Genomic DNA, 275,714 nt, shown 5'->3' on the forward strand with positions numbered 1-275,714 from the left:
TCACTTCATCGGATGCATACTGTGGAAACTGCAGAAAGAGTGAGTTTGTGTGTGTATGGGGGTGCGGAGTTAGAAAACCTGGATTTCTGCTGGAAATGGCCCACCTTGATTATCATGCACATTGTAGGGAGAGTGGTCACTTTGGATAAGCTATTACCAGCAGGAGAGTGAGTTTGTGTGTGTGGTTTTCGGAGGGGGAGGGGTGAGAAAACCTGGATTTGTGCTGGAAATGGCCCACCTTGATTATCATACACATTGTAAAGAGAGCGGTCACTTTGGATGGGCTATTACCAGCAGGAGAGTGAGTTGGGGGGGGGGGGGGCGGAGGGTGAGAAAACCTGGATTTGTGCTGGAAATGGCCCAACTTGATTATCATACACATTGTAATGAGAGTGATCACTTTAGATAAGCTATTACCAGCAGGAGAGTGGGGTGGGAGGAGTATTGTTTCATGGTCTCTGTGTATATAATGTCTTCTGCAGTTTCCACAGTATGCACCCGATGAAGTGAGCTGTAGCTCATGAAAGCTTATGTTCAAATAAATTGGTTAGTCTCTAAGGTGCCACAAGTACTCCTTTTCTTTTTGCGAATACAGACTAACACGGCTGTTACTCTGAAACCTTCCCTATACACTGACTTCTGCCCTTACATACAGAACATTTCAGTCCCTCCTAATGAGACCCGCTGACCTGAGAACCCCAATTCTAGAGTTAGTGCATCAATTACTTCCCCTCATCCTGCATCTGGCATCGCCACCTGAGGATTTGCATTGTGTTCCTTACCAAAATGGAATTAACAGAATGACAGTAGCAAGCACCCATCCTATTAAACTGTGGCCATAGACCTGAGTTTCTCTGCCCTCTCCAGTTTAATGAAGTTTGTTCTTACACAGTTGCAGAATTGCACATCCACTGACAATACCTATGAGATCTGGAAACAGCAGTCAACCAGACAGGAAAGTGAAAACAAAACTCTTTCCTTATTCTGCCCAGATGTTCATTTTTTCAATGGTCCTTCCAGAATTTTTGTTTTGTTTTTTTGTGTACAGAATCGTTTGCTGATTAGGCAAATATAAAAGAATCTGTTGCATTAGCCACAGAGCAGGTGTGCAGCTGGAATGATATTTAATTAGAAGCACAAGCTAAAGCTGAAGCTGTGAGCCTTTATCATCCCTTTTTTATTTTGATCCATTTCTTGCAGGTCTTTGCCACAGGCAATGCCCATGACCGGAAACATTTGAGAAAGTGAAAGGCTACATATTAAGAAACCCTCAATGGTTAGGGCTAGCAAAGAGACCACAGCAAACAAAGCAAGTATGTCAAATGGTCTGAATACATCAGGGAGGCAGAGGGAACCAGGCAGTTATGGTGCCCACCCTACTGCAGTATGTTTAAGAGGCAACTCCGATACACCATGCAACATTAACGTGTGGGGTGCTAAGTAATTACATGAAAAATAACATGCCCCAAAGTGGCAAACTTTTCTCTGGATGGAAACATCCCTCATTCTCACTGCCATTATTCAACTAAACCCTACAGATGGGCAGCCCAGTTCGAATTAAGTAAGGACTGGCCCAAACCTTTTCCCAGAATTTCAATCAAATCCCTTCCAAGGGGATTAGCACATGCACACACACACCCTTATGCTCTGACCCAATAGAAGGACTCTCTCTGGTCCCATTATTGCTGCAGGTGACCCCAGACAATGGCAAAGAAGAGCCAGGCCACTCGTGAGACTGATGGAATTTTCCAGGGCCTCAACTGCTGCCATGTTGCTCCAGGAACAGTTCCACCACTCCTGGAACAAAAGAGAAGAAGCTTTTGCCAGACTGGTCTCTCTGTACGAGTGAAACCCGACTGCAAGGACGTAAGAGCTGCAAATGCCAGATATTGGCCCTCCACACCATGGTGAATTTCACCCATTGTTATTTAGGCTGAGCCACTTCAGAAATGCATGGATGATTTTGTACCAAAGGGAACTTGCTCCTCTGTGGAGAGGAGGTGGGCACCCGTGGTGCTTGTCTATCACTCAGCCATCCCCAAATCTCAGGGCATTTGTGTCATCCATTCAAATGAGCACAGATGAAATTTACCATAAGAAGAAGCCCGTAACATGCTCAGCCAATTTTTCCTAGACTCCAGAGCCATTTCCAATGGCCTCTGATAACGAGAGACATCACATTGCCAGCAACTGCGGAGGAGCCTATAAAGGCTAGCCTAGGGTTTAGTGTGATGTGATTAATTAGTAGAAGTGGGAGTGATGCAGATTTGCACAGATCAAAGATAGTTTTGTAAGGACTGTGCTTGCTTCTGCCTTGAATTCCCTTGCTTCCACATTCGAGCTGTGCCCAGTCGCTGTGCTGATTAAAAACCTTGCCATTCTATTAGTTAATGGCAAATGAAACATGCTAAAAGCACTCCAACCCTCTCCTCACTTCCTAATCCTACACCAACCGACATCAAATATCTGAAGACAAGTCTTGTCAGGATTCATTGATTTGACAGGATGCAAATTTCATACTCCTTCTCCTGCATGTCCCCCCAGAAAACAGTGAGATGGCAGCCAGGCTGTGTAGGAGGAAAGAAAACGTCAAAAACAAACTGTGAGTAGGACAGAATGCTGCAATTAGTTTACATCAGTGGCTACCTTTTAGAGACCAGTGAAATGGATAGGCCAAGAGATACAAAAATATAATGGGCCTGATCCAAAACTCGTTGAAGTCAATGACTCTGCCTGCTGGACTTCAATGGACTTCAGATAAAGGCCCTACATTCAGGTCTGGAGGTGGAGTGGTTTAAACCTGAGGTGTGAATACACACAGAACCCTGTACACACACCAGTTTAACGTGCTGTAGAGATGACACACTATACAAATGGAAAACACGCTTTTGCTTTTAGTGCAAGTCTCATATTCTCATGAGCTGCTGAATGATGTCTCCTACATTCTTAGTGTAGTGGTCTGAACATAGGGAGAGGAGACAACAACTCCTGGATTCTAATCTGGAATCTGACAGCGATTTCCTTTGTGGACTTTGGCACCTCACTTAATTGCTTTGGTTCAGGATCCCAACCTGTAAACCTGAGCTAATATTCACTCTCTATTTGCAGATGAGTAGCATGGTTTGTAAAGGGTTAGCCACTCCTTACATCCCCCACTTTGTTAAGGTGATGTTAAAGATGCAGTATTACTACTAGGGTTTTGGTTGCATATTACACTTTCCAAAGGGTTAAAAAAAAATATACACCCAAATCTAAGAAACCCAGGGAACAGAGTTAAGGTTGCATTTCTCAAACAAAGCACCTTAACTCTGCCCTTAGTAATACCAGACTGCCATCTTCCCATCATTGCCCATAGAGCAGGGATACTCAGAATGAGGCTCGGAAGCAGCAAGTGGCTCTTTAATGTGACTCCTGCGACACTTTGCAGCACATGATATTAAAACATGGTGTGATTTAATTATTAACGAAGTTAAGTTATTAACCAATCAAGATGCTTTTACAATGTTATTAACCAATTAAGTTATCAACATGCACTGAGTTATACCACTGAGGCCTGAGTTTCACTGAAAGAGTATTGAATACATGAATCCTCCTTGACTTCTCTGCCTTTATCCAAAATGTCCTGTTATCAATATGTGGCCAACCAACTCCTCAACTCCTTTACAGACATGTTGGCATTTCTTTCTCCTACCACTTGGTTTGTCTTTTTAGACTGCAAGCAGGGAGTAGGCCTTCCATTATGTTTTTACAGCACCTAGTACATCGAGGGCATGCCCCAAAACAAATCATTATTAGTGGGAACACAGAGCTTGAGACAAAATGGGCATGTTCACAAGAGCCAGGGGAGAGGTTCTGTTGTTGTATATCAGTGGTTCCCAAACTGGGGTTCATGAACCCCTGGGGGTTCACGAAATGTTACAGGGGGTTCTCGGGAAAATTCCCTAATGGCTGACAAAGCTGTCCATAGGGACCCTCGGCAGCACGGGGCCAGCAGCCCGGAGCCTTGGGGACTTCCAAGAGCTAAGCAGATCAAAGCAAGCCTATCTATCACACTGAAGAGTGATGGGAACACTGAGCCTTGGGGTGGCTCTGGGGGATCAGATTGTTGCTTTGGTGGGTGTGCATGAAAACTCTGTGGGCATGGGGGAGGCAGTTACACCTTGTGTAAAATTAATATGGCTAATATAATGTTATGGTGGTTAAACTATACTGAAGGAATGTGCATTTTCCCAGGACGTGTGCAGTGTATATTGGAGAAGGGGTAAAAGAAATGCAAATAAAACATGGTACTTAATTAAAATCCTATTAGGGCTCCAAAAGGGGCCACAATAGGTTGTGCTTTCTTTTTCAGATCTCTGTGTTTTGGAGCAGGAGATGAAAGTGGAAAGTAATCAGAACTCTAGTGGAAATGGAATATTTCCCTTTTAAGACACTCTCTAAACTGCTAACAGCTTTGGATCCAGAAGCAAGCTAGTAAGCCTCTGTGTGTAAAATGCAAATTACCTAGCTGATGGGCACAAAGGAGCTGCAAATAATGAATACATCTGGTCAGCAAACAAACTACTAGAAGACTCAGATTATGGCCCTCCAGGAAAGGGAGCTGTAAAAACAAGTCAAGCCTGAAAATAAGGGGGACAGGTTAACCTTAAGGGTGGGTGTGTGTGGGGAAAATGGGAACAGGTAATGTGGATAAGGAAATTGGAATCGTGTTTTGCTAAAGGGGGAAATGGGAACAGGGAATAGGGGTAAGGAAATTGGAATCATGTTTTGCTAAGGGCAGGAATGGGAACAGGGACACAGGTGTAAGGCTCTGTGGTGTCAGAGCTGGGAAGGAGGATACTAAGGAAGGAAACTGGAATCATGCTTGCTGGAAGTTCACTCCAATAAACATCGAATTGTTTGCACCTTTGGACTTTGGGTATTGTTGCTCTCTGTTCATGCGAGAAGGACCAGGGAAGTAGGTGGGTGAAGGAATAAGCCCCCTAACAAGGAGATTTTAAACTTCAAGAATCCTTATAAGAAATGGAAAGGGAGGTGGGTATTTTTGGCTGTTTTTAAAATTAAATAGGCTACTAGTGTTGTTTTTAAATTATTATGAAGAACAAGTTTAAGCTTTGTTGTACCGTGCGTTGTTTTCCTGGACTGCTCAAGACCTGAATGCTTGTGTAAGAGGAACTCTTTGAGTTGGCTTCTTAAATATCTTCATGCTGTTTCACATCTGATACTCCTTGATGAAACACAGGAGCCAGAGGCACCAGTACAGGGGGCAACGAGGTTCACGTGGCACCCCAGCGTCAGCGTGACCCCCCACCCTGCAGGTCCTTCCCCTTTTTTTCCTGGCAGTGCCCCCCCCGGTCCCTGGGTTTGCCCCCACACCCATTTTTTCTACTGGTGCCTCTGATAGGAGCCTTGTCTTATAACAAGCTTAATCAAAAGTGATACAAGCTAGAGACAGGGAGAGGATTTCCGTCATCCCCCACTGATCTTCCACAACCCAGGTTAGCAGGCGGCCTTTGCTAACTAAGGATCAGGCTGTTTTCCAAAGGACTGTCCTTCATAACCAGGCAAGACGTTCAAGGAAGCCCTAGAAATAGTGCAGCTGCCTTGTAGCTCCTCAGCCGTAAGAACACCTGCGTGATGTAACAAGCTCTGCGGCAGCATGGAGAACTCTAGCTTCCGGCACGGTGTGGGGTGCTCCTTGCTGGCCAGAGGCAGACGCGACTATGCATTCACACAACAGGAACCGTAGGAGCAAGCATAACAAAAACTAGGCACAGCAGGGAAATATGGCTTGATAAACCTAACAAATTAGAGAGCCTGCAGTGACAGCGGCACATCCTCCCCCAGCGCTCTCAAAGAAAAGCCACTGAACTCCTGCTTGAAAAAAAGAGCCGCCATGCAGCCAGCACAAATCAAAAGCTAGTTTGACTTCTCAGACGTCTTGGATTAAAGGCAAAGCCTTCTACACAAGGCCACATTTGAGTCACGTCCTCCATTCTCCAAAATACAGAATTATTCCTGCATTCCCAGTGTGTCTCCTCAACAGTTCCACATGCCCACCAAAAAAAATTAATCGGAAAACACCAGTGTGATAACTGCACAGTCCTCTGCACCGAGAGTGTTCTCATCACCAGCTGAGCAGACTTGACAGACAGGAGGAGCTGCAAACCACTAGAGCTGAAACTATCCTCAGTGCTTGTCACTCTAGCCACCCAAATCCAAATCCCATTCTCTTCTTGTACACAGACAGAGCTAGAGCAAACTATGAAGGCGACAAGCTTGCATACATCCCCAGCAAAGGAATTTCAAAACTCGTACAGGTTCCAACAGAAAAAGATCATTCTGCCGTGCTAATATAAAGCAGTGGTTTTCAAACTGTGGGTCATGACCTAGTATTGGGTCACGGAATGTAAGGCACTGGGTCGCGGTGGCTCTAGTCAGCACCGCCGACTGGGCCGGTAAAAGTCCCGTCAGCGGTGCTGCCCAGCTAACGCAGGCTAGTCCCTACATGTTCTGACACCGCGCTGCACCCCAGAAGTGGCCAGCAGCAGGTCGAGCTCGTAGGCAGGGGGGCCACAGGGCTCCATGCACTGCCCCCCTGAGCACCAGCTCCACACTCCCATGGGCCAGGAACTGGGAGCTGGGGGAAGGGGTGATGCCCACAGGCAAGAGCTGCGCAGAGCCACTTGCATACCTCCGCCTAGGAGCTGGACCTGCTCCTGGCTGCTTCGAGGGCGCACTGCGGTCCCAGGACAGGCAGGAAGTCTGCCTTAGTACCCGCACCGCACCGCTGACCGGGAGCTGCTTGAGGTAAGCCCATGCCCCAACCATGTGCCTCAATCCCCTGCCCCAGCCCTGAGCCGCCCCAAACCCAGAGCCCCTTCCTGCACCCCAAACCCCTCATCCGCAGCCCCACCCCAGAGCCTGCACCCCCAGTCCAGAGCCCTGACCCCCTCCCACATCCCATCCTCCTGCCCCAGCCCAGAGCCCCCTCCCACATCCTGAACCCCTCATTCCTGGCCCCACCCCACAGTCAATTGGGTCGCGAGAAAAAAAGTTTGAAAACCACTGCTGTAAAGTGTAGTTCTAACCACACATGTGGAAACTGTCCTAATGCAAAATAAAGCTTACCTTTACAATCCCAATAATATAGGGTGGAGTTGTGCTGTCTAAAGAACTTCATACTGTTAAACTAACCCTGTGTAAAAGTACAAACAGGAAACTTTGCACATAAATAACTGTATAGCTAAAGAAAAAAACACCTTGATATACAGCTGTGAGAGACTTCACCTATAATAGACCCTAATCAATAAGCCTAATTAACACATTTATTCATCAAAATATAAATTACCAGGAAACTAATACACTCTCCCTTAACACCTGTTGGACTTTCTAGCACAATGTGACTTTATAGTTTTTAATTTCATCACCCAAGGCACAAAATGCATTATGATTTCCTGGACTATATGCCATTCCTGTATAATGCTGTGGGATGCTGCTGCATGTTAATACACTCACCACTCTGTAAAAAGCCTATTCTGCATACCATTACTATATTATTGCATTTCCCAGTGGTATCTAGGAGAATCAATAAAAAAAAATGTTACAATTGCTTTGCAAAATAACTAAAAAGTTTTCCACTATTTCAGTCAAACTTAATTTTGTCCCCTTGTTTTACTCTGTAATGGAAACACGGGGTTGATTTCACACGCCGATTATTTAATCTGGAGTAAAGATTTTAAAGGGTATTTAGTCGCAAAGGGCTTCAAGGTCTGTCAGAGCTCTACAACTTAGCAAACTAGGGAAAGGTAGTCTAGAGGAAATTACTATGAAGGTGGGTGTGTAACTTGGAAGATCACACTCAGAGTAGTTACCAATAGTTCGCCGTCACGCTCGGAGGAGGACGTAGCTAGTGGGCTCCGGCAGAGTTATTATCTAATATTTGCATCAATGACTGGGATAATGGAGTGTAGAGTATGCGTCTAAATGTAAACCCCCCTTTCCTCCAGGGGTTACTTGGGAGCAGGCAACACTCTCCTATGTGCCTGGTACCTGGTGCAGATGACAGTAAAGGAGATCCTGAGTATCCCCATGGTGATGTTGAATAGGTGGGATTCCTCTTTCCACCCCTCTGCTGCAGTCCTTTTGCTTGTCAAGGAAATTCATCTTGGTGGCACTTTCATCTGGCTGGACCCTGTGCACACTCACAGGCGAGCCTGGGACACCTCCTTGAGCTAATCTGGACAATGGGTCTAACGCAAAAGTGCCAATTATAAACAGCATGCACCCAATATACCCTTAGATTAGAGCTAACACATCTTTATTTAACAATTTAAGAAACGAGGATGTAACAGCCTGAAATTAATTAAAATGTCACAACCAATTTCAATCAGCAAGGGGCACTTCAATAAATCAATTGGTAAGTGAAGTTCGCAGCAGTAAATTAAACTTAACCAACTTGCATTTACGCTGGCACCAGTTACCCCACCCCTGAATGTCAGAGTTACAAACACTGGCTTGCAATAGTCACGAGTGAAGATCTTGAAGCTGGGGACAGTGCTCTGTTGGTCCAGCAAAGCAGTCCAGCCCAGGCAACAAGGGTCAGAGTAATTCTAAGTTAGGATCATTCCAAGCTGCACAACCCCTCTGGAGATAGGAGTTGTTATAACCAGAGGTCAGTAAGTCTGGATCCTGGTTAGCTGATAAATAGGGCCTACCAAATCACAGTCCATTTTGGTCAATTTCACAGGCAGAGGATTTTTTTAAATTATAAAGTTCACAGTTTCAGATATTTAAATCTGAAATGTCAGTGTTGTAACCGTTGGGGTCCCAACCCAAACGAGGATTGTGGGGGGTCGCAAGGCTATTCTAGGGAGGTCACGGTATTACCACTCCCACTTCTGTGCTGCTGCTGGCAGCGGCGCTGCCTTCAGAGCTCGGCTGCCAGTCAGAAGCCGTAGAGCTTCCTGCAGGCAGGGAAGGTTCCCGGAGGTGGGTCTGACCCGACCCTAGGATCGGCCCCTGCAGGGGTAGAGCAAGTTCCGTTCCTCGCCAGCCCAGCTGAGACTAGTATCTGGGGCACAGCACACAGTAAGAGCCCCGAGCCCTGCCCCTACATTAGCCAGATTTCATGGGTGAGATCAGATTTCACAGTCCATGGCGTGTTTTTCACGGCCGTGAATTTGGTTGGGCCCTACCGATAAGACCACTGCATCTCTTCCCAGACTCTTTCACTGTCCCCCTTCCCTTGCAAGCACTTTCTCAAACAACACTAGTGGCGGTTACTCATTCACGCTGCCTTCACTGCCGGTCAGCCTCAGTCAGTTCTGGGCCCCACATACATCGCTCAGACTGAAATCCTCCATGATCACACAGCATTCTTCCTACATGTTACAGATAGGTGCTTAAGGGGCCAGCCACCATTACCTAGCATGATTTGTTGGTCTGTGGCAGACACTGACAAGAACTGCACCTTGTGCTTTATCTGTTCAGATTTTGATCCATAAGCGTTCATGATCGTTTCCTTCTAGGTTGTCAGTGACTTGGAATTAGATCATGCCATTTTTGATGTAGAGTGCCACTCCCTCTCCCCTTTTGCCCATTCAGTCCTTCCTGAATAGGTTATACCCAGTGACTTGAACATTCGAATCATAGAATATCAGGGTTGGAAGGGACCTCAGGAGGTTATCTAGTCCAACCCCCTGCTCAAAGCAGGACCAACCCCAACTAAATCATCCCAGCCAGGGCTTTGTTAAGCCTGACCTTAAAAACCTCTAAGGAAGGAGATTCCACCACCTCCCTAGGTCACCCATTCCAATGCTTCACCACCCTTCTAGTAAAAAAGTTTTCCCTAATATCTAACCTAAACCTCCCCCACGGCAACTTGAGACCATTACTCCTTGTTCTGTCATCTGCTACCACTAAGAACAGTCTAGATCCATCCTCTTTGGAACCCCCTTTCCAGTAGTTGAAAGTGTTGGATCATATTAAAGAAGTTCTGTATTAAAATCACAAATGAGTTTGATTCCCCATAGCTTAAATTCCAGGGTATTACTAATTAAGAGGTCTCTTGGTTTTTGGTACTGTTTCTGTCCCTCTATGTGTGAAACTTGCAAGCTGCTAATTGCATTAGTACATTCTAAGACAGAGTCTGTTCTCAAAGCAATTCACACAGAGAGAGACTCAAAGCTATACTCTTTAACAACAGAAACAGCACCCAGAGACTCCCCCCCTTTTTGTTGTATTAACAATTGTGATTAAAATAGAGATAGAGGATGGATGTGGATGGATGCTTGGTGTGGATAATAACTGAATGATCAGGGAGGTGCCAGCCTAAGAATCCAGTGTCCATCGGCTGAAGAAGGCGTCAAGTGGAAATAATCAGAGGACCACTGGAGGGGAGACTGGAATCCACCCAACAGCCTCAAGAATGGGAGAACCAAAGAACAAGATAACATCTAGCAGCACGGAGCCATCAGGAATGTGCTATCTGCTGATTGATTCAGCAACAGCATGATGAAGCAATTCCCATAGACTGGCATAGGAAGAAATTCCTATAAAAATGGACTCTAGAAAGTGAGAACTTTGGGGTCTGATTCTGCAAACCAACTTCCAGGAGCATCAGATGAGCATCTGACAAGGCCCTGCTCCCTCCTCATGTCCAGGCCACCTGGCCAGTGGCTTGGCATGAGCAACTGTAAGGCTGGTAACTATGATAACAACCTTGCAGAACCTCTGTGTGTGTGTGTGTGTGTGTGTGTGTGTGTGTGTGTGTGTGTGTGTGAGAGAATAAATATGAGATTGAATGGAATGTTATAGCTATAACTGCTTACTATGATAACAACCTTGCAGAACCTGTGTGTGTGTGTTTGTATGAATGAGTGTGTGAATAAATGTGAGATTGAATGGAATGTTATAGCTATAACTAACTGCTTACTGTGATTCTTTCTGTATTCACAATAAATGTGCCGTTTTGCCTTTTTCCCTTTAATAAGATCCTGCTGGTTTTTATTTTATTGGTATAACAAAAGCAGCTATCAAATCCCCCCTCATTCTTCTCTTCTGCAGACGAAATAATCCCAATTCCCTCAGCCTCTCCTCATAAATCATGTGCTCCAGCCCCCTAATCATTTTTGGTGCCCTCTGCTGGATGCTTTCCAATTTTTCCACATCCTTCTTGTACTGTGGGGCCCAAAACTGGACACAGTACTCCAGATGAGGCCTCCCCAATGCCAAAGAGAGGGGAACGATCATGTCCCTCGATCTGCTGGCAATGTTTTTCCTACTTATGCAGCCCAAAATGCCGTTAGCCTTCTTGGCAACAAGGGCACACTGCTGACTTATATCCAGCTTCTCGTCCACTGTAACCTCTAGGTCCTTTTCCACACGAATCAGCCCACCACCTCTCAGTAACATGATGTAGGCCCAGGTGAATTTATACTCATAAATGAGCAATTCCAATTTCTCTTGTTTGTTACCCAGGCTACGGCTACTAGCTTGGGTGTACAGGTAATTAAAGGTTTCAGAGTAACAGCCGTGTTAGTCTGTATTCCCAAAAGGAAAAGGAGTACTTGTGGCACCTTAGAGACTAAATAAATAATAAATTGGTTAGTCTCTAAGGTGCCACAAGTACTCCTTTTCTTTTTAGGTAATTAAAGAATTTCTTCTCCTTGCGGAAGTTATGGCCTTGATTCATTTTGTTCTCAACATCACAGTTTTATGCTAAATGCGTGTTCATCTGCTCTCTCTTTTCGCCCTCCCCTTTTGTTGTTAACTTAATGCTGTCTTGTGTAATCTGGACAGCCCGTTCCCTGGGAGGTGGAAAGTTCTACTCAGATGAGCGCCATCCAGACTTGAAATCTACTTCTCCCCATAGAATGTAGACCACAACACCAAACCCTTTCCCTGACGCTGGTTGCAATTACAGTTCTTTATGTGACCCTCACACAGAACTGCTGGGCTATGTTGGGCATGCAACAAGTGAGTAAAGAATCCATAAGATATGCCAGTGGGATGGCTGCCCGCCTCGCCAACACCCAGGGGAATGAATCAGGGACCTCCAGAGTTAAAAATATGAGAGGCTACATTTTGACCTAAAGCTTCCTAGTCAGGGCCTGCAATAACTTGTATCCTCTGTGGATCAGAAAGGGCAACCTCCATCACACATTCACCAGTGGGTTACACAGGGAACTGAGTGCGCCTGGAAATCCCGTAGGACCCTCTACGAATATGGATTGATTTAGAGTGACCAAGATTTGTCTCCTCTCATCTAGGGGGTAAATAACCCTGCAACCCGTTCTGTGGGATTTGGGCACCTTTTGGCCAATACTTCTGAATGTGGATCTGGTCTAGTGAGAAAGGTAAAGCACTTCCAACCCCACTGTGAACTGCTGTCACAAAAACACATCTGCATTTGGTGAAGCTTACTGATTTTGTAAAATTGCTGCTCCTTCTCCTCCTGCTTATGGAAGCACACACGGCAGCTCTGGCTGTGGTAGTGTTATGTTTCACTTGTATCTTTCACAGAGAGCGAATGCCTCATCTGCAGTGACTTGCCTACTGAACATTAATCACAGTTTGTGGACTGTTCATTTTTCTTTTGTTGCAATTGCACTTTTATTCCATATGGTGTTATGTATTTTCTTCTGCTATATGTGGCAGAGGCATTTGTCATTACACGTCATTATAACTACGTAGGGTAACCACTAACCGCTAATAAATGGTGAATTGAAAACTACACGTCTCTGTATATGACCTGAGAACGTGTGTAGTAAATTAAATGTAAGGAGTCCTCATGAAAGGTGTAAGTTGCAAAATAAACGGCAAAGATCTAGGCTGCTCATTAAGCAGTTCATTGGGCTTGGTTTTATTAACTGAGGAGTTTAAATTCAGTTTAAGTCGCTATGCACCAGGCAGTCAGCTTATCTAACCCTGCAGCACAGACACCCTGCCTCCACCATCTCAGAACTCTTTGCAGAAACATCCAAACCCAGCTTTGCTCAAGAGATCATTTTTGTTAACATGAAAGAACGGAGTCTATACCAAGGGAAAATTTCACTATTCACCTTCCTGCATCCTAGACTGATTGATCTTAGCTGTATAACTGTTCACTGTTATTCTGAGGTCTGTGTGGTCATAGCTTTTAAAGGCCAGAAAGGTTTTAATCACATTTGACCTCCTATATAGCACAGGCCAGAAAATTTCAGAGATGGAGCATATATTTTAGAGAGAGATCGATTCTTGATATAAAGACTTCAAGTGATGGAGAACCTGCCACATCACTAGGTAAGTAGTTCCGTTATCCAAAGCTTCAGCTTTGAGCCACTGGATCTTGCTATGCCTTTATCTGCTAGCTTAAAAGCCCCCTCCTAACAAAAATCTTTTCCCAGTGTGGCTACTCATAAATGGTGATCAAGTCACATCGTAAGCTCAATCTATTTAGATTAATAAGAAGGCAGCTCTTTAGTCTTCTCTTGTAGGACAGGTTTTCCAGAACTCACATCATTCTTGTAGATCTTTTCTGAACTCCTTCCAATTTGTTTACACACATATCAAACAACGTAGTCGTTTAGGGGAATCCATGGCTATAAAAACAGACAATACAATGTATTTGGTATTAAAAAATGAAAGCTAGGTAGCAGTGTGCAAAGGCTACAACTGGCATCGCTAAGTGTTTTGATTGGGTAATTTTGATGGGATGAGGTGGCCACTGCTTTCTGGGTATTACCATTGTGGAGCTTCCCTGGCAACTTATTAAGAAACTTGGGATGCTTTTTCACAAGGGCTGTCCCCATTCCCTGGGATGCTGGAGGTCATCATACATTGGGGGCCTTCATTTCCTGACCCCCCCCAAAGATGTCCTGGCCAGACCAAGTGCGAGAAGGCACTGATGTCACAACCTCCACTGGGTCAAGCTAAATCCCAACCACCATCCAAATGAGAACTTGAAGTTCCTGCTGTCATCCTCTCCTCTCTTGTGTGTCATTTTTCTCCTTCCTTGCCTTATTTTTCCTCTCATTTTGTGTCTCTCTATTAAGAGAGTCAGGCTTTGCCACTGAGAAAACTCCACCTATGGCAGCACTGCTGTGAACTTGTCACAGGACAGGTGACGAGCCGCATACCGGCACAACTTTGCCAAGACTCAGGGTGACCGAATGGACTGTGCGCTGGCCCTGTCATTTCTCAGCTTCAAGCACGAAAACTACAGATACAGAAGACACCTTTGCTCTCTTTCATGATTGTCTTTGTCCCATTGCATATGTTTTGGTTTGGTCTTTAAAGGGAAAAGATTGAACTAGTCAGTTCCCAGACTACTGCACTGGGCAGCACAGCATGGGGAGGAGGTGACCAGCACTCTGTGGAGAAAGAAGTGGTTTGGGACTATTTAGAAAAGCTGGACCAGCACAAGTCTATGGGGCCAGATGCGCTGCATCCGAGAGTGCTAAAGGAGTTGGCAGATGTGATTGCAGAGCCATTGGCCATTATCTTTGAAAACTCATGGCGATTGGGGGAGGTCCTGGATGACTGGAAAAAGGCTAATGTAGTGCCCATCTCTAAAAAAGGGAAGGAGGATGATCCAGGGAACTACAGGCCAGTCAGCCTCACCTCAGTCCCTGGAAAAATCATGGAGCAGGAACTCAAGGAATCAATTCTGAAGCACTTAGAGGGGAAGGAAAGCAATCAGGAACAGTCAGCATGGATTCACCAAGGCCAAGTCATGCCTGACTAATCTAATTGCCTTCTGTGATGAGATAACTGGCTCTGTGGATGAGGGGAAAGCAGTGGATGTCTTATTCCTTGACTTTAGCAAAGCTTTTGATATGGTCTCCCACAGTATTTTTGCCAGCAAGTTAAAGAAGTATGGGCTGGATAAATGGACTATAAGGTGGATAGAAAGCTGGCTAGATTGTCGGGCTCAATCGGTAGTGATCAATGGCTCCATGTCTAGTTGGCAGCTGGTATCAAGCCGAGTGCCCCAAGGGTCAGTCCTGGGGCCGGTTTTGTTCAATATCTTCATTAATGATCTGGAGGATGGCGTGGATTGCACCCTCAGCAAGTTTGCAAATGACACTAAACTGGGAGGAGAGATAGATATGCTGGAGGGTAGGGATATGATACAGAGGGACCTAGACAAATTAGAGGATTGGACCAAAAGAAATCTGATGAGGTTCAACAAGGACAAGTGCAGAGTCCTGCGCTTAGGACAAAGAATCCCATGCACCGCTGCAGACTAGGGATCGAATGGCTAGGCAGCAGTTCTGCAGAAAAGGACCTAGGGGTTACAGTGGACGAGAAGCTGGATATGAGTCAGCCTTCTTGGCAACAAGGGCACACTGTTAAGGGCATTTTGGGCTGTATAAGTAGGGGCATTGCCAGCAGATCGAGGGACGTGATTGTTCTCCTCTATTCAACATTGGTGAGGCCTCATCTGGAGTACTGTGTCCAGTTTTGGGCCCCACACTACAAGAAGGATGTGGAAAAATTGGACAACGTCCAGCGCAGGACAACAAAAATTATTAGGGGGCTGGAGCACATGACTTATGAGGAGAGGCTGAGGGAATTGGGATTGTTTAGTCTGCAGAAGAGAAGAATGAGGGGGGATTTGATAGCTGCCTTCAACTACCTGAAAGGGGATTCCGAAGAGGATGGATCTAGACTGTTCTCAGTGGTAGCAGATGACAAAACAAGGAGTAGTGGTCTCAAGTTACAGTGGGGGAAGTTTAGGTTTGATATTAGGAAAAACTTTTTCACTAGGAGGGTGGTGAAGCACTGGAATGGGTTACCTAGGGAGGTGGTGGAATCTTCTTTCTTAGAGGTTTTTAAGGTAAGGCCTGACAAAGCCCTGGCTGGGATGATTTAGTTGGGGATTGATCCTGCTTTGAGCAGGGGGTTGAACTAGATGACCTGCTGAGGTCCCTTCCAACCCTGATATTTATGATTCTATGATGCAAACACACAACCCACAATGAACAGTTTGTTGTAATAGTAAACAATCATTTTATAAGACCTCCAAGTCTTTTCAGCCTGGCACAATCCCCCATGCCCTCAACATCACAATCAAGAGTCAAATTGCCTTTTAGGAACACAGAAACTGTACGGTAACATTCATGACTACAGCATTAGTCCCTTCTGTTTATTTCCTAAAATAAGATAAATATAATCAGAGAAATACTACATTTCCACATCTATTCGGTCAGATATAGTGGAAGAAAGAAAACAGAGCTTCTTCCACAAACTGCTTGAGGCAGCCTATGGACAGGCATAATGTCCCAGTCTGGAGCGGTACATTCCATTTTAGACACCTTGGTAACAGATATATTGACAGGCTGAGAGCAAAGAAAGGCTACAAACATGATTGAGGGTTGGAGAGAGCAACTTCTGTGGAGAGAGGAAGAAAGCTACATATGCACAACCTGACACTGAGACAACAGAGAACTTAGAGGTGTATGAAGAGTTGAAGGGGTGACTACCAGGAAGGGAGAGGAAGCATATAGAATAGTATAAAGAATTTAACGGGGTGGCGGGGGGGAGAGAAAAATTAAGAAATCACAATTTACCAAGGATCACGGCAGATACTCCATCATTGGAAATTTGTAAACATCAAGATTGGATTTTTTCTAAAAGACATGCTCTCGTTCAACCAGGAATTAATTCAGGGGTGTTCTCTGGCATGTGTTACGCAGGAGGTCAGACTAGAGATGATCACAATGGTCCCTTCTGGCCTGGGAATCTATGCAAAATTCTGGGTGGATATCAGGAAAAAACAATCTTACCAGTTAGGTCTCTTGGGCTTAAGGGAAGTGGTGGAAGCCCTGTTGTGCTTGAGACATTTAACACACAAATGGACAAAACCAGAAAATATAGTCTAGTGAACAATCCTGATAAAATGATGGACTATCTGATCTACTCATTTTCTCTCTGATCTGTATGGTTCTTGTGTTTTAGGCGCACTTTAGAAGAGTTATTTTCACATATTGACTTGGACACCTGAGAAAGGTGCAAAGTAGCCTCGATACATGCATGCAACATCTCATTAAAAGAAATCCATCTCTGATTAGCAGAGAAGAGCGGTACTAAAATTCTTTACCTTCTCCCCTCAGAATCTCTGCAGTTTAGCAAACATTTACCCATGAAAAATCCCTGCTCAAGTTTAGGTCACTTCTAAAATCTTTAGGTTTTATAAGAAAGAGCGAGGTAGCTAGACAGACATCTATATGTTCAGGAGGTTTAAGGGTCTTGTTCACCAAACTTTGACTCAATGAATGTACAAATAGTACCACAGAGCTGCAACTGACTTTGCTCATCGGGGTCACAAAGACCATCCATGAAGGACAGGCCTGAATTATCTAAAGCACTTACCTTGTAATTCACTTGGAATCACTTGGCCTTTTGCACTTGCACTGACAGCAAAATCAGAATGAAATGAAAATAGAGAAACTGTTAAGTGCCCCTGCAATCCATCACATAAAAGCATAAACCAAAGACAAGCACAGGTAATTAATAAAGGTCTGGTGTGTGAGTGTAATCCATGCATATGCACCATGGAGCTCTGTCTCCTGTATCAAGATCTATTAGTCTACTACTGCCTCTTTGCTCATGGGTATGGTCCTTTAGCTCAGGCAACAGAGACTCATGCTTTTAGATCAAGTGGTCCTATGTTCCATCCCCACTGATGACCCAGTCAGAAGGCTTTGTCACATGTGCTGTACACAGGCTGCACTGAGAGAAATTGTACCTGAGGGGAGACAGGGTGCAGGAGGGAATCCTTGGCCAGCATAGTTGGCTCAACCCCCTCCTTCCGAATAGGGGTTGTGGTGGAGAAGAAGAGGGTGGTTGAGTGCACTGTGCCCTGGCAATCCCTCACTGTCATAATGGCTCCTTGGGAGCTCTTACAAGCTGATATAGTAGAGCAGTCCAGGGGCTGCTCTAAGTTATACTGGGGCCAAAAATTGACACCTCTGCCACTCCCACCCCCACTGAAGTGCACTAAGATCAACATTGGTGCCTCTGAGATTTGATCCCAACATAAGTAAAGGTTGCAGAAAAATAAAAAAGTATGTAGAGGAGATTATCAAATATCTATAAATCTGCTTTACAGTCTCAGTAGAGAAAGTGCTATTGACCATCCCTCCTTGCTTACTAATGTAAAAGGACTATGGATAATAGCTACCATCTGTTGCGTGAGCAATTTGCATTCCCTAGACCCGATTCTTGAAGCGTTCACACACACCCACGTGAGCTGTGGGTCCCTTTGCCTTCAGTAAGACTACTCCTATGAGCCAAGACTTTAGGGTCAGGCCCCCATTACTACAGTAAGCATGTAGAGTTGCTGTGCCCCTTTATGAGGAAGTTGGTGAGTGCTTGGAATAAAAACAATTCTATAGCTGTACGAGGCATCCATTCATAATAGCAACCACATTAATTTTAGCAAGATACTGATAAAGTGGCATAAGGAGGGGAGGGCTCACTCCCAATGCAAACTATGCCTGGGAGAAACAGACAAGAGAAGTTGTCTCCTTTCTCTTTAAACTTTTCAAAGACTATATTTTTGATTGATTTGATAAGTTTCAAAAAAATCAAAACCATCTGCCTAGGCCACTTTGTATAACCCCAGCCTTCTGGCAATAATAGTCATCCAAGCTCAGTCTAACCACAGATACAGCACAAAGGAAAGAGATCATCATCATCATCATCACCACTCCCATAACCACATTGGTCATTGGGGCACCACCACTGATGAGCAATCAACCAATTGTCTCCACGCCTGATGATTGTGCGTCAGATCTTGAGTCTCCATGAAGTCCATTCCTGGCCATTCTTTTATGTTGTCAATCCATCTCTTCTTCTATCTACCTCTTCTTCTCTTCCCCTGTACTGTCCCTTGGAGGATGATCTTGGATAGGCCACATGATCTTGTTACATGGCCATACTACTTCAGCTTGTGCTTCTTCACGGTCTTCATGAGACCCAGCACATCGGGTGATAATGTTTCAGACCTCTTCATTAGTGACATGGTCGAAGTAGGAGATGCCCAGGATTTTACAGAAGTATCTCATTGGGGGGGAGGGATAGCTCAGTGGTTTGAGCATTGGCCTGCTAAACCCAGGGTTGTGAGTTCAATCCTTGAGGGGGCCATTTAGGGATCTGGGGCAAAAATTGGGGATTGGTCCTGCTTTGAGCAGGGGGTTGGACTAGATGACCTCCTGAGGTCCCTTCCAACCCTGATATTCTATGATACTACCTGTATTTTCCGTTCAAGTTCTGCCGTAAGGGTCCATGGTCTCACATGCATACAGAAAAATGGAGATGATCAATGCATGCAGCAATTTCAGTTTGGATTACACGGAGATGTTCTTATTCCTCCAAATTGGCTTTAGCTTTGCCACTGCTGCTTGTGCAGTTTTTGCCAGAATTTCTGCCTCGGATCCTTCATCAGTAATGATTGCCACCAAATACTTGAACTGTTTCATTGTCTCCAGCTCTCGTCCACTGACAATGATATGTGGGTGGATCCCTTCGCATTTGTTTGTCATCAGCTTGGTTTTCTCTGCACTGATTTCCATGCCATTTTTTGTGGAGGTTTCATCAAATCATTTCACAGGGTTGGCAAGTTCATCTTCACTGCCTGCCAGGCCATCAATGTCATCAGTGAACCAAAGATTTGAGATTGTTTGCCTCCCAGTGCTGACTGTGCATGTGTAATCTTCTAGGGCAGCAGTCATTTTGCGTTCCAAGTAGACATTGAACATCACCATAGCCACATGGACTGTAAGGGCATTGAGACAAATAGGGACGTTGAAAGAACTCATGAACAAAATGGAACAATACACCTGGTACCTCCTAGGAATCTCTGAGTTCTAATGGGAGAACTTTGGAGAGGCATTAATGGAAGAAGGCCATGTACTCTATTACAGTGGAGAAGACAAACATGTCAATGGCGTAGGATTTCTTGTGCATAAAGATATCAAGAATTCAGTATTAGGATGCCGCCCAATGTCCAGCAGGCTTATTTCCATCTGTCTAAAGACAGTACCGTTTAATATCACAGTGGTACAAGTCTACAACAGACTATGATGATGTGCAAATTGAAGATTTTTACAATCAGCTCCACGACATTATTGATAAGGTGCACAAGAAAGATATCCTGATTGTACAGGGAGACTGGAATGCTAAAGTGGGTTCTGATGCACATGCAGATTGGTGAGATTATTGTAGCCTTTTCTGTAATGCAGTAACCAATGAGAGAGGATTGAGACTTTTGGAGTTTGCTAGTTATAACAATCTAGTTCTTGCAAATACATTAGGAGCACATAAAGCATCTAGATGATGGCATGCACCTAATGGTCTACATCACAGCCAGATCGACTACAACATGGTGCAAAACCGATTTCATTCTAGGATTAACAGAGCTAAAACAAGAAGCTTTCAAGCAGTGATCGGCAGAAAATTTGCCCTGCTGCTTGTGCTAGAAGAAAACGTAGAAACAATGACCAAAAATTTCAGCACTGTAATGAATGAGACAGTAATAGACATCCTTGGGAAACATGGTAAGAAGACAAAACCATGGGTCACAAATGAAATACTACAAATGTGTGACATTAGAAGAGAATTTAAGAGCCAAGAACAGCACTGAGGGAGCTGAGAGCAGTTGGCAGAAAGATCAAGAAAGGAATGAAGGTGGCCAAGGAGATATGGATTAAAAACAAAAGGGGAAAGAGATAATATTTGACAAATAGCTAAATCATAGCAAAAAGGGGAATAATGAGTAGATTAAGATGGCAATAAGTGATTAGCAAAGGTCAAAAAGAAAAACAAAAACAAAACTCAGTCATTGGGAACTGGGGATTCAAGGCAACATTTCTCATTTCCACTTATTATGCAAAATCCAAGATCCTACGCATGCAGCTCAAAACAGAAACAAATGGGGATAAAATTAATAGTCAACAAAGCAACACAGGTCTGTAATTATCCAGACTGCAGCCTTTTAAAGGACCTTCTGTAGCTTCTGCTGGGAGCTTAATTTCTACTGGAGATTCAGCCAACTTCTGCCAAGTGATTCTCCCATCTGCCTGAAGCTGAAAAGCCTCTAATGGAGGAATTCCTTTTTCTTTCCAATTAGAGCTTGGTTAGCTTTCAGAGGAGATTTCTCTTTCTCAAAGAGTAGCTCTGATAAGGCCCATTGGGCTTGCTCTCTATTTTCTTGCACTTAAAAAATAATTTTCTTTCCAGTTGTTTGCAAACATGCTGACGTTCTTTTGTCTCTAAACAAAACGAAACATTCTCTGTCAGTTTCTTGCATTGGTGCTAGCCCAGGGGCAAGGAAAACCACTCTTTTCCCAGAGGTAGTTGAACATCTTTGTCCCCCTTGAAATACGACATGCTTGGGAATTGAGTTGGACACCGTGCCAACAAATCAGCAGTTCCGGTGATGTTGATCTTGAGGATTTCCTAATGCCTGCCAGCATATGAGCTCTATGTTTGCCAAGTGAAACATATCATCAAACAGATATCTCTAGTGCCCTTACTTCCTGGAGTCTTCTGTTCTAGTCCTTTCCCTGGTCATCAGAAGCCTTGCTTTGTAGCTGTGCACAGAGAAGTCATTTTTAGTATCCTTCTGATCCTGGTGGGAAAACTTTCTCAAAGAGGATGTGTGAAGAGCATGGAAGATATCTGTATTATTTTTATGAACATTGTGTGCATCTCTATTTGATAATGGAGTCACTGCATGTTCATATGGCTCATATCTCCTGTAGGGAAGTCTAGAGCAGGGGCCAAACCCAGGTGGACTGGCTGAGGAGAAACGATTGATGAATAGCAATGCTGTGATCTGGAGATTTGGTCTAAAATGGGGGTGAAACATGGGATTCCACTCTGAGAGAAGTGTAGGTGCCAAATATGTTATGGCAAAGGGTTGTTGGGATTTTTAGCCATTTTGTTTTTGTCACTGTCTTTTACCCTCCGTTTTGGTGCACTGTCTTCATGCTTGGTTTGGAGCCCTTTTTGTGGAGTCCAGTTTTTGACTGGTTAATGTTTATGTAATCCTGCCCAGCAGCAACTGAGCAAAGCACCCAATTTTGTGTGCAGGTCGCGGAGTCCTGCTCGGTGCACCAGAGGTTGGTCCTGGCAGAAGTCACCAGAATCAGAGACCTCCTGGACTACGACTGGGGAAATTGGCTGGATCTCATGATGCTCGCTCAGCACAGGGGGCTCTCCACCCTTTGTACTCCCTGGTGCCTACTTCAGGAGGTGAAGGCAGCCTCAATGCCCACTGCTAGGGTTTACCTCAACTGGGTCATGTGGGAAGGTACTCCCTGCCCACGATGCACCCCGGGTCCTCTGGACCTTTTCATCGGGCCCCAGGGACCACAAGCCAGCTACATGACTTGCAGCTGGTTCACTTCCGGACTGCACCAAGGAAACATCTGTACATGCTCATGCTCCACATCCTGCATTTCCTCACCCTCCTGTCCCACCCCGACATGAAGTGGTGAGACCTATTGCCCCCTATTGAGGGTGAGGAGCCCCAGTCGGCCAGCCTATACTCCACCTTGGTCCCACGGCCCACTGGGCATATCAGCTGGTGGCTCCTCTACAGAGCTGTGGGCATGGCATGTACTTGGTGGGTTCACCTCCGTCCCCGACGCCTGTCCCTTTTGCGGCATAAGGGAGACCCTGGCACACGTATATCTGGAGTGCGCTAGGTTGCAGCCCATAGACATCCTTTAATGTTTTTGGCTGAATTTTTCCATTCACCTTCTTATATACGCACACCCTATCCATGGCTCCACAAAGTCGCGGGACCTCCTTGTCAATCTCCTCCTAGCGCTGGCCAAAGTGGCCATTTACAAGACGAGGGAGAGGGGGTTTCCTGCAACTGTGAGGCCTATTTCCGATCCTCCTTCCATTCACGCATCCCGGCAGAGTTCCTCTGGGCAGCGTCCGCTGGCTCCCTTGACACTTTAGAGGAGCAGTGGGCACTGTCCAAAATTCTCTGTTCATTGTTCCATTAAAAAGAAAAAAAAAGAGCAAAGGTGGGCAGCTCAGACAAAAGACAGGAAGGGTCACATGATCCTAAGTAATTCGCCTAGTAACAGGACATGACATAAGTGACTGAAACAGTGTGACAGGTTGCTGTCCACCCAGGAAGCAGCCCATGTTCCTGCGTTCAGGTCATGCGGTTCTTCGAGAGAACATCAACCACCTACCATCCAGTGATGGTTACCTGTTCCAGACATCTGTGGTTCCTGATCCCTGGTGGCATGGTCCTTGGAGTTTCCTGATCCTGGTTCCCTTTACCTGCAGGAGATATAGAAATGAGATGATCCCATCCAACTTATGGTCATCTAATTGTAACGTTGAAACTATTTGCTTATTAGCCCATTTATCCTTGTTGGGCCTGGTCTTAATGCCTGTTGTGTTTGGTAAACCACCAAGCTGTTTTCCACCTGTTTCATATCTGTTTTAGATCTGTTCCATACCTGCCTTATGTCTGTTTTACCCTCCCTGTTAATAAACCCTATCTTAGTTTATCCTTTAAAAGTGCTTCAGGTTTTTTTTTTTATTGCGGCTATAGGTGATAGACCCGAGTTCGGGGGACTCGAGCTTGATTTTGAGAGCAGGGGTCCCTAAACATCTCTCTTTAATTTTCTTCTGGTAACATGGACTGACGGTGTGAGGGGTCAAAGGTACAGCTAACCACAACAGGTGGCTCTAACATCACACCCTGAAGGTGGTCATAGCATCTGGACGGGAGGTCTGACTGAAATATCTTAACAGGCGTGATGTTGAAAACACTGTGGTATATGAAAAGGACGGGTAAAAAAGCTGAATTCAAACTTCCAACTACACTCATAAGTAGAGCTGATGAACATTTTCTCATGAAAACTTTTTTCTTTTATATAATGAAAAACAGGATTTTGACCAAAATGACCAGTTTTGTGGCAGCCCATCTGCAAACCCTCTGTGCACTTCAACCAAGAACAGGGTGAGCAGAGCCATTCTGGGGGCGAGCAGACCAAAGTCCCTAAATCCACAGGACCTGGTGAGCTAGGCTCAGGAGCACCAGAGCCAGTGCCCCTGTGCCAAGGTGCCAAACCATATCCAGAGCACCAATTTCTAAAGAGAAAGAAAAGCCAATCCTGTATCCACCTAATGTAGGATGTCGGCAGGGGACTGAGTCTTTAGAAGGAGGTAAAGTCTCCAAAGACTCAGGCCCAGCTTGTTCTAGCCCAAAATGAACAAGAGACCTAAAGATGCCTCGCCTTCGCCCAACTCACCAAGTCCACAGACGTTTCAAAGTCAGACACACCTGCTGTTCGGCCATCCAGAACCCAAGACAGAGTCCAAAAAAGGATGGATCCCAAAACCCTGATGAGTCAAACCAAAACCCAAAAAGGAGGCTGCCTTCATCACCTCCAGCAGAGGAATCAGACCCATCTCATCAGAGAAAGAAACCAAAGAGCAATGCACAGAAGCCAAGAAGCAAATACTCTTCAACTGTCATCCTTTTCTTTCTCTGAAGATGGGGGAAAACATCCTGCTCAAACCCAGAAGAGCTGAAGCTCAAGGGAGACTCTCCCACACACAAATTGGACACAAGGTTCTCAAAGATGTAGATATCCTCATTCTGAAGCCTACCCTTGCTGTTTATGACCACAGATGAGCCAATCTGCAGTTGTGTTTAACCCCACTCTGGACAGTCTAGTGGCAATTTTCTGGATGAAATTCCTGAGGTGGTCCCCCATGTGGCCATGCAGAATTAATCTCTCTCCTCCCGATCTGTGCATCTCAGCAATTGATGTGGTGATTATAGCTTTGCCCTCAAATGGCTGCAATTCTGTACAGGGAACCACATCCTCAGGAAGACCCAGAAACTGCTGACATTTGCCATATCAGCCCTGACAAGTGACTTGACACCAGTGCACATGAAAGAAACACCAGTAAAACTTCTTAAAACACCATGGTGATGGAAGCAGATGGAAAATGCTACTGCCTGAATTAAGATACTTGAATCCTCCCAGAATAGCAGTCCTGGGGCAAATGATTTGCAGGGAAAGATCCCAATCTGACAAATTGCAATTCACCCCCATGTGGGCACACAGCCTAAAGAAAGTCTGTCCACTTGCACAGAGCAGTTTGAAGTGATGCGATGTTGGGAATACACAGTGTGCCTGGTCCAAGGAATAGATCAAGAGCATGCCAAGCAAGATTGAAACGGTAAAGAATACGTTTGTTCGATGATAATTAAATTTACAAAGATGTTACCCTGTCTAATCAGTCACCTGTCACATTTATATTAAAGCTACTTGTACTTGGATCCAAGTTATAACAACTTTTCCATGTTTCAGGGAATTTAAAAAACAGCCCTTGAAAGAAGGTGGAGTCTTGCAATTTTTAGGATGAATTCAAGGTGGATAGGCCTATATTCCAATGGAATTAATTTTTTCATTTAAACTTCATCTGCCTTTTACCAAAGGTAAAGCAATCATCTTTTTTCTAGTAAAGCTGCAAGCCTTTTCTATTTTTTATTGGGAAGCATTCATGATTGCTCTGTTGTTAACACTAGAATGGTTTTAGGATAGCATTTGCTTTCCACCATAGTTCTCTAGACTTCTCCATCAGTTTATTAGAATAGGCTTTTTCTCCCTATCTTTTATTACTGCAAATCAATATTTATCGAATATATTGTTACAAGTCCCTTTGTAAATCTGGATTTGTTCCTGAAGTTACCAACTTTCAAATGTTGCCCAGAGCCTGCAGAGGGTTCATGCTAACTTTTGGACAGCCTATCTTAAGAGGTTCTCTTTTTAAATAGCAAAATTAAATTAGAAATAAAAAATTGAAGAGCTGAATAAAGATCAAAGGAGGAAGAGTATTAAAGTTAATCTTCCTGAAGTCCGCTGCTCAGCCATATAAAATTAAGTCTCATGCAATTTAATGATTCAGAGTTTCACATTTTTCCGAGTATTAAAATCCATTCAAAAAAATAAAATAATCATTTCCAATGGCTCTGTCTTAAGAGATTCAACCAGCTAAAAGAAAAAAGGAGCATGCAGCAGAGTTAAAAATGACAAAATATTTTAAAAGATGAAACCAAAATGGACTGCCCTGTTGCAAAACAATTACAACACACATTGGTGGATTTAAGTATGCAAATTGGGTTCTATCCTGCCAAGGGGCAGAGAAGGAGAAGAGCACGACACCGAGTCACTGACAGGGCTACCGAGCATGGCACACTGTCACGATCCAATCAGACCAATAAAGCGGAGCAGGCCAGTAAGGATCCTACATGCAGAATGTGTCATGAGTCTGGCTGGGAGAAACACTGTGTTCATTTCTGAACCATTTTTGCATTAGTGTCTGGTCCAGCCCAGAATCAGAGAAATTAGAGGAGGGCCAGACCTAGTCATGCAGGTTTCTTCCTTACAGCGCATTCCCTAACACTTGCTTCAACTTTCATCAAACTGCTCCAAGCAATCCAGGCTCCAGCACCGCCCTGTGAGAGCCAATAGATCTCACTGTCAGGAGATTTTCAACCTAAATATTCCTTTTCCAAAGTTCACCCCATTACTTTTCCACTCTATTCCTACATGCTATCCAAAACAGCTCCTTGCTGCCCTTGGCATATAGGCTGTTGTTAATAATAATCTACAAATATTTAATTTAAATTACCCCAATCATGCTAGGCACCCCAAAGAGTTCATGTCAATAGACAAACAACAGCATGGAAAAAGCAGCAACATGGTGAGCAGTGGAATTCTGCCTTGACTGAGAGTGGAATAAACTGTTGATATGTGATTTTCTAATGGTGATCATCATCCATGGCTGAACTGCTGTCCATAAGATCCAAACCACTAGAAAGCTTCTAAGAACTAATTATGTTGCTAGATGCTCTTACACGTTGACATGAAGCCAGGCTTCTTCTGCTCCTTTTAATTTAGTTCTTAATTTCATAATACAAAGTTACAAAAAAAAACAGATACAATTATAGAATTTCAAAATACATCTAAAAATAGGAAAGGGACAAGCCAACAATTAGTACAGCCCCTAATCCAGTTCTATGAAGCCCATACTAATTATGTAGTAAAGCACCCCAGTTTACTTAAACAGTCTAAAACGGGGGAGGGTGCAGAAATGTTCACTATAGAAAAAACTTAGATATCAAGAACAGCTCAAATATAAGACTGTACAATATGCTACAGTATTAGCAAGCTTACTGCAATAACTTTGGGATGCAGCATTCCAGAATCTGTTCCATTCCGTATGGAATTAGTGCCATAGAAACAACAGAGAACAGAATAGAGGTGGACCTGAAAACAAACAGGCCAGATCAGAATTCTGGTGTAAGAGTTTCCCAACAAGACGTTCCTCCATCAACTTAAGCACTTGAGTAGCCTACTTGGACTTCAGCAGGTCTGTTTGGGCACTTATAGTTAAGCATCCCACAGTATTCTTGTCAGCAAGTTAAGGAAGTATGGGCTGGGTGAATGCACTATAAGGTGGGTAGAAAGCTGGCTAGATTGTCGGGCTCAACGGGTAGTGATCAATGGCTCCATGTCTAGTTGGCAGCCGGTATCAAGTGGAGTGCCCCAAGGGTCGGTCCTGGGGCCGGTTTTGTTCAATATCTTCATAAATGATCTGGAGGATGGTGTGGATTGCACTCTCAGCAAATTTGCGGATGATACTAAACTGGGAGGAGTGGTAGATACGCTGGAGGGGAGGGATAGGATACAGAAGGACCTAGACAAATTGGAGGATTGGGCCAAAAGAAATCTGATGAGGTTCAATAAGGATAAGTGCAGGGTCCTGCACTTAGGACGGAAGAACCCAATGCACAGCTACAGACTAGGGACCGAATGGCTAGGCATCAGTTCTGCGGAAAATTACCTAGGGGTGACAGTGGACGAGAAGCTGGATATGAGTCAGCAGTGTGCCCTTGTTGCCAAGAAGGCCAATGGCATTTTGGGATGTATAAGTAGGGGCATAGCGAGCAGATCGAGGGACGTGATCGTTCCCCTCTATTCGACATTGGTGAGGCCTCATCTGGAGTACTGTGTCCAGTTTTGGGCCCCACACTTCAAGAAGGATGTGGATAAATTGGAGAGAGTCCAGCGAAGGGCAACAAAAATGATTAGGGGACTGAAACACATGAGTTATGAGGAGAGGCTGAGGGAGCTGGGATTGTTTAGCCTGCAGAAGAGAAGAATGAGGGGGGATTTGATAGCTGCTTTCAACTACCTGAAAGGGGGTTCCAAAGAGGATGGCTCTAGACTGTTCTCAATGGTAGCAGATGACAGAACGAGGCGTAATGGTCTCAAGTTGCAGTGGGGGAGGTTTAGATTGGATATTAGGAAAAACTTTTTCACTAAGAGGGTGGTGAAACACTGGAATGCGTTACCAAGGGAGGTGGTAGAATCTCCTTCCTTAGAGGTTTTTAAGGTCAGGCTTGACAAAGCCCTGGCTGGGATGATTTAACTGGGAATTGGTCCTGCTTCGAGCAGGGGGTTGGACTAGATGACCTTCTGGGGTCCCTTCCAACCCTGATATTCTATGATTCTATGCACTTAAGCGCTTTGTTGGATTGGGGGCCACAGTCATAACCCAGATCAAGCAAGTTCTCCAAGTCTTGGTTCTACTATTTATTATACACTACTCTCTGCCCATTCACCCATGTCTCCTCCCACCCTACCAAGGAGAATCATAGAATATCAGGGTTGGAAGGGACATCAGGAGGTCATCTAGTCCAACCCCCTGCTCAAAGCAGGACCAATCCCCAACTAAATCATCCCAGCCAGGACTTTGTCAAGCCTGACCTTAAAAACTTCTAAGGAAGGAGATTCCACCACCTCCCTAGGTAACTCATTCCAGTGTTTCACCACCCTCCTAGTGAAAAAGTTTTTCCTAATAGCCAACCTAAACCTCCCTCACTGCAACTTGAGACCATTACTCCTCCTTCTGTCGTCAGCTACCACTGAGAACAGTCTAGAGCCATCCTCTTTGGAACCCCCTTTCAGGTAGTTGAAAGCAGCTATCAAATTCCCGCTCATTCTTCTTTTCCGCAGACTAAACAATCCCAGTTCCCTCAGCCTCTCCTCATAAGTCATGTGTTCCAGTCCCCTAATCATTTTTGTTGCCCTTCGCTGGACTCTTTCCAATTTTTCCACATCCTTCTTGTAGTGTGGGGCCCAAAACTGGACACGGTACTCCAGATGAGGCCTCACCAATGTCAAATAGAGGGGAATGATCACGTCCCTCGATCTGCTGGCAATGTCCCTACATATACATTCCAAAATGCCATTGGCCTTCTTAGCAACAAGGGCCCACTGTTGACTCATATCCAGCTTCTCGTCCACTGTAATCCCTAGGTCCTTTTCTGCAGAACTGTTGCCGAGCCATTCGGTCCCTACTCTGTAGCAGTGCATGGGATTCTTCCATCCTAAGTGCAGGACTCTGCACTTGTCCTTGGTGAACCTCATCAGATTTCTTTTGGCCCAATCCTCTAATTTGTCTAGGGCCCTCTGTATCCTATCCCTACCCTCCAGTGTATCTACCTCTCCTCCCAGTTTAGTGTCATCAGCAAACTTGCTGAGGGTGCAATCCACACCATCCTCCAGATCATTTATGAAGATATTGAACAAAACTGGCCCCAGGACTGACCCTTGGGGTACTCCACTTCATACCGGCTGCCAACTAGACATGGAGCTATTGATCACTACCTGTTGAGCCCGACAATCTAGCCAACTTTCTATCTACCTTGTAGTCCATTCATCCAGCCCATACTTCTTTAACTTGCTGGCAAGAATACTGTGGGAGACCATGTCAAAAGCTTTGCTAAAGTCAAGGAATAACACGTCCACCGCTTTCCCCTCATCCACAGAGCCAGTTATCTCATCATAGAAGGCAAATAGATTAGTCAGGCATGACTTGCCCTTGGTGAATCCATGCTGACTGTTCCTGATCACTTTCCTCTCCTCTAAGTGCTTCAGGATTGATTCCTTGAGGACCTGCTCCATGATTTTTCCAGGGACTGAGGTGAGGCTGACTGGCCTGTAGTTCCCAGGATCCTCCTTCTTCCCTTTTTTAAAGATGGGCACTACATTAGCCTTTTTCCAGTTGTCCGGGACTTGCCTGGATCGCCATGAGTTTTCAAAGATAATGGCCAATGGCTCTGCAATCACATCCGCCAACTCCTTTAGCACTCTCGAATGCAGCGCATCCGGCCCCATGGACTTGTGCTGATCCAGCTTTTCTAAATAGTCCCGAACCACTTCTTTCTCCACAGAGGGCTGGTCACCTCCTCCCCATGCTATGCTGCCCAGTACAGTAGTCTGGGAGCTGACCTTGTTCGTGAAGACAGAGGCAAAAAAAGCATTGAGTACATTAGCTTTTTCCACATCCTCTGTCACGAGGTTGCCTCCCTCATTCAGTAAGGGGCCCACACTTTCCTTGACTTTCTTCTTGTTGCTAACATAGCCGAAGAAACCCTTCTTGTTACTCTTAACATCTCTTGCTAGCTGCAACACCAGGTGTGATTTGGCCTTCCTGATTTCACTCCTGCATCCCCGAGCAATATTTTTACACCCTTCCCTGGTCATTTGTCCAATCTTCCACTTCTTGTAAGCTTCTTTTTTGTGTTCAAGATCAGCAAGGATTTCACTGTTAAGCCAAGCTGGTCGCCTGCCATACTTACTATTCTTTCGACACATTGGGGTGGTTTGTCCCTGTAACCTCAATAAGGATTCTTTAAAATACAGCTAGCTCTCCTGGAATCCTTTCCCCCTCATGTTATTCTCCTAGGGGATCCTGCCCATCAGTTCCCTGAGGGAGTCAAAGTCTGCTTTTCTGAAGTCCGGGGTTCGTATTCTGCCGCTCTCCTTTCTTCCCTGTGTCAGGATCCTGAACTCGACCATCTCATGGTCACTGCCTCCCAGGTTCCCATCCACTTTTGCTTCCCCTACTAATTCTTCCTGGTTTGTGAGCAGCAGGTCAAGAAGAGCTCTGCCCCTAGTTGGTTCCTCCAGCACCTGCACCAGGAAATTGTCCCCTACCCTTTCCAAAAACTTCCTGGATTGTCTGTGCACCTCTGTATTGCTCTCCCAGCAGATATCAGGGTGATTGAAGTCTCCCATGAGAACCAGGGCATGCGATCTAGTAACTTCCATGAGTTGCCGGAAAAAGCCTCGTCCACCTCATCCCCCTGGTCCGGTGGTCTATAGCAGACTACCACCACGACATCACCCTTGTTGCTCACACTTCTAAACTTAATCCAGAGACACTCAGGTTTTTCTGCAGTTTCATACTTGAGCTCTGAGCAGTCATACTGCTCCCTTACAAATAGTGCAACTCTCCCATCTTTTCTGCCCTGCCTGTCATAGAATCATAGAATCATAGAATATCAGGGTTGGAAGGGACCCCAGAAGGTCATCTAGTCCAACCCCCTGCTCAAAGCAGGACCAATTCCCAGTTAAATCATCTCAGCCAGGGCTTTGTCAAGCCTGACCTTAAAAACCTCTAAGGAAGGAGATTCTACCACCTCCCTAGGTAACGCATTCCAGTGTTTCACCACCCTCTTAGTGAAAAAGATTTTCCTAATATCCAATCTAAACCTCCCCCACTGCAACTTGAGACCATTACTCCTCGTTCTGTCATCTGCTACCATTGAGAACAGTCTAGAGCCATCCTCTTTGGAACCCCCTTTCAGGTAGTTGAAAGCAGCTATCAAATCCCCCCTCATTCTTCTCTTCTGCAGGCTAAACAATCCCAGCTCCCTCAGCCTCTCCTCATAACTCATGTGTTCCAGTCCCCTCATCATTTTTGTTGCCCTTCGCTGGACTCTCTCCAATTTATCCACATCCTTCTTGAAGTGTGGGGCCCAAAACTGGACACAGTACTCCAGATGAGGCCTCACCAATGTCGAATAGAGGGGAACGATCACGTCCCTCGATCTGCTCGCTATGCCCTTACTTATACATCCCAAAATGCCATTGGCCTTCTTGGCAACAAGGGCACACTGCTGACTCATATCCAGCTTCTCGTCCACTGTCACCCCTAGGTCCTTTTCCACAGAACTGATGCCTAGCCATTCGGTCCCTAGTCTGTAGCTGTGCATTGGGTTCTTCCGTCCTAAGTGCAGGACCCTGCACTTATCCTTATTGAACCTCATCAGATTCCTTTTGGCCCAATCTTCCAATTGGTCTAGGTTCTTCTGTATCCTATCCCTCCCCTCCAGCGTATCTACCACTCCTCCCAGTTTAGTATCATCCGCAAATTTGCTGAGAGTGCAATCCACACCATCCTCCAGATCATTTATGAAGATATTGAATAAAACCGGCCCCAGGACCTTCCTGAACAGTTTATATCCATCCATGACAGTACTCCAGTCATGTGAGCTATCCCACCAAGTCTCCGTTATTCCAATCACATCATAATTCCTTGACAGTGCCAGGCCTTCCAGTTCTCCCTGCTTGTTTCCCAGGTTTCTTGGATTTGTGTCTAGGCACTTGAGATAACTCACTGATTGTCCCTCTTTCTCAGTATGAGGCAGGACCCCTGCCCTCTCGCGCGCTCCTGCTCATGCTTCCTCCCGGTATCCCACTTCCCCACTTACCTCAGGGCTTTGGTCTCCTTCCCCCAGTGAACCTAGTTTAAAGCCCTCCTCACTAGATTAGCCAGCCTGCTTACGAAGATGCTCTTCCCTCTCTTCATTAGGTGGAGCCCATATCTGCCTAGCACTCCTCCTTCTTGGAACACCATCCCATGGTCAAAGAATCCAAAGCCTTCTCTCCGACACCACCTGCGTAGCCATTTGTTGGCTTCCACGATTCAACGGTCTCTACCCAAGCCTTTTCCTTCCACGGGGAGGATGGACGAGAAGACCACTTGCGCCTCAAACTCATTTATCCTTCTTCCCAGAGCCACGTAGTCTGCAGTGATCCGCTCAAGGTCATTCTTGGCAGTATCATTGGTGCCCACGTGGAGAAGCAGGAAGGGGTAGCGATCCGAGGTCTTGATGAGTCTCGGCAGTCTCTCTGTCACATCGTGAATCCTCGCTCCTGGCAAGCAGCAGACTTCTCGGTTTTCCCGGTCAGGGCGGCAGATAGATGACTCAGTCCCCCTGAGGAGAGAGTCCCCAACCACCACCACCCGCCTCCTTCTCTTGGGAGTGGTGGTTGTGGAACCCCCAACCCTAGGACAGTGCATCTCAGGCCTTCCAATCGGCGGAGTCTCTGTATGCCATACAACAGGATGAGGCAGCAGGCTCCTTGAGAGCAAGCCTCCCCCCACTGAAGACAAAGGGCAATTCAGCCTTTTGTGTCATACCTGCTGACTCTAGCACCCAAAGGAACATTTTATGACTCTTCGCTCCCACTGAATCACAAGTGGAATGACATTTTATGGATATTTATTCAAGGACAGGTTGCATTTTGGCATGCTGAATTCCTCCTAGAGCTCCCCTGGGACAGTCCAGCTAACATGGGTCTATGCCTTAAGGGCACAATGAAGACTTGTGGGCTTGATCCTGCACCATTAAAGCCAATGGGATTTTTGCCATCGACTTCAGTGACAGCATGATTAGGCCCGAAAAAAGGCCAAGAAAAACACAAATAGTAGTAAATGCAAAGCAAACACTTGACTGAATACCAGGCCTCATGCCAAAACCTATTGTGTGATGAACTTCTTGTCACACCAATAGATAAGCTATTGTCTATAGTGAGAAAGTGAGGGAGGGGACGGTGCGATATGGTTCGGTCGCATTACAACTGTTCTATCTATGGGCACCAGCAAAATTTTACATCACGTGACATGTTGCAATCAGTTAGATTGCAAATTATAATTCCAGGTTGTGACGTGCTGTGGTGGACAATGTACATGGGCAATACAGTCCCTCTGCTAACAGGCTGGCTTCTGAGAGATGGTTGGAAGTTTTCAAACAGAACGTTCTTCCATCTGAAAATGCCAATTGGTCAAAACTGAAATGTTCATCAGGAACATGTCAATTCTGATGGAATTTCAGCACCCCAGGGAGGCTTCAAAGGGAAACCTGCCTGGTTCCCTGCCAGCTTGCTCACCTCGCACCCCCCTGGTGCTGGGGACCCTGAGCTTCTGGCTCCTCTGCAGCCTGCCAAGAAGGCCACTGAAAATCCAGGACTGGAATTATCAAAAAAAAAAAAATCTGTTTTGATTCCCTCCCAACCCACCCCCCAAACATTAATTTCCCATTCTGTAGGAAATGTCATATTTCCAACTCTTCATTCAGAATGGGAACACATTTCTTTTTCAGAAACCTGCCATTCCTGGTGGACAGAAATTCCAGTTCCAGCCCAGCTCTATGGCTTAGAGAGTCCTCAATGCTCTCTGGCCCTCACTGTTGCCCATAGTGCAATGAGCAGTGTCACGCTGTCTGGAGTGGCTCACGACCATGAGTGCCTACTTGAGAGCAGACTGTAGAAACAGGGCAGACACCTCAAGATGGCGGTTTGTTCTATAATTAGATTTCATCAAGCCAGTGACAAATATGAACTCCTGGATCACTGTAACAGTCCCACCATGGAGCCACAGGCAGTCCCCTTAGACTCTCCAGTCTATCTTGCCACCCAGACAAACTGGACTTCGTGATAAACGGCCGCAAACCAAAAATCATAGAATCATAGAATATCAGGGTTGGAAGGGACCCCAGAAGGTCATCTAGTCCAACCCCCTGCTCAAAGCAGGACCAATTCCCAGTTAAATCATCCCAGCCAGGGCTTTGTCAAGCCTGACCTTAAAAACCTCTAAGGAAGGAGATTCTACCACCTCCCTAGGTAACGCATTCCAGTGTTTCACCACCCTCTTAGTGAAAAAGTTTTTCCTAATATCCAATCTAAACCTCCCCCACTGCAACTTGAGACCATTACTCCTCGTTCTGTCATCTGCTACCATTGAGAACAGTCTAGAGCCATCCTCTTTGGAACCCCCTTTCAGGTAGTTGAAAGCAGCTATCAAATCCCCCCTCATTCTTCTCTTCTGCAGGCTAAACAATCCCAGCTCCCTCAGCCTCTCCTCATAACTCATGTGTTCCAGTCCCCTCATCATTTTTGTTGTCCTTCGCTGGACTCTCTCCAATTTATCCACATCCTTCTTGAAGTGTGGGGCCCAAAACTGGACACAGTACTCCAGATGAGGCCTCACCAATGTCGAATAGAGGGGAACGATCACGTCCCTCGATCTGCTCGCTATGCCCCTACTTATACATCCCAAAATGCCATTGGCCTTCTTGGCAACAAGGGCACACTGCTGACTCATATCCAGCTTCTCGTCCACTGTCACCCCTAGGTCCTTTTCCGCAGAACTGATGCCTAGCCATTCGGTCCCTAGTCTGTAGCTGTGCATTGGGTTCTTCCGTCCTAAGTGCAGGACCCTGCACTTATCCTTATTGAACCTCATCAGATTCCTTTTGGCCCAATCTTCCAATTGGTCTAGGTCCTTCTGTATCCTATCCCTCCCCTCCAGCGTATCTACCACTCCTCCCAGTTTAGTATCATCCGCAAATTTGCTGAGAGTGCAATCCACACCATCCTCCAGATCATTTATGAAGATATTGAATAAAACCGGCCCCAGGACCGACCCTTGGGGCACTCCACTTGATACCGGCTGCCAACTAGACATGGAGCCATTGATCACTACCCGTTGAGCCCGACAATCTAGCCAGCTTTCTACCCACCTTATAGTGCATTCATCCAGCCCATACTTCCTTAACTTGCTGACAAGAATACTATGGGAGACCATGTCAAATCACACCCCACCAGGTCAGTCCCAAAAGATTAGTCACTTTCCCCAGATCAATTGGTACTTCAGACCTTACACCCTGGCAGTCAATTCTGTCGTAAACTAACTAAAGATTTACTAATTAAGAAAAAATGTTATTGAGAGGTTAAAACAGGTAAAATATATTAGCCGGTGAGCCACAGTTTGTAAGTCCAAATGGTGGCAATGATGTACTGTACTGAACTGCCTGTTTCTCAAAAGTCTTTTCAAGGTAGCCAGATTGTCTCTGGGGATCTCTGCTTTGCATCCAGCACACTTCCCTGTAGGAGTCCAAACAGTTCAGAGATAAAGCCTCTTTCTTTGAATCCATATTTATAGCTTTTCTGATGGAAAACAAGCTGACAGTCTCTCTACCCACATGTGCTTTTCCTTTGCTGATGGTGTGGGAGTAATGCACTTAGTCTTTTGACCTCCGACCATGATACATAATGGCCATTTGCTTTGAAATGGTCCTTATGTTAGGTCCTTCATTAGCATTCCACAAGATTTCTTTGATGGGTTACTTAGTTATATGGGCATACGCCACGGAAGTGTTGCCTGTTACATTATAACAGGAACAGATAAGTGAAAACAATACAAGTAACATTCCACTAGTTTTCATGAAGTTTAAACATCTGCATACACACTTATACATTTAACACTTGAGTCTGTCCTAACACACAAGTGACTGGGCCTGGGATTCTGACCTGAGCTGGCACCTGGTTTGCCAGCGGCACAGCTGTTAAAAGGTTAAATTTGATCATGAGAGTTTTAAGGATTAGAGAGTAGTCGCAATGGGTGAATCACAGTCATACAAGGGTCTTGGGAGAAAAGATCTTGAGAATTTGTGCCTGCAAAGGAGGTTGTCCTTTAAGAAGAAAACCTCAGATCAGGAACGGAGAACATCGCTCAAAAATCAGGGCCTGACCCCCCCCCCCCCCCACCCAAATGTGCAATTTTCTCCTGGACGGAAATTCCAGTTCCTGTCCAACTCTCCTACTTACAGGTTCCTCGAGTCTTTCTTCATAAATCAGCGCATCTGCCTTTCTAAAATTGACCAAAAGAATCAACTACTTCTCCTTTAGAATAAATGAGCTGCAAAAGCATCCCAGGTTGGAAACAGACAGTGAAAGATCATCCCACTTTGCTCTCTCACACCCCCTTACATTGTCTACTGCTCTGCTAGCAGTTCATTAGCCTCATGATGGCCTCACCAGCAAAAAACGAAAAATGGTTAAGGCTGCTGCCATGTGTTGTATACTAATACTACCCAGGCTCTTCCTTGAACACTTTTCCCCTCGACAAGAATGGTGCAAGAACCCTGAAAGGAGCAGCACTGCATTACTCAAAAGAGCAACCCGCCTCCCACAGAAACCAGAACTTCAGCTGTAGCCAAAGAAAGCCACAAAAGACACAAAGACCTCTCAGCAAAGACACACTGAAGTTACACCGGGTTCTACAACATGACTGGAACTCTTAGGCTAAGACATTTGGAGTTAAGACTCCCATCAGCCCCTAATTTTCCTACTTCCCCCTTCCCACACATGGACACGCACCCACACCTGGTGTGTTCTGGTATTGCTGCTCATGCCAAGGGCCAGATCAGGCGTAGAAACTATAACAAATGCCCCTTCTCCTGGACTCATGTGGTTAGATCAGAATCTCAGCTTTTGTGGGGGAAAAGTAACTTCCTAGCTCTCCCTGTTGCAAAGAAAAGCTTGAAAAAGTATGAGCGAAGAGCAGTGACCTGGGCCTGAATCTGCAGATGTCCTGAGCCAATCCTTTGGAGGGACATGGACAGCCCTATGATGCATCTCTATGGAGCTTTAACGCCAAGACCCACTGCTCTCGGGGCCACCACCAACACCACCATCATTCCCAAGGGAGAGCTTGCTGCTGCTTCTGAGAGGACTGAGGGAGTGGGGGGCAAAAAAGGTCTCATACCCCTGCCTCTCTGGGAAGTGACGTGGCAGAGGACCCTTGTCAAGGTGTCTGTAGGGTCCCGAGTTGTCTCAATGTCACTCTGCTCATATGGTCTCCTGTAAGGGCCTCGGAGGATGGAGTGATGTTACAACCACACATAGCTATTATAGAGCATTAAGAAAAGAGTGAAGTCCCCAACGCTGAATTTCTTTGCTGTTGTGCATGTAAATGGAGCCCTTACTGCTATTTTTTACACAATAAGGGTCATTGGAAGCTCTGCTCTTAAAAAGCAGGTGTTGAATGTGGGGAGGAACAGATTTGCACTCCCCCCCGCCCCCCCCCCCCCCCACGCTCTGGAGGGCAGTCGGTCAGGAGTGATGAGGAGAACAAGGGATTGGAATGTGGGAATCATAAGCAAAGCCCAGACGATGGATCTGCTGTTCCATAAGCTGGGAGAAGGATGGAGACACTGACTTCCCAGCATAAAGAGTCCCGTGAGGTGCAGCAGCCCAATGACACCTGGCCTGATCCAGCCTTCAACAAGGGCTGGTGAACAGGAGACTGAAGACAAGGGGTGTGTGCTCTGTCACACTGTGGTCCCCAAAGGGGTGATGCCTGAGGTGCCCGGGTCACAAAGCAATACCACAACCAGGGGCTACTGGCCAGGCTGGCACAGGTCAGAGGTGGAGCAAGGACTGTTTTGCCAGGGACTCCTGGGAAGTGTTTGAGGGCATGTTGGGAACAATTGCTATCTGACACCCAAACCAGGCAGAATGCGTCAATCGGCAACTCTTCTCCCTCCTGCTCTGTGGGTGAGGAGGCAAAGAAGGCTCTGTGCGGGGAGGGTTGCAGAGACTGGGAGGCACTGGGAGAAGTTAGCAGAGTGCTTTGGGGGCCCAGCAGTGGATGACTCACACAGGGCCCTAGCTGCTGAAGTGCCTTCAGTGCTTGCCCTTGAGCCATGGGACGCACGGTGCTAACACACACAGTACCTGACATGCTTGCTGCTCCTGCCCCACCCCAGTGACATGGGAATGGCAGCCATTAGCTAAGGCTGGCACCTCTTCATATAGCAAGGGAAAAAAACTTCAGTGAACTTAAAAATCAGGTCTGGCAGCTCCCGCTTGCAATGCTTCACCAGTTACATCCGTAAGCCCCGGTGGTGAGGACCACCTCCAACAGGGGTCGATGACGTGGGCCATGTGATGCAAGCCGAAGAGTCTTATGCAGGTTGTGCTATTGCTGCTGGATAAGACAAATGGGACACAAAAACGATCCCAGGTGCTGAACATCAGCCAAACCCAGCTACCCCTCCCCCTTTCCCTTCCAGCAAACCCTAGTGGGAGTGGCAGGGGGCTGGAGTAGCTGGGTGACTCCTTCATAACCAATGCAGCACTTACACATCAGTTCCCACAGAAATCCTCTCCTGGAAGTGGCTGGGGACTGATTCTCTGTGAGCTCCCTGACAGCCCAAATTCCCATAGCATTCCCAACATTGCCATCTGCTGGGCTACTGGAGATGAGCCACCCGAATGCTCTCCAGTCAGTGCTGTTTCCAGCCAGATCAAAATGCCAATACAGAGCCTTCTAATCCACATCTTTGACCCTGGTCTTCTGTGGTGTCCCTCCATATCCCTGGAGGCAAGAAAGAGCCAAGATATAACCCCTGAAAATAGGGCTTAAAATAGAAAGACTAATAGACCTAATATATTAGAGAGACAAGGTGGGTGAGATCATATGTTTTACTGGACCAACTTCTGCTGGTGATAGAGGCAGGCTTTAGATCTTGTCTTGAAGAAGAGCTCTGTATAAGCTCAAAAGCTCGTCTCTCTCACCAACAGAAGTTGGTCCAATAAAAGATATCTCCTCCCCCGCCTTGTCTCTCTAATATCCTGGGACTAACAGGCTCCAACACTGCTACTCACACATGATGACAGAAGCCACACTCTTTGCACAGTAAAGAGAATGAGGAGGACTTGTGGCACCTTAGAGACTAACACACGTATCTGGGCATAAGCTTTCGTTGGCTAAAATCCACTTCATCGGATGAATGCAGGGGAAAATACAGTAGGAAGATAGATATATACACACAGAGAACACGAAAAAATGGGTGTTGCCATATCCACTATAACGAGAGTGATCAGTTAAGGTGAGCTATTATCAGCAGGAGACATTATTATCTAAGGTGAGCTACTGGAGTACTGTCATGGATGGTTATAAACTGTTCAGGAAGGACAGGCAGGGCAGAAAAGGTGGGGGAGTAGCACTGTATGTAAGGGAGCAGTATGACTGCTCAGAACTCCGGTATGAAACTGCAGAAAAACCTGAGCATCTCTGGATTAAGTTTAGAAGTGTGAGCAACAAGACTGATGTAGTGGTGGGAGTCTGCTATAGACCACCGGACCAGGGGGATGAGGTGGATGAGGCTTTCTTCCGGCAACTCACAGAAGCTACTAGATCGCACGCCCTGATTCTCATGGGTGACTTTAATTTTCCTGATATCTGCTGGGAGAGCAATACAGCGGTGCACAGGCAATCCAGGAAGTTTTTGGAAAGGGTAGGGGACAATTTCCTGGTGCAAGTGCTAGAGGAGCCAACTAGGGGGGAGCTTTTCTTGACCTGCTGCTCACAAACCGGGAAGAATTAGTGGGGGAAGCAAAAGTGGATGGGAATTTGGGAGGCAGTGACCATGAGTTGGTTGAGTTCAGGATCCTGAAACAGGGAAGAAAGGTAAGCAGCAGGATACGGACCCTGGACTTCAGGAAAGCAGACTTCGACTCCCTTAGGGAATGGATGGGTGGGATCCCCTGGGGGACTAACATGAAGGGGAAAGGAGTCCAGGAGAGCTGGCTGTGTTTCAAGGAATCCCTGTTGAGGTTACAGGGACAAACCATCCTGATGTGTCGAAAGAATAGTAAATATGGCAGGCGACCAACTTGGCTTAATGGTGAAATCCTAGCGGATCTTAAACATAAAAAAGAAGCTTACAAGAAGTGGAAGTTTGGACATATGACCAAAGAAGAGTATAAAAATATTGCTCTGGCATGTAGGAATGAAATCAGAAGGGCCAAATCGCACCTGGAGCTGCAGCTAGCAAGAGATGTTAAGAGTAACAGGAAGGGTTTCTTCAGGTATGTTGGCAACAAGAAGAAAGCCAAGGAAAGTGTGGGCCCCTTAATGAATGAGGGAGGCAACCTAGTGACACAGGATGTGGAAAAAGCTAATGTACTCAATGCTTTTTTTGCCTCTGTCTTCACTAACAAGGTCAGCTCCCAGACTGCTGTGCTGGGCATCACAGCATGGGGCATAGATGGCCAGTCCTCTGTGGAGAAAGAGGTGGTTAGGGACTATTTAGAAAAGCTGGACGTGCACAAGTCCATGGGGCCGGACGAGTTGCATCCAAGAGTGCTAAAGGAATTGGCGGCTGTGATTGCAGAGCCATTGGCCATTATCTTTGAAAACTCGTGGCGAACGGGGGAAGTCCCAGATGACTGGAAAAAGGCTAATGTAGTGCCCATCTTTAAAAAAGGGAAGGAGGAGGATCCTGGGAACTACAGGCCAGTCAGCCTCACCTCAGTCCCTGGAAAAATCATGGAGCAGGTCCTCAGAGAATCAATCCTGAAGCACTTTTATGAGAGGAAAGTGATCAGGAACAGTCAGCATGGATTCACCAAGGGAAGGTAATGCCTGACTAATCTAATCGCCTTCCATGATGAGATTACTGGTTCTGTGGATGAAGGGAAAGCAGTGGATGTATTGTTTCTTGACTTTAGCAAAGCTTTTGACACGGTCTCCCATGGTATTCTTGTCAGCAAGTTAAAGAAGTATGGGCTGGATGAATGGACTACAAGGTAGATAGAAAGTTGGCTAGATTGTCGGGCTCAACGGGTAGTGATCAATGGCTCCATATCTAGTTGGCAGCCGGTATCAAGTGGAGTGCCCCAAGGGTCGGTCCTGGGGCCGGTTTTGTTCAATATCTTCATAAATGATCTGGAGGATGGTGTGGATTGCACTCTCAGCAAATTTGCGGATGATACTAAACTAGGAGGAGTGGTAGATACGCTGGAGGGCAGGGATAGGATACAGAGGGACCTAGACAAATTGGAGGATTGGGCCAAAAGAAATCTGATGAGGTTCAATAAGGATAAGTGCAGGGTCCTGCACTTAGGATGGAAGAATCCAATGCACCGTTACAGACTAGGGACCGAATGGCTAGGCAGCAGTTCTGCGGAAAAGGACCTAGGGGTGACAGTGGACGAGAAGCTGGATATGAGTCAGCAGTGTGCCCTTGTTGCCAAGAAGGCCAATGGCATTTTGGGATGTATAAGTAGGGGCATACCGAGCAGATCGAGGGACGTGATCGTTCCCCTCTATTCGACATTGGTGAGGCCTCATCTGGAGTACTGTGTCCAGTTTTGGGCTCCACACTACAAGAAGGATGTGGATAAATTGGAGAGAGTCCAGCGAAGGGCAACAAAAATGATTAGGGGTCTGGAACACATGACTTATGAGGAGAGGCTGAGGGAACTGGGATTGTTTAGTCTGCAGAAGAGAAGAATGACTGGGGATTTGAGAGCTGCTTTCAACTACCTGAGAGGTGGTTCCAGAGAGGATGGTTCTAGACTATTCTCAGTGGTAGAAGAGGACAGGACAAGGAGTAATGGTCTCAAGTTGCAGTGGGGGAGGTTTAGGTTGGATATTAGGAAAAACTTTTTCACTAGGAGGGTGGTGAAACACTGGAATGGGTTACCTAGGGAGGTGGTAGAATTTCCTTCCTTAGAAGTTTTTAAGGTCAGGCTTGACAAAGCCCTGGCTGGGATGATTTAATTGGGGATTGGTCCTGCTTTGAGCAGGGGGTTGGACTAGATGACCCCCTAGGTCCCTTCCAACCCTGGTATTCTATGATTCTATTATTCTATTATCAGCAGTGTGACAGCTCTGACAGGAATCATGGTAGCTATACCAGCAGTTTTGTAGGCCACAAAAATAAACTAATGCCAGCAATACTTAGCACTTTCCATCATCCCAGGGCTTTACAGACATCAACTAATTAATGTTGAAACATGCACACAAAAGCATAAGTCCCAGACAGATATATTTCTTCCAGATTTATCACAGACAATACTAATCCAGAGGCAACAATTTATAACATTCATAGCCAAGTTATCAGCTATAGCACCATTCTGCGCCCTTTGATGTGAATGCACAACTCTCCTTAGGTTCAATGCTATAAGGGCATCCCTATGTGATTTGCCATCATCCAGAGTCAGATGTAGGTTTAAAAATTATGACATGGCAGATAATTCTCTCAAGGTACTTTTTAAATTAAAATTGGATGTTTTTTCTATAAGATGTGCTCTAGTTCAAACAGCAATTATTTCCGGGACTTCCTATGTGACACAGGAGGGCAGACTAGATGAGATTACAGTGGATCCTTCTGGGCTTAAAATTTATGAATCCGTGATCTAGTCATCCCAGAGGACTCATTGCCACTAGATATTGCTGAGGGCAAAAACTTAGCAAAATTCAAGAAAAGGATTGGACATTTACATAGGAAACAAGAATATCCAGGTTTCAGAGTAGCAGCCGTGTCAGTCTGTATTCGCAAAAAGAAAAGGAGTACTAGTGGCACCTTAGAGACTAACCAATTTATTTGAGCATAAGCTTTCGTGAGCTACAGCTCCCTTCATCGGATGAATATCCAGAGTGACAATAGCAAAGTTTTTTTTTTAAAGTGCCCAGGGAGTTTGGAAAGGGATAGAAACTCATGTTTCAGGTCAAAAGTCAACGGCTAACTATCCAAAATTTTCATTTTAATTCAACATTAAGGTGGAGAAATCAAGCATTTAAAAGTCAAGAAATGAAATGTTAAGGTTGAAAGCTTAACTTCATGCCTTGAAAACATGGTCCCGTCTTCATTCAGGGCCTCCAAAGAGCTTAACAACATCCTCCAGGAAAGAGAGGGAGGCCAGATGTGCTGACACTGCTGGTTTAAACGAAAGAAAAACTTTAATGGTTCTGAAGCAGAAAGGACAAAGCTAACAGAGCTTCTCCTTCTCTCTTCAGTTTACTTTTGGATAAAGACAAATCAATACACACTTTAAGACTTACCTCAGAAAGATCAGCATTATTTAAGGTCAGAGCACAACACCCACACAGTCTGAGGAGGAGACGTTCCTTTGTTGTGGGGGGGCGGTCAATCCAAGCCCTGAGGCAAGAACAGTTGACAATAGAGAGTGTTCTGGCTAGGAGGGGCGGTTTTGATCTCAGTTAAGTTAGAGATGCAGGATGAACAATAATTTCCTCAGACAGGTTCATTATGCAGTACATAATTGATCATTCCATTCTTGAACTCTTTTTCTTGCAGACAATCAGATACTTTCTTGGCTCTAATTTCTCTCTCTCTCTTTTTGTGGGGAGAGGGGAGGGAAACTCATTTCCTTTCCAAGCATCCCTCAGGAAGCTTTCTTAACCAAGACAGCGTTTCATTAATGAAAGATGCATTGTATTTGGCTGTTCAAATTCACTCCACCTCTGCCATCCACCTGGTGGAAACATTTCCCTCTTTGCTTCACGGACATTGTGCAAGACTTAGCAGCCAGCTATAACCATTGGGATATTTTTTCACACTGACGTCCACTCTTGTGAGTAAATAGTGTGCTAGCATCCCTTCAACTGACCAAAATCACATCCAACTGTCATTCTGCACCGGCTGAGCTGATAGCTGAATCATTCAGTGGCTGGTGTATGGCTTCATGAGCCAGGGGATCAAGGGGTACACTTGGACCACAGGATCACTACTGGTATTTCAACATTGCCAAGGGGAATACACCCATCAAGAAAGAAAGTCCCTGCTTGAAAAGTCCTATGTTCTTAAAGATGCCTGTCATGCATCTTCCCTGACCAGCCCACACTGATGCCAGTCAAGCGTTCCTGGTGATCTGCTGACACTTGCATAATCATAGAAAAGTAGCCCTTCCTGTTGGTGTACTCTGTTGCAAGGTGGACTGGTGCCAAAATAGGAATGCGTGCACCATCTATTACTTCCCCCCCACAGTTCGAAAGCCCCATTGCTGCAAATCCATGCACTATGTCTGCACATTGCAAGAGTCACGGTCCTGCATCTAGCCAGACCATTTGTCATGCACATAATGCACATCTAGATTAGGAAGGGGACAAATAAATACATTTTGCTCCTTGATCAAACACTGCTGAGTAGCTGTAAGTACTCAGCAAACACAAATGGAATTGTATGTCCTCACAGATCACATGCCACCGCTAGGGTGGCATCGTTTTGAAGATGGTGAGATGGGAGAGTCCATCAATGCACAGAGCTGCCGGCATGTGTAACCAATTCATGATCTGCCAGCTTCTAAATGGACCAGTCTGAGAAACGGGTGATAACATGGGCTGGGCTCCATCTGAAGCTGTAAGATACCGCCTACCTCATGAGGCTGAGTGCCGGGACGGTCTCCAGTTATGTTTCTGATTGTCACAGCCCTGCCTACCTGAAAGTGCACCTTCCACCCCTGGGGAGGGCTTCTGAGCTCAGTCTCCAGCAGGGTCACAGCATTTGCTAACCCCACTGTTCCACTAGGCTGTTGACAAGTTGTTGGGGGAAGAGGGAGCTGAAGGGGATCCCAATACCCAGCCTTGGGTAGACTTAGAATGCAGCTTTCCAAGCCCTTCCCAATAGCCCACTAGAGCGAGCGGGGTGGGTGGGGGAAGCAGGCAGCCATAGGAGCCTCACCATGCACTGACGAGCTTAGGCAACTCTCGAGCACGGAGCTTGGCTACTACAGTGCTACGTTCGGTGGCCCACCAGCTTTGTCCTTGCCTCAGCCATCTGACAGGGTCAGCAGTACACAGCCCGGAGTCACCAGCACAATTCGACAGTGCATGGGGAACGCTGTGTGTATCTACACATAGAACATGTCGGGGGGGGCGGGGGTTGGCTCATACATCAAAACGCCGGGACAGTTCTTTTGTATGTACTTGAATGCTCTGTAGAGTGTTTTCTATGGTATTTAGCCATACCTCCCTCTCCCAATCCTTCCACCGCTAGCAGCCAGGATATTCATAAACCAGGCCTGTTCTGAGCTCAATGTCAGCCAAATATAAATTCATTTAGAAACTGCTGCCTCTGTGTATGATCCCACCTTTGTCCCATCCCTCCTGTACAGAGCATAAATACAATCTGTGTCACATGAGCCACCCCTGGGTGCTAAGCTAGTTCAGAAGGAGAACAGCACTTCTGAAATAAACAGGCTTCCCTCTAATCTTCGCAAATTGGCTTGCCTGAATCTCTAGTTTCATGAATAGAAATATTTTTCAATCTTAATCTTAGGATCACTCACGACCATGACAGGAAAATATCTGAGTTGCTTTATATTTGGGACAAAGTACGACTTAAGCATGAGAAAGTCTTGCAGTAAAGTATGCTGAGCCATTAAGATCAATTATTTCTTATGTCCCTTGAATATACTAGGTTCTGTCCCTGGGCTAATGGCTCATATCCTGTTTGTTCTATTCAAGCCAAACTCTTAGCTGTAAGGGTAACTCCACAGTGGTATTTTCATGCATTTTGTTCATTAAGATTATAAAACTTCTTCTCAGTGCTCTACTGTGTGGGTGGACAAATTATGGATACAGCTGATGACACAAGATTCTGGTGCAATGTAACGAAGACAAGAGTCTGCAGAAGTTAAAAAAGACAGATAATATTGAGCAACTCTTGCTAGCTTTAAAGCACATTAGCTGCAATGGTAAACAGAGCAATAAGCAATATGTAGTGTAATTAGGTTTGCCAAGTTGGGATCAATTGCTGAAATCTCCCCAGGTATCAGGAATATGCTGCAACCTTGGCTTTAGGTTATAGCTAATCTTATCTAAAAGGGACCCACTGACAATTCAACTTCAGAGTATTTGGGGTAAGCAAGAGGAACAGCATCCCCATGTCATTTTTAGGCAGCATAAGAGGCTAATATGGGAAAACTGAAGTAGCTGAAGCCTGGAAACGCTCTTCAAATATGCCTCAATGACACACAGAGCCATAGGTACAGGCAAAGGAAACAGACACGTTCTTCACTGATGAAATGACCAAAGGATTTAAAGATACAACAGGACTGAAATGTGGTCAGGTAACCTCCATGGTAAACTTTTAGGGGACAATGAAGTAAGTTTATCTGTTATGGTCCAATCCAGGTGGCCCTCGTTAGTCAAATGTGTGTGCACATGCCCATTTCTCCACCTGCGTCATGTCCCATCACAAATGATACAAAATCATCTTGCTCCATGCATATACCACAATGGTGAGCAACCTTGTAGAGACGGATAGAGCTGCTGGACTGGGGAGCTCAGACATCTGTTTTGATCGACTTTCACCATTAGTGTTGAGCTGGCTGAGGAGGGATAGAGACCTGTGTTGTCCTATCAGCCCGGCATGTTAGAGATGCTGCACCAGCCGCTCCTCAAACCCCTGCAAGAATTCATGTGAGTTGGGAGTCAGCTCTTTAACCGTCCCCACAGACCCATGAGGAACAGTCGGGGAATGAGGGGCAAGCAGTATGTGACCAGTGGAGCCTCTCCCCTCATATACAGGTGACTTGGTCCCTGGCTGGGTAAGCAGGTGCCCAGCCCTTAACTCCTGGATGATGATCCATTCCCCAGAAGCCAGGTCAGCTGTGGGGTTGGATTAGAGGCTGCGTGTGAGCAATAATGGAGCAGTGCCGGGGTGAGAATCAAGTGCTGCTACTCTTGCCTTTCTGCTCAGGAGGGTGATGGGTCACCAGCTGGGGAAGTTCCCTGGCAATTGGGGAACAGTATCATGGGGCATGGGGCTGTAGTTAGGAGGCTTCCCAGCCTGAATCCATCTAGATTTGGTGGCAGTGTCCTTCCCAAAGGCAGAAACACCCCTTCCATGGAGTCTCTGGGCATCCCCAAATCCTCCCAAATTCCCCTCCCCGCTCTTTAGGGAGGACCTTCTGAAATGATCCATGCCTCAAGGTGGGAGATCAGGTCAGAGAGAGATTTCCCTCTGCTGCTCCTTCTGGGGCCAGTCACAGCAGCTGAACCAAAAGATGCAGGCCCAGCAGCACTCTGGCAACACCGAGGGTCCCAGGACGGAGCAGCCAGGTAACAGATTCCAACGAGGACAGGAGCTGTTGTGACCTGGGACCGCGCTGGAATTCAAGTAATTCCAAACTGGAAGGGTTACTTGGCCCCACTGCCCGTCCTGAGGTTTTGTCATCTCTGACACCCAACAGATCAAACGGCACTTGCACCTTACCAAGCCCTGTCCTGCCTTTCAGGCTGGGGGTGGCTGCAGTCTCACAGAGGTTTGCACCTTGGACAGCCTGATGAAGGGGCTGGGCAGGTGAATACTCTAAGTCCTGGGACATCAGCCCAGACGTGTAGAGCTCAAAAAGAGTTAAGGACCTCTCATTTGCTATGTGCCAATGTCTCCCAATATTTCTGAACCACCAGGAAGAGAAGGGTCCATGGCACTTGAGAACAACTGGGGACCTGCAGGGAAGGTAACTGATCCTGGTGACTGCACAGGTTGCCTGAGTCTCTCTCCCAGTAAGATCCATGCACCTGAGTCCTGTCAACAGATGACATCCAAGCTGGCTGACCATCACTTTCTCAGACACTGGAAATTAACATAAAATCAACCTCCACTCAGCTGAGGCGATAAGACTTACAACATCAACCCTGCTAACGATTTCACGGCTCAAAGCCTTCCAGGAAGAAGGTGAAGGATCGCCGTACCTACCCAAAGTGCACTCGCTTGGGTCGGCCTTCAACGGTGCATGGCTGGGTTGCCCGGGGGGATTGTAGTCTTCCCTTTTTTGCCAGTCCTAGCAAGTTTTCCTTTCATTAGCGCTTTGCAGCTGGCTGCTTCCCGGGAACTAGCAGGAGCTAGCGCCGTGAAGGCCATGGTCCTGAAGCACCTGCAGTAGCTGCTCCTGAGCTGTGACACACCTGGCATGCTGCCATGTAGCCAGAGATGTCAGGTGGCCCCCAGCACTTCAGAGACCCCACGGGCCAGGACAGTGACACATACTCTGTGCTTTCACTCGACCTTTAGCCAAAGATTTGAAAGAAAACACACCAACATTACGCGTGAATTCCCTCCCATCCCTGGGAGTCTCTGCAGGGCTCATGCTGCATGGATATGAGTCAACAGTGTGCGCTTGTTGTCAAGAAGGCCAACGGCATTTGGGGCTGTATAAGTAGGAGCATTACCAGAAGATCGAGGGACATGATTGTTCTCCTCTATTTGACATTGGTGAGGCCTCATCTGGAGTACTGTGTCCAGTTTTGGGCCCCACACAACAAGAAGGATGTGGAAAAATTGGAAAGCGTCCAGCAGAGGTCAACAGAAATGACTAGGGGGCTGGAGCACATCATTTATGAGGAGCAGCTGAGGGAACTGGGATTATTTAGTCTGCAGAAGAGAAGAGTGAGGGAGGATTTGATAGCTGCTTTCAGCTACCTGAAAGGGGGCTCCAAAGAGGATGGATCTAGACTGTTCTCAGTGGTAGCTGATGACAGAACAAGGAGTAATGGTCTCAAGTTGCAGTGGGGGAGGTTTAGGTTGGATATTAGGAAAAGCTTTTTCACTAGGAGGGTGGTGAATGGGTTACCTAGGGAGGTGGTGGAATCTCCTTCCTTAGACGTTTTTAAGGTCAGGCTTGACAAAGCCCTGGCTGGGATGATTTAGTTGGGGTTGGTCCTGCTTTGAGCAGGGGGTTGGACTAGATGACCTCCTGAGGTCCTTTCCAACCCTGATATTCTATGATTCTATGATTCGATAAGCATCTCCAACCACAGCACTGCAATGTCATCACCAGGTGTATGAATCCCGCTCCTGGTTTAAGACAGAAGCAGCCTAAGCTTCTCACGCTGAGACAGGGCACTGCAAGCTGAGCCCCTTGGACAGAGCGATGGGTCTTTTACGGGTTAGGGATGTGGTAATGGATACACCTGGGTGCAAAGCTGGTTTCCTTTGAAAGTTACTGCCAGTCTCGTGTAAATAAAGAACAGCGGGCACCAGTGTCAGGAATGAGAAACAAAGGCAATGCAGACTGGTGGCTAGAAAAGGGTTAAATTGGGAGCATTGTGAAAGAAGTGGCAAAAGCAAATGAAGCTGGACTGAGCTGAACTGAGAACAGGTAAATACATAAGAGGCAGCTCTGGGATTGGGTTGGTAAATCCCCACCCTCCTGCGTTCAGCACATGGGGACTTCATTTTATGTTATCAAACAGCAGGAAAATTATCGTCACTGGGTCTGACACAGAGAAATTGGAAAGTGGGTACTTCAGCCCGGGGAGAGCAGGAACGTGATCTTGAGAAGCTGTAAAGTCTAAGGAAGACTACAAATAGATTAAAAGCTGGCTATATCCGTCGTTCTCTGCACTTGAGGATGTGTTGTGAGAACTTAAGAACGGGGTCTGCAAGAATATTTTCTTGTCCAGAAGGGAAGCTGGTGTGAATAGTAGCCTTAGAGGCTGAAAAATAAGCCCAGAGGATGCTATTACCACGTAGACACAAACATGGACTCAGATGGACCACTCCCATGAGAACAGCTCTTTGTGTGCCTAAGTCCCTGCAGGATTTGGCCCAAGATTCATAGAAGACCTAGTCATTAAAGCGCAACCCTGGCCCTGCTGCATCCTGCACAGCCTGCCCTGAGTGCCTAGCACAGGGGCCCCACACATCAGGGTGCCGGCTCTTTCCCACTGACTCAGTCAACAAGGACAATCAAGGTTAGCCACCAAGAAGCTGTCCATAGAAGAGCTGATTGACTCCGTTTGATTTTTTTTCCTCCTCCCCCAGATTTTCAATTCACAAAAAATTTCAAGATGAACTTTTTGTCCTGATTCAGGACAGAAAATTTTTTTGAAATCTCAAAAATTCTTTTGGGACAGGAAAACCATGAGCCACCCCACTCTAGTCCCTGGGGTCCATCACGACAAAAGTCCCCCATGACAACCAGAAGCAATACTCTTCCACAACCCACACTCAGTTCCCCCAAGAGACATCTTCTCCTGGGAAAAAAACAGCTTGGAGACCCCATAAAGCTACAGTAACTCCTGGGCTCTAGCCCAGGGAACCACATGGGTAATCTCTGCTGTGAGGCCAGGAGATGAATGGATCTGGAAATTAAACTCTCTCTCACCTCTAGAAGTGGATCCTTCAGGGGGTGCTGTGGGTGAGCATACACCGCCATGGCTTGGACTAAAAGATCCAGGGTTTACAAGCCAATACATTTACCGCAGAGAGGAGATTTTGAAATAGTCCTTATTTTAACATAATTGTCTGTATACACAGAACTCATGATGTTGAAGGATGAGATAAAGGTCACATCAGCTTAAGTTTGAACTTGCTGCATTATTCTCAAGAGAAACAGCAACTACTGAATAACAGGCCCATCCCTAACACATGCTACTGAAAAGGTGATACCACTGCAGCAGGTCATCAGTATGTGGCATAAATTTTATAGGGAAAAAAACATTTTATGAATGTTTCCAACATGTTTTTATAACGCTCTTGCAACTCTTCCCAGCATTCCCCACTCAGCTGAAAAACCAGAAGAAAATGCTTTAGTTACCATGAGACCAACTCTACTCAGGGGTGAGAAGAACATTTGAAAGTTACTGATAAATATAAAACATCCCTAAAAAAAAGAACCAAAACAACTTCTCTGCATAAGAATGCCATGGCTTTAAAGTCCAACATTTTGGGAGCTTATGAGCCTAGAAACATTTGAAAGATAGGAATCTCACCTTTCCAATGGAACGAGGATCCCATGTACCCATTCAAAAAGGACCACAAGGCATCAGACCTTAAACCTGCCTCTGGACAATGCTCTCTTCAGGGCAGGGACCATTTCTCATCATGTGTCCAGACCACATATTGCCCAAGGAGGCCCAAACTCATCTGGGACTTCATGCACTAGTGTAATGGAAATGAATAATCTCTCATCCAGGGCTAATACCACCTATCCTGGGCCTCAGACCAGTGCTGGTTGTGTGGTGGGCGAACATTACAATTCCACATTGTGGCAAAAGAAGGAAAGATTTCATGCAAGGTGTTTTGTTAGCAATGTTTGAGAAAGTCCTGCTGCCAATGGGGGAAAGGGGAAAAGGGCACCACAGGTGCCCAGAGCGGCATGTGAAATGCCATTTTGGCCATGGCTCTGCAATTCAACACACAGCTCTCGCCTCCATAGCACATACACGCTCATGCACAGAGAGAGCATTCGATCCATAAACACAAAACTGCATGAATACCGGTAACTTTGTTTTCTCTTCCACATTTTGTCATAACAAATCCGCGCCCATCGAAAAACAAGACAATCATCCTTGCCAGCACAGATTCATTTTATTATTGATTCTTCACTGCTGAGGGGACAAACCTGGCTCTGAGATTTAAATCTACTTAATTCAATTGCTTTTCTATTGCTGCTGGATGAGATGAAAATTGAAGCTTGTCTTGTTTATGACTCACACAGGCTGCTCTGAGTTAGTAGCTTGAAAACCTTATTTTCCTTAACAGCAACGGGGAAACCTGACACAGGCTGCAACAAATCTGAATCTTAACCAAAGCTCTGACTGTTAAATCCAATTGTGCACTCCCCAGGAGACCAGCAAGCAACAACCAACCACCGTACCTCCCCTGAACAGAGCCCACCCTCTCTCTAAGGCCACCCAACATTCCCCTTCCAGCCCATGTCTCTCACTACAATATACCACTAACTGTCCCCTCTTCTTCAAGTCCCCTCTCTTTGATGATCCCTGGGAAGAGGCAGATCTGCTAGCCTCACTCCTGTATCTTGGACTCTTAACACCTTGCAGCTTCTACCCTGGTCCCACCATCTGCCTTAAGATCTGAAAGAGATGGGAGGTGGCCAGTGAAGATGGGAAGTCCCACCTGAATGCTGCTTCCTTCCACACACAAGTTCTCTTCTCTGCAAGCCTCCAGTGAAGTCTCTCTCCAACCCTTACTTCACATGCCTTGTCCGTGGTAGAGCTGGGAGGGACACTGTCATAAATATAAAGGGAAGGGTACACACCTTTAAAATCCCTCCTGGCCAGAGGAAAAACCCTTTCCTCTGTAAAGGGTTAAGAAGCTAGGATAACCTCGCTGGCACCTGACCAAAATGACCAATGAGGAGACAAGATACTTTCAAAGCTGGAGGGGGGGGGGGGGAGGGAGAGAAACAAAGGCTCTCTCTGTCTGTGTGATGCTTTTGCCGGGAACAGAAAAGGAATGGAGTCTTAGAATTTAGTAAGTAATCTAGCTAGATATGCGTTAGATTCTGTTTTGTTTAAATGGCTAATAAAATAAGCTGTGCTGAATGGAATGTATATTCCTGTTTTTGTGTCTTTTTGTAACTTAAGGTTTTGCCTAGAGGGATTCTTTATGTTTTGAATCTGATTGCCCTGTAAGGTATTTACCATCCTGATTTTACAGAGGTGATTCTTTTACTTTTTTTCTTCAATTAAAATTCTTCTTTTAAGAACCTGATTGCTTGTTCATTATTCTTAAGATCCAAGGGTTTGGGTCTGTGTTCACCTATGCAAATTGGTGAGGATTTTTATCAAGCCTTCCCCAGAAAAGGGGGTGTAGGGTTTGGGGAGGAAAGACATTTCCAAGCGGGCTCTTTCCCTGTTATATATTTGTTAGACACTTGGTGGTGGCAGCAATAAAGTCCAGGGGCAAAAGAAAAAATAGTTTGTACCTTGGGGAAGTTTTAACCTAAGCTGGTAAAAATAAGCTTAGGGGGTTTTCATGCAGGTCCCCACATGAACTCTAGGTACCCTAGAGTTCAGAGTGGGGAAGGAACCTTGACAGACGCCAAAACAATGGGTGTTACCATACAAACTGTAACAATTTCATGTTCTCTGTGTTTATAAAATCTCCCCACTATATTTTCCACTGTATGTATCTGATGAAGTGAGCTGTAGCTCATGAAAGCTTATGCTCTAATAGATTTGTTAGTCTCTAAGGTGCCATTCCTTTTCTTTTTACAGATATAGACTAACATGGCTGCTACTCTGAAACCATTCTAAAGAGAAGTGATACAGTGATATACATGCAGGTAACTAGAATCCTTTGTCAAGTGCTAAATGTTTTTCAGAACTCCATGTTTCTCTCATCCTAGCTGAAGGTCTCTTTGAAGTTGAAATTACTTTAATTCTAATATGTCAATGCAGGCAATATACAGTGACTGTTCCTACAAAATGTGCACATCCTAGTACTTTAGGTACCTCGTCTCCCTCAACCTCAGCTGTTACATCTTTTCTTACATTGTGAACCCTTTGGGACAGGGACAGTCATTTATGATATATTTGCGCACAGTACCTAGTGTCATGGGAACCAGACTTATTTGGTATCTAGACACTGTCACAACTCAAATGCTTAATAACGACACATTTGCATAGCTCTTTGCAGCAAATCTTCCAAGTCCTGGGCAAACCCATCTATTTTAGATCATCATTATAAGCTTAGCACTATGGAATAGTAACATCTGCCCAAATCAATAATGTCAAAAGATGGACATAATTAACACACTATAATTGCAATTCTCCCAAGAATCGGCTTTGGCACACTGTTTGCTGTAGCTTGGAACAGAGCTATTCCAGTGGGCTCAGATTCCTATCTAAACCACTGTCGTTTATGTGAGAATGTTTGAAATTACTGCAGTAAGGTAATGCAATTTGTTTCTTTAAAAAAAAGTGTTCCACTACTCTGAAGTTTGATGTGTGTGGAATTCCAAGCACAGACCCATATTTTAATCGCTGATTGCTGTTGTTAATACGAGCTAAATCAAAATCTCAAATCCAAACATCCCTAAACATTGGAAGTTTTGAAATCTTGATTCAGTTCTGAATTTTGCTGCTTGGGATCACAGCTAATAAAAACTAAATCTTCATCTAAAACCTGAATGGAATATTTTTTAAGATTCTGAAAACTGGGGCTTGCCTCAACTTTTGCGGGGGTTGATTTTCAGATGCCTTTGTGATCTCATGTGTGGACAATAACTCAACCAAGAGACAGGCTGTTCTGCAATTAATTCTGTCTCAGTTGAATACAGGACACACTATCCTGGAAATCTCAAAAATCTCCTATATTCTCTCTCAAAGATCTGATCTCACTGAAATTCCAAGAAATTAGGAGAAATGCAGGTCAGTTCTTGGCTCTCTCACCTCGTGGTGCATCTAGCTTGTATCTATTTTCATAGAATCATAGAGTCATAGAATATCAGGGTTGGAAGGGACCCCAGAAGGTCATCTAGTCCAACCCCCTGCTCAAAGCAGGACCAATTCCCAGTTAAATCATCCCAGCCAGGGCTTTGTCAAGCCTGACCTTAAAAACCTCTAAGGAAGGAGATTCTACCACCTCCCTAGGTAACGCATTCCAGTGTTTCACCACCCTCTTAGTGAAAAAGTTTTTCCTAATATCCAATCTAAACCTCCCCCACTGCAACTTGAGACCATTACTCCTCGTTCTGTCATCTGCTACCATTGAGAACAGTCTAGAGCCATCCTCTTTGGAACCCCCTTTCAGGTAGTTGAAAGCAGCTATCAAATCCCCCCTCATTCTTCTCTTCTGCAGGCTAAACAATCCCAGCTCCCTCAGCCTCTCCTCATAACTCATGTGTTCCAGTCCCCTAATCATTTTTGTTGCCCTTCGCTGGACTCTCTCCAATTTATCCACATCCTTCTTGAAGTGTGGGGCCCAAAACTGGACACAATACTCCAGATGAGGCCTCACCAATGTCGAATAGAGGGGAACGATCACGTCCCTCGATCTGCTCGCTATGCCCCTACTTATACATCCCAAAATGCCATTGGCCTTCTTGGCAACAAGGGCACACTGCTGACTCATATCCAGCTTCTCGTCCACTGTCACCCCTAGGTCCTTTTCTGCAGAACTGCTGCCTAGCCATTCGGTCCCTAGTCTGTAGCTGTGCATTGGGTTCTTCCGTCCTAAGTGCAGGACCCTGCACTTATCCTTATTGAACCTCATCAGATTCCTTTTGGCCCAATCTTCCAATTGGTCTAGGTCCTTCTGTATCCTATCCCTCCCCTCCAGCGTATCTACCACTCCTCCCAGTTTAGTATCATCCGCAAATTTGCTGAGAGTGCAATCCACACCATCCTCCAGATCATTTATGAAGATATTGAATAAAACCGGCCCCAGGACCGACCCTTGGGGCACTCCACTTGATACCGGCTGCCAACTAGACATGGAGCCATTGATCACTACCCGTTGAGCCCGACAATTTAGCCAGCTTTCTACCCACCTTATAGTGCATTCATCCAGCCCATACTTCCTTAACTTGCTGACAAGAATACTATGGGAGACCGTGTCAAAAGCTTTGCTAAAGTCAAGAAACAATACATCCACTGCTTTCCCTTCATCCACAGAACCAGTAATCTCATCATAAAAGGCGATTAGATTAGTCAGGCATGACCTTCCCTTGGTGAATCCATGCTGGCTGTTCCTGATCACTTTCCTCTCATGCAAGTGCTTCAGGATTGATTCTTTGAGGACCTGCTCCATGATTTTTCCAGGGACTGAGGTGAGGCTGACTGGCCTGTAGTTCCCAGGATCTTCCTTCTTCCCTTTTTGACTTGTTCTGTTCTCTTAATATACAATGAAGATCATTCCGAATCATAAGTCTATTGCTGGTAATTTGAGTACGAAACAAAATGGACACATACCTTTGATTACTTATCTAAGCTGAACCAGTATGACACAACTTGTCCTCTCCACTCATGCTTTCCCCTGAGATGGGATGGAATCCTACTGGATTCCTTAACTACACAGTTGCAGCTGGTTCAACCCTCCTGACTCTCCAATGTTGCTCACTGGATAATTGATGGATGATGTTCAGGAAGCCAATATTTGGCTTGTAAGCACAGACACAGGCTAAGTATACGCTGCCATGGTAAAGCTGTGTGTCTTCATACTGCTCCAATAGGGAGTCTTCATTTCCTTTCAAGAGAAGAAAAATTGTTTGATTTATTTCAAATAAAAGCTTTACCCTATGGATATGTCAATAGTTATTCTTCAAATGGCTTTCCACCCACCAAAAGTTATACTGATTTCAATTTGGGATTTGCACTGCCTGCGTTACAAAACCCTTCCAACTGAAAATGCCCATTGGAAAGTTTTGGACAAGCCCAGAGCTTTCTCTACTGAGTCCACAAGTTTTATAACATAGCCATCTGCTCTTTATTTACTTCTCCTGTCCCGGTTACTTTATCACTACCAAACTTTACAGCCCCTTTTCAATGGAGGAGAGAGAGATTCCCCTTCACATCTACCATTTTGAACAAGTCAGCTGATGGCTGCATCTCCATGCCTATCACTTAAGTGATACAAAGGCACAATAGCAGCTCCCTGGAAAATGGTGGGGCAAGAGGAGCATGTCCAGTTCCATTTCCTCTATTCCTCTCCTAGACTCGACTCATGTCTCCCGGTTGATCTTGTTCCCTTAAGTGTCATATCTGATCTTGAAACCTCATTCACCTGAATCTAATACAAGTAAATCTGCTTCCCCTACTCTGGGCAGAACAGGGTGGGGCTGTGGGTGGGGCCGTGGGGGAAAGGGGCAGAATGGGGGTGGGATGCAGGCAGAAGGGGTGGGAAGCCCCCCCCCACTTGTTCTGGCCCAGGGCCCCACGAAACCTTTATCCACCTCTGCTTTTCACTGCGGGGTGCAGCTACACATTGCCACCAGCGGTGTGTAGCAGACATAGCCTTGGAGTGCCTTTAAATGCATTTTCCAGTATTTGCCATGTAAATCTGCCAGTACCCAAGACCTTTTTATCCCCATTACGGCTGATAATGCTTTGTACATTTGTCTTTATTAGTGGCGCCCTTAGGGAGGAAATGCAGCTCCAAACATTCTCCATCGTTATTCACTGGGTGGTCATATATGCAGTGAGTGCTTCACAGAAACAGCTAGCACTCCCTTACAGTGCAAGCCTAAGACCAGACACAAGTGTCAGTAACAAACAATGAGGAGTTTCAGAATAGCAGCCGTGTTAGTCTGTATCCACAAAAAAAAAAAAAAAAAAAAAAAGGACGACTTGTGGCACCTTAGAGACTAATAAATTTATTTGAGCATAAGCTTTCATGAGCTACAGCTCACTTCATCGGATGCATACAGTGGAAAATACAGTGGGGAGATTTATATACACAGAGAACATGAAACAATGGGTGTTATCATACACACTGTAACAAGAGTGATCAGGTAAGGTGAGCTATTACCAGCAGGAGGAGGGGGGGAACCTTTTGTCGTGATAATCAAGGTGGGCCATTTCCAGCAGTTGACAAGAATGTGTGAGGAACAGTGTGGGGGGGATAAACATGGGGAAATGTTTGTGTACAAAGTAAAACTATTTCCCCATGTTTATTTCCCCACCCCGCACTGTTCAGCACATGTTCTTGTCAACTGCCGGAAATGGCCCACCTTGATTATCATGACAAAAGGTCCCTCCCCTTCCCCCCCCCCGGCTCTCCTGCTGGTAATAGCTCACCTTACCTGATCACTCTCGTTACAGTGTGTAGGTAACACCCATTGTTTCATGTTCTCGGTGTATATAAATCTCCCCACTGCATGCATCCCATGAAGTGAGCTGTAGCTCACGAAAGCTTATGCTCAAACAATGAGTAACAGGAAAAAGGATGAAAAATGAGGATGGTTGGGCGGGTGGTCAGGGAGACCTGGGAGACCTGGATGCAGTTCCCTGCTCTGCCACAGAATTCCTGTGTGACCCTGGGCACAAACTCTCTGTGCCTCAGGTCCCCAAACATAAAAAGAGGATAATAGACCTGCCCTGCCTCACAGGGCTGCTGTGAGGGTAAACACATTAACAAGTATAAGGCTCTCAGGTAGTATATTAATGGGGACCATAGAAGACACTACGATAAACAGAAGACAGACAATACTCCCAGACTGAGGTTTGTTTGTTTTTTAAACTGTCAGGATAAGAGAACATTTTTAATACCAAAATCATAGTATAAATGTTAGCAAACCCAATTTATTTTTAAAAAATTAATAGTAAGTTTAAAATTATGCATTGTCATATTTCAGGGGGTTTTTTTTTCCTGAATGTAGAACAGTTATATATCAGTGAAAAATAATAGAGGTTAATTATGTGAAATTCACTTTAGTACTATTCCCTATAAATTTCAGCTACATGCCTTCCTTGATTCCTATGGACTAAAAAGTTTAATTAATAAAGTACACAGTTATCAGAGTGCTTCCAGAAAACTCATTTTAGCATGAATTTCAAGATAGGGTTTGGCTCCCCCTGGGTAACATTAATTCACTTTTTTTTACCTTACCTCTGGAAGCAGATCAGGGAAAGGAAAGATATAGAATCCTAAAGAGCCACATTAACAGAGCTTGCAGTGCAAAGTGTGATCTCTGCATAAATAAATGCAGTGTAGATTTTGACAAGCACCAAGACAAGAATGGAAGCACTGAAAACAAGTAACAAAAGTCTATGGCGAACAGGGTTGGGTGGGAATGAAAATACAAGTAGTTTCACCAGGATCTCAAATTAGCACAAATTTTATTATATTCAATATTAAATTAACAAAATATCTCTTATGTTCAGTAAATATTTCTTTGTTGATGGCCAATTATTATATTTTTCAGGAAGGTTACAAGTCAATTTTTATTATTCACTCAAATTCTATATTATTCACAAACAAAAATTTTGTTTCAACATTCTTTAAGGTTGCTCTCATCAGAGTAAACCATAAAAATAGGAAATACAAATTTAAGGATTAAAAAGGTTTAGAAGGTTGCAAAGCTGAGCACTCTCCAGCTAGGAAATGTGAGAATGAACATTTCCCAGGCAATCTTAATTCAGCCCCCTTTTGTGCGGTTGCAATATGACACCACCTTTACTAACATTGAATGAAGTTTTTTGTTCCCTTCATCTTTCAATAGAAATAAAATCTTTTATATATGTACTATTTAAGTAACAGAGCACTTGCACATTTGCGGTCTTAAATGTGTATTTTATTGCTAAAATCAACACCGTTTTTAATGCAACTTCTAAAGGACTTTTTTTTTTTAATTGTACAACAGAAAACTAAGTCAGGACTCAGCTAGAATTTTGCACTTTTTGAAAAGGTAAATATTCATGAAGACAGAGTCCTCAGTTGGGAAGAAACAGGGAAACAATCTACATGAAAAGGAGCTGGAATTTTGGGTTTTCTTTTCATGTCCCCCTTTTGAAGAAAGTAACGAACAATTACCATTTGAAAAGAAACCGTAGAACTTTATCCCAGTACAAGCCCAAAGGAGCACAGCTGGAGCTCCTCCAAATCCAGTCTGCTCTGTCCCCGCTCCTCCTGGGACCCTGCATGATGGTCGGCTGAAGGAGACCAGTTATCAAAGTCAGCTGTTGCCATGACAACCAGGGCACTAGGGATTCTCCCCAAGTATGCAAATGAACTGGAGGGAGGGAGTGGTGAATGGCTGATTATCTCTGATGTCACAATGTTACTGCTCAGGCAGCCACAAAAGGGCGGGAAACAGACTGCAGGGGGTAGAGGGGGAGGTGTCAGGTTTTGCCAAATTTCCTGAAGAAACAGCATACAAAAATACACATTGGAGATCAGCCACTAATTAATACTTGTGTGGAATAAAATTTGGTTCAAATTCCCCATAGTATTTTTACAAAAAAGGGTTACATACAAAAAAAAAAAAAAAAGATACTGAGGTACAGACCCTGTAAAACCAACACCGCCCTGGTTAACTGTGGCCTTACTACAGCACACTGTGTTTTATATAAGTCAAAGACCACTGAAATATGAGTCACAAATTAAACAGGAGTTGGACCTTCTCACTAATATAGTTTAATTAGATTATTATTAAGGTGGCAGTTTAAGTATGGTGCTGCCTACAGTCTGTTGTTTTTGTCTGAGAATATGGCGTGACCCCGGGGCCTCTTGATGCCAACCAGCAGAGAGGTTGCAGCACTCCTCTGGGTCTGGTGTTTACATTCTAGTTCAAAGAGTATCCCTGTGAAGTCTCTAATGAAAGCCTGTGTCATGCTGGTCATCAACATCCTGGTGAAACACATGTATGGATGTTGTGTGAGGTGTTATGTATATACACAAAATTAACGTTCTTCAGGTCTGTGACTCGGGCCTGGTCCTCAGAAAAGGCAAAAGGCAGGTTCTCTTTCAGGCAAGAAATCATTATCTGTCTACATGTAAATTAAGTTTTGAGTGGTTCACACTGGGCCTTCACTCACTCATTAGCCAAAAGCTAATGAAAGACTGGGAAATCTTCAGTGAGAAAACTAACAGGAAAAGGTAAACAGCAGGAGTTATCCTGTGTATGGGCTAAGACAATAAACTTTTAAAGCTGTACCTGAGGTACAGATGAATCCCTAGGTATTCCTTCAGTCTGAGGATAACCTGTCAGCTGGCTTGATCTTATGAGAAGGGGTCTCAACCAAACTGGCTGAAAATGCTGGGGAAAGAATTTGGGGTAAGGTTTCTTGAAGGAGATAGCACAATGCCTTGTTAGTTATGTTCCATCTCTAACATGCTTTGGTTTTACATGTAACCTTTTGTTTCTGATTTTCTTACTCACAATCACTTGAATCGCTGTGCTTTGATAATAAGCGGAGTCACGTTTTCACTATAACCAAAGTGCTGTGTGGTCAGCAGAGCTGTGGTCTAAGGTGTAACCAATACACTGGTGTGGACGGTTCCCTTGGGGACAGCTGGCCTGGTAATTCCGGGAGAGTGTTCAGTGGAACAGGGGCTGGATACTACAGCGAGCACTTGGGGGTTGGTGAATGCAAGTCACTAACCTGTACAGAGAGCACAAGGAGGCCTGGAAGGCAGAGCTTGTGTGGCCAGAGGCTGGTGGATTCAGGGAGCTGATCCACCGCAGGCCCGGGCAAGACTCCCTCAGGCTAAGGGCAAGTTGTGGTGAGGTGCCTCACTCCCTGGGTACCCTAGGAATGTCAGATATGGCAATCATAGTAAAACTGAAATTGAATTGATTCTGTCAGTTCAGCTGCCTAGCCAGGATAAGTCGAATGTATCAATTAAATAATACAGCTCTCAAGTAATATAGCAGTTCCTTATGGTATCTCATGCCAAGAAACAGTTCGAGTACCCAAGTCAGGAAAGTGGCTAGTGGTGATCAGATTCATTATCTATGTCGTTCTAGATGTTCTAAGATTAACTGTAATCTGCAGAAATTCACCCTATTGCTAAAAAGTTAAGCAATGCTAGTGACAACGAAGAGTTTTACATGAACGTCTCTGTATTGCATCCAGGCTCTCTAGGCACACACTGTGACGGAGTTTTGGCACGGGCAGTCTGAAAAATGTGGGAGAAAGTTCTGGCATCAAAATCATGTAAAAACTAGAATTTTAGGAGCAGCATTTGCTGCAGTCTTTGGCGCTCCCCTATAGGGAAAGTGACTAGTAAGAGTGCTAAGCTGATGAATGAACATACAAACTCAGCGTCCAGAAGGAAAATCTCTGTTTTGGGCCAGGACATGTAAATATTTAAAATAAATCAGCTTCCCAAATAGCAGATCCCCTGGGAAATCTCAGTTTAAAAGTCAAGGCAGAAGAGCCTTCAACTGGGCTGGTATACTCTGAAATGGCAAACCTGGGAAACTCAAGAAAAAGATCAAATTGACTGTGTTCAAAAACCCTTAGGAGGAAACCAACACTAGCCACAATCTAGATAATTTGAAAGCTATTTAATTGGTATCGCCAGCTACACAGGAAGAGCTTTGGATCCTGCTGTCTGTCTTTGAAATTAGTCTCACGACACATTTGCCCAAACAAGCATGTGCACTCACGTCACTGTCTGAGTAGGAGCAGGGCAGGTAACGAGTCGACAGGAAAGGGCTGAAAGGTGATGCACACCCCTTATAAAGCTCTTCCATACGCGGGGCAGGCCAGAGCACTATACTTCCTGCAAAGACACTCCTCCTGAGATGCCCATAAATAGTGAAACACTTGCAAAAGGAAAAAGGCCCCAAGTCAGACGCCTCCTTTAGGGGTCACCATTTTCTTGGTATCCTCCTCCTAGACTGGAAGCTCCTCCCGGCAGGGAAGCTCTTCATTTCTGCATCTCGCTGAGTGCCCAGCACACCCCATAATACCTGAAAGTGATGAATCAAAGAGTACGATGAGGTTCTGGAACAGCCTTTCAACAGGAAGTGGAAGCGACCTATCTGGTCTGATAATGCAGCTTGATAGGATTATGAACAGGATTATAAGAGGAGAATCACCTTTGATGGGGGGGACTGGACCCAGTGACCCAGGAGGTCCCTTCCAATGCTATGTTCTTTCAATACAATTGTCAGAACAATAAGCGTTAAAATGTTTAAAATGCTTTTAAAAATGGACCGGACTAACACTGTCATGCCTGGCACTGTGCAGGCTCAGAGTTCATCTCTTACTCCCCACACAGGTAGGGGCTAGACAGGAAGCCGGCTGAGGCTCAGGCTGGATATGGAGCATCCTGCAGCCCTTTCCAGTAGTTGTCCATGCTTGAGTGAAGGCCCTGAAGGAATCCAAAAAGAAACTCTCACCCATCTCCTCCCCAAAGGTTCATCTGCTGTTGTGTTTCAGGTTCCTGGGGGCCTTGAATCCTTGTGCTAAGTATCCGTATTAAGGATCCAGATCCAGGCACTACACTTTGGGCAAGTTCTGAATGTTGTGGCTTTTGGCTCATCTCCACTATTAACATAAAGAATGAGCAGCTGTTATGACATATTGCCCAGGCACGTACTCCCCAGCTGTCCTGCTCCCATATGCACAGGGCCTGAGGAGCAACTGAATTGCTCAGGGGCTGCCTCTGCTTAATTCGTTCCTGAAACAGGAAAGGCCTTTCAGGGCCATCACATGACAGAAGTTCTGAGTCAAAGATTTTCTGGGAGAGACAATTCAAAGAGCAAGAAAGGGTGGGACACAAGAGGCTCCCTCCCCACAAGACAACACATGATGTGGGCAACAGAGTGAAATCAACAATTTTCCATTTGTTAGGCTTCAAGTTTCTGGTTTGTTTCTCTCCTGCCTGAAGCATCTCATGGTCAGCGGAGCAGTCACAAGGCTGGCCCAAATGGGGGCATGGGAAAGAATCCATCAGGCTCTCCAACGTACCAGTCCCAGCGTAGGTGGTACATATTCATTACACAGTCGGTGTCTTACCAGATTCACCTTCTGGCTTTTCCCCAATCTCTCTAATTTCTCCTCGCAGCTGCACCCAGAGAATAAAATCAAATTCACAGCCACAAAGTTGGGAATAGCTGCTGGCATCCCAAAGCTGACAGCAGCTTCCAAGTGAGCAGATGGCCACATGGAATCTCTCCTATGGCAGAGGTTTAAACTACTCCAGTTAATAGCTGTGTAGTCCCGCAGAATCCTATTGTCCTATAACTTTTCTTTAAGACAGGCAACAGTCCTACGTGGCTAAAAAAATAAGGTTGCGGAAAAACATGTGGTTATTTAATCCTCCTGTGATGATTGGTTTTTTAGCCTGGCTGTATTACAAATATTTGGAGAACATTGGCTCTGCCTTGCTTCAAGTGCCACATGGACTATGCAACTGGAACTGAAGAGTCTTGGTATTAAAAATACCTCCCTGCAGAGATATTTGCATGTGGTTTACAAAACTGCTGCATTGCATCTTTTCTTACCATATCCAGGCAGCAGCACATGAAGGAGCCTTGTAAATGTTTGATTACGTCAGGCACATGTCACATTTGCAACAACTGCAGACTACCTTGATCGAAAAGCAGCTGTGAAATGTCCCTGCGAAAGGTGCAAAACAATATTCACCTGTATTTTACACACACAAAAACTATTCAAAATGGATGAGCAACACTGAAGATATTGAGACCCACAAGCTATATTTTAACTTGTGGATTTGAGGGTTATGTTCATTTCCTCCAAAGAATCTGTCCTTTTTGTTATAAATGTAACAAGAATAGAACGACATGAATTTACAGCAACCAAACATACAGTGCAGGCAGAGATGGTTACAGACAGCATTAGGTACAGGTTAACTATTACCACTGAATCTGAAATATAAGACAGAGAATTTATTCCAGCTTTGGAACAGCAGTATCAGGATAAGGTTCCATTCATTCTTTACAGCTTGACGCTGCTCATAATGGTTCCTCGCTGCACTTGAACATACATATTAGCTCCTTGGTGGTAACCTTTAAGGCAGTGAACAGAGCTAAGAAGAGTTAGGAAAAGCCTGAAGCAACTTACCATCCAAGCCATGATAGGAAACTCAATCTAGTCAAATCCTGCCTGGCCAGCATTCCTTACACTCAGCTGTCACAACCAGTGTTCAAACCAGTCCAAGAAGCTGGAACCCAGACTACAATGGCAAGAGGCAAAAACCAAGGAAAGGCAGCTGATTAAGGGAGGCCTTACACAAAGTGGTGGGAAAGCCCTGAGTCTACCAGGACTGAAGGGACAAGTGAAATGGTAGATCTAATCATCACACGAGACTAAGGTGGTGTTCTCTTACCCACATTACATATTCAGCAGGATTCAGTGTTAACTCCATAAAGCTACCCTCACCAGCTACCATAGGTACAGGGCAGCAGGCAAATGCCAGCCAGCAGAAAGGACAGCATAAACAGCCAGACATCTGGTGGGACACACTAAAAACAAATATCCCCTTCTTCACAGCTAAGGCAAATGACCTGCCCCCGACTTTGTCTTCGGCTTGCTTTGTCTAAAATCCATTGCTCTCATCTGGAGAGACCAATCCTCTTATGGCCAAGTCTAGTGGTTCAGGAGAGGAGTCTTTGCAGAGCATTTAACAAATGCAAATATTTTTATATACCTATTTGTATAGACATATACACGCGCATGTGCCACATTCTGCTGAGGTTTGACTTTGGCTGCAGCCTGGCAGAATTTTCCCCTGGCACCACCACCCCTTGGCTGTGGCTTAAACCACTATTATGGCAGCACACTTTATAGCATTTGACACCAAGACCCTACATGGCTTGTGTCCCACAAGGTCACTTCTCATCAAGATGGCTGATGCCAGTTCAAAGTCAGTCAACTTCTTTTCATGCACGTTTTAAATTTCTGTCATCTATATCTATATTGAAACATGCTTCTTATGCCACAACCCTTCAGAAAGTGGAGTTAAACAAGATGAGTAGTAGTACTTGCCAACAGTAAGCACCCAAAAATCATGAGGCAGGCCCCAAAAATCATGAAAGGTGTTTTTTGTTTTGTTTTAGATAATGAATTTTGGGTTCCTTATTTACCTCACGGTTTAAGCCTTTAGAGGTCATATTTTCAAGCTTATGTCTGCAACCATGGTTGTTAGAAACTTACCTCTCCTAATGAAAACTGAGATTCTCGTGTGATCACATGATTCCAGGTACTGGGGCTTTACGAAAGAAACCAAATATCAGTGAGACTCATGATGAAACCACAAGAATGGGCGACACTGGGTAATGTTTTTAACTAACTTCCCAAGACAATAACATTCTCCCAAAATTTATTTCCTGAATCTTTTCTGTAGGAGCTGGAAAGAAAATTGGCTTGGATGGCCAGAGGAAGGTTTATCATTTCTGTTCATTAATTAATTTCTTTACCCAGGAAATCTACCGTCTACATCTCTTTGTGCAGCAAAGATCCAAAGTGATTTGACAAACCAGCAGCACATGACAAATGGAAACAAACTACCATGTTTTGCTTGAGCTGTTATATACAAAATTGTTCTCTAATTGCAAGGTGTGATGTTGTGAGGTTCATCATCAAAGGTCAACTACTTGAGCAGCATGATTGTGCCACAATTATATCTTACAGCAATAAGAAGGTAAAACTGTGTTGGAACAAACCAATACAAGACACTTCTGAAATGATTTCATGGGCTGCATTTGTCAGATCATGGCACATGTAATTGCTAGAACGTAATCACTCGATTATAGCTCAGCAGTAGCTTGGTAACTCTTGCTCACAATTCACTGTCATAATAAGTAGCATAGAAGTTCAGAATGGGTTGCAAAGTGGCATCTCCATCATTTTCTGCCACCTACTGTCCCCAAAGGCCTCTGCTCAGAGCAGTTATTTTGGTCCTCTCTCTCTCTCTCTGCCCTGCTGCTGCTCTGTGGGAAGATTATTATTCTGGGGGGAGCTGGGCACCTCAGTACAGACTGGACTGAATTCTCTGTCTTATATTTCAGATTCAGTGGTAACAGTTAACCAGACAGACAGGCCTCAAAAGAGTTTACAGCCTTTTAGAGGACATACAGGCTTTGCCCTCATTGAGATTAGAATAGAATTGTTCACCAAGGCCAGTGCACAGCATGCTGCAAGGTTTTGCAACTGGTGTTTTTTAAATGTTTGATTCATTTCTTTTTAAGGCATCACAGCAGAAGTGGGCCTTGCAGAAGAAAGGTTTCCCTTATTGTTGTGCTGGATGGTCCAGAGAAACACTAGCCATCTTCATGGCAAACCTGTCGCTTTCAGTCCATCTAGGCAAACATGCAACACCCTGCTGTTGGTTCTTTAGCTCTCCAAATTTCATTATTTGTTCATTCTACTCAATTTCAGACTAGTTTGTATCAGAGGCTCTTTTTATTATGAAACAGCTGACTGTTCTAGTTTATAGTCTTTTTCCCCTGAAAAGCAGCTGTGTAGTAAGAAAAGCAACATTAATTTGCAAAGACATGGTGGATGAAGCCATATCTTTTATTGGACCAACTTCTGCTGGTGAGAGAGACGAGCTTTGAGCCACACGGAGCTCTTCTTCAGGGCTGGGAAAGGCACTCCCAGCACCACAGGGATGTCTAGTTGGCAGCTGGTATCAAGTGGAGTGCCCCAAGGGTTGGTCCTGGGGCCGGTTTTGTTCAATATCTTCATAAATGATCTGGAGGATGGTGTGGATTGCACCCTCAGCAAGTTTGCAGATGACATTAAATTGGGAGGAGTGGTAGATACGCTGGAGGGTAGGGATAGGATACAGAGGGACCTAGACAAATTGGAGGATTGGACCAAAAGAAATCTGATGAAGTTCAACAAGGACAAGTGCAGAGTCCTGCACTTAGGATGGAAGAATCCCATGCACCGCTACAGACTAGGGACCAAATCGCTCGGCAACAGTTCTGCAGAAAAGGACCTAGGGGTTACAGTGGACAAGAAGCTGGATATGAGTCAACAGTGTGCCCTTGTTGCCAAGAAGGCCAATGGCATTTTGGGATGTATAAGTAGGGGAATTGCCAGCAGATCGAGGGACGTGATCGTTCCCCTCTATTCGACACTGGTGAGGCCTCATCTGTAGTACTGTGTCCAGTTTTGGGCCCCACACTACAAGAAGGATGTGGAAAAATTGGAAAGAGTCCAGCGGAGGGCAACAAAAATTATTAGGGGACTGGAACACATGACTTATGAGGATCGACTGAGGGAACTGGGGATGTTTAGTCTACGGCAGAGAAGAACAAGGGGGGATTTGATAGCTGCTTTCAACTACCTGAAAGGGGGTTCCAAAGAGGATGGTTCTAGACTGTTCTCAGTGGTAGCAGATAACAGAACAAGGAGTAATGGTCTCAAGTTGCAGTGGGGGAGATTTAGGTTGGATATTAGGAAAAACTTTTTCACTAGGAGGCTGGTAAAACAATGGAATGCGTTACCTAGAGAGGTGGTGGAATCTCCTTCCTTAGAAGTTTTTAAGGTCAGGCTTGACAAAGCCCGGGCTGGGATGATTTAATTGGGGATCGGTGCTGCTTTGAGCAGGGGGTTGGACTAGATGACCTCCTGAGGTCCCTTCCAATCCTGATATTCTGTGATTCTATGATCACAGCAAAACACAAGGTGGAACAGATTGTAGGTAGTTAGTACATATTGTAAGGGACCATTCATGGTAGAGTAGCCGTTAACATCTCTGCAGTCATAAGACAAACAGAAGGGGTTAGTGTGCTTGTTGTAATAAGCCATAAATCCAGTGTCTCTGTTCAGTCCATGATATTGAGTGTCTCACAGAGTTATAAATTTAAACTCCCAGGCTTGTCTTTTGAAAGTGTCATGCCCAGTTTCCACAGCACTATGTTTTATTTGGAGCAGGGTCAGATCAGGGACTCCTCAGTAGAAGTAGGCGAATAACTGACTTTTTGTTTGGCTGGCAGTCCCCAACAACCAGGGGGGAAAATGCCTCATGTTGAACTGAATTCAAAAATTCCAAAAAGTTTCAGTGTGCTGAAAAAGTCCATTTCAGGTCAAATGAAAAATGTCATTCAATCTGAAATGCTTTGTTTACAGGCATTTTTAAATGAGTAGAATCTCAAAACAGCCAGAGGAGGCAGCAAGGGTAGTGGCAGATGACACAGCCTTCTTATACCTTTTAGCCCACTGGTTAGGGAGCTCACCTGGGATGTGGGGGAGACAGGTTCAGTTCCCCACTCAGCCTGATGTTGTACTTAGGTCTCCCCTCTCCCAGGAGGGTGCCCTACCCACCACGCTATAGTCATTTTCTCCCTCTGTCAATTCCTGACTATTCAAGTGTTACAAAGTAGAAAAGCTTCGAAGGGGGAGACTGAGCTAGACGTACTCCAGGGTATTCTATAGCCCAGACGTTAGGGCGCTCTCCAGAGAGGTTCAGAAGGTGATGTAAGAGGAACTTAAAATGAGGGACTATAGCAGGAGTTCTCTGGATCTCTGCTCAAGCACATGGAGTCTATGGTTTTTCAACACACAGTCCAAACTACAATCCATACTCAATGGAGACCCCCAACCGGAAAGAAATCTTTCTGAACCCCCACTTCTGGTCTTCAAACAAACCCCTCAACCATCATCACCTCTCCAAACTCATCAGAAGTAAGCTCCCCACACACCAACTCAAAGCAGCACCAGACCCTGCCATAACAACAGATGCAAAACCTCCACTGACACAATGATCAATATCCCCCACAACACACCTTTCAGGATCAAAGGGTCCTACACATGCCTATCACAACATGTGGTGTACTTCATCCAGTGCACTAAATGTCCCAAAAACAACTATTTGGGTGAAACCAGACAAATCACTATGCTCTCGAATGAACACACACAGGAAAATAATAAAAATCACTCTATATCTGACCTATCAGTGCTCATCCTCAAAGGAAACCTGCATCACATTTTCAAAAGACAAGCCTGGGAAGCTTAAATTCATAGCTTTGCTAGACACCAAAAATCATGGACTGAACACACACACTTTCACAACAACCTATAACCTACTAAGCCCCCTATGACTGCAGAGATGGTATATGTGCTAACTACTTATGCTTAACAATCGGTTCCACCTTGCGTTTTGCTTTGACGCTGGGAGTTCCTTTCCCAGACCAGAAGAAGAGCTCAGTGTAGCTCAGAAGCTCGTCTCTCTCACCAACAGAAGCTGGTCCAATAAAAGTTATCACCTCCCCCACCTGTCTCACTAATATCCTGGGACCAACACAGCTACAGCTACAACTACACTGCTTAGTGCAAACTTCATAACCTCACAGGTGATCTCCAAATACTGCAGAAGGCAGAGCTCAGGCTCAGAAGCTGGCACACTCCCCTGTGAATCAGCATCGAGCCAACATCTCAGCAAGCTCTTCACTGAAGGAGTTCCCACCTTCCAGGTGAGCCGTAAAACTGAGGTCCCTAGAGTAGACGTGTCAATTCGGGAATCCTGAAGCCTACATTCCTACTAGAATCATAGAATATCTGGGTTGGAAGGGACCTCAGGAGGTCATCTAGTCCAACCCCCTGCTCAAAGCAGGACCAACCCCAACTAAATCATCCCAGCCAGGGCTTTGTCAAGCCGGACCTTAAAAACCTCTAAGGATGGAGATTCCACCGCCTCCCTAGGTAACCCATTCCAGTGAGCAGTTACATGCTGGCTACCAAAATTCCCCCTACCGCACAGGGGCATGTGCAGAAATTTAACTTTTACCCCTTTTGGGGGGGCATGTTCTGTGCCTCCCCACCCCCTACTCTGGCAGGAGCTCAGTCTTCATTCCCGCCTGCCCTCTCCCCCCACTGCAGCAGGAGCTTGCTCTCCTCCCCACAGCCCCAGGAGTGGGAGGAGCTTTCTCTCCCCATCACTGCTGCTCCCTGGAGTTCTGTGGATGGAGGAGTTCTGTGCCCCTGACAATTATTGGGGGAGCATCACCCTGCCCGACCCCCCTTGTACATACCTACACAGCATCAGGGTAATCAGGTGTTCTTCACTTCCTGTCCTAAACTGTTCTCTCATGTTGCTAAGCCCTAATTTTCAGTATTGGCCACCTGATTCCTTCAGAGCGCTTTGGGATCCTCATGGCTAAAAGGTGCTATATAAAAATGCTAGCTCGAGTTACTAAAATAGACAAACCTAGGAGCCTGAAAACTAATTTCTCTCCCGTTCCCCAGCACAGGTAAGGGGCTGAAACAGGATTTGTTCCAAGTGCCTTGGAAATCTGATAACCTAGTTTTAAAGCTGAAAAACACCCAAGTAAGCATCAGACAGAGGCACAAACTCACACGCAGAGGAAAATCCTTGCAGTGTTCAAACCATAGGGACAACGTACACATCCGTAATGCAGAGTCAGCAGCACATTAGCAATACAGTGCACGCACCCACACCAACACTCCTGGCTTCATTTAATACTTCATGAGTCCTGCTTGGGAAAACAGATAAAGGTTTGAGCAAGTCACTAATTCAGAATGGCAGTGTCCTTTTAACAGCAGCATGCACAAGAGACCACAAAATGGTGACAGTGTGGGTCAGGGGAACTGAACAATGGACAGGGAGTTGGGTTCTATTCCCAGCACTGTCATTGGCCAGCTGGTTGACCTTGGGCAAGTCATTTCCCCCTCTGTGCCTCAGTTTCCCCCAAAACAAAATAGGGATGACTTTCCATTGTAAAGCGCTTTGAGTAAGAGTGGAGTATTGTGCATCACTAAAAGGAATACATTTAATAGCTGCAAACGTAAAACCAATTTGCCATGTACATTGTGGGGCTTGAACTTACAGTTGACAAGAATACAAGTACTAAGATTTTAAAAGGTTAAGCCACTGAGAAGAGTGACTTGGTATGGCATTGCTGTCAGAATACAGCCCAGTCCATATACCATGTTTGCTATCCCATCTCCTTTAGCCTGGCTTCTCGCTCTTCTAGACTTCACATGAACATGTCCACAGTTGCAAGTGAATAATTTATTTGTACTAGAGAACAATTTTTTTTCCAATTTAATTTGTGAGGGAACAAATCCAGCCCTTTGTGACTTAATTTACTACCCACTTTTACTCATAGTGCTTTTGGGAACCTCAGAAGGCAGGGGCAACACACAGTAGAGGTCAAATAATTAGTTTCAGTGCGCTGAAAAAGTCCATTTCAGGTCAAATGAAAAGAAGAAAAGAAAAGAAAAAAGGCAGCGGGAATGCAAATAGAGTTTGTTCAGCATTCTGTGCAGCAATTAAATTCTATCATTTGGAATTTGTTTTACCAGCCATTATTTAAAGATTTCAGTCACACACAGACGGTGCCAGGCTAGACAAAGAGCATATGAACAGGGAGATGAAGGAGGGTAGCTAACTTTGATATAAAAAGCAAGATCATCAGATAGTGACTTCAATTAAAGATGATCCGGGAATCATAGAATCCTAGACCTGTATCTAATCCAGCCCCCCCACTGAGGCAGGACCAAGTAAACTTGGACCATCCCTGGCAGGTGTTTGTCCAACCTGTTCTTAAAACCCTCCAATGACCAGGATTCCAGATTCACTAGGTAACCTGTTCTGTGCGGGTCCACTGCACTGGAAGAGCATGCTGGGGAGAGCCAGGCTCTGTGTTTTCTCCATCTGGCAGCCTCAAAGGGGCTTTTAGTAGGCAGGATGGGGAAGAATGGGAGAGGAGAAGGGATGTGCCACTGAAGATCCACCCGCCGTCTCCTACCCTATGCACACAGGAACCCACCCCCTGCCCTCAATGCAGTGCCCATTTAATGGAGGCTCTGCACAGCAACGGAGGGCTTGGGCCAGAGTTTAAAGGTGCACCAGGAAAATGTGTGGCTGCTCATATTTAGTACTTGGCAGTAAGGTTTCTACACATAAGCTGGGGAGGAAGTTGGCTGGGGACCTAGCTGCTGGAAAGCTCCCAGAACTGTGTGTTCGGTGTATTACAGGCTATTTTTATTGCCACTCACTGATCAAGGACTTACAACTGATGTCTCCACCTTAACCCTCCTCTACCAGAAAGGAACCTTAAATGATGGAGAGGCCCAAAACTCCCTAATGCCCTATTTCTTGAGGCCCAAGTGAATCCATGGAGACCCCCCACCCCTGCCACTGTAACTGTCTTTCAGGGTATGCAGGGGGTCAGTGGCCTGCTACCAAAGCCCCACCACCACCACATCCCCAGAGTATTCAGGAGGAGAATGGTAGGGCCTGTGTTCAGTGTCCTATGCCATAGGCATCAGCACACCAAGAATGTTGTCTGGGGGAGTTCTCCAGATAAGGCCGGGGCCTGAGGGCTGGGGTCACCTGTGCTTCTCCTGAGGAACTTTACGCTATTTTCTTCTCATGAAGAGAGGCTGGAGCGGGGCAAGCAGCAGCACCATTGAGAATGGCTGCAGACTCGCACACACCCCTCTCCCTGGGCACACGTTCCAGATTCAATCACACGAGACCCTCCAAAAGCCCCATCTCTCCCTGTCACAGAGGCTAAGTGGCTGGGGCGGTACTCCAGGCCAGGTAAAGAAACACATGGAGTCAGCATGAGAACCTCTCCCACCAGAGGAAAAGGGTCCAGAACAGAAACTGAGCTACCATGTTTCCAAGCCACATGGAATAAAGCTCACATACCAAGCTCTGCAGCTGGCTCCCAACCCTCTTTTCAGGGCTTTCCCAGCCATACTCACCATCTCCAGGGGTTCCTGCTTACTTCCTGCAGCTGCCGGTGCCTCAGGTTCGCAGAGATTGTTCCTGGGCTGCACCTGAGATGGCATCAAGGCTGGGCTCATGAGGCTCTACCAGGCCTCAATCGTCAGACAACCACCAGCATCCACTCCCTTCCTTCCTTCGGGATGGATATTTGCGCATTACTGCATTTCCTAGTCATGGGAAGACCGAGTGAGAGAGCAAACGCACACTATGGGCCCCTGCAAACACACGCCCCCAAGGTAGCAGATATTGGAGTTCTACTGAGAGAAATACAGATAGGTCTACCTGTGGGCAATTAATAGAGAGTGCACAGTCTACTGGCATACAGGAATATGCAGCATGGTTCATAGCTTAGTCGGTTCAATATGCTGCATCAAGGCCAGTCCCATCCATAAAGTTAAGCACTTGCAGGATGAAGGACTTAAAAATAAACCAACCGAAAGGTCACCCCCCTCCCCTCTCTACTCTTCTCAGCCAAAGCCCAGAGAACAGATGAAAGACTGCTCCTCAAGGAAAACACAACAAAGATCAAAAGAGCATCTTGGGGTGGCTGGCCTGCCAGGCACACATTCCCTCCTTCTCTAACCTGACAGTTTCTCCCCACACCGCTTAGCTCTCACTACAACCTCAATCCTCTCCCCCCATTCCCCTTTTTCTACCTATAGCTTCTGCCCTCCACATGCAGATTGCCCCTCTCAGTCCCCAGCTCCCTGCTCTGTACCCCGCTGCCAAGCATGGTGTTCAGTGGGGCACAGCTGGCTGCTGAGAGAAGCAGCTGGCAGGGAGCAGTAGAGGAGCCAGGACAGGGTGTGCAAACCCAGGAGTGTCCCAGGCAAACCCCACTGCTGCGGGGATTGCAGGGGAACGTCTCCAAACCTCCGGTTAAGGCTGCACTGCGGTAGGTTCTTTACTTGAACTAAAGAAGTGTCCTATTTCCTGGAGATAGCTCTGTTGGCTAACTGGAGGCAGGAAACCCTGCGCCCAGCATGGGGAGGGATCCTTCCAAGGAAACCCCTTCAGCCAGCTCGCTGTTCCTGCAAAGGCTCAGAATCCCCACCTGAGCAAAAGCAGCACATGAAAGAGCCTAACGGCAGACCGCCACTAAAAAGCCACACCAAGGCACAATAAAAAACCCAGCCCGGAGGCAACCTGTAGGGTCCCTGAAGAAATGACTGGAGATAGGTAGCGTCTCTGCCTATCCAAAACAGCCCGAACTCTCACAACAGGAAAGCAACAGCAAAAAGAGATCTGCCTAATACTTCACTCTTATCGAGTGCTTTTCAACCCCAGATCTCACCTCAAGTACGAGGGCGCTTTGTAATGCATTATCCCATTTTACAGATTGGGAAACCGAGGGACCAAAGTGAGTTGGGCTGACAAATTGACCCTAATTGTGAGCTCAGCTGTATAAAATATGTAAGCATTCATAAGACGTCCCGATGACCTATAACAAAGGCTGATGGGAAAAGACACGAAAGAGAGAAGACAGACTGAATTAGTCTAAACAAAAAAGCCTCCTGATACAACATGAAGACTATGTTAAGCTCATGCCCGGTAAACAGGAAAACGGGGGTCTGGAAATCAGAGAACTAAAACCAACAGGTTGAAAACTAGGTGAGATTGGTGGACAAGAAAAGGCGGGGCTGGGCTACTCCAACCAGCACTCCCTTTCTATGTCCTTACAGAAAGGGACTTTGTGGGTCAAAGGGTGGAAGAACAAACGAAGGCTACTGGAGTGAGCTTCATCATCCTGGCTGCCACCCCCACCATCTGCTGGGAGCCCAGGCCTTCGCCATCCTGAGCTTGACAGAGGTTCTGGCCATACCGGGCCAAAGAAAGGGATTCACCCATACTAACTCCAGCTGAATCAGACTTAAACAGCCTCAGCAGCTCAACTCACTTCTTCTCTTTTCCCCCAAAGGACAGTTATCATCGCCTTTGATAGGGTGTCAAACAGGGAGGTTTTCCTTCTGAAACTCTCTCCAGACGAAGGGAAAGGAAACAAGGGATGCTGTTAAAATGAAAACCTGACTTCAGAGTTTACAGTTGAAATGCTTCATCTGTTTTTCCTTCTTTTCTGTCCCTTCAATAAAAGGTTAAAGGATTTTTAACAGTGTGTTGCCCTGGCTGAAGTCTCTGTATACCAAACCCTGAACTTTTTTCAACACTCTTCAATGTTGGACAGTGACTGGCTTATGGTAACACCTCTGACCCATCTAAATGTATTCCATCTAAATTACACAACAGTCGCTCAAGGTCACCCAGCAGGGCAGAGGCAAAGCCAGAAATAGAATCCGAGTCTCCTGAGTACAAGCCGAGTGCCCTAGCTATTAGACCACACTGCCTTACTGCCCCAGGCAAATTCTGGTCATTTCCTGACTTACCCATTTAGTTATTTTTTATTGGTATGACTGTAGTACCTACGTGCGCTAGTCCAGGACCAAAACCCCATTGTGCTGGTTGCAGCACTAACCCAGAACAAAAGCAAAGAAGAAAGTGCCTGCCCCAAAGAGCTTACAACCTAAGAGCAGCGATGGGCCTGCACCAAAACCCCAGATCCAAACGCCACCAGCAGCTGGGGCACCTTGGATGCCGATCCAAGCATTGTGGCTCTGGCCCATTTCTAATAGAGAGATAGTCAGAATTTCCTTTTTTCTATTTGTCATCATTGAGGTTCCCATGGAATTTTTCGCAAGCATCAGGCCCCGGTGTCCTGGCAGGTTTCCTTCTGGATAACCCCACCATACTGGAATTGCTCACGCAGTTATAATAATCCTACGGTTCTTGGTTTCCATGTGCCAGAGCAGAAATGTTGCTTTGCTGTAGCAGTTCCTTGGCTGCATTCTTGCTCTCTCAATCATCCTTCTCATTTCTAATTCCCAGAAAGTATTTGGAGTCTTGATTCAGCTTGAAGTTCTGATAATACAGACAGATTAACCCTGCCCTCTGACAAATCATCTTCCCTGCTCCTTCAACTAGCATGCATCAGAAATATTGGGCTGGGAATAGCACAATTGCAGTGCTATTCTAAGTATCAGACGGGTCATACCAAATGGACCGAAGGTAAAAAATCCATTGCCATCGACATACTACACTGGCTATGGTGAGAGATTGTGCCACACACTCTCAAAGAAACTGAGGAACCACCTGATCAGCATCCTGTACAGCAGACAGGAGAAGATCAAGAATGAGCCCTCAAAACTGGAGACTCTCACATAAAACCAACCTTCCACACAAACTCCCACGTGGCTGGACTTTACAAAAGCGAGACAAGCCATTTACAATGCACACTTTGCTTCTCTACAGAGGAAAAAGGACAGTACACTATCTAAACTCCTACATGCCACAGGGGGCTACAACAGTAGTACCCTTAACTCACTCAACAATATTGTTAATCTATCCAACCACACACCTAACCCAGCAGAAGAGTCTGTCCTATCTCAGGGACTCTCTTTCTGCCCAACCACCCCCACGCACATGATACTGTTCTGCAGTGATCTGGAAGCCTACTTTTGCTGTCTCTAACTCAAGGAATATTTTCAAACACACCACTGAACAGCGCACTGACCCACAGGACTCCTCCTACCAACACTACAAGAAGAATAATTCTGTGTGGCCTCCTCCTGATGGTCAAAATGACAGACTGGATTTCTACATAGAGTGCTTCCGCAGACATGCACAGGCTGAAATTGTGAACAAACAGCATCATCTGCCCCATAACCTCAGCCGTAAAGAACGCAACGCCACCCACAGCCTCAGAAACAACTCTGACGTTATAATCAAAGGGGCTGACAAAGAAGGTGCTGTAGTCATCATGAACAGGTTGGATTATGAACAGGAGGCTGCCAGACAACTCTCCAATACCACATTCAACAGGCCACTATCCTCTGATCCCACTGAGGGGTACCAAAAGAAACTACACCATCTGTACAAACTCCCTGCTATAGCATGGGAACAAATCTACACAGACACACCCCCAACCAGGGGTATTCTATCTGCTACCCAATATCCATAAACGTGGAAATCCTGGACGCCCCATCGTCTCAGACATTGGCACCCTGACAGCAGGATTATCTGGCTATTTGGACTCTCTCCTCAAACCCTATGCTACCAGCACTCCTAGCTATCTTTGCAATGCCACCAACTTCCTGAGGAAACTACAATGCATTGATGATCTTCCTGAAAACACCATCCTGGCCAGCATGAATGCAGAACTCTTTACACCAATATTCCACACGAGGATGGACTACAAGCTGTCAGGAACAGTATCCCTGATGAGGCCACGGCACACCTGGTGGCCAAGCTTTGTGACTTTGTCCTCACCCACAACCATTTCAGATTTGGGGACAACTTATACCTTCAAGTCAGCGGCACTGCTAGGGGTACCCCGCATGGCTCCACAGTATGCCAACATTTTCATGGCTGACTTAGAACAACGCTTCCTCAACTCTCGTCCCCTAGTGCCCCTACTCTACTTGCACTACATTGACGACATCTTCATCATATGGACTCACGGGAAGGAGGCCCTTGAAGAATTCCACCTGGATTTCAACAATTTCCACTCCACCATCAACCACTTCCTGGACAAATAAGTAATGGTCATATAAATACCACCTTATATCGGAAACCTACTGACCACTATACTTACCTACATGCCTCCAGCTTCCATCCAGGATACATCGCACGATCCATTGTCTTCAGTCAAGTCCTAAGATACAACCGCATTTGCTCCAATCCCTCAGACAGAGACAAACACCTACAAGATCTTTATCAAGCATTCTTAAAACTACAATACCCATCTGGGGAAGTGAGAAAACAGATTGACAGAGCGAGACAGGTACCCAGAAGTCATGTACTACAGGACAGGCCCAACAAGGAAAACAACAGAACACCACCGGCCATCACGTACTGCCCTCAGCTAAAACCTCTCCAGCACATCATCAATGATCTACAACCTATCCTGGAAAATGATCCCTCACTCTCACAGACCTTGGGACGCAGGCCAGTCCTCGCTTACAGACAGCCCCCCAACCTGAAGCAAATACTCACCAGCAACCACACACCACACAACAGAACCACTAACCCAGGAACCTATCCCTGTAACAAACCCCGTTGCCTTCTCTGTCTCCATATCTACTCTAGCATCAGAGGACCCAACCACAGCAGCCACAACATCAGGGGCTCATTCACCTGCACATCTACTGATGTGATATATGCCATCATGTGCCAGCAATGCCCCTCTGCCATGTACATTGGCCAAACAGGACAGTCTCTACGTAAAAGAATAAATGGACACAAATTGGACATCAGGAACGGTAACATACAAAAGCCAGTAGGAGAACACTTCAATCCCCTGGACATTCAATAACAGATTTAAAAGTAGCCATCCTTCAACAAAAAAACTTCAAAAACAGACTTCAAAGAGAAACTGCAGAGCTACAATTCATTTGCAAATTTAATACCATTCATTTGGGCTTGAATAGGGACTGGGAGCAGCTGAATCACTACAAAAGCAATTTTCCCTCTCTTTGTATTGACACGTCCTCATCAGCCATTGGGAGCGGGCCACATCCACCCTGACTGAATTGGCCTTGTTAACACTGGTTCTCCACTTGTAAGGTAACTCCCCTCTCTTCATGTGTCAGTATATTTATACCTGTATCTGTAATTTTCACTCCATGCATCTGAAGAAGTAGGTTTTTTACCCACGAAAACTTATGCCCAAATAAATCTGTTAGTCTTTAAGGTGCCACCGGACTCCTTGTTGTTTTAGTGCTATTCTAGGGTATCCTTAGTTCAAATGACTGGGATTAGTGGGAGAACAGAAGTTGAAAAAGGTACCACATTCCTATAGAAAACTGGGAAGTGTTAAAAAATACATCTGAAAAAAAAAACCCATAAAAATTGATGTGTGTATCTAAACATTTAACTCCAAGTAGCCCTTTTGCTATAGGAGTTGATTCACCTCTAGCTCACAATGCGGCAGCCTGGTATCAGGAAGTGGTGTGCCTCCTCAACTCCAGCTGAAGCCAGTAGGAATTCACAGCACTCACATATGAGAGGCTGGATAGCTCCTTTCTAAAGAGCTGCTGCCCTCTACAGGCAATTTTTGGTTAACCTAATCTCTATTTAACTTTTATTTCCTATTCTTGCCAATTACCAAGATATCTGATTATAGAGGCATAGGTTATAAAGCCAAAAGGGATCATTGTGATCATCTAGGCTGAGCCCCTGCACAACACAGGCCATAGGACTTCCCTGAATTAATTACTGTTTGAACTACAGTACATCTTTTAGAAAAACATCCAACCTTGATTTAAAAATTGAGAGTGGTACAGAATCCGCCAGAGCCTTGCTAAGTAATTCCAATGGTTAAGTACCTTCATGTGAAACGTTTGTGCCTTATTTCTAGTCTGAATTTGTCTAGCAACAGTTTCCAGCCTTTGGTTCTTGATATGCAAACTTCTGTTCCTCACATAGATACTTATAGACTGTGCTCAAGTCACCTTGATGCTTTTGTCTTTCGAATCAGGCAGTTGCTCCTGCTCATTCTATACACATCCAGGTAATGAATCACAATGTCACACTGGATTGGGAGGGCACTGATCTATTTAGGGAGCAGATACGGAGCAGACACACACTTCTTATACCTAAAATCAGCAACAAGATTGCAAGAGAAAGTAACAGTCTGTAGCATAAAGGGGTATATACGAAAATATTTACAGCCAGCAGGAGTCCAATGAATGCAGAGCTTGGCTATAGCATTTTGAAGCGTTGCCCAGATCTGACAGCAACATTTTAAAGCAGACTCACTTTACCCTAAAAGCACGGCCCAAAGCCTGGATTATTTGGCTATGTAATACAGAGACCTTTTCAGATTCTAACAGCTCACTCATTGCTATGAAACAGTCCTGCAACTGGGCTTTCTTAGAAGTGATAGGAAGAAAAGAGTAAGTCACCCAAACACGCAGGCCCTGGGACAAATCAATGGCCCTGTGATAGGGCCTTCAGTGCCTGGGCAGCCTAGTGGCTAGATCGTTGGTTGCAGGGGCTGAAGGGGGGAACCTGACCTCTCCTTCTCCCTCAGGTCCTGGTCCAGGATCCTGTGTCGCTCACCCCTAAACAGGGGAGATGGACCTCTCCCAGCCATGAGGAGGGCTTCAGGGCCTGTTTTCCTGGGCTTCTCTCTATGCAAGTCCTTTTAGTTTGGGGCGTGGCCCCGCTAGTCCAGTTTTCCCACAACTGGGGCTAGTCTTCAGGCTCCCCTTAGCAGGGGAAGACTTACTTGCCTCCAGTGGCTGCGTTGGCAGGTTGCTGGTCTGTGCCTTCAGGCAGGCACACAGAGAGCTCCTGCCTCTTCACCAGTCAGCCCCCGGCTGAGCCAGGCTCCCTTCTTTTCTCCCCCCTCCAGGCCTGGCATTGGCTGCAGGTATAATGGAGCGGGGCTAGCTGAACCCACAGGTGTTCTTTTACCCATTGTGCCTGGCTGCAGTCTCTCTGCTCTTTCATAGGTCCTAACAGTTCAGCAAGACAGACTTGCTCCTCAAAGCAGGAGTTCCCAATCAAGAGAACAGCCACACATCCCCAGGGGCCTTACTCAGATCAAGCGAGCACATGGCTTAGTATTAATGCAATAATTGAGAAGCAAGTCCAAAGGGATTTTCAAATTCAGAAATTAATGGGGGAACAAGAATCATTAGCATTCAACCGTGTGCCGGCACTAGATCAGTTCATCAGCTAGCACTGTTCTTTAGAGCTCTCATTACCAGATTGTTAGTGTTTTTTTAGGGGCTGGCCTGTTGTAACTCCAATTTTGTATTCCCAATCCACCCAGTCCATCTCTCTGAATCTGACACCACAGGCAATGAAGCACATTTTATTTATTATTGTCTAAGAGCTCCATATCCAGTATTATGTGGTGTTTTAGCAGGAAGTTTGTCCCCAAGTCTCAGACGGCAGAAATCAGACTTTAGTCTCAGATTCTAAGGCCAGAAGGGACCATCATGATGGTCTAGTCTGACTCCTGCCCACCGTAGGCCACAGAATCTCACCTATCCACTCCTGTGTACTAGACCCCTAACCTTATGGAGGGAGCAGAGAATTCCCTCCTCCTAAGTCTCCTGACCCTGTGGCTTGCATGTGTTTGTAAAGCATGTTGAGTCCTTCAGACTATAAGATTAAATCTACTGTGTGGCCTTCCCCTCCCTCATTACCTGGGTAATTACCAGCTAATATCTGGGTTAGGCGTGGGGCCCAAAGCCTTTTATTCCACCCAGCTCTGCATGGGAGAGGGGCAACAGAAAGGCCCCCTGCAACCCTATCTCCCTGAAATTGAGGGTAAAAACCTTCCCAGGCCTTTTTGCTATAGAACTCTAAGGATTTCATACTGCTGCCCATCACCATAGTATTTGGGTTCCTTCCACGTAAAATCCACAGCAGTAACAGACTTCTCCCTGAAAAGGGAGAGGGGGCCAAAAACTCTACAGGCCTTGGGGGTTTTGCTTTTTTGGGGGCTTGGGAACAAGGGGAGTGTTAGAACTCTGAGCATGGCTTGTGGTGGAAAGGGTCTCACATTACTCTCTGAAACGCTCCCCCAGCTCCTGACACTACCGGCCATTTAACCATCTTGGGCTGAGATGCCCAAGGGTCCACTGGGGTTACAGTGATGTCTCACTCAGCGTTCCATGGGGCATTTAAATTCCTAAGTGTTAAAAAGCAAGACTGGGAGCTATAGTTCCTATCCTTGTATGGAAGAAGCAACAGGCAGGTTGTCAACTTCTCAGATGTTCCTTGTAAGGCATTGCTGGGGTGGGGGAGAGCAGACTCAGCTTAGCTAGTGAAAAGCAAGGAGGGACATGGCCCTGGAGCCTTTGGGAAAGTGATGGACAGCTGTTAAGCTACTTCCCCTGCTGCACCATCAAACAGCTCAGGGTAAGACAGGAGACCTTGTGGCCTATTGAATGGATTGGGATCCCATGGGTAAGACGCCCCACAGGGAGGAGCAGAGGGCTCCAGGCACTTGAGAGGAAGGATGAGAGGGGGCTGAAAAATCTTAAGATCCCTGAACGCTGAAGTCTGCCTATTGGCCTCCACCACCAACTCAACATTGGCCTGTCTGTGGAGACTTGGTTGTCCCCTGAAGCCTCTGTCACTCTTACAGCATCATTGTTACTCTGTTTCATACAACATCTTCTAAAGACATGTACCACAGAACTCTTTAGAGAGCAGCAGCTACAGAAAGATGTCATAGGTAGGGACCACTGCCACGCCGGGCACAGAGCAGCTGAGGTGTGCAATTCTCAAGACACAGAAGGGTTTTCCAGTGACATTTGAAGAGAGATGGAAACACATGCGTGGCGGGGGGTCAAACAAGGTGGGAATGGAGGAAGTGAAGGGACAAAGGGCAGCTAGTGAGGATTAGGAAGAGAGGAGATAAGAGCACATGGGGAGTTTGGAGGGCTAAGAGTGGATATGGAGAGGGAAGCATGAGACACCAGTTAGAGTAAGATGAAAAATGCAATATCTACACTGGAAGACAATTTAAACCTGTCCGATGCTATGGTGATGGTTACAGTGAAGCAGGGACAGTCTAAGAGTTCTTCACTCAAACGCCACCAGAGCCTGATCTTGCAGTTGTTCAGACAGTGGGCTCCCAGAAAGGGGCTGGGGTGGATTGCGTCTGCCCTCTCTGGGCTTTCTGATATTTATTGCTGGCCGGTTTCTCCGCTCTAGACACACTTGGCTGCCTTGCAGTTCAATCGTTTTCACCCCCACTCTGCTGGGATAGCAATCATTTAGCATCCTCCAAGAAGCTTTTCATCTGAATTTGATGAATAGAGCTTGCTGATTTCTCCACTGTTACTTCTCCCTTTTTGATCTTGAGGGATTTTAACTTGCTTATTGATTGCTTGTCCAAACCTTCTGGCTTCAGTTTTAATGGGATTCTGGGGCCCCTTGCCTTGAGGCAGAGGGTGGGCTAAGGTCACTCATTCAAGCTGGCCACTGTCTTGACCCCATTTTTACACAACAATGTCCTGTTGTCGATTTGCTGGGCTAACAAGCTGTTACAGTCAAAAAAATCAAACCAGGTTCAGAGCACAAATGTTTAACACTTTGGCTCCTGCATTCCACTGCCGTGGTACAGGGTAGAAGTTTCTCTGTGGGAACGAACCTAACAAGAATGGATTAACAATGGATTAACCATCACTTAACTGCAGAACATGCCAGAGGGGACAAATGTACCTGAGAAGCTGGACCATGGCCCAGTTGATTCTCTGTAACGTACCGAGAGTATGGGACAGTATCTGAGGTGTATTGGCCTACGCATGCAGCAATTCTCCAAGAGGGACATATTTTTGGTTTACCATACCCATCCTGCACACAGCCACATCAGATACCATTTGAAAGCTTAGTTTATGTACTGTGACGGGGCAAGGCCAGATGGCTATAGAAAAGTAGTGAGAGATAGATATATTAGCTCCAGGCTAAACAAATCCCTGGTACCAGGATAAGTTAAATGGCAGCTGCTCCAGATCAATTAAGACACCTGGGGTCAATTAAGAACTTTCCAGAAGGCAGGGAGAACACTAGGTTGATTAATCACTGAGACTGGGAGACAACAGAGACCGTGCAAGGGAGGATAGCTTCTCCTCACCTCCCTCGCTGGCTTATGATGAAAATGGCTCAATAGACTGTGACCCTTGTCTCTAGAGAGAGAAGGGTTACGTGGAGGGTCACAGTGAGCCTCTGAGGCTAGCGAAATCCACCAGGAAATGTGGGACCCACGGAGACAAGGACAGAGCTTTGTCACAGTATGTATAGATGAGGTTTGATGTGGAACTGTTAAGTGGTGCCATAAGTCTGTAGGTGAGGTGAAACAATGGAACCGACATGAGAAAGTGTCACCTTTTGCACAGTTGCAGAAACACTGCAACATGACTATGACTACCGTTTTTACGGTTTAAGTTAAACACCTTAAGGTGGTGTTTACTGCTCAAAGCCACCAACTGACAATGTATTGAAAGGTTTGTTATTGGTTTTGCATGAGCAATTTTTTTTTAAGCAATGCTGAAGCTGAATATTGTCATCTCTAATACCGGCAAATATCAACATTTTGCAATATACTAAACATGAAATGATTTCATATTGCATTTTCTTAACTGTCAAAGTATCTCACATGTGATAATACTTGTCTATATTTTCAATTGAAATTCACTGATGAGATCCGTCTCACACTGAAAGTTGTGCACCAGTAGCAATGGATTGCGTGCTTATAGTTGTATTGCATAGTGGGTAGATATAAATATGCGTGAATTCCTAATGTTATGCTTCTCTGTGCTACTCCACAGTATTCTTGTCAGCAAGTTAAAGAAGTATGGGCTGAATGAATGGACTATAAGGTGGATAGAAAGTTGGCTAGATTGTCAGGCTCAACGGGTAGTGATCAATGGCTCCACGTCTAGTTGGCAGCCGGTATCAAGTGGAGTGCCCCAAGGGTCAGTCCTCAGGCCAGTTTTGTTCAATATCTTCATTAATGATCTGGAAGATGGTGTGGATTGCACCCTCAGCAAGTTTGCAGATGACACTAAACTGGGAGGAGAGGTAGATACGCTGGAGGGTAGGGACAGGATATAGAGGGACCTAGACAAATTAGAGGATTGGGCCAAAAGAAATCTGATGAGGTTCAACAAGGACAAGTGCAGAGTCCTGCACTTAGGACGGAAGAATCCCATGCACCGCTACAGACTAGGGACTGAATGGCTAAGCAGCAGTTCTGCAGAAAAGGACCTAGGGGTTACAATGGTCGAGAAGCTGGATATGAGTCAACAGTGTGCCCTTGTTGCCAAGAAGGCCAATGGCATTTTGGGATGTGTAAGTAGGGGCATTGCCAGCAGATCGAGGGACATGATCGTTCCCCTCTATTCGACATTAGTGAGGCCTCATCTGGAGTAGTGTGTCCAGTTTTGGGCCCCACACTACAAGAAGGATGTGGAAAAATTGGACAATGTCCAGCACAGGGCAACAAAAATTATTAGGGGACTGGAACACATGACTTATGAGGAGAGGCTGAGGGAACTGGGATTGTTTAGTCTGCAGAAGAGAAGAATGAGAGGGGATTTGATAGCTGCTTTCAACTACCTGAAACGGGGTTCCAAAGAGGATGGATCTAGACAGTTCTCAGTGGTAGCAGATGACAGAACAAGGAGTTATCGTCTCAAGTTGCAGTGGGGGAGGTTTAGGTTGGATAGTAGGAAAAACTTTTTCACTAGGAGAGTGGTGAAACACTGGAATGCGTTACCTAGACAGGTGGTGGAATCTCCTTCCTGTGAAGTTTTTAAGGTCAGGCTTGACAAAGCCCTGGCTGGGATGATTTAGTTGGGGATTGGTCCTGATTTGAGCAGAGGGTTGGACTAGATGACCTCCTGAGGTCCCTTCCAACCCTGATACTCTATGATTCTATTTGTAAGCTTTTGTATGTACAATGTAGCATCTAGTCTTTCTGGTAGACTGTTTTAATTTGTAATTGTTTCCTCATGCAGTAATAGCCTTTTAAAAAGCTAGTTTCTAAAATATTTAATTCACAAATCTGTATACTTGTACAAAACAAAAAAATGTGGTGGTAATGCTAACAATGTACTTTGGGAATTTTACCTCTGCAGGGAAGTTACAGTATATGAAGACATGGAGGATACATGCTCCTTAAAGCTTACGTCAAAGAGAAAAAGTCTCTCCACAAGTTTTGAAAAATGTGTTAATTTGCCAAGAAAATCAAAAAGAAAGAATGAAAAAAAAAACTGTCAAAAGCCAACAGTGCTGGGCAGAATTCTGTCATGCTGGCAACAGAGGCCAAGAGAGATTAATTTTTTTGGTGGCTACAGGAAAAAATTTCCTGTTTGGATGATGTGCCACCAATACTTTCTCACAAGGACTGCTTTCAGCAATAAATAAGCATGTCAAATTTGGCACACATCAGAGCTGTATTGAACTCATGAATGAAAACTGACTCTGAATCCAATCAGAGAGCATGATATTCACCTGCTTCTACAGCCATCAGAACAAGTACATCCTCTAGCGATTGGTCTTGTTGCATTGTTTGCTTGAGAAACCCCAAGAGACAAGAAATTTCATAAAATAGAAACATTTGAGAGAGCAACCAACCTAAGGGAGGCAGCACTTCAAAAGAAAAGATGACAACATGTTGTATCTGTGGAAGACTTGGCCCTGGTCTACATGATGAATTTAGGTTGATTTTAGCAGCATTACATCGATTTAACCCTACACCCGTCCACACAATGAAGCCATTTTTGTCGACTTAATGGGCTTTTAAAATCGATTTCTGTACTCCTCCCTGATGAGGGGATTAGTGCTGAAATCGACATCACCGGGGCAAATTTGGGGTAGTGCATATGCAATTCAACAGTATTGGCCTCCGGGAGCTATCCCAGAGTGCTCCATTGTGACCGCTCTGGACAGTGCTCTCAACTTGGATGTACTGGCCAGGTAGACAGGAAATGCCCTGAGAACTTTTGAATTTCATTTCCTGTTTGGCCAGCATGGCAAGCTGATCAGCACAGGTGACCGTGCAGATCTCATCAGCAGACCTCATCAGCAGAGCTGACCATGGAGTCCCAGAATCGCAAAATAGCTCCAGCATGGACCGAATGGGAGGTACTGGATCTGATCACTGTATGGGGAGACTAATCCGTGCTATCAGAACTCTATTCCAAAAGATGAAATGCCAAAGTATTTGAAAAAAATCTCCAAGGGCATGAAGGACAGAGGCTATAACAGGGACCCGCAGCAGTGCCATGTGAAACTTAAGGAGCTCAGGCAAGCGTACCAAAAAACCCAAGAGGCAAATATCTGCTCAGGGTCAGGGCCTCAGACATGCCGCTTCTGTGATGAGCTGCATGCAATTCTAGGGAATGCCCCAACAACTACCCCACACTTGTACATGGACTCCTGCAAGGGAGTCTCATGCAACAGGGATGAGGATTTTGGGGATGAGGAGGACAATGAGGAGGGGGAGGTTGAAGATAGCACACACCAGGCAAGCAGAGAAACCATTCTCCCAGACAGCCAGGAACTGTTTATCACCCTGGAGCCAATACCCTCCCAACCCGGGCTCCCGGACCTTGAAGGTGGAGAAGGCACATCTGGTGAGTGTACCTTTGTAAATATAATACATGGTTTATAAGCAAGTGTGTTTAATGATTAATTTGCCCTGAAGACTTGGGATGCATTCACGGCCAGTGCAGCTACTGGAAAAGTCTGTTAACGTGTCTGGGGATAGAGCAGAAATCCTCCAGGGACATGTCCATGAAGCTCTCCTGAAGGTATTCCCAAAGCCTTTGCAAAAGGTTTCTGGGGAGGGCAGCCTTATTGCGTTCTCCATGGTAGGACACTTTACCACGGCAGGCCTGTAGAATATAGTCTGGAATCATTGCATAAGAGCATGGCAGCGTGTGGTCCCGGTGTTTGCTGGCATTCACGCAACATCCATTCTTTATCTCTCTGTGTTATCCTCAGGAGAGTGATATCATTCATGGTCATCTGGTTGAAATAGGGGAATTTTATTAAGGGGACATTCAGAGGTGGCCGTTCCTGCGGGGCTCTTTGCCTATGGCTGAAAAGAAATCATCCCCGCTGTTAGCCACGCAGTGGGGAGAGGGGTGAAGTGATCATCCCAGAGAATTGGGCAGGGGGAGGGGTTAGCTGGGTTTGTGCTGCACGTTAAAGCAAAAACATCAGCTTCTCCTTTTAAATGGCCAGTGTGTCTTTTTCAATTTTACTCTCCCTTTTTCCTCCCACAGCTGCAAATGTTTCAACACTGCCACTAGCATCTCCGTGCCAGAGGCTAGCGTAGATAAGACAACGCAAAAAAAACGCACTCACGATGAAATGTTCTCTGAGCTCATGCAGTCCACCCAAACTGAAAGAGCCCAGCAGAATGCATGGAGGCAGACAATGGCAGAGTCCAGGAAAGCACAAAATGAACACAAGGACAGGAGGGACGCACAAGAGGATAGATGGCTGGAGCAACAGGAGAGGTGGCGGCCGCATGATGAAAGGAGGCAGGATGCAATGCTGAGGGTACTGGAGGATCAAACTGATATGCTCCAGCATATGGCTGAGGTGCAGGAAAGGCACACAGACGACCACTGCAGCCCCTGTGCGATCAACTGCCCTCCTCCCCATGTTCCATAGTCTCCTCACCCAGATGCCCAAGAACACAGGGGCGAGGAGGCGGCACTCCGGGCACCCAACCACTCCACCCCAGAGGATTGTCCAAGCAACAGAAGGCTGGAATTCAATAAGTTTTGAAGTGCAGTGTGGCCTTGTCCTTCCCTCCTCCTGCACCCCTCCTGGGCTACTTGGCAGGTATCCCCCTATTTGTGTGACAAATTAAGACAGAATGCATGAATTTGAAACAATGATGACTTTATTGCCTCTGCAAAAGGTGATTGAAGGTGGGAGGGGAGGGCGGTTGGCTTACAGGGAAGTAGAGTGAACCAAGGGGTGGGTTTTTATCAAGGAGAAACAAACAGAACTGTCACACCGTAGCCTGGTCAGCCATGAAACTGGTTTTCAAAGCTTCTCTGATGCGCAGAGCAACCTGCTGTGCTCTTCTAACTGCCCTGGTGTCTAGCTGCGCGTAATCAGCGGCCAGGCGATTTGCCTCAACTTTCCACCGCGCCATAAACATCTCCCCCTTACTCTCACAGATATTGTGGAGCCCACAGCAAGCAGTAATAACAGTGGGAATATTGGTTTTGCTGAGGTCTAACCGAGTCAGTAAACTGCGCCAGCGCGCTTTTAAACACCCAAATACACACTCTACCACCATTCTGCACTTGCTCAGCCTATAGTTGAACAGCTCCTGACTACTGTCCAGGGTGCCTGTGTATGGCTTCATGATCCATGGCATTAAGGGGTAGGCTGGGTCCCCAAGCATAACTATAGGCATTTCAACATCCCCAACAGTTATTTTCTGGTCTGGAAAGTAAGTCCCTTGCTGCAGCTGTTGAAACAGACCAGAGTTCCTGAAGATGCGAGAGTCATGCACCTTTCCCAGCCATCCCACGTTGATGTTGGTGAAACGTCCCTTGTGATCCACCAGTGCTTGCAGCACCATTGAGAAGTACCCCTTTCAGTTTATGTACCGACTGCCTTGGTGCTCCAGTCCCAAGATAGGGATATGCGTTCCATCTATCGCCCCACCACAGTTAGGGAATCGCATTGCAGCAAAACCATCCACTATGACCTGCACATTTCCCAGAGTCACTACCCCTGATAGCAGCAGCTCAGTGATCACATTGGCTACTTGGATCACCGCAGCCCCCACAGTAGATTTGCCTACTCCAAATTGATTCCCGACTGACCGGTAGCTGTCTGGCATTGCAAGCTTCCAGAGGGTTATCGCCACTCACTTGTGAACTGTGAGGGCTGCTCTCATTTTGGTATTCTTGGGCTTCAGGGCAGGAGAAAGCAAGTCACAAAGTTCCATGAAAGTGCCCTTACGCATGCGAAAGTTTCACAGCCACTGGGAATCATCCCAGACCTGCAACACTATGTGGTCCCACCAGTCTGTGCTTGTTTCACTGGCCCAGAATCGGTGTTCCATGGCATGAGCCTGCCCCATTGCCACCAGAACAGCCAAACTGCTGGGGCCCATGCTTTGAGAGAAGTCTGTGTCCATATGCTCATCACTCTCGTCACCGCACTGCCATCGCCTGCTTTTGCAGGTTCTAGTTCTGCATATACTGCCTGATAATGTGTGAGGTGTTTACAATGCTCATAACTGCCGCAGTGATCTGAGCGGGCTCCATGCATGGCATGGTATGGTGTCTGCAGGAGAGCAGAGTTGCAGGGGAAGCAGCGATTGGATGACCAGTTTTGCAGACCTACTGCACAGTCTGCTGCCAGGACACAACAGCTGAGCGGGCTGCATGCTTGCCGTTGTATGGCAAGACAAGAGCAGGAGAGCAGAGTGGCAGTGGAAGCGGCCCTGCGAGACCACCAGAAGAGCAGGAGAGCAGAGTGGCAGCGGAAGCGGTGGATGACGATGGTCATATACAGGACCTGCGAGGTGGATTCATAGCAGCAGGAGAGCAGAGTGACAGTGGAAGCGGTCGTTCGATGACAATGGTTTGCAGCCCTACTGCACCATCTGCTGAAAGCAGTATGGCGCCCGCATGGAAAAAAGGCGCAAAATGATTGTCTGCCATTGCTTTCACGGAGGGAGGGGCGACTGATGACATGTACCCAAAACCACCCGCGACAATGTTTTTGCCCCATCAGGCATTGGGAGCTTAACCCAGAATTCCAATGGGCGGCGGAGACTGTGGGAACTGTGGGATAGCTACCCACAGTGCAACACTCCGGAAGTCGACGCTAGCCTCGGTACTGTGGACGCACTCCGCCGACTTAATGTGCTTAGTGGGGACACACAATTGACTGTATTAAATCGCTTTCTAAAAAAATTGACTTCCATAAATTCGACCTAATTTTGTAGCGTAGACATACCTTTGGTTGCTAAGGATGCAGTTTATCACTCAACATGCCGCTCTTCCTACTTGAGTAAAGCAAATCATCTAGTTACACTGCACCAATAGTCACCTTATGACATTGCATATTATCAGCTGATTGAAGAGATAAACAACAGTACAAGATGTCTCTTCTCTTATCCAAGCTGCTACGAAGATATAAAGCCCTACTTCCCTCAGATGTAGCAACTGCAAGCTATTCCAGTAGCAAATTACAGGCAAGATCAGAAAAACATTATGGTTCCACAATTTCATTCCATGCACAGCATGGACAAGGCAAGTCTACCATTGTTTTATGCATTTCAACAACATTACCTGATGCTATCCACGCTGCTAGTAATCTGAAGCAGGAACTTAAGTCGTCCAAATGTTTTGTGGAAGATCTAGCAAGTGATCCTGATTTCAAATGAACGAGTGGTTTTATACAATGCCGCTTCAATCCTTTGGTCTGGAATAGCCAAAATGAAAGCCTCAGAATATTATCCAAAGCCAGGTCACTGACACAGGTCAGCTACTTTATTACCCTAACCAGTGCAGCAATTTGTCCTTTGTTTGATAAAGAAGCATATAATTCAGCAGGCAATGAGTATCATCCTTCAGAAGACGTTCAAAGTGCAGAGTTCATAGTATTTAGCACCCTCATATATAAGCCTTGATGCACAGCAAGCCCATGAGATTGGGTCTCACAAACGTACTACCACTTTCATGGATTCTGCATCACTTACAATGAGCTGAGGAAGTTCACCACTGGTGCTGCAGAAACTGAAGTAGAAAGACTCCTAGGAGGTGTGTTTATTCCAAATGGAATGGTGCCACTTCATGCCGGTGGAAATCTCATCCATGAAGGAGAGGATAATATAGACATCAACCCAGAGACCATTGATGGAAAGAACACTTCGCATTCAATGGCTAGAGTGATATTGAAGAACAGTCTGCAGACAGTTCAGCATCACAAGAAATATCACTGAAGCACGGGAAAGAAAAGTCACTCTCCCCAGGCAATCTTCCCTGCACAGAACCATGTACATGCCAAGGCAATGAAGACTGTGTCAACCCACGCAACCTCAAGAGAGATCATAATGAGGAAGGATGATAAAAATGTTGACTAGAAATGTCATCAGCCCTATTACATTTCAATGATACCTGTACACATTTATTATATTTTGTTTTACATGTTAGCATGTTGTGATGCTTTGAGGTCACAAATAAATCAATTTTTTGTGTCTTGAAATAATACAGAGTCTCATTAAGCTAAAAAAAGCAAATATTTCAAAGTGGTTATTTTAATATGTTGATGGTGTCATTATTTATCCCATTTCTATGGTAATGGCACCACTTGACAGCTCTACATCATACTTCCTCATAAAAGTAGGCATAATAAGCTTTCAAATTATGTATGATGTGCATATGTGTAGAGAAGGCATATTAACTCAACCAAATCAATGGTGTCTGCCATTCACCTACATGTAGGTAATGCTCTAATTCATCATGGATCCAGTTGGTTGTCCCCTCCAATATAGACTCAGTAATTTGTGGATGCTGAGATCTGGATGCTGTAACAAATGCAGAAATTAATAGCACTGCCTGTTGCTGAAAGTGAGAAATGTAAGTGCTTATAGAACATTCTCCTTCTACACTATCTACCTACTTTGGTACAGGGCAAATGATGATTGTTCACCAATGTGTGTTCCATGCTAAAATGTCCAAGTGTACACGTTCCTTTTCCGGAACTTTCTAGTTAGCCTTTGCTTTGGCTAAGTGAGAATTTTAAACATCTGTCTCTAGTTCACCTTGACAACTCACCCATCGTTTTCTGGACTCAACCTATAATGTTTTTGCTAAAATTAAGTTTTTACAGCTGTTGTGTTCTCTTCTCCTCCTAATTTTGTTATTCTGTTCAAAAGCAGTTTGCCAATTGGCACGATTTTCACAAACAGTGCAGGCCTCCTTTTTAAGTTAGGTTTCAGAGGAACAGCCGTGTTAGTCTGTATTCGCAAAAAGAAAAGGAGTACTTGTGGCACCTTAGAGACTAACCAATTTATTTGAGCATGAGCTTTCGTGAGCTACAGCTCACTTCATCAGATGTTTACCGTGGAAACTGCAGCAGACTTTATATACACACAGAAATCATGAAACAATACCTCCTCCCACCCCACTGTCCTGCTGGTAATAGCTTATCTAAAGTGATCAACAGGTGGGCCATTTCCAGCACAAATCCAGGTTTTCTCACCCTCCACCCCCCCACACAAATTCACTCTCCTGCTGGTGCTAGCCCATCCAAAGTGACAACTCTTTACATAATCAAGTCGGGCTATTTCCTGCATAGATCAAGGTTTTCTCACATCCCCCCCACCCCCATACACACACAAACTCACTCTCCTGCTGGTAATAGCTCATCTAAACTGACCATTCTCCAGGTTTAAATCCAAGTTAAACCAGAACATCTGGGGGGGGGGGTAGGAAAAAACAAGAGGAAACAGGCTACCTTGCATAATGACTTAGCCACTCCCAGTCTCTATTTAAGCCTAAATTTAGTAAATTTGATCTAAATTAGTATTGGATAATAGTATCCAATTTGCAAATGAATTCCAATTCAGCAGTTTCTCGCTGGAGTCTGGATTTGAAGTTTTTTTGTTTTAAGATAGCGACCTTCATGTCTGTGATTGCGTGACCAGAGAGATTGAAGTGTTCTCCGACTGGTTTATGAATGTTATAATTCTTGACATCTGATTTGTGTCCATTTATTCTTTTACGTAGAGACTGTCCAGTTTGACCAATGTACATGGCAGAGGGGCATTGCTGGCACATGATGGCATAGATCACATTGGTGGATGTGCAGGTGAACGAGCCTCTGATAGTGTGGCTGATGTTATTAGGCCCTGTGATGGTGTCCCCTGAATAGATATGTGGGCACAATTGGCAACGGGCTTTGTTGCAAGGATAAGTTCCTGGGTTAGTGGTTCTGTTGTGTGGTATGTGGTTGTTGGTGAGTATTTGCTTCAGGTTGCGGGGCTGTCTGTAGGCAAGGACTGGCCTGTCTCCCAAGACTTGTGAGAGTGTTGGGTCATCCTTTAGGATAGGTTGTAGATCCTTAATAATGCGTTGGAGGGGTTTTAGTTGGGGGCTGAAGGTGACGGCTAGTGGCGTTCTGTTATTTTCTTTGTTAGGCCTGTCCTGTAGTAGGTAACTTCTGGGAACTCTTCTGGCTCTATCAATCTGTTTCTTTACTTCTGCAGGTGGGTATTGTAGTTGTAAGAAAGCTTGACAGAGATCTTGTAGGTGTTTGTCTCTGTCTGAGGGGTTGGAGCAAATGCGGTTGTATCGCAGAGCTTGGCTGTAGACGATGGATCGTGTGGTGTGGTCAGGGTGAAAGCTGGAGGCATGCAGGTAGGAATAGCGGTCAGTAGGTTTACGGTATAGGGTGGTGTTTATGTGGCCATTGTTTATTAGCACTGTAGTGTCCAGGAAGTGGATCTCTTGTGTGGACTGGACCAGGCTGAGGTTGGTGGTGGGATGGAAATTGTTGAAATCATGGTGGAATTCCTCAAGGGCTTCTTTTCCATGGGTCCAGATGATGAAGATGTCATCAATATAGCGCAAGTAGAGTAGGGGCTTTAGGGGACGAGAGTTGAGGAAGCGTTGTTCTAAATCAGCCATAAAAATGTTGGCATACTGTGGGGCCATGCGGGTACCCATAGCAGTGCCGCTGATCTGAAGGTATACATTGTCCCCAAATGTGAAATAGTTATGGGTAAGGACAAAGTCACAAAGTTCAGCCACCAGGTTAGCCGTGACATTATCGGGGATAGTGTTCTTGACGGCTTGTAGTCCATCTTTGTGTGGAATGTTGGTGTAGAGGGCTTCTACATCCATAGTAGCCAGGATGGTGTTATCAGGAAGATCACCGATGGATTGAAGTTTCCTCAGGAAGTCAGTGGTGTCTCGAAGGTAGCTGGGAGTGCTGGTAGCGTAGGGCCTGAGGAGGGAGTCTACATAGCCAGACAATCCTGCTGTCAGGGTGCCAATGCCTGAGATGATGGGGCGCCCAGGATTTCCAGGTTTATGGATCTTGGGTAGTAGATAGAATATCCCAGGTCGGGGTTCCAGGGGTGTGTCTGTGCGGATTTGATCTTGTGCTTTTTCAGGAAGTTTCTTGAGCAAATGCTGTAGTTGCTTTTGGTAACTCTCAGTGGGATCATAGGGTAATGGCTTGTAGAAACTCGTGTTGGAGAGCTGCCGAGCAGCCTCTTGTTCATATTCCGACCTATTCATGATGACAACAGCACCTCCTTTGTCAGCCTTTTTGATTATGATGTCAGAGTTGTTTCTGAGGCTGTGGATGGCATTGCGTTCCGCATGGCTGAGGTTATGGGGCAAGTGATGCTGCTTTTCCACAATTTCAGCCCGTGCACGTCGGCGGAAGCACTCTATGTAGAAGTCCAGTCTGCTGTTTCGACCTTCAGGAGGAGTCCATCTAGAATCCCTCTTTCTGTAGTGTTGGCAGGGAGACCTCTGTGGATTAGTATGTTGTTCAGAGGTATTTTGGAAATATTCCTTGAGACGGAGACGTCGAAAATAGGATTCTAGGTCACCACAGAACTGTATCATGTTCGTGGGGGTGGAGGGGCAGAAGGAGAGGCCCCGAGATAGAACAGCTGCTTCTGCTGGGCTGAGAGTATAGTTGGATAGGTTAACAATATTGCTAGGATTTCTGTGTGTATATAAAGTCTGCTGCAGTTTCCACGGTAAACATCTGATGAAGTGAGCTGTAGCTCACGAAAGCTCATGCTCAAATAAATTGGTTAGTCTCTAAGGTGCCACAAGTACTCCTTTTCTTTTTAAGTTAGTTATTCATATAAGTTAGGTGTTAAACTACCCTTCTTGAAATACTCAGTGATTTTATTTATATCAAAAGCTTGATAGAATCTTATCTGCCTACATCATCAGAAACCAAAGCAAACTTTCAGGCAAGATAACTTGTACTCCGGTTACTGTTTAGATTACTATGTCTCTTTACTGTGTGTTTCTATGGCATCTAACACAATGGAGCCCTAACTCCTAATTAAGTCTCTTTTACTCAATGCCTCATGCACAAATTACTGCTTTTAGCTTTCCGGCAGGTCCTCTGGGATTTCAGATTCCAAGAAAGCAGCTCTCAGGGTCCAGTGCACAACAAGTTAGTTGAAAACCCAAGGGACGAGGGCTCAGAAGGAACTCACCTGTGTGTCTGTTTCAAACCACCATTGCAATAGCATCTAATGAATTGCACTGCGTAGGACACCACCAAGGTCACGAGACACACTCCAAACTGAATTTGAGTGCAAGACTAGAGCAGTAAGGGAAAGCTTTCAGTTAAATTCTTTGCAGGCATACACTAAGTGGACAGCTAAAATCAAGTATAGGAAAGAGTCTTGTCTGGAAGGTAAAAAAAATTGCTCCTGGGGGTAGCAGCAGAGGAAGGAGGTAGAACATAACCAGAAGCTCTTCTACTGGGTCCCAGTACTAAGAGGAGGAAGACAAGACTTAAGGGAGCAAGTGACTTCCAGATTGAGGGCTCTTCATTGGTCCTATCCATATCTTCTCCAAACAGCTTAACACCCTTGGGAGGAAGGGCTGCTAGTTTAGACTTTGCACCTACATCTGCGCCAGAGCTTTGATTCCAGTTACAACAGCACTCGAAAGCAGCGTCCAGTGGGTCTGACAATAGCCCAGGCATTATCCAAAATGCATCATGCATGTAGGAGGCTATCAGAGTAGGTTCTACTAGGATGCCCACAGCTGCTTAGTTTGGATCTAGATAAGCAGGCTGGGAGGACTGCAACAGGCTTGACACTCTCATCCAATCCTTTCCAAAGGGACTTAAATGCAGAAGCCAAAAAAGACAGCCATGGTAACAAACTCAGACAAAAGCAGGAGTGAATAGGGGAGCAAGACAAATGAGGTGAGTTCTCTCCCCTAAGCTCCAGAATACTGGTACAAGTACTGCGTGTAACTGACTCTGCCTCTGAGATAGTAGATGGAATCACAGAGCCACTGCTGTTGCTGGGATAGGATGGGAGAAAAGCAACATTCAACAAGCATGTGAAATGACCACATAGTGCATAAGCGAGGAGTTATTTCTTCCTGATACAGCATTACCCAACTAGGCAGTACACTACTGCTGAGGCCCAAAAGAAAGCAGCAGTTGTCTGATTCATTAACATGAGGTGCCGATGGGTTCTCTAAGTTTATTTTAACATAGCCCCAGTGTTTGGGCCTCTAAGATGTTAAAGAAACAACTCTCAGCTAGGAAGGCCTTACTACCTCTTAATAGATGCTTCAGGCAGATGCTGCAGTGATACACTGAAGGGAACTTTTGAGGTCTCCAGAGAGTACTTTGTTAAGCTTGGCTACCAGAGACTGTATGAAGCTGGGGTGTTTTCCCTGTTGCTGATGGAATTCTCCTCCTCACTGAATATTGTTAGAGCGTTCTTGACTTATTCCTGAGCTCATCAAAATACTTCTGAAGAGCAAATCAATAAAGAGTCTTAGGAAAGGACTATATTGCCCCAAATAGCTGGTGCTTCCAAAATATTTTGGTGGTGGGGGGGAATACTCCTAATCTTCCCCTTATTGACAAGTGTGTTATTCCTGCTCCTATTTCAACTTATTTCATTCCAACCCTGGCCTATCAGTGCACACGCTGGATTTTTCAGGAAAAAGAACAAGCCCTCAGATACTCAGCTGATAGTCCAAATGATACTGTCTCCCTTCCTTTGTTGTTTGAAGACTTGAAGACATTTGTTTAAATGGGAAACTAAATATGACACCTGCCCCATTAAATTACATTCTTTGCAAGCTCACACAACACACACTACCGTGGATATATTGTGTGGCAGCTCATTACTGAAGGATTGGCAGCATATCACTGAGGTACTGGTTCCACCTTAGATGCACTAGGACAGGGGTTCTCAATGCCTGGGGGTACGCAGAGGTCTTCCAAGAGGTACATCAACTCATCTAGAGATGTGCCTAGTTTTACAACATGCTACATAAAAAGCACTAGCAAAGTCAGTACCAACTACAATTTCATAGTCACTGAAATGTAAGTACAATGTTTATAGTCCAATTGATTTATGATTATATGGTAAAAATGAGAAAGTCCGTCATTTTTAAATAATACTGCGCTGACACTTTTTTCTATTTTTATGTCTCATTTTATTTTTAAGTGAGGTGAAACTTGGCGGTACACAAGACAAATCAGACTCCTGAGAGTGGTACAGGAATCTGGAAAGGTTGAGAGCCACTGCACTAGGCCATCACTCATGAAAGTAATGGGGACCCGACTACGGTGTATGCTAGAGTCACCAAAACCAGAGGAATTGTTTCTGTTTTCCTGTTGATGAAATACGCAGCAATTCTCGCAAGAGAGAGTGAACCTCATGTTGCAAGAGTGCAAGTATCATTGAAATCTCACTTAAAACTTGCTCCTCTTCTGCACATGAAGAAACAATGGTAATAGTGATGTCATGGCTATGGGGTTAGCCACAGCTCTGGCCTCAGAGCATCCCATCAGGTATTAAAACTCTAATGCTTACCCATCTTGGGGTGCAATCTCCGTTCTCCCATTCTTAGACCAGCATATGCTTACAACACCCCATCGATGCCAACTGCTTATTACTGGTCAGTCCCCACACGGGGATTTAGGTGCCTGCTTGATCCTCCGTTCAGGAGCCAGCTACCAGTCGTAGCGACCAACCACCTTCTTAAAACAATTTCATTTATTAGCAAGTGGATCAAAGCATTTGAGAAAATTTTGAAACAAAAAGCCTACACGCATCTTTAGTCTCATCTAATCTTATGCTTCATGACAAGCTATATTAGATGGGTTTTCCTTGAAAGCTACAGGAAACAACATTTACTCTTAGGAATTCCAGGAACGCTTGGGACCCAGGCTGGTCACAGTTTGTGTCTAAATGTCTGTCCCAGTCTATTTTCCCTCTTTAAGAGAAGCTGGTATTTTCTCCAACTCCACACTCCATGTGAGAGTCAGGGCCCCCAGTTACCACACTGCTTATGGGTCTGTTACAGGCCACAGTGTGAGAAGTCTTCCTTTGCTTGAAACTGTTTTTTCATGATTGGCCAGCATGGGCATCTCAGAGAATAACCCCACCATGGTGACTCCACTGTTTGGCAGCTAAGCCCATTCAGCCTCTATGGCTTGCAATCACAGGTCTTTTGACTGTACCCACCTGTGTGTGGAAGGAAGTGTACTGAAACTGTGTAATCCCCATGTTGGGGACACTGGGGCATGGCCACTAGGTAACTCGAGGGGGTGGAAGACCACGAGTGTCGATGAAGCCCCCTCGCACTAGGCCCAAGTGTCCTTGGGCCCCCCCCCCACCTGGAGGCACTCGCAGCAGCTCTGCGTACTAGGCCCAAGTGTCCTTGGCCCCCCCACCTGGAGGCACACACAGCAGTTATGCTGAGGATTTGCAACAATATGTTGTAGAGTCAGCCTGCCTGAAACTAAGCAAGGCCGAACAGGGCAGATATGGAAGAACAATGCTGAATAAAGCAGCTTTATGTATGGTTTAACAAATGATACAGAGAACAAGGGAACTAGCTGGGAACTGGATTGGCTGGCTATATGGATACTTAGGGCAGCTTGCTATTGGATAAGTATGCTGGAAAAAAGGGGTGTATAAAAGCCTGTGTAACTTCCTGCTCTGGGTGCAGGATTTGAGATCTTATTCTCCCTGTACCTTTTTGCAGCTGCAAATAAACCTTTCTGCTTCTCCACCCTGTTGTGATTACGGGGTGTAGCACACCGGGTAGCGAACCAACTTCAGCTGTTGTTTAGCCTCTCGGCACTGGGTGCCAGCAACAGCTTTTGGTGACTCTGGTGGGACGACGAGGCTACTATTTAGCCTTGCCTGGACCCCTCCTGGAGGTCGAGGATTGCGGCGAGAACCGACGCCCAGCGCGCACCGGTGAGTTCATCGGGCGCCTCGGAGGAAACGCTATTTGATCAACCCTGGAGGGCACAAAGGTGCAACGCATTCATATAGTGGAGAAGCAGCTGCGGACGACGGTGAGGAACCGGTCCCTTGGACTATAGGGGAGGAACCTTTTGAAATCTGGATTGTATGCTCTGTTGGAACCTGGGGACGCCCAGAGTTACCCTGTAGGTATGGGACAGGGACAGAGCTCGGGGGTTAGGGCACGGTGTACACCCCTAGAATGCATTCCAGCAAACTGGAAGGTATTTGGTGCGGATCTGATGACTAAGAACCAATTAAAACGATTCTGTACAGTTGACAACATGGGGAGTAGATGGCCAGCCCTCTGTGGAGAAAGAGGTGGTTAAGGACTATTTAGAAAAGTTGGACGTGCACAAATCCATGGGGCCGGACGAGTTGCATCCAAGAGTGCTAAAGGAATTGGTGGCTGTGATTGCAGAGCCATTGGCCATTATCTTTGAAAACTCGTGGCGAATGGGGGAAGTCCCAGATGACTGGAAAAAGGCTAATGTAGTGCCAATCTTTAAAAAAGGGAAGAAGGAGGATCCTGGAAACTACAGGCCAGTCAGCCTCATCTCAGTCCCCGGAAAAATCATGGAGCAGGTCCTCAAGGAATCAATCCTGAAGCACTTACATGAGAGGAAAGTGATCAGGAACAGTCAGCATGGATTCACCAAGGGAAGGTCATGCCTGACTAATCTAATCGCCTTCTATGATGAGATTACTGGTTCTGTGGATGAAGGGAAAGCAGTGGATGTATTGTTTCTTGACTTTAGCAAAGCTTTTGACACGGTCTCCCACAGTATTCTTGCCAGCAAGTTAAAGAAGTACGGGCTGGATGAATGCACTATAAGGTGGGTAGAAAGTTGGCTAGATTGTCGGGCTCAACGGGTAGTGATCAATGGCTCCATGTCTAGTTGGCAGCCGGTATCATGTGGAGTGCCCCAGGGGTCGGTCCTGGGGCCGGTTTTGTTCAATATCTTCATAAATGATCTGGAGGATGGTGTGGATTGCACCCTCAGCAAGTTTGCGGAGATACTAAACTGGGAGGAGTGGTTGATACGCTGGAGGGCAGGGATAGGATACAGAGGGACCTAGACAAATTGGAGGATTGGGCCAAAAGAAATCTGATGAGGTTCAATAAGGGTAAGTGCAGGGTCCTGCACTTAGGACGGAAGAACCCAATGCACAGCTACAGACTAGGGACCGAATGGCTAGGCAGCAGTTCTGCAGAGAAGGACCTAGGGGTTACAGTGGACGAGAAGCTGGATATGAGTCAGCAGTGTGCCCTTGTTGCCAAGAAGGCCAATGGCCTTTTGGGATGTATAAGTAGAGGCATAGCGAGCAGATCGAGGGATGTGATCGTCCCCCTCTATTCGACATTGGTGAGGCCTCATCTGGAGTACTGTGTCCAGTTTTGGGCCCCACACTACAAGAAGGATGTGGATAAATTGGAGAGATTCCAGCAAAGGGCAACAAAAATGATTAGGGGTCTGGAACACGACTTATGAGGAGAGGCTGAGGGAACTGGATTGTTTAGTCTGCAGAAGAGAAGAATGAGAGGGGATTTGATAGCTGCTTTCAACTACCTGAGAGGTGGTTCCAGAGAGGATGGTTCTAGACTATTCTCAGTGGTAGAAGAGGACAGGATAAGGAGTAATGGTCTCAAGTTGCAGTGGGGGAGGTTTAGGTTGGATATTAGGAAAAACTTCTTCACTAGGAGGGTGGTGAAACACTGGAATGCGTTACCTAGGGAGGTGGTAGAATCTCCTTCCTTAGAAGTTTTTAAGGTCAGGCTTGACAAAGCCCTGGCTGGGATGATTTAATTGGGGATTGGTCCTGCTTTGAGCAGGGGGTTGGACTAGATGACCTCCTGAGGTCTCTTCCAACCCTGATATTCTATGATTCTATGACTGGCCTCAATATCAACAAGAGGACCAGGAGTGGTGGCCACCAGGAGGGTCAATTAATTACAACACAATCCTTCAGTTACTCCTGTTCTGTCAGAGAACAAGGAAATGGAATGAACATACGTATGCTTTGAGTACATTAGCTTTTTCCACATCCTCTGTCACTAGGTTGCCTCCCTCATTCAGTAAGGGGCCCACACATTCCTTGGCTTTCTTCTTGTTGCCAACATACCTGAAGAAACCCTTCTTGTTACTCTTGACATCTCTGGCTAGCTGCAGCTCCAGGTGCGATTTGGCCCTCCTGATAACATTCCTACATGCCCGAGCAATATTTTTATACTCTTCCCTGGTCATATGTCCAACCTTCCACTTCTTGTAAGCTTCTTTTTTATGTTTAAGATCCGCTAGGATTTCACCATTAAGCCAAGCTGGTCGCCTGCCATATTTACTATTCTTTCGACTCATCGGGATGGTTTGTCCCTGTAACCTCAACAGGGATTCCTTGAAATACAGCCAGCTCTCCTGGACTCCTTTCCCCTTCAAGTTAGTCCCCCAGGGGATCCTGGCCATCCGTTCCCTGAGGGAGTCGAAGTCTGCTTTCCTGAAGTCCAGGGTCCGTATCCTGCTGCTTACCTTTGTTCCCTGCGTCAGGATCCTGAACTCAACCAACTCATGGTCACTGCCTCTCAGATTCCCATCCACTTTTGCTTCCCCCACTAATTCTACCCGGTTTGTGAGCAGCAGGTCAAGAAAAGCACCCCCCCAGTTGGCTCCTCTAGCACTTGCGCCAGGAAATTGTCCCCTACGCTTTCCAAAAACTTCCTGGATTGTCTATGCACCGCTGTATTGCTCTCCCAGCAGATATCAGGAAAATTAAAGTCACCCATGAGAATCAGGGCTTGCGATCTAGTAGCTTCCGTGAGCTGCCGGAAGAAAGCCTCATCCACCTCATCCCCCTGGTCCGGTGGTCTATAGCAGACTCCCACCACTACATCACTCTTGTTGCACACACTTCTAAACTTAATCCAGAGACACTCAGGTTTTTCTGCAGTTTCGTACCGGAGCTCTGAGCAGTCATACTGCTCCCTTACATACAGTGCTACTCCCCCACCTTTTCTGCCCTGCCTGTCCTTCCTGAACAGTTTATAACCATCCATGACAGTACTCCAGTCATACGAGTTATCCCACCAAGTCTCTGTTATTCCGATCACGTCATAGTTCCTTGACATCACCAGGACCTCCAGTTCTCCCTGCTTGTTTCCAAGGCTTTGTGCATTTGTATATAAGCACTTGAGATAACCTGTTGATCGCCCCTCATTGCCAGTATGAGGCAGGAGCCCTCCCCTCACAGACATTCCTGCCTGTGCTTCCTCCCGGTATCCCGCTTTCCCACTTACCTCAGGGCTTTGGTCTCCTTCCCCCGGTGAACCTAGTTTAAAGCCCTCCTCACTAGGTTAGCCAGCCTGCTGGCAAAGATGCTCTTCCCTCTCTTCGTAAGATGGAGCCCGTCTCTACCCAGCACTCCTCCTTCATGGAACACCATCCCATGGTCAAAGAAACCAAAGCCTTCTCTCCGACACCATCTGCGTAGCCATTCGTTGACTTCCACGATTCGACGCTCCCTACCTAGGCCTTTTCCTTCCACGGGGAGGATGGACGAGAACACCACTTGCGCCTCCAACTCCTTTATTCTTCTTCCTAGAGCCACATAGTCCGCAGTGATCCGCTCAAGGTCATTCTTGGCAGTATCATTGGTGCCCACGTGGAGAAGCAGGAAGGGGTAGCGATCCAAGGGCTTGATGAGTCTCGGCAGTCTCTCCGTCACATCACGAATCTTAGCCCCTGGCAAGCAGCAGACTTCTCGGTTTTCCCGGTCAGGGCGGCAGATAGATGACTCAGTCCCCCGGAGGAGAGAGTCCCCGACCACCACCACCCGCCTTCTCCTCTTGGGGGTGGTGGTCGTGGAACCCCCAACCTCAGGACAGCGCATCTCATGCCTTCCAACCAGCGGAGTCTCCTTCTGCTTTCTCGCCCCAGACATATCATCTGGTCCACTCTCCGCAACGATACCTGGGGAGAGAACATGAAAGCGGTTAGTTACCTGTGTCTGTGTTACTGGAACCCGGACATTCCGCTTACCTCTTCTGGAGGTCACATGTTGCCAAGCTTCTTCACTGGTCTCTTGGCTCCTCTGTGCAACCTGCTCTATATCTGTAGAGCTTTGTGCCCCTAGAAGCCTATCCTGAGTTTCGTCCAGGAAATCCTCAGTTTCCCGTATGCAACGCAGGGTTGTTATCTGTTGCTCCAGACCTTCAATCTTCTCTTCCAATATGGAGACCAGCTTGCACTTTGTACAGACAAAGTCGCTTCTGTCCTGTGGAAGAAAGACAAACATGGCACATCCAGTGCAGGTCACAACAGCTGAACCCCCCCCTTCCATATCACCTTCCTACTATGAGCTTCCTCAGAGCAGTTTGCAAGACGTAAGCCTCACTGGGCTCCCTCCAGGCGAACTCCCAGGCAAACTCCTGCTGTGTGCTGCTCTGCTGTCCCCGCCGCTCAGCTGGTTCTCCGCCGCTCAGCTGGTTCGCGAAGCTCTGGCTATTTTTAAACAGCCAGGCTTCCCTGTCGCAAACAAACAGACACCCTACTGCCCGCCCCCTGCAGGCTAGCAGCCAATCAGACACTCACTCAGGCTCTCACACTGCCCCCCCAGCAAACACACGCTCGGATACTTCCTCAGCAAGCAAACAAACACAGACTCGGATACTTACCAGTCCCAGGCAAACTCCTGCTGTGTGCTGCTCTGCTGTCCCCGCTGCTCAGCTGGTTCTCCGCCGCTCAGCTGGTTCGCGAAGCTCTGGCTAGTTTTAAACAGCCAGGCTTCCCTGTCGCAAACAAACAGACACCCTACTGCCCGCCCCCTGCAGGCTAGCAGCCAATCAGACACTCACTCAGGCTCTCACACTGCCCCCCCAGCAAACACACGCTCGGATACTTCCTCAGCAAGCAAACAAACACAGACTCGGATACTTCCCAGTCCCAGGCAAACTCCTGCTGTGTGCTGCTCTGCTGTCCCCGCTGCTCAGCTGGTTCTCCGCCGCTCTGATATTCTATGATTCTATGATTCTATGCGCATTTGTTTCTGACTTTATGTACTCGACCAGATATTTTACAGTGCTGTAATCTGACTCCGACTGGTTCGGTAGCAGCTAATGGTAGTCCCTAGATCCCCACCCCCACTGTAATGGCAGAGCCGGTGTCCCCTTCGGCCCCTACACTCACACCTTTTAAGTCCCTAATGGTTGGCCTATACCCCTTAATCACCGAAACTAAAGTCGCCCCGTCTGGATCAGACAGGCGTCCGGCCACGACTATGCAGGTTTATACTCATGTGCCCTTTAATCCTGTGGATTTGGCTGCTTTCAAAGCACAGGCAGGAGAGTTTTCCACCAACCCAAGCAGGTTTATATCAGTCTTTGAGGGGTGCCTCAGTAGTCACAAGCCGGATTGGGACAACTGTAATATCCTCCTGAGAAGCCTATTGTCTGAGGTTGAAAGACAACAGGTTGTGTCCAAGGCAAGGGAGGAGGCGCAGAAACGGTACGACCGGATCGTATTAATGTCCCTGACCCAGATGCACAAGTCCCCCGAGCAGACCCCAGGTGGGATCCAAATGATCATGGGGATTTGACCCGCCTTACCTCCTATAAGGAGTTGCTTTTGCATGGACTCCGTCACTCGGCTGTCCGACATAATAATTGGGCAAAGCCATATGAAGTAATGCAGGATTTAAAAGAAAGCCCAGGGGCCTTTCTACAGCGTATTCGGGACACAATTCGACAGAACACTAATGCAGACCCCGATGATCAGGCAACTGAGTCAATTATTAAGGGAATTTTTACAAGCAGAGCAGCCCCTTATATTAAGAGAAAGTTACAGAAAAAGGAGGATTTAATGGGCATGACCATGGCACAAATCTTAGAGACTGCAAACCGAGCTTATAGTCTGAGAAAGACAGAGAAAGAGAGAAAGCAAGTGAGACTGATGATAACAGCGGTACAGGCCGGCACTAAGGGAAGTGGCCGGGGAGGAAGGAGCCGTGGACATGAACGTCTGGGCTCGCAGGAGAAACGACTGGGTCGCAACCAGTGTGCCTTGTGTCGACAAGAGGAACACTGGAAAAATGAGTGCCCAAAGAGGAAAGAAAAGGGGGGTGCCTCTATGATAGCGATGGCAGAGCAGGAATAGGAGTGTCAGGGGAGACGGACCACCCTACCCCCGGAACACCAAGTAAAGATGCGGGTGGTAAGCTCAGAAATAGATTTTTTAGTGGACTCTGAAGCGGCCTGAACTGCCGTAAATCAACCCCTTCAGTTGCCAGTAGCAGATTCCCTTACTGTGGTGGGAGCCACAGGTAAAGACACCAAGTACCCAGTGTATGCCCCAGCGGAATGTGCTTTGGGAAACAGAACTATATCCCACAAGCTGGTATACCTCCCTGAGTGTCCAACACCTCTGCTGGGACGGGATCTGCTTTGTCACCTCGGTGCCACCCCGCATTTTACTGAGGATGAAATAACCCTTACCTTAGCCCCTGAGAATGCATGGATCATGACCCTTGCAGTTGAGCCCTCAGCCATGCAAGCCCCAGAATGGAGCCCGTGGGAAGACCAGGTGTACCCCCTCGTGTGCGCATCGGGAATCCCAGGAAAGGCCACCCACCAGACCCCCATTACTATTCAGCTCATACCAGGGAAAGGCCGAGTGCAAGTAAAACAGTATCCAATCAAGAGGGAAGCCAGAGAAGGTTTACAGGAAACTAGAGATTGATTCCTAATGTATGGTATTCTCCGGGAATGTCAGTCAGCCTGGAACACTCCCATTCTACCCGTACAGAAGCCTAATGGCACGTATCAGCTGGTACAGGACCTAAGGGCAGTCAATTAACGGGTTAAGACTCTGCACCCTCTTGTCCCTAACCCGTATACCTTATTGGCTTCTATAGGGGGACAGTATACCCATTTTTCAGTCCTCGATCTGAAAGATGTTTTCTTTACCATCCCAGTTGCCACCCCGTCACAGGAGATCTTCTCCTTCGAGTGGGAGGACCGAAAAAGGGTTAAAAAGCAACTTTGCTGGACAGTGTTGGCCCAGGGATTTAAAAACTCCCCCACCCTCTTTGGCCAGGCTCTGGCCAGGGACCTAGAGGAGTGGGATAATGAGGAGGCCCTCCTTCTGCAGTATGTAGATGATTTGTTAATTGCCACTGTGGGCCAAACCCCCTGCCTTAAAGCCACCGTGAGCCTCCTGAATTTTATTGGACTCCGGGGATATCGGGTAGCACGGAGTAAGGCTCAAATCGCCCTCCCAGAGGTACGGTACCTCGGGTTTCACATACAGCAAGGGGAGTGTCAGCTTTCAAGCTGAAGAAAGGAAGCTATCTGTCCAGTTCCTACCCCAAGTAATCGTAAGCGGCTCAGGGCATTTCTGGGTATGGCAGGCTTTTGCAGGATATGGAGCCCAAAGTTTGGACTGTGGGCTAAACCCCTGTACGACTGTGTAAAAGGAGCAGATCATGACCCCTTCTATTGGGCCCCAGAGGCTGACAGGGCATTTAAAATCTTGAAAAGGAAGTTGATGGAAGCCCCGGCTATGGGCCTGCCGGATCTCTCTAAGCCGTTTCAGTTGTATGTACATGAACGAAAGGGGGTGGCCCTAGGAGTGCTCACACAGCTGTTAGGAGCATGGAGACATCCCGTGGCTTATTTTTCTAAGCAACTGGATCAGGTTGCAAAGGGTTGGTCGGCATGTTTATGGGTGGTTGCAACTACTGCCCTAGTGCTTGAGGAAGCCGAGAAGCTAACATTGGGAGGGGTTATGCAAATCTATACTCCCCATATAGTCCGAGCCTTATTGGATGCAAAGGGAGGGCTTTGGCTCACCCAGGCTTGGATTGTTCAGTACCAAGCTAAGCTGTTAGAGAACTCTGAAGTCACCCTACAGCCTTGCCCCTCCCTTAACCCAGCCACTCTCTTGCCAGAAACAGAGGAACAGAAACATGACTGTTTAGAGATCATAGATGCCCAGTACTCCAGCAGTCTGGATTTAAAGGAATTACTCCTCCCAAATGCAGATTATGAGTGGTACACTGATGGTAGCAGTACTGTAATAGATGGGCAAAGGAGGGCGGGTTATGCTGTTGTGACCCTCCATGACACTGTGGAAGCTGAAGGTTTGCCTGCTGGGACCTCTGCCCAGCTTGCCGAACTAATAGCCCTGACCCGTGCACTTGAACTGTCAAAAGGAAAGCGGGTCAACATTTTTACTGATTCAATGTATGCTTTTGGTGTGCTGCATGCTCATGCTGGCCTATGGAAGCAAAGGGGAATGCTGACAGCCCAAGGCTCCCCAGTCAAGTACGGGCCCCAAATCCTCCAGCTCCCAGAAGCCGTACAACTTCCCTCGGAAGTGGCAGTGGTACACTGTAAAGCCCATCAAAAGGAGGATCAAGATGTGGCCAGAGGTAACGCCCAGGCAGATAGAGAGGCTAAGCATGCTGCCACCCTGCCATCCCCTCAGGCTGAGAACGCCCATATGCATGCCCTTATCCCATCAGTAGGGGAGCTTCCAACCCCTCAGTACTCTGGGGAGGAGAGATAGCTAACTGAAAAACTCGGTCTCCGGGAAAAAGAGGGATGGCTCCATTCCCTGGAAAGGAAGGTCCTCTTACCAAAGGGCCTGATCCGGCCAGTGCTGCAGAAACTGCATCAAACCACTCATGCTGGCAGGGAAGCACTTATCCAGCTAATGGGAAAATACTTTATCACTTCCGGACTCCAACCCCTGGCTGCCCAGGTACAAGCGGACTGCTTAGTCTGCCAAAAGAATAACCCCCGACTGGGACATCCTGTGCCACCAGCTGACCTAGAACCCACTCCGGGCCCCGGACAAGTGTGGCAAATAGACTTTACTGAGTTTTCCCCGGACCCAAGCGTTCAAATATCTCCTTGTCATAGTGGATTGGTTCAGCGGATGGCCAGAAGACTTCCCATGCTGTAATTGCACTGCCAGAACAGTGGCCCCCAAGTTTGTTAAGGAGATCATTCCTCGCTTTGGACTCCCCCCGTGGATGGAATCTGACAACGGGACACACTTCACGTCAAAAATCATTCAAAGCATCTTACATGCCTTACAGATCCCCTGGAAACTCCATACGCCCTGGAGACCGCAAGCCAGTGGTGTAGTGGAGCGTATCAATCAGACCCTTAAACGGCATCTCTCAAAAGTGCGCCAAGAAGCCTCACTGCAATGGCCTGATGCTTTGCCCCTCATCCTACTCCGTATCCGCGTTCTCCCAAAGGGTAGATTAGGGTTTAGTCCCTTTGAAATTATGTTTGGAAGGCCATGGCCTATGAATGGCACCCTGGTTCTGTCAGGGGAATGGGAGCTTGGTAATGGTTTTTTGTCACAGTATATGTGTTCCCTGTCTGCTGTTCTCTTCTCTCTTCACAGGTACACCAAGGATTCCCAGCCTCTCCCCTTGGACTCTCCCGTCCACTTCTTACAGCCCGGTGACTCCGTGCTTGTTTGCACCTGGAAAGACGAGCCTCTCCAGGAAAAGTGGAAAGGACCCTATACCGTCCTGCTGATCTCCCATACAGCGGCAAAGATCGAGGAACACAAGAACTGGATCCATCACTCTCGTCTGAAGGCAGTACCTGCCCCCTCGTCAGCAGAACAGTGGACCGTCCAACCTGATGACTCCTCATCTAGTGACGATCTCGGGCTAAAGCTACTGTTTGAAAAACACAAATAGCAGGCACCTTAATGCTAAAATTTGCCCAACCAGGTACTAGAGACCCTGGGTTGGGAAGACTCTGGTGATAATTAATTGGGTAACATTGTTATTCTTTGTATTGGTATTTCCAAACTGTGCATATCAGGAGCATAACTCCTTTGTCTTGCTTGCGCACCATGTTGCTACTTTAACAAACCAGACTGATTGCTGGGTATGTGCTCCAACTCCACTGTCCCCCAAAACGGGAATGCCCCTTGACATGCTGCCCTTGACCCTAGCAGAATTAGCCGCCACCAAAGAGCAGGAAAGAATGGACTCGCCGTTCTGGAATAAGACCTCTTTACAGCAAGCCACCTATCAGGACCAGGAGTATTCAGTTGCAGTACTCACTGAGGGAGTGTTATGTTTTACCCGAAACCAGTCTGATCACTGTGGTCGTCCTGTGGGAAAAAGCTCCTGTGTTATTACACAGTGGGCTGATGGGTATTGGATAAAGACCAAATGGGGAGGCCAACAGTGTGGGTGTAATGGTTCCTCCCCTTTTAGGGAAACTCTTACAAATACTCTTACCACAAAAGAAAGGTTTGGAAATATAACTTGCCGTCCAGTTAATATCTCCAATGTAGCAAGCCAATGGTGGGTTTGTAGTGGTCCCTATGGCGAGTGTAATTTGAACGGCACAATTAGAAACGCCCCCACTTGTACCCAATCAGGAGGATGGGATGCCCCCTTAGGGGCATATGAACTGTTTGGAAAGGCAGCCAAAGCAGCATTAAATATCCCAGGAATCCCCTTAAGAAACAGTCCTTACTGGGCCCTACAGGGTCACAATTTTGTATGTGGCCAAAAGGCTTACAAGGTGCTGCCAGCCAATTGGACAGGTAGCTGTTATATAGCTCATGGAGTTCCTCATCTGTCAATAACTGCCACACTGCCCAAAGGAAAGATTAGAAATGCCTGAGACACCCCTGCTGAGTCACGAGAAAAGACCCTGCGGCGACTGACTACGGCATTGGAGAGCAATATGAAGAATTCCCTCACAACCGAGAAGCTTGTAGGGTGCTCTGTACTGGGAATAGCGCCACTGTTTACCGGGCCAGCCACGGCACGCATTGGCCGCATTACTGTAAGGCTGCAAATGGTACTTGAGAAAGTTGCCTTAGAGTTGAAGGACTCAGTTAGTGATTTAGGGTCAGCAGTAAAAACGTTAAATAAAGAGGTACAGCAGCTCAGGACGTTTTCCCTCCAAAACAGGCTGGCTTTGGACTATCTCTTGGCATCCCAAGGAGGGGTTGGTGCCCTCGTCGGTCCCCGATGTTGTGTATATGTAAATGATAGCAGTTATGAGATCTATGAAAAGGTGGTAAAGGCTGAGGCCCATGCCCGAGCCGGAGCACAGGTTGCCTATACTGCCCCAGAGAGCGATTGGTTGCAAACCTTGTTTTTAGGCTGGGGTTTGTCATCTTGGCTTGGTGGTTTATTTAGCCAGTTATTGAAACTCCTCTTTCCTGGATTGCTTGTATTACTGGTATTATGCTGTGCAGTATCATGTGGTAGGGCCCTTTTGCAGAAGTTAATAAGTCATTCTCTTCAGGGCTATCACAAAGTGCTTATGCAAAGTCCTATTGTAAAGAAATAAGTAGCCCAACTGAGAAAACTCAGAGCCAAGGTTGTTGAGTGTTCTCAAAGGAGGGAGTTGTTGGGGACACTGGGGCATGGCCACTAGGTAACTCGAAGGCATGGAAGACCACGAGTGTCGATGAAGCCCCCTCGCACTAGGCCCAAGTGTCCTTGCTCCCCCACCCCCCCCAACTGGAGGCACTCGCAGCAGCTCTGCGTACTATGCCCAAGTGTCCTTGGCCCCCCCCGCCTGGAGGCACTCACAGCAGTTATGCTGAGGATCTGCAAAAATAAGTCGCAGAGTCAGACTGCCTGAAACTAAGCAAGGCAGAACAGGGCAGATATGGAAGAACAATGCTGAATAAAGCAGCTTTATGTATGGTTTAACAAATGATACAGAGAACAAGGGAACTAGCTGGGAACTGGATTGGCTGGCTATATGGATACTTGGAGCAGCTTGCTATTGGATAAGTATGCTGGAAAAAAGGATGTATAAAAGCCTGTGTAACTTCCTGCTCTGGGTGCAGGATTTGAGATCTTATTCTCCCTGTACCTTTTTGCAGCTGCAAATAAACCTTTCTGCTTCTCCACCCCGTTGTGATTATTGGGTGTAGCACACCGGGTAGCGAACCAACCCCAGCTGTCGTTTAGCCTCTCAGCACTGGGTGCCGGCAACACCCAGATATTTGAAAACATCTCGGAAATCCTTAACGCAAGCCACATTACAAGATTCATTGCTGAGCATCCCCACATTCGTCACAACTGGAAATAACAGAAGCAAAAAAGAAAGCTTGGTACTTCCCCCACTTTTGGTGTTTGTTGACCACCCTATCTTCTCAATTCTCTCTCTCTCTCGCTCTCTCTGCCGTAGATACTGAAAGTAACTTCAATTGCACAAAATGCACCAATAAGTCTTTCTTTCCCCCTCAAGCATGGCATATAAACAACCTTCATACAAGCATAGACCACAAAATATATCCAAGAAAAATCACCAGGTGAAAAACTTCTGTTTAGAACAGTCTCCAAATGTGAAATGCCACTCAAACCTCATCGGCAGACATCTCTGAAGCATCTTATATATTCATAAAGGCCTCATCAGCACTGTTGACAGCATGTCAAAGAATGTGTTTAACTTCAAAGCATGCAAAACAGCTCACTTCAAAGTCAAAATCAAGCAAACTGTTCTTCCTCTAAGCTCAAATATACTGCAGCTGGGGATTTCTCAGATAAAGGAAAATAAAGTTTTTAGGGTAAATGGCCCACATATTGGAAACCTGAAGACACTGAGTAAGTTATAAGACAGAATAATGAGACTGTCACTTTTGATGCCAGCCCTAAATATTTTATATAAATTTCTATTATCTGAACTATGAGAACAATTAACCAATTCTTTGACTTAGCATTAACCCACCACTAAAAAGGGTACTATTTCAGATGTATGCAGGTAACAGAACTTCCATATACGAAAGTTACTGAATTTAATTTTTTTTTAAATCAATTTTTAGCTTAAGTGTTGTTCTCACTGAAGAGTATTGGAAATATTCAACCAGGGAGAGTCACAGTAGGCAAAGGATTATTAGGATTTCTGAACTTTTCCAGGGCTTGCTTACCTCTTGGGAGAATTTTAGTTTGTTGCTCAATAAGAGCTGCATTGGCAGGTGGATAGCTTTCAGAGCTCTATAGGAACATGGGTATATTCACACTAACATGACTATTAGGCTATGTTTGTGAGGCTCTGGGAATTCCACAACCAAACTCAAGTAGATTCTACTATTGTCCTGTAGATTAGCAATTGTGTTTTGGGATGCTAATTTTTTTGTTTTGTTTTGTTCCCCCTACATTTCTCCTGTTTAGTTTTCTATGACTCACAATCAAACCTAATTTAGATCCATCAGTTCAGACTAGCACAAAAATCATGGAAATTAAAATTAATGATCAAAGAATTTATTTTTATGTCCAAAATCAACGCCAAAGACAATCTGAATAACTACAAGTCGAATATATTGTACACAAAGCAATACAAAACATTAGCTTATAAAACAAGTGTTGCAAGAGCATATTTCAAAAGGTCCCAGTCACAACAGATGCCAATGGTGGTGCCTTTATCCATTCCTGAAATGAGGTATATGTGCGCATCATTCTTACTATACACCTGAGCAACTTTCTCACCATGTAGATGTTTATTAAAAACCCGACTAGAGTGCAGATTTGTGTTCTTATGTATTTTTGTGTAGGGCATGGCTCAAGGGTCACAGCTGGCAAAGTTGGTTATCACTTAACTATTCCAGCAAGTTACAGGAGGGGCAGTGTGGAACATACAATTACACTATTGGGAAATACATCCGCTGGTTTCTAGCACTGTTAATTTCTCCCTAGATGCCTGGAATACTTGCCAATAGTGCAGTGTGCTGAACTAAACAGAAACACCCATGCATAAATCACTGGTCTGTAGGTGCATTTCAAGCAACCAACAAAGGAAAGTCATGGAGAAATGACAGATCAACTAACAACGAGAATAAGAAGATGAAATATAGTGCTTGCTGACACAGCAGAATTAGTGCTAAACTTAGAAGTTTATTATTTATTCACTTTTTAGTGACACACATGAACAAAGGGACCTTTCTGAGACAGATTTCTCCCACCGGTATTTAAATGGCCAATCAATGGCAAAACTATCTAGTGGGCCTCATCTCCTCAGGAAGATTACACATCACTACCATTAGTGCAAGTGAGAACCCTGTGCAGGAACAGATCGCTACATGGTTTAGAACCAGAGTTCCTTACAATTCCAAGCAAAATGGCAGAAACATTAAACCTTTTGCCTCTCCCAATAAGAAGAAAACACCACACACAATTCTGAAAATACACATTACTGTATGCAGATACTGCAAAGAAATTCACCTAGGGCTTTATATGCTTTGCAGTTTACTAGAGTATCTAGATTAACCTTGAGCTTCGTTTAAGCCAAAAACAGTAAATCCTTTTGAGGAGTTCCTACATAATCCTTGATGATCTTAAACAGTTAGGGAAGAAACTACTAAAATAACCCAGAAAGCAACCAAAAATTAGATCAACACTTTGAAGGCAAATTTACCTCTGGTTAATGAGCCAAAGCTCTCTGAAGTGGCATTTTAGCTACTCTAAGTCCTTTTTCTAACTTTCAACCAGAGAGGAAATAGACAATCAGTATCTGTCAATCATTTAACAATTAAAACAAAATAAGGATTTCGGCAGGTTTGGTTTTTTGATTTAACATTTGTCAATTGTGTCCAATGCAACGTTGGACTCCAATATGAACCCTCACAGCGACGTTAACAGAAGAGGAGCAAGTCTGACACCATGTACAGTGTGGCAAATATATCCATACACACAAATACAGGAAGAGTCCAAAGCACCTAAAATAACCTCCTTCATCCAACAGAAGTCACTTTATTTGCTAATGAATAGACTGCCATGTATTTGGCACAAACATTTTACCAATTTAAGGAGTTCTGTCGTTAGTGTAACATTTTGTTCAGTGCTAGTGTTGGATTCAAGCAAAAAAAAAAAGCGGTATACATTTCAGGGGGAAGATACATTATAGAACTATATAAGGGGAATATTCTGGTTTATGCAGTATTGTATAGTACTGTTGTATTGTACTAGCTAGTCCTTTAGGTTCTTGGGAAAAAATGGACAATAAACTTTCAGCCTGACAGAATTTTAGTTAGCTTTTTTGCTTTTATTAACAAGCATATAATATTAATTGGCAAAACACTGAATACAAGCTTCACTATCATAAAATCAAAACATTAAGCAATAATCCCAAAAGGCTTATTCAGACAAAAACTAGCCACCAATAGTACAAAAATTACACAGCAACACAAAGCATAAAAAAAATGTAAACTTTCAAATGAAACTAAGTCAAAAATATGATTTTATACTGTGATAGTTTCAGTATCTTTATTATACCACATATTGAGGATAAAGGCTTAGTGGTTGCACTGGCTTATTGTCCCTTAACCCTAAATTAATCTTGTTCCAGAAAAAAAAAGTTTTCTTTTGTCCAGTTAAATCATTTGGATGTTAAGGATTATATTAAACCAATGTTGTAAATCATAAGGACTTCTGCAGGCATGCTGCTAAGTAACTCTGCTCCTGTGAATAATCCCACTAGATTTAAATAGAACCATCCATGTGAGTAAAGTTACAAGGTCAGCATTTGCAGTATTGGACATTTACGCCCCAATCCTACAATCTGCTCTGGGGCAGGCCACATTGACTTCAACTGGATTCTGCGAGGGCATAAGGATCTGCCAGGTGGATCAGATTGCAGGACTGGATATTAAGTTTGTACATGAGCAAATTCAAACTCAATAGTATAAAATAAAAATAAAAGAGTGGGCTTACCATGAGGAGCAAGTTTCCAGAAAATCTGTACCTAATCTCTGCTTTCATCAAAACGCAGTTCAAAGTTAAATTATGCACCTTAAAATAAGCGCTCTCTCTGCACCTGGTACCTAAGGAAATGTTAAGTGAACCTCTCCGTTATAGTTAAGCATAGTTAAGTTATGCAAAAATTCTAGCCTATATGGGATTTTTTCTTTTCTTTAACTTTGAAGCAGAGGAACAAATGAGTAGGTTGCTTTAAAACTTCCAGTGAAGCATCTGAACTGAAGTGATTACCTGAGGAAATACAGAAACTGAATTTTTCTGTAGAGTACAGTTTACGCTGTCTGCATTAAATGCATTTCTTAAGTACTGATTACAATATAAATTTATCAAAGATTCATCTGTTGATGTAAAAACTGGTTGGCTTTTTCCTATTACGTTTATCTCAATGGTAAGATTCTCCTAAGACTAATTATGCTGTTACGAAGACAATAGAGCCAGATAAGCTTTCAAAGGCTCATAGCCTATTGGAAAAAATAGCACCATCATAGTTGAGTCTGATATTTCATATGGTCCCATATCCCCAGAGGTTATAGTGTTGTGTATAGTATTGCACAACCAATAAAAAATAAATATTCCCAGGTTAGATGGTACACAAAGATACCAGACGTAACAATGGCACAAAAACAATTTCGGATAGGCTGCAAGTCTTGCAGATTGCTTCCACAATTCACATTAAGGTTTCTTGCCAGATCATTTATTTTAACATATTGCTGACAGGTAGTTCTTGCACTTACACACAATTTTAAAACCCCAAACTTCACTTCAAAATAAAAATAAAAAAAAAATAAAAAATTAAAATTAAAAAAACCAAACAAAAACCCATTTGAATGTACATTTTTAAAATCCCACCTACATTCCTTCTCAATTTAGCGGTAAGTAGATGCTACATTTACAATTTAAACATATGCCTTATAAATGCATGTTTCAAACCTATTGCACAAAAGCATAAGTAATGCTCTTTATCCATACAAAAACATCAAATAAAAACTACTCAAACTCAAAGTAAAAGGAAGAAGCTTGTAAAAACATCTCACAATTTCATTTTATATGCCCGTAAATAAAGCTGGACCATAGAAACCAAAATACTTGGATGGTAAAATAAGATAGAAGGCTTAAAATAGAATAAATAATTTTATAAAGTTAATTTTTTTTAAAACCCCCAAATCTTATTTAAATTCAATATTATATATTCTATCTGAATTCTCTATTTTAAATGAAAACTATATCTAGTGAGACTATGAGCCTGGGTAATTAGTCTCATTGCTGCTGAGGATAATGCAACAAGATACTTGTACTGCAATTATTTACCAGCGTAAGCAGTTGTGAAAACTACTTCACAGTAACTCCATCTTCACTAAAACCAAAATAAACTGAACATGACCAAGCAGGACCAAGAGATATCTAAGCTGAGCCTGACTTTCAGACCTTAAACAATACTTAAAAAAACAATAGTTATTTTTCCCCAATATAGTTTTGACATTAAATCAACTGTCTCTTAAGCTTCACAGAAGTAAAACAGAACTTTCAGAAATAGAATCCTTAAGGTCTCACACTGACTGTTGAATTTAATTGTATGCTACTCTTTCTACAAAGTTAAAATCAAACCAAATGGTGCAGTAAACCCCTATGGGAAATAGTTTCTGTAGTGAAGATATTCTGACATGATGCAATTTAGAAAAATAGGTATTTTTACCACTGAGGTTTTATCAGGTTAATACATTTAAAAAAAGCAGAGTTACACACAATTATGAGCTATAACCAGCTGTTGGTGTTAATACAGGCTTCAGATTTACGTATCTATACAGATATCAACAGATATTTAAATATATTGATATAGCACCATAGCAAATTCAAGTGATTCCAAAGATAGCTACAAACTTACAAATATATATTCTGTACTGTAGATTGCTACAGTGAGAGTTAGAACTGAATGGCAGAGGGTTTTTTGAATTTGCACGTTCATCTGTTTAATTGCTCCTCAGTTTAATTACACAGGAAAATATTCAAATTCTGATGTACTTCAATGGCACTACAGTAACGTCTGGTTTTACAAAATGCTGCTGCAGTGCGTGTTCTGAGGTAGACACATCATGTATATATATTTATTAAACCCTTAGATTCAAATTAATCTGATTGATTAGGATAGGGTCATTTGGTTGAAGTTCCCTGACACACCCCACAATGCGGACAACTGATTAACAGTTCCACAAAGTCCTGGTAAATCAACTGACTTATAGGGTCACGTCGCCTAGGTTCATTTTGTGAAAAGCTCACAAAGGGCCAGTTGCTAGAACTAAACTACTGAAGTCTCTCCTTTCCTCTTCTGACACTGCTATTTTTTCTTCATGTTATACATAGATAAAAGCTGAACTGCAGGTAGGTGCATACAGGAACAGAAAGATCAAACCAAAGCCAAACTCTATTCCCCATACCCTCCAAGGCCTAGATGTGAAGTTGTCTTGCCTGGTCCAAGTACATTTACATCTCTCCCGCCCTAGATTTGCAGAGATGGCACTCCTACTAGTCTAGTAGATTTCCCTTGTTTCTCCATTTGCACCCATTCTGATTTCCTCCTCATTCACCTCTACGATTATGAATAAAAATAAAAGAACACAGCTTTATAACGCTGTTTTGAAATATATACAGGTGAGATTGTGTTCCCTCTCACAAATGTGGCAGTAGGAAAACTAAGAGAGGAGTCAAATGGAGGACCAGCAGACTCCAGGCAAGTACGTGTAAGGAGGCACACAGGAACATGCTGTTTTGGGAAGGCGGTGGATTTCTTTCAGACCCAGGAGAAAAGCGAGTGTACATGTTTGGATAAGCCAGTATTTCTCAGGATTTACTTCCTGATGTTAAATCTAATTTTAAATAATGATTTCTTGCAGGGCAGAGGAGCACAACTGGATGGAGTAGGGTGGTGCCAACAGGCATAATGCTTATGTTAGCCAGTGAGATTTGCCTTATGGAGGAATAAAAGGGTTTAATAATATGTATACAAAACTGGTTTTCAGCTGACAGGGGAACTTTCCCTCCTGAGCATTTAAAAAGAAAGTAATAACCTCCAGCTGCCAGTGTGTCATACTGCACACCCTCTTTTCAGTATCTTACAATCCCCCATGCCAGTCAAACATTTTAACATTTAATATTTTTATTATGTTATACAGTATATCGCCTGCAGAAATCACTTTCAACCAATATTAACAGTTTTTTTTAAGTCACCTATTTTTAAAAGCCTTTCAAGATTTTTTTTTTTAGTTAACACCCCTCTAAGCATTATCTGAGCGTGGACTTGATGACATAGTGTCCTGCATCTCTCGAGGCTGAACACAAAATCTAGATTAATACATTTAAGGCCAGAAGGTACTGCTACGATCTAGTCTGACCTCCAAGATAGCTAATGATGACACTAAAGAAAACAATGGCTTTTTAAGGAAACCATTAAAGGAAATCTAGAACTGGTCAGTAATTAACAGCTGAATTTTTAAACCAGTGAAATGGAAACTTGTGTAATGTTTCTATGGGGTGTTTCTCAAAATAAAAATGCTTTAACCACTATTTAACCACAAATTTAGCGAAAAAACATTCTCCGTAAAGAAAAAATAAATTTCTGCAAGCCCTTACTGTATAAGACAAGTCTACCTTAAAATTCACAAATTTAGCACTTTGAGTACTTGTGTGTTATGATCGGATGCAATTTATGCCACAGCAAAATATTGGGCCATGTTAAAAAAGTAAACTCATTTTCATTAGCCTCATCAAAACATGCAGAGGATGCCAAAACATTAATGAAATATAAAATGAGATCAAGCACTGTGTGAAACTCATGAAGTTTTCAGATGCCTAGTTTTTTAGGAAGTTTTTAATGCAGCATAAATATCACCAGTCTCTATAATCATAAGGTACGTTCAATGCTCTTCAAAGGGCTCAATGAAAGCCAAAGTAACTGAGGCATACTATGTAAGACGGGAACACCTTGCAGAATATCTCAAAATAGGCTTTAGAAGTTTCAAAAGATGGAAAGTAACTAAAGGTAATTTTGGTGTCAAAGACAACCTTTAAACCCCTACGTTTTAACTTATTTTTGTGGAACTGCAGCAAAGAGATGAATGAAGTTGAGCTACATGGAACTGTGAAGTGTTTTCAGGATCTGTAAACTTAGTGCTGGTAGTGTCCTCTTGTGATTTATTTCTTTCGTACAAAAAAAGTATAAATATTTTCTGTCCAGAAATCTGGGCAACACATCTCCAGAAGAATATTCAGAAGGTTGGTTGGCTGTGAGAGCACTACAGTCTTCCAAAACAATTCTGCTGGTTCGTGTCACATGTGAGTTAAGTGATGCACTAAGAAGGTGCCTGATGATAGTCTCTGCAAAAAACGCTGTCCAGAAGGACAATAAAGGTCTCTTACAGCAAGTCCATTTTGGGTCTGTAATGTAGCAGGAGAGGTGCTTTCTGCAAGATAAAATAATGAGCTAATTTAAAAAGCAAAAGCAAAATGAATCCTCCTATGTGATAGGCAATCAACTCATCAAAATATGTTATCGATTAATATTTTAAGGCCAGAAGGGACTGACCACGTATCATCTAGTTTGACTTTATGTATAACAGATCACAGAATTTCACCCAGTTAGCTGTATATTGAGCCTAACTAGAACATCCAGTGTGCTTTGAAGAGATGGAGAATCCACCACTTAACCTTTAGAACAAACTACAAAGGTAACTACCTTCACTGCTAAAAATGTGTCTTATTTCTAATTTGAATGTGTCTGACCAACTTCCAGCCACTAGTTCTTGTTATGTCATTCTCTGCTAGCTTCGAAAGCCCTTTAGTACTCAGCAGTTTCTACCCATGAAGGTACTTTTACACTATAAGCAAGTTACCTCTCAATATTATTTTTGATAAGCTAAACAGATTGAGCTCTAAGTCTCACCATCAGGTATTTTTTCCAACCTACAGATCATTTTAATAGCTTTTCTCTTCACCCTTTCCAATTTTTCAACACTGATGCCACATATAGAAGTAAAATCACTTTCCTATTCCAGTTCATTACTCCCCGGTTTATGTGGTCAAGGATCACATCCACAGTATCGTACTTGGAGCACACACTGAGCTGCTTGTCCACCACTACGACCCCATAATCATTTTCAGAGTCATTGCAGCCTAAGATACAGTCCCCCATTCTGTAGGTATGGCCTGTATTCATTCTTCCTAGATGTGTCACTTTGGTTTTGGAAAATATAATTTGTTTGAATGGGCCCAGCTTAGTAAGCGATCCAGATCGCTCTGTATGACTGCTCTGGCCTCATCTTTATTTACTACCTGGCCAATCTGTGTCATCTGCAAATTTTATCAGCAATAATTTTATACTCGCTTTCAGATCTTTGATAAAAATACCAAATAGCATAGGTCTAGTACTGATCACTGGGGGACCCCACTAAAAACATCCCACTCAATGATTATTCCCTATTGACCATTACTTTGAGATCTGTCAGTCAACTAATCTATTTAAGGTGTGTTTTGTTGATATTGTATAGTTCAAATTTTTAAAACTAGAATGCTGTGTAGTACTAAGTTGAACCTCTTACAAAAGTGTAAGAATATTACACCTACGCAACTACCTTTATTAACCAAATTTGTAATGGTCAAAAAACAAAATCAGGCTTAAGACATTTTCCATAAAACCATGTTGGCTAGCATTAATTATTTTCCCATCCTTCAATTCTATATTGTTTGAATCCTGTATCAGCTTCTCCGTTATTTTGCCTGGGATTGATGTCAGGCTATTTACCCACGTCATCCTGCTTGTCCTTTGCTGATGTTTTGCCAATATGCATAGTTTCAGGCGAGAAGGGAACATGAGATCTTTTAGTCTGACCTCCTGCATACCACAGGCCATTAGTTTTCGTCTTTTTCTATTAAGGCTGAAGACTTTAGTTAGACCAAAGCATTCCAGACCTCAGGAAACTAAACTATTGTGTGCCGCAGGGAGAGAACATGAGAGACCAAGGTGCCACCAATGCCCGAAGCCCCTGCAATGGCAGGGAATGGATCTGGTGAGTCATGCCCAGCAGGCATCCACATCCCATGCTGCAGAGGAAGGCAAAAAAAAACCCAAAGTCCCAGCCAATCTGACTTAGGGCAATATTCCTTCCCATCCCCAAATCTAACAATCAGTGTGACCCCGAGTATGTGAGCAAGACACCAGCTGGGCATTGAGAAAGAGGATTGTTGGAACCACCTCAGAGCGATGGCCAACCCCACCAAGTGTCCCATCTCCAGTTGTGGAGAAACTCGTCTCATCTCCCGGAATTTCCCCATTATTCCAAGGGCTCCTAGGTGCTATGGTAATATAAATAATAAACAGCACCAGCAACCCAGAGATGTCCTGAACCAACCCTCTTAGTTGGTTCACACTATCTGGGCCTGCTGGATGACCTTTGGGTAAGTCACTTCATTTCCATGTGCCTCAGTTTTCCCATCTGTAAAATGGGGACAATGTTTCTTATCTGCTTTGTAAAACACTGAGATCTACTGATAAAAAGTACTATATAAGAGCCAATTATTACCATCATCATCCCTAGCATCCTTAATGCCCTCAATTCCCAATGGACCGAAAAGTAGTTCATCATCGTCACGTAACACAAGTGTATCATCTTGCTTCTTTCCAAATACAGAACTATAAATTGATCGCTTTTACCTTTTCTGCATTATTAACATTTGCACCATCTCCATATAGTAAAGAGCCTATACCACTGTTAGAATTTCTCTTTTTCCTGATTTATCTGAAAAACCTACTGTCCTTAGCCTCGCCAGCCATGGATTTTTTTCCTGTTGTCTTTAGTTTTCCCTCTCCAATTTTCTACATTTCATAATTTCTAATTTATATTGATAGCTATCTACTTGCCCCTTTTTCCCCAGTTGTTATATATTGTTCTTTATTTCGAGTTGTTGCCCTCACTTTGCCCCTAAACCAGGATGGACTTTTAACCAATTTTTTAGCCAGTTTTAAAGTTACTGCAGGTATAAAACTGTGTACAATAGATACTTTATGAACTCTGTTCTATAACCAGGTTAATGACTTAATTTTCATTCTAAATATGAGTGAATTTATGAAAAAGCAGTTGTGTCGTACCTTAAATCTCCATCTAGTGACAACTACAAATTTGAGCGTATGGTCCTTGCCAAGAATTTCTTCATTGCATAATATATCCAGCTGATTGAAAAGGAAGAGAGACTTAAATTCATTAAGAGACACACAGAACACACTTCTGTGACAAGACAATGCAGATGGATAAAAGTCATGTTAAACATGTCCAAAATCATCTGAAGACAACAGAAAAATCCTAACGCTTCCCACACTGTGTGAAACAAAACTTTCAGTCCTAAAGGAGAGAGCACATAGGTCTCTTCTCTGATTTCTGGATGTTGAAAGACATCCTCAACCCATGAAAGTCCACCATGGGAATGTTTCATAATGTAGACCCTAACTTTTTGATCCACTGACTCTTTATGTGATATTGACACCTTCCCCTAACTCCAAACCATCATCAGGACTTTTAAAAAACCTGTACAAACTTTACTTCCTTCCAAGTCTCATGTGAAGACAGCTTATCCTGTTTGACATGCTACGAAAACTGTTTAGCATCATATTGTCATATGCAGTGTTGTTGGTCCTAGGACGTTACAGAGACAAGGTGGGTGAGGGAATAGCTTTTATTGAACCAACTTCTATTGGTGAGAGAGATGAGCTTTTACCTTGAAGTGGCTTTCACCTTGAATGGACCCTTGAAATGTGTGTTATCTACTCATGCTAAACAATCTGTTCCACATTGTACTCAGAGTGGCACAGCTAAATACATTTCCCAGACCTGAAGAAGAGCTCTGTTTGAGGTCAAAAGCTTGTCTCTCTCACCAACAGAAGCTGGTCCAATAAAAGATATTCCCTCACCCGCCTTGTCTCTCTAGGCATCATATGGCAGATGACAACCTGGGTTGGAAGCTGTATTTTTAATGGCTGGTCTCTTCCACACAGGGACTACGTTTTATATAAATTAACATTGGCTACAGTACCTTTTTGCAGATTTGAAAACTAACATCCTAGTAAAAAGATGTAAGAACTAGTAAGTGTCTCTGTGATAATTTAAGTGTGCAATTACTTCAGTCCTTAAGTCTATTCTTCACTTGGTACAGGAATGCAACTTCCCTTTGTGAGAACTCCATGCGACCACACAGGGGAAAAGACCACTTATAAATACAAGTAAGAGCCAATAAAATTAAGCATGTTCCTTCCTTCACACTACCCAAATAAGTTTTTAAATTGGTGATCATAACAAGAGTACAGGTGGTCTTCTCTTGTTATATACATGAACAAGTGAAGCTGTTTCAGTTGACAATTTCTATTTTAAGTAAAAGTAGCCTTCACAATAATTTTGAATAGAGGTAGGTAGATAGATTACACACTGGGGGGTGCAAGGAGTGGGTGACTTCTGAGCCAGGTGAGAGTGGCTGTGGTCAGGTAGGAAGGGGAAGGGTTCAGAGTCCGAAAGGCTGGCTGTTTTTGTAGGTTGTATTCTGAGCATGGGAGAGGATGTTTCAGAGCTGTGGAGAGGTTAGGTAGGAAGAGGAGAGAGGTGTGCATAAGTGGGGACAGGGGTATTTCTGAGCAGAAAGGCGGTTCTGAGCTGGGAAACAGACAAGGAGTTGGCAGGGCTGAATACCAACGCAACACTCAATTGGGAATGAGGCCGTGAATGAACTGGTGGTATGTCCTTTGGGCTAGGACATGGTAGAGTAAGTACTAGATTGTGCGAGGAGAGGATGGGACTGTTTGTATGGCTGCTGCCCTTCATAATAATGTGTCCTAGTTTTACAATCTGAAATGGGGCAGATCAGAGGGAAGATGATGACCCCCTTTTTCTTCCTACTTCTTCATTCACCTCTCTTCCCCCCCCCCCCCCCCCCACCAAATGGCTTCCCAGTGACCCACAGTCTCCTAGTTTTTCCACTTTGGAAGCATGATCAACCTGCGAGGAAACGTAGGAGCATAGCCAGCAGTCCCCCCAGTTTATGTTGGATACATGCTGACCCTATACTTTGGGTGAAATTCATCCTTGTGCATAAGAGCAACACAAGGGCTATGGACCACTTAAGCTATATGGCTTAAAAAAGACTTCAGTGGTGGATAGGCCTGGCACTGGCCCTATGCACTGGGGTGAAATTCTCCATTTTCTCTTACACGCATGATCATATAAACATATAACACTAGTGGAAGCCTATGCCAAAGCTTACCTTAATGACAATGATTTAAAACTGGATGTGGAAAAAGGTGTTAAAGTATTAGACAAGCCATGTGGCTTATATTACTAGCCCAAGTACCAACAAGGGCTGAAACCCAAGGGGATTAAGTTGGGGGAAGGAAGGAGGTAAGTGCTTCAACATTCATATTTTGCCTTTATATTTTTATAAAAAGGCTACAGATTTGCCTTGATCCAGCTCAGATGAAAAAGCTATTTTAGTCCTACTACAATAATCACATTTTATCTTAAAGTGGTTTGTTCAGTTTCTCTCTAAGAACAAGATTACAAGGAAAAGCTTTGCTTTTAAAAAGTGAGCTTCATACACTTGCTACAAGCTTTTTATTTACAGTGCGATTTTCTCTTATGCTAAAACGTTACCTCATTAAAAGAAGAAAGATTAAGTTTTTTGGCAATGAACTTCTTTAGATGTAAGACTGTTGCTTGTGCTGAGCAGCGGATCCATTTTCGTTTCAATCCACGCAATTTGCTGCTATTGCATTCCAAGCAGATGCTTACCTTCAGGGAAAAGCAAACAGTCCAGAATTGGTTAATAGGATTTCCTGCAATCCTGATTATGCATTCTATAAGCAGCCTTCATTGGTCTACCAAAATAAGGTCAAAACTTAAAAATTAAACACCTTTGAAGTCAAATGTTCACCTTCACCTTACTTAAAGCAAACGAGTTGTCTATAACTTGTCAGCTTATAGTTACACCTCATTTACCTCTTAAAATGTCTGGACAGAAGTTGGCAGCGGCTAATCTGTACATTTTAGAGGTCATTCTGACTAACTCAGGAGTTGTCAAGGTCAAACCACAAACCAAAAGGTGTAAACACTAACAAGTGTACAATAAAAAGAAAAGGAGTACTGGTGGCACCTTAGAGACTAAAATTTATTTGAGCACAAGCTTTCGTGAGCTACAGCTCACTTCATCGAATGCATTCAGTGGAAAATACAGTGGGGAGATTTATATATACACAGAGAACATGAAACAATGAGTGTTACCATACACACTGTAACAAGAGTGATCACTTAAGGTGAGCTATTACCGGGGGGGGGGGGGGGGGGGAAGGGAACGGGGGACCTTTTGTAGTGATAATCAAGGTGGGCCGTTTCCAGTAGTTGACAAGAACGTCTGAGGTATGGGGGGGGGCGGGGGGGAGATAAACATTGGGAAATAGTTTTACTTTGTGTAATGACCCATCCCAGCCTAAGTTAATTGTGTCCACTTTGCAAACTAATTCCAATTCAGCAGTCTCTCGGTGGAGTCTGTTTCTGAAGTTTTTTTTTGTTGTAATATTGCGACTTTTAAGTCTGTAATCGAGTGACCAAAGAGATTGAAGTGTTCTCCAACTGGTTTTTGAATGTTCTAATTCTTGACGTCTGATTTGTGTCTATTTATTCTTTTACATAGAGACTGTCCAGTTTGACCAATGTACATGGAAGAGGGGCACTGCTGGCACATGATGGCATATATCACATTGGTAGATGTGCAGGTGAACGAGCCTCTGATAGTGTGGCTGATGTGATTAGGCCCTATGATGGTGTCCCCTGAACAGATATGTGGACACAGTTGGCAACGGGCTTTGTTGCAAGAATAGGTTCCTGGGTTAGTGGTTCTGTTGTGTGGTATGTGGTTGCTGGTGAGTATTTGCTTCAGGTTGGGGGGCTGTCTGTAAGCAAGGACTGGCCTGTCTCCCAAGATCTGTGAGAGTGATGGGTCGTCGTCCTTCAGGATAGGTTGTAGATCCTTGATAATGCGTTGGAGAGGTTTTAGTTGAGGGCTGAAAGTGATGGCTACTGGCATTCTGTTATTTTCTTTGTTGGGCCTGTCCTGTAGTAGGTGACTTCTGGGTACTCTTCTGGCTCTGTCAATCTGTTTCTTCACTTCAGCAGGTGGGTATCGTAGTTGTAAGAATGCTTGATAGAGATCTTGTAGGTGTTTGTCTCTGTCTGAGGGGTTGGAGCAAATGTGGTTGTATCGCAGAGCTTGGCTGTAGACAATGGATCATGTTGTGTGGTCTGGATGAAAGCTGGAGGCATGTAGGTAGGAATAGTGGTCAGTAGGTTTCCGGTATAGGGTGGTGTTTATGTGACCATCGCTTATTAGCACTGTAGTATGCTGGAAGTGATCTCTTGTGTGGACTGGTCCGGTTGATGGTAGGATAGAAATTGTTGAAATCATGGTGGAATTCCTCAAGGGCTTCTTTTCCATGGGTCCAGATGATGAAGATGTCATCAATGTAGCACAAGTAGAGTAGGAGCATTAGGGGACGAGAGTTGAGGAAGCGTTGTTCTAAGTCAGCCATAAAAACGTTGGCATACTGTGGTGCCATGTGGGTACCCATAGTGTGCTGCTGATTTGAAGGTATACACTGTCCCCAAATGTGAAATAGTTATGAGTGAGGACAAAGTCACAAAGTTCAACCACCAGGTTTGCCATGACATTATCGGGGATACTGTTCCTGACAGCTTGTAGTCCATCTTTGTGTGGAATGTTGGTGTAGAGGGCTTCTACATCCATAGTGGCCAGGATGGCGTTTTCAGGAAGATCATCAATGCATTGTAGTTTCCTCAGGAAGTCAGTGGTATTGCAAAGATAGCTAGGAGTGCTGGTAGCATAGGGCCTGAGGAGGGAGTCTACATAGCCAGACAATCCTGCTGTCAGGGTGTCAATGCCTGAGATGATGGGGCGTCCAGGATTTCCAGGTTTTATGGATCTTGGGTAGCAGACAGAATACCCCAGGTCAGGGTTCCAGGGGTGTGTCTGTGCGGATTTGTTCTTGTGCTTTTTCAGGGAGTTTCTTGAGCAAATGGTGTAGTTTCTTTTGGTATCCCTCAGTGGGATCAGAGGGTAATGGCTTGTAGAAAGTGGTGCTGGAGAGCTGCCTAGCAGCCTCTTGTTCATATTCCGACCTATTCATGTTGACGACAGCACCTCCTTTGTCAGCCTTTTTGATTATGATGTCAGAGCTGTTTCCGAGGCTGTGGATGGCATTGTGTTCTGCACGGCTGAGGTTATGGGGCAAGTGATGCTGCTTTTCCACAATTTCAGCCCGTGCATGTCGACAGAAGCACTCTATGTAGAAGTCCAGTCTGTTGTTTCGACCTTCAGGAGGAGTCCACCTAGAATCCTTCTTTTTGTAGTCTTGGTAGGAAGGTCTCTGTGGGTTAGTATGTTGTTCAGAGGTATGTTGTTCAGAGGTGTGTTGTTCAGAGGTCGAAAATAGGATTCTAGGTCACCACACAACTGTATCATGTTTGTGGGGGTGGAGGGGCAGAAGGAGAGGCCCTGAGATAGGACAGATTCTTCTGCTGGGCTAAGACCATACTTGGATAGATTAACAATATTGCTGGGTGGGTTAAGGGAACCACCGTTGTGGCCCCTTGTGGCATGTAGTAGTTTAGATAGTTTAGTGTCCTTTTTCTTTTGTAGAGAAGCAAAGTGTGTGTTGTAAATGGCTTGTCTAGTTTTTGTAAAGTCCAGCCACGAGGAAGTGTGTGTGAAAGGTTGGTTTTTGATGAGAATATCCAGTTTTGAGAGCTCATTCTTAATCTTTCCGTTTGCTGTAGAAGATGTTGATCAGGTGGTTCCGCAGTTTCTTTGAGAGCATGTGGCACAAGCTGTCAGCATAGTCTGTGTGGTATGTACAGTGTGAAAACCACCTTCACTTTTTCAATGACTGTTTAGAGTGTCATCTTTACATAATTTTAAAGGCCATGTTAACGTACATTCAGATTATATGCATGTTTTAAAAAGGATCATCAACTTGAAAGTTATTTTGTCTGAGATTTAAAGGTGTTACAAGAAAACAAGTAAAAATTTTTCAAAAAGAAGCTAGTAAAACACCAAAAGATTTTTACTCAAATTACTGATAGGCTAGGCTATGATTTTTTCATGGAAATTTTAATAAAGGTCATGACAGAGGTGCGGGAAAAAAGGCTTATGTCACAGAAATGGGGGAAAGCAGATGACCCATGGGGATGTGAGGTGGCTTGGACAGCAAGCTCTCTCCACACTCCCCCCACAGTGGCAGCTCCTCTCCCACAAGGCTAAGCTGAATTTTTTGGTCCGGCACCCTGTCACCATCCACACGGGGTGGACGCACCAAACCTGAGTGGTCCTGCAACCACGTGGGCCAGATTGCAATATTTGGAAGGGAAGGAAGGGTTGACTAACTTTATTCAAATTTACAATTACCATGAACACTGACAGCTGTCCCAAAATCATAGCCTTACTAACAGGTACTCAACCATAACAAGGTACTTTTATATTACCGTTTAATTTTTAACTAATCCTAACCTAAGACTGTGAAGAACTGCATTGTGGGAAGCATGAAAAGCAGAACAGAGGGCAATCTTCATGACTTCCAGGAGCAGAGAAGGTTTTGCCATAGGTGGTACATGGCAACAGAGCCCCACTTAGCAAAGTGCCATCAGCCCCCCCAAAATCTTAGTGGTTTGTCACCAAACCCCACCACCTTAGGCAACTCATCAGGGTCCCCATCCCAAATAAGTAGGGCCTTACCAAATTCATGGCCATGAAAAATGCATCACAGACCATGGAATCTGGTCTCCCGCCGGGAAATCTGGACTTGTGTGCTTTTACCCTATACTATACAGATTTCACAGGGGAGACCAGCGTTTCTCAAATTGGGGGTCCCAAAAGGGAGTTGCAGGAAGGATCACAGGGTTATTGGGGGGGGGGGGTGGAGGGGGAAGAAATCGCAGTATTGCCACCCTTATTTCTGCACTGCCTTCAGAGCTGGGTGGCCGGAGAGTGACGGCTGATGGCCAGGTTCCCAGCTCTGAAGGCAGCGCCCCGCCAGCAGCAGCGCAGAAGTATGGGTGGCAATACCATACCGTGCCTTCCTTACTTCTGTGCTGCTGCTGACAGCAGCTCTGCCTTCAGAGCTGGGCTCCCAGCCAGCAGCCGCCACTGTCCAGTTGCCCAGCTCTGAAGGCAGTGTTGCTGTTGGGTAAGAGTAGCAGTACCACAAAGACACACCCGCACACAACCCCCTCCCCCACCACAAACACACACACACACACACACACACCCCTTCCTCCTTTTTGGGATAGGACTCCTAAAATTACAACACCTTGAAATTTCAGATTTAAAAAGCTGAAAACATGAAATTTACTATTTTTAAAATCCTACAACCATGAAACTGACCAAAATGGACCATGAATTTGGTAGGGCCCTACAAATGACCCTTAGGTACCACATATTCCTGCATGAAGTTATTAATGCTCACCGGGGGCTGGCAAAGCTTACCGAGGTTCATGGCGTTGAGCCCTACATGAACCTCCTAAGGCTTGCAGGGGAGTTGGCTGTGGGTCACAAGAGGTACAGTGTCCCCTCACACAGTCCTGAGCCAGTGTATTAGGAAGGGGAAAATCCCCCTGAAATTCTCCCACAAAGCCCTCTTGCAACCTCCAAACTTTAGGTATGCAGGAGAGGGTAACTCTCCATCTCCTCACTGGGCTCTGCACAGGAGAACTGACTAACAGACAACCCCTCCCTTTTTGCTTTCTTTTGCCTCTCCAGGCCTGTCTCCGGAACTTGCAGCAAGTCAAAGCAAGCTCGGCAGCTCCTGACATTCTATTCTGAAGCTCTTGTTTAATGTGTTAATAACCTTAAAATTAGACTACCCAACTAGCATCTCTTGTTTACACACCCACACGCATGCAAGCACTGGAAGTGTGGAGATCCTTTGCTTGGAATGCTCCTGGCCACATGATAAAAGTATAGTTACAGACTGCTCCCACTTTGGACTTTATGGATTCCCACTTTGCCCAGTAAAAAGCACTAAATTCCTACCCAGCAGGGGTAGACATGGAAAAGGTGTATAATCATCTCCTACTAGCATCCTTCCAACCCGTCATAGCTTGGGAAAACACAAATGTGGATGGGAATCTGGGAGGCAGTGACCATGAGTTGGTTGAGTTCAGGATCCTGACGCAGGGAAGAAAGGTAAGCAGCAGGATACGGACCCTGGACTTCAGGAAAGCAGACTTCGACTCCCTCAGGGAACGGATGGCCAGGATCCCCTGGGGGACTAACTTGAAGGGGAAAGGAGTCCAGGAGAGCTGGCTGTATTTCAAGGAATCCCTGTTGAGGTTACAGGGACAAACCATCCCAATGAGTCGAAAGAATAGTAAATATGGCAGGCGACCAGCTTGGCTTAATGGTGAAATCCTAGCGGATCTTAAACATAAAAAAGAAGCTTACAAGAAGTGGAAGGTTGGACATATGACCAGGGAAGAGTATAAAAATATTGCTCGGGCATGTAGGAATGTTATCAGGAGGGCCAAATCGCACCTGGAGCTGCAGCTAGCCAGAGATGTCAAGAGTAACAAGAAGGGTTTCTTCAGGTATGTTGGCAACAAGAAGAAAGCCAAGGAATGTGTGGGCCCCTTACTGAATGAGGGAGGCAACCTAGTGACAGAGGATGTGGAAAAAGCTAATGTACTCAATGCTTTTTTTGCCTCTGTTTTCACTAACAAGGTCAGCTCCCAGACTGCTGCGCTGGGCATCACAAAATGGGGAAGAGATGGCCAGCCCTCTGTGGAGATAGAGGTGGTTAGGGACTATTTAGAAAGCTGGACGTGCACAAGTCCATGGGGCCGGACGAGTTGCATCCGAGAGTGCTGAAGGAATTGGCGGCTGTGATTGCAGAGCCGTTGGCCATTATCTTTGAAAACTCGTGGCGAACCGTGGAAGTCCCGGATGACTGGAAAAAGGCTAATGTAGTGCCAATCTTTAAAAAAGGGAAGAAGGAGGATCCTGGGAACTACAGGCCAGTCAGCCTCACTTCAGTCCCTGGAAAAATCATGGAGCAGGTCCTCAAAGAATCAATCCTGAAGCACTTGCATGAGAGGAAAGTGATCAGGAACAGCCAGCATGGATTCACCAAGGGAAGGTCATGCCTGACTAATCTAATCGCCTTTTATGATGAGATTACTGGTTCTGTGGATGAAGGGAAAGCAGTGGATGTATTGTTTCTTGACTTTAGCAAAGCTTTTGACACGGTCTCCCACAGTATTCTTGTCAGCAAGTTAAGGAAGTATGGGCTGGATGAATGCACTACAAGGTGGGTAGAAAGCTGGCTAGATTGTCGGGCTCAACGGGTAGTGATCAATGGCTCCATATCTAGTTGGCAGCCGGTATCAAGTGGAGTGCCCCAAGGGTCGGTCCTGGGGCCGGTTTTGTTCAATATCTTCATAAATGATCTGGAGGATGGTGTGGATTGCACTCTCAGCAAATTTGCGGATGATACTAAACTGGGAGGAGTGGTAGATACGCTGGAGGGGAGGGATAGGATACAGAAAGACCTAGACAAATTGGAGGATTGGGCCAAAAGAAATCTGATGAGGTTCAATAAGGATAAGTGCAGGGTCCTGCACTTAGGACGGAAGAATCCAATGCACCGCTACAGACTAGGGACCGAATGGCTAGGCAGCAGTTCTGCAGAAAAGGACCTAGGGGTGACAGTGGACGAGAAGCTGGATATGAGTCAGCAGTGTGCCCTTGTTGCCAAGAAGGCCAATGGCCTTTTGGGATGTATAAGTAGGGGCATAGCGAGCAGATCGAGGGACGTGATCGTTCCCCTCTATTCGACATTGGTGAGGCCTCATCTGGAGTACTGTGTCCAGTTTTGGGCCCCACACTTCAAGAAGGATGTGGATAAATTGGAGAGAGTCCAGCGAAGGGCAACAAAAATGATTCGGGGACTGGAACACATGAGTTATGAGGAGAGGCTGAGGGAGCTGGGATTGTTTAGCCTGCAGAAGAGAAGAATGAGGGGGGATTTGATAGCTGCTTTCAACTACCTGAAAGGGGGTTCCAAAGAGGATGGCTCTAGACTGTTCTCAATGGTAGCAGATGACAGAACGAGGAGTAATGGTCTCAAGTTGCAGTGGGGGAGGTTTAGATTGGATATTAGGAAAAACTTTTTCACTAAGAGGGTGGTGAAACACTGGAATGCGTTACCTAGGGAGGTGGTAGAATCTCCTTCCTTAGAGGTTTTTAAGGTCAGGCTTGACAAAGCTCTGGCTGGGATGATTTAGTTGGGGATTGGTCCTGCTTTGAGCAGGGGGTTGGACTAGATGACCTTCTGGGGTCCCTTCCAACCCTGATATTCTATGATTCTATGATTCTAAATGGGACTTGCAGTGTGCCACGAGGTGGATTAATGAGAGCAGCTTCAGACAGGGAGCGAGTATCCCAAACCTAAAGGAGCCTTCAGAAAATGCTTTGCCAGCGGCCCTGTATCTGGGTGGCATCCCCATGGATCTCAATGTGGCAGGATGGCAGAGGGAGAGAGGTCATCTTTCAGAAAAGTAGGTCCCAGGCCATTTATGCCTTTATAGGTAAAAGGCCAACACCTTCAATTGTAGCCAGTACTTGGGGGATGGGAAGCCAGTGTAGATTTAAAAGCACGGTTTCCTATGCTTTACTGGGGGGAGAGGGGAGGGAGGGGGAATGGATGGATTCCATAACAGATGAGCTAGTTTATTCTACACGTTTTTTTTATCTGAAGAGTGGTTTAAGCTGTAGTGCAGTTAACAACTACAATCTCCTGGCCATACGTAAAGGTGAAAAAACTGACCTACTTTACTAGCAGATGAAAGTCCAGACAGATTGATAAAATGCACACCTGCGCCACAAACGGCAACTGAACACCCTCAGCAGAGGTGGTATCTCTGCCATTTTTTCCTGTTTTTTCCCAACCAACATCACAACTCCAACTTCTATGGATTTTGCCTCAGCCATCTGGCTCTCATCCAAACAGCAGGCTAAGCAATCAATTGCTTTGCCTAGGTAAGGGACTATGGAGCTGGTCCTATGACAGCTATTTTGGTCCTGATTTGGAGTATAAAAAGATGCCATTAGTTCTCTTCCTTCCTTGCTGTTTTTGCTACAAAGTAGCAAAAACAAATCATCATCTGTATTAAATATATTTTAAGGTGTTAGATAAAGTTCTAGATTTAAATTACTTTGCATTTTTAGAGAGTAATTTTCTCAGCCACAGACCTCACATACCAGTTTTGAGGCACATTTTTTAATTCACTTCAGGCTAGAGGACAATCAATCACAATTATAACGGCCACTGATCCTTAATGAGATTTTCTTGAAAAACAAACGCCACCCCTTCCCTACACATAAAGGCACTTGGTTCAACTTTATACATTCTACTAAAAAGCATGGAAAAACAGTACCTTGCTTCTATCAACTGATGAAAGTATGGATATAAAAGATTATTTGTCCTTCATAGCACATAACGAAAATAAAGTTAAATGGTAACCTAAAACTAAGTAAAAGTTGCCTGAAAGATATTCTACCTGTTCATCACTTCTGTGATAGTCATTATCTTCTTCCTGTTTTTCTTCTGATGTTTCTTTGTTTGAACTCTCATCAGCTTTAGTTTCACCTTAAATAAAAAAGGAAAGCATTATAATCATGAAATTAAAAGATGTTAAACTGTAGGTAATCTCAATCGATAGTAACAAAAATAAAATCAAGACAAAGCAAATGGGGTTTTATAAGTTTCTGAATGTGTCAGACTGGGGGTGAGCTCATTTTATAAAAGTTAAAAAGGAGGTTAACCATCTTTGGGATTTTCTGGATGCATACTTAGCTAGGTGTAGATTCACAGGCAGTGCACCTATGTTTCAAGGGCCCTAATCCAAAACCCACTGAGGACAATGGAAAGACTGACACTGAGCTTTAAAGCAGGACATAAATGCACAGCTAAGGAAGAAAGCATTTGTTGCTTTGAAGGACTTACAAGCTGGACAGTCACCATGTCGAAAAATAATTTTCTCCTTAAAAAAAGATTATCAATGCACCATTACTGTCCCAAGATTGTATTCGAAAGTCAGGAAGTTCAAAAACTTCAGGTTGCCAAAGAAATGTCAACTCTGCTAAGTATTATATACGCAGTAATTTCTATTCCTTTTCCTCTCAAAAAGAAGCCTTAAGGTATTACATTTATTAGTAAAATATAATTCCAGCCCTAACTGTTCAAATTTCCTAGTATTAGTGTGTGATATCCCTAGCTTTATGCATTGATGTGCTGTTCACTCAAATTTTAAGTAAACTCTGAAAACTGTTGTGTGATACTTTTTTTTTTTTGGTCACTAAAAACTATATTTAATAGGAAATTTGGGAGTGGGCGGGGGGGTTGAATTATGCATGCACAATCAATCTCTACCGACAAACAAAATTATGGTCCAAATCCCTGGATATAGCAAGAGGGGAAATCACAGCTCAGGAATGTGACCTTTGCTCTCCACCAAATCTTGGGCTTGCTACTTTAAGCGACTGTCAACAGCCCCACGGGTCCATGGTGGCAACTGGGTATCAGCAGACCATAACCCTCACCATGGCCAACTCTGCTAGCAGCCAGTATCATGGTAGTGTAGGAGCTCCTACACCAGCACTATTCCAAAAGATATCCCAGGCGGGGGTGGTCTTCCTATGGCCAGTTAAGATGGTTTAAGGGTAGAGGTAGTGTGATGCAAAGCGGACTCACCACACCCTAGGAGGTGAGCATATAGTACTCCTGAGGGAATTCTGCGCCAAAAAATTAAAAATTCTGCAAGTTTTATTTATCAAGGAATAAATGTGGAGGTTCCAGCATGGCAGCGAGGAGCACAGGCCACTGGCTACACAGAGGTGGGAGATCACCCTGCAGCCTCCCTCCCCCATCCCAGGACACTGACTTGGTCCTGAGGCTGCATCCAACTTTACGTAGCGCAAGGGCTGAGCCTGCCCCAGAAACACTGCAGGGCCCTGCCCCTCCATGCCAAATGCACCAGGTGTGGGGTAGGCAGGCTCAACCAGGCAGGAACCAAGTGTGGAGGGGCTCAGTGTGTGGGGATCCAGGTGTGGAGTGAGAGGGTTCTGTGTGGGACAATCTGGGTGCAGACAGCTCAGTGAGGGATCCAGGTGTGGAGGTAATCTGGATGCACAGAGGCTTGTTCTGGGGTTTCAGGTGCAGGGGCAATGGGACTCTGCAGGGGAGGGTCTGAGTATGAGGGGCTCAGCGGGAAGGTGGGGGGCTAGGTGCTGGGGGAGTGGGGCTTGGGGGTCTGGGTGCAGCTAGCTAGGGCTCAGTGGGGTGGGGGATCTGGGTGTGAGGGAGCTCATTGGGGTGGTCCAGGTGCAGGGGGTGGTCTGGGTGCAGAGGTGGAGGTCTGGAGACAGGGGGTCTGGGTGCAAGGGGGTCTCCAGATGTAGGGGTTGAGGTTCAGCAGGGTAGGATTCAGGTATGGAGGGGTGTGGGGGGCAGATTCTGGGATGAGGCTTGGCAGGATGGGTCCGAGTATGGGGGGTCTGGATGCAGGGGGTTGGGCAGACAGGGGAGCAGCTCCCCATACAGTGACCCCTTCCCTGCAGCTGAGGTGTGATGAGGGCTGGAAGCAATGGAGGATGCTGAGCTTCCTGCAGCCAGGGGAGGTTTCTGGGGGTGGGTCTAGCAGCTGATCCCAGTGCAGGGTAGGAGCCACCATAGTGATTTGCCTCTCTGCCAGCTGCTCCAGGTGCATTAAACTATGTGCCTGAGCTGCTAGGGAGAGGTGCGTGACCGCTCTTGTAACTTCCCTTTGCTTCCCCTGTCAGAAAGTCATTTTTCTGAGGGGAAGCAAAGAAATCTGTGGGGGACATGAATTCTGTGTGTGCATAGTGACGCAGAATTTCTCCAGGAGTAGTACAACTTAACACCATTAGATGTTTAATGCAGTCACATTCAGAATGTACAATACTACATAACAATTTCTATAATTATGATTGGTGTTTAGAATAATCTTATTAGCATAATGGCATTTTTCCCAAAGAGAGCAAACAAAAATAAATTACCATTCCGATGCGAATCTAAATGTTGCTTAGCAGAGCAGGTCTCCCCTTTGATGTCCCCTGGTACTTCCATGCCTAGTTTATGATAGAATTCTCTCTGCTTTCTCATTTCCGCTGTTTAAAAATTTAAACAGTTTCACTAATAAGTGTCAATGTAACATTTATAAAATTGTTTCAAACCTCTCCCACTTCCTCATAGAAGAAACTTCCCAGCAAGAAGAGGCACTTATCGGAGTGTGAACAACACTATCCCTTCACTTTTGGCTGCATCTCTGCTTTTCCTAATTGCCATTTTATCAAGTTACACCACATATCTTGTCATTCAGCTGTAGAATAACCACCTCATCTTCCCAGGCTGCTATTACATCATTTCTGTGATTTCAGATCATATGGATTTTAAAGCTACTCCATATTTTTCCATGTATCCTTCTACAAATCTCTCAGTTGAAGTACATGATACATGCCTGTTTAGTTACACATGTAAGAGATTCAGAATTTCCTTTTTTCTCCCTATTTCTAATTTTTAGCCTGAAAGAATTTCATTTATATATAGTCTCTTTACTTAAACTTGCATATTTAAAAGTGAGAGAATGTCCTCTTGACTTGACAACTTAGTTTCAATGAAAATTTTCCACCTAAACAGGTAGTAAAACACTACTGAAAAAAAATGAGAATGGTCCAGTAGTTGGTACAGAATATTCCTTCAGCTCAAGACACCCAATATTGTCAAACTATTACTGTTATGAGAAGAAGCACACAAATTAGAAGTTACCTGTTAGCAAAGGCCTAAAGTACAAAAGGAAGAAAATTATGCTGAAACCAAACATTTTCTCTGCATTAAATGTTTCACTTTTGACAACTTGGGAAAGCAGCAACCAAATGATTGAATAAACGTAGAATTCAAAACAAAATGTACATACAAAATATAATGCCAACACACAAAAGTTTGCTTTAAAGTGTTACACAACATTATACAATGTTTTAATTTTCCTGAAACATCCCCACAATTTTCATGACTGGAACATTTTCCAGTACTGGGTGTCTAACATTAACAGAAAGCACATATTGAAGGATAAAGTGAAATCAGTGCTAGAATTTGAATAAGTGCAGAAATGCTTCCACTGTATATTTTTCACCACTATCTTTGTCTAAAAGCAGCAAGCAGGTGAAAAACCTATGCTATCCCTTAAACATGCACAGTAGCTCTTTGTAAATCTAACATTTACAGCTAAAAGAAGACATACCAAGACTTACCATCTTGAAGGCCTGGCACAAGTTTGTAAACAATATCTTGCATTGTTCTGTCATGACTGGCAAAAAGAACAAAACAATTAGAATTTGAAAACTTCCTGTTTTTTAATCAATCATCTCTATTCTAAATGTCATCTCACTTAAAGAGAAAGACTCCAATATTAAATAGATTATGCAGACAGGAATATAGACTTTTAAACATCACAGTAGAGAATATTCAGATTTATAAATGGTAATTGAACATCAGAAAGATGTAATATGAGAAAATGATTTTAGTGGACTGGAAGGAGCAAGATGAGAAAGGAAGCCTGATAAGGCCCCAACCGTCAAGGCAGAAGGTAATAAAGTAGCCCATGTGATGTGGAGAATGACACACTAGAATGTTAACAGGCTGTGTGAATTTTCTGAAGTCCACCCTTAACAGAACACAGAAGAACATGAATGATCCGTCTAGAGCAGAATGTGGAATTGCACCCAACTGCATCAAGGTACACATGTTGGTAATGCACATTTTACTATACCTCGATAGAATTTTGACCTAAGGCAGGCAATTTTTGGCTCAAGATGAGGAAAAATACACTTTAACACGGCCTTCCTATTCAGCACGGTATCAGCCAAAGGATATTACTGAAGGTTTGCAATGGTACAAACATCTTTATGAATAACTGTACATTTCTCATACATGTGGAACAATACTTAAATCAAATTTTCATTAGTTATAGTGCACTGCACCAGAGAATCTGGTCCCAGCTATTTCTGCTGCTATGCAGCTTGACTATCTAAATTACAGGGTCCCTATTCTGTTACAAAAGTCTTATTTCTCTTACAGCTATTTTAAATAGAGTCTAGAAGATTTTGTTTTCCTCCATACACAGCTGTTTCATGAAGTTACATACCACATTCTTTGCTGGTGATAAACTGGTGCAACTACAACAACTTCAACAGATATTTACCTATTTCCACCAGCAATGAATTTGCCCATATGGGATTAGACCAACATTCCTATATAGATAGACAGACCATTTTGTTATGAGAATGCACAGATACACTAGGAGATGTTAACATCCCCAGGTCCTTCAATCCCACATTTGGGGATGTTTGGCGAAATTATCCATACTATGTTCCTTTTCTAACGAACAGCTAGAGAAAAGCATGCACAGGAAAAGCATATAAATCAAGAAAAAGGAGTTAAGCCCATATATTCAGCTGTTTATAGGCAAAGACAGTAAATTGCTCTTAATCCAACCACTTCCATTCAAATTTAAGAGCAGCAATGAGCAGCTCACAAAGCTGTGTTGTCCAGTGATTCTTAAGCAGAAAGGTAAGGTGGCCTGACACTAGGCATGGAGGGGGAAAAAAGCAAAATTGGTCAAGACCCTAAACCTCTAGCCCTCAACCTCCTTGGAGAAGCTAATCTACTGATTCGCTTTCAACAGAAATTCAAACAAAGAAAAATCAAGAAAGGGCAATTCTATCTAGAAAAGTACCATTTGAAAGGGCCAGAATGTTACCAGACCTCTGAAACGATACTACCAAGTTCTAATATTAAGCAAAAATAGTGCAATAATTTTAAAAATACACCCATCCCAGCTGACAGCTGGCATTACCCTGGAAAAATGTACCATGTTGAGCACTGGCTCTGACTCCAAGGCAGGAGTGTATGCTCGTAACAGAGGTCAGTTCTCAGCAGTACTCCACAACAGCGGAGACCACTCAGACAGAAACAGCAGTAACAGAGTTAGTAGCAGTTTACTAGTTACTTCAACCTTTTAAACAATATTTTAAGAGCATGAGGAGAACAATTAGGTTTAAATGAACTAATGGAACATCCCCATTTTAGCTAAGTCTCTAACATGAGTGTGAGGGGTCTATTTCCAGATTGCAGATGCTTCACCAAGAGCATTTCAATATAAATGAACCACAGTCAAGCAGTCAGTCAAACTACAGTAACCAATACATAGCAGCAAGCAGGTATAAAAACTTAACTGCCTTCTCACTTCTGAATCACGAGAGGTGCTTAGGTTACCTATTTCCCAGCTGGACCGGGGGCTGTGGAGGGGAAGAAGTCAAGCTATGGGTCTGCATAACAAGTGGTTAACAGAATTAAGATTTATATAAAACAATTTCCTTCCTGTACACATTCTCTAGTCGAAAAATCGTATATCTTCAACAGCAGCTTGAACAAAGGAACCACTGTGACCATCTAGTCTGACTTCTATATAACACAGGCCAGACAACTTTCCCAAAATAATTCCTAGAGAATCTCTTAGGATGACATGCAATTTTGATTTAAAAGTTACTAGGGATGAAAAATCCTCCGCGACCCTTAGCAAATTTTTCCAATGGTTACACTCTCTCTCTCTCTCTCTCTCTCTCTCACTGTTAAAAATTTACACCTTATTTCCAGTCCGAATTTGTCTAGATTCAACTTCCAGCCGCTGAATTATGTTAAGCCTTTCTCTGCTAGACTGAAGAGCTCATTATCAAATATTTGTTCCCATATAGGTAGGTACTTACAGACTGTAATCAAGTCACCCCTTAACCTTCTCTTTGTTAAGCTAAATAAATAGAGCTTCTTGAAACTATCACCCTAAGCCAAGTTTTCTAATCCTTTACTCATTCTCATGCCTCCTCTCTGAACGGTCTCCAATTTATCAACAGACACCAGAGCTCTGGGTACAGTAGTCCAGCAGCGGTGGCACCAGTGCCAAATACAGAGGTAAAATAACCTCTCTGGGAAACTCAAGTTTTCCATTTTTATGCATCCCACGACTGCACTAATCCTTTTGGACACTGTCACACAGGAGTTCATGTTCAACTGATTATTCATCAGGATCCCCCAATCTTTTTCTGAGTCACTGATTCCAGAATAGAATCCCCCATCCTGTAAGCATGGCCTACATTCTTAGTTCCTAGATGTACACAGTTACATTTGCCATTGTTTGTTACATTGTTACATTGTTTGCTTGCACCCAGCTCATCAAGTGATCCAGATCGCTCTGAATCAGTGATTTATCTTCTTCGTTATTTACTACTTCCCAAATTTGTGTCATCAACTAGAAAATGGGGGGAAGGAAGGCAGGGGGTTGACTACACTTTTCAAAATCCACTGCTTTCAGCATCTGTGCCAGGGACTGTGGGATACATATTCAAAGTAGTGCAACTAACAATTTCATCAAATACTTTGCTTGGAGGCAGGGCAGAAGTGCACCTTAAAAGAATAGCTGGTGTGGATGCACTGCCCCGATCCAACTTACAGCGCTGCATTTTCAGCAGTGAAATCTGCAGTAGTACAGTTCTTTAGTGTGGACCAAGCCAGGTGAGCCAATAGCAGCAGTTGATTATCATGGTGACCGATGCCTTAGAAATATTTAAGTTGAGAGGAAACTGTAGGAGAAAAAGTAAGGGAAAGCACAACCTGCAAAAATATATTATACAGTAGAGACACAGAAAGAGAGGACAATACAAGCAGGATACCACAAACATGCTAGGGCATGTTGTGAATGGACATTGAGTGGCTGTGGGCTTAGAAAGAGGGCAGGTACAAATCCTTCAGCATTGGCTCCAACCAAAAGAGGTCGGTCTAACCTTTCTGCTGCTCTACCTCCTATGTGTAATTAGATTATCCTGCAAATTAACTGTCACTCAGAAGACTAAACAATGACAATGCTGCCACCTTCAGATTTCAGTCTTTGAATAGTACCTCAAATAAAAGATTAAAACCAGAGTGCATCTGCCATAACAAAAAATACATTTGAACTACCAGTCATGTGAATATAATGAAATATTAGATAAACATGTAATTCGCACAATCAGAAATAGATTATATACAACCTATGAGAGCCAGATAAAGTCTAACCAGAAATTACTAAATCCAACTAAACTTCAGTAGAAATTGGTAAAAACTAGACAAATATTTTGCTTGTTCTTAAATTTGACCAAACACATTAAGTTTCAAAGATCACTTCAAAGTTCAATCTCCCACTTTGCTTACACAGAATCATTATTTTAATTTCAAATCAAGCGCCTCGCTTTTAAGTATTTAAGAAAGAATAGCAGGGAAGTAAGAAAATCTGGTAAAGAATCGTGCCATAATCGGAGATATCTACACATGACCTTTAATGATTTTAATTATCTGTGATTTTCATTTCATGCTGCACACTTACCCGATATACTGTAGTGGATGGCTCTGATGTATAACAATTCTACATGTTGGACAGGTGTTATTTTCCTCCAAATACTTCACCAGGCAACTTCTACAGACTGCAGACACATTTATAATTAGGAAGAAAAAACACCTACTAAAACAAGTTCACATTTAATTTCTTTTCAAATGTTCACAAAAACACAAATTGCATAGAAATAGAAACAGAACTCACACACAATTCAGATTTTGTCCCTTATATTTCATATAAATAAGTTCTAATATACCACTGAATAACACACAATCTCTATTATCTTTCATGGGAGTTCTTAAAACAGAACAATGGTAGATGACAATCAACGTATGAAGGACATATTATGTTATTGTCCTGTTCCTGAACAGGTAAAGCTTACTTCAAAACTATTAGAATACATAATACACAACCCAAAATACCATATGCTAGAAAGAAAGTTAGAGCTGTGGTTGTAAACGAAAGGAAACTTAGCCAAGGAAATAAACTTTGGGCAAAGAAAATATTTCCTTCCGAGAAGTTGCTGTTTAGTGAACATGCAGCTCCTAGCTGAAAAAGTGCATTCAGGTGCTATTTCACCTCAGACCAAATACAACGTACGTTATAATTACAAATATTAAAACAATCATAATAGAGCACTGCACAATAGTTTGCTTTTGGACCTGTTTCAAAGTCTATATACATAATTGTATTCGTTTCATTTTACATAAATTTACAAACAAGTTACTCATTTTAACCAAATACTATTAACTGTTTAAAAGAAAATCATACAAAATTATTTACTTGGATAGTAATTGCTTATAGAGACAAGATAGGTGAAAGAGAAGATTTTGATCTACAAAGAGCTCTTCTTCTGGACTGTGTAGCTCAAAACTTGTCTTTCTCCAACAGAAGTTGGTCCTATAAAAGATATTACTTCACCCACCTTGTCTCCCTAAAATCCCAGGACCAACACAAGTACAACACTGCAAACAGTAATTACTTATGTGATAAATGAATTCCAGCTAAAGATTTTTCTTTTTTCTAATGATTTTTGAGTTACTGAAATTTCTGTGCAAATATAAAGTGGGAATTTTGGGTAAGTGAGCATCTTTCTAATAACTCAGGCTGATTCATTATTTTTACCCAACAGTGCTATAAGAGTTCTAAAGACTAAGTTACAGAGGTATACTTTCTGCAGTTAAACAGTGCCATCTACCTCTCACACAAGTTGATGTATGTTTGAAGAATAATTACAAATCAAAAGCCAAAAGTCAGCAAAGGTGTAATGTATGAACGGATTACAGTATTTTCAGTCATTACATTTAAGATAACATTGTTAGCAGCTGCTGTCAATGACTTAACTAGTAGGACAGCATTCTTATCCTGAACCATAAACCAAGTCTAGTAGCACTGCTCACTGAAGCCCAGATCCTGCAGAGGAATCTGCCTCAGTGGGACTCTACACAGGTGAAGGGGTCCAGACTAGCAGATTCTCATGCAGAGCGGAAGCCCAGGAAGGCAACCAGGAAACCCAAATCCTGCTCTCAATGAGTCAATGAAAGCAGAATCAAACCCATCATTTATAGCTTTAAACTCAATTGTAAGTTTTTTTTCTTATTTTAAACTATAATTTAGAATGTTTATTTTAAAAAGCATCCACTAGAAAATAGCAGTCACTATCCGTTGCAATCTCCTACACTACCTTTCTTACATTTTCATTCCTGTCAGCTTTTTTTTTTTTTTTTGGTTGTTTATAACCAAGAAATCTATCTTTCCTCATCTTTTATTATCCCTTTGAATGACGAAGATAAAAATCTATATTTGGAGCATAACTTTTCATGACACATTAAGACAGCTTTCATATACATCCTGCCGTCCAAGTATCAACGTAGAAGATGAAGTATTAAAACAATTTTAACAGAAGCTGCATTTTGTTATTGCCATTGTTAATAAAAAGGCATGAATAGGAGAAGACTGTTAATAGCTACCAAAGCACAGTATCTGTTGGAGTTTGTCCTAACCATGTCATAAGACTGGAAAGTTATAATTACCAAGATACATGTGAAGGAAGAGAGCATGGGAAGAGATGGAGGAAATTTACTTTCCCCATAATTCTCCTCCTCTGGAGGGCACCTTGCAGGGATTCTCACTCTAGTTTTAAGTACCTAGCATGACAGATGGAATCCCTGAAATTCTAAAGGTTTGAGTATCCCCGAAAGCAATAAGTAGCAACCAGACATGTGAGCCACCCCGCCAGTGCCCATATAGTACCTTGGAATCTTCCAGTTTGGTTCTCAGTTAGTAGAAAACAAAATTAAAGCCAGACACAAAAATAGCATTGATTGAGAGAAGTCAGTGCCTTGAAAGCACGTAATATATGTAAATGTTGCAAATAATCCAACATCTAAAACAGACTCCTCCAAGATAATATTTCCCAAAAGGGAAAATAAAAACGACAATTTTCCTTCCTCTAAAGATACTTTACAGCAGTGTGTCCTGCATAGAGTGTCCTGCATACTCAAGGAATATCCCAAAAGACAAGCATAGTACTATCCAACAGCACATGCAATTTGAACAATGCCAATACCAACAGGATTTGTTGTAGTTTTTCAATTATAGTAAGGTAACATACCTCCTGTCACCTGTCCAGCTTAACATAAGACTAAAGGATGGATCCAGAAGTAACAAAACTTTCCAAAAGCACGGACAACACAAATGAACGACATACCTGAAAATATAAAAGCTCGAGGGGCTGGAGATTTGAGCTTTCTTATTTCAGATACAGGTTCTGCATAATTGTCACCCCAAAACAGTATTCTTCTCGAGTCCCAATCCAAGAAATAGTGCTTGGCAAGCATATGTAGCAATGACCATATTTATGCCTTGCCTACATGAACGGAACATGCTTGCCTGCCATGCATATTTCTCAGCTACAGGCAAGCAAAGACTTTCCTGCTTCAGATCGAATGAGCCTTGACATGACTTTCTAGCCTTAGGTCTGGCAGATCGTTTCTATCAGCCATTTAAACATAGTCCTTTTAATGACAGCATTGCTAAAGTTTGGTACTAGGTGGATCAGCAAAAAAAAACACCCTTCAACTCATTCCACCAGGGAGGAATCATTCCAAAACTAGACTGGTAATTCACGAAGCAAAGAGTAGCAGCCACGTACTGGCAACCTCTTCATCAGAGCAGATCCCAGCCTTGGATCATAACATTTCAGGATTATGGGGCACAGTACAGCCCAGGCCACCTGTACAACCAAGTTCTTGCATTGGGGTGGGAGAAGTAAAAACTGGTACAGGATAGGGTGGCAAGACTGGATGGTGTTTAATCCTAGTACCTCTCTCTGATGGCCCTTATCAACATAATCAGAATAGATAGAAAGCAGAGAAAAACCACTAGAAAGAGACACTGCACCACCCCAAAGCTGGAGGGGATGAAGAGCTAGAGTGGTAATTGAAGAAGAAGTTGACCAGGTGGTTTAAAGGCAAGTAATAAGGTTACTGTAAGGGTAGGGTATGACAACCAGTTTGGGGAGAAGGGACTAGCACTCATGGCTGCTACTGCCTATAGTGTACTCTAGAATTTCAGAGCTCTGCCCATCTCACTCCAGGGTGAGTTCTGAACAGACACAATAACCAGAAAATAAGGTTTGTTTTTTTTCCAAATCAACTTAGTTACAATTCAAAGTCCTTCTAGCATTTGTCTTCATATTTAAACGTCCAAATTTTCTAACAAGTATTTAGTATGGTAATTTTTTTAACTACCAATATTGCGTATGTGAAAAATCAGTCTGATTATTGCTGTTGAGATAACGACTACTTTTTTAAATCAGTGCAAGATACTTTTTAAAACCACTTCCATTTATTATATATGGTGTCAGCTCTGTGCAACACATCTAGGGCTCATGGTTTTCCTTCTCTTGTTCTCTTCATGAGAATATAATTTTTGCTTACAACGTGAAGTATATAGCAAAATTTGCATTGTTTTGGCAGAGCCACAATAGATTTTTAAACGTCAACTGAAAACTGAAGTATCTAGTATGTGAAGTAAAAAAACATTAATTTTCTTTAACACGCTATAGCATCATAGTCATACTCACAGGTATGTAGGCATTCTGTTACAGTGGTGGCATCAATAAGGTATCCATTGCAGAGACGACAGGTTATATGGGCATTAATATCCCAGAGTTTAATCTTTCTAGTCAGCATCTTTGGTGTCTATAGAAGAAACACACAATTGTTAGCATGTCAGGTGTACTGATTATGTAGCAAGTCTTGGAGTAACCTAATTACAATAATTTGTATTAGGGATATCAATATGCAACTTCAGGCTCCCAGGCATTTTATGTATGGAATAAGGGTATTATATAATTTTAAAGGATTTACCGGATAAAAATGGGCAGTGAAACAAACAATGTAAGACCTACAGTATTTTGAGGTTTGAATAATGTAAATGAGAAGGATTGGTAATTACTACATTAATATAGCTCAGATTCCGTAAGCAGCTAGAAGGAGTTTGATATTCTGATCTTAACAGTTTTTCTTCTAAGTTATGCCAGCATGTGGCATAACAGAGCTCCTTTACTGATGAAAAAGACTAAATTTTAGGGCCAAATCCTGCTTGTTTTACTCATATAAGTAATCCCATTCAAGCCAATAATTAAAGTATATGAAAGTGAGAAGAGTGGACCCTGAAGAAAGTTCATCAGAGCACAATATCAAAAGGAGTAGGTCTGGCTGGGTAAAATTTATCAAGTTGTACTTTGTATTTATAGCCTATTTTTCCTATAGTTAAAACTTCACTTCGAAATTGAAGAAAAGTTGTATTTGAATAAAGTGGCTGTAAAGTAAACAGAAATGGTTTTCCTAAAAGCTAAAACTAGGTTCTCAGGAAGAAAAAAAGATGACTTCAAACATAAAATTAGCTCTATACCGACAAAGTTATCTCCTATGAAACTAAGAAATCTGAACTGCATGTGTCTTTCCTTCCAAGGTGAAGGAGATTACAAATACCATAATGAAAGAAAAGGAAGACAGGGATTCTAAAACAGAATAGCTCTTTTCAAACCATTTTTCACAGCATTTCTGATATCGCTGGCAGAGCAAAGAGAAATCTGCAAAAGCCTTTTTAGGGGATGGTACATGCCTCTGATTGTAAACTGGGTAGTGGTGTATTTTAACTAAGAAATAGGTATGTACTTTTTCCTCTTCTGGAATCGCAAGAAAGTCTGCTTGAAATTTTAAGAACTTTGTACTTCACCCTTAAAACCATTTTAGGATGACAGATATTTATCATAGCTAGAAATTAGACTACAGCACGCAATGCTATATAGCTTCCATATCCCTTTACTTCCATAAGCATACAGTAAACAAGCAACATATATGGATTTAGATTTAAATGCTGGCCCCTAGAATATTTTAACACACTAATCTTTTCCAAAATGTCAATACATGAGCACTTAGTGTATAATTTATCTCCTCTGTTGCTGTTAGCTGATCCTCCTGGAAAAATGTGACTTCGTTGCTGACCCGATTGATGCAGGTAGTTTGTTAGCCCCGGCCAAATATTAAGGAGCAAGGATTGGCTCTGTAGAAAGGACCCATGGTGTGAACTGAGCAGCCCACAAACCAGAATATGGGAAGCAACCAAGTCTGAGGAAAACGCTAAATTCTGCTAAATTAAACCAAATTCTGTGCATCATTTTAGTTCCTTTTATTTAAACAGCAGACCCAGAAAGGGCCAAGCTATGACCTGCTAAAATCTGTGTAATTTTAAGCACGGTAAAGAAGCCACCGCTTACACATTCTTGCTGTAAAGGAACATATATTGGTAGAATAAAATGATAGAACTAACATTAAAGCAGGAAGAAAAACTGGTTTTACAATGAGTTACATTCAGCTCCCACACTGCAGGTGTCACCAAACTGCTTTTCAGTAAAATGATTGACAGTGTTTGGTTCAGAACTACAAATTTTAGTTTATTTTTGAATACATTTCATAATCTGAATGAAGTTCTTCAGAGCACGCAAGCTTTCCTATTTGGATACAGCAAGAAGATAGTGTTCAACCTTTACCTTGCACTCTTTGCTTTTTTATTCTTTCCCTCTGTTTAATTCAAGTATGTAATTAAACATGATGGGCCAGCGGAAACCAAGCTTTTGAACCAATAGGAGGAGTAATGGGACTGAAAAAAGTACAGTAAGCCACTAAAATTTAAGCCACTAAAATGCATTTCACCTCTAGCACTGTAAAAACATAGCATGTGACATGAGAAAAAACTTGAAGTACTTCAAATTCTTAAGGCTGAGAAGACAAGTAAATGTAAAAAGAAGTGTTGTATGGTTCTAAGGTTTCATAATTAAATGAAGTAGTGAGTAGCTGCTAAGGACACACTAAAAGTGCATTTAACTTGTGCTGTATAACAGATAGGTCAGAACCTAATTCTGTAGCATAAATTAATCCTTTTTCAATATTCATTTTCTAGCTTAGTTTCCAAGCAACTGAAAGATTTAGCAGTTCATAGATAGTAGGAGTCTCGTTAAAAAGATTGTTGCATAGAAGACAGCTATGTTTACAGAACCCAAAGAGGAGAGACTATTTGTGACTTATTCTTAAAATGATGTACGGTAGTTGGTATAAGTAGTAGCTACTGTTAAACCACTAGATAATGGTGATCACAACAGAATTAGGTTCCACATCTTTGTGGGGGGAAGGGAAAGAATCATACTGTCATGGTGACAGCCAAACTTTAGAAAAGGGCATTTTAAAAATGATTAAGCTAGCCAAATAAAACTAGTGTAAGTAAACTTACACTTAGCCATACAATAATCAAAGGCACACATATCACTAAACAAAGTAAAAAAGTATGGTGAAATGGCAAGTTTCAAGAAGTTGATCACGCCAAATAGGAGAGTCACTCAGAAAATGGAAATTCAACACTAGAAGCTCATAGAAAGTATAAATTAGAATAGATAACATGTTAGTTAGGAAGGCTAAGAAGATATTTGAAGGGCAAATAGCCAAAGCCATAAAAACAAATATGACTAAGTATTTTAGTAGGAATCCAGCCAAAGAACTGATGAGTCCACAGAAACAGCAAGGAGTAAACAGAGTAATTAATAAGGATAAAAATACTGGTGAACATTTACTTCTCTAGAGAATGATGGGGGAATTCTTCACATTGTAAAGATGAGCTACTATCAAACACTGAAGGATCAACACAAGTGGTGCCAGAACAATCTGAGCAGTTAGTTAGCAAAAGGCTACCAGGACCAAGTATTATACATCTACCAGGTCTGAAAGAGCTAAAGAATGAAGCAGCTGAGATACTAACAAAAATACGCAACCTCATTAAAATCAGCTATTATACCAGAAAACCAGAGGTACCAAATGTTGTACACCTATATCTAGAAAAATGCCATAGGGGCAAACCTGGGAATGAATTAATAGTTTAACTAACTGGTAGGGGAAGTCTTAATTAATAAGCCCCTGAATGAACAGGAAAGCAGAACAAACCAGCATGGTTTCTGTAAAGGAAAACTACACATCTCCAATCTATTAAAATTCCTTGAGCATATTAACAAACTACAAAACAACACTGGTTGACAAACTTTCTTAGAACTTTCAAGGAGTCTGGATAACTCACAAAAGAGATTTAAAGCAATCAAGTACTGTGAAATTAAAAATTGGCTAGAGAATAAAAAGAGTAGACATGGTTGTTCAGTTTTCAACATACTGTAGCTGTTAACAGTGGTGTTCCTCAAAGTTCTGTATTACAACCAGTGCCAGATATATTTGTAAATATTTGGAAAAGGGGTGAGCAGCAAGATGTCAAATTATGAAGTTCCCAATTACTTAGTGAAACCTAAGACTGGGGTAGTACAGAGGGAAGGTAGATAAATGGGGACATAATGGTAAATTCAACGTTAATAAATGCATATTAATGCACATTGGAAGGAATAATTCCAACCACTCATATTACTGGGTTCAGTATCACCTGTAAGCACTTAAGCCCAGATTTTACTCCACTCAGCATCACAAGGCTTGAGTCACTTAGGAGGTGTCTGCACCACAATCACGAGGCACGATTGCAGTTTAGGCAGGCATATCCACACTAACCTTAATCTAGCTACTGCTACTAAAAATAGCAGTGAAAATGCAGCAACACAGACCCCAGCACAGATGAGCAACGTGAGTCCTTACCCAGTTTTCTGGGCAGGGTTCTACAGCCCACGTTAAAGCCTGAGATTACAATACTCTTAGGCACTTAGGCCCTATTTTTTATAACTATTTAGGCATTGCTCAGCTCAGCATCACAGTGCCTGACTTAGGAGCCTAAGGATATGTCTATACTACAAACTGCAGTTGACGCAAGCCAAAACAGCATACAGCCGCAAAACTTCGCATATTGCTTAAGCATGTGGATACTTGGCTGCTTGTAGCAGCACTGCACACAGACACGCATTCCTGACGAGCATGTAAATGCAGGTAGGGAATTATGATGTGATTGGACTAACAGAGACTTGGTGGGATAACTTGCATGACTGGAGTACTGTCATGGATATAAACTGTTCAGGAAGGACAGGAAGGCCAAAAAAGGTGGGGGAGTTGCACTGTATGTAAGGGAGCAGTATGACTGCTCAGAGCTCCGATATGAAACTGCAGAAAAACCTGAGAGTCTCTGGATTAAGTTTAGAAGCGTGAGCAACAAGGGTGATGTCGTGGTGGGAGTCTGCTATAGACCACCGGACCAGGGGGATGAGGTGGACGAGGCTTTCTTCCGGCAACTCACAGAAGTTACTAGATCGCAGGCCCTGGTTCTCATGGGAGACTTCAATCATCCTGATATCCGCTGGGAGAGCAATACAGCGGTGCACAGACAATCCAGGAAGTTTTTGGAAACTGTAGGGGACAACTTCCTGGTGCAAGTGTTGGAGGAACCAACTGGGGCGGAGCTCTTCTTGACCTGCTGCTCACAAACCAGGAAGAATTAGAAGGGGAAGCAAAAGTGGATGGGAACCTGGGAGGCAGTGACCATGAGATGGTCAAGTTCAGGATCCTGACACAAGGAAGAAAGGAAAGCAGCAGAATACGGACCCTGGACTTCAGAAAAGCAGACTTCGACTCCCTCAGGGAACTGATGGGCAAGATCCCCTGGGAGAATAACATGAGGGGGAAAGGAGTCCAGGAGAGCTAGCTGTATTTCAAGGAATCCCTGTTGAGGTTACAGGAACAAACCATCCCGATGTGTAGAAAGAATAGTAAATATGGCAGGCGACCAGCTTGGCTTAACAGTGAAATGCTTGCTGATCTTAAACACAAAAAAGAGGCTTACAAGAAGTGGAAGATTGGACAAATGACCAGGGAGGAGTATATAAATATTGTTCGGGCATGTAGGAATGAAATCAGGAAGGCTAAATCACACCTGGAGTTGCAGCTAGCGAGGGATGTTAAGAGTAACAAGAAGGGTTTCTTCAGGTATGTTGGCAATAAGGAGAAAGCCAAGGAAAGTGTGGGCCCCTTACTGAATGAGGGAGGCTACCTAGTGACAGAGGATGTGGAAAAAGCTAATGTACTCAATGCTTTTTTTGCCTCTGTCTTCACGAACAAGGTCAGCTCCCAGACTACTGCACTGGGCAGCACAGCATGGAGAGGAGATGACCAGCCCTCTGTGAAGGAAGAAGTGGTTCAGGACCATTTAGAAAAACTGGACGTGCACAAGTCCATGGGGCCAGATGTGTTGCATCCGAGAGTGCTAAAGGAATTGGCGGCTGTGATTGCAGAGCCATTGGCCATTATCTTTGAAAACTCATGGCGATCGGGGGAAGTCCCGGAAGACTGGAAAAAGGCTAATGTAGTGCCAATCTTTAAAAAAGCGAAGGAGGAGGATCCTGGGAACTACAGGCCAGTCAGCCTCAACTCAGTCCCCGGAAAAATCATGGAGCATGTCCTCAAGGAATCAATTCTGAAGCACTTAGACGAGACGAAAGTGATCAGGAACAGTCAGCATGGATTCACCAAGTGCAAGTCATGCCTGGCTAATCTAATTGCCTTCTATGATGAGATAACTGGTTCTGTGGATGAAGGGAAAGTAAGTGGACGTGTTATTCCTCGACTTTAGCAAAGCTTTTCACACGGTCCCCCACAGTATTCTTGTCAATAAGTTAAAGAAGTATGGGCTGGATGGATGCACCACAAGGTGGGTAGAAAGTTGGCTAGATTGTCGGGCTCAACGGGTAGTGACCCATGGCTCCATGTCTAGTTGGCAGCTGGTATCTAGCGGAGTGCCCCAAGGGTCGGTCCTGGGGCCGGTTTTGTTCAATATCTTCATTAATGATCTGGAGGATGGTGTGGATTGCACCCTCAGCAAGTTTGTGGATGACACTAAACTGGGAGGAGTGGTAGATACGCTGGAGGGTAGGGACAGGATACAGAGGGACCTAGACAAATTAGAGGATTGGACCAAAAGAAATCTGATGAGGTTCAACAAGGACAAGTGCAGAGTCCTGCACTTAGGACGGAAGAATCCAATGCACTGCTACAGACTAGAGACCGAATGGCTAGGCAGCAGTTCTGCAGAGAAGGACCTAGGGGTTACAGTGGACAAGAAGCTGGATATGAGTCAACAGTGTGCCCTTGTTGCCAAGAAGGCCAATGGCATTTTGGGATGTATACGTAGGGACATTGCCAGCAGATTGAGGGACGTGATCGTTCCCCTCTATTCGACATTGGTGAGGCCTCACCTGGAGTACTGTGTCCAGTTTTGGGCCCCACACTACAAGAAGGATGTGGAAAAATTGGACAATGTCCAGCGGAGGGCAACAAAAATGATTAGGGGACTGGAACACATGACTTATGAGGAGAGGCTGAGGGAACTGGGATGTTTAGTCTACGGAAGAGAAGAATGAGGGGGGATTTGATAGCTGCTTTTAACTACCTAAAAGGTGGATCCAAAAGAGAATGGATCTAGACTATTCTCAGTGATAGCAGATGACAGGACAAGGAGTTATGGTCTCAAGTTGCAGTGGGGGAGACTTAGGTTGGATATTAGGAAAAACTTTTTCACTAGGAGGGTGGTGAAACACTGGAACGCGTTACCTAGGGAGGTGGTGGAATCCCCTTCCTTAGAAGTTTTTAAGGTCAGGATTAACAAAGCCCTGGCTGGGATGATTTAGTTGGGATTGGTCCTGCTCTGGGCAGGGGGTTGGACTAGATGGCCTCCAGAGGTCCCTTCCAACTCTGTTATTCTATGATTCTATGATCTGCCACTCTCACTGTGCCACCTGTCACTGTCCAGCACAATACCTTTTGGGAAATTTTTGCAACATATTGTGGGATAGAAATGGCTTGCCCAGGGATCTCTTGGAGCTAGGGGTCGAATTCCCAGCATGCAACTTTCTCCATCCCACAATGGCATCCATATCCCGTAATTTTGACACCACTTTTTTAAAATCCAACAAATCCACGAGTCACTTTTTGGTGCTTGCTATCTGTGACATGCATGGAGTTTGCAGAGCTCTGCACTCTTCTCATGAACACTGCATATACCCAATAAACGATTCTCCTGTATTTGCAGACCTGCAAGTAGTACTGCAGCAATGAGGGACAGGAGGATCTCTCCTAGGACAGCTTGCTGAGAGACACAGAGAAAGAAAATTCAGGATTGCTGGTGGCATTCAAAAAGCAGTTGCAGACTGTGCAGCACTGCTTCTGGGCCTGAGAAACAAGCACCGACTGTACCACAGGTATGGGACAACAAGCAGCAGCGGCTGCAGCACTTTAGGATGCAAAAGGCCACATTCCAGGATCTGTGTGCAGAGCTTGCCTCAGCCCTCCAGCACATGGACACCAGAATGAGAGCTGCATTGACAGTGGACAAGCAGGTAGCAATCTCACTCTGGAAACTTGCAACATGGGACTGCTACCGGTCAGCGGGAAATCATTTTGAAGTTGGAAAATTCAGTGGAGTGTTTTTTGTGCCTGGAGCTTGGGACGCTGTTTCAATTGTGTAGTGCTTGTTGTACATTCATATAGATGACAGGGTTTTTCCTGAAGCTATGAATTCTTTGGTGTGTATTTATAAGTACTGTATGCTTTGACTGACTTGGCATTCTGCAATCTTTGTTGTGAACTAATATAGATAATAAAATTACCCCAAAATAGAACTTTACTGAAGGAGGAGGTAGGGTAGTGTAGAAAACCAATGTGCCAAAAACATAAACCAACCTTGTCCCCACCCCACACACACACACAATGTTAAACAAATTTCTAACATAAAACAAAGAGATAAAAATTTAAAATTAGAAGAACAAATAATTTTGTCTATTTGAATGCACAAATGTAGTCTGTTATGGCTACAGATATATTGAGCTGTGTCAGCCACAGATTAGTGTATGTGAAAGCGTGGTTTTCCTTACTGTCCCCTGACGTGGAGTGATAGGAGTAAGGATACCGTCTGTGATGACACATGATATCTGGGGGGAGAGGGAGTAGCGACCAAGGAGTTCTCCAAGGACTGCAAAGGGTAGAGTCCAGCATTTTTGGACTTGTAGGTCAACCAGGGTCTGCAGCATTTGGGTATGCAGCCTGAGAAAACCCATTATGTCCAGGTGCTTTTCCCTCTTTTTGTCCTGCTAGGACTCCTGGGTCTTTTCCTATCCTCTCTGCCTTTCTCCATGCTGTCAGTCATATTGGCCCTTCAAGCCCTTTGTTCAGTCTGATGCAGCACTGGCTTGAAAGATCTCACAGCACATGTCCTCCTTAGTCCTCTTCTTTTCATCAGGGTCAGCCGTTCTGTGAGTGTGGAAGGGACATCCCTCAAGTCCACCATGCCAGAAGCTGCTGATAAAAACAGACAGACTAAATCCAGTGGTGCCAGTCACATGGAAAGGGAAAGAATTTTCCAAACTCCCTTCCCTTATTCCCATAAATACTTTTTAATAAGAAATTCTTATTGACACTTCAGCTTCAGAATGCATCGGCACAGCATCAATCTCCTGCCCCAGCCACAGTGAGCATGGCCCACGAAGAGCAAGAGTGGGAAAATATTTTCTCTTGCATGAAGCTATAACATTTCAGTCCTTATTCCATGGGTAGGAATATAGGACAATGGCATTGAGTATTGGCACTATTTTCCACAGGTGGTGGTTATTTCAGCTGATATCTCACTCCTGAGCATCACAAAGGTACAGCTGCTACTGGCATCCCGAAGCTGCCATGGCCTGTAATGCTTCTTGCCTGTTTAGTCTCAAAACAGATCCTGGCTCATGGCATGGCTGGAGCCCCCCACATATCTCCCCCTCACTGTTCAAGTCAGGGGTCTGTGTCTTGGACTCCTCTGAGGTATCCACAGTCATTTATGCAGTGCTGGTGGGGTCTCCACCAAATATGGTATCCAATTCCTTGTAGAGGCGGCAGGTCTGCAGCGCAACACCAGACCTATACTTGCACTCTCAGGCCTGGGGTATCCCTGGAAAAGTTCATTCACTTTCACCCAGTACTGCTGCTGTACCCACTTGCCTGCATCATCTATGCAATCTCTGCTCATAGGTGTCCACATTTCTACAGCTGTATTTGCACTGCCTCTTCTCCCCACAAGCCCAGGAGAGCCAAAACTTCATGTTTACTCCAGGCAGGGGTGCATCTGGTGCATGCAGCCCACATGAGTTGGGCAATTGCACACAATTGCTAAGTGTGCTCACCAAGTTGGCCAACTGGAATATTTTTAAAATGCCTCTTCAGGGGCTTTTAAAGGGGGGTGGCTTCCAGTCTCTATGCTCCTGTGCAATGGAGTTTAAAATTGTGACCAGAGTGTTCATACCAGTTAGTAAATATTAACCCTTTTAGTCCTCTTTTCCTTTTTATAGATTATATTCATTTGCATATTAACTATTCTTCATGATATTACCAAAGAGCGTGTTTGAATTTTAAGGCCAAGGTTTTGCTGTTTAATCTGGGAGGAACCTGTATTCAGGAATTTCATGTGACCAAATATTGGGCTGTACTTTATGATGGCTGGCATCGCCAAGTCTGTGGGAAAAATAGATGTGTAGGGAAAGACCCCCCCCCCCCCCCCCCCGCAAACTACAGAAATATAATACCATAGAACCTCAGAGTTACGAACACCAGAGTTACAAACTGACCAGTCAACCACACACCTCATTTAGAACCAGAAGTATGCAATCAAGCAACAGGAGACCAACAAACAAAAAAAAGGCAAATACAGTACAGTACTTTGTTTAATGTAAACTACTAAAAAAATAAAGGGAAAGATTTGACAAGATTAAAAAAAAGATTTCACAAGGTAAGGAAACTCTTTGTGCTTATTTCATTTAAATTACGATGGTCAAAAGCATTTTTCTTCTCCACAATAAAGTTTCAAAGCTGAATTAAGTCAATGTTCAGTTGTAAACTTTTGAAAGAACACCGATAACGTTTTGTTCAGAGTTACAAACAACCTCCATTCCCAAAGTGTTCGTAACTCTGAGGTGCTACTGTAAAAACAACACTGAGTGATTGATAAGGGGTGCCTAAGATTTAGTTATGCTCTTTGATTAAGTAGGATCTTGTTATTGCAGATATTTTCTGTTATGGATAAAATAAGGATCAAATGAAAGATGTTTAGGTTAACTCAGTAAGAATTAATGGTTGTCACAGCTGTCAGTAATTATGTACTGTCATATAATATTTTGTATTATGTACTGTAATTATGTCAGTACTGGATTATAAATTCCCTTTATTTTATCAAATCATGTAACCCAAAGATAAAGGAAATTCCAGAAGTAATCAGGTAAAAAGAAAACATCAAAATAGAATACAGTGGAAATTAATTGTGGGAAAGCATTTTTCCCCTCCAAAAAAGGGGTTTCTGTGTCTCAGACCCTATTTTAAAAAAAAAAAAAAAAAAAAAAAAGAGAGAGAGAGAGGGGGGTTTGGAAATTAGGTGGGGAGTGCAAAACTGTCAGCATCCCACCAGTTACAGAGGCGAGAGACACAGAGGCCAGCTCCTTCCCTCACATCCCACAATAATGTATCTATTATTTCTGTATAATGTTGTACTAATCTTGGATTGATAATCTTTGACTAAATAATACTGTGATCAATGCGGGGGTGGGGTGGGTGGGAAGGGGGGAGAAAAGTAGCTCCCTTTTATGGACACCCAGCTAGCCAACAGCTATAAAATCCCTCTTCATAGCTGTTCTGTAATTGCTCTACCTGTAAAGGGTTAAAAAGTCTCACTGCTACACATAGGTAAAAGGAAATGAATGGGCACCTGGCCAAAAGAGCCAATGGGAAGACCAGAACTTTTTAAAATTGAAGGAAGACTCCCCTTTTGTCTGTCTGTTGTCGTACTCCCGGGGAGAGGCAGACAGGGCAACAGCTATGCTGTAAGAAGCTTGGGCCAGGTATGAAAAAATCATCAGTATCATACCTAGAAACTACTCATTTAAAAGCCCAGATATGTAACTAGATCAGGAAATGTCTAGGAAGACGCGATTAGGTTTATCCCTTTTATTTCATTATGGCTTGTGGATTCCTCTGTGCTAACCCCAAGTGCTTTTGTTTTGCTTGCAACCTTTAAACTGGACCTCAAGAAAGCTATGCTTGGTGCTTAATCCTTGTAGTTGCTCTTTTAAAATCTAGCCGTAGCCTGAGTTCCCAGATGTATTTTCTTTCTTTCTTTTTTTTTTATTAATAAGATTTACCTTTTTTAAGAACAGAATTGGATGTGTGTGTCTTAAGAGATTTATGCACATGTTGTTTAATTAGCCGGTGGCAACAGCCTTAGCCTTCCCTCCCCCCCTCCCCCTTTTCTCAGCTCTTCCCTGGATGCGGGGGTGAGAGGGCTTGAGAGTACCCCACAGGAAGGAATTCCCAAGTGCACCTTCCTGGGCTCTCAAAGGGGCTCTGCACTTGGGTGCTGGCAACATCTACCAATCCAAGGTCAGAGAAAAGCTGTAACCTTGGGAGTTTAATACAAGCCTGGAGTGGCCAGTATTATTTTTTAGAATCCTTGCGGGCCCCCACCTTCTGCACTCAAAGTGCCAGGGTGGGGAATTAGCCTTGACTATTACCATTTAAACCTGTTGTTTAACAATCAAATTATTAAAATCAAACACGCAACAGTGTACAGGAACTCCTCACTTAACATTGCAGTTATATTCCTGAAAAATGCGACTTTAAGCAAAACGATGTTAAGCGAATCCAATTTCCCCATAAGTCTTAATGTAAATGAGGGGGTTAGGTTACAGGGAAATTTTTTTCACCAGACAAAAGACTATATTTTATACACACACACAAGTTTTAAACAAATAAATTTAATACTGGTACACGATGATGATTGTGAAGCTTGGCTGAGGTGGAGGAGTCAGGGGGTGGGATATTTCCAGGGAATACCTTACTGCTAAATGATGAACTAGCAATTGGCTGAGCCCTTAAGGGTTAACTCTCCCACTCTACAAGGCAGCAAGAAAGGAGGGAGAGCAAACAGAGACAGAAAGATACACCCTGTGTGTGTTTGAGAGATAGAGATGCGCATTTCCCCTTTAAGTATGAAGAGTGGGGTCAGAAGTACACTGCCTTGCTAATTAGATCAGCAAGCTGAGACCAGACCGCACCTCCCTCCCTCCATGTGTGTCCCCTGCTCTATGGAAGATGGTGTAAGCGGGCTGCAGGAGCAGGGGGACACCCTGAAATTAGCCCCCCTTTTCTTCCCCTCCCTCACACAGTAAGCAGTAAGTCTCAGGGAGCAGCTCCAAGACAGAGGGCAGGAGCAGTACATGGCAGTGGGAAGAGGGACAGCTGAACAGACGGTAATTGATAGCCTGCTGAGCAGCTGCTGCACAGGGAATTTAGGGGAGCAGGGAGCTGCTGGTCCACCCTGGTTCCAACCATCCACCAGCTAGCTGCAACAGGCTGCTCTTCCTGCAAGCTGTGGACAAAGCAGGTGGCTGCCAAATGATGTTAGAAGGGAGCACTGCACAACTTTAAACGAGCATGTTCCCTAATTGATCAGCAACCTAACATTAACCGGGACAACTTTAAGTGAGGAGTTCCTGTACACTGTTACAGAGAATGGGGCACTGTGGGATAGCCTGGAGGGCTGTTGGGGTTGCCAGAGGTCATGCAGTGTCTACACTCACACTACATGGACCTCAGTATGCCGACCGCGCCTCTGTGCCCTTCAGGGAGGTGGTTTTACTGTGTCTTTGTGAAAAGGCACTTACATGGGCCAGAGACAAATTGAGTGTTAGACCATACATGTAGAGAGACACATCGACCTAACTTTGTAGTGTAGACCAAGCTTTATGTCCCATTAAGTTTCAGTGAGAATTAAATTCCTAAATGCTTAAGTCACTTTTGAAGAGAAGACTTAAGCCTTGTAATGTTGAGCTGAACAATGCCTAAATACTTTAAAAATCTGGTCTTTAAGACCTGGCCCTTACTGTGGATGGCTCCACATTGGCAGTCAAATAAAGGAATGAAGTGTTAGTATACAGAAAGTATACCGTATCATTGATTTAACATCTCAAATGCTGTTTTCAATTATCATCACACTGTCTCAAAAACTATACAGCAGACAGAGGGGTTCTGAGCCAGTTAAAGAGTGACTTCTACAAGATTTGCACTAGAAAGGCCCGACACGGTTTCATTTAGAGGGGAAATGAATAAGGAAGACATGAAGAGCTACAGCAATTACTGATATACAAAAAGTAATTTGAATCTTATTCATCCTCCCTCATAGAATCATAGAATATCAGGGTTGGAAGGGACCTCAGGAGGTCATCTAGTCCAACCCCCTGCCCAAAGCAGGACCAATCCCCAACTAAATCATCCCAGCCAGGGCTTTGTCAAGCCTGACCTTAAAAACTTCTAAGGAAGGAGATTCCACCACCTCCCTAGGTAACGCATTCCAGTGTTTCACCACCCTCCTAGTGAAAAAGTTTTTCCTAATAGCCAACCTAAACCTCCCCCACTGCAACTTGAGACCATTACTCCTTGTTCTGTCATCAGCTACCACTGAGAACAGTCTAGATCCATCCTCTTTGGAATCCCCTTTCAGGTAGTTGAAAGCAGCTATCAAATCCCCCCTCATTCTTCTCTTCCACAGTCTAAACAATCCCAGTTCCCTCAGCCTCTCCTCATAAGTCGTATGTTCCAGTCCCCTAATCATTTTTGTTGCCCTCCGCTGGACTCTTTCCAATTTTTCCACATCCTTCTTGTAGTGTGGGGCCCAAAACTGGACACAGTACTCCAGATGAGGCCTCATCAATGTCGAACTGAGGGGAACAATCACGTCTCTAAATCTGCTGGGAATGCCCCTACGTATACATCCCAAAATGCCATTGGCCTTCTTGGCAACAAGGGCACACTGTTGACTCATATCCAGCTTCTCGTCCACTGTAACCCCTAGGTCCTTTTCCGCAGAACTGCTGCTGAGCCATTTGGTCCCTAGTCTGTAGCGGTGCATGGGATTCTTCCATCCTAAGTGCAGGACTCTGCACTTGTCCTTGTTGAACCTCATCAGATTTCTTTTGGCCCAATCCTCTAATTTGTCTAGGGCCCTCTGTATCCTATTCCTACCCTCCAGCATATCTACCTCTCCTCCCAGTTTAGTGTCATCTGCAATCTTGCCAAGGGTGCAATCCACGCCATCCTCCAGATCATTTATGAAGATATTGAACAAAACCGACCCAAGGACCAACCCTTGGGGCACTCCACTTGATACCAGCTGCCAACTAGACATGGAACCATTGATCACTACCCCTTGAGCCCGACAATCTAGCCAACTTTCTATCCACCTTATAGTCCATTCATCCAGCCCATACTACTTTAACTTGCTGGCAAAAATACTGTGGGAGACCGTGTCAAAAGATTTGCTAAAGTCAAGGAACAACACATCCACCGCTTTCCCATCATCCACAGAGCCAGTTATCTCATCATAGAAGGCAATTAGACTAGTCAGGCATGACTTGCCCTTGGTGAATCCATGCTGACTGTTCCTGATCACTTTCCTCTCCTCTAAGTGCTTCAGAATGCAAGAGAAGGTTCAATAATATAAAAACAACAAATATAGGATTAATTAATTAATATACGAAGGTTCATATAATATAAAGACAACAAATTTTTAAAAGAACAAAAGGAATTATCTTGTAGCAATCAGTTACCCAAGTTGATTATGTATTAGGAATAGTATTGAGGGCAGGTGCAAGGAATTATTGATACCAACATAACCATGTGGAATTTTTTCTTGAGAACTATGAAATAGTTGAGTAGAACCCTCTCCCTTGATACTGAGGTGGCACTTACTGTACAGCTCCTCACTCAAGGAGAGTCTCCACCTCCTGCTGGAGGATCTCCTTGGGAGAGTGGTCCCTGAAGATGGGCCTGGAGCAGGTTTTGGAGGAGGTAGAGAATGGCTACAGTTCTGAGTTTCTAAGTGGATGATATTTGGTACCCACGTGTCCTTTGTTACAGCATTACAGTTGTGGGCAAAGTAAGGCAGGTGGATGCCAAAAGGGGAGTTTGGAAACAGGTGGCGTTGGCGTCACTGTCAGGTTGCATCTCTCAAGAGTCCTGTCAAAAGGGATCTTTAGAAGTGAATGAGGCTGGGTGACCGTCATTGAGGTGGATGTAACTGCATACCTTGACCTGCACCCTTCGATGCTTGCGTGGTGAATCGTATGGCTGCTGGTGATAGAAAGGCTGGGGAAGAGGCCTTGGCTTATGTATGCCTGTTTGTGTTACCTTCCTCTTCAGGGACAGGATATAAATGCCCAGAGACCAGAGGGCTGTCCTGGAGTCATTTAATGAGTGCAAAGACTGTTTTCTCATTAAAGATATTGGTTTCATCAAAGGGCAAGTCCCCAATGGTGTTGCTCACAGTTCAACAGGCTCCATGATAAGTCCCCAGTTTATAAACTGTCTCTTGGAGGAACCCCTTCACCTCTGCAAGTATCCATAGTGGCATCCAAGCAGTGTTTTCAAAACAGCGTAGGATTTGTTAGTCAACTGGAACACAGCACTGGAAATCCTTAGGTTAGCACAGAGAAATAAAGGTTAATGCATAGTCAAGCCAGATCAATTCACCAGCCAAGCAGTAGTGAACTCCATTTTCAGGCTCTGTCTCTCTGATTTTCTTATTCAGTCCCAGTAGACAGCAGCCTGCTTCTTCCAGAAATTCACCCCCACCTGAAACCTTAGTCTTTTGCTCTCAAGCTGGTGACTCTGCTCAGCTTCTGGGTCATTGTTTCTAGGGTTTTCCATTGTCTCCTCAGATTTTCCACTGATATGGGTCTGCCTGCCAGTCTTTTTAATGACCCAGTCAGTCTGCTCAGATAGACCTGGGGTTTTTATAACATACGGCTTCCACAAACCCAATCTTCCTACCTCCACAGCATCTTAGTTGTGGGCGATCAGCAAGCAGCAACAATTTTCAAAGGAGGGAGGCTAAGGAGCTGGTAGAGGATTGCTCAGCCAATGCAAGCAATCCAATCTAGCTTTGGCACTGAAAAAGGAGTGCTGAATAATACGTATACATTCAACATCATACAGCCATCTCACAATTTCTGAGTATTGTAACATTCTAAGACAAGTTATTATAGTGCTCACAAGTATCACCTGGAGCCTTGCCTGGACTGAAGTTTAAATGCAGTTATATATATTCTGTTTTTAATAAATAAAAAGTATCCAAACAGAGACTAAGCACCCTGCCAATTATTTAAAATTATGAATACAAAGCACAATAAAAATAATTCACACCTACCTAGCAGCAGCAAATCAAATACTAAGGCATCATATTAGCCTATTTAGGCAATATTTGAACTGAATTTTCTTACCATTTGGACTTCTCTCCAACTGCAGTGAATACCTAGGAGAATCTAAGTTCCTTCGCCAAATCAAAGTATAAATTAACAACTCTCTATGATCAATTAATGTAGCGTGGCCACACTAGGTACACTGTTGTGTTAGAAGACTGGCAGCATATGATTCAAATGGAAGTCAAACACTAGCTTTGGCAAGAACTTGAAGTAGAATGAGGATGTAAATTCAGGCTTTCAGGGTCTGGAGCTGAACTGCAAGCAAACTAGACTGCATCTGAGATATTTTAATTGTCATTGTAGGGATCTGTATGGGAGAAACTTACCCTGCGTCTCTACCCCCCATTTAAGGTGTTTTAGCAATAGTCCAAAACAGCAGAGACTCCCAGACAGACCAAACAATATGTAACATTTTGCCAAATATTTTTATGATCTAGTGACTACTGAGGGTTGGACTTGAAAACTTGTATTCTTAACCTAGCAAAGGCACAAGTGCCCAAGGTCATGAGAGTTAACATATGTTAGTATTGTAATCTAGGTTCATGGACTATAAAAATAAGACACTCTGGACTTTACAGTAACTCTTTCTAACTCTGATAATCATAAAACCTTTGTAAACTCTAGGACAGACCTGAAATTAATCTGAGTCCAAGTTGTTCAAAGAGGGAACAGGACGCCTGAAACATAGGTCAGCCCTTGGCAAAACTGAGCTCTGGTGAGCCAGCCTTTCAATTGGGAGGTTCTTGAAGACCTTGACAATGGAACTTAATAGCAAGTGATGCCAGACTCTTAGTTAACAGATGGAGAGTCACTGCTAACCCAAACAGAAGCAGTTTATACTGGGAATGGTCATTGTTCAGTCTGAAATAAAGGTAATACTTGTGGCCACGGTGGAGAAATGTGAAACCTCCCGAAGTTTGAGAGTTCTGAACTAATCCTGACAAAAAAAGGGAAAGATTATAGCTGTTACTTTGAAAAAGTTGCTGAGCTCTCACTGCACTGAAATTGGTTGACTCTGTTTTCTTTTTGTGCATAAGGGGGAAAAAAACACTATTCTTGTGAAGTTCTCCAAAACCTGGTTCTATTGCTTCGAATTGTAGAAAGAACACTTTTCCTGTTTGAGAGTCATCCTTGAAATGGATAGGAAAACAGTAGGGTGAGGTAGCAGCATAGATTTAAATTGTAGAGGATTGCCATCTCTAGCATCTGTAAAACTAAATTTAGAAGTGATAAATGTACCAAATCTTGGGAGGGAAAGGAAAGCAGTCCCCTAAGAGATGCAACATGGAGGCCAAACAGGAATCAAAGAGCAATACCAAGCTCCTTCTCAACATACCTAAGTTATTGCTTTGATAGAAGCTGTGGCTGGAACCAAGGCAGTTGAAAAGAGTACTGGTGAAGATATGATTTTATTGCTGGATCACTGGGACTGTTTTACAGTGCTTTTTGCATCTGATACCCCGAGTAAGCCAGTGGGGGTGACTAACAAGGGTATTTGGAGTACAGTCCCATCTTAAAGGAAGAAAAATCTTTGACTGGGGGGGATTGGCTGGGTGTTAAGTTACAGTCCTAGTCACCTTGTGGTTTCCCAGAGTATTGTTCTGTCAACAATAAAGAGGTCAAGATCATCAAACAGAAGGTTAAGCAGTTTATTCTGAACCTCTTATAGAAAACTGAAGATTTTAAGTGGCAACAGTGTTGAGACATTCTTTCTGGTGAAATTGAAAGCCTTCTGTTCAGATATGCGAAGAAACTCCGGCTCTGAAAATAGAATTTTACTTTTTAGCGTGGACTATAGAAGTACTGCCCATAGATTTTGAGAACCCATTTTGGTCTAGTGGAAGTTCAGTTTGGAGCCTCTTCATATTTTCTGGGACTTGAGTACAGGACAAGCAAATGGACATCCCTTGAAAGAATGGCCTTGTCCCCAATGGCATACATGCTAGTCAGGAATATTTTTGGCTATATGAGGCATACCTCTTAAAACTGCATTTCTTTTCAGAGTCTGCCATCCAGAGACCTGAAAAGACAGAAAAATAATCTGAAAGTTAAACACTAAAGCGGCCAGAAATCCAACCACCACTAATAAGATTTAGCTGACCAATTTACCTAATACTAATCTAAATTAGCTAGTAACAGTCAGCAGCAAAATGTGTTACTTTTTGTAGAGAAAAGGAAGGAAAAACCCTGACATAGTAGTAGAAAAAGGAATTCTGGGAAGCTCTCATATGATGTTCCTTAACATGGCTCATCATATCATGGGAAATTACTTAAAACTCAAGTGTTTCTGTCACCATACAGTGGCAAGGAAGACCAATATCCATTCATCTGCACAAATCCATTCATCTGCACAAATAAAACAATCACAAAAAACTCAGCGGGACCAAAAATTACATGCTTAATTTAATAGACCAATCATTTCCCATCTGAGGTCAAAAGATTTTGGACGAGAGACAGTTTAACAACCTCCAAAGTGAATTTCAGTATTTCAATTTTCAAGTTTATTTTTAAAAGCTTAGGCTCTGTCTACACTACAGATCTTACAGCAGCACAGCTGTACCACTGCAGCTGCGCCGCTGTAAGGTCTCCCGTATAGCTGCTGTATGCCGATGGGACAGAGCTCTCCTGTTGGCATAAGGAAGCCACCCCCAAAGACGGCTGGTAACTATGTCGGCGGAAGAGCATCTCCTGCCAACATAACGCTGTCCACACCTGTTCACTGTCAGTGAAACTTATGTTGGTCAGGGGTGTGTTTTTTCACACCCGACTGACAAAAGTGCTGGTGTAGATATAGCCTTATCTGCTATCTATTTCTATTAGTTTGCACAAATATTTCCAAAATGAAAAACTTCCTATTCCATTTATACACACACACACACACACACACACGAACACTTTTACAACTTAAGGGTCATAAAAGGAAATCGTCTCCATTATTTTGGGGGATAAAGTCATCGCATGTTAATGGTTTTAGTTTGACAAAAGAAGCAAGTTTTTTATTACAGTAACTTTACACAGGAAATACTCAGGTATTATAAAGAAAACAATGAGAACTCCCTCTTCAGTCTCTTTCCTTAGGGTATGTCTACACTTAAAATGCTACGGCATGCTGCTGTAGCACTTCAGTGTGGACACTTACTATAGCAATAGGAGGGGTTCTCCCATTGCTCTAGTAAATCCACCTCCCTGAGAAGCACAGAGTTAGATTAACAGAAGAATTCTTCTGTTGAGCTAGTGCTGTCTACACAGAGACTTGGGTTGGCTAAGCTATGTTGCTCAGGGGTGTGGATTTTTCACACCCTGAGTGACCAAGCTGGGTCGATCTAATTTTTTAGCGTAGACTAGCCTTTAGGAACTGAAGAAATAGCGAACAGTATGTTAAAGGACTTATTTCTTCACCCTCCCACTTCCCTGGTCCTTCTCGCATGAACAGAGAGCAACAATACCCGAAGTCCGAAGGTGCAAATAATTCGATGTTTATTGGAGTGAACTTTCAGCAAGCTTAAATCCAAGTTCTTTTTTCCCAAATCCCAATTTACTTCCTGTTTGCCCCTAATTTATATAGTAATATTCTCAGCTATACCTTAACCAATCATTTTACTGAAATTTACCTAACCAATCCTAACATATTGTAACATGATTAGCTAACTAATCATATCCCAATACCTTAATTAGTTTAGACCCAGAAAAATTAATTATACATCCTAACACAGAAAGGTACAATTCACAACTACCCTTGCATTAGACCAGAATTGGGATAACATGCAACAGAAAAATCTACCGGCAACCTGTGTGGGAACATTTTTGCTGACTGCATTCAGAAATGAATTCACCACTGCTGTATTAAAAGCAGCTTAGATTCTTTGGAGTAAATGACATGAAATGTCTCTGTGCTGAAATCGATAACTCTGGGTTTTAAACTAAGGAAGTTCCTGGACACTCATGTATATAAGAGTAGGATTCTAAAAGGTATCATTTGACACCCCAGCAAAAAAACCAAAACCACCAACATTAATGCTGGCAATAACATTACAATATTGTAACTATAAAAATAGAGTCAATTTTACAAATAAAGCATTTTCGAAGTGTTATGTGTGTTTTAAGAATACATCGCTTATCTCTTTACAACCCAAGCCTAATAAGCAGAAGTCAATCCAGGCGTCTGTAAAGGATCACTAACCTTCTCTCCCTTACCGCTTCCTGGCTGCCTGGAGGGGATGTAGAGCACCCCTGTGGTACTCCCCACTCACGTGACCCATGGGAGGAGGGTGTGTGACTTTCCTCTATTGTGTTTTTGGGTTTTGTTTTTGTTGTGTGTGTTTGGATGGGTGGCACATTCCAATTCTCTGCTATTGAGGCAAAGTCAGGATTGATCATAAGCATGCCTTTGGACTTTCCAATACACATGTATCTGATATGGCTCAGGTTGGACTGTGATGTGAAAGTGCAAGAGTGCATATACACACACTGGGGAAAGCTGATAGCTGCTCATCAGTGTAAATGCATTTCTCTCTCTATTTCTCACTATTTCTGCCTGCTCTTTCACTAGTAGCAGCATATGGGTATTCCATTATTATTATTGTTAAATATTTAGGCAATAGTAGTGTCCAGAGACATCCTGAAGGATCACGTGTCCTCACTATGCTCAAAGCCATACAAGAGACTAGAATACCCTATGACTGGGACTAATCTTCACGATCAAAGCATTTAACAGGGCCTGGTGGCATAGGACCTTCATGCTCTGGGCATGACTCATCAGTGATGTGCCTGGTCTACGCTTAAAACTTATACTGGCATAGCTATGTCTGTTAGGGGTGCAATATTTTTACCAACACAGCTACGCTAGTATAAGCCCTAGTACAGATGTACTTTTATGCTGGTATAAAGTACTTTTGCTGGAATGTCTTATGTTTCTCTTTGAACTGTTGTAAGCTACGCCAGCAGAAGCAGTTTTATGCCATTATAAACTGCAGCTACACTAGGAAGGTTTGCCAGTACAGTTTTGCTGGTAGTGCTACACCAGCAAAACTTTTCTCGTGTAGACAGGGCCATGGAGAGAGAAGAGTGAAATTGATCACTATCAAGACTGGCTGCTGGTGAACAGGCAAGTGTGTTTTTGAACATGTACAATAACTTAAAATACGAACACAGCGACTTGGTCCTAAAAATTTAAGTCAAACAATATCCATATTAGTAGTCACAGCTTTCTCAGGGGCTAGCACAGGATTGGGCTGAATTCCCTCAGGAACTATGAATCACCACAAAAGTCATCACCTCACTTTCCACATGCAAAGCATACTCTGACCTTGCTTTTACCAATATAAATACAGTGTAGTATACAGTTTTTTTTATAAACCAATGCCAACAAAACTACAGTGTACACACAAATTCTCCTCTTGGAGAGAGGGTAAGGGAAAAGGGGGAACCCCACGTAACTGATGTTCATCACGGTGCTCAGTGAACTACTGGAAGGTGCTCAGATATTACAGTGATGAGAGATTACAGTGTCAAAACTTTTATAGAATAGAATATGTATGCTCTATTTCATAATGGTTGGCATTAAAAGAAAGTGAAAATGCCACCTTCAAGAACAATCTATCACATTACACATTCCCATGAGTCAACCAGACATCTTGTAATGTGTGGAGGGTTCGAATCAGGAGAAAAAATCCTGCCTAACACACACCTGACCTGTAGCTCTATCCGACATCCTGTTTCTGCTTGGATGCACCGATCAGATGAACCCTTTAGAAACAGACATTGCCTGCCCTGGTGACCAGCTTTATTACTCCTATTGACTACCAACAGTTTTCAGTTCAAAAACTAGCTCTCTTCAGATTTCACAGCTCTTTTCATCTGGTTCAACAATTACCAGCTCATGCTAGCTAGACAGGAGATACCTTCAAAATTCTGATTCCAGTAAGAAGAGGCTATCCTGAATCCTTTCTCACTATAAACATACATTTCAGTTTAACTGAAGTGTAAGATCACTGCTGAAGAGATCATAATCAAGACTTAAAGCATGATGTAATTGGATGGTAGTATTGCATTGCCATGCGGTCATAGACATGAAGTATTAAAACCCAGAACCTTAACCTTATTTCAAGCACCAGGACTGCAGTATACAAGTGAACAAGACAACGACATCATGATTGATCAAGTTCAGCCACCACAATACTACCACTATTTTTCACAGTCTTGATATCAAAGTTTAAATCAAAATGGATGTCCTTTTTTACCAACACACTTTAAAAAGCCCCACATAGCACACATGCATACTCCTTGATGTTCTGATGACATTTTCATAGTATTTATATCTATTTTGCATAATTTTCTTCCTTTGGACACTGTCATCTATGGTTAAAAAAAAAAGATTTAAACCTAGATTGTAAAGGATGAACAAAACAGGTTGTGCATCATCAGGTCAAGCCCTGCCCCACTTCCTCACTCTGCTAACCACTGAAGGAATTTCAAAGGGCAGTCTCACGCCCAGCTGCTACAGGCCAAAAATCAAGGATCAGTTTAATGAATTACATTGCAACCAGATAAATGCTAATACTTGGCACCATGCAAAACCTTTCCATCCAAGTATATCACTAGTTGACCTCCAATACACCTGGGGATGATATCCCCTATTTTGTTGATCATCACTTTCTATACAGCAGGGTGAACCAATTTTAATCAAAGTGATTTAAATCACTTATTTTAAATCAAGATTTAAATCACCAGGCAGGAAACCTTAATTTAAATAATCAATTTTAATGATGTTTGTATTTATACTTTTTAGTTAGTTATTTTCTTAAAGGTTGATTTCATTGGTTGGTAACCATTAAAACATGTGATTTGTAACTAATTATACCCTTTACACTAAATGTGGTGCTTCTTTTTGCTAACCAGGAGGACATGCTTAAGTCTGTTATTGAGTGTCCAGGGAGATCGAAGTGCTCTCCTACCAGCTCTTCAATCTCCCTGGACACTCAGTAAGAGACTTAAAAGTGGCCATTCTTCAACAAAAAAACTTCAAAAACAGACTTCAACAAGAAACTGTAGAACTGGAACTAATTTGCAAACTTGACAACATGAAATTAGGCCTCAATAAAGTCTGGGAGTGGCTGGGTCACTACAAAAAGCCCACAAAAGCTTATGCCTAAATAAATTAGTCAGTCTCTAAGGCCTGGTCTACACTTCAAGTTTAGGTTGAATTTAGCAGCGTTATCTTGATTTGACCCTGCACCCGTCCACACGATGAAGCCCTTTTTTTTTTTTTTTTTTTTACTTAAAGGGCTCTTAAAATAGATTTCTTTACTCCACCCCCAACGAGGGGATTAGCGCTGAAATCGGCATCGCCGGGTCAAATTTGGGGTACTGTGGACACAATTCAACAGCATTGGCCTCCAGGAGCTATCCCAGAGTGCTCAGTTGTGACCACTCTGGACAGCGCTCTCAACTCAGATGCACTGGCCAGGTAGACAGGAAAAGGCCCGCGAACTTTTGAATCTCATTTCCTGTTTGGCCAGCGTGGCGAGCTCACCTGTACAGGTCACCATGCAGAGCTCATCATCACAAAAGACCATGCAGTCCCAGAATCGCCGAAGAGCTCCAGCATGGACCGAAGGGGAGGTACTGGATCCGATCGCTGTATGGGGAGATGAATCCGTGCTGGCAGAACTCCGTTTGAAAAGAAGAAATGCCAAAATATTTCAAAAAATCTCCAATGGCATGAAGCACAGAGGCTATAACAGGGACCCGCAGCAGTGCCGCGTGAAAATTAAGGAGCTCAGGCAAGCCTACCAGAAAACCAGAGAGGAAAACAGCCACTCCGGTTCAGAGCCCCAGACATGCCGCTTCTATGATGAGCTGCATGCCATTCTATGGGGTGCAGCCACCACTACCCCAACCCTGTGCTTTGTCTCCATCCAAGGAGTGGCAGGCAACACGGAAGAGGATTTTGGGGGTGAGGAAGATGAGGAGGAGGAGGAGGTGGTTGTAGATAGCTCACAGGAAGGAAGCGGAGAAACCGGTTTCCCCAACAGCCAGGATCGGTTTCTCACCCTGGACCTGGAGCCAGTATCCCCCGAACCCACCCAAGGCGGGCTCCCGGACCCTGAAGGCGGAGAAGGGACCTCTGGTGAGTGTACCTTTGTAAACATTGTACATGGTTTAAAAGCAAGCGTTTTTAATGATTAATTTGCCCTGGCATTCATGGCCAGTACAGCTACTGGAAAAGTCTGTTAACGTGTCTGGGGATGGAGCGGAAATCCTCCAGGGACATCTCCATAAAGCTCTCCTGGATGTACTCCCAAAGTCTTTGCAAAAGGTTTCTGGGGAGGGCAGCCTTATTCCGTCCTCCATGGTAGGACACTTTACCACGCCAGGCCAGTAGCACATAGTTGGGAATCATTGCAGAACAATGCATTGCAGGGTATGGTCCCGGTGTTTGCTGGCATTCAAACAACGTCCATTCTTTATCTCTCTGTGTTTCCCTCAGGAGAGTGATATCATTCATGGTCACCTGGTTGAAATAGGGTGGTTTTAGTAAGTGGACATTCATAGGTGCCCGTTCCTGCTGGATTGTTTGCCTGTGGCTGAACAAAAATCTTCCCCACTGTTAGCCACGCGGTGGGGGGAGGGGTGAAGCCATCATCCCAGAGAATTTGGGGGGGGAAGGGTTAGTTGGGTTTCTACTGCATATGAACCCGGAAACCACAGCCCCTCCTTTTAAACTGCCAACCCATTTTTAATGGTCAACCCAATGGCTACTTCGTATGGGAAATGAGGGCACTGCTGTTTGAAACCATTCCCACATGTTATGAAGGTTAAAGAAGCCAAAAGGGGAAAGGAGTCCAGGAGATATGGCTGTATTTCAAGGAATCCCTATTGAGGTTATAGGGACAAACCATCCCAATGTGTCGAAAGAAAGTAAATATGGCAGGCGACCAACTTGGCTTAACAGTGAAATCCTTGCTGATCTTAAACATAAAAAAGAAGCTTACAAGAAGTGGAAGATTGGACAAATGACCAGGGAAGAGTATAAAAATATTGCTTGGGCATGTAGTAATGAAATCAGGAAGGCCAAATCACACCTGGAGCCGCAGCTAGCAAGAGATATTAAGAGCAACAAGAAGGGTTTCTTCAGGTATGTTGGCAATAAGGAGAAAGCCAAGGAAAGTGTGGGCCCCTTACTGAATGAGGGAGGCAACCTAGTGACAGAGGAGGTGGAAAAAGCTAAATGTACTCAATGCTTTTTTTGCCTCTGTCTTCACGAATAAGGTCAGCTCCCAGACTGCTGCGCTGGGCATCACAGCATGGGGAGTACGTGGCCAGCCCTCTGTGGAGAAAAAGGTAGTTAGGGACTATTTAGAAAAGCTGGACGTGCACAAGTCCATGGGGCCGGACGCATTGCATCCGAGAGTGCCAAAGGAATTGGCGGCTGTGATTGCAGAGCCATTGGCCATTATCTTTGAAAACTCGTGGCGAACGGGGGAAGTCCCGGATGACTGGAAAAAGGCTAAAGTAAAGTAGTGCCAATCTTTAAAAAAGGGAAGAAGGAGGATCCTGGGAACTACAGGCCGGTCAGCCTCAACTCAGTCCCCGGAAAAATCATGGAGCAGGTCCTCAAGGAATCAATCCTGAAGCACTTAGAGGAGAGGAAAGTGATCAGGAACAGTCAGCATGGATTCACCAAGGGAAGGTCATGCCTGACTAATCTAATCGCCTTCTATGATGAGATTACTGGTTCTGTGGATGAAAGAAAAGCAGTGGATGTATTGTTTCTTGACTTTAGCAAAGCTTTTGACACGGTCTCCCACAGTATTCTTGTCAGCAAGTTAAAGAAGTATGGGCTGGATGAATGCACTATAAGGTGGATAGAAAGTTGGCTAGATTGGTGGGCTCAACGGGTAGTGATCAATGGCTCCATGTCTAGTTGGCAGCCGGTATTAAGTGGAGTGCCCGAAGGGTTGGTCCTGGGGCCGGTTTTGTTCAATATCTTCATTAATGATCTGGAGGATGGTGTGGATTGCACTCTCAGCAAATTTGCGGATGATACGAAACTAGGAGGAGTAGTAGATATGCTGGAGGGCAGGGATAGGATACAGAGGGCCCTAGACAAATTAGAGGATTGGGCCAAAAGAAATCTGATGACGTTCAACAAGGATAAGTGCAGAGTCCTGCACTTAGGACGGAAGAACCCAATGCATGCTACAGACTAGGGACCGAATGGCTAGGCAGCAGTTCTGAGGAAAAGGACCAAGGGATGACAGTGGACGAGAAGCTGGATACGAGTCAACAGTGTGCCCTTGTTGCCAAGAAGGTCAATGGCATATTGGGATGTATAAGTAGGGACATAGCCAGCAGATCGAGGGACGTGATCGTTCCCCTCTATTCGACATTGGTGAGGCCTCATCTGGAGTACCTCATCTGTGTCCAGCTTTGGGCCCCGCACTACAAGAAGGATGTGGATAAATTGGAGAGAGTCCAGCGAAAGGCAACAGAAATGATTAGGGGTCTGGAACACATGACTTATGAGGAGAGGCTGAGGGAACTGGGATTGTTTAGTCTGCAGAAGAGAAGAATGAGGGGGGATTTGATAGCTGCTTTCAACTACCTGAAAGGGGGTTCCAAAGAGGATGGATCTAGACTGTTCTCGGTAGTTGCAGATGACAGAACGAGGAATAATGGTCTCAAGTTGCAGTGGGGGAGGTTTAGGTTGGATATTAGGAAAACCTTTTTCACTAGGAGGGTGGTGAAACACTGGAATGCGTTACCTAGGGAGGTGGTGGAATCTCCTTCCTTAGAAGTTTTTAAGGTCAGGCTTGACAAAGCCCTGGCTGGGATGATTTAGTTGGGGATTGGTCCTGCTTTGAGCAGGGGGTTGGACTAAATGACCTCCTGAGGTCCCTTCCAACCCCGATATTCTATGATTCTATTATTCAAAAGACTGGCTTACCATGACTCCCTGCAACCCAAATTCTGCTGCCCGGCTCTGCGTGACTGATCTCTCACACCAAACTGACATACCCTCAATAAGAGGCAAAATGCGACCTTGTAATGAAAGCACATGTGCTATGGAATGTTAACAGCAAGGTTTACCGTGAAAAAGTGTACACATTGTTCTATAAAATGTGTCTTTAACTACCACTCTCCCTTTTTCCTCCTCCACCAGCTGCATATGTTTCTCCTTCCCAGAGGCTAGCAAAGATTAGAAAGCGAAAAAAAAAGCACTCTTGATGAAATGTTCTCTGACCTCATACTGTCCTCCCACACTGACAGAGCACAGCAAAATACGTGGAGGCAGACAATCTCAGAGTGCAGGAAAACACAATATGACCGCAAGGAGAGGTGGCAGGCTGAAGATGGTAGGTGGCGTCAGCTTGCTGAAAGAAAGCAGGAGTCAATGCTCAGGCTGCTGGAGGATCGAACTAATATGCTCCAGCATATAGTTGAGCAGCAGGAAAGGCAGCAGGAGCACAGACCGCCTCTACAGCCCCTGTGTAACCAACTGCCCTCCTCCCCAAGTTCCATAGCCTCCTCACCCAGATGCCCAAGAACGCAGTGAGGGGGCCTCCGGTCACCCAGCCACTCCACCCCAGAGGATTGGCCAAGCAACAGAAGGCTAGCATTCAATAAGTTTTAAAGTGCTGTGTGGCCTTGTCCTTCCCTCCTCCACCACCCCACCCGGTGCTTCGCTCCTCAACACCCCTCCCAGGCTACCTTGGCAGTTATCCCCCTATTTGTGTAATGAATAAATAAAGAATGCATGAATGTGAAGCAACAATGACTTTATTGCCTCTGCAAGCGGTGATCGAAGTGGGGAGGGGAAGGTACTTAGCTTACAAGAAAGTAGAGTGAAACCAGGGGGGTTCCATCAAGGAGAAAAACAGAACTTTCACACCATAGCCTGGCCATTCCTGAAACTGGTTTTCAAAGCTTCTCTGATGTGCACCACACCCTCCTGTACTCTTCCCTGGTGTCTAACCGCCCTGGTGTCTGGCTGTGCGTAATCAGCGGTCAGGTGATTTGCCTCAACCTCCCACCCAGCCATAAACGTCTCCTCCTTACTCTCACAGAGATTGTGGAGAACACAGCAAGCAGTAATAACAATGGGAATATTGGTTTCGTTGAGGTCTAACCAAGTCAGTAAACTGCGCCAGCGCACTTTTAAACACCCAAATACACACTCTACCACCATTCTGCACTTGCTCAGCCTGTAGTTGAACAGCTCCTGACTACTGTCCAGGGTGCCTGTGTATGGCTTCATGATCCATGGCATTAAGGGGTAGGCTGGGTCCCCAAGCATAACTATAGGCATTTCAACATCCCCAAAGGTTATTTTCTGGTCTGGAAAGTAAGTCCCTTGCTGCAGCTGTTGAAACAGACCAGAGTTCCTGAAGATGCAACCGTCACGTACCTTTCCTGGTCATCCCACATTGATGTTGGTGAAACGTCCCTTGTGATCCACCAGTGCTTGCAGCACCATTGAAAAGTACCCCTTTCAGTTTATGTACTTGCTGCCTTGGTACTCAGGTGCCAAGATAGGGATATGGGTTCCGTTTATCACCCCACCACAGTTAGGGAATCCCATTGCAGCAAAGCCATCCACTATGACCTGCACATTTCCCAGAGTCACTACCCTTGATATCAGCAGCTCAGTGATTGCGTTGGCTACTTGGATCACAGCAGCCCCCACAGTAGATTTGCCTGCTCCAAATTGATTCCCGACTGACCGGTAGCTGTCCGGCGTTGCAAGCTTCCAGAGGGCTATTGCCACTCGCTTCTCAACTGTGAGGGCTGCTCTCATCTTGGTATTCTTGCACCTCAGGGCACGGGAAAGCAAGTCACAAAGTTCCATGAAAGTGCCCTTACGCATGCAAAAGTTTCGCAGCCACTGGGAATCGTCCCAGACCTGCAACACTATGCGGTCCCACCACTCTGTGCTTGTTTCCCGGGCCCAGAATCGGCATTCCACGCCATGAACCTGCCCAACTGACACCATGATGTGAACACTGCAGGGGCCTGTACTTTGTGAGAAGTCTATGTCCATGTTCTCATCACTCTCGTCACTGCACTGCAGTTGCCTCCTCCTCGCCTGGTTTTGCTTTTCTTGCAGGTTATGGTTCTGCATATCCTGCTGGATAACGCGCACGGTGTTTATAGTGCTCATAATTGCCTAGGTGATCTGAGCGGGATCCATGTTCCCAGTGCTATGACATCTGCACTGAAAAAAGGCGCGAAATGATTGTCTGCTGTTGCTCTGACGGAGGGAGGGGCAACTGACAACATGGCTTACAGGGTTGGCTTACAGGGAACTAAAAATCAACAAATGGGGTGGCTTTGCATCAAGGAGAAACAGAATGGCCCCCTCAAGGATAGAACTCAAAATCCTGGGTTTAGCAGGTCGTTGATTTCACAGAGGGAGGGAGGGAGGAAGGAGAACATGAATACAAAACAAATCTGGTCTATTTCTTATTTTGATCCACTTCATCTAACTGTACAGATCTTGTTGGCAGCAGACGGTGCAGTACAACTGCTGGCCATCGTCATCTCCTGGGTTCTCGGCAGAAGACGGTGCAGTATGACTGCTGGCAGGACTGAATCACCATGAGACGAAACTTAAAAGGGAAAAGACCTGGCTGAGTCACTCCCATGTTTTCCCAGGCGTTGCTGACCGACTACACCGAGGTTGGCTAAAAGAGCACCCTGGAGTATGGTGACAATGGCTACCAGTCATACTGCACTGTCCACTGCCAAAAGGCAATGAGCTGCTGCTGTGTTGCAATGCAGTACCGTGTCTGCCAGCACCCAGGAGCCATACAGTGACGGTGAGCTGAGCAGCGTACAACATCTGCACGGGTAACCCAGGAAAAAAGGCATGAAACGATTGTCTGCCGTTGCTTTCACGGAAGGAGGGAGGGAAGGGTGTGCCTGACGATATGTACCCAGAACCACCTGCAACAATGTTTTTACCCCATCAGGCATTGGGATTTCTACCCAGAATTCAAATGGGCAGAGACGACTGCAGGAACTGTGGGATAGTCAACCGTTACCTAGGTACTGTGTACGCACTCCGCCGACTAAATGCACTTAGAGCATGTGTGTTGGGACACACATAATCGACTGTATAAAAACGCTTTCTACAAAACCAACTTCTATAAATTCGACCTAATTTCGTAGTGTAGACTTACACTAAGATGCCACAAGGACTCCTTGTTGTTTTTGCTGATACAGACTAAGACGGCTACCCCTCTGAAATGTGACTCATGTAATTCTGCATAAAGTTGTTGGGTATAGTGTGCAAGCTTCATATATATGTACAGAAATATATATTATGCTAGCCTTATTTTTTAAATTCTCAAAAATTTAAGTAGTACTCTTAACAACTCAACAGAAAAATAATAGCTCCAGTGGAGGGCACCAAACCACCAACTTTATAAAGCAAGCATATAAGCTGCTAATAGATTCATTTTCTGCAGATCTGGGGAAAGAAGAGACTAAAAGCCCAGTCATGCAAGCCCACATGCATGCTCTTCTAATGCAGTCAAAACCAGCTTCATACCAGGCACCTGAACCTGAGAGGTGCCGAACACAATAGCAACATACACTTTTTAAAAGACGTACGCTGTGCTGTATTTTGACAGTACTTGAAACAATTATGACCCAATCAAAATCCTCAGTAATCAGAGCTACAAAGACTTTCTGTACAAAACAAAGTTGTGAGGAATCCATTTCAATTCCAAGCCCATTGCATTCCAGTTGATTAATTGGTTGTGATCTCGGACACAGAAACGAGATCATTAGCAGTTCAGTTCTCACCGGTTCTTGGGAAGATCAGTATTGTAATGATTTTCAAGATTTAAAAATCTGAGCTGCTCTCATTTCTATGCCACAGTAACAGTCCACCATCTGTTTTGTTGGTCAGAGTACCTACTTCTCTCCTGAGCACTGATAAATTATTAGCTAAATAATTAAGCTGAAAAGCTGATCATATAAGGAATGTTCCTCAGGTGACTACTAAGTGATCTGAGGTTAAAAGAGTAGATACCTTACTTTAACACAAACCATTTCAAAGCAAATCCACCTGTCTTCTCTGGCCAAGACTGAAAGAACACCAGGATATAGGTCATTGAATGCAGCCCTAAAACATTCAGTAGGGCTCACTCGCTCACTCTCTCTCTAGAAAGCTACATTCTTCTCAAGTGTTTCAGGGCAGTCTTCGGGGCAGGGACTGTCTTATTCGCTGTGTTTCCCCAGCAAAATAGGTCCCTGGGACTTCAGGCACCATCAGAATACAAGTATTTACTCTCTACCACCTTGAGCCTCATACCCTACGATACAGGAAGGTCGTTAGTGTCGAGTACAGGCAAGTGGGTACATAATTCACCTACAAGTCAGAGGACAGCAGAAATGAGGAAATACACACTAGCCTTATTTTAAAGAGCTTTCTTCCAATAAGTATGACGTTTGTAGCACAAAGTAAATGGTCTGGCGGTTCTCACACAATAGACTTAAGTGAACAGGATTAAGATAGTTTGGGGTTTGTGAATAGGATCAAGGTGCTCCACCAAGATTTAAAATAAATGCTCATTCCATAAAATCCTCTTAATTAAGACATCCTATTACATATCTTTTCCCAATTAAGAGAAGATGCCATTTTTATAAAACTGAAAATCCTTAAAATATACTAACTTAATAAAAACACAAGACAAATCCATTTTAATTCATTCCATCAGAAAACCTAATTGCTCCCTGCAAAAAACAAAAACCTTCAGGAAAACCTAATGAATACACCTGATAATAAGCATGAAGAGTTCCTTTAATACAGGATTTTTCTGGAAAGCTTAAGGGAAGTCAGCCACAGATTTAAACTTGGTGATTGGAGTTAATGGTCTGCACTTACAGCCACAACTGAACCTTAAGCGATCAGAAACCTGGAGTTTAGACTGGGTAATCATTTAAACACTTCATATTGACTAAACAAATCCCTATTTAGAACTTTAGAGTATGACTACATTGCAATTTAAAAAAAACCATGCCACCATGTCTCAGAGCTGACTCGGATTCACAGGGCTAGGGCTGTTATAAAACTACAGTGTAGAAGTTTGAGATCAGGCTAGACCCCAGGCTCCGAAACCTTGCAAGGAGGGGAGGGTCTCAGAGCCTGGGGTCCAGCCTGACCCTGAACGTCTGCACTGCAATTTCATAGCCCCGCAGCCCCAGCGTGAGTCAGCTGACCCAGATCAGCTGTCGCGGATCTTTTATTGCTGTCTAAACTTACCCTTAGCTAATACTATTCCAATTAAGCAGAAATAACTGTTCATTAACACTGAGCTAAACTGATTCCCCTGAAATGTCTCAAGGATTGCCAGTCATCTGTACAGTAATGTGAATCAAGTCCAACAAGCTATACCCTAAAAGGATGAATAAACCTACCCTAGTTTCTCCAGTATTTGAGTTTCCATCCAATTTAAGCGCTGGGTCTCCTCATCTGAAAAAATTTACAAACAGTATTCCAAAAATCGGTCTCAAGTTCTCTTCACTAAAAGGGAAAAGAGGACAGGATATGACATACAAAACGTTTAAATCTCCACATATAACCGTTAACATCAACATACACCTCTTACCACGTCATAGAAAGGCCAGAACATGAAGTCCCAGGACCCCTCTAAGTTTAATTAATGTGCCTTCACATGCACAAAGAGAGACAAGTATTTTTCAAGTGTGGTGGAAATGAAGAATATTCTCCCATAAAACACAATTAATTTTTAATCTGGTGCAAAAGCAGACCACACTTGTTGCCTGAAGAAGCATGTTTAAAACTGTAACAAAGATGCTTTTCACAATTACTTTAGGGAGGACTTAAGTGCCTGAGGTAGACTACTGATTTCTTCCTAGTATTGTATATTAGATGAAGTTCACATCTTAGGTGCACTCTATTGACATAAACGTACTTTGTCAATTTCCTAATGAGACCAGAAATAACTTGCACAGCAGCACAACTCTTAACGTACACTTAAGAGGCAAGCAGAAGGTGTGAATATGAAAGCATCTGGAAAATAAATTTGTATTCAAAGCTTCAGACCTTAGAGTGTTCTTCACTCTTGGGACTCTCTCAGTTCTTCACTCAATACTGCAGGGTTTTCTTTTTTAAGAGAGACACCATCATTAACTTACACACACTTCTTGTTTGATGGACAGCAGAATAAAATCATTAAGATAGTAGGTAAAAACTTTTCACTAATATCTCAACAGTACTGTTACACGATGGCCAAGATTTTAGAAAACTGGTAAAGTTAGGCTCCTAGGCTAGTATTTTTAAGGGGCCTCAGGCAGTTGGGTACCTAAGCTCCTTTGAATATCCCAAGCAAAGGCCCATTAGACAGCTCTTAAGTGGCCTGATTTGTTATGGGTGCTGAGAACTCAACAGCTCCTGTTGACTTCAATAATTTTGTAGTAAAATGGTTGATAAGTAGTCACTGCCATGTAACTAAGTCTTAATATGGCTTCCTGAGTAACTGCTTCCATGCCATGTTTCAGACAAGCCCAGTTTGAAATATGGGCAATATTTACTATTTTATGCAAGTTAAAACATCCAACTTACATAATACTGGCCTTACTGGGTCAGACCAAAGGTCCATCTAGCCCAGTATCCTGTCTTCTGACACTGACCAGTGCCAGGTGCCCCAGAGGGAATGAACAGAATGGTAATCATCAAGTGATCCATCCCTTGTTGCCCATTCCCAGCTTCTGGCAAACAGAGGCTAGGGACACTTCAGAGCATGGTTTTCCATCCCTGCCCATCCTGGCTAATAGCCACTGATGGACCTATCCTCTGTAAGTTTATCTAGCGCACTTCATGCTACTCTCTGAATTGGCAACAGAACATAAACAGTCAAACATCAGAAACCCTCAGGGAGGTAAATTTTTATCGGATTCTTCAAACAGTTGAACCAATGTAACTTTTGTTAAGTAAAACAAAATATGTATAAACAGGCCTAATCTTCAGCCACAGGCTATTTGAAATGGTTAAGGTATTAAACCCTTAAACACAGGTTTAAAAAAAAAAAAAAAAAACCTGACAAACCTTAGTAGTAAAATCAGCAGTCAGGTAAGACAAAACAAAGAACAAACAGATGGTAGGAGCATATCACTTCTCTGTAAATCTCCTGTGAGACTCACTGTGTGATCAGATACATAGATTTTATTAAATTTCTATCTACTACTAAGTCAACACCAGGTTTTACTCAATACTGTGGCTTAGCATGCTCAAGGGGCCAGATCTAGTGCAGGATGCATTTACATCTACTTTGAATAGACTTTTATGATTCTTAGGTTAAGGGATATTTTAGTTTACTCCTATGATCCTGGCTGGTAACACTGTTTAAAGAAAGTCATAATTAGATTTAGTGACATTCAATGTGACAAAGAAATAAAAATGACATGGTGATGAACAAAGAAGAAACAATCGCGACAGAACATGAATGGACTTGACAAGTTTTGTAGTGTATCACCTACAAAGAATTTATTTGTAGGTTGAGAAATAAGACAAAATTCAAATTCTTGGCCAGACACTTGACCTAAGTACTTCCGATGTCTTCACAGCAAAATATGGTGTGTTAACTATCACCATTTATAAAACACACCCTTTTTTCCCCACTGAGGATATAGCCTTAATGCTAGAGTTACAGACACTGTATTAAACTGAGCACAACTCCTCACAATAAGGCACTCTATTAGGCAACTGCATCTTTAACATACATATATGTATTTTAAAGCAGCAGCAACTATGGTGATTTCAGAGTAGCAGCCGTGTTAGTCTGTATTCGCAAAAAGAAAAGGAGTACTTGTGCCATCTTAGAGACTAACAAATTTATTTGAGCATACGCTTTCGTGAGTTACAGCTCGTAACACTTTTAATAATTCCTCCAACCAATTTGCAGGCGGGGGAGAGACTTCTATTTCCTCCATGCACTGCAGCAATAGCTTGAAACTTGCTGGCAGCATAAAACCAATCCAGCTTTGGGCAAGTTTTGGAGCTAAATTAAGATGGTAATTTTCCACCAATGATTTGACTGGTACAGCTTGCTCCCAGTTTGCTGCCAAAAACCTCTATAATTCTGCCAGCACAGTGTCTTATTCCAGCCAAACCACAGCTCCAAATAAGAAAAAAAATGTGCAACTGATTTATCAAAATAGGCTTTGTACTAGGCTAAGGTACAATAGACTGGGAACCCAGAAATCATGTGTTCGAATTTAATGTTTACCAACTTGTGATTGTCCTATCTACCTCACTACTAACTGAACAAAGCCTCCTATCCCACTGAGAGGTTATACAACTGGGAATAGAACAACTCTCTAATATGACAGACCTAAGTCCCAGTCACTTCAGATACAATGGATATGTCTACTCAGCGTTTTGGAGCGAGCAGGAGCAAGCCTCCCAGCCCACACTGACAGACTGTGTAGCACGGCTCACTCTAGTGCTCTAAAAAGAACTATAGAGTCAGCACTTTGAAGTTGCAGCTCAGGCTCTGCAATCCCCAGAGTAGGGTGGGCTTCAACATCTGGAGCACAACTTCAGAGCTCGTCTATAGAGCTATTTTCAGAGAACTAGCACAAGCCCCTCTAGTCCGAGTCTGCCAACCTGAGCGAGGAGGCTCACTCCCGCTCACTCTGGAATGCTGAGTAGACATACCCAATGTCCCAATGGAAAAAAGTTGCCCCAACTTTAATTATCTGCTATGCTGTTTAAAATGGGGCTATTCAGGCATATAAAACCTACTGTTATGGCGTATTATGCAACAGCATTTCTTAGTGGGTGATGCACAAATGGTAACAGGTTATTCCTTCTGTCAGCATTTGTAATTAATATCTTAGCACAGGTGCTAGTAATCTGTGCTGCAATGTTGGAAGCCCAGAGTTCCAACGCTGCTGATTCTGGGGGGGTATTTGCACATAATTCTCTTTATTTTACCTTTAAAAAAAAAAACAAGTAAATTACATATAGAAAGTGTCAAAAAAGTTAAGGATTGAAAAATCAAATACATTAGGACAACTAGAATAAAGCTTACTTGTTTAACTTCAATTCACTAACCACCAGCCCCCCACCACTTGCTATGAATTATGAGAGTCTGTAATTACAGAGCACATACTATTTTTTCCACAGGACCCTTGCTTCATTCAGTGGACAGGATGGATGCTGCTCAGGGAATAAATCAGTGTTGTGTAGGGAAGCAGGCTGTTGTCTGTTGAACTTCTGTCTCATCTGTTGTAGAAGTTGAAACTAGTATAGCGAATGAGACAGAGGACTGCAAAAAGAGAAAGGATGGTCATAGGGTTAAAGCAGTTGAATACCTACACCTCAGGGAATTCTGCACCAAAAAAAATTCAAGTTTCTGTGCACAATATTTTAAAATTCTACAAAATTCTCCATATTTTATCAAAACACCACAATATAATCACTCTGGTTTCAATTATTTTGGTAACTTATTTAAACTACAATACAATGGATGGAGAATAGGAAGCAATGGAGGAAATTCCCAAACAGTAATGTACTAGGTTTGACCCTTTATTTCTAGGTTATTAGTCAACAAATGTATGCAGCCATACGCTCAGTGCTACATCATAGGTAACTGAAGAGCAAGTGAGGGCTGGAGAATCAAACTCACAATTTATACTGGCTACTGACCATCTCCAGAAAGATCAGTAGCAAACAGTTCACGGAGCACATTTTGATAGGAAATTTTTTCAGTCCAAAAATGTAGACCAGTTCTAATCACGAAACCACCATAAGCATTTATAAGGCCATACTGTCCTTTACACCCCTCTGCCAATGTGAAGGAGCCCTAAAATTTTTATACCTGTTTTATACTCCTGTGGGAATTCACAAAGACAATGGGAACAATTCACTAAGCAGCCAGAACAGAAGGGACAGGGCCTGCCCCATGCCTACCTCCTCAGAAACACCCAGAAGCCCTGCCCCTCCATGTTGACTGTGCTGCAATAGCGAGTGAGAGGGACAGTCAGTCTCTCTCTCGCACGACTCCCCCCACACATACACACCCCCAGGCAATGATTTACGCCTCTGCCGGCTGCTCCAGCACCCGAGCCAACCTGCCTGTGCTGCCAGGGAGGGGCACATGACCTCTCCCGCAGCTTCGCTTTGCTTTCCCATCAGAAGTCATTTTTCTACAGGGAAGCAAAGAAATCTGCAGGGAACATGAATTCTGCGTATGTGCAGAGACACAGAATTCCCCCAGGAATAGAATATCACTCAGAACAACTAGGTCCTACCTCTGTTTCTCTCATAGCCCTTTTACATGATGCTGGGCAATGCACTTTACCTTTGTTTCAGTTTCCCATCAGTAAAGTACTATGAAAATATATGTTAAGTGTCATAGTTTCAGGGCAAATGAACCTGTTTTCCCCTGGCATGTTCCAGCAAGGGCACTCACTTAAGGCTTCCAGCTCCCACCAGCCACTTCTCGTGGGTGCAGACTAGTGTCTCTCACCCTCCTGACCAGGGATTTTCAGACTGCACAACTCCCTGCCTTACACTGTGATATCCCCAGCAAGGCAGACTGCCTAAAACAGGCCAGCACCTGCGCTTTGCTTTCTCTCATAAGGCTATAACCACTGTATTGCCTACAGTTATAAATTACCACACAATTCCTTCCGAGTAAGCACATTTATTCTGAAGATAAAAGCATGAGAAAAACAAAAACAAAAAACCACCAGTAAGAGTTCCTACACACATACTAAAAATCTTACCAGAAGTGACCCCCAACCCCAGCCTAGGGCTCAGGTAGGTTTTAGTCCTTCAAAACCCACAGATGAGTCTTCCCCAAGGTTACGAGTTCATATTCAATTTAGATCCAGAACAAGAACAAAGGCTGGGCAAATCAGCTGTTTCTTTATAAAGCTTGGGCCTTTGAACTTGGCCTTCTGTAACAGATAATCCGCAGACAAAGACCCTCGTCTCAGGGCATAGATAGTAAAAGCTGGGGGTTTTTCATAACTGGAATTGGATAATTTCCATTATTCTCTCCCTAAAGATTCCCCAGGGAACCCACTTATTGTCCAAAATTCCATATTCATCTGAGACATTTTCAATACAGTCTTTTGAACTCTCAGGTCTTCCATCTGTTACATCTCCCCACTATCGATATTACATGCAATCCTGGCACACAATAATACATAAACTTAATACTATATGGTCTTTCAAGGAAATTGCAGGAAATTGCCCTATTGGTCACATTAAGAACTTTGAAAAATTGATCTCTGAGGCCTCAAGTTTGGCAACCAATCAGTAGGCACACAAGATTAGCAGAGACTTGCAAGTTTTGGTCTGAGGGCCTCAGTTCCCAGTATATGAAAGCCCTCCATATCTAGAAGTGTGCTGAGGGAATCCCATGAAAAAAACAGTGTACAACCACAGCGCTACCAATTCGTTTTATGACAAGTTGCATGATATTTGGTGTTTCTTAAAGCCCCAGATCCTGGAATCCTGCAACTACATGTAGGTTTTCAGCTCTCATTTAAAGTTTCTAGCTCTCAGGTTTGCAGAGAAAAGCTTGAACACATGACCCAATTGTACCTTAAAAACTCAAAACCCAAACGTAAATAAAAGCCCAAAACTTTTTTCACCCAATCTCATGATTTTTTCCAACACTTGGGATTGGCAATACTGCAATCATGTAGCTGAAGCCTATAATGCATAAGCAGGAAGCCAAATTATGTATAATCAAAATTATTTCAAACATTTAACTTTTTTGAGCTTGACTTTGCAAGCTTAAAAACTTTAACCTAGGTTTTCTGGAAATAAAAGATCTTGGTAACAAGTGAACCAAAGTTATTGTCAAGTAACAGCTTTTCCCAATGATGAAGTAAAAAAGTGTTTGGTTTATCAGTGACAGAGGAAGGCCGAAAGAGTAAATGGGAATCATAAAACACTAAGAACTCGACCCATTTACACGTGTGCTTAGGTACAACTAATACATTTTTTCATTTGATCTAGTGCAGTATTGAAGTTACAGCCTAGGGTAATAATGAACATTTACAAGAAAGGAAATATTAGGCTGCTTATATCTGAATTTGTGACAACCACGGAGTAAGCTGCAGAATCATGAAATTTGTGATAAGACCTTCCATCTGAGGCTCTCATAGCACCTTAAAAAGAAACCTGTTACATCACCCATGAGATAGGCTAGTATTACCCCTATTTTAAAGGTGATGCAGAGCAAATTGCTCAAGGCTACACACAAAACCTGAGGCAAATCCAGGAGCAAGAGCCATGTCTCCTGACTCCCTGTTCCATATCTTTAGTTCAAGACCATCTTTCCTTCTCATGCAATCAACTGTAGATTGACATACGAAGGCATACTATTGCGTACCTTTGACCTTCTCATCTGCACAATCCCCACTAAACCACTCAAAGCAGGACTACTTCTAACTCCAAATTTAGGAGGAATTTGCCAATAGTCCTTTTTCTTTGAAGAGTCTGCGATAAAAGAGATTTCTTTCACAAATATGGGGGGGGGGGGGAACAGCCTTAAAAATCACAGATAGGTTTCTCTGAAAAGCCTAAGGGAGTTTGGCACCCATTATCAAATGTAAATGGGATCTTGGTATTAAATCCCTTAGGCTCCTTTGAAAATCTCAGCCTTCAGAGATCACAGGTCTGATGTCCAAGATTTACATTATTCAATCCTGCATTACTGACCAATTTAAGATCTATTACCTCAACATCTAGAAACATTCATCACTGGAGACCTGAGCTTCATAGCTTTCCAGTTAAATACAGCACTAGACATCAGACCTTAGGACCATTCAATCTTGGATGGGAGGCAGAGAAAGGAGTATTTTAGGGGCAGGGGGAGGTGTCTTCTAAAGCTATTTAAAGTCTATACTATTACTAAGTTCGTCCTCCCTCTGCATGTATAGTTGTGTTCATAGTACTAGAGTCATCTGGCTCCTCAGGAAGAAGGATGTTAAGAGTATCTTTTAAAAAAAATAAAAATAAAAAACTCTACAAAACTTAAGTGAAGTGTGACTTCACAGTCTGATGGTTTAAAAGTTTCATAATCTTTTGGAATGACCATACTTCATTTCTGCCCATTTGATTCTGAAATTAGGTGGAACAAGCAGAAAGTCAAACAGAAGTTATTTCAGCTCCCTTCACCAAGGTAGTACGATTGTCATTTATTAGTGAGGTTGGCAACCTAAAATCTTGTTTTCTGCTACTCTGATATCCAAATAGGAGAAGCTGCCTTACGTGATTTCGCACTGAGCTCAGCAAGGTTGACCACCTCCTCATTCTAATGAGGACCTCACCAGAGTTATTCATGCCTTTGTCACCTTCAGACTGAATCACAACAATTGGCTTTTGTGGATACAGAGCCAATGTAGTTTTTATACATTTTCACAAAATGCACACTTAAATCTTACAAATATATTTCAGCTTGCCAATGTGTTATAAACTTGTGGCTTGTGATTTTCAAGAACCATATATTTATGTTTGTGGGTTATAACTTGACACACACGACTATAATATTTGCTGTCCAAAGTGCAATGTCAATTCTACCACACGTGCAAACTGGCTATGTCAAGTTAACTCAAATACCCCCAACTTTCCAAAGCAGAGTTAGAAACCACTTCTGAAGTTATGTTACTTTCCACAAGTGATGTCAGCAGCTTTTCACAGTTTAATTGGTCAGAGCATAGCTAGCTCTTTGTAAATAAATTTATACTGTCAGTATAAAGTGGAGTCAAACACACTTGCTTTTACAAGTTGCTTATTAGTACATAACTCCTTCACTGAAAGACAAGTTACTCAGTCTTACCACTTGTCAAGGTTGCTTCCCCACTCTGAGCTCTAGGGTACAGATGTGGGGACCTGCATGAAAGACCCCCTAAGCTTATTCTTACCAGCTTAGGTTAAAAGCTGCCACCACCAAAGTGTTACACAAAGGACAGGGGAAGTGCCCACTTGGAAAAGTCTTTCCCCCCCCGCCCCGCCAAAAAAATATCCCCCCAAGAACTACATAGAATACATAAGGGTTGGAAGGGACCCCAGAAGGTCATCTAGTCCAACCCCCTCCTCAAAGCAGGACCAATTCCCAGTTAAATCATCCCAGCCAGGGCTTTGTCAAGCCTGACCTTAAAAACCTCTAAGGAAGGAGATTCTACCACCTCCCTAGGTAACGCATTCCAGTGTTTCACCACCCTCTTAGTGAAAAAGTTTTTCCTAATATCCAATATAAACCTCCCCCACTGCAACTTGAGACCGTTACTCCTCGTTCTGTCATCTGCTACCATTGAGAACAGTCTAGAGCCATCCTCTTTGGAACCCCCTTTCAGGTAGTTGAAAGCAGCTATCAAATCCCCCCTCATTCTTCTCTTCTGCAGGCTAAACAATCCCAGCTCCCTCAGCCTCTCCTCATAACTCATGTGTTCCAGACCCTGAATCATTTTTGTTGCCCTTCACTGGACTCTCTCCAATTTATCCACATCCTTCTTGAAGTGTGGGGCCCAAAACTGGACACAGTACTCCAGATGAGCTGGATGGGGGATGTTCCAGATGGGGGAGGTTTAGATTGGATATTAGGAAAAACTTTTTCACTAAGAGGGTGGTGAAACACTGGAATGCATTACCTAGGGAGGTGGTAGAATCTCCTTCCTTAGAGGTTTTTAAGGTCAGGCTTGACAAAGCCCTGGCTGGGATGATTTAACTGGGAATTGGTCCTGCTTTGAGCAGGGGGTTGGACTAGATGACCTTCTGGGGTCCCTTCCAACCCTGATATTCTATGATTCTATGAGGCCTCACCAATGTCGAATAGAGGGGAACGATCACGTCCCTCGATCTGCTCGCTATGCCCCTACTTATACATCCCAAAATGCCATTGGCCTTCTTGGCAACAAGGGCACACTGCTGACTCATATCTAGTTTCTCGTCCACTGTCACCCCTAGGTCCTTTTCCGCAGAACTGCTGCCTAGCCATTCGGTCCCTAGTCTGTAGCTATGCATTGGGTTCTTCCGTCCTAAGTGCAGGACCCTGCACTTATCCTTATTGAACCTCATCAGATTTCTTTTGGCCCAATCCTCCAATTTGTCTAGGTCCTTCTGTATCCTATCCCTCCCCTCCAGCGTACCTACCACTCCTCCCAGTTTAGTATCATCCGCAAATTTGCTGAGAGTGCAATCCACACCATCCTCCAGATCATTTATGAAGATATTGAACAAAACCGGCCCCAGGACCGACCCTTGGGGCACTCCACTTGATACCGGCTGCCAACTAGACATGGAGCCATTGATCACTACCCGTTGAGCCCGACAATCTAGCCAGCTTTCTACCCACCTTATAGTGCATTCATCCAGCCCATACTTCTTTAACTTGCTGACAAGAATACTGTGGGAGACCGTGTCAAAAGCTTTGCTAAAGTCAAGAAACAATACATCCACTGCTTTCCCTTCATCCACAGAACCAGTAATCTCATCATAAAAGGCGATTAGATTAGTCAGGCATGACCTTCCCCCTTGGTGAATCCATGCTGGCTGTTCCTGATCACTTTCCTCTCATGCAAGTGCATCAGGATTGATTCTTTGAGGACCTGCTCCATGATTTTTCCAGGGACTGAGGTGAGGCTGACTGGCCTGTAGTTCCCAGGATCCTCCTTCTTCCCTTTTTTAAAGATTGGCACTACATTAGCCTTTTTCCAGTCATCCGGGACTTCCCCCATTCGCCACGAGTTTTCAAAGATAATGGCAATGGCTCTGCAATCACAGCCGCCAATTCCTTCAGCACTCTCGGATGCAACTCGTCCGGCCCCATGGACTTGTGCACGTCCAGCTTTTCTAAATAGTCCCTAACCACCTCTATCTCCACAGAGGGCTGGCCATCTCTTCCCCATTTTGTGATGCCCAGCGCAGCAGTCTGGGAGCTGACCTTGTTAGTGAAAACAGAGGCAAAAAAAGCATTGAGTACATTAGCTTTTTCCACATCCTCTGTCACTAGGTTGCCTCCCTCATTCAGTAAGGGGCCCACACTTTCCTTGGCTTTCTTCTTGTTGCCAACATACCTGAAGAAACTCTTCTTGTTACTCTTGACATCTCTCGCTAGCTGCAGCTCCAGGTGAGATTTGGCCCTCCTGATTTCATTCCTACATGCCCGAGAAATATTTTTATACTCTTCCCTGGTCATATGTCCAACCTTCCACTTCTTGTAAGCTTCTTTTTTATGTTTAAGATCCGCTAGGATTTCACCATTAAGCCAAGCTGGTCGCCTGCCATATTTACTGTTCTTTCGACTCATTGGGATGGTTTGTCCCTGTAACCTCAACAGGGATTCCTTGAAATACAGCCAGCTCTCCTGGACTCCTTTCCCCTTCAAGTTAGTCCCCCAGGGGATCCTGGCCATCCGTTCCCTGAGGGAGTCGAAGTCTGCTTTCCTGAAGTCCAGGGTCCGTATCCTGCTGCTTACCTTTCTTCCCTGCGTCAGGATCCTGAACTCAACCAACTCATGGTCACTGCCTCCCAGATTCCCATCCACTTTTGCTTCCCCCACTAATTCTACCCGGTTTGTGAGCAGCAGGTCAAGAAAAGCGCCCCCCCTAGTTGGCTCCTCTAGCACTTGCGCCAGGAAATTGTCCCCTATGCTTTCCAAAAACTTCCTGGATTGTCTATGCACCGCTGTATTGCTCTCCCAGCAGGTATCAGGAAAATTAAAGTCACCCATGAGAATCAGGGCATGCGATCTAGTAGCTTCTGTGAGCTGCCGGAAGAAAGCCTCATCTACCTCATCCCCCTGGTCCGGTGGTCTATAGCAGACTCCCACCACTACATCACTCTTGTTGCACACACTTCTAAACTTAATCCAGAGACACTCAGGTTTTTCTACAGTTTCGTACCAGAGCTCTGAGCAGTCACACTGCTCCCTTACATACAGTGCTACTCCCCCACCTTTTCTGCCCTGCCTCCTCCAAATTATTAAGAATAGTTTGCAGCGCACCATTACCCTTTACATACAAAAAGGTATCCCCAGATAAGTTATTCAGTAAATCAGGAAGTGCAATCCACACCCCTCTTACAAGCTTTGAAGAACAGTAACACCTTCAAAAATTTATACTCTAAAGAAAATAACGATACATTTTGAGAACAAAGACCAGAATTAGAACAGTTTTACTGTTCACAGGGCTCATGAGGATGGAATCATAGTCCGATCATACATGACACTAATACAATAAGCTCTGCATGGTACGATAGCAAGGCTTCCTGCAGGGGACCCCAAAGGGCCTGATACACTCTGTCACAGCCCCTTAGTTGTGTCTTTTCTAAACTCAACAGTGCCACGTTTTTTAATCTCTCTTCATATGGAAGCTGTTCCATACCCCTAATCATTTTTGTTGCCTTTCTCTGTACCTTTTCCATTTCTAATTTATTTTCTGAGATGGCAGACCAAAACTGCATGCGGTATCCAAGGTGTGAGCAGATGTATATAGTGGCATTATGATATTTACGGTCTTATTACCTATCCCTTTTCCTAAGGTTCCTAACATTGTTAGCTTTTGTGACTGCTGCTTCACATTGAGCAGATGTTTTCAGATAACTATTCATGATGACTTCAAGATCTTTTCTTGAGTGCTAACAGCTAATTTAGACCCATAATTTAATGCCTCAAACCTTTCTAAACCTGTAGTAATCCTATCCAAATAAAGAACTGTTACAGGTGCAACCTTTTTTTTTTTTTTTTTTTTTTTTTAAAAACAATCCCATTGTATTCTTCTCTGAATACAGTCTAGCTCATTAATAAGTGATCAAAATCACTGCTGGAGGCATCAGGCTTTTGGGGAGAAAAGCTATTCATTTTCATGGGCTATCCCAAATTAGGTATACTAGCAAAAGTTACAGAAAGAATTTGTAATATACTAAGAGAAAATGTTACAATGGATTTTTTTGTTGGGAATTAAAAGCCACAAATTACCAGTCATTAAAAAGGCACTTGGATTCAATTTAGATCACACTCTTGTGTAAAAACATGTATTAAAAGGAGATGAAGATTCTTAACTTCCAGTTATTAAAGAATTGTTTAAAGAACCCTTATACTATTATGTCATGAAGGACAAAGTCCCTTCAAAATCATCAAGATGTCAACGGAAGGCAATGCTGTGGTGAGACACCAACCACCACTAGCTGCTAAAAGCAGAGCGGTGCTGGAATTTAATTGATTGCACCTATTTTATTTGTAACTTCTCATTTTTACTGGGATGTTAAAAGTTTTATTAAACAAAGCCTGAATTAGAGCATTACAGTCATTCAACTAACTAAAATTCAGGGTTCAACGGAAAATCTGAATATCTGTATATTTGTGTCACCAAAAGTCTCAAACAATGATCAACATCTTCACGTTCCTTGATCTTTCTGACCCAGGGACAACTGTCTCCTATTAATTGGCAAATCAGAAGGTGAAAAAGGTCATTCTGCTGAAATGCTCCATAAAAATCCTTGTAACTGCAAGAAAATCCCCCCCAATCCCTTCCTAGGCTTAATATTTAGACATTTGAGTCAAGGGATACCTTCATTCAGACTTGCATGAAGTGAAGTCATCCAAGAGCCTTACAGAGTTCAATGCAAAATGAGCCTTCCATAAACTCCTCTGGTCAGCAGCTCTTGAAACCCACAGGATGGTGCCTGCAACAACATACAGAAGTACTATGCTCTCATCTTGCCACCTACTCTCCCCAGTATTTTGGTCTTTCAGAGATAAACTGAAGCAGCCATGAGAATACAGATTGTACAGTTTGTTGACCTCATTTAACATCTTATATCTGGGGGCTTGGAAAGCTGCAGTTCCGGTTTCTGTGATTTAACTATCCTGGTCCTCCAACAACATTGTCAAACTCCAACAAAAAAGAAAGGTTAGAACCTGCTATTCTGCTTTGTTTACTTACACAGCTTTTTTTAAAACCCAAGATTATCTTTAATCATGAAAGTATTAACAGGCCCCCAATAATTGATTTTCAGTTATTCTTTAAGCATTCTCTATATTTAAGTCTTCTACAGTTTCATACATGCGTTCAACTTGGGACCATGAAACAAATTTTGAAAGATTAGCCTTTAACTTTCCTAAACTTTAAAGAACTATGTAGCTGAAGAGGCAAAACAGATTAATTGTTAGATTGTAAGCACTGATGCAGGAATTCTCTTACTATATGAATGCACAGCTTTTAACAATGGGACTTTCTTCTCAACTGGGGCTTCTGGTACTGCTGCAGATATAGCCAAAACAGAATTACAGAATGTGCATCTAAATGTGGTATTGCACCCAAGATACAAAACTTTCTCTTTGTCCAGAAGAAATTCAGCTTTTCAGAGACAATAGGCAAATTGATCTGTTGACCTGTAAGTTTCCTGTCTTCATGTAATTAGATCCAGAGATGCGTTACAATGAGTACTTCAGCCTGTTTGCAGCTCAGGGGCGGAACCAGACCTGTCAGCCACTGGAAGCAGAAGAATGTCCCACACTCCAAAGCTGCCTCCAGTTGCCATCTACCACCTCTCTTCTCCACCTTAAAAGGTTGAACAAACATTGCAAACAGCTTAGATTCATCAGCAGAAAACTAATCACTTGCTTTACTTGGCTACCGAGTAAGAAGTTTGAAAATGTATCCAGAGTAACAATTCTTCATATGAGGACTTTCTACTTTGCTGATACAGAAGGATTTTGCATTCCTAGCAAAGGAGACTATAAAATTCAGTGAGTAACAGACATCTTTCAGCCTATGCATAGTCTCTAATTTCCAATTAAATTTGACTTCTAAACTTTATTACATGAAAGCATTTAAACACTGCCCATAAATTCAGAAATCAAGCTATTTATTAAACATTACCAAGTCTGCAGAGATACCATATGCTTAGAAACTATGACATAGCTACAGGTTAATCTAGATAGAGTAGAAGTTTATATTCTTAATTTACTTTGTCACTGTCATAACATTAGTGTTAAGAGAATTCCCCTTTGTAAACTAAGAAAAAGTTTCACAGTAACAGTTTCCAAGAAATCATGAATGTCGATGTGAACATAAGACGTTTCAAATCAATTTAAACACCTTCAGTTGAAAACATATGGGTTTTACCTTCAGATAAGTGTACAACAGGTTACCATCTGAAGTTACTATTTATTCCACATATAGCAAGAAAGTGTTATCATTATTAGTCAAATCAGAACACATAAGAGCACACACAGCACTGAGCAGTCTAGTATGAAATGTAACTTTCACTAATCTGTTGGGCTTGCCTTGTTTCAAAACAGATATAGTTAAAGCAGAACCACCAGCTAGGCCCGGTCTACACAAATTTTGTCAGCATAACCCATGTATGTTAGCATGGAACAGGGGAGGAGCACACCCACATTTGTGACCAGCCTAGCCATGCAAGTAAAAGATCTAGTGTAGATGCAGGCAAAGAGTTATTTTGCAGGAATAGCTGATTTTATTCAGAGAGCTAGTATAAGCTACCCTCTTGTCAATATAAACTCCATCTCCCCTGGGAGATTTTGCTGGACCTAGCTACTATTGCTCGCAGAGGTGACTGAAAAACCCTTTACAATTTAAAGGGTAGCTGCTTCTACACTATGAGCTTATACTGGCATAGTTATGGCACCATAGCTATGCTGCTGTAGTTCCATGGTGCAGACATGGCCTAAACTATAAACCACACTTACACCCACTGCATTAAGTAAGTTGTTTTAATTCACATAATTGGTGGTTTACCTCATATTAGCATCCTAGTATAAACAGTGCAACTTGTAGTTTTCACACATTAGCAGGTCAAAAACTGTAGGATGCCGCTTGTATTTATCTAGGTCTGCTAATATATGTAAAAATTACAAGCTGCCTTGTCCACGCTAGGATTTTACCAGGTATTCATTACCATGAGATTGATCCATCTTTTTCCTAATGAAAAGTCACAGGTTATACTTACACTAGATGACTTTGGCAATCAATTAATTCAAGGAAAGTAAACTGCCTAGTGTAGACAAGTCCCAAGCATAGTACACTTCTAGTGATATGTCAAGGAAATAACGTAACTACTTCTAGTTAATGACATTTGGTATAATGTTCTATAGCACTATATATTTAGTGCAGTGGATTTCTCAAGTTAATTTCTGTAGAAAATAGTAATAAGTAGTGTAAAATTTTGGTAAAGTGGGTTAAAAAAAACTTAATAGCCTTGTTTTCTGAAATCTTTTCTTCTCCCTGCTCTTCAAAACACAAAAAAAAAAAAGCAAGGTCTCCCTCTGCCTCTCATTACTGATCTCACATCAAGAGGGAAAACCGAGAGCACAGCCTTTCAATGGGTTGACCAATCAGGAAGCAGCCAACAGTTGCCTCCTGGGGATGAAGAATCTACAGTCACAGTCTCTTGCACCATCAAACATTCTGGCCTACAAAGGGTGTCAAAAGAAAATTAAATGGGTAGCTAATACAAAGACTTGAGCACAGATGTTGCACTCAGAGCTGCTTGCCCTACATAGGTGGTGAGCAACTATACTGTACATTAGCTATACAGCCCAAATATTTGAGAATCCAAACTCCACACAAACTAATAGGCAACAAACCCTCCTTGGCAGACACGTTTTGGTAGCTCCCTGATGACTTAACTGTCACATACAAAGGTGGGCAATGCACACAGAAATGTGTGAACAAGGACAAGTTGTAAATTTTCAAGAGGGTCTGAAACTGTACTTACAAGTAAGTACAGTTTCAGACCCTCTTGAAAATATGGCTTACACATTCTAGTTTCACTTCAAGCATGACCCTAAGCATAGCTTCTTTTACTAGTTTATCTCTGAGATGTCCAGGTCAGGGAGAACCACTGCAAAGTCTGCTTTCGAGAGAAATGTCACAGCTTTCCAACCAGCCGTAGATCATAAGGCACTACAATCCATAAAACCTAGGAACAGAGACAGATATCTGAACTCTAAGGTTGTAAACCATTTTGGCAGAAGGTGAAGACGGGCCAACAAACTAGAAAATCCCTTCATGCCCTGCTTCAGTTCACTTCGATCCAGAGCTCAGATGCTAGAGGACTAATAAAGCCTGCAGAATCTTGGTTTGAAAGATTCTATGTTTTTATACAAAGCTTAGCACAATGGGGTCCAGATTCAGGCTTCTAGGCATTACCAGAATACAAATCAAGGGTATCTACAGCTAAGTATCAGCATATTGAGGACACTGCAGCCCAGAAAATCATATTTCTCTCACTCATACATTGAGCAAAAGAGGATGCTGTGGAATCCAAACACTACCCTCAAAACTTTTGGGAGATAAGCAGCAAACCCAGTTGGGTCGTGTAGGAGAGAACAGAGCAGCACCCAACAAGCAAATTAAGAGGACCTTGTGGTTAAGGGTATAGAGCAGGGGTCGGCAACCTCTGGCATGCGTGCCAAAGACGGCACATGAGCCGATTTTTAATGGCACGCTGTTGCCTACCGGGTCCCAGCTGCCAGCCCCGCTCAGCCCTCTGCCCACCCCCCCCAGCCTGCTCTTCTTCACCCCCTACTCCCCTGCGGGGGCAGGGTGAAGAAGCTTGGTCCTGCCGGCTACTGTTGCAGGGCAGAAAAGGTCCCCCCGACCCCGACTTTTCCCCAAGAGTGCTGGGTCCCGGCCACTCCTCCTCTCCCTCCCTGCCGTGGATCAGCTGATGACACTTGCGAGAGAGGTGGAGAAGCAGAGCTGCAGCGCACTTGCTGCTCTGGGGAGGAGACGGAGAAGGGGCGGGGGGTGGAATCAGGGCATATCCCCTCCAGCCCCCTGCCATGAGCCGCTCTGGACAGGGGGCTGGGAGCACCCCCAGGACCCTAGCCCATGCCCCCAACCCCCTCCCACACACACACACACACACACCCCTAGCCCTCTGCCCTGACCCCTGCACCCCCACACACCCCAGCCTCCTGCCCTGACCCCCACGACCCCAGCCCTGACTCGAGCACCCCTCACACACACCCAGCCCCCTGCCCTGACCCCTGCACCCCTCACACACCCCAGCCTCCTCCCACAACCCCAGCACCCCCCACACATACCCAGCTCCTCCCACACCCTGACTCCTGCACCCCTCACACGCCCCCAGCCCTGACTCCTGCACCCCCTCACACATACTCAGTCCCCCCACACCCTATGCCCTGACTCTTGCAGCCCCCCACATTCCCACCCTGAGCACCAAACAGGAGCTCCTGCACCCCCCCCACACTTCCCTCGCACCAAATGGGAGCTGCCTTGGTAAGCACTCCACACCCAAAACTCCTGCCCCAACCCTGAGCCCCCTCCCTCATTCTAGCTCCTGGCCAGACCCTACACCCCAACCCCCAGCCTGATCCTTCACCCCCAGCTCTGTGCTCAGTGCACTCCCACCCTCAGCTCAGTGCAGAGAGGAAGAGAATGGGCTAGAACCAGGGAGAAGCTAGGTATCCGCTCTATGTGGGCAGGGCCGGGATCCCAGAGCGGGCTGAGCGGGGCCAGCAGCCAGGATCCTGGCTGGCAGGAGCCGGTGGATGGAACCCCAGACTGGCAGCGGGCTGCCGGCCCCGCTCAGCCCACTGCCGGTCGGGGATTCTGGCTGCTGGCCTCTTGCCAGCCGGGGTCCTGGCCACAGGCCCCGCTCAGCCTCCTGCCGGCCTAAGTGAACGGACCCCCAGGCTCGCAACAGGCTGAGCAGGCCGGCAGCATAAGATCAGCATTTTAAATTTAATTTTAAATGAAGCTTCTTAAACATTTTGAAAACCTTGTTTACTTCACATATGACAATATTTTAGTTATATAATATATAGACTTATAGAGAGAGACCTTCTAAAAAATGTTAAAATGTATTACTGGCAGGCAAAACCTTAAATTAAAGTGAACAAATGAAGACTCGGCACACCACTTCTGAAAGGCTGCCAACCCTGGTATAGAGAATTGCTGGCAGGCACAGTACAATCAGCATGAACCCCTCTACTTCACTATCAGAGGGGTAGCTGTGTTAGTCTGGATCTGTAAAAGCGTCAAAGAGTCCTGTAGCACCTTATAGACTAACAGACGTATTGGAGCATAAGCTTATGCTCCAATACGTCTGTTAGTCTATAAGGTGCTACAGGACTCTTTGAAGCTTCTACTTCACTAGAAGTTCAATCAACAACGATATTAGGCTGTATTCCATATCAAAGTCTGAACACAAACTGACAAAGATTAAGAAAAATCTGACAAATCTTTGAATTGCTGAGTTGGCCCAATACCACCTTCTCAATAGCTTTATGTAAAATCTACAGGGAGCTTAGAGACCATAGTAATTAGCGAGGTTATTAAATTCCCAAAATGTTTATTTCAGCAATAGCTTAAACACAATTAAAACATGACTGTACATTGCCTTTATGAACGGATGTATTAACAGTTCACATCACCAATGGATTGATCTCATTTTAGCTATGAAGGTCATAGATTCAATCTACCAATATTTCCCTAAAGTTCCCAAATACACCAAAAGCCCCAGTAAGTGCAACTGGGTAAAATCAAACCAATGGATTTTACTTCTCACTGAAGTCAAAACAGCCCATATCTGTTGAACTTCACCTGTTAAATCTGGCAATGCCTTACCAGTGGAACAGGTTTGAAAAACACTTGTTTCTTCCCTCCTCCCATCCCCCGCTTCCCAGATCTGTTACAGCCTTACAGAATTCATGTGTTTAGTAGTCTACACACATTTGTCTGTCCTCTGTATCAAGGCAGGGGGGAAAACATTCTACTCCCTTAAAAAGAGATAATTTGAAATAACTTGAGTTTTGTAAAGCTACTAAAAAAAATTCACCTCCAAATCTTCACTCACTAGAAAAACAGCCAGCATAGACTAAAGATGAAGTTTTCAGTACCGAGTACCTACAGTTAAACACTCAAATTAAAAAAAGCCTTATTTTCAGAGGTACTATGCACACAGATCCCACTGACCAATAAAAAAAAAAATGGACCTAAGTAAAGCCCTTTGAGTTTACTTGGGACAGTAATCTTACCTGGGACAGTAATCTTACCTGGGAATCTAATAATCAGTTTCTAGACAATAAATATTACTTCACCTTCACTTTTGTAGGCGTTAGATGTGCATTACTGCAGTTATTTAAGATTTCTCATTAATATACTCATTCATTAACTGTTGGGTCGTCGCCCTCACAGTTATAGGAGTATGATAGAATTCTAATTATGTAGTAGTAGAAATAAAGACAGACAAAAGAGTATATAGGTATTGTAAAAAGGTATGAACATCAGTTCCATGCTGTTGAATTTCACTCTGTAACAAATGCAAGGCCAAAGTACTAATTATTTCAGGCTGGTAAGGGACAGAGTCTGTGCTGGAAAGTGATAAGAATTTTGAGAAAACAATGCTGTTCTTTAAAACAACACTCTGATGCTCTTCCCCAGCGGGGCCCCTTGTCATGCCTATGTAAATCTTGGTATCCAAAGAGGGAAAAATAGATAGTGGGATAAAACTTGTTAAACAAATCAAGAGTCGTAAATTGTGTTGTTAAGTAAAAGAATGAATGATGAGTGCATGGAATTGAGAGTCTGAAGCAGGGAAATAATTGGTTAGTAAATGGTGCCAGCCTAATCCTAAGAATTTCAACCTTGGTATCGATGGGCTGAAGAATATACAAAGTAGTGGAGATAACCGGATGACCCACGGAGTGCAAACCGGAATCCACCCAAAACCCATCAAGGAAGAACAAGAAGATAACAACTAGCCATCATGGAGCCGTCATGGATGTACCACCTGCTGATTGATGGTAATCTCAATTGTAAATTCAGCATGATGAAGCAACTTCCATAGACTTGTATTGAATCAGAGACCTATAAAACTTGGGTCCAGGGACTGTGTTCTTTGAGTCTGGTTCTTCGACCACCCTCCAGGAGCATCTGACGCGCATCTGACAACAACTCGGCTCCACTCTCATGTCCAGGCCACCTGGCCAGTGACTTGGCACGAGCAATGACTAGACTGGTAACTATAACAACCTTTTTGTAGAACCTGCGTGTGAATGTCTGTGTGTGTGAATGGATCTATATAGAAATTGCATATAGGAATATTTTGTTGTATTTACAATAAACGTGGCAATTTGCCTTGTCCCTCTTACAAGATCCTGTTGGTATCATTTTTATTAGTGCAATATTAACTACAAAAGTAAATAGCACCAAAAGACAACATTTGAAGTATCAGTTCAGTGTACATAATCTGCTTTGAGGGAATAACCTGCAATACTGCAGTCAGATTTCAATTACAATTCTAATAATAGAATCCTAGAATATCAGGGTTGGAAGGGACCTCAGGAGGTCATCTAGTCCAACCCCCTGCTCAAAGCAGGACCAGTCCTGAACTAAATCATCCCAGCCAGGGCTTTGTCAAGCCTGACCTTAAAAACTTCTAAGGAAAGAGATTCCACCACCTCCGTAGGTAACGCATTCCAGTGTTTCACCACTCTCCTAGTGAAAAAGTTTTTCCTATTATCTAACCTAAACCTCCCCCACTGCAACTTGAGACCATTACTCCTTGTTCTGTCATCTGCTACCACTGAGAACAGTCTAGATCCATCCTCTTTGGAATCCCCTTTCAGGTAGTTGAAAGCAGCTATCAAATCCCCCCTCATTCTTCTCTTCTGCAGGCTAAACAATCCCAGTTCCCTCAGCTTCTCCTCATAAGTCATGTGTTCCAGTCCCCTAATCACTTTTGTTGCCCTCTGCTGGACGTTTTCCAATTTTTCCACATCCTTCTTGTAGCGTGGGGCCCAAAACTGGACACAGTACTCCAGATGAGGCCTCACCAATGTCGAATAGAGGGGAATGCATTATAAATTCAAAGCACTGTCACAAAAAGTGAAATATTATTTTGATCACAACAATGTCATGAAATTTTTCAAATTTTACCATGAAAATTCTTAACCTTAATTATGCCGCCCAACTCTGTAAGCCAAAGTGCACTGCAGGCCTTCCACTATTATTTAAGCAACAACTGCTTTACATGGACAAGCAGGAAACCATCATTCATTTTAGACCTACAGATTGTTTAATGACAAGTACAGTATGCCCTCTCTTATTCTTGCAGACATTAACACTTATTGTGAGCCCCAAGGCCATTTGTAGCCTCTGATTTCTTGTGGTCAACGATACCACGCAGATACCAAGCACTGCAAAATTTTAAAACTCTCCTTGTATAGACTGTAGGTTACAACTCCTGGGAGTCAAACCACCATTTTCACTGCCCTGCCCCAGATGTAGAATAATTGTAAAACCCCCACAACCATTGTGTCTATTTACAAGGAACGCCTTTTTCATGGCAGGACAACATCACAGGTTGATTCTCTCTCCTCTTCAGAGCTAAGGAACACTGCAAAGATACCAATACACCTGTCAGCCTTCCACAGAAAGGAAAGAGCTACCAACACAAAGCACAATCAGAACATGTGCTCCTTTTTCCCCGCACGACCACGACCACATTCCATTCTCTGACACACACGAGGTGCACATTTTGGGCTAGTCTATGTGAAAAAATCAACACCCCAAGTGCCATAGCTATGCTGGCTGAACCCCAGTGCAGATGCCGCTAAACTGACTGGTCAATGCTTGCAATGGTGAAATCTTTATATTTTACTTCCAATGGACTGAAGTTCCAAAAATAATTTTTAATTGCTTGTTGCCAATCACTTCATTCACCTTCAGGGAAGAAAACTGATTACCAGTTATCTATGTGTGAATGTATCCAACACTAATTTCACTATTGATCAGCAGCTTTCACATTTACTAGTTAGAATGACAGGTTTCAGAGTAACAGCCATGTTAGTCTGTATTCGCAAAAAGAAAAGGAGTACTTGTGGCACCTTAGAGACTAACCAATTTATTTGAGCATAAGCTTTCGTGAGCTACAGCTCACTTCATCGGATGCATACTGTGGAAAGTACAGAGGATCTTTTCATACACACAAAGCATGAAAAAATGGGTGTTTATCACTACAAAAGGTTTTCTCTCCCCCCACCCCACTCTCCTGTTGGTAATAGCTTATCTAAAGTGATCACTCTCCTTACAATGTGTATGATAATCAAGATGGACCATTTCCAGCACAAATCCAGGTTTTCTCCTCCCCTACAAACCCACTCTCCCCCCCCTCCCAAGACGTTCTTGTTAAACCCTGGATTTGTGCTGGAAATGGCCCACCTTGATTATCATACACATTGTAAGGAGAGTGATCACTTTAGATAAGCTATTACCAGCAGGAGAGTGGGGTGGGGGGAGAGAAAACCTTTTGTAGTGATAAACACCCATTTTTTCTTGCTTTGTGTGTATAAAAAGATCTTCTGTACTTTCCACAGTATGCATCCGATGAAGTGAGCTGTAGCTCACGAAAACTTATGCTCAAATAAATTGGTTAGTCTCTAAGGTGCCACAAGTACTCCTTTTCTAGTTAGAATGAGAAATGAGCACCTCATGAAGTGAACACGAGACTAAAAGCTGTGCCAGTTTTACATACAACCATATAACCACATGCCATGCTCACTAGTATTCTAGAAAGTTAAGAGATTCTAGCAACCAAGCCAGCCCATCCTACTATTCACAAAATCAGCCCACTGCTCTCTTAAAGAGCCAATGACAGTAGATTCCACCCTCTAGCCCACTTCTAATTAGCAACACTCAACTACTCCCAGTTTCAGACAATATTTACTGTTTTCTAATAGGCCTAACAAGAACCTGAAAGTTGTCATCCCTTCCCTTTTAACTTTTAGGATAGTTTAGCTTCAGTCAATTAATGGAAATGTTTTGTCTAATATGCCCATTCTCAAACTTCAATAAATGTTGTTTTCCTGTAATTCCTCCATAATGATATTCAAAACCACCAAGAAAATCCCTAGAAAAAAAGCACAGAAGACGCTAGTTTTTACCCAACCTGAGGAAGCATCAATGGGGAAGAATGAGGATGGAGTAGATACAGGAAAGAAAACAGATGGAGTAGAGGTTCCCAATTCGAGATCTGCAGAGAGCTGACTGCTAACATGTTGCTGACCCTTTGTTCCATCCGATAAAAATTGAACAGATGGGGAAGATGATGATGATGAAGTGAAGAGCGAAAGTGAATAATGTGAGTAACTGTTTGAAGGGACAAAACACAGACTCTAAAGACAACTTTAAAATACATGGGAAAGTAAGAATGAAGTTAGATAAGCAATGGTGCAATTAGGCTTGTACAGCCCCTTCATATACAAATAGAAATATTTTAATGTATTAATTTGCCAGTGTCACATAAACATTACATGGAGACATAAGCTAATTGCATGTACAGCACAGAACCTCACTAATTCACAAGAGTGATTGAGAAGCCTATTGAAGCTAGCAAGTAAAGAAAAGAGCAAAGTGATCTATCTAAAAGTATATTTGATAAATAGTTCAGCTTGGTTGTGTTCCTTTCTTATATATGTAATACACTTGGAGATATGAAATCAATTTGAGAACTTTTGACACTACAACAGCCTTGTTGATAAGTAGATAAAAGCCACCATTTTCAGTGTGCCAGTTAGCAAGGTTCTGCATATACTGTATACAGACCTAGTATTTGAACTAAATGTCGGATGTAGTTCATCCCTCTGTAAAGAAACTGACACTCCATACCATATAGTTGACATATTCTTAGCAACAAGACCCCTCTAAAATCCAATTGTTTGCCTTTGTAGTATAGTATCCTATTATTTGATGACAGGTACTTTCTAAAAGCATTCTTAGGGAAATTAACCCTGAAGCCTCTCTACTGTCCTTCATTCCTTCCCCACCTCAAAACTACTCAGTTCAAACACTGGATGAAAAATGAAGGTGGTAGACATGAGAGGGGAGATGGTGATTTTTAAATGTAAAGATGCCAAAAAACTAATGCAGTCCCTTCAGTGGTACTCCAATGGTAGAATTTGGATCCTGGCTGTAAGTCATCAAGTACCACACTGGCTGATCAATTTATGCCATAAAGCAAAATTTGAAATATCTATCATTATGCTCAGCTTAAACAGACAGAATAATCCTAACTCGCAGAAACAGTTTACTTACCTACGTATAGCCAAGTTATATTATTCATCTAGTGGGATCTCACTTTACTGCATCAGTCTAGCCTTTTCAAGCTGAGATAGGTTTTCCTTTCATTCTATGGCTATACATACAGAAGACCAATTGTTATATAGAACAGCCCATTTAATAACTTATTTAGACTAAGTATAATTTATGTCTATCCTTAGAGCTTATAAAAAATATGACGTTATTTAATGAAGCAAATGTTTTCTCTCATAAAGTCAGAAAGTGCAACTACTATAAACCTAGAGTTCTACAATCTGTTACAGTTGATGATCCTCCAAGGTGACCAGAAAAGATCACAGATGCTCCAGAGCTGCAAGTTGCATTGCTGGTTTTAGGGGCAGGAAGACATCTTTTATCAACATGTTCCCCTTAAATTATTAAAAAGAAGCAGCGTATTGTGTGCTTTATGTTGAGAAATCCACTTGACCAGGCACAAGTGGTAAAACACATGTTTTCCTTGTAAGTGAGGTGGGCCTAAACTGCTCCTGCAGAACTTAAATAGTTTCTAGCTGCAAAGGTAACTATCCATACGTTAAAAGAAAAGGAGTACTTGTGGCACCTTAGAGACTAACCAATTTATTTGAGCATAAGCTTTCGTGAGTTACAGCTCACTTCATCGGATGCATTCAGTGGAAAATGCATCCGATGAAGTGAGCTGTAGCTCACGAAAGCTTATGCTCAAATAAATTGGTTAGTCTTTAAGGTGCCACAAGTACTCCTTTTCTTTTTGTGAATACAGACTAACACGGCTGCTACTCTGAAACCTATCCATATGTTAATTGTCTGTTTTTAATTTGCTTTCATACCAATATAGCACTGCTCACCACCATATCTAGGCACTGATGTCACCTTCCTCAGTCTGGAGACAAACAGCTCCAGTGCATCTACTGCTTTCCCTAAGCCAGGGGCGGACAAACTTTTTGGCCTGAGGGCCACATCGGGTTTTGGAAATTGTATGGAGGGCCGGATAGGGAAGGGGGGCGTGGCCTGCTCCCACCCTCCCCACCCCCAACTCCTGCCCCATCCAAACCCCCCTGTTCCCTGGGACCCCTGCCCCATCCACCCCACCCTCCCTGTCCCGACTGCCCCCCTGAAACCCCTGCCCCGACTGCTCCATCCAACCCCTCCCCTCATTCCTGACTGCCTCCGGGGACCCCTGCCCCATCCAACCATCCCTTCTCCCTGACTGCCCCCCGGGACCCCTGCCCCTGACTGCACTCTGCCGCCCAATCCAACCCCCGCTCCTTCCTGACTGCCCCCATTCAACCCTTCTGTTCCCCACTCTCTGACCGCCCCGACCCTTATCCACATCCCCACCCCTTGACCACCACTCCAAACACCCCTGCCTTCTATGCAACCCTCCCGCTCCCTGTCCCCTTACCGCGCTGCCTGGAGCAACAGTGGCTGGAGGTGCTACAGCTGCGCCACCTGGCTGGAGCCAGCCATGCACCGCGCAGCACAGAGCACCGGGTCAGGCCAGGCTCTGCAGCTGCGCTGCCCTAGGAGCTCGCCCCCGCCCCCCACGCCACCCAGAGCATTGCGCCAGTGCTACAGCATGCTGAGGGGGAACAGCGGGGGAGGAGCTGGGGCAAGCCTCCTGGGACAGGAGCTCAGGGGCCAGGCAGGAGGGTCCTGCGGGCCATAATTTGCCCACCTCTGCCCTAAACAGAGGCAGAGCAAAAGGTAAACAAAAACACCAGTCATATTCTCAGCTGCTATTCAGAATGCTGTGGGCAAACTGTGAAACTAACAATATTCATTCCAGTCTTGCTTAGCTGCTATGTGAAGAAGCTGCAAGCACCTAAAGTAGGCACTGGGAGTTGTTCAAAGAAAGATTTCCAAAAAAAGAATGCTAGAGTAGCAGAGATGCACCAGTCCCAACAGGTCACGAGTTTCTGGTCCAAAAAGTTGTTGTTCTTGCACCAATGAAGTACCCCCTACATTTTGGTGCACACTGCCCAACACTGCCCAACTCCTCCTTTTTCCACCCACCCTTTTTGGGAAAAGCTGTGGCTTCTCAGAACTCTACTGGCCTCTGACTAGGATGTTATTCCCACTGGCTAGCTGGAGCCTAGTAACTTTTTCCTGCTTTGCCCAGACACTATCAATCATTTAAAAATAAAAACAAACAAACCTTTCAAATCAATTCAAAAATATTTTAATATTGAGGGGAAAAAATTATAAATGTTATCAGATTTAAACCTACATCTATCCACGCTTCATTTTATTTTTACTATCTTTGCTGTTTAAATTGTTTTAATACAAACATTTTCCCTTTTTCTATTTGAATCTACAGTGAAATAATAACACTGAATAACAAAATTTCTATGGTAACAAAGGTCAGAAGGAGGAGGATTATGATTTAACTGAGAGATCAAATAGAAATATAAACCAGACAGAAAAAAACTATTAAAATATAAGCAACTTTTGGAGGGATAGCTCAGTGGGGGGGAGGGATAGCTCAGTGGTTTGACCATGGGCCTGCTAAACCCAGGGTTGTGAGTTCAATCCTTGAGGGGGCCATTTGTGAGTTCAATCCTTGAGGGGGCCATTTAGGGATCTGGGGCAAAAATTGGGGATTGGTCCTGCTTCAAGCAGGGGGTTGGACTAGATGACCTCCTAAGGTCCCTTCCAATCCTAACCTTCTATGAATCTATAAGATAGATCTGTATGAGGGATTTTTTTATTATTTGTTTTAGGTTGAAAGTATCTCTTAAAATAGGACTTGCACATTGTGACAATCAGAAATTTATAGTTATCCAACACTGCCACTACAGCCAGATTTTTTCCTTACTCTTTGTTTGATAACCTTTTGGACCATTTTGTTATAAGGTGAAGTGTTAAAAGCGAAAAGTTTGGATTGCTGATAGGAGAGAGGATCCAACTTGGGAAGCCACATGAACAGCTCTGCACACAATACACCCAGATAATCTAAGAGTGATTCTCAGCAAGGGGCATGTGTACCCCTGGGGGTACTCAGAGTGCTTCCTAGGGTACATCAACTTACCTAGATATTTGCCTAGTTTTACAACAGGCTACACAGAAAGCACTAGCGAAGTCAGTACAAACTAAAATTTCATACAGACAATGACTTGTTTATACTGCTCTATATACTATACACTGAAATGTAAGTACGACATTTATATTCCAATTGATTTATAAGTATATGGTAAAAATGAGAAAGTAAGCAATTAAGTGACAGCGTGTTGTGACACTTGTGTATTTTTATGTCTGATTTTGTAAACAAGTAGTTTTTAAACTGAGCTGAAACTTGGGGGTATGCAAGACAAATCACACTCCTTCCTGAAAGGGGTACAGTAGTCTGGAGAGGCTGAGAGCTACAGCTACAGCTCATGAGCTTTCGTGAGCTTTCATGAGCTACAGCTCAGCTCATGCTCAAATAAATTGGTTAGTCTCTAAGGTGCCACAAGTACTCCTTTTCTTTTTGCGAATACAGACTAACAAGGCTGCTACTCTGAAACCTGATCTAAAGAAACTCTTTTCAGAAACATTTGGTCTCTTTTTGCTTTTAGGTTTAGAGAAAATCCAGGGAATGTTTTTGACAATTATTTCCTTTTCAAAAAAAATCTTTAATATTTGTTAATGGCCATACTGGTGATTAGCTAGGGAAGTGGTTCGTTAATATGGGGAGCTTTGAGTGATTAAGGCAGTTGTGAGAGAACTCACAGAGCAGCTCACCCTCACTTATTTTGCTCCAATTAAAGGGTCACAGAACAATGCCAAGGCCAACTGATTAAGGCTAAAATGGAAAAACACTTTCCTCTTAAAAAGAAAAGGAGTACTTGTGGCACCTTAGAGACTAACCAATTTATTTGAGCATAAGCTTTCGTGAGCTACAGCTCACTTCATCTGATGAATCGGAAAGCTTATGCTCAAATAAACTGGTTAGTCTCTAAGGTGCCACAAGTACTCCTTTTCTTTTTGCGAATACAGACTAACACGGCTGTTACTCTGAAACTTTCCTCTTAACCACTTTAAAAAGATTGCATATCCACACTTTAAAGAGTATAAACATATTTGCATGATGCCTTTTTGGTCACTGTAATGTATTCAGTTCAAATTCGCTCATATTATGGAAGCATCATAGTGGCTCCATAGTTAGGGCTGTATTTAAATTTACACTTAAATTTAATCTGGTTTTATGTTTGCGTGATATGAGAGGAAGAATTATGCAGTGGTTAAGGCAGTAGTCTAGGATTTAGGAGGCCTACTTCAAGTCCCTCAACAATCTTGGGTAAATCACTTAAGCTATGAGCCTCAGTTCTCCATCTGCGAAATGGGAATGGTACTACCCAACCTCACCGGAGTGTTGCGAGGATAAACACACTGCAAGGCTCTCAGACATTACATTTTGGGGGTCATAAGTATAGAGTAACTCCAAACACAATATGGTGTCTCATTAAGAGTTGCTGATTTTACTGGGATAAATGAATACCCAGTTTGAATATTGGTAACACAGTATTATCCTCTACATGCTTACAGCATTTACTCCAAGTATAGTCTAATTTTCTGAAAAGTCTCAAGTAAACAATTCATGAGATAGCATTTACAAATGCTCCCTTTAAGAGATTTGAGTAACATTTTTAGTTCCCTATAGCAAATACATTCCAGATTATAGAAATCATTATTCTTAAATGTAGCAACAATTAAGATTTAGTGGCTAAAAAGTTACTACATTAGTAACGGATTACGACCAGTAGGCTACTTTTTAAATTTTGTGTATATCACAGTGATAGTCAAACATATTTAGTCAATGAAAGCTTCAAAATGCAAGCCTTTCATTTAAAAATACACCAGCATAACTTTCCTGGCCTTCATGAGTCTTCTTGAAATCAAGTGGTAAACTAACCTTAGTAGCACACAGGAGTGTAGATACATGAAAATTCACTCACTTTGGCTGGCTAAAAGTCTTTCCAGTTGACCACTGCATAGTGTGTACTGCCATAGGAAGACTCCCATGTTGGTCTAGACCAGTAAGCCACAGTCCTGTATCCTTGTCTGACGATAGCCAACATAAGATGCTTCAATGAAGCTGTAAATCATCTCATAAAGGGACAATTAAGCAATAACCCACCCAGAGAAGAAATTTCTTCCCAACTCCAGGCAGTTAGTGGCCTGAAGGATGAGGATTTGTGAGGTGGGCCCTATAAGCATACAGCAATATAAATACAAAACTAAGTTTGATTATAAAGCATTTTTCAGTTAGGCTGCTCTTGTACAATGATGGTTAAATCCAAACTTTTTGACAGGGTACACAACGATGCTATCATCCACAACTTCAGTTAAGAAAAGGACTTCCCAGACATTATACAGGTGGGTTGCATCAGTAACCAGGAGTGACACAAATTCCAGACACAATGACAGTTCACTAAATTTATAGATCTTTGGGAGGGAGAGAAAAGGAGGGAGAAACAGGGAAATGCTTCACACTCAGATTATCTAGAACACTCAAATTTTGGTAGCCACCCTAACCCAAAGTTTGAAAACCCTACAAAAATGTAAATAGCTTGATATGTGCTTTGGACAAAGACTTCTAAATTTTAAACTCATTTTTAAAGAAAGCTGAGCTTTTGTGAATTTATAGTTCTTATCTTGGCAGTCTAATATCAGAGTCATAGGTTGGGTCAAACAGCAGAGCCAGTTGGCACCAGTCACCTCTAAGTCAGAGAAAGGTATATCCATTGTTTTACTTTCCATTACATCCTTCCCAAACTAATGTTGGCACACAGGACAGAAATGAGTTTCTTTCCATTCTTCTCTGTCATTTGCTGCTGCTTCCATCTGCTCTATTCCGTTAAGATAGATTGTTCTGTCCTCCCTGCTAGGAGTAGTTCTTAACGGTTTCTCTTGGGTGCCCTTGTTTTTTCACAGCAGTTGGTTTCCACCTGACAGCTTCAGGTGAGAGTCTGTATGCTGGCATCCGGAGTACATGTCCCAGATACATCCAGCACTTCCTTCTGATTCTGGTAGAAACAAGCGGGCTGGTTGGTGATTTCTCTGATCTCTCCACAGGTAATGAAGTCTTTCCAACCAGCGTAGGAACTTATTTTCAAAGCTTCTAGTTTTCTACCACTTTGGCAGATCTCCAGCTTTTGCAGCCATATGTCAGCACTGAGATTACGTTTGAATTGCAAATTCTCAGTTTTGTTCTGATGCTCTCCCCCCTTCCCATATATTAAGTTTAGTAAATGCTGTGGATGCCTTTCCTATCTTCGATGTCACTTTCTTCTTAAAATCTGTTGACCAGTATGTTGCTCCTTAGGTACAAGAACTGTTCTACTTTCCTGTATTTTTGCCTTCTAATGTGAGGTTACTGCTTGATGCCTGGGTTTCAAGGATGTTTGTTTTAGCATAACAAATATTGAACCTGGTTGACCTGCAGTTTTTGCCAGCTTGTCTGTCTTTGGCTGTAACTTTTCGGGGGTGTCACTCAGGAACACAAGATCATCAGCAAAGTATAGGTCTTCCGGGCATTTACCATCTGCCCATGACATACCAGTGTTTGTGCTGCTAATACACGTAGGCTAGGACTACACTACCAACTTATAATCAGTAAATCCATACCCCTCTGCAACATAATTATACCAACCTAACCCCAAGTGTAGGCAGTGCCTCTTGGGGAGGTGGAGTACCTATGCCAACATGAGAAGCTCTCCCATCGGCGTAAGCAGCATCTTCACTAAGTGCTGCAACTATGCTGTTGCAGCACTGCAAGTGTAGACAAGCCCATTGACTCAGACTTTAAGGCCAGAAGGCACCATCATGATCACCTAAGTCCAACCTTCTGCACACTGAAGGCCACAGAACCTCACCCACCTGCTCCTATACTAGACCCACAACTTTGGCTGATTTCAGAGTAACAGCCGTGTTAGTCTGTATTCACAAAAAGAAAAGGAGTACTTGTGGCACCTTAGAGACTAACCAATTTATTTGAGCATAAGCTTTCGTGAGCTACAGCTCACTTCATCGGATGTGAGCTGTACCTCACGAAAGCTTATGCTCAAACTTTGGCTGAGTTACTCAAGTCCTCAAATCATGATATAAAGACTGAGTTACAGAGACTTCACCATTTATTCTAATTAAGCCAACAAGTGCAGAAGAAGGCGAAAACGCCAGAGGATCTCTGCCAATCTGACCTGCAGAAAAATTCCTTCCCGACCGCAAATACAGTGATCAGTTAGAGCCTGTGCACGCGAGCAAGACCTATCATCCAGACACCTTGAAAACAATTCACTGTAGATAGAGCCCTCCTCATCTAGTGTCCCATCTCTGGCCATTGGAGATATTTGCTACTAGCAGTCGCAGATCGGCCATATGCCATTGTTGGCAACTTCATTATACCATCTTCTCCATAATCTTATCAAGCTCAGTCTTGAAACAAGTTAGGTTTTTTGCCCCCCACTGCTCCCCTTGGGAGGATGTTCCAGAACTTCCCTCCTCTGTTGGTTAGAAACATCTAATTTCAAGCCTAAACTTGTGAGGGCCAGTTTATATCCATTTGGTCTTGTTAGCATAGTCCCTAGCTTACATCTTCCCTCTCCCTCCCTCATGTTTATCACTCTGATGTATTTACAGAGAGCAATCATACCTCCCCTCAGCCTTCATTTGGTTAGGCTAAACAAGCCAAGCTCCTTAAGTCTCCACTCATAAGGCAGATTCTCCATTCCTCTGATCATCATAGGAGCCCTTCTCTGCACCTGTTCCACTCAATTCACTTCATTATCCAGTATATGGAAATGCCAAATAACAGAAGTAAAATGCAGTCATGTTTCACACCAGTGTCCACATTGAACCACTCTGTTGTCTGGTGGTTCATCCTTACAGAGTACTTTGCATCTCTGTACCTGGCCTTCATGAAATTGACAACTTTAGCTGGGATGTCATCAGACTGAAGACTATTCCAGACTGTGGACTGGCCATCGCTTTCTGTGAAAACTACTAAAGAGCAGTTTAGGAGAAGTGTCTCACATTCAACAGATCCTAGCCTACTGAGATTAATTACAGAAACTCCTCACTTAACGTTGTAGTTATGTTCCTGAAAAAATGCGACTTTAAGTGAAAGGATGTTAAGCGAATCCAATTTCCCCATAAGAATTAATGTAAATGGGGGGGGTTAGGTTCCAGGAAAAAAAAATGCTGCCAGACAAAAGGCATTATACACATTTTAAACAAGCAATTTAATACTACAATCACTGCTGAGTATGAAGCTTGGTTGAGGTGGTGGAGTCAGAAAGTGGAAGAGGGTGGATTGTCCAGCTGCTCCTCTTGCTGAACTTTCTGAGCTCGAAAAAACACATCTAGAGATTGTTGTTTTACTTCTTTTTTTTTTTTCTCCTTGGTAAATTTCTTTATAGCAAGTCATTAGATGACCAACTCCCCTAATCACTTTGGAGCTGCGTTCCCAGTCAGGATCGTCATCACTCAGGATTTGCAAGCCAGCTTCAATCGTTTGGAAAGCTTCAGAAAGACGTTTGGCAGTCAAATTTTGATGGGTTGGTTCTTCTTCTACTTCTTGGCCCTCTTCTTCCATTGCTCTCGTCACCTCTAGTAGCATCAGATCTTCATTGGTTAGCTCTACTCCATGTGATTGCAGAAGTTGTGTAACATCGGCTTCTTCCACCTCAGCAAAACCTGCTTTCATGGCCAAGCTGGGGACAACATCTTCACAGCGGGGACAACATCATTAAATCCTATTAAGTCACTGGAGACAATGAGGCAGACAAGGAGGCTGACGGTGCCATAGCCTAGGAGAAGCATGTTGTGCAGCAGCAGTGGCAGCTTCCCCTACTCTGCAAGCACCAGGGGCTCAACCCTCAGCCCGCCCACTCCACCCCTTCCCCCAAGTCCCCACCCTCGACCCGCCTCTTCTCCCCCCCCATCCCCCTTTGCTTTGCAGACTACTTCCACGCTCCTACCCCTGATTGCCAGAGGCAGGAGGGGGGGGCAGGAGGGGAAAGGTGCTGATCCGCATCTGCTGGGGGGGGGGAAGAGCACAGGGAGGCTGCCTGCTGTGGAGAAAGCAGGCATCCAAAACAACGTAAGAGTGGAGCATTGCTCAACTTTAAACAAGTGTGTTCCCTAATTGATCAGCAACGTAACAACGAAACAACGTTAACCGGGACAACTTTAAGCAAGGAGTTCCTGTATTCTCAATTCATTACAATACAGCAAGTTAGAGCACCTATTGGATTTGATTTTGAGAGTTAAAATATACTTTGCCAACTTTATCACCACCAGGTTGTCCTTTCAGAGGCAGCCTTACTCCAACTGTGGGACACAACGCTTGGGGAAAGCAAACCACCAACTGGGACATGTGGAAGTATTTTGTAAGATGGGTAGGCTTTTAACAAATGGCATGGGTGCACATTTTATTTATTTTTCCTGAAGGAGGATTATATAGCAAGGGCTTGTGAAACACTGTGCATATGGAAACAATTCAGGGTTCACAGCGGACAAGTAACTCATCACAACATCCAAGTGCAATGCTTTGGCAAAAAGGGCTAATGTAATCTTTGAATATCTAAACAGGAGCAGGAGTAATGAGCAGGCTTAGGAAGGTGGTTTTACCTCCGTTTACAGCATTTGTGAAACCAGTAATGAAACACTGTATCCAGTTCTGGTGCCGTATTTTTAAAAGGATGCTGAAAAGCTGGAGAGGTTGCAGGAAAGAGCCACAAAAATGCACAAGCTAGTGTAAGTGCCTTACAGTGAGATTTAAACAGCTCAATCTGTTTATTTTATCAAAAAGATAGATTATGGAGTAGAAGTACCTTCACAAGAAGAAAATACCAGTTACTAACAGGTCTTTAATCTAGCAGAGAAAGGCATACCAACAAATGGCCAGAAGTGAAAGCCAAACAAAGTCAAATTAGAAATTAGGCACAAATTTTCAACGGAGTACATGATTAATCATTGGTACAAACTATCAAGGGAAGTGATGTCTTCAAATCAAAAGTTCTGGAACACAAGTTATGCGTCTCAAGACAGGGGCAGCTGCATGAAATTTAATGGCCTGTGCTATACAGAAGGTCAGACTAGGTGATCTAATGGCACCTTCTGGCATTAAACTCTATCATTAGAAGCCTCACTTCAAATGGCCCGAGATATTCTGGGGTTTGGACAAGTCATTCAGAAGGAATGAAGCATGCCATCATTTACACCACCCCACTCCCACAAATCTAGCCTATTCATAGCCACTGTTAACTGGTAGAACACAAACTTAGTAATATAACACCCAGGGTGGATAAAGATCAATGATTTAAAAAAATAAATAAAAAAAACTCAGATGTTTTTTATTTAAATTGGATTTTTTTGGATAAAATGCTTTTTGAGGAAAAAAACCTATCTCATCATGGAATAGGGATTACAAATTCTAATTCTATAGTATGAGACAATATATTCATGTAATGTTTAAGAACAGTTTTGTAAATGAATTTCAATAGTTCATGGATTAGGGACCCAATCTTATGGGGTTCCAAGGGCTTCAGTATAGACTATTTAGGTTAATCTTTCTATCTACCCAATGGGACTCAGTGCTCAGTCTAAAAGATACTATCAGAGATGCTTAGTTTTGCAGTTCTCAAACGATGGATTTGTGTCTCCAGAGATAATATGCTTGTTAACAGCACAAATGTTAATAGATAGGATAGATAGATAGGATAGATAGATAGGATAGATAGATAGGATAGATAGATAGGATAGATAGATAGGATAGATAGATAGGATAGATAGATAGGATAGATAGATAGGATAGATAGATAGGATAGATAGAGGTGAGAAATAACAGACCTCAACCCTATTGTCCCTCTGCAAATGTGTGTACACAGAGTCAACCCCTTACCTCTCTCTCTAAAGGTGCAAAGTTTCAAAAAGTTCAATGAATAGAAGATTGTTGGGAGTGAAATAGATCTGGACAAGGAGAAGAAGTCTGGAGATAAATAAATGTGAGAAGGGAGGTACAGGTAGTAGAAACAAAAGTGAAACTGTTTGAGCAGCATATTCCAGAAGTCTTGAGGTCTTTCTGAGTGTAGCCTTCATTGATCGAAGATCTACCATACCATTCTCTCACTGGAAGGAAAAACCTATAAGGGCAGCAGGCTGTAAAAGAGGCCCCGTTTGGGAATATTTTAATGAAGTTCCTCTACCTGTGGGTAAGACAGGCATGCGTGCAAAATGCAAACAGTGCAACAAAGGAATGCAAGGCCTGGTTGCCCTAATGAAACAACATCATGGGAACTTTCAGAGTAACAGCCGTGTTAGTCTGTATTCGCAAAAAGAAAAGGAGTACTTGTGGCACCTTAGAGACTAACCAATTTATTTGAGCATAAGCTTTCGTGAGCTACAGCTCACTTCATCAGATGCATACTGTGGAAAATACAGAAGATGTTTTTATACACACAAACCATGAAAAAATGGGTGTTTATCACTACAAAAGGTTTTCTCTCTCCCCACCCCACTCTCCTGCTGGTAATAGCTTATCTAAAGTGATCACTCTCCTTACAATGTGCACAATAAGGAAGGTGGGCCACTTCCAGCACAAATCTAGGGTTTAACAAGAACGTCTGAGGAATGGGGGGAGGGGGGGAAGGTAGGAAAAAACAAGGGGAAATAGGTTACCTTGCATAATGACTTAGCCACTCCCAGTCTCTACTCAAGCCTAAGTTAATTGTATCCAATTTCCAAATGAATTCCAATTCAGCAGTCTCTCGTTGGAGTCTGGTTTTGAAGTTTTTCTGTTGTAATATCGCAACTTTCATGTCTGTAATCGCGTGACCAGAGAGATTAAAAAGTGTTCTCCGACTGGTTTATGAATGTTATAGTTCTTGACATCAGATGTGTGTCCATTTATTCTTTTACGTAGAGACTGTCCAGTTTGACCAATGTACATGGCAGAGGGGCATTGCTGGCACATGATGGCATATATCACATTGGTAGATGTGCAGGTGAACGAGCCTCTGATAGTGTAGCTGATGTGATTAGGCCCTATGATGGTGTCCCCTGAATAGATATGTGGGCACAGTTGGCAACGGGCTTTGTTGCAAGGATAGGTTCCTGGGTTAGTGGTTCTGTTGTGTGGTATGTGGTTGCTGGTGACTATTCACTTCAGGTTGGGGGGCTGTCTGTAAGCAAGGACTGGCCTGTCTCCCAAGATTTGAGAGAGTGTTGGGTCATCCTTCAGGATAGGTTGTAGATCCTTGATAATGGGTCGAAGGGGTTTTAGTTGGGGGCTGAAGGTGACGGCTAGTGGCATTCTGTTATTTTCTTTGTTAGGCCTGTCCTGTAGTAGGTAACTTCTGGGAACTCTTCTGGCTCTATCAATCTGTTTCTTCACTTCCGCAGGTGGGTACTGTAGTTGTAAGAATGCTTGATAGAGATCTTGTAGGTGTTTGTCTCTGTCTGAGGGGTTGGAGCAAATGCGGCTGTATCGCAGAACTTGGCTGTAGACAATGGATCATGTTGTGTGGTCTGGATGAAAGCTGGAGGCATGTAGGTAGGAATAGCGGTCAGTAGGTTTCCGGTATAGGGTGGTGTTTATGTGATCATCATTTATTAGCACTGTAGTGTCCAAGAAGTGAATCTCTTGTGTGGGCTGGACCAGGCTGAGGTTGATGGTAGAATCATAGAATCATAGAATATCAGGGTTGGAAGGGACCCCAGAAGGTCATCTAGTCCAACCCCCTCCTCAAAGCAGGACCAATTCCCAGTTAAATCATCCCAGCCAGGGCTTTGTCAAGCCTGACCTTAAAAACCTCTAAGGAAGGAGATTCTACCACCTCCCTAGGTAACGCATTCCAGTGTTTCACCACCCTCTTAGTGAAAAAGTTTTTCCTAATATCCAATCTAAACCTCCCCCACTGCAACTTGAGACCATTACTCCTCGTTCTGTCATCTGCTACCATTGAGAACAGTCTAGAGCCATCCTCTTTGGAACCCCCTTTCAGGTAGTTGAAAGCAGCTATCAAATCCCCCCTCATTCTTCTCTTCTGCAGGCTAAACAATCCCAGCTCCCTCAGCCTCTCCTCATAACTCATGTGTTCCAGTCCCCTAATCATTTTTGTTGCCCTTCGCTGGACTCTCTCCAATTTATCCACAGATAGGATAGAAATAGGATAGAAATTGGATAGAAATTGTTGAAATCATGGTGGAATTCCTCAAGGGCTTCTTTTCCATGGGTCCAGATGATGAAGATGTCATCAATATAGTGCAAGTAGAGTAGGGGCGTTAGGGGACGAGAGCTGAGGAAGTGTTGTTCTAAGTCAGCCATAAAAATGTTGCCATACTGTGGGGTCATGAGGGTCCCCACAGCAGTGCTGCTGATCTGAAGGTATACATTGTCCCCAAATGTAAAATAGTTATGGGTAAGGACAAAGTCACAAAGTTCAGCCACTAGGTTAGCCGTGACATTATCGGGGATAGTGTTCTTGACGGCTCGTAGTCCATCTTTGTGTGGAATGTTGGTGTAGAGGGCTTCTACATCCATAGTGGCCAGGATGGTGTTATCAGGAAGATCACCGATGGATTGTAGTTTCCTCAGGAAGTCAGTGGTGTCTTGAAGGTAGCTGGGAGTGCTGGTAGCGTAGGGCCTGAGGAGGGAGTCTACATAGCCAGACAATCCTGCTGTCAGGGTGCCAATGCCTGAGATGATGTGGCGCCCAGGATTTCCAGGTTTATGGATCTTGGGTAGTAGATAGAATATCCCGGGTCGGCGTTTCAGGGGTGTGTCTGTGCGGATTTGATCTTGTGCTTTTTCAGGGAGTTTCTTGAGCAAATGCTGTAGTTTCTTTTGGTAACTCTCAGTGGGATCAGAGGGTAATGGCTTGTAGAAAGTGGTGTTGGAGAGCTGCCGAGCAGCCTCTTGTTCATATTCCGACATATTAAGGATGACAACAGCACCTCCTTTGTCAGCCTTCTTGATTATGATGTCAGAGCTGTTTCCGAGGCTGTGGATAGCATTGTGTTCTGCACGGCTGAGGGTGTGGGGCAAGTGATGCTGCTTTTCCACAATTTCAGCCCGTGCACGTCGGCGGAAGCACTCTATGTAGAAGTCCAGTCTGCTGTCTCGACCTTCAGGAGGATTATCATACACATACCTTGATTATCATACACATTGTAAGGAGAGTGATCACTTTAGATAAGCTATTACCAGCAGGAGAGTGGGGTGGGGGGAGAGAAAACCTTTTGTAGTGATAAACCATGAAAAAATGGGTGTTTGTGTGTATAAAAACATCTTCTGTATTTTCCACAGTCTGCATCCGATGAAGTGAACTGTAGCTCACAAAAGCTTATGCTCAGATAAATTGGTTAGTCTCTAAGGTGCCATAAGTACTCCTTTTCTTTTTGCGAATACAGACTAACACGGCTGTTACTCTGAAACCTATCACTACAAAAGGTTAACAGCCGTGTTAGTCTGTATTCGCAAAAAGAAAAGGAGTACTTGTGGCACCTTAGAGACTAACCAATTTATCTGAGCATAAGCTTTTGTGAGCTACAGTTCACTTCATCGGATGCAGACTGTGGAAAATACAGAAGATGTTTTTATACACACAAACCATGAAAAAATGGGTGTTTATCACTACAAAAGGTTTTCTCTCCCCCCACCCCACTCTCCTGCTGGTAACAGCTTATCTGAAGTGATCACTCTCTTTACAATGTGTATGATAATCAAGGTGGGCCATTTCCAGCACAAATCCAGGGTTTAACAAGAACGTCTGAGGAACAAGGGGGAGGGGGCGGGGGAAGAAGAAACAAGGGGAAATAGGTTACTTTTTATAATAACTCAACCATTCCCACTCTCTATTCAAGCCTAAATTAATTGTATCCAATCTGCAAATTAATTCCAATTCATGAGACATGTTCCTTCTCAAGAGGAAGCTGCGTTGAAGATGATGAAAGGAACAAGTCTGAACATGCAGAATCTTCAGGTTTGTAAACTTTTTTTTTATTTCATACTTCTTTCTTAAGGACTGCCTGTCTTCCTTCTGGACTATTCTTGAATTCTCATGTTTGAGCAAAAAATATAGTTGTTACTCTATGGTACTATCAATTTTAGATGCAGTTGTGATAAAAAAAACAAACGGCTGAAATAGGCAGATCTTCCTTGCACAATTTCACCTTTGAAGTAGTACTGAGTGTTAGTGAATGCAATAAGTAATACTAAATGAGCAGTATGGTAATAATAATTAAATAACTGCATTGACTTATTTTGTTTAGGAGAATCGATCCTCAACATACAGAATTCTGAAGACTATCCACCTTCAAGATCACCATCATTTTCTATAGTTTCAGAGTTATCTGACAGGGATAGTGTTTCAGTCACATCATGTATGTCACATAGCCACAATATATCACCTGTAGCAAAGACGAAAAAAAAACTCCATCATCCAAAAACAACCATAGATAAGTTTGTGATAAGAACCCAGCAGATTACAAAAAGAGTTAATTGATGAAAAAATTGCCCAGTTTGTTTATGCAATAAACTCTCCTTTTTGTATGATTGAGAACCCACACTTCATTAACATGGTTCAGTCATTAAGACCAGGATACAGTCCACCCAACAGAGCAGATATTGCAGGCAAACTGCTGGATAAAGTGTATGAAAGAGAAACTGAGCAGTGTGCAAAAGGTCTAGAGGATGAAATTGTTAACCTGAGTCTTGATGGGTGGAGCAATGTCCACAATGATCCTGTTGTATGTGCTTGTGTGACAACAGAAGAAGGGAATGTCTTCCTTACAGAAACAACTGATACATCAGGAAATGCACACACAGCAGAATATTTACAAGTAGCAGCAGTAAAAGCTATAACAAACTGAAAAAAAATTCAAATGTCTAATACGCCGCTTGGTCACAGACAATTCTGCAAATGTATCAGAGAAGAAATTATTTAGGAGAGAGTGAAGAGAGTCCCAAGCTAATAATATATGGTCGTAGTGCTCATTTGATGCACCTCCTAGCCACAGACTTCAGTGTTCCAGAAATAAAGGCTAATGTTGTTGAAACTGCAAAGTACTTCCCGTAACAACCACTTTGCAGCAGCTGCTCTGAAAAAAGTGGGAGGAACCAAGCCAACTCTCCCACAAGACGTGCAATGAACTCAGTAGTGGACAGTTTTGAGCACTATATCAAGAACTGGCCTAATCTCATGACAGTTTGTGAACAAAATCGTGAAAAAATAGATGGCACTGTCATAGCCAAAGATCTCAACATTGGGCTTAAGAGAAATGTAGAACACATGCTGAGTACCCTGACGCCTATTTCTGTAGCCTTGAACAAAAAGAAATAGCTGTTTTATTGCTGACACTGTTGAAATTTTGAAGGAACTGAGTGAGATCTTAAAAAGAGAAATATGCAATGACAGAGTTAAATTACAAGCATTAAAAAAACCGAATGGGACAAGCACTATCTCCAGCTCATTTTCTTGCAAATATTCTCAATACTTGGTACCAGGGTCAAACCTTAACTGCTGAAGAGGAGTTGGCTAGGACATGGACATCCAGCAATCATCCCTTCATAATGCCAACTATAATAAACTTCAGAGCTAAGGGTGAACCGTTCAAGAAATATATGTTTGCTGATGATGTTTTAAAGAAAGTCATACCAGTGAACTGGTGGAAGTCACTTAAGCACTTGGATTCAGAGACTATTGAAGTGATAAACTCACTTTTAACAGTAGCTTCTTCCACTGGTATAGAAAGAACATTTTCTTCCTTTGGACTAATTCATTCCAAATTGAGAAATTGTTTGGGACCTGAAAAAGCAGGAAAGCTTGTTTTTCTTTTCCAGATTATGAACAAAAAGGAAAATGAAGGTGAAGACAACTGAGTTAGTTGCAGGAGCCAATATTTTAAGTTTCTCACGTTGACCTGGCTGATATAGTCAATTTAATTTTTTTTTTTAAGATTTCATTTAACTATTTTAGTTAAAATCAATTTTAAACACAAACAAACCTGATTTTAAAAAACTTGAATGTTTAACTAAATTCAAAAATTCGTATGCCTGTTTTGTTAAAAAAATTATACGTTTGCTGTTGAAGAAAAAGATCCAGAATACATAACATTGTTGTTTTAGTTAACTAAAACAATTTAAATGTCTGTCTGGTGATGTTCTCCTCCTAATACAGCACGGCAAGAAAATCCTCCAAATATTGGAGAGAGTTCACCTCCCAATTACTTCATAAATATCTGCTTCAATTACCCTCGGTAAATGATGTAATCAAACAATCATTCATTTTCTGATATAGCTGTAAAACTAATCTGAAAAGTTTTCAAAATAAATCACTTTAAAAATATATAGTGTGTACCTTCTAAAAATGAAACCTACATCTATCTCTGAGTTGTGAAGAATATGTTTTAAGGTTATAACAACCAACAAGAATGCACTTTTATGTAGAAATCTATGATTAAATCAATTTGATTTAAATCAAATCCACACAGATTACACCACAAAAAATGCCTTGTCTAATACGTTAACACATATAGAATTATTTTGGCAATACAATGCACTTCAACTTAGTAATCAATTTACTAATAGCTTCAATTATGACAATCTATGTACTTACACCAATAAATGACTCCCACATATTAGAAAACACTATCAGCAGAAGTGAACCATAGCTTTCTAGATAAAATACTTGAAAGTACAAGAGAACTAGCTAACTTCAAGTTGTTCCTTCAGTTGACAAAATGAAAACAGCATTGTACAAGAATGTATATTTCATACGAAAGCTGTGCAATCTGGGGACACCGGCTGGGTTTACATATTGTTCTAAATAGGTTGAGGTTTATATTTGTACATGGGTAGATTATGTGTTTTTGAGTGCACGCTGTTAGAGAATCTCTCAGAGAGAGTCTATTGGGCTAGGTCTTTTTTCATTTTGAATTACAGTCATAATTCACCTAAGATTTATAATACATCCACTACTACTTCAATGGATATATGTTCTATTGAAGATACAGAAGAAGTGTCACACATTGACTATCTGGATATAAGAATAAGGGGTGAAAAATTATTCATGTGTAGGTTAAATTGAGAGGTTTGTCGACAAGATAATCATTTGCAAGCCAGCAATTCAATGATATTCACTTTTAGCTAGCTGAAAAAACTTGTTTTCATAATTAAATCAGCTACTGCATATCAGCATCAGGTGTGTATTAAGGAATAAATGTTTCCCATCTTAACAGAAGCCAAGACAAAGCTATGCTATTTGTGAAGTGTAGACAATTATCCCCAAGTTCATTTGATACTATTGGAAGTTATTGCCATTGAATTACAAGTTTTAATCTTAAAACTTTGGGACATTTTAAGTTACTGTCAGTCACAAGGTTAGAATATGAAAGGATCATAAAGTTATCTGTCAAAAGCAGCTCAAATGCATGTCCATGGGGATATCATAAATTCACTTCCTGTCACTCTAGAGCGAGATGAAAAATAATGATTTTGAGGTAGTTGAAAGAAATATGGAAGGAACTTTCAGTTGAGAGGGCTTTTAAAACACACACAGACTATAATGATGAAAAGTACAAAGATGTGGAACTGCTACTTGGGGTTTCCTTAAAGTAAACTATTCTCTTGCGGCAAATCCACTTTTCAAATTAATCTTCTATAAATGTTTAAAAATTATGTATTTGAGAATATCTTCATTAATAAAACTCTCAGAAAACAAATGGGAAGGCTGCATTCCATTGTCAAATGCTTCATACCCTCATCAAAACAATACAAATGCACTGTACTGACAGTACATGGGCTCTTACTATAAGATTTAACATTTTTCATGAATCAAGTTAATTGCAGTACATACATAGGTAGATACATTTCCAGAGTTTGCATACATCAGCACAGTTCCTGATCAGAAGCACCTCTGGGGAAAAGCACCATTAGCACTAGATCAGGTATACACAGCAACACTACAACTGATTTGGTTATAGTAGGAGGTGGCCTTTTTCAAAAAGCAAATACAGTAACCTATTTTGTCTGGCAAGGGCTGACAAGTCACTTCAGGAACTGACAATTTTCTGATTTTCCTCTGAAGAGAATTTTCACTATTTTGCACAGTACATAGTTCTGTCTCTGTAGTTGCTTCAGAAAGGTTAGAGAACTCTCACTCTCAACCAAACAACAGCCTTTCTAAGAGTAAAAAAAGTGTCTGAATTATCAAGCCATTGTTTGGTTCTGTTCCACTCCCTCCTCCCCACAAACTTAGCCCTGTAACATACCTGGAAGAATTCTAAACCTCTGAGATGAGGGGTTTTGTTAAACTTTTCTCCAGTTTGTTTTCCCCCTTGTTACTATATATGCTGTGAACTTGACACACACAGGTAGAATATTAATTAGGAAATATATGAATTATATTTTCTTGAGAGAATCTAAGTATGGCAATGTTCCTAAACTGCTGAATATTTGTACTGTTTCACTGCAGTACAAGAGTGTAGTGTATGGATCTCTTCTACCAGACTAGTGGCATCATCTTTAACAAAAAGCCAGTGGCATTTCACAACGGCTGGGATTGCTTTTGGTGCAAAGCAACTTTCTTTTATCCTCTCTAGTCTACATGAACGCAGCAAGTAGAGAGTCTTTAAGCCAATCAGCCTGACCCTTAATTGCTTAACATTTGCCTTTAGTTTTACTATGAATTTAGTTTAGACAGAACTTTTGTTAATAAAAATGCAACACATAACTAGCAGATTCTAGACATTGACAGCATCTGCCCAGATCTGAACTTATTTTGATCAGACTGAAGGACAGCCAAGCTAGAGCAAACTAGCACAAGACAAAATTGACAGTGTACTTATACCAACACTACTGCATAGCCCTAGATGACATTCAACCATTTTTATTAGTGATGTCAAAAAGTAGTAAACATTCAAGAGCACCCGGAGGTGGAAGAGCTAAAGTTAGTCTTATATCACCAAGCACAATGTGCTCCAAATTATTAAGAAATACTTAAAAGCATTTATGTTTCAAACTATGTACCAACTGGGCCCCCTGCCCAATATGAAAGAACACCAGAAAATGCTGGTGCTCAAATTCCTGCAAGACATCTTGCTCCACTTCATGTTTTTAAGATATTATAGCTTCAAAGATGCAGTTGATGGGAAGCAGATGATTACAGACTTGAATGGTTTTCAAAACACAGGTTCACATCAATTCAACAGGTGACTTCTTCCTAACATCAATAAGCCAGTTGGAGTTTCCATGCAAACATTTATTTTAATGTATTCCATGGGTGGTTTACTGTAGAGTCCAATTTTCAAAAAGATTCTAGTTTCAGCTCTTAGTGACCACCAATTTTGTTCATTTTTTCCAGTTAACTAAAGACCACCTAGCTTAAGGAGCCATTTGGGAACACAATATTGAAGTCCATTAAAGCAGAAATGTAATACTCAAGTATGTTAGTGGAGAAGTAATATTTAGTAAGGTTACCTGTTTACAATATAAGTCTGTTTCACATCTAGTGGACACAGTTTGGGCAGGTCTACACAACAGCGGGGATCGATGCTTTGAGATCAATCCACCAGCGGTCTATTTAGAGGGTCTAGTAAAGACCCGCCAAATCGACTGCAGATTTCTCATCCGGGGTGGAGTACAGTGGTGGACTAGAGAGCAGAGTAAGGTAAATCAACGGGAGATTTTCTCCCATAGACCCCCCCCGGTAACTCAACCTAAGGTATGTCGACTCCAGATATGTTATTCACATAGATGGAGTTGCATAACATAGGTCGACGTACCGCAGTAGTGTAGACATAGCCTTAGTCGGATGAGTCTACGAAAATGCAGGATTAAGTTGATCAGAACTAATGATTATAGTACTGTACCTTGAGGTTCTGGTTCAGAGTTTATCTAGTAGTAAAAAACCCTCATACAATGGTGTTTAGTTTTATCTAGATAGGCATTTATACTGTGCTAGCATTGCTATCGAATCTCAATCAACTTCAAGACAACACAAAATTTAACAAGTATTCAACCAAGACTCACATGATAAGATTTGGCTAGATCAGTCCATATGAATAAAAAATATGACAGATTTTTGGTCTGATAAGGGCTTTGAAAAAAAATGCAATCTTTATACCAGCACCCAAATTTAAATCAATAAGTCTTTTCTGCTGTAGCTTCTGAAGGGCACTCTTTAAAAAGATTGGTGTCCCCCATCCTACTGTAGTAAATGATCACTGACTTCTTCCAGTTCCACACAGAATGTATTCCCTTACATACACTTTTAATTAATATGTTTTAGTGGGCAGCTAAGAAATTTAAACAAGGCCTTTCTATGTAGCATAAAAGTCATCCATTACTAGAAAGGAAACTTCTAACCTATCAAATAAATCTTATGAATTACAAACAAACCTTTACAAGGCACATCACTAGCTAAAACAGCTTTTTATTTAAATCAGTCACTGAGGGAATGAGAAGTTCTCATTGTTAAAAGACCCAATACTCGTCAATATGGAACATACACAACACTTAGCGCTAAGAAAAGTTGTACTTAAGTCCTCGAACTACACAGAATTCCAATTAATAATCTGAAACTTTAGATTGTTTTACACTGTAAAACAAACAATGTAAGTAAGTTGTAGTATACATTACATCTTGAGGTTTACATGCCTATAGATGTGAAGCATTTTTCTAAAAGGATATTTGTTTTTCTAACAACAAGTAGGACAGTTTAGCAGTAATAAACCTGGAGAACATCAAAGTTTTCAAAAGGAAAATTCCAGAGCACAATGTGATAATTAAGCAAAATCTATAAAGACTGGATTTGATACATTGATAACCAGGGCCCTGAGTGTAGAAAAACAGTTACACTAACTCTGGATTAAAGTTATGTTAAATTAGAAGTATTTAATTTTTTCAGAGTGAGTTCCACTTGCACTAGTAAAAGGGCATTCAAATAGTAATATGGTGGAAGTACCAAGACCTTTAACCACGATAGCATCAAGTTCATGATACACTACATTTCATCTCAGGCCAGTTTGAGGTGACGCTAATCACTTGTGGACTAAAAGACACTGCAGTGCTACTATTAAATTGCACCTTGCTGAGAAGACACAACATCACAGCTGAAAACAACCAAACTTCACTGTGTAACATCAGGACCGTGAGAAAATTTTGGCAAAAAAACGATCCATTATTTTACCAATTGGTGCCACCTTCGGGTGATGCTTTTCACAAGCCTAAAACCTATAAACTATTCCAGATTGCTACACACACCTCATGCCACTAAGAGCCATAGCTATCCATAGCTCAGGTCACTTCTCACGCAGTTTAACCCTACTTCTCTCGATGGACGCAGGGACAGACATTTTTCAAAAGATGGGGGGTTTCTTAGCAACGTAAACCAACCCTTGATTGGGGGGGGGGGGGTTCAGAAGGAGACTCCGCCAGCCCCCACCCCACACCAGACCCAGACACATCTGAGATACTGCACAGCAGGGGCGTCTCTGCCAAGCTTGTGGGACACACGGAGCTGGGGCCAGGCACTACCAGGGCAGGCCGAGCGGGCTCCCCCACATGCCAGGCGGCTCTGCACCCTGGGAGAAGGGGGCTGCAGAGAGGAGAGCCCTTGCCATACAAAGCCAGGAGAGGGACGGACGGACAGACAGACAGACAGCGGGGGGGGGGAGATAGAAGCACAGACAGACACCCACACCGCAGCCCAAGGGGGGGAGGGGGCGGGCTGGTAGAAGCGGACAGACAGACAGAGGAAGGGACGGACAGACAGGCACAGCGGGGACGGACGAATGGACACACACGGGGGGGACAGGGAAGCGGACAAACAGACAGACACAGCCGGGGGGGAGGGGTGCAGACGTCCTTGACAAACCCCGCTGCTGCCGCCGACGCAGAAAGTTAAAGCGCCCCCTCCCCAGGCTAGGGGGACGGAGGGGCCGGCCCTGATCCCCTCCCGGCGCCCCCTCCCTGGCGAAAGGCTGGGGGAGACGGGGGAGGCGGCGGCGGCGACTCCCGGGGGAGGCGGCGGCGGCGACTCCCGGGGGAGCGGGCGCCGGACCCTCCCCCGCCCCGCGCCGGGGGTCTCGGGGCTGCTCCTCGGCAGCTTGCCATGGCGCGGCCCGCTGGAGCGGGGGCAGCCCCGCAGGGCCGCCGCGGGGGGAAGGGGGCCCGGCACTGACCTGGCGGCGCGGGGGCCGGGGCGCCGTGTCCGCCCGCGGGGGGGGCTCCACTCCCTCCGACTCTCCCCCCAAAAGAAGGAAAAAATTCCGGCCGGAGTTTAAAACAAAGAGGCGGAAATAGCCGAGCGGCGCCGAGGGCGGCCGAGCGGGGGCGCCGCGCACCGGGAGCATGCGCACTGCCCGCGCCCGCCTCCCACACGCGCGGAGGGAAGGGGGCTGCGCTCGTGTCGCCGACCGCGGGAGGGGAGGTGACGTGCGCGCGCGGGGAGCATTAGAGCAGCCGTGTGCCCCCTCCTCCCGTGCGGGGAGCCCTAGCTCCACCCTCCCCCCGCAGGGAATCCCCATGGGAACCTGCCCCGTGCCTCCACGAGTGCGGGGGGGCTGGGAACGCCCCGCCCACCGACAGGGGGTGCGGGCTTAAGAAGCACCTAGCAACAGCCTGCGCCCCCCGCCGCCAGACACCCCCAACCCTCCACTAACCCCTACCCACACACACACCCCATCACACAGAGCTGGACACCCCCATCCTCACCGCCAGACCCCTCCCCCAACTCTCCACTAAACCCCTTTTCCCCACACACACACACCCCATCACACAGAGCTGGACACCCCCATCCTCACCGCCAGACCCCTCCCCCAACTCTCCACTAAACCCCTTTTCCCCACACACACACACCCCATCACACAGAGCTGAACACCCCCATCCTCACCGCCAGACCCCTCCCCCAACTCTCCACTAAACCCCTTTTCCCCACACACACACACCCCATCACACAGAGCTGGACACCCCCATCCTCACCGCCAGACCCCTCCCCCAACTCTCCACTAAACCCCTTTTCCCCACACACACACACACCCCATCACACAGAGCTGGACACCCCCATCCTCACCGCCAGACCCCTCCCCCAACTCTCCACTAAACCCCTTTTCCCCACACACACACACCCCATCACACAGAGCTGGACACTCCCATCCTCACCGCCAGACCCCTCCCCCAACTCTCCATTAAACCCCTTTTCCCCACACACACACACCCCATCACACAGAGCTGGACACTCCCATCCTCACCGCCAGACCCCTCCCCCAACTCTCCACTAAACCCCTTTTCCCCACACACACACACCCCATCACACAGAGCTGGACACCCCCATCCTCACCGCCAGACCCCTCCCCCAACTCTCCACTAAACCCCTTTTCCCCACACACACACACCCCATCACACAGAGCTGGACACTCCCATCCTCACCACCAGACCCCTCCCCCAACTCTCCACTAAACCCCTTTTCCCCACACACACACACCCCATCACACAGAGCTGGACACCCCCATCCTCACCGCCAGACCCCTCCCCCAACTCTCCACTAAACCCCTTTTCCCCACACACACACCCCATCACACAGAGCTGGACACTCCCATCCTCACCGCCAGACCCCTCCCCCAACTCTCCACTAAACCCCTTTTCCCCACACACACACCCTCATCACACAGGGCTGGACAACCCCATCCTCACCGCCAGACCCCTCCCCCAACTCTCCACTAAACCCCTTTTCCCCACACACACACACCCTCATCACACAGGGCTGGACAACCCCATCCTCACTGCCAGACCCTTTCCCCAGCTCTCCACTAAACCCCTTCCCCCACATCCACCTTCATCACACAGGGCTGGACACCCCCATCCTCACTGCCAGACCCCTCCCCCAGCTTGCCACTAAACCCCTTTCCCCCCCCACACACACCCTCATCCTCACTGCCAGACCCCTCCCCCAACTCTCCACTAAACCCCTTTCCACCCCACACACACCCCCATCCTCACTGCCAGACCCCTCCCCCAGCTCTCCACTAAACCCCTTTTCCCCACACACACACACCCTCATCACACAGGGCTGGACAACCCCATCCTCACTGCCAGACCCTTCCCCCAACTCTCCACTAAACCCCTTCCCCCACATCCACCTTCATCACACAGGGCTGGACACCCCCATCCTCACTGCCAGACCCCTCCCCCAACTCTCCACTAAACCCCTTTTCCCCACACACACACACCCTCATCACACAGGGCTGGACAACCCCATCCTCACTGCCAGACCCTTTCCCCAAATCTCCACTAAACCCCTTCCCCCACATCCCCCTTCATCACACAGGGCTGGACACCCCCATCCTCACTGCCAGACCCCTCCCCCAACTCTCCACTAAACCCCTTTTCCCCACACACACACACCCTCATCACACAGGGCTGGACAACCCCATCCTCACTGCCAGACCCTTTCCCCAAATCTCCACTAAACCCCTTCCCCCACATCCCCCTTCATCACACAGGGCTGGACACCCCCATCCTCACTGCCAGACCCCTCCCCCAGCTCTCCACTAAACCCCTTTCCCCCCACACACACACCCTCATCCTCACTGCCAGACCCCTCCCCCAACTCTCCACTAAACCCCTTTTCCCCACACACACACACCCTCATCACACAGGGCTGGATAACCCCATCCTCTCTGCCAGACCCCTCCCCCAACTCTCCACTAAACCCCTTCCCCCACATCCACCTTCATCACACAGGGCTGGATAACCCCATCCTCTCTGCCAGACCCTTCCCCCAAATCTCCACTAAACCCCTTCCCCCACATCCACCTTCATCACACAGGGCTGGACACCCCCATCCTCACTGCCAGACCCCTCCCCCAACTCTCCACTAAACCCCTTCCCCCACATCCACCTTCATCACACAGGGCTGGACACCCCCATCCTCACTGCCAGACCCCTCCCCCAGCTCTCCACTAAACCCCTTTCCCCCCACACACACACCCTCATCCTCACTGCCAGACCCCTCCCCCAGCTCTCCACTAAACCCCTTTCCACCCCCCACACACACCCGCATCACACAGGGCTGGAGACCCTGATCCCTACTGCCAGACACCCTCTCCCCAACTCTCCACTAAACCCCTTCCCACACACACACACATACACACACACACACATCACACAGGGCTGGACACCCCCATCCCCACTGCCAACCCCCCCCCAACCCTCCACTAAAGGCTCTAGGACAACCCCTCCCCCCACATACAAACACCCCCTCACACAAGGTTGGACAACCCAATTCCCACTGCCACACAACCCCCAAACCTCCACTAAAGGCTCTAGGATAACTGCTCCCCCACACACACCCTCACACAGGGCTGCACACCCACATCCCACCAGGCCAGACTCCCCCCAGCCCCACACACACACACAGCCAGATACCCCCGAACTCTCACCAACACCCTCAATGCAATACAAAAAGCTCTGTGACAAACCACTTACACACACACCCCCATATGAGACAGTCAGATACCCCCAACCCTCCACCCTAGCACTAAAGATTCCTTTTCAACACACCCCAACAATCTCGTCACAGACAAGGCTAAACACCCCCTACTGCCAGCTCACCATAACACCCAGGCATGCATGAACACCACCACAAGCAAAAGGCTCCAGAAATATCTGCTGGTGCCCACTCCAAAACACACAGCACCAATCCCCCACGCGCTGCTAAAGGCACCAGAAAAACATCTACTGAAACCCCCACAGAGCATTGCCAAAACACTCAATTCGCTTAAAAATCCTGACCATTTAAAGACAATTTTGGGGTGCTATTTACTTGCTTTCCAGTTTGAGTCTCAGGTTACACATCTTTTTAAGGTTTTTTTCCTACAACTTTGAGGGCTAGAAACCTAACTTTTTAAATAAAAAAAGAAAAAGAAGAAAACTGATACATTCAATCATATACCTCCATGAGCTGAGGTTTAAGAAATACACCAGTTACTGAGAGACTCACAAGAGCTGGCAAAACTGAATTATATGCAAATTACCTAATGAGCTAATTTGCAGATAGACCATACACTGCAGTTAATGAAAGTAGGTGGATTTAGTGCTGGTGAAAAGCATTGACTTGACAAGCGTACCTGAAGTCCTCTGCATTTAGTGGACAAGCTTCCTGCATTGCCATTAGAGCAAGAGGCAATAAGAAGAAGGATAGCTCAGTGGTTCGAGCACTTTGCTAAACCCAGAGTTGTGAATTCAATCCTTGAGGGGGCCATTTAGAGATCTGGGCCAAAAATTGGCGATTGGTCCTACTTTGAGAAGGAGGTTGGACTAGATGACCTCCTGAGGTCCCTTCCAACCCTGATATTCTGTGTGAATACTGATCTGGGGGAGGAGCTTCCTCTAGGAGTAAAAGGAGGGGGGTAGTTCAACTCCATGCAGTTATTACATTCTATCAGGTCATTCAGATCTGAAGAAGAGCTCTGTGTAGCTCAAAAGCATGTCTCTTCCTCCTCCACCTTGTCTCTCTATCAAGTCTGTCAATTCATGCAAGCATCATGGTGAGTTTGTGATGTGGGATCTGTAACTGAGGACCAAACTCATCCCAAATAGGGGATACTAATCATCATCCCTTAGACGGAAAATTATAAACTCTACTGAGCTGGACTGGGGTCAAACTGGTGACCTATAGATGAAAGGCTCTGTAACTCATTAGTAGTGCCCTGAGGCATCCAATCCCTCACAAAAATGCTAATAACACACCGTCAAAAATTAGGCTTGTTTTCTTGAAATATAAATTTATTAAATGCAGTTCTAATACAATATTAACACAACAGCCAAATTCTCTTCTCCACAGATTGTTTCTGCAATATAATACCGTTTCCCATTAGAACTATTCCATGATCACATTTGGGGTGGGGGAGGACACATACATACACAAAAACCATGTAAAAGAACGTTAAGATTGCAAAGACAAGTACTCCAAAATTAAGACTTTCCGAAATTAAAATTACCAGTGCAAACCTGTATCTTCCCATATGTTCATGGTACTCTTTAGTTACATGCTCACACACTATTTTCCCACATAGTTGTTCAGCAGTATTTTAACCCAGGACTTTCAGAGCCAAAGGATAGGTGGCTTCCACTTCAACTAGAAGAGCAACTGGTAGCACAGGTAGGCTGTCCTGTGTGGTACAGTCCCTAGAGGGGACATAGCACTTTGCCCATTTGTTACCCAATATTCCACTATTGTCTTAAGCATTTATGTATCTACTCCTGAGGTCTATTCCTGGTTCTAAGAGCAAAGTGATATCTAGTGGCTAGATCAGTGGGTACATACAGTAAGCCAAACCTATAGAAGCTGGATATGAGTCAACAGTGTGCCATTGTTGCCAAGAAGGCCAATGGCATTTTGGGATGTATAAGTAGGGGCATTGCCAGCAGATCAAGGGATGTGATCATTCCCCTCTATTTGACATTGGTGAGGCCTCATCTGGAGTACTGTGTCCAGTTTTGGGCCCCACACTACAATAAGGATGTGAAAAAATTGGAAAGCGTCCAGCGGAGGGCAACAAAAATGATTAGGGGACTGGAACACATGACTTATGAGGAGAGGCTGAGGGAACTGGGATTGTTTAGTCTGTGGAAGAGAAGAATGAGGGGGGATTTGATAGCTGCTTTCAAGTACCTGAAAGGGGGTTCCAAAGAGGATGGATCTAAGACTGTTCTCAGTGGTAGCAGATGACAGAACAAGGAGTAATGGTCTCAAGTTGCAGTGAGGGAGGTTTAGGTTGGATATTAGGAAACACTTTTTCACTAAGAGGGTGGTGAAACACTGGAATGCGTTACCTAGGGAGGTGGTGGAATCTCCTTCCTTTGAAGTTTTTAAGGTCAGGCTTGACAAAGCCCTGGCTGGGATGATTTAGTTGGGGATTGGTCCTGCTTTGAGCAGGGGGTTGGAGTGGATGACCTCCTGAGGTCCCTTCCAACCCTGATATTCTATGATTTGGCACATTTAGCTTCAAAGGCAGTATGGCCAAGTGGAGGAGACTTGTCTGGAAGAGATCTGGGTCCTATTCCCAGTTTTGCCTCAAATGACCTTATGCAGTTCTTCTGTTACCTTATTTAAAACATGAAAACTGATGGTTGCCTGCCTCCTGGGGTTGGGATATGAGACACTGATGAGTAAAAAAGGTAGTGAACTGCACAGAAATATTAACAGCACTTAACAGAAGTGAAACTAGAACCCATAGTCTCCTGGGTTTTTCCAGCCCAGTGTGTCTTCTCTTAGGCCAAATTATCTTTTTGGTGGGGAAAGGTCTCTGGGCAAGCATGGCGGAGCTAACAAATGTGCAAGTGTCACAAGAGGAGATGCAACACCAACTGACCCCAGTCGGCGGTGGGCAGGATCAAACCTGTCAGCTCTGGAGCTTAGTGTGTGAGCCTCTGCATGACCTAAAAGCCATATGGCTATTAGCTAAGGCTGTAGAGCAGACTCATTAATCTCTCTCTTTAAGTGGTATCGGTGCCCCAAGATGGGACAGAACACCACACCCAGGAGGTGTGTGGGTTACAGAGACACTTAACTAATCAAGTAAAGGCTGCAAGACAAATCCATCAGCACCTCCCCAGTACGTATGTCAAAGGCTCCAGGATATTAAGGTTCCATTACCTTCTATCAGTTCTTTTAAAAGTTTATATGACGTTTTGTATTACTGAAGGGCCTACATCCCACCCAAGAGCTGGGGAAAGATAAGGTCTGAACTCTGCAGCTCCATCTCTAGTTACAAATATTTTGTAAGAGTCTGCTTCCTTGGGATGTCTACATCAGAGAGAGATGACAAGACCATGTCTGCTCAAGGAATTAATTTACTTTAAAAATACCCTTGAGAGCAAACGTGTGAAGTGACTATCCTGACCCTTCAGTGAGAGCTGAGGCCATAGTTTTTTCTCACTGTAACCTCTTTGCCCTAACATTAGTTCTGCTGCTGCTGCTGCTACCCATTGAACAGTGATTTAACCTGTAAATAACATTTCTGACAGGCAAGGTCAGCCTGTAACTAAATACAGTTCTACTTACATTGTGATTGGAACAAATGCTGAGCTGGAACTTCCTGTTAGCATCTCAATCATCAACAGAATCATAGAATCATAGAATCATAGAATATCAGGGTTGGAAGGGACCCCAGAAGGTCATCTAGTCCAACCCCCTGCTCAAAGCAGGACCAATTCCCAGTTAAATCATCCCAGCCAGGGCTTTGTCAAGCCTGACCTTAAAAACCTCTAAGGAAGGAGATTCTACCACCTCCCTAGGTAACGCATTCCAGTGTTTCACCACCCTCTTAGTGAAAAAGTTTTTCCTAATATCCAATCTAAACCTCCCCCACTGCAACTTGAGACCATTACTCCTCGTTCTGTCATCTGCTACCATTGAGAACAGTCCAGAGCCATCCTCTTTGGAACCCCCTTTCAGGTAGTATTCAGTATTGCACTAAGGGGAACGCAACAAGAAGAGAGAAAGAGATCTGGATGGAACAACAAGAATTAGCAGTTAAAGAATTTCTCCTTGATATGTTTGACAAACTTTAATCCTCAACGTCCCTGTGAAATCAAAATGTTACAATTATAAATGAAGCTGAGGTTAAGAAACTTGCAGAAGATTACAAGGGGAATCAGTGTCAGTGCTCAGTACTGGAAACACTCCAGGCTGAATAAAGATTAAAGAGCAAAAATCCTAGCTAAAACTGAGGGGGGAAATAGTTTTCGCTTTTTGGTTGCAGAGAAATATGACAATATATCCAAGCAATACATTTCTGGGCCATGTCAAAACACAGCAAACTATACAACATTTTAGAGATACCAGCTAAAGTACAGGATGGTCCAAGAATTATTTTTGGAGATATCATTTACAAGCAACCAAAGCTTGAAGTAGACAAAGTCACCCTAACTTGCAGAGATCTAAGCTGCAGTCCCACAAAAGTAACAAGAAGGGATTACTTCTCAAGTACAGAAGCCAGAATGGCTCAGCAAAAGGCTCCATTTGTACAAGCATAAGTGTCCAGAATGGCTAATAAAAGAATGCATGGAAGACAAAACCACACCTTTACTGATCTGCTCTAAGGGAGCATTACCGTTCAGCTCATGAGGTGAAAAATACTATTCTAGAAGAGTAAGCCTTAACATTTGACCTTTGACATCTGGACTATGACAGCATTCAGTATTGCCAACTCCTGCAATTTCATCATGAGTCTCACGATATTTTGTGTTGTACTTCCTTAAAGCCCCAGTTCCTGGAGATAAACACTTAGGCAAGTGTCTCATCTTGAAGTTAAAAAGTTGGTGCAACTTTGAGAGCTACAGAAAAAGCTTGAAAACATGACTTGAGTGCACTCAAAGTTTCAAAAATGGATATTAAATAACTCCAAATTATGTAAGATTTACTCAGTTTTAAGCCGATCTCATAATTTTTTGGGCTGGACTCATGGATTTTTAAACATTTGGGCTAGTAATATTAGCATCTCAGCCTCACTGAAGTTTAAGGGAAATTGAAACAGAGCACAATTTCCTCATGGGAACTGGAGAAGCACATATGAATGGAGGAAGGGATAACACACAGGGCAACCTTATCTTTGGAAACACCAGTAATGAAGGTTTAATGAGCCAGAGACAATAGTTTATACACTGGGCACACCAATATAATGGCTTTTAGAAGAACCTACTTAAGAGTTAAATATTTCAGAGAAACAAAGCAATGTTCATAAGTATTGATACAGAGAAGATATAGCACAGGAATCTGTCTCCATGGAAATCCTTAATTCTCACTATAGCTCTAAAGGGAACATTTGAAAGAGGACATTGACGTATGAGACCCCCTTGAATGCTTCCTGATAGCCAAGCTTGCATCAAAACTCTGATAAAAGAAACCCACGGTCTTGTTGATGGGGTCCTTGAGCTTAATCATAGAACCATAGGGTTAGAAGGGACTGCAAGGGTCATCTAGTCTAACCCCCAACAGGATTTGTTGTATCTAAATGGATGTGTCAGACCAGAATGACAACTTGCTCAAAATTCTGTAAAACAGGAAACAGATGGTCTCATGAACCTTTAAAGTCATAGATTCTGAAGCCAGCAAGGACCACTGTGATCATCTAGTCTAATCTCCTGTATAGCACAGACCATAGAACTTTCCCAAAATACTTCCTAGAACATGTCTTTTAGAAAAACATCCAGTGTTGATAAATTGTCAGTGATGGAGAATCCACCACCACCCGTGGTAAATTGTTCCAGTGGTTAATTACCCTCACTGATAAAAACGTATGTTCTATTTCCAGTCTGAATTTGTCTAGCTTCAACTTCCAGCCATTAGATGGTGTTATACCTTTCTCTCCCAGACTGAAGAGCCCATTATCAAATATTTGTTCCCCATATTGGTACTTATATATGTTTGTAATCAAGTCACCCCTTAACCTTCTCTTTGTGAAACTACATAGATTGAGCACCTTGAGTCTATCACTAGAAGGCAGGTTTTCTAACCCTTTAATCATTCTCAAGACTCTTCTCTGAACCCTGTCCGATTTATCAACATCCTTCTTGGAGAATAATGCTCTCAAATACATCTTTAAGGTGACATGGCATCCTAGAAGCTGGCTATTTGGGCAGGAGAGGATTCAGTTCCAGCTCCCAACAAGTTCCCCAATGTACAAGCTTGGCTCTCAGGAGGGCAGAATTTGTGCCCAACAATGAAGCATGATGCCTTTTCATGACTCCTGTTCTGCTACTCTGGTTCCTCGTCAGTTAAAGATCTGGCATGAACATGAATTCACAAAAAGAAAAGGAGTACTTGTGGCACCTTAGAGACTAACCAATTTATTTGAGCATGAGCTTTCGTGAGCTACAGCTCACTCTGAGCTGTAGCTCACGAAAGCTCATGCTCAAATAAATTGGTTAGTCTCTAAGGTGCCACAAGTACTCCTTTTCTTTTTGCAAATACAGACTAACACGGCTGTTACTCTGAAACATGAATTCACAGTCTTCTCCACCTTCTTGGCTATTTTAACATCCCATGAATTTGAAGGCCTGTCTAGATTGGCAAAATCTGAGCTAAGAAAGCAAAAGGTGGTTCTGGACAAAATGAAATCTTTTCCTCTCCACCGTGCAAGGCAGAGCAAGAGTGGGATGTTGACAAGAGGCTCCAGCACAGCTGGACCAGCACACCAAAATTATGCCATTCAACTGGTAGGTGGTGCTGCTTCTCAAAGCAGTGAGAGAGTGGAAGTGAAGGACCCAGTCCTTTTCACCCAAAGCCCAATCAATTTCTGTTTGTTCATTCTGGATTCTCTGTGTGTCTTCTCCATGCCTAGACACATAGCATACAGTTAGAACAAGCTTTACTACAATACCAGCTTCATCCACTACGTCTTAAACTTCCTATAGCATCCACAGGATCACCAGCACATCACAATGGCCATGCTAGATCAGACCAATGGTCCATTTAGTCCAGTATCCTGTCTTCTGGCAGTGGCCAATGCCAAGTGTTTCAGAGGGAATGAACAGAACATGGAAATTATCAAGTGATCCATCCCCCATCATCCACTCTCAGCTTCTGGCAGTCAGCAGTTAGGGACACCCAGACCATGGGGTCGCATCCCTGGTGATTAACCATTGATGGACATTTGCAAATTCTTTTTTGAATCCAGTTATACTTCTGGCCTTCAGAACATCCCCTGGCATGGCAAAAATTGACTGTGTGTTGTGTGAAGAAAGTACTTCCTTTTGTTCCTTTTAAACCTGCTGCATATTAATTTCATTGGGTGACACCTGGTTCTTGTGTTATGTGGAGGAGTAAATAACGTTTCCTTATTCATTTTCTCCACACCATTCATGATTTTATAGACCTCTATCATATCCCCTCTTGGTCATCTCTTTTCCAAGCTGAAGAGTCCCAGTGTTTTTAATCTCTCCTCAAGTGGAAGCTCTTACATATCTTTAATAATTTTTGTTACCCTTCTCTGTACCTTTTCCAATTCTAATATATCTTTTTTGAGATGGGGCAACTAGAACTGCATGCAATTTTCAAGGTGATGCTGTACAATAGATTTATGTAGTGACATTATGATATTTACTGCCTTATTATCTATCCCTTTCCTAATGGTTCCTAACATTGTTCACTTTTTTGACTGCTTCTACACATTGAGCAAATGTTCTCAGAGAATATCCACAATAACGCCAAGATCTCTTTCTTGAGTGATAACAGCTAATTTAGACCCATCATTTTGATGTATAGTTGGGATTATGTTTTCCAATGTGCATTACTTTGCATTTATCAACACTGATTTTCATGTGCCATTTTGTTGCCCAGTCACTCAGTTTTGTGAGATCCCTTTGTAACTCTTCACAATCTGCTTTGTACTTAACTATCTTGAGTAATTTTGTATTGTCTGCAAATTTTGCCACCTCACTCTTTACCCCTTTTTCCAGATCATTTATGAATACGTTAAACAGCACTCGTCCCAGCGGGACACCACTACTTACCTCTCTCCATTCTGAAAACTGACCATTTATTGCTACCCTTTGTTTCCTGTCTTTTAACCTGTTACTGATCCATGAGAGGATCTTCCTTCTTATCCCATGACTGCTTACTTTGCTTAAGTGCCTTTGGTGAGGGACCTTGTCAAAGACTTTCTGAAAGTCCAAGTACACTATATCCACTGGATCACCCTTGTCTACCTGTTTATTGACCCTCTCAAAGAATTCTAATAGATTGGTGAGGCATAATTTCCCTTTACAAAAGCTGTTTTGACTCCTATCTCCAACAAATTGTGTTCATCTATGTGTCTGATAATTCTGTTTTTTACTATAGTTTCAACCAATTTGCCTGGTGCTGAAGTTAGGCTTACCAACCTGTAATTGGCAGGATCACCTCTGGAGCCCTTTTTTAAAAAAATGTCACATTAGCTATCTTCCAGTCATCTGGTACAGAACCTAATTTAAGTGATACATTACATACCACAGTTAGTAGTTCTGTAGTTTCATATCTTAGTTCCTTCAGAATTCTTGGGTGAATATCATCTGGCCTGATGACTTATTACTGTTTAATTTTTCAATGTTTTCCAAAACCTCCACTATTGACACCTCAATCTGGGACAGTTCCTCAGATTGGTTCCTTAAAAAGAATGGCTTAGGTGTGGGGATCTCCCTTACATCCCTTAAAGTGAAGATCAGTGCAAAGAATTCATTTAGTTTCTCAGCAATGGCCTTATCGTCCTTGAGTGCTCTTTTAGCACCTCGATGATCCAGTGACTCAACTGATTGTTTGGCAGGCTTCCTGCTTCTGATGTACTTTAATAAGTTTTTGTTGTTAATTTGAGCTTTTTGCCAGTTGTTCTTCACATTCTTTTTTGGACTCCCTAATTATAGGTTTACACTTGACTTGCCAGAGTCTATGCTCCTTTTTATTTTCCTCAGTAGGATTTAATGTCCAACTTTTTAAAGGATGCCTTTTTGCTTCTAATTGCTTCTTTTACTTTCTTGTTTAGCTACGGTGGCACTTTTTTGTCCTCGTCGTGTTTTTTAATTTGGGTATACATTTAATTTGAGCCTCTATTATAGTGGTTTTAATAAGTTTCCATGCAGCTTTTGGGCAATTCACTTTTGTGACTGTACCTTTTAATTTTCATTGAACTAGCTTCCTCATTTTTATGTAGTTGCCCTTTCCTAGATTAAATGCTACTGTGGTGGGCTTCTTTGGCATTCCCACCACCCGCCAAGGATGTCAAATTTATGGCTGCTATTACTGAGCAGTTCAGCTATTGTCACTTGTTGTACCAAATCCTGTGCGTTAATTAGGACTAAATCAAGAACTACCTCTCCTCTTGTGGGTACCAGGACCAGCTGCTCCAAGAAGCAGTCTCTTTGACTAGCCAGATGTTTCTATTTTTCCCCTCATTGCCCCTGCTACACAGCTGACAAGGTCTGGTGTCTCAGCCTCTAACTGAACAACTTTAGCACTGCTCTGATCTGCAGTGTTTTTTATTTTCTTAAAGGATAACAAACACAATACCCCAGGCAATTTAAACCTAAAAGACTGGTATTTAGCTGTACCTTCAGTCCTAACAACCCAGCTGAGCTCTTCATTCCCCACTTTCATTTTCCTCAGATATACCTACATTCCCCATCAAAAAACCTTCTGTTTTCTCTCTATTGCCAAATTCAAATAACCCATTGGTTTCTTTACACTTTGTAACAAAATCCATTAAGCTGCATTTAATGAGATGAACCTAGTTACAGATCACTGGAAAAAATGCAATATGAACATTATTTTAGCAAGTATGACAACATGTGAAATAATCATATTCCTGGAAATATCCCCACTAGTGAGAGATCAAAATTACTGGGTTGGCTTATTAGCCACTGTTAGCTGGTATAGTGGATCGGTTAATTCAGCAAGGAGCCATCCAGGAGTTTATGATTCACTGGTGTAGTAAAAACTCCTGAATCCTGCTAGAATCTATGCTAGTGGTAGAATCCCTACTGGGAAATGACACTTAATTAACTTCTGTAAATATATCCTGGGTGTGGAACACTCCTTTCACAGAGACTTTAGTCCCCCTACTTAGAGAATAGCCATCCTTAGCTTCCAATATTAGTCATCTGAACCTATTGGCCCTTCTACCCACCAGTCCTGCTTTCTTATTTGCTCTAGATATTGTGTTAGACCTAAGAAGGGAGATAACTTCCTGCCTGGTATAATTCAGCTAGAGAATCTGCACTGTCACAATCACGAATGATTCATCAACTGATGTATCAGACTTTGCATATATTTAACAGGGGGAAAGATTTTTAACTGCAAGATCATAGCACTCCTCAATGTGTGGAAAACACTCCAAGTACCACCTTATTTCTAACCATCTTCATTGTCCTTTTCTAGAACTTTTGCATCTAAGTTATGTTTCTAAGATGACTCTCAAGGCTGGACATGCAACTCCTGGTCAAATATAGCATAACATTTTCAAGTTCTTTTTAATGCACCAAAGTATCCCATGTGACTGTACAAACTGATCTCTCCCACTGGGCTGACGTCTGTTCAGCTACCCACCACTGTTGCTCCTGAATCTTCTTCCTAACAGTTCGGAGCTTGGCCTGAGAGTCTGAGGAGCCAAATTGACTACGTGCGTTGAACTCCACTGAAGCTAATGGATTTATACCCACTTATGCCAGCAGTGTATTTTGCCATTGTGTACTACCTTATACCTACAGAAATTTCATCAGTCATGTTTATTACACAACATGATCAGCCGGCAGCTATCCTCCTTCAGTCTTCCACATATTTTACTACCCAGAACAATGGATTTAGGACTCTGCAGATTTCATCAGCTCCCTGTCCACTTCCTCCCTCAATGGTCTGTATGGATCTGCAGCTCTGGTCCCAAGACCAATCCCTGGAGAGTCCAGGCATCAACCTCTCTGCCCTAAGAAACAGCAATTTACTACTGGCCAGAAACAGCCTGGTGTAAAGCTCTACTGACTTCAACTGAGTTGCATTTGCTGATTCTAAGGCTAGATTTGGTCATATGACTCTTGTATTAATAACCAGTTATTTCACAACCAAGCTTGCATGTTACCCTGTTTATTGTATTCATTATTTATTTTCCTTATGACTTTTTGAGGAACTCTGCCAAAAGTTCTTGTTTAGTTTTTTCAATGCATTCTAGAGAGGCACAATATTCCCTTGCGGACACTGTGCTGGCATAACGTGTGCTGACCGCAGTCTCCTCTTGTACACTGAGTGCTAACAACACTGTACATCCCGACTGAAGCTTTAGACACAAGCTCCTAACTCGTCTCCATGCCATAGGCTGTGATGCTTTTTCCTATCTGGAGGGATATGCCTATCAACCCTTGCCAGGGTACCATAGCCCTAACATGCAACTCACTCTTTAAGATGACTTATCCCACTCTAGATAGGGAACACCAAGGATACTAATTAGGTCCCACCTTACAGAGAAAGCTGAAAGTAGAGTGCAGTATAACAGGGTTCATTAGGGTCAGGTCCATTACAAGACACCATACCACATTCCTTAGTAAACTGTATTACTTCAAGAGATACCACTTTCTTTAAGCTCCATTGTCTCCACATGTCCTGCGCATCTAAGATCAGATCTGCTTTGATGCATGGATTTCAGGTTCAAATGACAGTTCTTGGCAGTATCCCAAACCTCTATGCTTTCCTGGGTCAATATCTCTGCCAGGCGAAGACCAGTGATTGGACTTTAAAGGACTTCAAGCAGAGAAAGCTTTTGACTAAACAGAGTCACATTCAGAGGCCTTAGGAGATCTCAGGTGCTCTGCTCTCTCTGGACAGCTTGGGTTAATGCCTTCAGGACAGGGAAAGACCCTAACAATCCCAAAGGACTGAATTCATGAACACGATTTCAGGCCAGTCTAGGAGAAGACAAACACAGAAACAATCTCCATGCGCTCAGAAGATCCAAAGCTGATGGTCAAGAGCCAAGGCCATCAATATGCAGGATGTTCAAAGTATCACCCTGCCAGGAAAATCTGGCCACAGAGAGCCACAATCAACCCAGATAAACTGCTGCAGCCCAGAAACATGCTGCTTCTGATGCAACTCAAGTAACCCAATTTTTACAGCTAAGTGTCAGCGGAAACTAGAGAGTGAGGAGATGCCATGGGGAACTAAAGGGGAACAGGACAAACCAGTTAGAGGCCACACAAATACCATCCAAACCAAAGCTGAAGTCCATGGGGCAGCAGTGGCTGGGACCAACCTAAAAGGATTCAGTTCCAGTGGGGAGCCCCTTAGCTGAGTGTGGACAGAAAGTAACTCACAGAATGTTCAAGAGGTGGGTGCTGAGGCCCTGGCAAAAAGAAGCTGTGCAGCTAGTGGCTCAAAGGGCGAACAAAATCTGAGAGTTGGGGCAGTTCTTACTGGTCTCATGCTGCAACCCAAGACCTGGGAGCAGGAATCCAGCCAGCATGATGTTCTCAGAGAATCAGCCTGTGTATATCAAGTACTATATCAGTGTACATATCAAGTACTTTGAGACCACTGGCTGAAAGACACTAGGGGTTTGTGGCAGGATCTCACCTATTTGCCATAGGAATACAGCCATTTCCTTGCTTGGTTTCTCTCTCCAGCAGGACTAGACCACCCCTCTCCATAGTACCTATCATCCAAATAAACCAGAGACCCAAATCAAAATGAACTTGGTTTTTACTCTTAAATTAGAGAGGTCCTCTCACATTAACTACAATTTAAAGTCCTTTGTGGCTTGAATTAGGAACTGTGTGATTTAGAGTATCTATCCTCAGCTGGGAGACAGTCTAAGGAACATTTTGTTATCCCTTAAGTCATTCTGGATCATGAAGATCACTTTATGCAATGTAATGCCCTGGCTCCAAAGTTTTGCCAGACCAAAATCACTTGTTTGAAGTTCCCTAAAGAGCCGTTTAAAGAGACATTCCCTTGTTCACTCACCTTTGACAAAGCTTTTTCTGGGTTTACCAATACCATCTGTGACCTTTTCCCCAGTGTTGGTGTGTTGGAACACCTCTTAGCTTGAGCAGATTAAGGTGGCCCTAGGCTCCCCACTTCAACCAGCTCAATGGAGGGAAAGAGGGACTGCGATGCCTGCTCCCTAGGGAGGAGGCAGTGGTCACACAGATGTAGAGGTTTTTCCAATGCAGACAAGCCCCTTCATAGCTATAAGCTGATGTGTCACCACAGGGTAACGCCATCTCCATGACACTGTCTGGCCAGAGAGCTCCCAGCAGTAAGATTCTTCTGCAGAGTCCTGCAGTCCCCGCCCCTGCCTGCCAGACAGGGCTGTGATCATCTGGCTCTTCCTGCCTGTAGCCGGCAGCAGCCGCTTCTGTGCCTCTCCCCATGCTGGCTAGCTGCTCCCAACTATCAGTGCCTCAGGAGACAGCCATCCACCCAGAAGTTGGGGCTGGGTTCAAAGGGGGAGCAGAGCATGGTTCCTAGTGGGAAGAAAGGAGAAGCAGATAGGGGCTGGTGCAGAGAGTCGCAGAGGCACTGGCTGGGTACTGAGGGTTTATGGAGGGAAAGCAGGGGCCAGGACTTAATTCTGAGCAGGAGGCAGAGGGGTGGTTTTTCGGGGTATAGGGGAGGGAGAGACAGCTACTCCCTGGGAGTGCCACAGCAGGGTAGGCAGGGGCAGAGGAGGGTTCCTGGGGGCAGCTGGATGGGTGTGACAGGAAGTTAGGAAGTGATGGAAGCAGAATTGCTCGGGGTCTTGGAGCAGAATGAGGAAGTGACTGGCTGCTACCGGCACAAGGAGCAAGTTGGAGACTGGGGTGCGAAGAAGGGGAAGAGATGGACAAATGCAGACAGGAGAGAAACTGAGCAGGAGAAAACAAGGGAGGCTAATGGAATGGAAGGGAAGGCTGGATAGCGGGTACCTAGTAAAGAGTGACTGAGCAGGGGCTGCTGCTCGAATTTGGTGGAGGGTGGGCTGAAGGAGAGTGGGGCTTTGAGATCAACGAGGAATGAATGGGTGGTGTGACAAAGTTCCTCCTCTACCTTGGTGGGTCTTGCGCTTATTGGCAGATTTGCTCACCTTGGAGCTTCACAACAGCCCTCAGTTTGGCCGTTTTCATGAACCCACAGTCCAGGTCAACTCCTCCTGTGTCTGACCAGGAGTTGGGAGGTTTGGGGGGAACCCGGGCCTGCCCTCTACTCTGGGTTCCAGCCCAGGGCCCTGTGGAATGCAGCTGTTTAGAGTGCCTCCTGGAACAGCTGTGCAACAGCTACAACTCCCTGGACTACTTCATAGAATCATAGAATATCAGGGTTGGAAGGGACCCCAGAAGGTCATCTAGTCCAACCCCCTGCTCAAAGCAGGACCAATTCCCAGTTAAATCATCCCAGCCAGGGCTTTGTCAAGCCTGACCTTAAAAACCTCTAAGGAAGGAGATTCTACCACCTCCCTAGATAACGCATTCCAGTGTTTCACCACCCTCTTAGTGAAAAAGTTTTTCCTAATATCCAATCTAAACCTCCCCCACTGCAACTTGAGACCATTACTCCTCGTTCTGTCATCTGCTACCATTGAGAACAGTCTAGAGCCATCCTCTTTGGAACCCCCTTTCAGGTAGTTGAAAGCAGCTATCAAATCCCCCCTCATTCTTCTCTTCTGCAGGCTAAACAATCCCAGCTCCCTCAGCCTCTCCTCATAACTCATGTGTTCCAGTCCCCTAATCATTTTTGTTGCCCTTCGCTGGACTCTCTCCAATTTATCCACATCCTTCTTGAAGTGTGGAGCCCAAAACTGGACACAGTACTCTAGATGAGGCCTCACCAATGTGAGGCCTCATCTTCCCCATGGCCTCCTCCCAACACCTTCTTTATCCTCACCATAGGACCTTCCTCCTGGTGTCTGATAATGCTTGTACTCCTCAGTCCTCCAACAGCATGCATTCTCACTCTCAGCTCCTAGTGCTTCTTACTCCCAGCTCCTCACACGCACATGACAAACTGAAGTGAGCTCCTTTTTAAACCCTGGTGCCCTGATTAACCTGCCTTAATTGATTCTAGCAGCTTCTTGATTGGCTGCAGGTGTTCTAATCAGCCTGTCTGTCTTAATTGTCTCCAGAAGGTTCCTGATTGTTCTGGAACCTTCCCTGTTACCTTACCCAGGGAAAAGGGACCTACTTAACCTGGGGCTAATATATCTGCCTTCTATTACTCTCCTGTAGCCATCTGGCCCAACCCTGTCACAGTGGATTGTGGGGAGCGAGTGAGCGAACATAATGAAAGGAGGGGTGGATGATAAGCCATAGAGGAAAGGTGAAGACAAGGGAGAAAGGAGGAGACAGGAGGAAGAGGAGAGGGTGGGGGAAGCCCAAACAGGAGACCAGAATGGGCAAGGAAGAGAACTGAGAGAGAGAAAGAGTGAACAACTAATAAACACTGAACTGAAAACATTCTGGGAAAGACAAAGGAAATGGGTTAATCCCAACGTGTGCTGGAAGGAAAACTGTAACAGATGGAAAGGGAAGGAAAAGCTAAAGCAATTGAAGTTGGGTTTTGTTTGTTTACTTTATAGAAAATTCACTGCCTGTGTATGTAAATTGTTTCTTCATCTATCATTTGGGTCCATACACGTTACAAACATACTCATATTGAAAGCCCCACTAGAGAGCTTTCACATAGCTGAGGGACAAGGTTAATAGTTGGTTCCCATCTACACCACAAGGTTCTATCTTTGCCAGAGATGATCATGTGGTGAGCAGATCTGCTGACACAGCTGTATTTGTACTGCAGACCAGACCCCTGAGTTTACAGTGGGCCTTCTAATTTCTCTTTCCAGTTGGTAGGATCTGTGGAGTGTAGAAGATCTCATGGTGAAGTTTCTGTGCAAAGACAAAGCGTCATCTAGCTTGTTGGTTTTTGTTATTTTTGCAACTTTTCAATGTTGGCTTATCACTTGATATTTTATGCTGTAAATATAAATATATATTACTTTATATTACATTGGTTTATCCCTTGACAGTCACAGTAAAAACTACATGAAGGTGGAGTTGAGAATACCTATTAATAATTTGGGATTACATATGTTGCCGGAGTGGTGTAATTATCCCAAAGTCAAGCATGACAGACCCAGACAATTCTGAGTTAAGGTTTCATTTAATAGAAATCCAGATACATTTAGGTATGGAAATGCCCATTTAGACATCCAAACAACCCTCCTCCTGCCCTGTAGCCACATCATACAATAACCATCTGATTAAGGCATTTCTGTTTGTGACCTGTGACAAAGTTCCTGCTCTACCTTGGTGGGTCTTACGCTTATTGGCGGATTTGCTTGCCTTGGAGCTTCACGGCAGCCCTCAGCTTGGCCGTTTTTCTGTATTCACAGTCCAGGTCGACTCCTCCTGTGTCTGACCAGGAGTTGGGAGGATTTGGGGGGAACCCGGGCCCGCCCTCTACTCCGGTTTCCAGCCCAGGGCCCTGTGGAATGCAGCTGTCTAGAGTGCCTCCGGAACAGCTGTGCAAAAGCTACAACTCCCTGGGCTACTTCCCCATGGCCTCCTCCCAACACCTTCTTTATCCTTACCATAGGACCTTCCTCCTGGTGTATGATAATGCTTGTACTCCTCAGTCCTCCAACAGCATGCATTCTCACTCTCAGCTCCTAGTTCCTCTTGCTCCCAGCTCCTCACATGCACACCACAAACTGAAGTGAGCTCCTTTTTAAACCCTGGTGCCCTGATTAGCCTGCCTTAATTGATTCTAGCAGCTTCTTGATTGGCTGCAGGTGTTCTAATCAGCCTGTCTGTCTTAATTGTCTCCAGAAGGTTCCTGATTGTTCTGGAACCTTCTCTGTTACCTTACCCAGGGAAAAGGGACCTACTTAACCTGGGGCTAATATATTTGCCTTCTATTACTCTCCTATAGCCATCTGGCCCGACCCTGTCACAGACCCCAGATTAGGTTGAATTGTCTTGTAAAGATGTTATATTACTTTTCATTTTATTTTTGGGAGAGAATTCCGAGAAACTCCCCCAATTTTTTTTTTAACTGCCTCCCATCAGTTCCCTCCAGCCTCCCCCATGGGCTAGCTGCAAGCCTGGGCCTAGAAGAAACATTTGCAGAAACACAGAGCAATGTAGTGTTTGAATGGAAACAAATAATAAAACAAATTGCATTGGAGTTGTGCAGCTCCCCCGTAATGGAGGCAGTAGAGGACTATCAGTCTGGAAGCTCAGAACTGCCTTTCCAGAAATCCTCCTCTAACAGAGATTAGGCAGTGCACAGCACCTGCCATTAGCATGAAATGTGAGGTAGATGAGCAACCTATCTCTAACTAGAACAGTACACAACAATTAGCACATGGGTTTCTATTAAACAATATACACCTTATTTTAAGAAGACACTCCCAAAAGGGAGCTAGTCTGATGCATCGCTTTCTGGCGTGCAAACTAGTCACCCAATGATTAACAGTTTCTCCTAAGGATCAGTGAGTCAGCCAAATCACCCACACAGTATGAGAGCCAGCCACACATCTGAAAATTAAATGTGCACATCACTTCCTTGCAAAAAAGGCACTTCTGCATAATGAATCTCAGTCCACTGAGGCATCCAATTGTGACAGAGGCATACTTTACCCTTCCTAACAACAGAGCCTGAGATTTTCAAAAGTGACTAGCAAGTTGGGTGCCTCACTTGAGAGCCCTGAAGAGACCACCTGAACACGCACCTTCAGAAAGTCAGGACACCTGTAAAGGTGTCAAGCTGGGAACTCAAAATTAGTCACTCGAAACATGCTGGCCTTTAATTATTTTTAAACATTTTGGAAAGGCAATGTCCTCTCCATAATTAAAGGAACAATCTGCTTTCATGCTGAAACCCTGGTTTAGCAGCCCCCAAAAGCATTGCTTATAAGCTTGCTTTGAGTGGAACTTTGTCACATTTCTCTGGAAGCCAAGCAAAAGGTTTGTGAGGCTTGAAGAAAATTGAAAAGACTTTTGTTAGAGGTCATTGAAAAGTACCCTGCTTTGAACCATTGATTTTTTTCTTCTATTTCTATGTCTCCCTGTAACTCAAAAAAGGTCTTGTTATCGCCAATTCAGACTTCCCACATAGTTACACCCCCTGAAGAACTCACATACTGACTATATTGGAAGAAAATAGGTTGAAGTTAAGCTAAGCTAAAGGATTTGGGGGTATAGTTTGGGCTCAGCTGAGCACCCATTGAGTTCAATGAGAGCTTTTTGCCGTTGATTTGATGGGAGTAGGTTCAGCCATTATAGCAAAATACTCGAGCTTGAATGCCTAAATTAAACATTTAAATCCATACTTAAGATATTATCTTGAAAGATTGTCAAGACTCTACCTCTAAAAATACACAACTTACAGATCGAACAGTTTACTCAAATTACTCCCATGCAGTTGTGGGCTGGAGGTTTTATCTTAATCTTTGATTCACATGATTGGCTCACCCAAGAATTCTAAATTCTTAGCTAGCTAATCATAGAATATCAGGGTTGGAAGGGACCTCAGGAGGTCATCCACTCCAACCCCCTGCCCAAAGCAGGACCAATCCCCAACTAAATCATCCCAGCCAGGACTTTGTCAAGCCTGACCTTAAAAACTTCAAAGGAAGGAGATTCCACCACCTCCCTAGTAACACATTCCAGTGTTTCACCACCCTCCTAGTGAAGAAGTTTTTCCTAATATCCAACCTAGACCTCCCCCACTGCAACTTGAGACCATTACTCCTCATTCTGTCATCTGCTACCACTGAGAACAGTCTAGATCCATCCTCTTTGGAACCCCCTTTCAGGTAGTTGAAAGCAGCTATCAAATCCCCCCTCATTCTTCTCTTCCGCAGAATAAACAATCCCAGTTCCCTCAGCCTCTCCTCATAAGTCATGTGTTCCAGTCCCCTAACCATTTTTGTTGCCCTCCGCTGGATGCTTTCCAATTTTTCCACATCCTTCTTGTAGCGTGGGGCCCAAAACTGGACACAGTACTCCAGATGAGGCCTCATCAATGTCAAATAGAGGGGAACGATCACATCCCTCAATCTGCTGGCAATGCCCCTACTTATACATCCCAAAATGTCATTGGCCTTCTTGGCAACAATGGCACACTGTTGACTCATATCCAGCTTCTTGTCCACTGTAACCCCTAGGTCCTTTTCTGCAGAACTGCTGCCTAGCCATTCGGCCCCTAGTCTGTAGCAGTGCATGGGATTCTTCCGTCCAAAGTGCAGGACTCTGCACTTGTCCTTGTTGAACCTCATCAGATTTCTTTTGGCCCAATCCTCCAATTTGTCTAGGGCCCTCTGTATCCTATCCCTACCCTCCAGCGTATCTACCTCTCCTCCCAGTTTAATGTCATCTACAAACTTGCTGAGGATGCAATCCACGCCATCCTCCAGATAATTAATGAAGATATTGAACAAAACTGGCCCCAGGACCGACCCTTGGGGCACTCGGCTTGATACCAGCTGCCAACTAGACATGGAGCCATTGATCACTACCCGTTGAGCCCGACAATCTAGCCAGCTTTCTGTCCACCCTATAGTCCATTCGTCCAGCCCATACTTCTTTAACTTGCTTGCAAGAATACTGTGGGAGACTGTGTCAAAAGCTTTGCTAAAGTCAAGGATCAACACGTCCACCGTTTCCCCCTCATCCACAGAGCCAGGTATCTCATCCTAGAAGGCAATTAGATTAGTCAGGCATGACTTGCCCTTGGTGAATCCATGCTGACTGTTCCTGATCACTTTCCTCTCCTCTAAGTGCTTCAGAATTGATTCCTTGAGGAACTGCTCCATGATTTTTCCAGGGACTGAGGTGAGGCTGACTGGCCTGTCGTTCCCAAGATCCTCCTTCTTCCCTTTTTTAAAGATGGGCACTACATTAGCCTTTTTCCAGTCATCCAGGACTTCCCCCGATCGCCATGAGTTTTCAATCACATCCGCCAACTCCTTTAGCACTCTCAGATGCAGTGCATCCGGCCCCATGGACTTCTGCTGGTCCAGCTTTTTAAATAGTCCCAAACGACTTCTTTCTCCACAGGGGCTGGTCACCTCCTCCCCATGCTGCGCTGCCCAGTGCAGTAGTCTGGGAGCTGACCTTGTTCGTGAAGACAGAGGCAAAAAAAGCGTTGAGTACATTAGCTTTTTCCACCTCCTCTGTCACTAGGTAGCCTCCCTCATTCAGTAAGGGGCCCACACTTTCCTTGACTTTCTTCTTGTTGCTAACATACCTGAAGAAGCCCTTCTTGTTACTCTTAACATCTCTTGCTTGCTGCAACTCCAGGTGTGATTTGGCCTTCCTGTTTTCACTCCTGCATGCCCAAGCAATATTTTTATACTCTTCCCTGGTCATTTGTCCAATCTTCCACTTCTTGTAAGCTTCTTTTTTGTGTTCAAGATCAGCAAGGATTTCACTGTTAAGCCAAGCTGGTCGCCTGCCATACTTACTATTCTTTCTACTCATCAGGATGGTTTGTCCCTGTAACCTCCATAAGGATTCTTTAAAATACAGCCAGCTCTTCTGGACTCCTTTCCCCCTCATGTTATTCTCCCAGGGGATCCTGCCCATCAGTTCCTTGAGGGAGTCAAAGTCTGCTTTTCTGAAGTCAGGGGTCCGTATTCTGCTGCTCTCCTTTCTTCCCTGTGTCAAGATCCTGAACTCGATCATCTCATGGTCACTGCCTCCCAGGTTCCCATCCACTTTAGCTTCCCCTACTAATTCTTCCCGGTTTGTGAGCAGCAGGTCAAGAAGAGCTCTGCCCCTAGTTGGTTCCTCCAGCACTTGCACCAGGAAATTGTCCCCTACCCTTTCCAAAAACTTCCTGGATTGTCTGTGCACCGCTGTATTGCTCTCCCAGCAGATAGCAGGGTGAATGAAGTCTCCCATGAGAACCAGGGCCTGCGATCTAGTAACTTCCGTTAGTTGCTGGAAGAAAGCCTCTTCCACCTCATCCCCCTGGTCCGGTGGTCTATAGCAGACTCCCACCACAACATCACCCTTGGTTGCGGTGGTCGTGGAACCCCCATCCCTAGGAAAGTGCATCTCATGCCTTCCAATCAGCGGAGTCTCCTTCTTTTCCCTTCCCTCAGATGTATCATCTTGTCCACTCTCCGCATTAGTACCTGTGGAGAGAACATGAAAACAGTTGATTACCTGGATCTGCATTTCTGTTACATGGACACTCCCCTTTCTTCCTCTGGAGGTCACATGCTGCCAAATTTCTTCATTGTCCTTCTGTCCCCGCTGCGCGGCCTGCTCTGAATCTTCAGAACATTATGTCGGTAGAAGTATATCCTGATGTCTGTCCAGGAAATCTTCAGTTTCTCTTATGCAACACAGGGTCGATACTTGTTCCTCCAGACCTTGAACCTTCTCTTCCAATATGGAGACCAGCTTACACTTTGTACAGACAGAGTCACTTCTGTCCTGTGGAAGAAAGACAAACATGGCACATCCTGTGCAGGTCACAACAGCTGAAAGTTCACCATCCATATTACCTTCCTTCTATGAGCTTCCTCAGGAGTTGTTGTAACTACTCAGAGAAGCCTGCAAGATGTAAGCCTCAGTGAGCTCTCCCTAGACGAACTCCCAGGCAAACTCCCTCTGTTAGCCTCTCTGCTGTTCACCCATGGCAGATTCTGAAATGAGCATCTTTTACAACTGGTACCCTGAAAAAAAATATACAATACAGCCCAAATCTGTTGCAAAGAAGATTCTTTGCCATTTAATACTGCAAAGTAGAATTAAAGCGATACCTGAAGAGGAATCTCTAATGGTTAATCCACACCCATATATTTGAATGCCAAAATGAACAAATTCCATTCTAAATATGCTTCTCTTTAGTGAGATCTAGTGGTACTGAACATTTGTAGACTAGCTAACTACACATAAGAACATAAAAGCAGCCATATTGGGTCAGACCAAAAGTCCATCTAGCCCAGTATCCTGTCTTCCGACAGTGGCCAATGCCAGGTGCCCCAGAGGGAATGAACAGAACAGGGAATCATCAAGTGATCCATCCCCTGTCACCTATTCCCAGCTTCTGGCAAACAGAGGCTAGGGACACCATCCCTGCCCATCCTGGCTAATAGCTAGTGATGGACCTATCCTCCATGAACTTATCTAGTTCTTTTTTTAGCTCTGTTGTAGTCTTGGCCTTCACACCATCCTCTGGCAAAGAGTTCCACAGACTCACTGTGCTTTGTATAAAGAAATACTTCCTTCTCTTTGTTTTATACCTGCTACCTACTGATTTCATTTGGTGACCCCTAGTTCTTGTGTCATGAGAAGGAGTAAATAACACTTCCTTATTTACTTTCTCCACACCAGTCATGATTTTATGGACCTCAATCATATCCCCTCTTAGTCATCTCTTTTCCAAGCTGAACAGTCCCAGTCTTATTAAACTCTTCTCATACAGAAGCCGTTTCATACCTCTAATAATTTTTGTTGCCCTTTTCGGAACCTTTTCCAATTCCATTATATATTTTTTGAGATGGGGCAACCACATCTGCACGCAGTATTCAAGATGTGGGCGTACCATGGATTTATATAGACGCAATATGATATCTTCTGTCTTATTATCTGTTCCTTGCGTAATGATGCCCAACATTCTGTTCACTTTTTTGACTGCTGCTGCACACTGAGTGGATGTTTTCAGAGAACTATCCACAGTGACTCCAAGATCTCTTTTTTCAGTGGTATCAGCTAATTTAGACCCCATCATTTTATATGTATAGTCAGGTTTATGTTTTCCAATGTGCATTACTTTGCATGAATTAACATTGAATTTCATCCGCCATTTTGTTTCCCAGTCACCCAATTTTGAGAGATCCTTTTGTAGCTCTTCGCATTCTGCCTGGGACTTAACTATCTTGAGTAGTATCAGAAGTTGTTAAACAAGCCATGCTCATTCCATGGTTTATGAAATCCACCTGGAGAATCAGACAGTTAATTGGGAATGTTTGCATTTAATCCTCACATACTATAAAATAGTTTAGTGGATGTATTTATGGCAGTGACCAAATTCTATAAAGGCTAAACTATGCAAATATCAAATCACTAAGTGGAGTAATAAGCTATTAATCAGATATTTTTATTGTCAATAATATTACCAGCTCTGGTGACAGCGAGTGAACACTTTGAAAATAATGGAACCATTACAAGAACAAAGCACCACTTGGTGTTTCTTTCTGAAGACAGGGAATTCTGCTACTAACCATTTTAGTAGCTTAAAACTGCAGACACATTCAGACATGAAAGCATTGGTTGGAGTCAGATAATAGTTAGGAGTGAAGGAATTCTGCCAGGTCCAGCTCATCTTCCCCTTTCCTTATACAGGTGCTTAGGGAGAGGCTGCTTAGCAGACAGAGGAGGGGAGAAGGTTGCTGCCCCTGGTCCCTCTTCTGTGGGTAAACAGGATGACATTACTCTGAGCTGCCACTGACACCTACAGAAGCATAAAAAGAAAACATTGTGACAACCTTTTTCCCTGGAAGTCTCCTCCTCTGTTCCCCTTGTGGATTTATCAGACATTCTGAGAAGTCTGTTTGTGTTGTTTTATTTCCTTTTGAAGGGGGAAGATACCTGTTTATCTGGATCACTCGATCATACGAAAAGCCCACTGCGTGAGCTCCACAACAACTGAGATCCATGGAAGGGCACAGGCACATCTGTCCCCTGCTTTATCCTCCTCCCTCCAACCCCACAAGACTGCAGTGAGTCAGTGTGCATTAACCCTGTCAGGAGTAACTCAGCCACTCTCTTTTTCCAGCGTGGAATCCCCATTGACAGCACCTGCCATATTGCCATGCAAATGGGGGAGGAGCTGCAGGCTACATAAATATGTTACTGGCATGGGGCCTCCACAGATGTCCTGGGCTCTTGCAGACAGGGGTGAAAGTAACTTAAAGGATTTACCAGTATGCTGGAGTTCTGAGCAGGGGGCGGGGCCTCAATTGGAAGAGGCAGGGCCTTTAAAGCCACCGGCCCTTTAAATTGCCAGCCTGGGGAAGCCAGTACGGTCGGCGGTGTATCAGCTCTTGTCAGTACGCCAGACCGGACCAGACCAGCTTACTTTTACCTCTGGTTGCAGATCTCTGGGGCTGAAAGTCCAGCTCATGCTAAGTGCAGGGAGTGAAAGGAAGGACTCTGCCCACCAGGTGTAACAATCTGGTGGGAAGCTGACGAGTGCAGAATCATTGGGTCCCAGTCTCATCCGTGGGTGTAACCTATACAGTGGATACTGTAGTCTGACAGGGATTAATGCAGCATGATACCTCAGAGACCTCATTTCAGTGCAAGTTTAAATTAAGATACAAAATTTGAAAACCAAAAATGTTATGTACACTGAAAAATGCACCTGGATCGCTAGTGTGAAAGTTCATAACCATGGTGATTAAATGCAGTGCAGGATATAGACTAGAACAATGAAAGGGGCTAATGGCTTGCCATCAAGTGAGTCTTTGATCCAAAGACAATCCCAGACCTCACTGAAGTCAATGGGTGCACCAAAGCTCTCTTTCAGGCTCAAAAAAAAAGGAGCAATTAGGTCTCTTCCTATAGACAACAGCTACAGACAACAGAAGGACTGCCCAGGATGCATGGCAGATCAGAGCTCAGCCATGTGGGTGATTGCAAATGCAGGGGCTAGGTTAGGGGTATCGCAGCCTGCAAGCTAGGATATTGGGTTTGCAGCTTGTGTGAGAGGCAGAAAGCTGCCCAGCAGAAGCAGTGGTAAGCATGACAATCACCAAGTATTCCCCGGTGGGCCAGGATGACCCAGCCACAACAGAAACAGGATGGGAGGAAAGGAAGCCAGAGATGGAGCAGTTCCTGAAAAAGGTGTTGGTAAAATAGGTACCAGTGCATTTGCACCAACTTACTTTTAGTCCCATTTGCCCCCATAAGATCCAAGCAGAACATCCTAAATGCAATCAAAGTCTTTGTCCTTGCTAGGAAGCCCTCAGTCTTTATAGGCTGGCTCCAGCTTGTGCCCAAAGGTGGTACTTGCGTTTCCAATGTGTTGTTTCTCCTCAGATGCTGACCTTGTGCTGACTAGAAGTGGGTGGAAAATGGCATTTCTCCCCTAATGTACAGAATCATAGGACTGGAAGGGACCCCGAGAGGTCATCTAGTCCAGTCCCCTGCACTCGAGGCAGGACTAAGTATTATCTAGACCATCCGTGACAGGTGTTTGTCTAACCTGCTCTTAAAAATATTCAATGATGGAGATTCCACAACCTTTCTGGGCCATTTATTCTAGTGCTTAACCACCCTGACAGTTAGGAATTTTTTCCTAAAGTCCAACCTAAACCACCCTTGCTGCAATTTAAGGCCATTGTGTCTTCTCCTATCCTCAGAGGTTAAGGATTTTATAGATATATAAACATTTTCATCCTGAATCAAGACAACGAGTCAAAAGTTTGATTTTTGCACAGGAGGAAATGGAATTTTTTAGCTGCTCCCAATTGCCCAACTCAGAGGGCAGCTGCTTGACTCCCCAGACCTCCAGCCCAGGGAAGTAGCTGCTCAGGGAGATGGGCAGCCAGAGGAGCCCAGACTGGCACTCTGGTCTGCCTGATTTCTACTGGAAGTTTCAAGGGAATCAACATGCTCCCATAGAACATTTTGACTCCATCAACTCAGCATTTTCCAGTGGAAAAGCGCTCTGTTGGCCAAGTGGTAGCAGCTGTCTGCAGTCTTGCATGCTGCTTTTCTGGTGCAGGGGAAATCAGCACATGGAGTCTGGGTATATTCTAAGTGTGACCTATTTTACTGACACGTATCTGCCCATTCTGAAACAGAGGAGGACTGACAGCATGTGGGGCAATTGTCCTTTCAGGAACCTCAGCCCAGCACCAATCCATGGCTCCCAAGCAGCAACTCTTCTGTAAGAACTGACTCCAATCAGAGAGAGCCCAAGAGAGAGCAAACTCTCCTGTGGTCATGCAGCTCCCACTTCTTCACCACAGCCTCTACACAGAAGCTAACTACCCCCACTGCATAACATGTGTTCTGAAGACTGAAGATTTGCTCGTACACTAAAAAAAAGTACTTGGGAACACATGGTGACACCTGCCATAATAGCTCTTTTATATCTCTAATTTATATGGTTCTACAGGAAGTGTAATTTTTTAAATAGCTTCTTAAAAAGGGACTTATAACCGCAACTCACTTTTCCAAAAGACTTATTTTTAAAGAGCCTAGGCTGAACTCCACATCCTGGCTTAAGAGCCTGGCACATTTCATTCCAACAATAGCTATTTTCAGGACTCCAAAAGATGCATCTAAAACCATCTTTAAAGCTTCTCTCAAGAAGCAGGCTGAGATTTAATTTAAAATGTAATAAAATAAAATCTTAAACTTCAGACTCAACAAGGCTCAACAAATTTATTGCTAGTTTAATTTAAAAAACAAGCATTTACACCTGTGATTTAAGTGGTGCAAGGAGGATTCAAATGTAAACACTCAAAACAACCCTACTAGCAGCCCTGGGGTAAACAGGCCCAATTCCACCAAGCTGAGCCTGAGTTCAACCAGTGGAATTTGGTCCCATGCCACACCTGGAGTATTGTGTCCAGTTTTGGTCCTCCCCAAAACAGAAGGGATGTGGACAAATTGGAGAGAGTCCAGCAAAAGGCAACAAAAATAATCAGGGGGCTGGGGCACATGACTTACGAGGAGAGGCTGAGGGAACTGGGGTTATTTAGTCTGCAGAAGAGAAGAGTGAGGGGGGATTTGATAGCAGCCTTCAACTACCTAAAGGGGGTTCCAAAGAGGATAGAGCTCGGCTGTTCTCAGTGGTGGCAGATGACAGAACAAGAAGTAATGGTCTCAAGTTGCAGTGGGGGAGGTCTAGGTTGGATATCAGGAAAAACTATTTCACTAGGCAGGTGGTGAAGCACTGGAATTTGTTACCTAGGGAGGCAGTGGAATCTCCAACCTTAGAGGTTTTTAAGGCCTGGGTTGACAAAGCCCTGGCTGGGATGATTTAGTTCAGGTTGGTCCTGCTTTGAGCAGGGGATTGGACTAGATGACCTCCTGAGGTCTCTTCCAACCCAAATATTTTATGAGTCTATGATTCTAATAAATTGCAGTACAGAGTAAGAAAAAGGAAATAAATACTGTACACAAGGTAATGATCGACATTTAGAAGCCAAGTTCATTTCTTATTTAGAAGTCAAGCGTGAGTAACTATTACAACTAGTCTTAAAAACCAGCATTGCTTAACTTTCTGACTAGTAAATGCAGATCTATCACCTCTTAGGACAGAAAATCTGTCTAGCCATGATGTTAGGATGTTTGCTATAAAAGCCACAGAATTACCAATAGAGGAGACAACATACTCCTGTCAATGCTCATATGTCTTTGAAGGCCTAGGATGTCTGGAAGGAGTATGAGCAGATGATTTCATGTGCTTAAGTGCTTAGCTGAATCAAGGCCTAGATCAACTCTAATGATCCATGCACAAAGAACACAGCCATTTCTCCCAACAGATAAAGAGCAGACTTGTGGGAAGTATGGATAAGGTGGCACATGTAAACTACATCCAGGAATCACACGCCCCCTCAGTTGCCCCATGCAATGTGGTGCCAGTCCATAAACTTGCTGTGGCCCTGCTCTACTCCTATCTTTGCATCCCTCTTTTGTTGGGTTTTCTGCTTCACTTGCTTCGACCTTTGCTATTCCCGTGCCCCCATTATATCACATTATATTACCCCCCATGTAAAACATGCCACCTCCGTCCCCCTTTCTCTCACCCCCCATACCAAAGGCCACTTCTGCAGCAGGTGGGAGAAGGGGAAGGACAGACAGAGGCCAAAGGGGTGATTCAAACAAAGCCCCCAACATCAACTGTATCTGATGCAGGCTGTTGAACCAGCAGCAGGAAAAATACCAGCAGCAAAGCTATGTCTGTTTAGACAAAGGACATACAGTTTGGCAAGGGAAGTTCACACAAGTCAGGCTCTCAACTGGTTACTTTCACTGGCCCCATTTGGACATTATTAAGATAAGCAAATCCTTAGTGTGTTTAGTTCTACTCCTGAGGTATTTAACAGATCACATGGCCTTGACCTTCTAACGACTGATGTTTTAATTTGGGCTACTGACCTGAAAGAGCACAATGACAGGCCGGGTGGGTTCCTGCTCTCTGCACAGTTTGTTCAAGACCACACAAACTAAAATATTGGTATAACAAATCACCCCTACTGGACATAAATTGAACACAGATAGCTTAACGCTGAGCCAGCTAAAAGAAAAACAAGCGCCATGATTCCTAAATACAGAGCATCCTGCAGAGTTGTGTGTGGGGACGGCGAGACCCAATTTGGAAAGTTTCATTCCAGGGTCAAAAACCCCAGAAGGTAAAGCCTGGAAAGTGACACAGCCCAGGACATCAGAAAGCCAAGCAAATGGGAAGTGATCACAGTATGGTCAGCTCTCACAGTTTTATCACAAGTCCCACAATAGTGACGTTTTAGCTGAAGATCACAGAATCTAGTGATTACGTGAGAATCTCAAGCTTTCAATTAAAAAAATAAAAGAGAAGTTTCTAGCCCTCCTGGTTACAGAGAAAAACTTGAAAATGTGAACCAAGTGCACCCTAAAAGCTTAGACACCACAGGGCAATTATGAAATCAACCATATTTTATAGTTCTTTACAATATCATGATTTTTAAGCCAATCTTGTGATTTTTGGGGGGGAGTGAGTGGAAGAAAGGGTTTGTTTTAAATGCTTGGGGTTGGCAAGATGGTTATTTCCAACCCACCAGTTTTGAAATGTTCTACTGTAACTAAGATGGTTACAGTGCTTGGAAGGAGATCTTCTGCATCATGTTTTATGTTTTGTTATTTGTCTGTGAGGGGCAGGCTTTTTCCAATATACGTAAGGCAGAGTTTCATAATGCCATCATTTTTCCCACTTACATTTTTGTGTGGCTGGCTTCCAGGTCTACATCCTCTCCTGTTCAAAGCTTTTCATTTTCAAAAGTGCTAACATTAAAAATAGTGTCAGTGCAAGGAGAGAAAGATCACCATTCCAACAAGCTTGCAGCTGTTGACTTGATCCTAGCTTCCTTTATTGCATTTGTATTCACTGTTCTCAGAATATACAATTATCCAAGGCTGATAAACATCCATCTTAGAGAGACAAGGTAGGTGAGGCAATATTTTTATTGGACCAACTTCTGTTGATGAGAGAGAAGTTGGTCCAATAAAAATATTGCCTCACCTACCTTGTCTCTTCAATATCCTGGAACCAACACAGCTACAATAATACTGCATACAAATATCAATCTTGTACGCATACTGTCTCCAATGGAGAATGTCGCCTACATGAATCTTGATCCAAATGCTATACAGTTATGATTTTCTTATGTGCCTAAGTCAGTTAGGAGCACAATTCCTTTTTAAAGTCAGGAGGACTTGCCCACCTAAGTTTGTGGTGCTGTATAAAATAAAATTCTAGTCTAATAGGCTCTTAACAAATATTACCAGATGCTATTACATATTTTTTGGCAATTTTCTGGCTCCATGACAAAGCCAACAGTCATTAAGGAGTATATGAACCTCAAAAGGGCAGGAAAAAACCCCTAAAAGATTATTTTAACAAATTGGATTGAATCCCTTGTATATTTGAGATCTAGAGTAATAACCATTAAAAAAATATCAGTGCTCCCCCAACAGAAAAATAAATAAATCCCATATAATAAAAGTTTCCTTAGCTGTGAAAAAAGACACAGCAGTTCCAAAGCACAATCCCATTCCACAAAAGAACTAACTAAAAAAATGAGCCCAAATCTTTTTTAACGCAAAGCATGCTGGGAAAGGAGCAGAGCTTGCAGTCCTACAAAATACAACGTCTTCTGTCTTTCACTTAGTAGTGAAAAAACATTCCTAGGAATAGAAATACTGGTTGACGTAGGGAGGAAAATGCTAAGAAATAAGTCCAATCCTCCCTCCCCCCAAAATCCTAGGTAAGGCCCTAGAATGCTTCTTTCATTTGCAATGCTTAAGAGATACTAGCTGTGACTCTGTTGAGTTTCACACTTAAAGCAAGAACTAAATTACTTTACTATCCTGTATAAATACAGCATATCTATTCCAAATACATAGCACTCCTTGAGGACAGAAAACTTTCAGACTCTCTAGGTAAATATTCAGTGAGAGTTAAATTTCATTTAAAAGAGTCACTTCAGAAACTTAGTACCTTGTGGGTTTTAGATTTTTGTCCCAAATGCTCCCTATTTACATTTTGTCTAAATACACAATAGGGATCAAAATACATCTGGAGCTGACTTTGTAGAGTGGTGTGTTCTGGAAAAGAATACTATTAAGAATCGCCACTTATTACTTTTCATGGCTGAAATCTTCTCCTCCAGCAGAGGTTGAGAATGTTTTTGGTGAAACTTGTACAGATTTGCTTTCACTCAAAACATCTGCCATGTCCTATTTTCAGCGGGATTGAAGTCAGACGCTGCCCTTAGCCAAGATAGCCATCTTACCTCCCCTTTTAAGTGTTCTTTGTCTCCTGAAAGCACAGGAGCTAATACTTGGACTAAGGGCAACTTAATTTCACCTCTATTAATAACAATGGGTGGCAAGGGCCTTCTTTGCTAAGAGCAGTCTATGGGTTCAGTCCAGTTTAGAGCAATCTATGATAATGGCCGTTTTAAAAGAGGACAGTTCTTTGTGAGTTTCTCCCAAAACTTTGCATTAACAAACTTGTAAATGTGAGAAAAATTACCCTTGGTCACCAATTTCTTTCTTAAAAAGCACCTGTTGCACTTTGTCTAAGAAGGCAAGAAGGAAAAAAATGGTTTGTATGCAGGAGAATGTGGAGCAATGAAATAGGGAGGGGGAATTTGTGGGTGCAGGGAAAGGTGGAGAACAGAAGGGAAAGGGGGAAGTGAGTATGTACTCCAGCTTCTTTGTGCTGATCTGATATTGCAAAGCAGCTGTCAGCCCAGTTTAACTGGCCTATATACGCCGACTGCTCCAGCATAGGGTAAAGCAGCAAGAGCTGAATCTGGCTATCCATGGGGAAAAAATGTAAGGATGATACTTCAGATCTTCAGAACCACCACATGGCAAAATCCTCTGTGGTTTCTTACTTAATGTTTGTCACAGGCTGGACTGAGCCCTTTAAGAGAGAACCGTTCCAGCCCACCTGTGTCTCATTAACAGCTTCTGGATGGGGTCCGATAGGGTATGTCTACACTAAAACCCGCACCTGGCCCGTGCCAGCTGACTCAGGCTCGCGGGACTCGGGCTAAGGGGTTGTTTAATCGCTGTGCAGACGTTCAGTTTTGGGCCCAGGCTCCAGGACCTGGAGGTGGGAAGCGCCCAGAGCTCAGGATGCAGCCTGATCCAAAACGTCTACACTGCAGCAAAACAGCCCCTTAGCCCAAGCCTCTTAGCCTAAGACAGCTGGCATGGGCCAGCCGCGGGTGTCTAATTGCAGCGTAGCCATGCCCATGGGGGGACACTATAAAGAAAGAGAAAACTGGGGCAGAGGCCCTTGTGGGAACCATTTGTGCCTGGAGGACCACACGGACACGGAGCCTGTGAGATTCCAGGTAGAAAAATTGGGAATTCCTGTAGAGATAAAGAATGGGGAAACACTCCAGGCAGGAAGGCCTAGGGGTGGCTGCTCCAAGAACAACTAGGGGTGCTTGAAAGAGCCCAGGGTAGACTGAGTGGAGAGCCTAAGCAGAGCCTAAAAACTGTGCCCAGCTTGGAACACAAAGATAGACAGACCTCAGCGAGAAGGGGCTGAGCCCTGTGTGAGCCTGGGCTGGAAGACTCTTGTGTGTGTGTTGAGTTTCATGTTAATAAACCAGACCCCAAGAAGGGATATTATTGGACTCATGCCTTTGGGGAGTTACTGAGAAACCCTGAGGGGAAACTGAGGCCAAAGAGCCACCCCAGCCCAAGAGGCAGGCAGCAAACCCTGTCACAGTGTTTGTAAAATGTAACTTTTAATTTAAAAAGAAGCTCCCAGATATAAAGGAATTAATACAGAATTGAGGTTGACAGTATGTATCAATAATTTAGGGTAAACTACATGACAGTAAACCCAGGAAAATCAAAGAGTTAAGGTTAAAAAAACAAAACATGGTCAACCATGTCCAATTAAGTTCCCAAACAATTTCAAAAAAGAAACATCAGGGAGAAAAAAAAATCATAAACCACATTGTCTGGGAGTACAAACAGTAAAATGCATTAATCATAATTCTATGATCATTGTATGGCATCCCAACACGGCAGAATTAAGGTTGTTTGCTTGCCTTCACTGTTCACTTCCATTCCGTAGCATCTTTGCAGTTCTTTTAAGCTTAACATTAACCTTGAATTTGCTTTATAGTGCTTGTATTTTGGAACAGAGTATCCCTATAATATATTCTATTACACCCTAAATTCCTGAAAAATAAATGCTCAACCTTAATTCCCCATGTAATGTAGTTTTCAGCAGGGGAGAATATGGTAGGCAGCTTGTGAACAGTATCTCTGAGCACTCTAGAGGAACTAGTCTTATAGCCGATGATTGCTGTAACACTTAAAAAAGTAACCTGTTCCATTGTCATATGTCGGGGCAGGCATTCTGCTCTGTGTGTGGGTGAGGGAGGCTTTTGTTGACTTTCTGGGTAGAGCCAAGTTATGGGCTCAGCCATCAGACACAAGGGATCAAATATGCTGACTCACGGCTGTACCTAGTGATGGCTTCACTCCAGCCTAGCAAGTAAACATGAGTGGAACAACATAAAAACGTTTAACACTCGAAGCTCTCATTGCCAATGTAGCCAGCTGTAAAAGTACTGTCACAACTTCAGCAGGCTAGAAATTGAATTTAAGGACCTATTCAATCGGTCATATACCAAAAAATATAGAATGTGATCATTTAGGGAGAACTACATGGTCAGTCTCTATGACCTTTATTGATGCTTTAGTTGAAGTCTGTCATTTATAACCCTGACTGTATTTAAAAACCTGCATGTGTATAGTTAGGGCTACCACACGTGGAACACAATTTTAAGTAAACACTGGAAATTGTGAAACTCAAGTTTTACAACTGCTCATGTTTCATAGATTCATAGATATTTAGGTCAGAAGGGACCATTATGATCATCTAGTCTGACCTCCTGCACAATGCAGGCCACAGAATTTCACCCACCACTCCTAAAAAAGACCTCACACCTATATCTGTGCTATTGAAGTCCTCAAATTGTAGTTTGAAGACCTCAAGGAGCAGAGAATCCTCCAGCAAGTGACCCGTGCCCCATGCTACAGAGGAAGGCGAAAAACCTCCAGGGCCTTCCAATCTGCCCTGGAGGAAAATTCCTTCCCGACCCCAAATATGGCGATCAGCTAAACCCTGAGCATATGGGCAAGATTCATCAGCCAGATACTACAGAAAATTCTTTCCTGGGTAACTTGGATCTTACCCCATCTAAAAACCCATCACAGGCCATTGGGCCTATTTACCATGAATATTTAATTACCAAAACCATGTTATCCCATCATACCATCTCCTCCATAAACTTATCGAGTTTAATCTTAAAGCAAGATAGATCTTTTGCCCCCACTACTTCCCTCGGAAGGCTATTCCAAAACTTCACTCCTCTGATGGTTAGAAACCTTCGTCTAATTTCTAATCTAAATTTCCTAGTGGCCAGTTTATATCCATTTGTTCTTGTGTCCACATTGGTATTGAGTTTAAATAATTCCTCTCCCTCTCTGGTATTTATCCCTCTGATATATTTATAGAGAGCAATCATATCTCCCCTCAACCTTCTTTTAGTTAGGCTAAACAAGCCAAGCTCCCTGAGTCTCCTTTCATAAGACAAGTTTTCCATTCCTCGGATCATCCTAGTAGCCCTTCTCTGTACCTGTTCCAGTTTGAATTCATCCTTCTTAAACATGGGAGACCAGAACTGCACACAGTATTCCAGGTGAGGTCTCACCAGTGCCTTATATAACGGTACTAAAACCTCCTTATCCCTACTGGAAATACCTCTCCTGATGCATCCCAAGACGACATTAGCTTTTTTCACAGCCATATCACATTGGCAGCTCATAGTCAACCTATGATCAACCAATACTCCAAGGTCCTTTTCCTCCTCCGTTACTTCTAGTTGATGCGTCCCTAGCTTATAACTAAAATTCTTGTTATTAATCCCTAAATGCATGACCTTACACTTCTCACTATTAAATTTCATCCTATTCCTATTACTCCAGTTTACAAGGTCATCCAGATCCTCCTGTAGGGTATCCCTATCCTTCTCTAAATTAGCAATACCTCCCAGCTTTGTATCATCTGCAAACTTTATTAGCACACTCCCACTTTTTGTGCCCAGGTCAGTAATAAAAAGATTAAATAAGATTGGTCCCAAAACTGATCCTTGAGGAACTCCACTGGTAACCTCCCTCCAACTTGACAGTTCACCTTTCAGTAGGACCCGTTGTAGTCTCCCCTTTAACCAATTCCCTATCCACCTTTCAATTTTCCTATTGATGCCCATCTTATCCAATTTAACTAATAATTCCCCATGTGGCACAGTATCAAACGCCTTACTAAAATCTAAATAAATTAGATCCACTGCGTTTCCTTTATCTAAAAAATCTGTTACTCTCTCAAAGAAGGAAATCAGGTTGGTTTGGCACGATCTACCTTTTGTAAAACCATGTTGTATTTTGTCCCATTTACCATTGACTTCAATGTCCTTAACTACCTTCTCCTTCAAAATTTTTTCCAAGACCTTGCATACTACAGATGTCAAACTAACAGGCCTATAATTACTTGGATCACTTTTTTTCCCTTTCTTAAAAATAGGAACTATGTTAGCAATTCTCCAATCATACGGTACAACCCCTGAATTTACAGATTCATTAAAAATTCTTGCTAATGGGCTTGCAATTTCTTGTGCCAATTCTTTTAATATTCTTGGATGAAGATTATCTGGGCCCCCCGATTTAGCCCCATTAAGCTGTTTGAGTTTCGCTTCTACCTCAGATATGGTGATGTCTACCTCCATATCCTCATTCCCATTTATCATGCTACCATTATCCCTAAGATCCTCTTTAGTCTTATTAAAGACTGAGGCAAAGTATTTGTTTAGATATTGGGCCATGCCTAGATTATCCTTGACCTCCACTCCATCCTCAGTTTTTAGCGGTCCCACTTCTTCTTTCTTTGTTTTTTTCCTATTTATATGACTATAGAACCTTTTACTATTGGTTTTAATTCCCTTTGCAAGGTCCAACTCTACTTGACTTTTAGCCTGTCTCACTTTATCCCTACATATTCTGACCTCAATAAGGTAGCTTTCCTTACTGATCCCTCCCTTCTTCCACTCCCTATATGCTTTCTGCTTTTTCTTAATTACCTCTCTAAGATGCTTGCTCATCCAGCTTGGTCTACAACTCCTGCCTATGAATTTTTTCCCCTTTCTTGGGATGCAGGCTTCCGATAGCTTCTGCAGCTTTAATTTAAAATAATCCCAGGCCTCCTCTACCTTTAAACCCATAAATTCTTCAGTCCAATCCACTTCCCTAACTAATTTCCTTGTTTGTTACAGTCAGGCAATTCTAAGGGCTCTCTCTGCTGGTAAACTACAAACAAGAGGAACATCCAGTGCTCTCTCAAATAAAGTTAAAAGAAAAGGAGTACTTGTGGCACCGTAGAGACTAACAAATGCCACAAGTACTCCTTTTCTTTTTACGGATACAGACTAACACGGCTGCTACTCTGAAACCTGTCAAATAAAGTTATTAACCTTTAGCATGCAGGACTTAGAAAGTACTCTAGGGCAGTGGTTTTCAACCCTTTTTCATTTGTGGACCCCTAAAAAATTTCAAATGGCAGTGTGGCTCCCTTTGGAAATCAGATAGGGTTGCCAACCCTCTGGGATTGCCCTGGAGCCTCCAGGAATTACAGATTAATCTTTAACTAGAGATGATGTCATGTGATGAAACCTCCAGGAATATCTCCAACCAAAATTGGCAACTGTTCTACGGTAATGACAACCTTTCGCAGACCCCTTAGACATAGTGTGTGGATCCCAGAGGTCCGCGAACCACAGGTTGTAAACCACTGCTCTAGGTGTTAATACAGAAGCTTCTGATGTTCTTAGATAGACCTGAGAATTTATGATATGCCATAGATTAAGCATAGGAACTGACTTTTCAAGGTTGGATTCTCCCCCTGGAGAGATGGTCCTGTTTCCCAGTAGAAACAAACTGCAGGCAGGTTCCTTCAAAATTCCCCAGGTCTCCTACTCCAGGGAGTCCTGTGTCCAAGAGTCTCTCTGTTTCCTCTCAGGGTCATATTCACAACTGCTTCTCCAAGAAGAAAAGAAGTACTTGTGGCACCTTAGAGACTAACCAATTTATTAGAGCATAAGCTTTCGTGAGCTACAGCTCACTTCATCAGATACATATCGTGGAAACTGCAGCAGACTTTATATATACACAGAGAATATGAAACAATACCTCCTCCCACCCCACTGTCCTGCTAGTAATAGCTTATCTAAAGTGATCATCAGGTGGGCCATTTCCAGCACAAATCCAGGTTTTCTCACATTGGTTTTGTACATTGGTCAAACTGGACAGTCTCTACGTAAAAGAATAAATGGACACAAATCAGATGTCAAGAATTATAACATTCATAAACCAGTCGGAGAACACTTCAATCTCTCTGGTCACGCAATCACAGACATGAAGGTCGCTATCTTAAAACAAAAAAACTTCAAATCCAGACTCCAGCGAGAAACTGCTGAATTGGAATTCATTTGCAAATTGGATACTATTAATTTAGGCTTAAATAGAGACTGGGAGTGGCTAAGTCATTATGCAAGGTAGCCTGTTTCCTCTTGTTTTTTCCTACCCCCCCCCCAGATGTTCTGGTTTAACTTGGATTTAAACTTGAAGAGTGGTCAGTTTGGATGAGCTATTACCAGCAGGAGAGTGAGTTTGTGTGTGTATGGGGGTGGGGGGGATGTGAGAAAACCTGGATTTGTGCAGGAAATAGCCCAACTTGATTGTCATGCACATTGTGTAAAGAGTTGTCACTTTGGATGGGCTATCACCAGCAGGAGAGTGAATTTGTGGGGGGGGGGGGTGGAGGGTGAGAAAACCTGGATTTGTGCTGGAAATGGCCCACCTGATGATCACTTTAGATAAGCTATTACCAGCAGGACAGTGGGGTGGGAGGAGGTATTGTTTCATATTCTCTGTGTATATATAAAGTCTGCTGCAGTTTCCACGATATGCATCTGATGAAGTGAGCTGTAGCTCACGAAAGCTTATGCTCTAATAAATTGGTTAGTCTCTAAGGTGCCACAAGTACTCCTTTTCTTTTTGCAAATACAGGCTAACACGGCTGTTACTCTGAAACCTGCTTCTCCAGGGTTTCTGCTCAGCCCACACGTTTTAGCTCTGATCTGCTGTGTGGCTTGGGCAGCCCCTCCATTGGTTGTAGCTGTCTCAACAACATATGCATAGAATCATAGAATATCAGGGTTGGAAGAGACCCCAGGAGGTCATCTAGTCCAACCCCTGCTCAAAGCAGGACCAACCCCAACTAAATCATCCCAGCCAGGGCTTTGTCAAGCCGGGCCTTAAAAACCTCTAAAGGATGGAGATTCCACCACCTCCCTAGGCTCCTGGAGACAATCCAGTGAGTGATAGGCAGTGAGGGGGAGAGGAGCTGGTGGCGGGGTGGGGCAGGCCCTTGGGGGTCTGGTTGCCAGCAATTAGAAAGGTGGCAATCCTAGGCCTGGAAGAGCTGTTGTTATCTACTGTAGGAGGACAGCCTTTTTAAATCCTGCCTGCCCTGTCAGAGAGGGGGCAGCAGTAACAGCCTGGTCAAGCCCAGTATCACCATGCAGCAGTAGCATGGGGAGCAGGGAGCCTTGGCCAGCCAAGAAGGGGGAGGAGTCTGGTAACTGGGCCTATCTTGGGTCAAGGTCTTAGTATCATTCAATATTTATTTTGCAGGGCGGCTATCAGGTCTGGGGGCCACTGTAGTAGGAGCTGCAAACTCCTTGTTGTCCGTCTGCCAAGCAGCAGCAGATTGCAGGGCCTTACAGTTCAGTTTCTCATTGGAGGAGGGAATCAGTGACATGGAATCTAGGTATTTGGTCTCTTATGTACACTATTACGTACAAAAATTGCACTAAGAATGCCAAATCAAACACAAGTTAGGAAATGCCAAAAATGAAGGCTACCCCTTTCAATCTTATTTTGCCCCACTTGTGCCTGTGCGTTATGATAGTCTTTCATTACACAATCACATACTTTTTTCTGCCTCGTTCATTGCACAGGATGAATGATGTTGTGGGATGAATCAGGGTTGTGTAGTAATGTAGACCATTGTCTGTAGGCCCCGTTGTTGTCTGTCTCCTGGCACTGTTGTTGCAGAAGCTGGAATGTGTGTAATATATATGTACTTTGAGCAGGGGATTGAACTAGATGACCTCCTGAGGTCTCTTCCAACCCTGATATTCTACATGAGAATTAAATCCTGTGGCACCTTATTGATCCCCCGCAACTTGGGTCATCAGCAGGGTTTGGAACTCCACCTTTAAAGCACAGATGCCTTCCACGTGAGCTAACAGAGTCACTAGTAGACGCTGTGTGCGCGGATCAGGCACTAGAGGGAGAGGAGACATACTTTGCCAGTGGGTTCCACAGCTGTTTGCTGAGAGCAGAGGAGTGTTGAGTCCATGGACACCTGGGTCCCATTCACATTCTGAGGAGTGTGCTACAGAGGTCACAGACCCTTCTGTCCCTGTCCCTTACAGCCTATCAGACCCCCTACCCTCACAGTCACTGCAGTCAGGCTGCAGCCTCCTCCAGGGGCCAGCAGGGGGCACTGAGAGAACAGGAGAGACAGTCTCTCTGCTTGCAGTTTCTGTGTTCAGGAACATGGCAAGCCACTCGCCCTGGGAACAGCAATTGCAGGGTAAGTCTTGCTCAGCCTCTGCATCCCTGGGACAGAGCACAACCACTTTTGGCAGTATCTTCAGAGAATTTAGCTGCCAAATTCTGACTACTCTCTACTGAGCATGTGCAAACCAGGATGTTTCACTGACACAAGTTGGGCAAATTTTCCCAGGGCTGGCAAGAGGCACTTCCCTAACTCTAGAGTGGCCCCCAGCCAAATATCAAGTGCCGGGCTCAACAGTCCGGAGACTCCAGAACTCGCCAACAAAACAGTTAAGCATCCTTAACACCAGCAAACATCCTCTTTTTCTTCAGTCAGGTTCTGAGAAACGACTGAACCATTTTTGCAGAATCTTTCCCCAAAAATTCAGCCAGAGGCAGATGCTCAACATGGACTATTTCCACCCAAACCAATCCAGAAAATGGATGTCTTAAAAAAAAAAAAAAAAAAAAGCTAAAACCGTGTCTGCAGCAGCTTGCGAAAAGCAGTATCCAGCAGGAGTTTTACACAGCAGTGGAAGGAAGCCCCTCTGTATCCCCTACAGTGTTACTGTTGATCAGAAAAGGGTCTATAGACAGGTGTCATAAATATAAAGGGAAGGGTAAACCCCTTTGAAATCCCTCCTGGCCAGGGGAAAGTTCCTCTCACCTGTAAACGGTTAAGAAGCTAAAGGTAACCTCGCTGGCACCTGACCAAAATGACCAATGAGGAGACAAGATACTTTCAAAAGCTGGGAGGAGGGAGAGAAACAAAGGGTCTGTGTCTGTCTGTATGCTGGTTTCTGCCAGGAATAGACCAGGAATGGAGCCTTAGAACTTTTAGTAAGTAATCTAGCTAGGTATGTGTTAGATTATGATTTCTTTAAATGGCTGAGAAAAGAATTGTGCTGAATAGAATAACTATTTCTGTCTGTGTATCTTTTTTGTATCTTAAGGTTTTGCCTAGAGGGGTTCTCTATGTTTTTGAATCTAATTACCCTGTAAGATATCTACCATCCTGATTTTACAGGGGGGATTTCTTTATTTCTATTTACTTCTATTTTTTATTAAAAGTCTTCTTGTAAAACACTGAATGCTTTTTTCATTGTTCTCAGATCCAAGGGTTTGGGTCTGTGGTCACCTATGCAAATTGGTGAGGCTTTTTATCCAACATTTCCCAGAAAAGGGGGGGTGCAAGTGTTGGGAGGATTGTTCATTGTTCTTAAGATCCAAGGGTCTGGGTCTGTAGTCACCTAGGCAAATTGGTGAGGCTTTTTACCAAACCTTGTCCAGGAAGTGGGGTGCAAGGTTTTGGGAAGTATTTTGGGGGGAAGGACGCGTCCAAACAGCTCTTCCCCAGTAACCAGTATTAGTTTGGTGGTGGTAGCGGCCAGTCCAAGGATAACGGGTGTAATATTTTGTACCTTGGGGAAGTTTTGACCTAAGCTGGTAAAGATAAGCTTAGGAGGTTTTTCATGCAGGTCCCCACATCTGTACCCTAGAGTTCAGAGTGGGGGAGGAACCTTGACAACAGGCATCTATAATCGGATATTCACCAAACAAGAGAGGTGGAAATACACAACAGTATAGCGACTGCTTTACTTGTGACAAAACAAAAATGGTGACTTCTTGTTTCACTATGCCACTGAAAACCATGAAGCACATCGCTCCCTAAATTTTGACTTGACAGGCCTTTAATTTCACAAATATCCCTCCTCAAAAACTGGACAACCAAACCTAAGGGAATTCTTCAGATGGGATGCAGCAAATAGAGCGATTCCTTCATCAACCCAGCAGAGATCATTTTTTACCTAACGCTGCCCAGTGTCACAAGCAGGAGATTATGGAATGAGTGAAGCAGTCAGGTTGCTTGTCTGGTCACTGACTAATCAACTGATGCCCATGCTCAGAAGGTTAACCAGGTGCCTGAATGGGCCACATTCGGGCCACATTCTCACATTGAGAATGCCACACTCAGGGCAGACTGCAAGAATTAGGGCAGACAATCCCCAAATAATTAGATTCACCAAGCCAGTAACAAGAGAGCAGTCCCACACTGGTTAACCAGAAGCCAAACACAGTCCCTGTTAGGCATTCCAGCTCCCATCCCAACAAACAGGTCTAATATAGCAAGAGGCTAGTGAAAACCCATTTCACCATATGCGAGGTTCTACTAATCCCAAAGGATCAGACACGTATCCCCATGTCAACGTGAAGCTCAGATCTTACCTAGATCTTACGTCAGCCAATCCTTAGTAGACTCACTAAAGGTTTCTTAAGAACAGAAAAGAAGAGAGTTCTAAATGGCTAATAGATTGTATACATACAAATGACTGTAAAGTCCTTATATGAGGCGTGTAGCAGTGATGGAATAGACAGCTGGCTTGTAACGTTTCTCTGGTGACTTCCACAAGATTGGAAGACTCCTCAGTCCATAGTTCAAGATGCTTCTTTTTGTTGTAAATCCACAGTCCAGAGACTTAGAGCAGGAAGGCGACAAAATGGAGTGTCTCGGTGATCTCTTATATCCTCTGTCCTGTGCATGGAAATGAACTGTCCCAAACAAAGCCCACAGCCCCTGTACATGGAAAGTCACTGGCCCAAGATGGAGTCAAGGGTCACATGAGCATATCACCTGCCCTGACATGTTTTGCTGAATCACAGCCAATGGCCATCATTGGCTCCTTGCTGTCTGAAGCATCCCCAGGAAGAGATACCAGGGTGGGATGAGTTTTTTCAATGGCCCATTGTGAGAGTAGAGTGCTCTTGATGGGCCATCAACACCTAGCTATCTAGCCCTAATGTAAATTTATCTGGGGGGTGTCTCTCAGGAATATGACACACATTTAAGATATCAGTAGCCAATATTCATAACTTCAGATACAAAGATGACACATGCACATAGAATCATAGAATATCAGGGTTGGAAGGGACCCCAGAAGGTCATCTAGTCCAACCCCCTGCTCGAAGCAGGACCAATTCCCAGTTAAATCATCCCAGCCAGGGCTTTGTCAAGCCTGACCTTAAAAACCTCTAAGGAAGAAGATTCTACCACCTCCCTAGGTAACGCATTCCAGTGTTTCACCACCCTCTTAGTGAAAAAGTTTTTCCTAATATCCAATCTAAACCTCCCCCACTGCAACTTGAGACCATTACTTCTCATTCTGTCATCTGCTACCATTGAGAACAGTCTAGAGCCATCCTCTTTGAACCCCCTTTCAGGTAGTTAAAAGCAGCTATCAAATCTCCCCTCATTCTTCTCTTCTGCAGGCTAAACAATCCCAGCTCCCTCAGCCTCTCCTCATAAGTCATGTGTTCTAGACCCCTAATCATTTTTGTTGCCCTTCGCTGGACTCTCTCCAATTTATCCACATCCTTCTTGTAGTGTGGGGCCCAAAACTGGACACCGTACTCCAGATGAGGCCTCACCAATGTCAAATAGAGGGGAACGATCACGTCCCTCGATCTGCTCGCTATGCCCCTACTTATACATCCCAAAATGCCATTGGCCTTCTTGGCAACAAGGGCACACTGCTGACTCATATCCAGCTTCTCGTCCACTGTCACCCCTAGGTCCTTTTCCGCAGAACTGCTGCCTAGCCATTCGGTCCCTAGTCTGTAGCGGTGCATTGGATTCTTCCGTCCTAAGTGCAGGACCCTGCACTTATCCTTATTGAACCTCATCAGATTTCTTTTGGCCCAATCCTCCAATTTGTCTAGGTCCTTCTGTATCCTATCCCTCCCCTCCAGCGTATCTACCACTCCTCCCAGTTTAGTATCATCCGCAAATTTGCTGAGAGTGCAATCCACACCATCCTCCAGATCATTTATGAAGATATTGAACAAAACCGGCCGGAAGACCGACCCCTGGGGCACTCCACTTGACACCAGCTTCCAACTAGACATGGAGCCATTGATCACTACCCGTTGAGCCCGACAATCTAGCCAGCTTTCTACCCACCTTATAGTGCATTCATCCAGCCCATACTTCCTTAACTTGCTGACAAGAATACTGTGGGAGACCGTGTCAAAAGCTTTGCTAAAGTCAAGAAACAATACATCCACTGCTTTCCCTTCATCCACAGAACCAGTAAACTCATCATAAAAGGCGATTAGATTAGTCAGGCATGACCTTCCCTTGGTGAATCCATAAACAAGATAATCATACTTAGCAAATCATAAGTTTTCTATAGACACTTTACATGACATATTTTGTACAAGATTTGTTGCAATTGTATTACAGTGGTAGCAACAATGATACAAATGATCATCTTTCTTATACACAGCATCACAGTCAGTATTACATATTTTGTTTGTTTTTCAATGAAAATGCACCTGACTTGGAACTGAAAGCCGTCCTCACTTATACAGTTTACCTGTTGGTACGGCCCTACCAAATTCACAGCCAAGAAAAACGTGTCATGGACCATGAAATCTGGTCTCCCCCCATGAAATCTGGTCTTTTGTGTGCTTTTACCCTATACTATACAGATTTCACGGGGGAAACCAGCGTTTCTCAAATTGGGGGTCCTGACCCAAAAGGGAGTTGCAGAGGGGGTCACAAGGTTATTTTAGGGAGGTCACAGTATTGCCACCCTTACTTCTGCGCTGCCTTCAGAGCTGGGCAGCCAGAGAGCAGCGGCTGGGGACTGGGCACCCAGCTCTGAAGGCAGTGTCCCGCCAGCAATAGCCCAGAAGTAAGGGGGCAATGTAAGCATGTGGGACTCACCCCTGGGACGCCTCCTGCTGGTATCCTGTGAATTAGCTCTACTTCCAGGCTTGGAGCACCCTCTGCAGGCCAGTGTCCCACTTACCCCTGGCAGTAACCCCTCACTTGTAGGGTCTCCCCTCCCCAGGGAACCCCCACCCCCTACCCCTAGGTCACCTCAGTCATAGGCTACTGCCAGTCACCAGCTAGCCCCATGCCCTGCCGCAGACTGCAGTATAAGCCACTCATCACAAACAAGGTTGGGTTGGGACTTGCTGCCTCTGTCTAACCTTGGGCTGTCCCCTGCAACCCCAGTACCTGTTGGGCCTAATGCTAGGCTGCAGCCTGGGGCTTTCCTGGCCGGAGCTCAGGCTCCTCAGGCCCTTCCCCAGCCCTGCTCCAATCCTGGTACTCTGCTTAGGTCCCTGCAGCCAGGTCCCTCCCCCTCAGAAGCTAGAGAGAGTCTCCTGAGCTTCATTCCAGCAGCCCCTTCATAGGGCCAGCCGAGCCTGTTCGGGGCATGGCAACAGCCGAGGCTGCCTCCCAATCAGCCCAGCCTAAGTGTCCCAGGGCTGGCTTTTAACCCCTTTGGGCCGGGAGCAGGTGACCACCCCGCTACAGGAGGGAGAGGTCAGTCTGCTCGGGCTGCCCTGCTGGCTGGAGCTCTCTCCCTTCCTGGGCTGCTGCTGGTGCTGTTTGGAGCTCCCTCCCTGGGCTGTTGCTGCTGGCTGGAGCTCTCTGCCTCCCTCCCTCCCTGGAAGACCACTGCTGGCTGGGACCCCGTCTGGGAGCCACTGCTGTTGCTGCTACTGCTGTGGGGAAAGGGGGGCCTTGCCGGCCTGCCCCACCATCCCCACCCCTCTGGAGGGAGGAGGAGCGAGGACACCACCACCACCACTACCGTTGTCACCCCTTCTGCCTGGGTCCTCACCTGACTGGCCGTCCACCGCCCGCTTGCTGCTGCTTCTGAGCTGGCTGCCTCGTTGAGGAGGAGGAAGACCGCTGCGAGGAATTGTGGAGGGGGTTGGGTTTTGGACTGAGTGACTTTAACAACTGTGCTCTTGGGGTAGTGGTAGCCTTTTGCTGCTGTGGAGGGCCGGGGGAGAGGCGTGGAGCCCTCCCCCAGTCCTGTTGT

The 275,714-nt window shown here is 44.1% G+C and overlaps 1 protein-coding gene across 16 annotated transcripts; it reads right to left on the minus strand.

The window, feature by feature from the left end:
* Window positions 1-119,198: 119,198 nt before the first annotated feature.
* Window positions 119,199-227,787, minus strand: PCGF3 (polycomb group ring finger 3). 16 transcript variants are annotated; one of them, XM_073345783.1, is made up of 15 exons: window positions 227,613-227,685; window positions 193,748-193,916; window positions 192,924-193,038; window positions 183,506-183,661; window positions 179,787-179,892; window positions 165,336-165,378; window positions 162,184-162,571; window positions 146,640-146,757; window positions 142,544-142,640; window positions 138,381-138,436; window positions 137,130-137,240; window positions 134,612-134,700; window positions 125,642-125,779; window positions 123,100-123,180; window positions 119,199-120,418 (listed from the first exon to the last, which is right to left on the minus strand). In XM_073345783.1, exons 7-15 carry the CDS (start codon window positions 162,388-162,390, stop codon window positions 120,371-120,373), a joined length of 945 nt encoding a protein of 314 aa, XP_073201884.1. In that variant the 5' UTR covers window positions 162,391-162,571; window positions 165,336-165,378; window positions 179,787-179,892; window positions 183,506-183,661; window positions 192,924-193,038; window positions 193,748-193,916; window positions 227,613-227,685; the 3' UTR covers window positions 119,199-120,370. The 16 variants fall into 16 exon arrangements, with proteins under 16 accessions (XP_073201884.1, XP_073201883.1, XP_073201885.1 ...); XM_073345782.1 differs by lacking the exon at window positions 193,748-193,916 and having other exon boundaries at window positions 227,613-227,699; XM_073345784.1 differs by lacking the exons at window positions 193,748-193,916; window positions 227,613-227,685 and adding an exon at window positions 193,557-193,707.
* Window positions 227,788-275,714: the final 47,927 nt, after the last annotated feature.

This window comes from Lepidochelys kempii, chromosome 5 (genome assembly GCF_965140265.1).
Source record: "Lepidochelys kempii isolate rLepKem1 chromosome 5, rLepKem1.hap2, whole genome shotgun sequence".
NCBI lineage: Eukaryota > Metazoa > Chordata > Testudines > Cheloniidae > Lepidochelys > Lepidochelys kempii.

Bases quoted from the DNA above. Each gene is read 5' to 3' on its own strand.
- PCGF3 (XM_073345787.1), bottom strand. From the start codon at position 162,390: ATGAAACCAATATCTTTAATGAGAAAACAGTCTTTGCACTCATTAAAT. The intron at 137,241-138,380 runs GTAAGTCTTGGT...ATTTTTAAACAG, and splicing joins TGTGCCAGGCCTTCAAGATG to CGGAAATGAGAAAGCAGAGA. The intron at 134,701-137,129 runs GTAATTTATTTT...TTTTTATTTAAG, and splicing joins TTTAGATTCGCATCGGAATG to GTGAAACTAAAGCTGATGAG.